The sequence below is a fragment of the Pinus tabuliformis genome, chromosome 5_1, assembly GCF_031772625.1.
Source record: "Pinus tabuliformis cultivar Carrire ecotype Pingquan chromosome 5_1, CPIR1, whole genome shotgun sequence".
Taxonomy (NCBI): domain Eukaryota; kingdom Viridiplantae; phylum Streptophyta; class Pinopsida; order Pinales; family Pinaceae; genus Pinus; species Pinus tabuliformis.
In genome coordinates, this window is record NC_142305.1 from 466097008 (window position 1) to 466385365 (window position 288358).

Below are 288358 nucleotides of genomic sequence, written 5' to 3' on the forward strand. Positions count from 1 at the left end.
CACTTGTCCTTTTGAGATCGTTAACTCTAAAAGAGACTAGATTCACCTTTTTCCCTTTTCTCAACTCTTAAAACATGAAAGGGAAAATTTTTGTTTCAATGTTTTAAAATTAACTTTCCACAAAATATTCCTGGTAAAGTTATCTTCCTTAGTAATTCTTTAGGGTCGATTCCAATGGAAACATTTCTAGAGACTACTAGTCAAGGATTCCCCTCGGATGGGAATCCTAGTACTTTTCCTTCTTTTGGAAGTGTTGGGGCTTCTTATATAGCGACATTGTCCCTTCCTAAGTTAACCATTGGTCTACCTGTGTAGTTGTTTCCGACCTCATTGGTCCCGAGCATCCCGACTCCTGTCCAAACGTCTCCTCTGTTACAATCACATCACAATTATTATAAGGTTGACCCCATGCCTTCCTCCCCTATTTCTTCACCCTCCTCTTCTACTTCTCCTGGTGAAAGTTTGAAGTTCAGTAACCAGGAGGTTAAGAAGAAGATGAAGAAGGAGAATTCTGATTAGTGAGAGGCCAACCATGCCTTTGCTTCTCTAAATTCATTTCATTTCGACAAACCTTCTGATCCTCCATGGAAGGTCAGATTCCCTTGCAAGTTGTGTAAGGGTGATCATCTCTTTCGAGATTTTCCTGAAATTCCCAGAGTCTTAAAGTTATCGTCTTAGAATTTGGATCAACCATCCCGATCGATCTCTTGAGATCCTGTCGATGCTACACCCTCGGCTAGTGATGGTAAGAAGAAAGGGAAGATTATATTTCCATGTAGCTTGTGTGAAGGAGAGCATCTTCTTCACCTTTGTCCTCTTATGGATGAAGCATCCAAAGTTTTGGAAAACCTTACAACTCCTCAGGCCCAAATCCCTGTTGGCTGTTAGAGGCTTTCCTCTAACCCTCTCCCAGTTGGTAAAGAGATTGAATTGGATTCATCTCTTGCCCATCCCACTATTCCTGAGCATGACTCTCTTATGTCTCCTTTTGACCAACCATTGACCAAAAAGAGTGTCGACTTGGCTCTGCCTTCATTTCTTCACTCTTTTCCCGAATAGAGTAGTTATGATCATACTGCTCATGTTCTTCTCATCTCCTCATATTATCATGAATCAAAGAGTGACCCTCCTATCCTAGTTGTTTAGGAGAGTCCTTCTCCTTCTCCTCCAAGGCATGGGGGAAATCATATGATACCCCCACCAAGTAGTTCTATCGTTTCTTTTGATTTGAGTCAATTGACTACTTTCTACCTTCCATCTTATGTGCCTTTCCAGATCACAGTACAAGCCTATAATATTGTAGCACATGGAACTGTATTAGATGAAGGCGCGTATGTTAGCATCACGTCTTCTACTACTTGGAAAGCTTTGGGTTCCCCAGAGTTTGTGCCTATCACCCATAATCTGTTGGCTTTCAACGGGGGAATGAGTCAGCCCTTAGGGATCCTTCTGAAGTTTCCTATCACTTTTGGAGGAAAGAATGTCTATATAGACATGATGGTAGTCCAAGGTCCCTTAGATTTTAATATTCTCCTTGGATGTGATTATGTTTATGCCATGGGAGCTCTTGTTTCTTCACTTTTCTATGTGGTTTGTTTTTCGCACGAAGGGAGAATTGTGACTATTAATCAATTGTCATTCAATGGTCACCAGGTGCCTCCTTTGCAACCATCATCCCCTATCGGCTCTTGTTTGCAAGTAGTACCTTCCCCGCCATAGGTTAATTATGTGGCTACCCATTCCATCTCCGCATTTTTTGATGGTCACATAGATGGTATTGTACATTATGTATTGGGGACATTGGAACCCAATCTATATTGGGTACCAAATTACATGTATTCCTCCCAGAGTGTGGTTCTTCCGTCTAGTGAATACCTCTTGGGAGCCATGTTCTCTTATGGATCATGAACAGACTTCATGAGGATAGTTCCTGGTCTTGTGTCAACCTCGCTAAAAAATGAAACAAGAACTCATGAGGATGGTTCCTTATCTTGTGACAAACTCTTTAAAAAATGGATCAAGGAGTGCGAACATAGTTCCTTATCTTGTGTCAAGCTCGTTAAGAAAAGAAACAAGTGTCTCAAGGATAGTTCTTTTACTGTTTCAATATCGTTAAAAAATGAAACAACCTACTTTTCCAAATCGAGTCTTTCATTAAGATCTCATAAAATCCTGGTCGAGTCTTTCCTGGATCTTGAAAGTGAACCTTCATTTCTTCCACCTAGTTGAATAAAATGAAGCTTGGTGCATGCACCTCCCATTGAGTCATTATGTTAGGGGCATGTAAACTTATCTCAAGCATAGTTTTTTGTTTCAAGCTTGTGTAAACATGAAACCAAATTTAAGCAGAGTTCTCCATGGTTCAAGCTTGTGTAAAAATGAACCCATGTGCCAAATTCACATCTCATGATTGTGTTTTTATCACCTAAATTCTACTACATTAGCTTGGTTGTTTCTTTCAATCACCAGCATCTCTTTGGTTGATCATATGCTTTTAGTTGGTTGTTTTCTCTTTTCTGAGGAACCACAATGATGAGTGGTTTTGTTAGCTAGCCTCTTGACCTCTTAGCTTTTGAGCAGTTCCATCATAACTGGAACTAGTTGCTACCCTTCATACGACTATTTCCTCCAGGATGAGTCACCTTTAATCTTTTTTCTGACTCGTAAAAAATGAAAATATTGCTGAGTATTTTTCCCTTTTTGACTCGTTAAAGAGAATAAAAATGGGGGGGTCTGCTTTCAATTCCTTTCCAACTCTTTAAACATGAAAATATTGTCAATCTCTTATCATTTTGAAGTTGTCAAAGGCTAAAAAATGTCGTTTACCCAGTATACATTTACCCCTTCTTTCGAGCTGCGATAAACTATTTATGATAAAGGTACTCCTTGACTGAGATGGTCAAGCGATTCTCTCAACTATCGTTTTCTATATTCTCGGGCTCGAGGGACACAAATGTACAAAAACGGACCATGTGGAGTTTTCTTTTCCATGTCTTTTTCAAACTCTATAAACATGAAAAATATATCGAGTTACACCATTTTCAGACATGTTAAAATATTAAACGACATCGAATTCGTCACCATCACAGACGTGAGCTTCTCCTTCCTATGACTCATTAAACTTACTAGGTCAGATTCATCCGAAGGGTGAACTTACAGTGCAAGCACATGCTATCCCCTTTCAATCTTGTAATTAAAAAATAATTGCGGTATGTGCCATAAATGCTGAGGGAAAATTGGAAGTATTTCATCAGTTGTATTCACTTGAGGTAGCCTGAGACTCTTGAATATTGAAACTCATCTGTTGTTCGTGTCATGTTTTGGGACATCCTAACTCTATCACTTACCTCCCTAGGTTTTGGGTTATCCATTTTAAACCTCTCATATGATCTATGCCACATCACCATGACCTTTGATCCTATAATGTCAAATGTTGCCAAACTCTAGAGTCATGTCATCCATATTTTCAAGAGATGTCTTCCTACCTGTACATTGTCTGATCATCTTCGATTAATCTCATTCATTATGTTCATGTTTTGTGTCAATGATGAAGGATTCATTATGACCTTCCTTCGGTTGATCACTTCCTATCAACCTTAGCTCATTATCTAGGAAGTTGACCTAGAAACTCCTTTCCAGTACCTTAGAGCTTGCATGCGTCAATGGGAATTTCTTCGCACTTGAAGGTTCTCATCATTGGCCTTTGATCGAATGATTTCACAGGTGTTTGACTTTAGTTCGTTATTCACACCTGGTGAATTGTGTTGTTGGTACCTTGAGAGCCATTGTTATTATTGGTGGTTTCTCTCGCGCTTGTTAATTGTTCACATCATTGACCGAAAATCAAGTAACTTTCTAACATGTTTGACTTCAACACATTTTTTCACATGTTATATTTTTTACTTTGATCTGGTCATGTTGGAGCACAAGACCCTGGGATTAGATTACAAAAGTCTAGGTTGCAAGGAGTAATGAATCATTCATGATTATATACATGATTCTTTACACGGATGGTTGTGCCCATGCCGTGGATCTATTTCATATGATCCCTCAAGTCAGATAGCTACGTCCATACTGAGGATCCATGCACATGATCTTTTCCTTTATGGATAGTTGTGCCTATACCATAGATTCATGTATTGTTATATGCCTCTCACGTTTATCAAGCATGACTATCAAATTTTAGATATTCACATGTATGATTTCTTAGAGGTTTCCTGATGACATACTCTAGTTCCCCACATCTACTTGTAAAACAATTCACCCCTAACTCTAGTTCGACCTCCATGCTTTAGGGGGCTTATGTTACACAACATTTTGCTATTGTCCCTATACTCCCCATTCCATGATCCCAGATGACCTCTACAATGACCATCATGTGTTTTTCCATCATGAAGAAACTCCCATTATGTTCCTCTTCATGAGCATAACATTTCCCTTTTGCATCATTTCCCAAGAATCTTCATTTTACCCCAGTTTACAAGACCGATGCTAATGATCAGTTCATCCCCCATGCTGATCTACAGATTTTAACGTTGGGTCTAGCTTTGATCAATGCTGCTGAGCCTTGTCTTGGTCGCACTGATCCTCTTTTGGCAAGTTTTTTAAATATGGAGTTGAAGCTACTAGGACTAGAAGCTTCATAACGGAAGTCTAGTACATGGTTGGGCTAGATTGAGCTGAGGAAGTCAGTTTAAGTTCCTTTCCTGTGTTAGGATGGAACAAACCAAGGAGATAAGGCCTCTCCCATGATAAGAGGAACCATCTCCCCTCCATAAAAGCTATATAAGCCCCTCCTTTCCCAGGCTGAACTAGTTTTCGGATGCAGTTTCAATCTTAGTATTTTTGGAGCTTGAATAACCAGGAAGATATCATAGCTTGTAGCCTTCTAGTTTATCTTTGTGGAGGGAGAATAGTTTGTTTGGTTTTGGTTTTAGCCTAAAGGGAAGAAGCCTTAAAAATTCCTTTGTTGGGGCTATCCATGAGATGCTAGCAGAGGTGTGGGAACCCGGATACGTTGGAGGAAACTAGCAACGTCAAGGCATTGGTTGCAATGTCTTTATGAACTTATATGAATACAACTATTGATTGATTTCATACACTGATGTGTTATCTTACATTTTATGGCTGAAAGTTCCTTAACCTGTTAAGTAGGCTAAATGCAATTTGTATGCTATCATGTTTGTTATTGTTGTTTGTTTGCTTGTTTCAAGTATTCGAAGGAAGGAAACAAAAAGTAACTGGAGTAAGGAAGTAGGATCATCACCAAGTGGAATAGTGTTCTAAGAGATAGGCCCTCTTATTTGCTTCTAGCTTAAGGAATTTTTCCATAGATTGTTTGCTTGTGGCTAGACTCGCTCTCTCGGGCTAGAGGAATTATCTTTGTCCACATCGCGCATTTACTTGCACCACAAGTAAGAACAAAATAATTCATCAGACATAAGAAACACATATGAACACCATGATTTTTTAGGTGGAAATCCAATGTGCGAAAAAACCACCATTGTTGTCATCTTTGTCTTCCTTTTATTATGATGAAATAATTCTTATAGTCCTGTATTGGTGGAAGCTCATACCAACATGCATGCACGCACCTGCAGAAGGCTATAACCTTCTCTAGTTTTACAACACCCACTAGAAGGGAGCTCCAACCCCTTGATCAGATTTACCAGTGACCACTGGAAGGAAGAATTGAATTCCTTATTTATCGCTCCATCCCTCAATACCTTTGTGGAAAACGTTTCATAATTTTCATATTGGATCCACCTTAACCAAAACATAAAATATGTAGGCCACGTTTCATCAAATTTTCAGACTAGACCCACTACCATCATTTAAGCCCAATACCAAATATCAAGACTTAAACTCATAACATCAATAGATTACTGTAACCTGAATATCAATACTAAACCCAAACACTACATCAACTCATTGAACCAACTGAAAACCGTGATCAATAAAATGTAATAATATATACACTACTTTACATTAGCAAATATGCATGTATAGGCGACTTCCTTTAAGCATACTTGCATACAAATCTCAAAACACTGAACCATGAAACTGAATCACTGTCATTCTGAAACAAACACTAAGTTACACCCTGAACCATTAAATTATTCTAACATAATGTCATAACCATCACGGATCTTCAATCACATACACCTAGTAGCATCATCACTCTCGAATGAATCAATTCAACTTCAATCATCACTGTTAAACCAAAATAATCAAGTAAAACTTCATTGACAGACAGAAAAAAAAAAACAAGACTGATTATACTGATCAATCATCCAGTTCAACAAAACCCTAGCTTATATATGCTTTTTCGTCAAAACATTTCTACGTGTATACACTCTTTTTAGGAATCAAACCCATGTACAGATATATCCAAAGCACAAAATTGATACGCGACTTACTAGCTTTAAACCCACATATGTACACACCTTTCAGGTTATCAAACCTACATATAGATATGTAACTATTGACTTATAGCTTCCCTGCACATTAGACCTTTAGATCAATCCCATCTCTCAGCATATATAATAAAACATGCATCACAGATAAATATTATAGATCAATTCAAACCATTATCAATATAGTCATTTCTATTGGTTCTGATCCATCATCAAATTCCTAGATGCATACTTAGTTTCATATTAAGAAAATCATTAATAGCCCATTACATGCACACTTGTTTCATATCTAACTATTCATGAAATATTCATCACTTGCACACCCATGTACTTTGATCTTCATCTCCTTATATATATTTACCCTTATCCAATACCACGGGCCAAAACCACACTAATGTCGATGGTATTCCTTGACGAGATCAAATCATTGTTATTGGGCTCAATACTATGGGTCAATACCATGGTAAATATTCTTGGTATTTAGAATACCATGGTGTAGAAACTGTATAGTCCTTTTCTTTTGCATACCCACGTGTATATGTGGCTTTGCCTCACAGAACCCGCGTATACTTATTCAAACTTCATCTTTATCATTCCTCTCTATCTGAACTGATATTCCTTTGTCCAATCTGTTCTCTCACATTTGTTCTAGCCTAAATACTCATCATGCTACCATCATGTTAACATGTTTATTAATTAGGTTTCCATCAAGGACAACACATTTGTCCTAATGCCAACATGTCTAAGTGTGATTTGAATAAAAAAGTGCATGGAGACTCTTGGTTGGTGTAGTTGGATATAGGTACTAAGAAAGAGTTCATCATTGGGTAATATCTTGTGTACTTGAACTGAATGGTATGTCTACATTAGTGCATCTAAATGTTCTTCCACTGGGATCATACAGTATAATGTTGGGTATGGATTGGTTGTACATCCATAGGACTAAAGTGGATTTCTATTATAATTCTATTGACTTCTTAGATGATGAGGGAGAGAAGAAAATCTTGTAGGGAAAGAAGAAGCCTACATCAATGAGTATGGTTACAGTTATGCAAGCCAAGCGTAGTAGAAGGAAAGGATGTGTATTGTTTGTAGTTCATGTTTCTAGTGATAAATGTAAAGATATTGAGGATGCGGAAGTCTTAAAGAGGTACCCAGTTTTACAGTAGTTTTAGGATGTATTTCCAGTATAGATTTTAGAGTTACCACCTCATAGGGAAGTGGACTTTTCTATTGGGTTAATGTTGGGAGCAACACCAACATCAAAGGCACTATATGGGATGAGTACCCCTGAATTAGTGGAACTGAAGTTGGAGTTGAAGGAAATGTTTGACAAGGGATACATAAGGCCAAGTTTGTTACCCTGAGGTGCACCATTGTTGTTTGTGAAGAAGAAGGATGGTACTCTCAAGTTGTGAATTGACTATACGAAGTTGAAGAAGGTGATGATCAAGAACATGTACCCTTTTTCATAGATTGCTGACTTGTTTGATCTGTTGAAGGGAGCACCAGTGTTCTTGAAGATTGACTTGAGATCATGACATCATCAGGTACGCATCAAAGAAGAGGACATCTACAGGACTTCTTATCGAGTTACCTTCATGTGTTTGATGAATAGTGTGTGTTGTCCTTATTTGGACAAGTTTTTGATGGTATTCATTGATGGCATATTGATATATTCTAAGAATTAGGAAGAGCATGCAGAACATATGGTATCAGTTCTAAGGTTATTGAGGGAGAATTATTTGTATGCCAATCTTAGTAAGTTTGGTTTCTTTTAGAAAAAATTTCATTACTTGGGGCATGTGGTTTCCAAGGAAGGTATATTAGTGAACCTGAAAAATATCCAAGCTATCATGGAATGGGAAACTCCTAGGAATTTGGATGAGCTCAGATCATTCATGGGGTTAGAAGGTTATTAAAAGAGGTTCATCAGGAACTTCTCATGAATTTCCTATCATTTTACATTTTTGGAGAGGAAAGGAAAGAAATTTGAATGGACAGAGGAATGTGCAGCTAGTTTTGAGCAGTTGAAGGAGTTTCTTACAAATGCTCTAGTTATATAGTTTGAAGATCCTGATAAATAGGTTTTGGTGTGTACATGATGATTGCAAGAGAGAACTTGGTGGAGTCCTAGTGCAGGTAGGACAAGTCATATGCTATCATCTAACGAATTTGAATGAGCACAAGCAGAACTATGTGACTCATAATCTTGAGTTGGCAATGATCATCATTGCATTGAGGATGTTAAGACACTATATTCGAGGTAGGAGGTTCATTTTGATGAGTGATAATAGTGGGTTGATGTACTTATTTGATCAACTAAATCTAAATGCCAGGAAATCTAGGTGCTTTGGTATGCTTAGTGTTTTTGACCTTGAGATTAGTTACATTAAGGGAAAAGAGAATAGGTTGCAGATGCTCCTAGAAGGAGAGTACAAGTAGATCAAATTGCAGCTATTATTTCATATGGGATCGACTTGTACGAGTCAATATTGCAATTAGGACAACAAGAGGAGAAGTACCAACAACTTAAGTATAGGTTATATCAATAGGATACATGTGAACAGGATGTGAACTATCATCTCCCGTTTGATTGTTTGGTCATATTTAGGGATGAGATCTATGTTCTAGACAATAATGAGCTCAAGAAGCTCATCTTAAGGGAATTTCATGTTGATCCATATTCAGGTCACATGTGATCTTAGAATACATTGACAATGGTTAAGAAGTTTTACCATTAGTTGAACTTGAAGAAAGAGGTGAGTTTGTTGTGTGGTGTTTCAATTGTTAATAGGTAAAAGCAAAGTGTAAGCATATAGGTGGTTTACTGTAGCCGATTATGATTCGTAAGTAGAAATGGTAGGTCATTTCCATGGATTTCATTTCAATTTTTTCTAGGAATTCTAGATAGCATGATCCTATTATGGTTGTGGTAGACATGTTAACAAATATAATTGACTTTATTCTAGTGAAGTCGAAGAATTTAGCTACTGAGGGAGCATAGGTCTTCATTGGTGAGATAGTGAGATTGCATGGTATTCCCAGGAATATTGTGTTAAACAGAGATGCCAAGTTCACTTCTAGATTTTGGAAATATGTGTTTGTATGCTTGGGGATAAACTTGGCCTTGAGTATAACTTATCATCCACAGATAGATGGACAGAAAAAAAGGGTCAACAAGATTTTGGAGGACATGTTGAGGATGTATGTTATGCACTAGCAGAGGAGATGGGAGGATTATCTTCCACTGGTTGAGTTTTCTTACAATAATGGGTATCAGGAGTCACTAAGGATGAGTGTATTTGAGGCACTTTATGGGTGAAGTTGTAACACTCCTATCAGTTGGACCGATCCAGTCAACAAGGTGTTTATTGGAGCTTACATGTTGGAAGAGATAGAATAAGAAATGAAAGTTACCAAGAAAAATATAAAGGAAACATAGGATAGGGAGAATAGTTATTCACATTAGCATAGGGTATTTAAGGAGTTTTAGGTTGTGAAACATGTGCACTTATGAATCAAGCCCAAGAAGATCTCCTTGAGGATTGGATCATGTGCGTAACCTCGATATTGTGAGACTTTTGAGATCCTTGAGAGGATTGAACCAATGGCCTACCGACTTGCACTGCCTCTAACAATGAAATTCCATGATTTTTCCATGTGTCATTGCTTAAGAAGTATGTGAAAGATGTTGATCATGTGATTGACTAGTCTATATTGCAAGGGAAACATAAGGATAATTCCAGCCAGAACTTTAATGCATTGTGCAGCAAAATATGCTCATCATATGGTATCGAGAAATCAATCAAGTTAAAGTGTTGTGGAAGCACTTTGGTCTGGATGAAACTACATGGAAGATGGTTGATCAAATGTGGGATATGTATCCTTCATTGTTTATCGATTGAGGAAAATGAGTTTTGGTATATATATATATATATATATATATATATATATATATATATATATATATATATATATATATATATATATATACACACGTATGTTTGTTATTGTAAATGCCACAATGAGCTATGTAATAAAGATCCAATAAGTGGTATGGTGGTAATGTTTTCATGTTTGTTCTGTTGTTTTTCTTGGATGTTCATTCTAAATATTGCATTGAGCCAGGTAATAAAGCTCCATGGGCAGTATGTTTAAGTTTGCAATGGTCTTGTTAGGGATAGATGTCATAGAACACCAAGGAGGGTATTCCCCTAAGGGGTAGGCTCTGTAACACCCCCATGTTAAAATTTCGTGTAATAATGTTAGTAAAGGAAAAATAAGACCAAGGTCATGGTATAGGTATTCCAAGTTGAATGTTGGTAAAAACATAGTGATGGGGAATCACTTGTGATTAACTGATGGCTATGGAAATTAGAAAAGGCATTGGAAAAGGAAAAGTGGCATTAATTGGCATCTATCCATGAAAATAATGGAAAATATGAGAAAAATAAGGTGAAAGTTCACAAAATTGCATGTGAGCAAAATTGAAGGAAAAATAGAGGAAAATGAAGAAACTAGAGGCGTCAATGATAAAAATTCTTATGAGGATCAATTTGCAAATTTTTTCAATTCCATTTCAAAGTTCTCTCTCTATTCTCTCATTCTCTCATACTCTCGCACACTTAGATTTTTCTTGGAGCATGCTTGGAGAGCTTTGGCATACATTGGATTTGGAGAAAGAAGGAAAATGAAAAGTACAAAATCACAAGGGGACAACATGATCAACAACTATAGTAGGATTTACTTGCAAGTAACAAGTTGCATTTATGATATCCTTATTGGTTTATATATGCATGGTATATGCATGTGATTATTTAGTTATGATCTGTCATTGACATCGAGGATTTCCTAGATTAACAATGGTTTTAGCCTTGCCTTGTCATTTCTTAGATGGCCATGGTGTTGTAAGTTTTTCTGCTGATTGTTTTTCTAATTAGTGCTCATCGTTCCTTATGGTTATGTGTTGGAACAAGCTCTTTGGAGCCCTAGAAGAGCTTGGGTTAAGTTACTAGTATTGGATCCTAGGTTGGAAAAGTTCTCTCAATCATGTTGAGTTGAATTACTAGTCCTAGGTCTAGGTTGGACAAATCATGTGGAGCCCTGGAAGGTTGTGGGTTGAGTTACTAGTTTTTGGAGCCCTGGAAATCTAGGTAGAGACTGATCTTCTTGGTGTTAGTGATGTCTGACCATGAGGTACAATCATTGGTTTAGGGTTGAGGTGGTTTGGCCTTTCAAACCCTTGTTTGGTTTATTCCATGAGATCCCACATTCACATTTGGAATATGGTGCAGGGGTGATTGGCTAAAAGAGATATTTCGTTCCACCCAAACTATGGTTGGGTGGTACATGAAAGTTACTAACCTGGTTGGGTTTTACATATGTCAATAAGAGATATTTTCATATTGAATTCCATGAGTACTTGTACTTGTTATTGTGTGGTTTGATTGTAACGCCCTCCTCCGACATCTACCAAAGTAACCGACCAACCAAGGTAAACATGTGATGAGAGGCTATCGTAATTGGATTCAACATCCTATGTGAACTTAAGGAAGTGAAATCAAAGGAAACACAACATACAAACTTTCCACATCAACTACAAGACTCCCAAAAACCATCCCAAACACCCAAGTAGCTAGCTCGTAGGTCCCACTAAGGTGTTAGACCACTTGGCCCCTGGATGATCCCATGTTATGGGCTTCACAACATCCAGGAGGCTCTATATGTTCTCATGACAAGGCATTCCAATGTCCAAGGACTACTTTACTAAGCATTGTGCTATCATCCCTTAGATTTGAACCACTTTTTCAGGCCCATAACCCAGGTCATTGCCTAGAATTGAATGACACAATCAGAATAGAAAGATAACAAGGAAACACTAATGCAAACGAAAAGACTTGAACAAGCCCTTAACTGGACCCCTACTATCCATGATAGGAATTTTGTCAAACATATCAAAAATATGTAATCTACAGGTGTAAACAACAAATTTAAGCATAGGGGTATCATACTTATTTGAGAATTGCTATGAAGCATTGTTTCTTTATATCATTTGATGCATAATCATCTACTAGGTCATAGATACATTGTTCATTCATTTACAAGTAAAAACATGATGAGAGCTCTATCATAAAACATGTACATAACCAGCATAAAAGCAACAAAAATACCAAAGAAATTACAGTCATATGATCCAAATATAAACCACTATATTTACACATGAAAACACAAGGGAATGAATTTCTCATTACTGAATGTAGAAACCAACCAGGGATGGGACTACCACATTTCACCTGACCATAGAATGGATGAGCCAAATTTCTCTTCATCCATTCACCCATGTGCCATATTCCAAACATGGAGGTGGGACTCATAACCAACTAAAAAGAACCAAACAAGCATGGATGCTAATGGAGTTTTCTACCTACACCGTGAGTCATTTTGGTGCCTCCTAGTCTCTCAGGATTTAATGAATCCATAGTCTGATCTAGGGATCCCTAGGCCCTACACTAAGACCCACTCTCTAGGATTTACCATACATCCCATCCCGAGAATACTAGGGCCAACAAAGATAAATCCACCTCTTGGCTTTAATGTATATTGCTCCATTCACCACCAAGGATTCCTATGCCCATTGAGGCACATAACCCTAGCTTTACCATAGCCCATAGTCTGTCTCAGGGGGTTACCAGGATAGTGGCTTTACGATGATCCAAAATCTGGTTCAGGGACCAATAGCCCATGTGTTTTTCATTTCATAGATCCACCTCACTCATCTTTGAATCCATCCAAAAATCTAGCTCAACCAGAGTATGAGAACCCATCTCATCAAGGATATCTGGAAATGACAATGGTAGGCTAAAAACACTACCACACCTAGAAAAACACATGCCATGACAGAAAACAACCACATGCAATACTATGCATGCCAAATCTAGCAAGGAAATCACATGCAAATCAATACCTACAAAGAATACTATTGTATATGCTTCATCCTACTCCTCGTTGCTTGTTCCTTCCTTCCTCTTGTGTTCTTTTCCTTTCTTGATCCAATGTCAAAATCCTCTAAGAAAGCTCTAGGTTTCCAAGAGTGATAGAGAGAGAAATAATAATGAGAGAGCTCCAAAATCAAACTGACAAAAAGGTACCAAATGATCCTCAGAAGCCGTTTTATAAATTAGGCCTGTATTTTCTTCATTTTCCATTATTTTCCTTCAATTTCCTCCTCACATGCAATCTGTGCCTTTCCCCTTCCTTTTCTCCCAAATCCATTATTTTCTTAAATAAATGTGCCAAAAATTCCATTTTTCCTTTCGAAGGCCTTAACCATTGCCTTTTGCCAATTTCCTTAGCTAGAATAAACCAAATGTACACCCACTTAGATGTTTTTATTAACATTCAACTTGGAAGAAGTGTCCCAACAACCGTGCTTAATATTTTTTCCTTTATTAACTTTTATTACATTACATTTTTACCAGGTTTGTTACAAAATTCTCCCCCTTTGGGGACACCATCCTCAGTGTTCAACCACACCTATACCTCAGAAAAAATGTTGAGAAGAAAGCACACTGCCCATGGAGCTTTATAACATAGCTCAATGTAGTTTTTACAATGATCACCCGTTTGAAAAGCAAACCAACAAGACAAATATAAAAGACATGACACACATACTACTTATTGGAGCTTTATAACACATTTCATGGTGGTATTTACATCCATATACATGTACATATACCAAAACGTCACCAAACATGTACCAAAATGTATACCAAAGATATATAGAAAAACTGATTTTCCTCAACCAGCAAACAATGAAGGATACATAGCCTCCATCAGATCCACCATCTCAGATGTAGCTTCATTAGGCCCAAAGTGCTTACACTACAATTTAACCTGGCCGATTGTTCAGTTCCATAACATGAACACTTATTTCTGCAATATACAATGAGACTCGGGCTGGAATTCTCCATTTGGTTCTAGTTGTAATACACACCAGCCAATCACGTGAGAAACATATTCAACATACCTCTTAAGTAATGACACATGGAAAACACAATGGACTTTCACTTTCATAGGTAGTGCAAGTCGATAGGCTATTGGCCCAATCCTATCAATAATACTAAAGGGTCCACAAAACCATGGTGCCATCTTGGCAAATGATCCAGTCTGTAAGGAGCTCTTCTTTTGTTGATGCGCAAGTAAACATGTTACCTAACCTGGAACTCATTGAACAACCTCTTCTAATTTGCATAGCTCTTCTCCCTATCCTAGGCTACCTTTGGATTCTTCTTTATAACCTGCATTTCCTATTCCATGTCTGCTAACATGTCCGGTCCAATCAACACCCTATTAACTAGATCACTCCAACTGATGGGAGTATTACAGCTCTGCTCATACAATGCCTCAAACATACTCATCCTCAATGACTCCTAGTACTCATTGTTGTGAGTGAATTATACCAATGGAAGATGGCTAATACATCACGTACATCCTCAAGACTCTTCCCACCTTCACTGCTAATGCATCACGTACACCCTCAACATGTCTTCCAATATCTTGTTGACCTGCTTAGTCTGTCCATCTATCTTTGGATGATAAGTTGTACTGAAGGCCACCTCTGTGCCAAAACCTACAAAAAACTCCTTCAAAAACTTGAAAGTGAAATTTTCGCCCCTATCTGACACAATCTTCTTTGTACCTCCATGCGATATGACCACATATCTCATGAATACCTGTGATAAATTGCTAGTTGAGAATGTAGACTTCACTGGAATGAGGTGCGCAAAATTTGTCGACCTATCCACAACAACCATGATGGAATCATGTTGTCTCACTAGACTCAGAAAACCTATGATAAATTCCATGGAAATGACCTCCCATTTCCATTCTGGAATTGCAATCAGTTGTAGTAGTCCACCTAAATTCTCACACTATGCCATTATCTGCTGACAATCAAAACACATAGCCACAAATTTCTGCTACATCGTTCTTTAGATTCAACTAATAATAAAATTTCTTCACTACAATCATTGTCTTTTGATAGCCTAGATGACCTAAATATGGTTTCACTTGAAACTCCCTCAAGATCACCTTCTTGAGCTCACTGTCCTCTAGCACATATATCCTATCCCTAAATCTAACCAATCCATATGTTGTAAGACAATAATCCACATCTTATGCACCTACACCTGTACTTGCACCTATACCCATTCATTTACTACTACCTAGACTGTACCTATTCCTGTAGTTGTACTCTGCTGCAACCTATGCATAATTTTCATATACTTGGCATCCCGTTGACCTGTTTGCAATATCCTATCTTGTAATTCTTTCCCATAGGAGCTCATAACTACTAAGTGATTTACCTATACCCACCTCCTAAGATCATCTGCCACCATGTTATCCTTTATTTTGATGTACTTGATCTTGAACTCAAACTCACTAATCATCGCCAACCATATAGCCTTCAAGGAATTAATCTTCAGATGGTAAAAAAAATACCTCAACCGAATGTTATCACTCATCCATACAAACCTCCTGCAAAGAAGATAATGCCTCGACATCTTCAATCTATCTATGATCACTGCTAATTCAATATCATGTGTCAAGTATTTTTTTCTCATGCTTGTTAAGTTTTCATGACTCATAGAATACGACCTGTCCATCCTACATAAGGACCCCACTAAGTAATCTCTTGCAAGCATATGTACATACTACAAACTCCTTGTCCAGATTTGAAATCTTTAACACTGGAGCATGTGTCAACAACTTCCTAAGTTGCTCAAAATTGGCCTCAGACTCCTCTCTCCCATCAAAATTCATACTTTTCCTGTGCAATGATGTAATAGGATAAGTAATATATTAGAAGTTCCTGATGAAACTCTAGTAATAACATGTGAACCCCATGAAGAATCTCACCTCATCTACATTTCTATGGGCTAATCACTCCATGATGGCCCTTATATTTTCTGGATCTACTGCAATTCCCTCCTTAGAGACAACATGTCCCATGTAATGTATCTCATTCTGGAAGAAAATCCATTTTCTGAGCATAGCATACAACTAATTCTCTCTCAAAAATCTCAACATTGCTTCCAAATTCTCAGCACGTACTTCCTCATTTTTAGAATACACCAATTGGCACAATGAACACAATAACAAACTTGTCCAAATAACGATGCTTACACTGTTCATCAAACACATAAATGTAGCTTGGGAATTAGTAAAACCAGATAGAACTACAACAAGCTCATAATGCCCATACCTAGTCTTGAATGTGGTCTTATAGATGTCCTCTTCTTTGATGTGTACTTGGTGTTATCCTGACCTACAGTTGATCTTACAGAACATTGTTGCTCCCTTCAGATGATCAAACAAATAACCAATCCTCGGTAATGGGTACATATTCTTGATGGTCACTTTTTTCAATTTCCTATAATCAATGCACAATCTGAGAGTACCATCCTTCTTCTTCACAAAAAGTACCAGTGCAGTCCAAGGTGATACACTTGGCTTAATGTATCCCATTTTGACATTTCCTTAAACTGCAACTTCAACTCTACCAACTAAATTGTGCTCATCCTGTAAGGTGCTTTTGATGTTGGAGCTAACTAGAGCTTCACCAAAAATCATGACTTACGTTAGGGATGCCATGGGGGAAATCAAGTTTCAGGAGTAGACAAAACTTTACACAACTAGCTAGTTCAAATTTACCTAAACATGAGGTTCTTAACTTAGAAATAGCCATGCCCTTCTTGCTGATCACTGAAACCTGTCTATCGACCCTGTTTTAGAAACCATGCCGAAAACCTTGAGTAAATTCAAACGAAATGATGCTAGCAAAATAGTAAAGTAGTAAATAATCAAAATAATGAATTAAAAAGTTGTTGAGTGTTATCTACCTGGTAATTTGGTTGTTCATTGATGTGTATTTATGACCGTTCGATGCTAGGAAAAATGCTACAGAGAAGGACTAGAAAAAAACCCTTTACATGAGACTGCATTGATCAAATGACGATATGTTGAAGGAATAGGATAACAGGTGTTGAGGGATATAGACAAAGTATGAACTCAGTGGCGGCTGCAGCAGAGGCCAACTGAAACCATGGAAAAACACTAAGCTTTGGAGGGAGAGTCACAAAAGAAAATTAGTTGAAGTGATAGACTTGAGAGGTTAGGATTGTCAAAGATGTATTTGACTCATAGATAGGGTGAGGGTGGATTTGTGGTGTCGACATCCTGTCACATTGGAAACACTATAGGACCACGTGACTAGGCATCCAAAGCACATGGACAGTGCTAAGGTGTAGCACCAGTACCATGCCACATGGACTTTTGTTTTGATGGTCACTTTACATGGGCAATAACCTAATGTTAGTGCTCAGGGGGGCTATATTAAATTTTTTGTCGTAGAGGAAAAATGAAGTACAACTTGGAAATATTAGGCTCCTTTGAACCATGGAGTGGTAATAATGATTATTATAAGTGGAAAAAATAAAGGTGAAAATAGTTATTATGTTGGAGTAAATTATAAATGTTACAAACCAGACCATATACTTGTAGCATGGTAATTATTCCCATTATGACATTAAGAACTTAGAACAATAGCAATTCTAAATATATATAGTGGATTATTAAAAAAAAAATCTATAGTGCATTATCTATTAATTTTCACGTTAATGACATTTAAAATTCAAATAGGTAACGAAGGTAAGAGAGGTGTGACAAGTGGTATCAAGGCCCAATTACCACAATGGGTTTAAGATGAAAGGAACCACCATAGTTCTAAAGTAAAAAGTAACATAAGTAAATGTAACATACTGATGATAATTGGTTTGTTCTCGTAGGGTGTTGAATTGAAGTAGGCCACAGTGAAGGATGGAGGATCGCCTTGCCTTGTCATTTCTTAGATGGCCATGGTGTTGTAAGTTTTTCTGCTGATTGTTTTTCTGATTAGTGCTCATAATTCCCTATGGTTGTGTGTTGGAACAAGCTCTTTGGAGCCCTATAAGAGCTTGGGTTAAGTTACTGGTATTGGATCCTAGGTTGGAAAAGTTCTCTCAATCCTGTTGAGATGAATTACTAGTCCTAGGTCTAGGTTGGACAAATCATGTGGAGCCCTGGAAGGTTGTGGGTTGAGTTACTAGTTTTTGGAGCCCTGGAAATCTAGGTTGAGACTGATCTTGTTGGTGTTAGTGATGTCTGACCATGAGGTACAATCATTGGTTTAGGGTTGAGGTGGTTTGGCCTTTCAAATCCTTGTTTGGTTTATTCCATGAGATCCCACATTCACATTTGGAATATGGTGCAGGGGTGATTGGCTAAAAGAGATATTTCATTCCACCCAAACTATGGTTGGGTGGTACATGGAAGTTACTAACCTGGTTGGGTTTTACATATGTCAATAAGAGATATTTTCATATTGAATTCCATGAGTACTTGTACTTGTTATTGTGTGGTTTGATTGTAACACCCTCCTCCCACATCTACCAAAGTAACTGACCAACCAAGGTAAACATGTGATGAGAGGCTATCGTAATTGGATTCAACATCCTATGTGAACTTAAGGAAGTGAAATCAAAGGAAACACAACATACAAAATTTCCACATCAACTACAAGACTCCCAAAAACCATCCCAAACACCCAAGTAGCTAGCTCGTAGGTCCCACTAAGGTGTTAGACCACTTGGCCCCTGGATGATCCCATGTTATGGGCTTCACAACATCCAAGAGGCTCTATATGTTCTCATGACAAGGCATTCCAATGTCCAAGGACTACTTTACTAAGCATTGTGCTATCATCCCTTAGATTTGAACCACTTTTTCAGGCCCATAACCCAGGTCATTGCCTAGAATTGAATGACACAATCAGAATAGAAAGATAACAAGGAAACACTAATGCAAACGAAAAGACTTGAACAAGCCCTTAACTGGACCCCTACTATCCATGATAGGAATTTTGTCAAACATATCAAAAATATGTAATCTACAGGTGTAAACAACAAATTTAAGCATAGGGGTATCATACTTATCTGAGAATTGCTATGAAGCATTGTTTCTTTATATCATTTGATGCATAATCATCTACTAGGTCATAGATACATTGTTCATTCATTTACAAGTAAAAACATGATGAGAGCTCTATCATAAAACATGTACATAACGAGCATAAAAGCAACAAAAATACCAAAGAAATTACAGTCATATGATCCAAATATAAACCACTATATTTACACATGAAAACACAAGGGAATGAATTTCTCATTAGTGAATGTAGAAACCAACCAGGGATGGGACTACCACATTCCACCTGACCATAGAATGGATGAGCCAAATTTCTCTTCATCCATTCACCCATGTGCCATATTCCAAACATGGAGGTGGGACTCATAACCAACTAAAAAGAACCAAACAAGCATGGATGCTAATGGAGTTTTCTGCCTACACCGTGAGTCATTTTAGTGCCTCCTAGTCTCTCAGGATTTAATGAATCCATAGTCTGATCTAGGGATCCCTAGGCCCTACACTGAGACCCACTCTCTAGGATTTACCATACATCCCATCCCGAGAATACTAGGGCCAACAAAGATAAATCCACCTCTTGGATTTATTGTATATTGCTCCATTCACCACCAAGGATTCCTATGCCCATTGAGGCACATAACCCTAGCTTTACCATAGCCCATAGTCTGTCTCAGGGGGTTACCAGGACAGTGGCTTTACGATGATCCAAAATCTAGTTCAGGGACCAATAGCCCATGTGTTTTTCATTTCATAGATCCACCTCACTCATCTTTGAATCCACCCAAAAATCCAGCTCAACCAGAGTATGAGAACCCATCTCATCAAGGATATCTGGAAATGACAATGGTAGGCTAAAAACACTAACACACCTAGAAAAACACATGCCATGATAGAAAATAACCACATGCAATACCATGCATGCGAAATCTAGCAAGGAAATCACATGCAAATCAATACCTACAAAGCATCCTATTGTATATGCTTCATCCTACTCCTCGTTGCTTGTTCCTTCCTTCCTCTTGTGTTCTTTTCCTTTCTTGATCCAATGTCAAAATCCTCTAAGAAAGCTCTAAGTTTCCAAGAGTGATAGAGAGAGAAATAATAATGAGAGAGCTCCAAAATCAAACTGACAAAAAGGTACCAAATGATCCTCAGAAGCCTTTTTATAAATTAGGCCTGTATTTTCTTCCTTTTCCATTATTTTCCTTCAATTTCCTCCTCACATGCAATTTGTGCCTTTCCCCTTCCTTTTCTCCCAAATTCCATTATTTTCTTAAATAAATGTGCCAAAAATTCCATTTTTCCTTTCAAAGGCCTTAACCATTGCCTTTTGCCAATTTCCTTAGCTAGAATAAACCAAATGAACACCCACTTAGATGTTTTTATTAACATTCAACTTGGAAGAAGTGTCCCAACAACCGTGCTTAATATTTTTTCCTTTATTAACTTTTATTACATTACATCTTTACCAGGTTTGTTACAAAATTCTCCCCCTTTGGAGACACCATCCTCAGTGGTCAACCACACCTATACCTCAGAAAAAATGTTGAGAAGAAAGCACACTACCCATGGAGCTTTATAACATAGCTCAATGTAGTTTTTACAATGATCACCCGTTTGAAAAGCAAACCAACAAGACAAATATAAAAGACATGACACACATACTACTTATTGGAGCTTTATAACACATTTCATGGTGGTATTTACATCCATATACATGTACATATACCAAAACGTCACCAAACATGTACCAAAATGTATACCAAAGATATATAGAAAAACTGATTTTCCTCAACCAGCAAACAATGAAGGATACATAGCCTGCATCAGATCCACCATCTCAGATGTAGCTTCATCAGGCCCAAAGTGCTTACACTATAATTTAACCTGGCCGATTGTTCAGTTCCATAACATGAGCACTTATTTCTACAATATACAATGAGACTGGGGCTGGAATTCTCCATTTGGTTCTAGTTGCAATACACACCAGCCAATCACGTGAGAAACATATTCAACATACCTCTTAAGTAATGACACATGGAAAACACCATGGACTTTCACTTTCATAGGTAGTGCAAGTCGATAGGCTACTGGCCCAATCCTATCAATAATACTAAAGGGTCCACAAAACCATGGTGCCATCTTGGCAAATGATCCAGTCTGTAAGGAGCTCTTCTTTTGTTGATGCGCAAGTAAACATGTTACCTAACCTGGAACTCATTGAACAACCTCTTCTAATTTCCATAGCTCTTCTCCCTATCCTAGGCTACCTTTGGATTCTTCTTTATAACCTGCATTTCCTATTCCATGTCTGCTAACATGTCCGGTCCAATCAACACCCTATTAACTAGATCACTCCAACTGATGGGAGTATTACAGCTCTGCTCATACAATGCCTCAAACATACTCATCCCCTGTGACTCCTAGTACTCATTGTTGTGAGTGAATTATACCAATGGAAGATGGCTAATACATCACGTACATCCTCAAGACTCTTCCCACCTTCACTGCTAATGCATCACGTACACCCTCAACATGTCTTCCAATATCTTGTTGACCTGCTTAGTCTGTCCATCTATCTTTGGATGATAAGTTGTATTGAAGGCCACCTCTGTGCCAAAACCTACAAAAAACTCCTTCAAAAACTTGAAAGTGAAATTTTCGCCCCTATCTAACACAATCTTCTTTGTACCTCCATGCTATATGACCACATATCTCATGAATACCTGTGATAAATTGCTAGTTGAGAATGTAGACTTCACTGGAATGAGGTGCGCAAAATTTGTCAACCTATCCACAACAACCGTGATGGAATCATGTTGTCTCACTAGCCTTAGAAAACCTATGATAAATTCCATGGAAATGACCTCCCATTTCCATTATAGAATTGCAATCAGTTGTAGTAGTCCACCTAAATTCTTACACTATGCCATTATCTGCTGACAATCAAAACACATAGCCACAAATTTCTGCTACATCGTTCTTTAGATTAAACTAATAATAAAATTTCTTCACTACTATCATTGTCTTTTGATAGCCTAGATGACCTAAATATGGTTTCACTTGAAACTCCCTCAAGATCACCTTCTTGAGCTCACTGTTCTCTAGCACATATATCATATCCCTAAATCTAACCAATCCATATGTTGTAAGACAATAATCCACATCTTATGCACCTACACTTGTACTTGCACCTATACCCATTCATTTACTACTACCTACACCTGTACCTATACCTGTAGTTGTACTCTGCTGCAACCTATGCATAATTTTCATATACCTGGCATCCCGTTGACCTGTTTGCAATATCCTATCTTGTAATTCTTTCCCATAGGAGCTCATAACTACTAAGTGATTTACCTATACCCACCTCCTAAGATCATCTGCCACCATGTTATCCTTTATTTTGATGTACCTGATCTTGAACTCAAACTCACTGATCATGGCCAACCATATAGCCTTCGAGGAATTCATCTTCAGATGGTAAAAAAAATACCTCAACCGAATGTTATCACTCATCCATACAAACCTCCTGCAAAGAAGATAATGCCTCGACATCTTCAATGTATCTATGATCACTGCTAATTCAATATCATGTGTCAAGTATTTTTTTCTCATGCTTGTTTAGTTTTCATGACTCATAGAATACGACCTGTCCATCCTACATAAGGACCCCACTAAGTAATCTCTTGCAAGCATATGTACATACTACAAACTCCTTGTTTAGTCAATTTAGTGTTCCTAAATTGATGTCATTAGTTGCCACCCCGGGGCTCGTAAGCTGATGAAGTGAAGGTGTACTATATGTACTTAAGCAACCTCTTAGAGTCTTTTTGTCGTTTGGGGGCGTTGTTTGTGGTCAATTTATCTTCCTAAGATGGAATGGAGTTTTTATAAACAGATGAGTGAGTGTGTGTTGTTGGTGGTTTCTAACTACCTGCTGAATTTGCAAAGGAGAAACTTTAAAGGAAATAAATAACTTGAAATGAACTGAAAGCAAAGAACCACTTTCTAATGGCACTAGACACCATTCATGCTGCTGCAAATAAAAGGTAAGAAAATCACTTTAAAAACCAATGATAATGTTTATCTCTTCCTAACTCTCTGCTTCTAACATATGGTACTATGTAAAACACGATTAGGAAGTAGTTAGAGATGAGTTTAAAAAGTGATCAAAAATGAGAAAAATCTACTTTAAAGACTAGTTATAATGTTCAGCTCTTCCTAACTCTCTGCTTCCAACATATGGTACTATGTAAAGCACGATTAGAAAGTAGTTAAAGATTAGTCTAAAAAGTACTCAAAGCCAACTGTAATTTATTAGTATTCTGATCTCTAAAAGATGAACAATTTATGATAAAGAGACCATCAATATGTTAGCAGACAACTTTGAGAAACTAAACTAGAAATCAGCTATGAAAATAAAGTAAAGGCAGCAACTTTGAATTTGTCAACTGAAAATACCATCAGATATAAAGCAAATACACAAAGACAAAAACAATCCCGGGTTAAAAACCTGCAAAAGAACAATACTGATCAGTTTAAAATAAAGGCTGGAAATGAAATGTCATGAAATCAAATGGTATGCTATTATACATGATAAAAGAAATAAAGATTGCTGAAAGCATGAAAATGAAACCAGACACTATGTACACGGGCTATCACAGATGGGGGCCCTCCATCCACGCAACCAACTTGAAAGATCAGCTACTAAAAGGTGAACAGAACAGTCTTCTTTTATAAAAACAGCATCTCAAAAACACAGTGAAAAGTGTTGTAGGAACAGCCTTCTTAAAACAGAGTTTTTATACAAAATCAGCGCAGCAATTACAATAATCCAAAAGCTAATCTACAAGCGTTGGCACACGCTTATTTATAAGCACAGAGGCAACTACTCTCTCCGTGAACTAAGCAACTACAGCTTAACCTATTAACTACGCAACAACACGCAGTCATAGCTAATTAACTTGTGCAGCAAACACGTAGGTAACCCCGTGCACTTTTGAGGGAAACGGTCATCATGGGAGACAAATCTATGCTTGGATTCTGTCTTTAGCTGTCCTCGTGGCATGAAGGAGGTGCCAGCTACAGTTCCGTGTCCCAACTGTTCACGGCTCTCATGCCACCGTTTAGAACTTGACCGTTTGACCGAGGGAGTACCTGCGTTGACCAAGGGCATACGTGACTGGTTTGGCTCAACCAATAGCATACGATCCATGTGTACATCCAACCCAACATGCCCATGTGGCTCGTTCCTTGAGAAGACACGTGGAGCATATCAAACAACAAAAAGGCTGCGGAATCACCAGATGGCTGCGAAATTGCTGAATGGCTGCGGAATTGCTAGACAGCCGCGGAATCTCTGTAAATATGTCAAAATCTAAACAAAACAGTCACACATTAGCAAAGTTCACTTGATCATGCTTAAAGACATCTAATGTAATGATCTGGGTAGGTTTACAAGGAAAATGAAGCAAAAGAGAGAGATAAGTGAGGAAAAACTGTAGGTAATAATGGATGATTAGGTGCAAGTTAGAGGCTCTACATACCCCCACTACGAGGGCATTGCATGTCCTCATGCAATCAAAAACACTGTTTAATCCACCTGCTGAGATGCCTCTGCTAAGACATCTAGTCTTCTCTTCTTCCTCTGTGTGGCCACATTGACTCTTGGTTTCCTCAACAAGCATCTGAACTTTAGATTGACCAAGGCTCTATTTAGCTTTCTGCATTTCTTCTTTAGCTTTTTGTTTTTCCTTTGCCACAGGCCCAGATGTAACATGGTATTATCGTGAACCATCTTATCCACTTTAGCTTGCTCCTTCAATTTTTCATTTTCTTGTATGATATGGCGATTTAGAACTTCAATCTCAAAAATTTCCTGTTTGAGTGAGTGGACTTGCTGCTCCAAAGGTTGAACAGTGCTTGGACCAGCAGCTGCTTGTTCTAACGTCTCCAGGTAATTATAAACTTTCTGCTGATCTGGGTCAACCTCTGGTGACTTCTTTGGACTAGGCTCATACTCAAATTCGGATCCATGTTCATATTCAGGTTCATGCTCAAAAGGGCTTTCCTCACGTGGAGGACTAGTCTCAACATACTCAGCGTGTGGAGGGCTTTTCTCAAAGTCAAATCTTGTAGCAACCTTTTCAGGTGTGCTCAAGTCAATGATGAGTGACTTTTTACCCTTTGTGGCCCCCACTTTATCTTGTATCCTTCTGCTCCTTCTCACGGTGGTGATGCTCTGTTTTTCTTTTTGTGCCTTTTGCTTTTGTTTTTCCACCTTCTTGGAAAGGGCAGTCTCATGGAGTTTGGCCATTCTTTATGCTAAGAGCTGAGTGTCTTCTTCGCTGGAATTTTCAGGAGTAAGGTAAGTTTCTTGGACTACAGCTTTGCCTTTATCTTTCTTTTGTCTCTTCCTACTCTCCTTTTTCTTTTGAGCAGCTTCTTGTACAATTTCTTGCAGGGTTTCTGTAATGATTTCTTGGGCTGTTTGGTCAATGTCTACAGCAGGTTCAGGGTCAATTTCATGTTCAGAATGATAGACAACATTTTCTTCCTCAACAAGGTCCTGGACAATTTCTTCTTGGACAGCAGTTTCAGGGGTAACCTCTTCTCTTTTCCTTCTACTCTTCCTAGGCACAGAGTTTTCTCCTGCCTCTTCGAAGTGGTTTCTCACAAGAAATCTTTCTCAGGTGTCTCTTTTTGATTTCAACTGTTCTTCAACTAGCATCTTAACAAGACCATGATGATACAGATGTGGCTCAATGTTTCTTGGGTTCCTTTGGACAATTGAACACATTTTTCTAAGACTTGAGAGTAGAAAATATGGAAGGTTAATATCATCTCCTAAGAAATGCATCATGACTTTGGCATGGTAAACATATAAAACTCCAAACCTTCCCTCACAAGTAAAGAATTTTTGCACTAATAAAAGTAAAGTTGTCCATTCTTCCTTGACATAAGTAACATGAATCCCTTTTGTAAAAATGTTGGTATCCATACCTGGATTCTTTAAAATTTGCTTCCACTGTTGATCTTGTACTGACCGGTTTTTAAACCACCTTTCTCCAGTTTGTGGGAGTGAAGTGGCTTGTGCTATGCTGCTCTCAGTGACTGTAAACTTTAGATCCCCTACCTCCACTTGATTGTCTTTGTCTCTAAAAGACCGTGCAAAGGCCTTCGTAACCTCTTTGTGGTAACCTCTGAATTTCTGGATGCATTGGAGCCAGTTTGCTTTTTGTAATGCTTCTTTAACTTGAGGATATCCCTCCAGAAATTTTGAACCCTTTGGTTCTACCCTTAAGAGTTTACCCATTGGCTCTACGGCTCTGTTCTAGAACTTTTGGAAAAGAAGGTTACACGGCTTCAACAGTGGCCTTAACACAGTAGATTTACGGCTCTAATGTAACAGCCATAACATACTTTCACTGGTAATCAAAATTAGCAGAGAGGAAGGAGTAAAACAGAGTATGACTAAGGTAGCAGCGTAGTGAGCACAGCGGAATAAGGGAACTGTGGAAATGAAACAGCGTGAATGGAATAATACGAGCGTAGGAGGGTTATGAAATGATGGGTAGAAACGGTTAGGTCCTTAGGTATCGGTCATGGATTTACACTTGGCTGTGGGATTATGACGTAGAGAGACGTAGTACAGTAGTCTACGTCACTTAGGTACAAAAACCTTAATGGAGGAGCAGCCGTAATGGAGTTTCAAAATCGTGATGAACAGGACCGATAAGTTTGGGGAATACGTGGATTTTTGGTCGCATGATGGGAAACACTGGTAATCATTACATTAAATGGCAAAAAACATATCCCGGAAACTTTGCAAAATGAGATAACCGTAGGTTTAAGATTTAGATCATACCTCATATCCGCGCTTGGATTGCTTTTGATCATTTTCCACTAACCCTTCATTGGTTTATTGCTATTGCATGACTCTTTTCCACTTATTGTTGATGACTTCTGAACTGTAAATTTTTTCAAACAGACTGTGTTTCTTTTGTGCAGGTGCAGAGAGCTGCGGAATTGCTGAATGGCTACAGAATTGCCAAACAGCTGCGGAAACTGCAGTGGTACTCTCCGGCTGCACAAAACAACTTTAGCTACTTAAAAAATGACTTTATTGGTGGAATGAAATGTAATGAATGGATGGATGGAAAGAAATGAGGTGGAGTCAGAGTGGTTGAATGAATAAGATGGTGAATGAAGTGGTTGTTAATGATGAAATGGGATGGAATAAGGAGGAAAAAGAGAGATTTTTTTTTTTTTTTTTTTTTTTAGAAAATATGGGGTGTCAGGTGGCCCTGATTTTCACCTCAGATTTTCTGTATAGGACTGCCAATCAGAGACTGGTTTTCAGGCCTATACATTTTTTATTTTTTTTTTCAAAAACCAAAGCTTAGGCTGATGGAGGAGAAGAATCCTTCTCCACCAACCTGATTGCAGAATCTTCTTTAAACAACTTGACAAACTCTTCTTTTGAGAATGGCTTTTGGTAGATCTTCAAGCGATGGCCATTCACAATAAGAGGAGTATGAAATTCATCAATAGTTTTCACTCGAACTGCTCCATTGCTAAAGACTTCATCAATCTCATATGGCCCAAGCCAATGAGTTTGAAACTTTCCTTTGAAGTCTTTGAACTTTGAATCAAACAATAGAGCCCAATCTCCTTTCTGAAACTTTCTTTCTTTGATATGACGATCATGCCATTTACATCTTTGGTGCTGAACTAGGTCGGTCCTTAGAATTTCATCTTGTCTTATTTCATCTAGCTCATTTAGTTGGTCCATTCTGTGTTTTTGGGCTTCTGAGAGGCTCATTCCCAATTGGACTGCCATCTTGAAGTTCTTGATTTGGAACTCAATGGGGAGCAGGACTTCCTTCCCATAAACAAGTTCATAGGGGGAATGTCCTGTTGTGTTCTTCCATGTAGTTCTATAGGCCCATAAGGCTTCAGGAAGCCTTTCCGCCCAATCTCTTCTATGAAGATGAACAGTCTTGGTGATAATGCCTTCAAGAACTTTATTGGTAGATTCCACTTGGCCATTTGATTGTGGATGGTATGGAGTAGATGTTCTGTGCTTGATCTTATATTCCTCCATCAGCTTCTCCATCAATTTAGATGTAAATTGACTGCCCTGATCTGTCACAATTTCCCTTGGGACACCAAAACGAGTGAAAATATCCTCGAAAATAAATTGAACAACTGAATTTTCAGTGGCAGAAGGCAATGCTTTTGCTTCTACCCACTTAGTAACATAATCAGTACAAACCAGTATATACTTCTTTTGCTTTGATGGAGGATTAATTGGTCCAATAAAATCTAGAGCCCATTTCTCAAAGGGTTCGATGCATACCTGAGGCTGTAGTGGCATTTCATTTGAAGGAGTTGGTTTCCCAACTCTTTGGCAGCTGTCACACCTTCTAACATACTGCTTTGCATCTTTAAAGAGAGAAGGCCAATAATATCCTAGAGAAAGGATTTTATAGACTGCCCTCTTGTTAGCAAAGTGCCCGCCGCATGGTTCATCATGACATGCCTTAAGGATGTCAGGCATTTCATCTTCTCGAACACACCTTCTGATTATACAATCTGGCCCTGTTTTGAACAATTCATTAGAAATCCAAGAAAAATGTGAACTCTCCTGAATGATTTTCCTTTTCTCATTAGGAAATAAGTGTAGAGGAAGCTTCCCTGTAACTAGATAATTAGCCATATCTGCATACCAAGGAGTTTTGGTAGTCACTGCAAACAAGTATTCATCTGGAAACTTATCTTCTACTGGAGAATCTTCATTAGTGTTTTGGATTCTAGACAAGAAATCAGCTACTGTGTTTTGCTTTCCAGGTCTATCTAACACAGTAATGTTGAATTCTTATAAGAGTAAAAGCCATCTTGTAACTCTACCATTGGTAACAGGTTTGTTCATTAAATATCTTATGGCAGAGTGATCAGTATGGACAAAGGTTTCATAGCCGGTTATGTAGTGTCTAAACTTATTGATCGCATGTACCACAGCTAAGAACTCTTTTTCTGTAATAGTATAATTTAACTCAGTGGGAGTCAAATTCTTACTTGTGTAATAAATGGCATAAGGGATCAAATCCTTTTGTCCCAAAACAGCTCCTAGAGCTGTATCTGAAGCATCAGTGGAAATGTGGAAAGGGAGTTTCCAATTTGGCCCCCTTAAGATGGGTGCTTCAGATATTCTAGTCTTTAAAGCTTCAAAAGCAGATTGACACTCAGGATCCCACTTGAACTCACAGTCTTTGGTAAGCAATTTGAAAAGAGGAGATGCTATCTTAGTGAAGTTTTCAATAAATCTTCTGTAATATCCAGTAAATCCAAGAAAACTTCTAACATCTTTCTGGCAATTTGGAACAGGTAACTTAGAGATGACTTCAACTTTAGATCTATCAACCTTAATCCCATCTCCTGAAATATGATGTCCTAAAACAATCCCTTCAGTAAACATCATAAAACACTTTTCATGACTTAAAGAAAGATTTGTTTCCTTACATCTTACCAGTACTTTTTCCAAATTTTCCAAAGTTTCTTCAAATGTATTACCATAAACTGTGAAATCGTCCATGTATACCTCTACACAATCATGAATCAGATCTGAAAAGATTCCTAATACAGCCCTTTGAAATGTAGCGGGTGCATTGCACAATCCAAAAGGGAGTACTCGGTAGGCAAAAGTTCCCCAAGGACAAGTAAATGTGGTTTTGTCTTGATCTTCAGGTGCTACCTGAATTTGATTATACCCACTAAAACCATCCAAGAATGAGAAATACTTTTTACCTGCTAAAGTGTCTAGTACCTGATCAATAAAAGGTAGAGGGAAATGATCCTTTAAGGTTGCCTTGTTCAATTCTCGATAATCAATGCAAACTCTCCATTTACCATTCTTTTTGGGCACTATAACCAAGGGAGAAACCCATTGGCTATCTGAAATGGGGTAAATGAAGTTTACCTTGAGCAATTTCTGGAGTTCTTCTTTCACGATTTCCCTAAGGTTTGGATTCATCCTTCTTTGTGGTTGCCTAATAGGTCTGTTGTTTTCTTCAATATAGATGTGATGAATACAAGTCTTAGGATCGATTCCTTTCATGTCAGTGTATTCCCATGCAAAGGCAGTGGAATGTTTTTGCAAAAGTTTGGTTAATTCTTCTTGTTGTGATCTTTCCAAGTTTCTGTTAATGTTCAATGTTTTTCCTGGAAGGATTTCAACTGTAGAACTACCAAACTCTTCCATTGAGAAGAGAGACATCTGTCTAGAGGAGAGATATTCAATGTCTGCTTCTAACTAAAACTGTGTAGAGTCATATTCTAAAGGTATTTCAAAATTTTCTAATGTATTTAGAATTTGACTGTCTTCACTAATCTCAGAGATGGTTAGAACAGGTTGAATAGTATCCTCATCATCGACCCACTCATCTTCTCCTATTTCTATTATTGCCTTTGCTGGAGGATACAAGTTGAATTCCTTGGTAGAATTACCATCTGATATATACATGTCCCCAGACCTACAACTGATGAAGGCATCAGCTGTTGCTAGCCAAGGTCTTCCTAAGATAAGAGGATGTCCTCCTAGATTGTTCTTAGGAGTTAAAATCATAAAATCAACTGGATATTCCCAAGAATCTAGAGAGACTGGAATGTCTTCCAATACACCATCAGGTTTAATGATTGATCGATCTGCAAGTTGCAGTAAAGTGGGTGTAAAGAGAAGGTTAGGAAGCTTTAACAGATCCATGGTCTGTCTACTCATGATGTTGATAGCGGCTCCTAAGTCAATCAAAGTATTTGGGATTTCAACCCCATTAATATGAGTTTTGACAATAGGGCTACCGGGATCCACATACTTTTGCATGGTAATCTTACCCATCATAATGTCTGCAATTTTTCCAACTAGATGTATCCTTTTGGTATCTCTGGTTCTTTTTACTGTTTTCTTCAAACTCAACTCCTTTATTGTCTTCGCTAGAATGGGAATTTCCTTAATGGCTTGTAACAAGGGGATCTTGATACAGACATTCTTCAATTCATCTAGAAAACTATAGTCAGGCACCCAAATTTGCTTTTCCACTCCTTTGTCAATTTGTAATCTTTTAGGAAAAGGAGGTGTAGCTAAAGATGTAGGTTGCTCAACTATGGGAGTTGTAGAGGTTGATTCTTTTTCTTTTTCTTTTTGGATATTTTGGTCTTGAAGTGATACTTCAGAACCCTTATTGACTTTGAGAGATTCTTCCTCAGAAATGCTTGGTTGTTGAACACTTATAGAAGGTTGATCTAAGATTCTACCTGATCTGAGTTGTACTTCATTGAGAGGAACAACCATATAGGTAGGGAATGGTTGACCTTCCATCATGTAAGCATTTTGAGGGTTCCTATTATTTGGATTTGGTAATGGCTGAGAGGGAAGTTGATTTGACTTCTGCTGGGATTGAAGCGAGAGTTGAGAATTTTGATTTTGTGGAGGAGGTTGTTGTTGTTGAGGGTATGGCAATGATAGTTGTTGACCTTGATTTGGAAGTTGTGGAGCTTGCTGATTCTGAAATGATGGAGGATATTGATAGAATTGAGCAAATCTCCCATAAGGATTTTGCATGCTTTGCATCCATGCTTGAAAAGCATTTTGAGGTTGAGGCCAAGGTTGTTGCCAAGGATTCCAATTTGGTTGGGATTGAGAATTCATAGAGTTGTTAAACCCTTGATTCTGTTGTCCTTGCCAAGGTCTCCTTGCAATAAAACAGAGAGATTCAAGTGTATCTGGATCCTCTTGAAAGACTGCTTTGAGGCCAGGTATTGAAGGACAATCCTTAGTCTCATGAGTTTCTGAGCAAATTACACATGTTTCTACAACGTGTGTGTCCAAGGGACATTCCCTTAAATCATGTTTCTTTCTACATTTCGGGCAAAAAATGGCCAAAGCCTCAGATTCTGCTTTTTGTTTATTGTGAATCTTAAGGGTATCTAGTTGTTCACTAAGATTCCCTAAGATGTCAGTTTTGAATTCATCAAGCATATTGCCGATTTCAGCCCTACTTACTGATCCTGTTGCAGATTTATTTGCTCTCAAGAGAGAAGGATCTCTAGGCCCTTTTTGAGTTTTTGATTTGCCTCTTGAGAGATGGATACAAAGTTCTGCTATATCATTGAGTGAAAGTTGAGAAATATCCCCTTTCCCCATCATGTTTAAGATATCTATCCATTCATCCCTAATGGCTTTTAATAAGAGGGCTTTTAAGGTCTCTTCATCCAAGCTACTCATTTTTGCTCTTTTCAAGTTATATTGAAATCTTTCAAGTAAATCTTCTAAGCTCTCATCTTCTCTTTGCATCATTTTAAATACCTCGTCCTTGTGATTAGTAGGCATACAGTAGTCCAAATACCTATCCAAAAAGGTTTGTTTCATTTCATCCCAAGACCTAATGGATTGAGTGAGTAACCCCATGAACCATTTGAAAGCTTGATCTTTTAATGTTGAGGGGAACAATTTGAGTTTCTGAGTATCATCCAGATAGTCATAAGTTCGACACACAACTTCAAATTCAAATAAAAATGTTTCAGGGTCCTCAGTCCTTAACCCATGGAAATTTTGGAGGACAGATGGTGATATGTTTTTCATAGTGGCTCGGGAATCCTCATTAACAATGGGAAACCCAAATGAATTATCCCCATCTCTATTTCCTCCTCTAAGGGGACCTCTACCTCCATTATTGTTGTTGTTGTTTCCTCCTCCTCCTCTACCTCTACCACCTCCTTCTTCCTCTGCCATGATGGCTCTCCTAGGGATTTCAAAATCTTCTGGTTCCTCTACAAAGGGTGAATGAGAAGAGATTTCTCCTTCTTCTTCAGGTGATTCTACTTCCTCAATTACAATTGGTCTTTCTGTAGGAGAAAGAGAAGAATCCCTTCCTGGTTCAAACTCAATAGAAGGTGTAGGAGAGTCAACTCTTGGCTCTTGAATTCCAGGAATTCTAGGACTAGGAGTGTCGGTTGGAGACAAGGGAGGTGTCTCTTGTCTATCCCTTGAAGCAGATGGACTTGTAAAAATTGAACTTCGAGCTCTAGCTAAAAACCTTCCCCTAGAATCTCTAGCTCTATGCATGTCATTTTTTATTATTTTCTTCAAGTCAAGTTAATAGTTCTTTTTCTGATCTTCCAGTTCACTCTAGGTGCAAGAAGAGATCATACTCAAGAAACTACCAAATCAATAACTTTCTCTTTTCTGATCCTCCAGATCACCTTGAAGTGTAAGAGGAGAGCATACTTTGATAGGTTATTGACTTCTTTCCTTGAAATTTTTATGTTTTTTTTTTTCTAAGAATATGGCTACTTAATTTCACTTCCCCGGCAACGGCGCCAAAATGTTTAGTCAATTTAGTGTTCCTAAATTGATGTCATTAATTGTCAACCCGGGGCTCGTAAGCTGATGAAGTGAAGGTGTAATATATGTACTTAAGCAACCTCTTAGAGTCTTTTTGTCGTTTGGGGGCGTTGTTTGTGGTCAATTTATGTTCCTAAGATGGAATGGAGTTTTTATAAACAGATGAGTGAGTGTGTGTTGTTGGTGGTTTCTAACTACCTGCTGAATTTGCAAAGGAGAAACTTTAAAGGAAATAAATAACTTGAAATGAACTGAAAGAAAAGAACCACTTTCTAATGGCACTAGACACCATTCATGCTGCTGCAAATAAAAGGTAAGAAAATCACCTTAAAAACCAATGATAATGTTTATCTCTTCCTAACTCTCTGCTTCTAACATATGGTACTATGTAAAACACGATTAGGAAGTAGTTAGAGATGAGTTTAAAAAGTGATCAAAAATGAGAAAAATCTACTTTAAAGACTAGTTATAATGTTCAGCTCTTCCTAACTCTCTGCTTCCAACATATGGTACTATGTAAAGCACGATTAGAAAGTAGTTAAAGATTAGTCTAAAAAGTACTCAAAGCCAACTGTAATTTATTAGTATTCTGATCTCTAAAAGATGAACAATTTATGATAAAGAGACCATCAATATGTTAGCAGACAACTTTGAGAAACTAAACTAGAAATCAGCTATGAAAATAAAGTAAAGGCAGCAACTTTGAATCTGTCAACTGAAAATACCATCAGATATAAAGCAAATACACAAAGACAAAAACAATCCCGGGTTAAAAACCTGCAAAAGAACAATACTGATCAGTTTAAAATAAAGGCTGGAAATGAAATGTCATGAAATCAAATGGTATGCTATTATACATGATAAAAGAAATAAAGATTGCTGAAAGCATGAAAATGAAACCAAACACTATGTACACGAGCTATCACAGATGGGGGCCCTCCATCCACGCAGCCAACTTGAAAGATCAGCTACTAAAAGGTGAACAGAACAGTCTTCTTTTATAAAAATAGCATGTCAAAAACACAGTGAAAAGTGTTGTAGGAACAGCCTTCTTAAAACAGAGTTTTTATACAAAATCAGCGCAGCAATTACAATAATCCAAAAGATAATCTACAAGCGTTGGCACACGCTTATTTATAAGCACAGAGGCAACTACTCTCTGCGTGAACTAAGCAACTACAGCTTAACCTATTAACTACGCAGCAACACGCAGTCATAGCTAATTAACTTGTGCAGCAAACACGTAGGTAACCCCGTGCACTTTTGAGGGAAACGGTCATCATGGGAGACAAATCTATGCCTGGATTCTGTCTTTAGCTGTCCTCGTGGCATGAAGGAGGTGCCAGCTACAGTTCCGTGTCCCAACTATTCACGGCTCTCATGCCACCGTTTAGAACTTGACCGTTTGACCGAGGGAGTACCTGCGTTGACCAAGGGCATACGTGACTGGTTTGGCTCAACCAATAGCATACGATCCATGTGTACATCCAACCCAACATGCCCATGTGGCTCGTTCCTTGAGAAGACACGTGGAGCATATCAAACAACAAAAAGGCTGCGGAATCACCAGATGGCTGCGGAATCGCTGAATGGCTGCGGAATTGCCAAACAGCTGCGGAATCTCTGTAAATATGTCAAAATCTAAATAAAACAGTCACACATTAGCAAAGTTCACTTGATCATGCTTAAAGACATCTAATGTAATGATCTGGGTAGGTTTACAAGGAAAATGAAGCAAAAGAGAGAGATAAGTGAGGAAAAACTGTAGGTAATAATGGATGATTAGGTGCAAGTTAGAGGCTCTACACTCCTTGTCCAAATTTGAAATCTTTAACACTGGAGCATGTGTCAACAACTTCCTAAGTTGCTCAAAATTGGCCTCAGACTCCTCTCTCCCATCAAAATTCATACTTTTCCTGTGCAATGATGTAATAGGATAAGTAATATGTTAGAAGTTCCTGATGAAACTCTAGTAATAACATGTGAACCCCATGAAGAATCTCACCTCATCTACATTTCTATGGGCTAATCACTCCATGATGGCCCTTATATTTTCTGGATCTACTACAATTCCCTCCTTAGAGACAACATGTCCCATGTAATGTATCTCATTCTGGAAGAAAATCCATTTTCTGAACATAGCATACAACTAATTCTCTCTCAAAAATCTCAACATTGCTTCCAAATTCTCACCACGTACTTCCTCATTTTTAGAATACACCAATTGGCACAATGAACACAATAACAAACTTGTCCAAATAATGATGCTTACACTGTTCATCAAACACATAAATGTAGCTTGGGCATTAGTAAAACCAGATGGAACTACAACAAGCTCATAATGCCCATACCTAGTCCTGAATTTGGTCTTATAGATGTCCTCTTCTTTGATGTGTACTTGGTGTTATCCTGACCTACAGTTGATCTTACAGAACATTGTTGCTCCCTTCAGATGATCAAACAAATAACCAATCCTCGGTAATGGGTACATATTCTTGATGGTCACTTTTTTCAATTTCCTATAATCAATGCACAATCTGAGAGTACCATCCTTCTTCTTCACAAAAGGTACCAGTGCCGTCCAAGGTGATACACTTGGCTTAATGTATCCCTTTTTGACATTTCCTTAAACTGCAACTTCAACTCTACCAACTAAATTGTGCTCATCCTGTAAGGTGCTTTTGATGTTGGAGCTAACTAGAGCTTCACCAAAAATCATGACTTACGTTAGGGATGCCATGGGGGAAATCAAGTTTCAGGAGTAGACAAAACTTTACACAACTAGCTAGTTCAAATTTACCTAAACATGAGGTTCTTAACTTAGAAATAGCCATGCCCTTCTTGCTGATCACTGAAACCTGTCTATCGACCCTGTTTTAGAAACCATGCCGAAAACCTTGAGTAAATTCAAACGAAATGATGCTAGCAAAATAGTAAAGTAGTAAATAATCAAAATAATGAATTAAAAAGTTGTTGAGTGTTATCTACCTGGTAATTTGATTGTTCATTGATGTGTATTTATGACCGTTCAATGCTAGGCAAAATGCTACAGAGAAGGACTAGAAAAAAACCCTTTATATGAGACTGCATTGATCAATTGACGATATGTTGAAGGAATAGGATAACAGGTGTTGAGGGATATAGATGAAGTCTAAACTCAGTGGCGGCTGCAGCAGAGGCCAACTGAAACCATGGAAAAACACTAAGCTTTGGAGGGAGAGTCACAAAAGAAAATTAGTTGAAGTGATAGACTTGAGAGGTTAGGATTGTCAAAGATGTATTTGACTCATAGATAGGGTGAGGGTGGATTTGTGGTGTCAACATCCTGTCACATTGGAAACACTATAGGACCACGTGACTAGGCATCCAAAGCACATGGACAGTGCTAAGGTGTAGCACCAGTACCATGCCACATGGACTTTTGTTTTGATGGTCACTTTACATGGGCAATAACCTAATGTTAGTGCTCAGGAGGGCTATATAAATTTTTCGTCGTAGAGGAAAAATGAAGTACGACTTGGAAATATTAGGCTCCTTTGAACCATGGAGTGGTAATAATGATTATTATAAGTGGAAAAAATAAAGGTGAAAATAGTTATTATGTTGGAGTAAATTATAAATGTTACAAACTAGACCATATACTTGTAGCATGGTAATTCTTCCCATTATGACATTAAGAACTTAGAACAATAGCAATTCTAAATATATATAGTGGATTATTAAAAAAAAAATCTACAGTGCATTATCTATTAATTTTCACGTTAATGACATTTAAAATTCAAATAGGTAACGAAGGTAAGAGAGGTGTGACAAGTGGTATCAAGGCCCAATTACCACAATGGGTTTAAGATGAAAGGCACCACCATAGTTCTAAAGTAAAAAGTAATATAAGTAAATGTAACATACTGATGGTAATTGGTTTGTTCTCGTAGGGTGTTGAATTGAAGCAGACCGCAGTGGAAGGATGGAGGATCGCCGCGCCCCCCGCCCCCCCCCCCCCCCCCACAAGATATTATTGGTGGAGATGATTTATATGTTGAACTACCTAGGGAAGGTAGTACCCCAATACCTACTGTTTTTGTGGATATAGTGAGAAATATGCAACATGAAATAGCACAGCTTCGGGGTAGTAATGAGTAGTTAATAAAATCTAGTGAGGAATAGGAAAAACTGATCAGAGAATAGATCGTGAAATCTAGCCACAAGAGTGTAGAACAAGAGGGGTCGAAATGGAAGAAGGTAGTGAGAATGACGTATAAATAAAAATGTGATGAAGAATCTCATAAAACATATTTTGAATCCGATAAGTATAAAAAGAGGAGAGAATTACATGGAGAATTCTGGAAGATTAAACCTCCTACCTTTGATAGGGAAAGGGAGGAAGATGTTGAAGTTTGTCTTTTGAAAATGGTAAAATACATTCAAATTTACGAATATGAGAGAAACTTGAAAGAAATATTGGTTTTTTATCAGTTGCAGGGAAAAGCCACCTTGTGGTGGGAGGAAACAAAATTTATACATTTTTTGTATGAGAAAATATTTACATGGGAATAATTTAAGTAGAATTTTAAAACCCCTTTTTTGAGTAAGAGATATTATGATAATCGTGCAAAAGAATTCCATGAGCTAAGGTTAGGTCAGCTTACCATGGATGAGTTTGTGAAAAAATTCACAAACTTACTTCGATATGTGCGATACATTAGGGAGGAAAAAGCCAAGGTGCAAGGATTTTTGAACTACCTACTCGCAATGTATAAGGAAAGAATTGAATTCGACAATCCAACGACTATGGATGAAGTAGTTAGGAAGGAAGGACTTTTCTACTAACAATTATGTAATTGGAATGAAGGATCCAAACCATGGAAGAACAAAGATAAAAACAAAATGAGAATTAATGCGAAAAGACAAAAGGCTGCTTATCTGAAAAATTTTGGGAAAGATCACCAGCGAAAAAAATTAGTAGAGGAGATTAAAGTCAACTGGCATAATCATACACGGGGTCAAAATGCATGGAAGTGGGTAGGAAAAAGGGCACAGGGGGTAAATAAAGGGAGCCATGCGAATGTTGGGCTTGTGTCGAACCACATTTTTTTAGGGATTGTCCACATAATCCTAGATTAATTAAGAATATCCAAGTGGCACATCAGGCAACTATTGTGAATGATGTGGCAAGAAATATTCCAAGGATTATCTCAACATTAGAATATTGGCAGGTTGAACATCAATCTACAATGATCGAAATTGAAGGTTCTATCCAAAACGAACCTGTGTCTATTTCAATAGATCTCGGGGCTAGTCTAAGATATATTAACCTTCATATTGTGGAAAAGTGTAAATTGAAATCAGAAAAAATTCAAAATTATTGGCTAGTACAGCTAGCCACTAGTACCTAACAGAAACTAACACATCAATTAAAACAATGTATGGTTGATTTAAATGGATATTCTATAGAATTAAAATTAAATATCCTCCCCTTAGGGTCATATGATAATTTAACTGGTATGGATTGGTTGGCACAACAGAAAGTTGTTATAAATTTCCTAGAAAAAGTTATAAATTGCATTAACTCATAGGGGCATCCATTCTTGATAAAAGGAAAACCAAAACCAGTCTTAGTCAGACAAATATCTGCCTTACAACTGAAAATAACAACAAGGAAATGATGTCAATTTTAGATGGTTCATGTGGAAAAAGACGAGCAACAAACAAAAACATAAATACTAGAATTTTTACGTGTAATAAAATAATTCTGAGATGTTTTCACAAAAAAAATTCCCAAGTTACCCCCTCATAGAGACATAGATTTCTCTATTGACTTAGTGCTCGATACTACACCTATATCTAGAGCTCTGTATAGAATGTGCGCCCTAGAATTGTTAGAATTGAAAATGCAGCTACAAGGGTTGTTAGATAAGGGTTACATCATAGCGAGTGTATCACCATGGGGAGCTCCGGTACTGTTTGTCAAGAAAAATATGGCACATTTAGAATGTGAATTGACTATATGTAGCTGAATAAATTAACCATCAGAAACATATATCATCTACCTCATATTGATGATTTGTTTGACCAAGTGAGGGGGGCAACTATTTTTTCAAAGATTGATTTGTAAATTGGTTATCATCAATTGCGAAAAAGAGATGATGATATTCATAAAATAGCTTTTAGAACTTGGTATGATCATTATGAATTTGTGGTGCCACCTTTCGATCTCACCAATGCACCTGCAACCTTTATGTGTCTAGTGAATAGTGTGCTCCATAAGTATCTTGACCAATTTGTATTCATTTTCATTGATGACATCCTAATGTACAGTAAAAAATAATAAGAACACCAAGATCATCTAGGATTAGTTTTACAAACATTAAGGGAGCATCAACATTATGTGAAAATCAGTAAGTGTGAGTTTTACAAACCCAAATTTCAGTATTTGGGACATATTATTTCCAAGGAAGGATTGGCAGTGGACCCTAACAAAGTTGAAGCCATTATGAGTTGGCCAGTACTAAAATATGTATCAATAGTTTGTTCATTTATGGGAAATTTTGGGCACTATCGAAGATTTCTGGAGGGGTTTGAAAAACTAGCTCACCCCATTACCTCCCTACATAAGAAGGGAGTAAGGTTTGAATGGACATACAAATTCCAAGAGAGCTTCAACAAACCGAAGAAAATGCTGACAAAACTCCTATTTTAAAGATAGAAAATCCAAATAAGGAGTTTACAATGTGCACATATGTTTGTTTAGAAGGATTGGGGGGTGTGCTACTGCAAGACAATGTTTCCATATCGTATGAGTCAGGAAAACTAAAAAAAAAAACATGAAAAACTTTATACCGTATATGACCTGGAACTCGCTGATGTAATACATGCCTCGAAAATGTGGAGGCATTGTTTACTAGGGAAAAAATTTCTTTTGGCAGCTAACAATATCAGCCTGAAGTATTTCTTTAGTTAGCCCGATCCAAACCTAATATAGGCAATATGGTTAGCATTAATTAGTGAATTTGAATTCGAAATAAAGAATATTAAGGGAAAAGAAAAGAAGAATGTTGATGCACTAAGTAGGCATTCTCATTTCTTGATAGCAAGTGCAAGAAGCACTAGAAAGATACATTTTGAAGAATAAAAGCAACTAGCGGTGCAATAAGACCGTCAGTATCAAGAAATGTAACTGAAAATGCAGTAGGAAGAAATTTCAAGGTATGCTTTAAACCTGAAAGGTCTAATTGCTTATTAGGATATGTTGTATATTCCCAATGTGGAAGTACTGAAACAAATGATTCTAGATGAGCACCTCAAGAGACCATATGTTGGTCACCCGAATACCAGGAAATGATAGCAACCTTAACGAAACAAATTTTTTGGATAGGTATGAAGAAGGAGGTAGCATATTATTTAGCAAAATTCCTGGAGTGTCAAGAAGTGAAAGTGGAGCACCAACATCAGGTGGGATTACTAAATCCCCTACCCATTCTAGAATGGAAATGGGAGGTGATCTCCATGGATTTTATAACTAGTTTACCGAAGACCAAGTATCACCATGACTCCATTATGGTAGTGGTAGATAGACTTACTAAGGAAGAAAAGTTTATACCAGTACAATCTACCTTTGGGACTGGACACGTTGCTATAATTTTCATGAAAGACATTTTTAGACTTCATGGCATACTAAAAATGATAGTTTTAGACATAGATGTGAATTTCACCTCCAAATTTTGAAAGGCCTTATTTGGGGGCGTGGGGCCTAAGTTGAAATTTAGTACTGCATACCATCCGCATATGGATGGGAAAACTGAAAGGACTAATCATATTTTGGAGGATATTCTCTGCATGTATGTAATGGACTGACCCACAAAATGGGAATATTTTTTTCATTTAGCTACATTTACCTTTAATAATAGCTATCAAAAATCTATAAAAATGAGACCCATTAAAGCCCTGTATGTAAGGAAATGTCATACACCACTCAGTTGGAGCCAACCTGGGGATAGGCTAATTCTTGGGTCGAATGTTTTGCAAGAAATGGAGAAAACAATATAAGAAATTCAACAAAATATTAAACATCCCTAGATCAACAAAGAGTTATGTGAACAAATAGAGGTAACACAAATATTTCAAAGCTGGAGAGCATGTATATCTGAGGGTTAAACCTTGGAAAATTACTCTCAAAATAGGTATTTGTGCTAAATTAGCACCATGATTCTATGGGCTCTTGAAATTTTGGACTGAGTGGGTCCAGTAGCATATCAGATGGTCCTACCCAATCATGTTAAAGTTCATAACGCATTTCATGTATCATTACTAAAAAAATATGTTCATGATCCTTCTCATGTGGCTAACTGGAATGTGATACAGGTGCAACCTGAAGGATACTTTCTAACAGAGCCACTCTATATATTGGAGTGAAAAGAGACCTTGTTCTGGAATCAGGTCGTCACTCAAGTTAGAGTGTAGTGGAGGCAATTTACTCCCGAGGAGGCTACCTCGGAGCGTGAAGATAACATGAAAGAAACATACCCAAATCTGCTTAGAAAGGAAGTGGTAGAATAATAAACACCGAGGATGGTGTTCCTTTTTTAGAGGGGGAAGATATAATACCCCCAATGTCCCAGTGAATACTTATTTTTAGTGGTTGTACTATTATTAGAAATGGCATGAAATCTAGGATTGATCTTTTTGGAATAACTATGATGATGTAATTAATTGATTTGAATAATATATATATATATATATATATATATATATATATATATATATATATATATATATATATATATATATATATATATATATATCTATATCTATATATATATATATATATATATATATATATATGAAGAACTAACTTGGAAAAGAACAAGTGAATGAATGAGATCATTATTCCAATCCATAATCCAATGTAAATGGATAGGATGGAAATAAAAATTTCCCAAATCACTCCTCAAAATCCCTTGGAGAAAATTTATTTGATTGACTAGATGGGGAGAGAAGAATATAGGAAAATCACTTACTATGGGGGAAACAACACTAGAATGGGTGAATAAAGCACCGTAGTGGAAAATACAAGATTTAATGGAAAAAAAAATCCTTGAAAAAAAGGAAAATCCTAGGGTATGGGAATTGGCAAAACCAAAAATGATGGGACATTGTTATGGAAAGTATACTAGGGGAAGTGAGGCATAAGAATTCTTTTACCATAACAACAGAGCTTTTTTATTCTAGGAGAAAGCAAATCTTAGCACGTGGGAGAACTAGAAGAAAAGGTTCATGGTTGGGAGAAAAATCATTATGTCCGAGCTATTTCAGCTGTTACTGTAAGAAATTCATTAGATAGGATAAGTTTTCTAAGAATTTTGTAATGATGAAGTATGTGAAGGCTTTTGAATGAATGTAATGATATTTTGTGAATATGTAGGTTGTGGTTAATTGTATTACAAAAATTCTAGTTTTATTGTGTTTGGTTACTTTTTGTGATTTATTTGGGATATGCACCAAAATTGTTAACAATTACTTCAACTAGGATGGGATAGAAATATTGTAGTAATCATTACAAGACTTAGTAGGACACACAATAGTCCCTATTGTCTAGAATTATTTCAGTTCAATTAATTATAAAAGCTGTAAAAAATATTACAAGAATTAATTTCTGTCTTCTATGATTATTACTGTTGACATCATGAAAAATAATCTTGGGGAGGGGGGCCTTATTGTCGCTAGAGTAAGCTAGAGGAACATCAATTACTGATTCGCAACTATAGTTCTCCTGCACAGTCTAAACAGTGTATAGACCCTGGAATAAGAGGAATGAAGCCTCATATTAGCAAACTTATTCAATGATACAGCTGTAATAAACTTTCGTAAAGATTAATATGACAGTGCCTAATTTTAGTATCACAGACATACAAATTTAGTGAAGTAAGATGGAAGAATTTTTCGCGTCTAGGTAGGTGAAGGAGAAAGATGGCAAGAGATATTAAATAATCATCCTAAGCGTGGGATGAAAATCTAAATCCCATGTGAGATATTTCCAATTTATTTAAATTATGGAACACTTATAGACAAAACAGATGAAGCCTAGTTGTATCCAAATAGAATTCCCCACATATTTGGAAATTGGATTCCTTACACAACAAAGTGAAATGTTAATCGATCTCCATGAGAGGAGTTCCAAAATACTTCATTGGTTCTGGTATCGAAACCGAGAGGATTAAAAAGGAAAATTGTAGGACAAATACGAGAAAAGAAACCAGAAATTAAGGACCCTTGATTCCATTTAAACAAATATAGAGTCGCGATAAGTTTTACTATATCCACCTTGAGAAAAGTACAAGCTACAAAAACATGAGAAGAAATTTGTTGTAGAAGAAGACTTTATATATATATATATATATATATATATATATATATATATATATATATACACCTATTGATAGAACAATTGCATAATTATTTGGCAATGCATTTTAGCACAACCTTTGAATCATAACTATACACTTAATATTCGTTATGCCATAGCATAGTACCCCTTGGGAAATTGTAAAACAAAAAAAATTGGCCACCAAAGGTGGTGGGGAATTTGCAACATGTAATAAAAGGTGCAACTCTAACTCAGATGTAAAGCCAAAAATGAGCACACAGTTCATAATTTATTTATCTCGAACAAAGCATTAATATCCAACACACATTTTCTTCAACATAAATCATAACATGGTTGCCATTGGGAAAGGCTGGCACATGAGACTACAAGGGACACAAGAATATAGTTAACTTGAGCTCATGCTCTTCTTAATAATTATCTATAACCAACAAAGAAATAAAGAAGATAAGTACATAGTTTTTAAAGTGTGAGCGCTAAAACAAATGACATATATAACTCTAGCATTATAACAATAACAATGAGCATAATAATAGAATGAAGCCACTCCTGAGTCAGAAGTGCCACAATAAACCTCCATTAAAAATAGGCCTTGTACATATATAATAAAAAAAGGGGGATACACCCAAGGCCACGCTCTACGGCCCTAGACGCACAAAACCATTTCCTTAACACGAGGAAGAATAGGAAATCACAGAAACTTAGATATCAAGGTGAGCTCGGGACTCGTATTCGAACTTGTCCATTTACCAGTAGTGTTAGACATGCCTAGGCTAGAAACATGGTCAAGATAATTGAAATGTAAGGGTAATGACCATGTAAGTGACTACCGAATGCTTAGAATTGAAGTGGGTTCATAGCTCTAGAATCATGCTAAGAGCATACCTGCTAGGAGAAAAACGCAGTTAATCGAAAATCAACAAAGTGTGTCAAACCAGCAAATTGCATGTCACTTAATCTGGCATGGTAAAAGATATAAATTACATGGGAAATTCTCTGAAAGATGAATTAGAGAATTACTTGTCTAGGGCTGTAGATTGAAGGTGCTTATTCCGAACGCATAACTAGAGCTTCACCAAAAATCATGACTTATGTTAGGGATTCCATGGAGCAAATCACGTTTCTGGGGTAGACAAAATCTTACACAACAAGATAGTTAAAATTTACCCGAATATGAGGTTCACAACTTAGAAATACCCATGCCCTTTTTGCTGATCACTGAAGCCTCGCTATCGACCCTATTTCAGAAACCAAGAAGAAACCCTTGAGTAAATTAAACTAAAATGATGCTAGTAGAATAAAAAATTGGGAAATGATCGAAATAATGAATTAAAAAGTGGTTGAGTGTTAGCTACTTGGTAAGTCAATTTTACTCATTGTGTATTTATAACCCTCCGATGCTAGGGAAAAGGTTCCATAGCAGCACTAGAAAACAAAAACCCCATTTACGTGAGACTGAATTGATCAAATGACGATATGTCAAAGGAATAGGATAATAGGTGTTGAGGGCTATAGATGAAGATCGAACTCAGTGGTGGTGACACCAAAGGCCACTTGAAACCATGGCCAAAACCTAAGCTATGGAGGTGGAGTCACAAAATAAAATGAGTTGAAGCAATAGACTGGTGAGGTTAGGGTTTTCGAAGATGTGTTTGAGTTATAGATTGGCTGAGGGAAGATCTGATGTGTCAACGTCCTCTCACATTTGGAAATGCTGCGCAACCACGTGACTAGGCATCCAAAGCACATGGACAATGCTATGGTATAGCACTAATACCACACCACATTGAATTCTTCTTTGATTGACACTTTACATGGGCAGCTAAACCTAATGTTAGGGCTCGAGGGGGCGGGGGGCATATTAAATTATTTGACGTAGAGGAAAAATGAAATTCGACTTAGAAATATTAGGATCCTTTGAACCATGGAGTGGTAATAAATATTATTATAAGTTTAAAACTATAAAGGGGCAAATAGTTATTACGTTGGAGTAATGTACAAATGTGCCCAACCAAACCATATAATTGTGGCATGGTAATTATTCCCATCATGACATTAAGAAATTAGAACAACAAAAATTCTAAATATATATATAGTGGATTATAAAAAAAATAAAAAAAATCAATAGTGCATTATCTATTAATTTTCATGTTAATGACATTTAAAATTCAAATATATAACGAAGGTTAGAGAGGTGTTACAAACAAATCGGTGAACTTTAGCTTTTTCATCTTTAAGATATGGTACATACTCAATAGATCCATAAACTTGACTGTGTACTCTTCATCTATCATTGACCCCATTTTTAGCTCATAAAATTCCTTGGCCTTCCTATTGTAGTACATCTATGACAGGTATTTCTTCCTAAAAATTCACTTGAACTCATGCAAAATCAAGTCCTCTGTCCTAATGTCTCTGATTTGCTTCACATCTTCCCACCAAATGTCTACTTTACCTTTTAAGATGAATATAGTGATTTTGGCCTTCATGTTATCGGTGTATTCATCCAACTCAAAGAATTCGTTAATCCCAAGTATCCAAGCCTCTGCATCTTTTGGCTTCTTCACATCCCCATCAAAACCAAGTGGCTTTTATTTCCTAAATTCATCTCGAAAGTATCCTCTATCACTGCTCCTATATGGATGATAACGATCATGATCATGATGCTTATCCAAACTAGAACTAGAATAGTAATTGTACTCATCACCCCTCTTGGAGTGTCCAATAGTCTTCTATCTATTAGTGTGTCAGCTCTATCTGACCTGTGTCTACCAGGATACCTACTCCCATATGCCCTATTAGTTATGTCTTGCTACCTATGGCTGATCCAAAGTGGCCCTTGTTGTTGCAATTATGACAAACTCTAAATAAGTATTGCAGTAACCTCTGCTTTCTTCTCTTGTTCTTGTATGATCATGTTATTGTCTACCTTACAAATCCTTATTTATTCCTTCAAGATTCTGAATGCGTCTACCAAATCAAAAGAGTACCCACCATGCTTCTCATCTTATTCATAGGGAGATTCTTTGTATTCTACCATCTTGCTATTCATTTTGATCTTTCTCCTAGAAAGCATAATATGTTAGCTAAACCAAATCATAATAAACCAACGTAACTTATTATAATTTGGGGAGGATACCTCAACTACAACATTATCTAAATTAGCATGATACATGTATAAACATAATCATAATATAATATAAAAATATAACAACCATGTGTGCGAACACATATTGTCATTCTAACTAGAGTTCAGGCATCATTGCATGACCATATCGCTACACATACTATGACCTCATGCATGACGGCATCAACCATACCAATGTACCTAGAAAATACACAATCATAAACATAGACGATACACCAGCATAAACATGGAAAACACACATGCATAAATAGATATAATTAAGCATAAACGGACAATACTTGTGACGATAGGTAGCAACATGTAACCAAGCATCAAAGAACGATACATGTAAGAAACATATAACAACATGTAACCAATCATACACTCATGATGTCACACTTCCCATCACAAAATCCTCTTTCACATGGCACTAGAACTTCTTGGTTATTCTTAGATAAGTATTAGACCCCTATGTTCAAATATGCATTCATAACCAGTAGATTATACATTCTCAATATGTTTGATGAAATTATTGTCATGGTAAGGCCTAGTTAGTTCAAGTATTTGATCAAGTTTTGTATGAAAGGATTTATATTGATTTCATTTATCATTCTGGAAAGTCCCATTGAGTTATTGGCAGTGGTCTAGGGGTGACCTAGAATTTAAGCTTAGAATCTAGGACTCCACCCTATAAACTGGAGAAATTGGGTTCCAACCGCATGGATGTAGTGTTGTGCATGCGTTTGGAGGCTCCCAACCACATTGATGCCTTGTTGTGGGTGTGGTTATGGTCCCATGTCTGAGAACTAAAGGTCTAGTTCAATTTTTGGCCACCTAGGGTGGTTGTTCAAACCCTAAGTGAGTTGTAGCGCTTGTAGGATGTGTTTTGTAACAACCCTAGTGAAAATTCCATGTAATAAAAGTTAATAAAGAAGAAAATAATAACCATGGTTGATGGTACACCTATTGCAAACTGAATGTTGGGCAAAACATCCTAGTGGGTGTTCATTTGGTCTATTATATCTAACAAAACTAGAAAAAGGAAATGGCTAAGGCTTTGTAATGGAAAAATGTCATTTTTGGCACATTTATTTATGAAAATAAAGGAAATTAGAAGAAAAGGGAGGGGAAATGTCACAGGGTACATGTGAGGAGGAAATTTATGTAAAATAATGGAAAATGAAGAAAATGGAGGCCTAATTGATAAGAAGGCTTCTGAGGATCGGTTGGTACCTTTTTGTTAGTTCAGTTTGGGAGCTCTCTCATCATTCTCTCTCTCTCTCTCTCACTATTGAACACTTAGAGTTTTATGAGAGAACTTTGGCATTGGATCGAGAAAGGGAAAGAAGGAAAGAGGAAGGAAGGAACAAGTATGGAAAAGCAGGATCAAGAAGTTACAAGAGGGTTCTTTGTAGGTATTGATTTTCATGTGTGATTTCCTTACTAGATTTGGCATGCATGGCATTGCATGTGCTTTGTTTTTGTCATGGAATGGGTTGTGCCAAGTGTGACAATGTTTCCATCCTAGCCTTTGCATTTCTGGATAGCCTTCAGGGGATGGGTTATCATACATTGGTTGAGCTAGATTGTCAAACGGATTTAAGGCTGCGTGAGGTGGATCTACGAAATTACAAACACATGGCCTAATGGTCTTTGAACTAGACTGTGAATCATGGTAAATCCACTAGCCTAGTAACCCCGAAGCCAAACTGTGGGTTGCAACAAAGCTAGGATTGTGTCACTCGGTGGGCCTAGGAATAATTGCTGATGAATTGCAAGATATACGGTAAATCCAAGAGGTGGATTTCTCCCCATTGGGCCTAATAGTCCTCGGATGGGATGTATGGTAAAGCCTGGAGAGTGGGTCTTCATGTAGGGCCTTGTGATCCCTAGATCAAACTGTGGATTACAGTAAAGCCTGATAGACTAGGAGGAACTAAAATTCCTCAACGTGGAGGTGTAGAACTCTGGTAGCATCCATTCATATTTGGTTCTTTTTGGTTGGTTATGAGTCCCACATTCATGCTTGGAATATGGCATGGGGGTGAATGTCTGAAGAGATAGTTTCCTCAGTCATTCTATGGTCAGGTGGAATGTGGTAGTCCCATCCCCAAGTGGTTTCTACATTTATTAATGAGAAATTCAATCCCTTTGTTTTTCATGTGTAAATGTACTGATTTATATGTGGATCATATGGCAATAATTTCCTTTGTATTTTTGTTTCTATTATGTTGGTTATGTATATGCTTTATGACAGTGACTATGTAGGGCTCTCATGATGATTTTACTTGTAAATGAAGGAACAATGTATCTATGACCTAGTAGATGATTATCCAGTAAATAGTATCAGGGAATAATGCTTCATAGTGATTCTCATATATGTATGAGACCCCTATGCTTAAATATGTTGTTTACACCTGTATATCACATATTTGTGGTATGTTTGACGAAATTCCTATCATGGCTAGTAGGGTTCTGGTTAAGGGATTTTTCAAGTAATTTCATTTTCATCATTATTTCCTTGTTATCTTTATATTCTGAAGGTGTCATTCAATTCTAGGCAGTGACCTAGATTTGGATTGAAAAAGTGGCTCAAATCTTGGTGTCACTGGCACAACACTCAGAAAATAGTCCCTAGATGCTAGAATGCATTTTGATGAGAGCATCCAGAATGTCCTGGATGCCTTCAGGTCCATTTCATGGTAGTGTTCAGAGGCCAAGTGGTCTAAAACCTTAGTGGGACCCAAGGACTAACTACCTGAGTGGCTGGGATGGTTCCTGGGAGTCCTATAGCTAATGTCAAAGGTCTATATGTTGTGTTTCTATCGATTCCACTTCCTTAAGGTCACATAGGACATTGAATCCAATCATACTAGCTTCTCATCACATGTTTACCCCAGTTGGTTGGTTACTTGGGTAGATGTGGGAGGAGGGTGTTACAGAGTGGTATGAGGACATGGTTCACCCCTTGGCCTAGATGGGCGGTGTGTTGGTCATGCATTCATGTCTCTTGCACCTCTGTTTATATCCTTTTGTTCTATGTGCCTGTTGCACATGCATGGTGTTGGTTAGGGTTGTAGTGATGTAGCCATGTGAAAGAGGATGTTATTGATGGTAAGTGTGATGTCATGAGTGTATGATTGGTTAGATGTTGTTATATGTTGCTTACATGTATTTTTCTTGTATTCTCACATACATGTAACTACATATTGTTACAAATATTGTCCATTTATGCTTTATTATATGTGTTTATGCATGTGTGTTGTCCATGTTTATGCCGGTGTGTTGTCCACATGAATGTTGGTGTATCATCTATGCTTATGATTGTTTATTGTCCATTTACATTGGTATGGTTGATGTAATCATTCGTGAGTCTTAGTATGTGTAGTGATATGGTCATGTAGTGATGAATGGACTCTAAATAGAATGATGTTATGTGTTGGCACACTTATTTGTTATATGTTTATATGTTGTTATGATTATGTTTATATATGTATCCCACTGATTTGGATAATCTTGCAAATGAGGTATCCTCCCAAATTATACTAAGGTATGTTGGTTTATTATGATTTGGTTTAGAAGACATATTATACCTTGCAATAGAAAGATCAAAATCAATAGCAAGATGGTAGATTACAAAGACTCTCCCTATAAATTAGAAGACCAACATAGTGGGAACTCTTCTGGTTTGGCAGACACATTGAGAATCTTGGAGGAAGAAATAAGAAGTTGTACGGCAGAAAATGACAGGATCATATAGGAATAAGAGAAAAATGTATAGGTTAATGCAATACTTCTTCAGAGTTTTTGAGAATTATAGTGGAAAGGGCCACTTCGGATCAGCCATGAGCAGGAGAACATATCTAATGGGGCATATGGAAGTAGGTATCTTGGTATACACAGGTCAAATAGAGTTGAGAAGGTGAGATATGGAAGACTGTTGGACACTCTAGATAGGAGGGGTGATGAGTAAAGGTACTATTCTAGTTCTGGTTCGGATAGACATCACGATTGTCATCATTATCGTTTGTACAAGAGGAGTGATAGCGGATACTTTACAAATAAATTATAGAAAGAAAAGCCACCTAATCTTGATGGAGATGTGAATAAGGCAGAAGATGCAGAGGCTTGGATATTTGGGATGAACAAATTATTTGAGTTGCATGAGTACACAAATAACATGAAGGCCAGAATCTCTATCTTCCGCTTGAAAGTTAAAACATACATTTGGTGCGAAGATGTGAAGTGGGCCAGAGACATCAGGAGAAAGGACTTGAGTTGGCATGAGTTTAAGAGGATTTTCAGGAAGAAATAATTGTCAAAAATGTACTACAACAGTAAGGCCAAAGAATTTTATGAGATAAATAAGGGGTCAATGATAGATGAAGCGTACATGACCAAGTTTCTAGAGCTATTGCAGTATGTATTGTATATTAAAGATGAAAAGGCTAAAGTTCAACAATTTGTCAATGGTGTGCCATTAACATTTAGAGATCACATTGGGTATGATGAGCCTCAGTCACTTGAGGAAGTCATTGGGAAATTGAACCATTGAAAAGAAAATTCAAAGGATAAGAATGAATCTCACCAAGGTTGGGAAGTGAAAGAAAAGGCAAAGGTAAATGGCATCCTAAGAGAAAAAAATCTCAAAATGAAGAGGGGAAAGAAAATGTGGCACCTCAAAACAAGTTTAATGCGGCTAGACAGGGACATGGATCATAGAAGCAACATAAAGGTAATGGTAATTAATGGTTCGAGTGTTGGACATGCAGTGAGGTACACCTCAGGAGATATTTTCCCCATAATCAAGGTGGTAGGCCTAATATATATACTGCACAGGAGGCGCAGACTATTAGGGATGTTGGGCAGATCATTCTGCATATTTATGAAACCGTGGACAACAGACAGGTAGAGCACTAGGAATCTATCATAGATGGAAGGTAAGATTTGTGATCACGTTATTTCTATTTTGATTGACCCTAGATATAATTATATCTATGCTAGTCCTGACTTGGTTGATAAGTGTAGTTTGAATACAGAAATGCATGCAGAATCTTGGTTAGCGCAATTGGCTATAGGTACAAAGAAGTGATTTCATCATTGCTAAGAGCTTGTGAATTTGATTTGAATGGTATGCCTACCACAAGAAATTTGATTGTATTACCATTGGGATCATACAATATGTTGTTTGGCATGGACTAGTTATATCTTCATAGAACCAGGGTGGATTGTTATAAAAAAAAATGAGCGCGTGGATGACATGGGGAACCGAGACTCTTATAGGGAAATAAGAAATCCACATCAGTTACGATGGTCACATCTATATAGGAAAAACATAGTCATGGAAAAGGATGTGTTTTATTTGCATAGCACATTTGTACTGACAAATGTAAGGAAGTCGAGGATGTAGATGTTTTAAGTAGGTACCTAGTTCTACAACAGTTTCATGATGTATTTCCTTAGGAAATTTCACAGTTACCACCTCACAGGGAGGTACACTTTTCTATTGAGTTAGTGCCAGGGGTAACTCCAATGTCAAAAGCACCTTATAGGATGAGCACACTTGAGATGATAGAGTTGAAGTTGGATTTGAAGGAAATGTTGGACAAGGGATACATTAGGTCAATTGTATCACCTTGGGGTGCACCGGCATCATTTGTGAAGAAGAAGGATGGTACTCTGAGATTTCTCATTGATCACAGGCAATTGAACAAATTGAGCATGAAAAACAGGTAACCATTATCGAGGATTGATGATTTGTTTGATCAACTAAAGGGAGTAGAAGTGTTCTCTAAGATCAAGTTGAAGTCAGGATACCATCAGGTACGCATCAAAGAAGAGGACATCTAAAAGACCACATTGAGGACCATATATAAGCATTATGATTTTGTTGTTTTTCCATTCAGATTGACTAATGTCCCAACTACATTTATTTGTTTGATGAAGAATGTGTTACATCCTTATTTGTACAAGTTTGTTATTGGGCTCATTGATGACATATTGGTGTATTCTAAAAATGAGGAAGAGCATGTTGTACATTTTGTATCATTGTTGAAATTGTTGAGAGAGCATCAATTGTATGATAAACTCATAAAATGAAGTTTCTTCCAGAATGAGGTACATTACTTGGGACATGTTATCTCCAAGGAGGGAATTATAGTATATCTAGAAAATATAAGGGCCATCATGGAGTGGGTAGCCCCTAGAAATGTAGATGAGTTGAGATCCTTCATGGGATTGGTAGGTTGAGTTGAGATCCTTCATCAGGAACTTATTACAGATTGTTTATCCTATTACATCATTGCAGAGGAAAGGTAAGAAGTTTGATTGGACATAGGAGTGTGAGTCTAGTTTTCAACAACTTAAGAAGTTGATGACACATGGCCCAAGGTTAAATATTTCATATCCAGACAAGGAGTTTGTAGTATGCATAGATGATTTCAAGAGTGGACTTGGTGGGGTACTTATTTAGGATGGAAAGGTGGTATTGTATGAGTCATAAAAAATAAACAAGAATGAGCAGAACTACTCGACACATAATCTTGAGTTAGCAACAATCATACATGCGTTGAAGATGTGGAGGCACTATCTGCCTGGGAGGAGGTTTGTGTTGATGAGTGATCACATTAGGTTGAAGTATTTGTTTAGTGAACCGAATATAAATGCTTGGAAAACTATATGGTTGGCCACGGTTAGTGAGTTTTACTTTTAGATCAAGTACATCAGAGGAAAGGAGAACATGGTGGCAAATGCTCTTAGCAGGTGGGTACATGTAAATCACTTAGCACCTATGATATCCTATGTGACTGACTTACAAGATAGGATCTTACAGGCAAGTCAACATGATGTTAGGTATATGGAGATTGTGCATAGGTTGCAGCAACGTATCGATAGTACTATAGGTACAAGTACAAGTAGTGGTATAGGTATAGGTACAGATGCAGGTGTACAAGATGTTGACTACAATCTCATGGTAGATGGACTGGTCATATTTAGAGACAAGATATACATGTTAGCTAGTATTGAGCTCAAGAAGGTGATCTTGAGCGAGTTTCACACGAAATTGTATTCGGGTCACCGAGGCTATCATAAGACATTGACTGTAGTGAAGATGTTATGTTATTGGCCGAATCTAAAGAAGGATGTGGCAGAGTTTGTAGCTAGGTATTTGGAATGTTATATGATCAAGGAAAAACGTAAGCATCTAGGTGGACTGCTACAACTGATTGTGATTCAAAAATGGAAATGAGAGTTCATTTCCATGGATTTTATCATAGGGTTGTCAAGGACAGTGAGACAACCCATCATGGTTTTTGTGGACAGGTTGACAAAGGTTGCATACTTTATTCTAGTGAAGTATACATTCTTACATAGTGATGTATCATAGGTATTCATTAGCGATGTGATCAAATTGCATGGAGTTCCAAATAATATTGTGTCTAACAGGAATGCAAAGTACACCTCCAAGTTTTGGAAGGAGTTGTTTGCAGGTTTGGGCACAGATTTAGCTTTCAGTACAACTTATGATCTGTAGATAGATGGATAGATTGGGAGGGTCAACAGGATATGGAAGGACATTTTTAGGATGTGTGAAAATGGGAACAATATCTTCCATTGGTAGAGTTTGCTTACAACAATGGGTATCAGGAATCTTTGAAGATGAGTCTGTTTGAGGCATTATATGGGCGGAGTTGAAATACTGCCATTAGTTGGAGCGATCTAATTAACATGGTGGTTATTAGACTAAACATGTTGGATAGGCAGAAGAACTATGCATATTGGAACATGTTGTTCAAGGAGTTTCAGGTTCAGGATTAGGTGTACTTGTGCATCAAACCAAAGAAGAGCTCACTACGGATTGGATCATGTGTTGAGATGTCACCACAATTTTGTGGAACCTTCAGTATTATTAAGAGGATTGGGTTGGTAACCTATCAACTTGCACTACCACTGACAATGAAATTCCATGATGTTTCCATGTTTCATTGCTTAAGAAGTATGTTAAAGATGTTGATCATGTGATTGACTCGTCTGTATTACAGGGGGAAGCATATGGAGAATTCCAACCTGAGTCTCAATGTATATTGAAGAAAAGGTGCCCATGCTCCAAAACTGAGAAATTGAGAAGGTTAAAGTGCAATGGAAGCACTTTGGACATGATGAAGTTACATGGGAGATGGCGAATCAGATACGAGCTATGTATCCTTCATTGCTTTCTAGTTGAGGCAAAGCAGTTTTGGTATATGTTTTAGTACATGTTTGATGATTTTTTGGTATATGTACATATATATGGATGCAAATACCTCCATGAGATATGTTATAAAGCTCCAATAAGTGGTATGGGTGTCATGTCATTATAGTATCATGTTTTTATGGTGTCATGATGGTTTTCCTTCTAGCAGGGTGATCATTGTAAATACTACATCAAGCTATGTTATAAAGCTCCATGGTAAGTATATTTCCTTCTTAGTAGTTTTCCTAAGCTATTGGTGTGGTTGAACACCAAGGATGATGTCCCCTAAGGGGGAGGGTTCCATAATAACCCTTGTGAGAAATACATTTAATAAAAGTTAATAAAGGCAAAAATAATAACCATGATTGATGGGACACTTATTCTGAGCTGAATGTTGGGCAAAACATCCTAGTGGGTGTTCATTTGGTTTATTATAGCTAAGGAAAATGGCAAAAGGAAATGGTTAAGGATTTGGAAAGGAAGAATGGCATTTTTTGCACATTTATTTATGAAAATAATGGAAATTAGGAGAAAAGGAAGGGGAAAGGTCATAGGTCGCATGTGAGGAGGAAATTGGAGGAAAATAATGGAAAATGAAGAAAATAGAGGCCTAATTGATAAAAGGGCTTCTGAGGATCAGCTAGTTCCTTTTTTTAGTTTAGATTTAGATCTCTCTCATTATTCTCTCTCTCTCTTTCTCGCTCTTGGGCACAAAGTTTTCTTGGAGAACTTTGGCATTAGACCAAGAAAGGGAAATAATGCAAGAGGAAGGTGTTATCACTCAGGTTGTCCTTAAGCTCCGGAAAGGATACGGCCGAGGTAACCACAAACCAACTTTGGACTGCAGATTCTAGCCCACCTGCAGTCAGAGAGGGCTCTCTCTTTTTGATGTTTAGCTCTTTTTAAAAAGATTTTAGGCTAGCTATTGGGTTCAGGGGTTTTTTTTTTTTATTTTGGGTGGGAAGGAGAATACTCTCAGGCAGAGAGGCAAGGCATGTTCTGGAAACTTCAAACCATTGGGCGTGGAGTCAAAGAGTAGGACCACTGGCGCATTTTCTTGGTCACAAGACTAACATGGAGCAAGATAGCTGCATATGAAACAATTTTTCAAGTTTAAATGATGGAGAGGATGCCAAGGAATGAGAGGCAACAAAGAATCTCTCAAATAGGTTAGCAGAGGGAAGATGAATGAGCTCAACCTAGGAGCAATTAAGAATTCCTAGTTAACAGTCATTCATATGTGAAATAGGTTAAACATGAGCCATAAAGGAATTCATATTCATGCCTAAATCAAGATGAAAACATTAAGAAACCACAGAAATTGACTGTAGAGTGCAGATATGCAATTTCTAGACTAATCTTTCTTTCTGTGATTTGTGCATATATGAAATGGAAATGAAAAAGATGAGGAACACTTATTGTTTCATATAGTAGTGCAAGAATTCCATATTCACGTCTTTCAACCAATTAAACACGATGCAGGCAACCATTCCTCCAAGCTTTTAGCAGTCTTTGATTATAGAAAATAATAGGAATGCAGTGCGAGTCTATCCTGGAATACATAAGCCGACCAACCCTTTTAACAACACAGAGGGTGGTTTTTTATACAAAATTTTTTCACAAAAATATCTAGATGAGAAGTTAATAACTGATAACTTCACTACCAACTCTTAAGGAGTGATTGATGAAAATTAAATGCTAAAATAAATGCAAATGCAACAGCTGTTCACTTTTGGCGGTAGATGTTGACTTTTGAGTCGGCGGGGCTGCGTTCTTGGAAATCCGCGCTCTTGAGTTTGGCATTTCAATGTCATTGCTTTGTACCTGCTCACACCTGTCCTGCGCGTTCCTTCATAACTCTGTCCTGTGCATTCTGTGCGTTATCCTGTGCTTCTTACTGACCTGTATCTGACATAGATTTTGAAATGAATAAAAAGAGGCAAAAACTGAAATCACCTGGGCAATACGGCTAGCATTGCCTGCCACTAGTTCTCAGAAGGCAACTGATGCCTTTGTATTTTGACAAAGGTTTCATCGGCCTCTGTGTACTTGTAATAACTGGGCGGCATATCAAACAGATGATTGACCTCATGCTCCAGGTAAAATAAGCTTTCCAGCTTGTCGTAGAGTGTCTGTCCTGTAGGCGGCCCTGCCTCTGTTGTAGAACTTGATGCAGCAGTAAGCTGATTTGTGACAAAATTATTTAGCCTAGTAGCATTTTGGTCACATGTTAATAACTTACCAGCACTAGTCAGCAGGTTGGGTAATCCTCTAATCTGTAGTGCTGCAAGATTTACATCAAAATTGTCTACATCCCTCTGTATATCCCGACATCTTGCCTCCAGAGTTTGCACCAAGCTTCTTAATGTGAGCACACTTTTTGCTGTTAATATGGCATCTGTTCTGTTCATGATATGGAGTGCTGCCAGCTCTTCCCTAGTTTGATGATTCAGAAAGTTGATCATTCTGTTAGCCTGCTCAGGCATGTTTCCTAATGCTGCCTTGGCTCTCTGGCTTTCAAGCTTAGCACGGCCAATCAGTTCTACCTGTTCGTACATGGCCTGAATTGACCTCCATTGGCCAGTGATTGACTGATTTATCTTGGCCCACAGGATCTTCTTTATTTCAGCCAAATTTTTGTCCAAGGATAATTCTTTCTCCAAGGTTTTGACTCTATCCCTCAGGGTTTTGATTTCCCTTGATTGCTCACCCACCGTCATTTTGGACTTATTGTATTTTTCTTCTAGTTTAGCCAGCTTTTCTTTGGCTTCCTTTATTTATGTTGCCTGAAGTTTAAGTTTATTGACAGCTTTTGTCAAATCATCTACGCTCATGCTTGCTTTAGGTGTTGTTGTTGTTGATGTTGTAGCTTTTGTAGCCGTTGTTGTGGCTGGAATAATTGGAGGGGTCACTGATGCTTGTGATGGAGGATCAACAACAGTTGGGATTGTTTGAGGAGGTTGGGAGGTCGACTCTCCCTGCTTTCCGTGCAGCGCTTGCTCCAACTCCGCTTCCAAATCTATTACTCTTTGGTTCAACTTCATCATCAAATCCAACTGATCCTCAGCTTCTTTTTCTTTCTGTATTTCTCCTGTTTGAGGGTGCTCAGTAGGAAGCAACCTCAATCTTTTCTTCAGTGCAGCAATATCATCGTCTTTCTTTTTAATAAGGGTCTTGACACCTTTAGGATCCTTAGGATCATGACCTAAGTCCACAATAATCTCCTCTAGTGTTTTAATTCTATTATCCTTGGCTGTGGAGGACAATCTTTCAAAATCCAGCTGAGTGTTGGTATTCTTCAATGATTCTTCTAACTCATGGGCCAATGTGGCGTTTTCAGCAAGTGTAGCATAAAGCATTTCGGCTGTCTGCTTGTGTAATTCTATTTGATCCATTGGGTGGATGCCCTTGGACAGGACCTCTAACCTCGTTTTAACAAAGTTTGCAGCCGATTGCGGCTGCCGAACCTTGGGCTTGAAGTGGCTCAGAATCATCTTTTCTTGCTTTATATCAAATGCTGCCATTGTTCTTTCTTGTTTGGTAGGTGTTGCCTTTAAAAATTGCTTATACAATTGCACCCTTAGTAGCTCATTTTGAGCTTTGATTTCTTTGAAGCTGGCCTTGGTGCTGGCTGGTTTTTTGCCTCTTTGAGTGGAGGAGGACACCTACGTGCCTTGTTGTCTATCTTCCTCTCGCTGAAAAGAGCTTGTTGGTGTATGTAGGTCCTTTTCCCTTCTCGGGCTTTCCACGATCTCTTCACTGACCTCCTCCTCAACCGGAGAATCAACCCTTTGTCTCTTTGATTCAGGCCCTTGCACAGACCCACTTGCAGGTGTGGAATCTTGTCGGTCTCGCTTCCTACCCCTTTCCTCGTGGGCAGGTGTTTGCAAAGGTGGCACTTGTAGTGCCTCTGTTTGTTGAGGAGGGGTTTGCCCTTGAATTTGCTCCATTGAGGTGACCGACTGTTCCGTGACCGTTTGCTCTGTCTCCATCGGTTCCTTCCCTTTGGCTGTACCTGTTGCTGATGTAGAAGCTCCTTGGGCAGCTTGTGAAGCTGCAGCTGTAGAAGTGCCCTCTTCAACTTGGTAAGGCAGCTTGGAATTCATCTGGTCATCAGAATCTAAGTCAATAATTTTTTCAAGATCCTTAGCAGTTTGTTCCAAGATTTCCTCTTGAGTTAATTCTTCCACTAAAGTTCCTTGCACCCATGCACCATGATTAGCATATTTTTCAATGTCTGGGTATTTGCAGTGGTCATAGGGTATCAACCTATATTTGACCCTTCTGGCATTAATGAAGCCAAATGGGTCATAAGGGACCCACCAGAAACTCCTTTTCAATTTTAATTGATCCTTGAGTATTATGTCAGCCTCTTGCCAACCATCCTTCTTATTCATGATGAAGGGGCTTAGGCGGTCTTTGAATTTCAGTTGTGCCTTCTTTTTGGTGCTGTGAAAGTGAGTCAAATCTGAATTTATAAGCTGCCTGTAGTATTCTAATGCAAACAGTCTCATTGGCACATATCTCGGGAGCCTGTATGGACACAGCTCACAGCCATAAACTCTGATGATAGTATGGTTTTGATATAGGTACCAATCACCTAATTTGTAATTCTTAGACAGCTGTAATGTCTTTTGCATTTCATAGGTTAATCTGGGAGGAGGAATCTTCATTAGGAGGCAGGAGACCGGATAGACAAACTGGTCAATGAATTCACAGTATGAATAAGGAGAGTGTTGGACTTGATGAAATACAGATGACCAAAAGACAACAGACCTCCTTTCTCCCTTTGAGTCCAGTTTCTTGATAGGGCATTGGAAAACTTCAGATTGATAAAACATGAACAAATGATAGATATAGGAGGAATATTTGAAGATTCCCTGTCTATCTAGTCTAGTGAGCTGGTCATGGATTTTATTTGATATGAACCTGGCATAATTGTACTTGACAGCAGGAGGTTGTCCTTGGCTGAAAGAAGACAATATAACCAGTACTGTCTCGTCTACGAGTTCAGTTGTTGTGAAGCCCAACACATAAGATATCATATCCACCAGTAGCTTGCCCACCTCATTGAAATGGTCATAAGGAAATGGAGGTGGTTCCTTTGGTTGGCAATCTGCTCTCATAAATGTCTTAGCAATCACTTCAATCTTGGTACCAGGGAACCAGGAGGCCTCTTCCAGCAAATTATTTATGGAGAAGGGAAATAGCGTCTGAGTCTCTTTGAAGTTCAACATCTGGTTGATAGAGTCAGGAGTAGTGTAGAAAAGTATGCTTCCAGATGAAGACTTAACAGCCCTTTGACTAGGTTCATAATTTGCAGCGCAGAGGTGAATAATCTCAGGAAAAATATTCACAGAAGGGAGGAAAAAATGGGGCAGATTGGACTCCCAAATGCCATATATGTCAGATTTGTTTATGAAGCTATTTCTCAGCTGGCAGTAGGTGTGTAGATGATTCCTTTTGGCAACGAAGTCTTGAATAAGATAGTCTGTATCGGCCAAGGGCATGGACTCAAGCTCTTTGCTTGGCGGGTTGATGGGAGTAACGTTCAGAGCAGATGGAGTGGCCATTATGCATCTTTTGAATGCTTGAACTGAAGGAGGACTAATGTAACAACTGGCTATCAATTTTTCTTGTAATAATCAGCAGGAGCAGGTAAACTAAACTCAAATGTGACAGTAGCTGGACAGCTTGAGAGCTTATGCCGTAAGAGACAAATTTTGCAGAATTTTGGGTCAATTTCCCTTTTTCAGTGAATTCTTTGGAGCTAGAGACTGTGAAGAACAACGCAGAGGAGCAGAGGGCAATTTACAGCTTCAGTGAAGGGATTTGGACAGGGGAACAGGGTAAAAATGGGAAATGTTGAGCGGCCGCGAGATTCTTGCCAGGAGCCGAGCTTTAAACAGAATTCGTGTGCAAAAGTGTAAATGGGCATGAGGTTTCTGAGACTTTTCTAAAGCAAAGGGTTTCCAGTAGGTTTACTAGTGTCTCAGGTGCAGCGGAGTTACAATTTCGGGAAATTTTTGCAGGTTTACACTATTTGGAATAGATAAAATGCGAGCACAGGAGTGAAAAGGGGAAAATATGGCAAATACCTGGTTTGAACGGCGCCGAAAGTTGATGAATTGATGCAAAGTAGGTTACGAACTTGAATTGCCAACCGCAGCAGCTTAGTTGGTCGCCTTGAAGCTTTGGGAGTGAGCAAATGAATAAAACAGGGAAGCAGAGCATTCAAATGAACCCATAAAAATGAATTACAATGGTCGTCCATGCTCTTTTGAGCAAAAAATTGACATTTGGCGCTTTCGGCGCTTTTTCGGGATGACGTCATCAGCGGGTCCCGGGGTACGGATGGATGACATGGCAGCATGGTGGCAGGGACATGGTGGCAGGGCGCGGGTACACAAAGTATGAGGTGGCGGCGATGTGGCCCGGCAGCGGAGCGCGGAAGGTGACATCATAGGGGAGGATGTGGCGCTGACGTTACGCAGGCAAGGGCGGTAAGTGGTTTTGGGCGCACCGCCTAAGCACCTGGGTGGTTTTGGAGGGAGGGGCTCTACCACACCCAAGAGCTTGACGCATGGCGGGAGTACGACAGCAAAACCACCGAACTCCCGGACGCTAAACTTCGGGTGTATTGGTATGTGGAAAGGCCCACCCACCGTAGATCTGGGGCGGGCTAGATCTAACGGCTGGCGGGGAGAACAAGGAAACAGAGGGTTAGGGCGGGGACCTGCCCACTATTTTGTTTAATTATTGATGCGGCGGGGGGGGGTTATAACTTTAATAAAGAGGGTTTTTGGGTTTATATGCGCGCGGGGGGTTAATTTAATGTTTTAATAAATCTTTAAACATTAAACCCTTGGAGGTAATGACTGCGGGGAGAGTGGATTTGAAGGTTTTGATGAACGAGAAATAAAATAAAGGTTATTAATCAAACCAGATGTTGGGTTAATTCCTAGGTTAGGAGACAGAAAGGCTAATAGGAGCCCCAAATGGACTGCTATTCCCCGGATCAAACATATGGCTATAATGCCTGGGGAGGGCTACTTAATATTTTTTTGGGGATTTTTATATAGTCTTTAATAGTGAATGGGGATGGGGGAGTAGTTAGGGAGCTATATAATAAAATTAGGAGTTAATGTGAGTTTATGAAATGGAAAAATGAAGGGGACAATGATGATAAATGTGTGAACTGATGATAGACATAGAGAGTGTGTAAAAGATGAAAACATGACTTTTACACAAGAAATGTTGCTTCTTTTCATTTAAGAAAGCCAACACTTACCTTACTGCTTCTCAGAGATGAAATGGAATTAGGACTTGTTGGGCAGATCCCAAGGTCCTTTGGGGAAATGTTAGTAAGAGGGTTTATAGGGGGAATGAAGGGATGTTAGACATGCTTCCAGATTTCTGCCATTAAAATAGTGCTTTGCTACCTCCACCATTGATAAGATGAGTTTTCTTTGTCAAACCAAAACTAACGATGATGTTTCCTGTAACCCCATGCTACCTACCCAGCCTACTCACCTAACATTTTTTCTTCTTTTGATTTGGGTGCACTTTGACTTGCAGACCCAGCTTTACAATTTTTTCTTTTGAATGATTTCCTATCTAAATCTACACTTATTTCTACCAAGGCCCAGATTAAGCAGTTCGGTCTCTTTGATTCTCTACCTATCTACAGATCTGCCAAGATTAAACTGTTTGGACAGATATCATTCTCTATATTCTAAAGCAGCAAATTGAAACCTAGGGAGAACAAGATTAAACTGTTTGGACCTCCCTCAAATGAAAACTCTTCAAAACTGGAAGAACTCATCAAAATTGGATTATAGTAGTGCCTTTGAACTAGCACACATCATGGCTTTTTGTGGAAATATGGAACACTGCAGCCTGCAAAGTAGGACATATTTGGCATGTAAAAATGTCAATCATGAAAAATGAAACCCTGTTGCAACAGGAGGCTAACAGAAGGAAGGAAAAAGTAAGGAACAATAGGATCAAGCAACTACAATAGGTTTATTTGCATGTATTGATTTGCATGTGTAATTTCCATTCTAGATTTTACATGCATGTTATTCCATGTGGTTCGTTTTTGTCATGGCATGGTTTTTTCCAAGCATGATAGTGTTTTCATCCTAGCCTTGCCATTTACGGATAGCCTTGATGAGATGGGTTCTCGTACTTTGGTTGAGCTAGATTGCTAGATGGATTCGAAGCTGAGTGAGGTAGATCTCTGAAATGACAAACACATGGTGTAATTGTCCCTGAACTAGACTGTGGAATACGGTAAATCCACTGACCTAGTAAACCCTAAGCTAGATTGTTGGTTGTGGTAAATCTAGGATTGTGAGCCTCGGTGGGCCTAAGAATTCTTGCAAGTGAATGGTGGGATATACGAAAAATCCAACAGGTGGATTGCTCTTCGTTGGGTCTAGTAGTCCTGTGATGGGATGTACGGTAAATTCTAGAGACTGGGTCTTGGCATAGGGCCTAGTGATGCCTGGATCAGATGGTGGATTACGGTAAATCCTAACAACCTAGGAGGCACTAAAATTCCTCACAGTTTAGGTGGGAAACTCCAGTATCATCCAGTCTTGTTTGGTCCTTTCTGCTTGGCTATGAGCCCCACATTCATGCTTCGAAAATAGCATAGGGTTCAACGGCTAAAGAGATATTTGTCTCTCTCATTCTATGGTTGAGTGGAAAGTGGTAGTCCTATCCCTGGTTGGTTTCCACATTCATTAATGAGAAATTCATTCTGTTGGTTTTTCATGTGTAAATTTATTAGTTTATATCTGTATCATATAGTTGTAATTTCCCTGGTATTTTTGTTGCTATTATGATGGTTATGTATATGTTTTATGACTGTGGCTATGTAGGGCTCTCATCATGCTTTTACTTGTAAATGAATGAAAAATGTCTCTATGACCTAGTAGATGATTATGCATCAAATGATATAAGGGAACAATGCTTCATAGTGCTTCTCAGATAAGTATGAGACCCCTATGCTTAAATTTATTGTTTACACTTGTATATTACATATTTGTGATATGTTTGATGAAATTCCTGTCATGGCTATAGGAGTCTAGTTAAGGGATTTTTCAAGTATTTGGATTTACCTCATTGTTTTCTTGTAATTTTTCTATTCTGAATGTGTCATTCAATTTTGGGCAGTGACCTGGGCTCTAGGCCCGAAGAAGTGGCTCAAATCCAAGGGACATTGGCACAACACTAAGAAAAATAGTCCCTAGATGCTGGCATTCCTTGTTATGAGAGCGTCCAAAGCCTCCTGGACGTTGTCAAGCCCATAGCATGGGAGTTTCAAGAGGCAAAGTTGTTTAAAACCTCGGTGGGACCTAGGGGCTAATTACTTGAGTGGTTGAGATGGTTCCTAGGAGTCTTGTATTTGATGTGGATGGTTTGTATGTTGTGTTTTGATTGATTACACTTCCTTAACATCACATATGAGGTTGAATCTGATCATAGTAGCCTCTCATCACATGCTTACCCCGGTTGGTCGGTTACTTGGGCAGATGTTGGAGGAGGGCATTACATGTTTACTTGATAGTTGTGGTTGACCAGACATCCCCACTTCCTTAAGTCGATCTAGAAGGTCGAGTCAAGTCATAGTATCTCTTCCTCTCATGTTTACCTTGATAGGAAGAATTTGGGTAAATGTGGAATGGGTGGTTATAAAGAGCTAGGTGGAAGAAGGGTGAATTGGATGAGAAGATTGAAAGAGTATGATGTTTAATTTAATCCATTTCACACTATAAAATGCCATTATCTATGCCATCTTGCAAGGGAAACATCTAGCACACTAGAAGGATAATCTTCAGAGTGGGAGTAGGAAATTGAAATGTATAACATTGAGAAAGATACCACCATTGATACATCCACCTATTGGTACATAAAATTGTGATAATCTCTTAAGCATGGTACCTTACCCTCACACTTATTAACATGGAAAAAGAGGTCTGCTTAGCTTAAATATCCTTTATATCAGTTGGTACATGGAGTGATTTTTCAGAAGCACCAGAATGGGGTCCTCCTTAGATGTCTAGAAGCACCTTATTTAGAAAGGGTATTACGATATCTCCATGATCGGCCAACTAGTGGACATTACCCTGGTGGCAATAAGATGCAGAAGATCATGTAGGTTGGTTACTATTGCCCCATAGTTTTCAAGGATGCTCATGCTTATGCCCGCAAGTGTCCAATATTTCAGAGATGTGTTGGTCATGATAGAAAGTGATAAACGGCCCAATTTCAGCCCATTGTTGTACAAGATCCTTTTCAACAATGATGATTAGATGTCATTGGAAAAATATTTCCACATTCATAGAAGAAACACTGATACATCCTAACCGCTACAATCCATTTCCATGGTGGATAGAAGTATTTCCTCTCAAACAAGTTAATGAACATGAAGTCATTAGTTTCCTCATGAAGAACATCATCACCATGTTTGGCGTTCCTACATCACTTGTTTCCAATAATGAAACCTATTTCTCCTCACTTAAACTTTATGATTTTGAATTAGAAAATGAAATTGTTTTGAAACATTAATGTAACTATTAACCACAGGGTAACAATCTCAAATATTAAGCAATAAAAATATAATCCACATTATCAAGAAAATTGTTTACTCTGAATAAAAGAATTGGAACAATGCTTTAGTGAATTCTCTATGGGATGACAATGTTACACCTAAACCCTCTGTGAAAACTTCTCCTTACTTTTTGGTGTATGGGAAAGAATCCATCTTACCTCCGAATATATACCTACCAACCCTTCAAATATCTCAAGAGTCATAGGGTAAGCCGTGTCTTGTTGTTCAAAGTAGGATGAACATTGTTTCGAAGTTACAGGAAGAAGGGATGAAAGCTAGAAAAAAATTCCATTCATCGGAGTCATATCAAGTGATGGTTTCATACGAGGTCTATGAGGGAAAAGAGTTCAAAGTAGGAGACTTAGTATTGAAATGGGATAAATCCCACAGAGAGAAAGGGAAGCACACTAAATTATGGTCCCTCTTAATCAAACCATATGTTTTTCATGAAAATCTTGGCCACCATACCTATCATATCAAATTTTTTCATGGGAAGATGGATTCTCTTCCTGTCAATGTCAAAGATTTGAAACAATATTTTCAATAGTAGTATAGGGTTATGCCCCTACCCTATGTACATATTTTTTCCATGTCTTTAGTTTCTTTATTTTCATCATGTGAAGTATTTTTTGTCATTTTATATTGTGCTTGTGAATAAAGCCTTGTGCGAAAGTGTTTTGTTTGGTTATAATGTGTGTGGAAAATGAAAAGGGCTTATGACACTACAGCATTTGGTTAACCTTCAGTCCTTCTTCTTTATCTTGGTCCGTATATTTCATTCAATGTCGTGTCAATGGAACATATGATTCTCCCATGAGGAGGGTTGTTATAGGCCATTTTTTCACATCTGATCAGTGAGATTCCTAATGTGATTAATCAACATTCTATTACCCCTTGTCACCATATTGCAGAAAGCCCTAAGTATGTACCTTTCATTTCCCATATTTCGAGCCCTTAACTGCTTCATCTATCCCATCTTAAGGACCAATGCTACCTGTAAGCCTACTGGGTGTGTTCACTAATAGGTTGCTCCACTATGGCTTGTGTTGGTCACCAACAGATTTCCCCCCTTTGCACTTGCATTGGTTCTATAAATCCAAGGGAATGATTAGGATTTTAGAAGCTTCACCTTCGAGCAATTTCCAAAATTTCTTAGAACTACTTACCTTGGATAAATCATTCAGATCCTATCCATCCCAACATTGGATTTTTCACCACATATCCTTTGATCCTATCCCTCCATCAAAGGTGGATCGCTTACACTATAATGGTAATTGGATAAGAATTTGTAACTTACCTTGCTTCTCTAAATATACCTAGCCTACTATGAGGTTGGGGTTTGACGTTTGGAGAATAATTCTTCCCTTATGCTACCGTAGTGAGTGGTCATCATTCCATACATTTAGGGTGATTGGAGGTGCATATTTTGACAAGGAAAGGATAAGTCAATAACTTGGAGGAAGTCTTCTACAAGATAAACTGCTAATTATGGTTGTAATCTCCTTCCATTTATAATAATGCAATGAATTTACTCTTTTCCTATATGTGATATTGTTTCTCTTATTTCAATACCTTGTTGATCTATTGAATGAAGTACTTAGATGATATTGCATGCATCTTATAGTTTCTTGGCTTGTGTTACCTGACTATGCAGGTTCTAATTTTTGCAATAAGAGATAGGATTAGAGATTCCAAGCTAAAGAAGGACAGAAGCATGTGAAGGATTCCAAGTAGGACTCAATCCATCATCTATTTACTTTAAGGAAAGACATTATGTTCCTTATCTCTCTGTTGTTCTATGTTAGCCACCATCTCTAGGGAGATACTTTTGTCAACAATCATAAATCCCATATAACAACTTGGAAACCATACTAGGGAACGAAGCATAGCATTGGTGGTATCCTTGTCAATTATATTTAATTACCTCCTTCACAGACCTTTTTTGTACTATCCAACCAAGAACATACCTAGGAAGTCATTTCATTGAACTTTCTTGGAAATTTTTCTGCCGAAAGCTTCTTTCCCAAGCCAAACACACCCACTGTGACTTAGATAGAGCATTGCATCCTCAACCATGTTTGTAACATCATGAGAATCTCATTTATATGGTATCTAGTCCATCCTACCTCACTATTACTCATTATTTAGTAACTTTTATGGTGTGACTTCTAGTCCTTGGACCTCTACCATGACATCCAATTTAGGAATAATGTATGGTACCTCTCTTATGAATGCCACGCATTCTTCTCCTCTTCCTCCATCTACACCTACAATAGAGTAGTAGGCTCGCCCTTACGTTAGTGGGAAAAGCCGCCCTTAATAGCCTAACCCTCTTTATATTGGGTACCCTCCATCTGGATCACAATTCCCTCCATCATCCCCTCCTCCCATGGTAGGGGAACTTGTTGTTGGTATACCTCAATATGGTAATCTACTTAGTTATAATCCTCCTCATCCTGGAATGTCTTCTAGTGTTTGGAAACCTACTTTACCTATAAAACCTAGTTCATATTGGGATCGAATGTTAAATTCTCAAACTGTACCATCTTCATCATAGATTCCTACCTATCCATCAACACATTAACAAGCTCAAATACATGTGAGCCAACCTTTAAAACCTATTCCAACAGTGTCTCGTTCCCCCCATATCCTAATTTGTCATCTTGTACAAGGTCCCTCACCTTCTTAATCGCTTTCATAAGGTACTCCTCTAGTTTCGGTTGGCCAAATTATTTAGAATTTGGTGCAGTCTCAATCAAACATGTACCAGGGGGCAATGCAAACCCTGATCAGGCAACAATATGGATCACACCAAGTTCCTTTTCAATGACATAAAATCTAAACCCAACCATTTCAGTAGCTTTATCACCATCCTAGGACTGGAAAACAGACCCACTTGTATGCTGGTTTTCATAACCCTCCATATTCTGGTAACTAGGTTCCTTATTATTAGAAGCCTCCTTATCTACGAATGAAAATGTCTATTTCCTAGGCTATCCCTTCATATCCAAGTCATTCGCCTCTAGAATTTAACAGGAGGTTGCCTTTTATAGCTACTCTTGAGTTACGATATTTAACTTGGCTTACTAATGACCCCATTGGTCATTCACCATGGTGGTCAATTACTCCCACTAAGTTTTACTTCTGATATCCCAAAATTCAATGGGAATCCTAGAGAAGACCCATTTACACATGTCATGATATATAATCTATGGTGTTAATCAAATTCACTTAATAATGATTCCATTCGACTTCATATTTTCTAATAAACACTTACGGGTACCACAACCAAATGGTATATTGAATTAACTAGAGAATCATTTCATGACACCAACACTTGAGCCACTACCTTCCTGACATATTTCTAGTTTCCCATCAGATACAAAACTAGAATGAAACTATTGACTAACTTTAAACAATTAGATTCCACTCATATTTTGGATTATATTAATGAGTGGAGATGTCATGGTTGGTCGATTAAGACCAATGTTCCCAATCAATTGCTATAAGAATGGTTTTTCAAATCTCTGTTAGCTCCCATCAGAAGATGTGGCCAAAGGTGGAGTTGTGAGCAAAGAGCGAGTTATTTCTCATGCTCAATATTTAGATTTGGTCTACACCCAATCGAGCATGCTATACGATAAGAGAAAAAATGCTCTGAGACCCTCGAATATTATTCCTCCTCCACATAATAAAGAATATCATGTTATTGGTGGAATTATAGGTTCTTCCAACTCACAGTCGATGAGGAAACCATCTGTTATTTCTCTTACCGCTCCTACACAAAACCCTCCATCTCGTCCTCCTGTTGCTTTTGCTTCCAATATGAATTTTGTATCATCTGATAAAGGCATGTCTCAACAACAACCTAGAAGCAAGAATAAAGTTAAAGGTAAGAAAGAGGAAGACTCCTCATCATAGGATAAACAAACAAATTTGTCTTCCGTTGAGAAACAAAACCTTGATACCCATGTTTTATTTGTAACAAGGATGACTTTACATGTGATTGTCTAAACCACGCTGAAATGAATCGGTTCCTTAAATCATACACTTCTCCCGATGTGATGACTGACACGTTTCCCAATCATGAGACCCATATGGTTTCCTTGGACGCCTCTTCCTCTAAAAACGTTTTGATCCTTTCCTCCTTAAAGCTGAAATATTATGTCATGGTGACAACTTGGAATAAGGAATATGGTAATGTGAATCCACCAAACAATTAGGCTACTAATCAACCTGCCAGTTTGACACCTCCTTCGTCTGATCTTGTTTCACCTCTGGTTTCTATGGAATTGACTATCAAGCCTCCAAAAGGTGTTATGCATAGGTCTACTTTACACCCTCATTCAAGAGCCTCTCAGAATTACAACACAGTTTAGGACTTGAGTCAGTCCCCTTCAGTTATGTTGAGTCTTGAGGTGTTCCAAAATTTCCCCACCCAAAATAAGGCCTTATTGTCAGCTATCAGATGTGTGGATCCATCAAATTCCAACCTAGTGGTTTTCTCTCATGAAAACTATACCTCTCGACTTCTGTCTTAGTTAGCTTTCATGATCTAGATCATTGTATATGGTAATAACATCCACCATTCTATTGTGGACAAGGAAGCCTTGACCTCCACCACGTCCTTGTCTTGCTGGAAGGAATTTTTTTTTACCCCAACTGAGTCAATTGACCACCATATTAAAATCTTTTGATTAAAGGAAATGCAAACGTTGTGGGATTTTGAACTCCCTCCAAGTGGAATTATGGGACAAAGATGTCTCTGTTGAACTAGAAGTTATCAACAAACCTTTGGATTATAATATTCTATTGGGATTGACATGGGTTTATGCTATGGATGCTTTCATTTTGAATTACTTACTGATGTGGCCACAACCACCACCCTATTAAAACCTACTTTGGCAGCAAATTTGAATGGGTCTCCTATAAGTTTTATCTTTCATTTCTCCGAATGATAAATCTCCGAATGATCTGTTTTTATCCCAAGGATTTCAACTGTATGCCGAGTCAATCTTAAATTCTTAATGGTTAAGACCCCCTGAATAAATCTCTGCAGCATGATTCATTTACAAACCAGTCTAGCCCTTCATTCATGTTCTATCATCAAGACATTTCTCAATCCTCGTAAACATCGATGGTACTCTATGCCCGCACATATAATCACCCCCACTCTTTACTATGGGCGTTGCAGACTCAACCCTCAAAAACCTTCTATCGAATACTTATCTCCATATCAATGCTTTGATAATAGAAATACTCTGCGAGCATCCTTAACTTACTTTTTTTGTTGCTTTTTCAGTCTTTATACATCTCCCTATGCCTACCTTTATCGCTATTGCAATATCACAATTTCTGCGGTCACGCAACGCATTCCCCTATTTCATTTTATATGTGATGACCTTCCAGACCCCAAATGAAATTAATCGAATCTATATCCTATTGGGTCCTCTGTTACATCGTTTATTGAAATCACTTGCCCACCCTGCATCGCATATCGCAATCACGCTCCATTGAAACCCAAGGTCCATTCACTCGCCATTAGAACATTGCAATGTGATATTTGTTAAAGCTTCTCCACCGTTGATCAGAGAATATGATCCAACAGTCAACCGATTGCATCGCATATCGCAATCGGCAGAACTAGAGGCTCATACATAAGGCATTTCGCGATATGGCAGACCCGCCGGGATCATTAACTGCAACATATATATTTTTGGGTCCGGCCTATCAACTATCGCAATTGGTAGAACCCAAGGTTTGTACATAAGGCGCTCTATGACATTGGTAGACCTGCTAGGATTATTAAACAAAACACATATATTTTTCATTTATGCTTCCCCAATCGTAAATTGCAATCGGCAGAATTCCGACCTATACATAAGGTGCAGTGTGATATAATGGACCCGTCAAGATTATTAACCACAATGTATATATATATTTCGGGTCTGGCCTATCACAAATCACAATCGGCAGAGCTCAAGGCTTATTACATAAGACGCGATCCGATGAGTGGACCTGACAATGATTTTAGGTCTGGGTGTATAGTGTTTGAGTTCCAGCCTTACGATTCGGCTGTGGTTTTTCTCGTGTAGTGGTCTAGGTTTTTAATGGAAAATATGATAAAATGAATGGTCCAAGTTCATTGGCTTAATAATTACGATTTCTGTGCATTGCGAGATTAAATAGAAACTTTAACTGAAGACGAGGTTTGTTTGTGGGCATGTTTGTCATATTCTGGTAATAGATAAATGTGATTTATATCAAGATGACACCTCTACACCATCGATGTCAATATTGCGAAGACATACTCTGCAAGAAAGGGATACGAACCACCATAGTGCATAATGGGGGCACACTCTATGTGTAGTGGAAGCACTCATGAAAGCGTTGATCCATCAAGATGTCATTACCTCCTGATACACCTTAAATCATGCCAAATATGGGATGATGAGCACAGAATCTTAAGTTTCCTTCAGGAAATGATAGGGAATAACGTTCGTTCCATACAGGTGCAGAGAGATGACACACAATCACGCTCTCTTAATAAACATCCTTTCATTTTCCCCAGGAAATAAAAATGGCCCAAAAAATGTAGCCTCAAGGTGTTGGCATTTTGACGTACCATTCTACATCCGTATATTTAATTTGTATATTGAATAAGTCGGGAAGATATAGGGTCAGGGGGACACAAAGAGTGAGTTTCTTCTTGCTAATGATCCTCATAAATGGGTAATTATATGAGCTCATTTTACCTCCTAACCTAGTCAAATCAACCATTCTCTTATCTTATTACATCATTTTCAGATTATATTTATGCTTATAGAGTGAGTTGAGTTAGTTATGATGCCACGAGGTCTAATATGTGTTTAATGTAAATTATTGATCATTTTTGTGGTAAAAGTCAAGGATATAGTTGACAAATGGAAACAATAACTCAAAGTGGACAAAGGAGAGGACTTATAGGAGGGAATCCCCCTCATTTATTACTCCCCACTTCGAATTCCCCTTCATTCAACTTGGGGTATAGGCAGCCAAGTCATGCATTAGCAGGAAACCGAGCAAGTGGAGGATCACTGATGTTTATCTCGAGTTTTGGGAGCCAAGCCTCCCTAATTTTGAGGAAGCTATTGGGAGCTTCATTTGTATAAGTAGAGAGGCCTAGGGCCTCACTAGGGTCAAATTGTTGTTGAATTTTTGCTGCAGTATTGTTTATGTAGCTCCCCTCAACTTCAAGCTTATTATATTAACAGTTCATGTAACGTTGTTGTTGTTTTGAGAATAAAGATGGAATCATTTTTGAGGTAGCATTGAGTTACCTCAAAGGGCTGAAGCTCTTGGGTTAGGGCCCAATCCAAGTAGCCAAGCTCCTCTTTTCTTGTATTTGTATGTTTCATTTCAGTTTGTACATTAGATTTTTGTTAGATGTATTTCTTTTATGGTTAAGAATAGGTTGTTTTTGATGATTCATTAGTTTGCTTCCATTTGTGTTTTCAATAGTAGGTTAAGCAATGATAAAGAAAAGATCCAAAAGGCTAGAAGCAATGCCTTGGCATCTCTTCCTCCCTTTGGGACAATGATTTGAGGCAAAGCCCCTCTTGCTACCCCAAAAACACAGATTTTCCTCCTTCATAGGACTTCTAGTGTTTGCAACTTTTTATTTGGTTCATAGTCTAGTTTTCTTTGTTTCATAACTTATTCATCATGCTCACTTCCTAATTTACAAGAGTCTCCTTTAATTATTTTCTTTCATGCAATGGTTATTAGCATTTTCTTTCATAGATCATAGTTTACTTTGATGCAAAAACTCTGTTTTTTAGATGCACTTATTTCCCTGTTTGCTTAACCTCATGGGTTGATTGTTAGTTGTTTATGAAGTAGATATATTCTAGTAGTAGTCTAGCCTATCATCCATTCCATCATCCATCTGATCCATGCCCTACAGGTCGCCCAAGTCTCCCCTAAATTCTGCCTTAGTTTCCTGTATTTTCCATAGACTTTCCTCTCTCTCCTTGAGCAAATCCAATCATATTTCTCTCTCCTAATGATTCTTGGTAGACCATAGGTGCCCTAACACTTCATCCCAACCTTCATCCACCTTTTCCACCCACTCTCACACCTTCAAAATAGCCAAAACGGCTCTGGGACTCCTCGTGTATGCCTCCTGTAGAACGTTGTTTTTCCTCCTGTAGATTTTCCTTTAGGCTTTCTTTTAAAGGGAGAGTGTGGAAAAATCCTCCAGAATGCCACTTGATACCTCCTAGGACCCATCCACACCATCTTACATCCTCTAAAGCCCCAAAACAGCCTTTCAAGACCACTTATTCACTGCCACATTCAGAAACAGTAAATCACATACATGTCAAATTCACATAAAAATATATAAAAATCCAAAAAGATGTTTTTTTCTCATTTACTTTCAGAAATAGCTCAGGTAGATATTTTTTACTTCCTTGAGTAGATAATGGAATTCTTTTCATGGTTTTCATAGTGTTTTCTGCAAAAGTAGGATTATTGGTTAGCTAGGATTTCCTTGGTTTGTTTTACATTTTAGTCTTCCTTTCTACAAGTAGAATAACATCAGTAGAGTAATCACTTTTTCCTTCCATCACATATAAAGTTTCTTCTGGAATCCATAGAAATTGGCTTGAGCTCCTAGTGATCTTGTGCCAATTGACCAAGTGACAACCTGTAGTAAGAACTAGTACTTGTGCATACAACAACGTCGCTTCCAAGTTTGTTACGAACTACTAGTTGATAAGAGTAAAGTAGGCAGCCCAAGAGTTGTAGCATTATTGCAATACCGGTGCTCACCACTTTTTGGTGCCGTTGCAGGGGAAGTGTCAAAGTATTCTATGATTACTTCTTTCTTCAATTTCCTATTGCAACATTCTACTAATAGTTTATTTCAGCAAAAGTATATTAGTCATTTCCTTGCTTTCAGTTCTACATTTCTTTTGCTTTCCTCTTCAATTCTACAATTTCTCTACATTTCTTTTTCTTTCCTCTTCAATTTTTCAATTTCCATTTCAACAAAAGTAGATTAGTCATTTTCTTTCTTTCAGTTCTACAATTCCTTGCTTTCCTCTTCAATTCTACAAATTTCATTTCAGCAAGTTCATTGCAGTTAGTTGTTATTTGTTTGGTTTTTCAATCAATTTCAGTTGTGCAAAACCTATCATTGTGGGGAAAAAGAAACAAAAACCAGCCAAAAATATTTCCTTTCATACCTTGTAGGAATAGAGATAATTCAGGTAAATGTTTTCCCAATACCCCCACTGCTTCGCATAGCCAACCTTCTCTCTTCTTCGGTGGCTATGATCAAGAAGAACCCTTAGGTGAACAACCCGACATATTTGAAGAACCTATAGGGGAAGAAGAAGAAGAAAACATTCCTTTAGAGCCAATGGCTGAACACAGAAATGATAGGGGGAATGGAGAAAGAATAGAGGGTACCTTTCCCATTCGGGAGACCAATGGGGACACCAAAATGAAGAATATAAGCCATTCCGCCCTACCTCATTTCCATGGTCTGACTACAGAAGATCCTGACACCTTCTTGTTTGAGTTTGTTGTTATCTAGCGAACCTATGACTATGTAGAAGATGAGAGAAAGTTGAGACTATTCCCTTCTACTCTCAAGGATGCATCATTGCGCTGGTCCATGGGATTACCTGGCAATAGTATCACAACTTGGGCTTAGATGCAGCAAGCCTTTAACAACAAGTATTGAGACTATTGTAGGTCAAAAGATACTAAAGAAGAAATTTTCCGAATGACTATAGGAAGTGATGAGCCCCTGGAAGACTATGAGGAAAGGTTCCAACATAGTTACACAAGTGTCGGGTGTACACTTGACCCTGAGTCTCTGAAGATGGTCTTGCTCAGGGGAATTCGGGAAGATCTTTTAGACACCCTCCATATACTAGCCAGGGGAGACATCTACCAACTCTCCTATGGAGACATAAAGACTATTTTTAGAAACCATTCTAGAGCAGCCAGAAAGAAAGGTAGGGAGATTGAACCCATAGCCAATACCTCTTCCTCTATCTCATCCGTTAAGGGGGAAATTGGAACCATGTTGGAAGACTTAAAGAGTGAGATGTTGTAGACTCTTGCCATGCAAATGGATACCTTTCATATCAAAAGGAAACAAGAGGAAGCAGAGAGGGATTTGGCCATATTTTTCCCTACATGTACCAAGAGGCATCCTAGGAATGAATGCCCATTGAACTCTATAGATGTTTGTTCAGTTTGTGAGGAGAATCATTCTATAGATAAGTGTCCTTCCTTGCCCAGACTCAAAGCTGTATATCAAGGGGCTGAGGGAGCCACTGAGCAACTCTATTACATAAACCAAAGAAGGCCGCATGGACCTAGACCATACCAGTCGGGGATGCAAGGGACATCTTAGGCTTATTGCAATCCTAACACAGTAACTTCCACACCTTCTTGGGGTCCCCCTGCTCATCCTTCCTGGTCCATGCCTCCTCCTTAGTCCTTCTCATCTCAATATCATGCCCAACCAGTCAACCATTCATTGCAATCCTATTCTCATCCACCACCTTAATGGAATGCACCTCATCAGGGGTGGAGGCCCCAATACAACACTCTTCCCACTCTTTTGCCTCCACCACCTACCCAACCATAGTCATTACCTCCTGCTCCACCAAAGCAACCCCAAATGCCTGCCGAACCAAATCCGAACTTGAACAATAGACAAGCTCACGAAGTGTATAGTGGGGAGCCATCATGCCCAACTTATGCTATGGATATCCAGGAAATTAAGTTGTGATCTAGGAAAGTTCTCCAAGATAGTCATCCTCCACCTAGGGGGTTGAGGAAGATAAATAGGAAAGTGAACTGAAAGAAATTCCACCTTTTCTTGAGAGACTATACATGACAGTCTAGCCTACCCCAGAAGAAACTGAACTCCTGCGGGAATTGAAACATCTATGTGTAAAGATACCACTTCTCCAAGCCATAAAGGATGTGCCTATCTACAATAGGTTGGTTAAAGAGAAGTGCTTTAGGCATCCAAGTAGGTGCAAAAGAGATGCCCCAACCATCAATGTCATAGGACAGATGTCAGTCCTGATGTTGGGGCAGGTAATCTGTCCAAAATATCTAGACCCTGGAAGTCCAGTAGTTGATGTTGATGCCAATGGCACCATGATCCCACACACTTTGATTGATCTGGGAGTTGCCATTAATGTGATGAAAAAGGACACAATCCTCAAACTCAACCTTCAAGGTTCCTTGAGGAGGACCACAACCGTGCTACAGTTAGCAAACCGCTACACCATGACCCCAAAGGGGATTGTGGAAGATGTGATGGTCTCCATTGATTCTTGGGAGTACCCTACTAATTTCATAGTTCTCCAGCCCAAGGCAAAGCTCACTGGGTATCCTCTCATTCTAGTAAGACCTTGGTTGGCTACCACTGATGCCTACATTAGTTATCAAGCTAGGAACATGACTATAAAGAACGGACATATGACCAAGCAGTTAATCCTATATCCTCCTACCCAACCTTTGTTAGAACATGATCTACCTCTCTAGTTGGAGGAGGAAGATGAGGATGAAGTTTATTATGCACCACTTTGTACATTAGAAATCACAATGGGAGGAAAACACCAAGATGAGAATGATGTGATTGAAAATCTAATTCAAAATCCACCTGCCAGTGTATCGCCTTTAGAGAACATAGTAAGAGAAACCCAAACAACCCCTCAACTGATCTCTGTGTGGTAAACTCCACTTCTCTCTCTGTTAAGAATATAGAGTTCGGTCCAAAAGAACCTTAAAATTCAATCCATCCCTATCCACTTCCCAGGATAAGGAACTGTGTAGCCTACTGAGAAAGCACTTAGATGCCTTTCCTTGGAGTTATAAGGAGATGAAGGGAGTGCACCCTTCAGTTTGTACTCATCATATATACATCAAGGAAGGTTGCAAGCCAGTCAGGTAGCCTCAAAGGAGGATGAACCCAACACTTAAAGTTATTGTTAAGGAAGAATTGCAGAAATTGCTTGATGCAAGGTTCATTTATCCCATCTCTGACAGTGAATGGGTCTCTCCTTTGGTGCGAGTGCCAAAGAAAAATGGCAAATGGAGAATCTGTGTTGACTATCAGGAATTGAACAAAGCCACTAAAAAGGACCATTTTCCTTTACCTTTCATAGATCAAGTGTTAGATGCTATGGTAGGGAAAAAGTTTCTCTCTTTCCTAGATGGCTTCAGTGGGTACAATCAGATTCAGATCAGCCCGGAATACCGAGATAAAACCACTTTCACTTGTCCTTGGGGTACCTTTGCATATCAGGTCCTTCCTTTTGGTTTGCGTAATGCTTCAACCACTTTCCAAAAAGTGGTACTAAGTATATTCTCCGAATTAGTTCATGATGCAATAGAGATATACATGGATGATTTTACTCCTTATGGCTCTGATTTTCAGGAGGCTTTATCTAACCTAGGAAAAGTTCTAGACAAGTGTATTGAGATGAACCTGCCCCTTAGTCCGGAAAAATGTGAATTTTTGATGACTGGAGGGACTATGCTAGGTCATGCAATATTTCAACAAGGATTGTAGGTGGACCCCAACAAAATTGCCATCATCCAAAGGGTCCCACCTCCTCAAAAAGTGAGAGATTTCAGAAGTTTCCTAGGTTTAGTTGGGTACTACTGAAGATTCATTAAAAATTTCAGCAAGCTAGCCTCTCTGTTGTTTGGTCTTTTGGGAAAAGATGTCAAATTTATATGGTTGGAAAACTGTCAAGAAGCCCTAAATACCTTGAAGAGCAAGCTTGTGACTACCCCAGTGCCCTACATTTCCACATTCACACTGATGCCTCGAACAAAGAAATAGGAGTAGCATTAGGACAAATTGATGAAAAGTTTCCTTATGCCATATAATTTATAAGCAAAAACTTCTCAAAGGAGGATCTAAACTATACAGTCACTAAAAAGGAACTCCTAGCTGTAGTGCATTCCTTAAAAAAATTCAAACATTTATCATAGGCTATTAAAATTTTGTGCACACTAATCATGCTATAATTAGATATTTAATGAACAAACCAGATGTAAATGCTCACATTATTAGATGGTTTCTTTTACTACAACAGTTTGATTTGTCCATTGTTGACAAGCTTAGTAAAGAAAATGTTGTTGCTCACTTTTTGTCTAGAGTAAATTTTCCTGTAGGTGTATAAGGAATGGTGGATGATCAAATGCCAAATGAACACCTATTTGCTATCTCAGTACTCTCTCCATGGTTTGCTGATATAGCAAACTACTCGGTTTAAACACAGTTCCCACCACACTTATCCTCAAAAGGGAAGAGCAAGATAGTAAGGAAAAGCACCCCTTTCACTTGGATTGGGGGCAATCTATTCAAACTTGGCTTAGGTCAGATCTTAAGGAGATATGTCAGGGAGGAGGAAGTTTTTGACATGGGCCTTGTGGAGGTCATTTTGCAACAAAAAGAACTACCTTCAAGATATTGCAAGTAGGCTACTATTGGCCCACTCCTCATCAGGATGTGAAGAGATATGTCAGCCAGTGTGATCGGTGTCAAAGGATGGGGAAACCCACTCCAAATGATGAAATGCCCATGCAACCTCAAGTGACATGTGAGCCATTTGGGAAGTGGGGCATGGACTTTGTGGGGCCTATCAGCCCTGCTTCAAAAAAGAAGCAATACGTCATTGTGTGCATAGACTACCTAACAAAGTGGGCAGAGACAAAAGCAATCAAAGTAGTGACAGAGGAAAAAGTAGTTGAGTTTTTGTGGGAAAACATATTCTACAAGTTCGGGTATCCAAGAGAGTTGGTTATAGATCAAGGTAGAAAGTTCACTTCCAATTTGATTGAAGAGCTGATCACACATCATAAAATCAATCACAGGACTTCCACCCCTTACCATCTACAAGCTAATGGGAAGGTGGAAGTCACTAATAGAACTTTGGAAGGGATCCTGACCAAGGTAGTGAGCAGCAACAGAAAAGACCATGCAGATAGATTAGTTGAGGCCACATGGGCCTACAACACAACATGGAAGACCACTACAGGTTTCACACCCTATGAACTGGTTTATGGGAAGAAGGCTTTGTTGTCAATAGAATTTGAATTCAATACACCAAGGATGGCAGCTCAGCTAGACCTAGACCTTATCCATGCACATAAATAAAGATTACTCCAGCTCAATGGATTGGATGAACATAGAATGTAGGTCCTTCTCCATACAAAGGTATTCCAGCTTCAGAGGAAGATATGGCATGGCCAAAACATCAAAGAGAAGCAATTTCAAGAGGGAGATTGGGCACTACTCTATGATTCAAGATATAAATATTTCAAGGGCAAGCTAAGGACAAGATGGCTAGGACCCTACACTGTGGAGAAATGCAATGACAATGGTTCAGTTCTGATCAGAACCATTGATGATGAAGCCATCCCCATGCTTGACAATGGACACCAGTTGAAAGTCTACAAGAAACCCCTCTCCAAGTGAGAGTTCATTGAAGGATTGAATAAGTCAGTGATGGTAGTGGAGCATGTCTTAGCCTCCACTTCACCCACTCACTGAAGAAAAAGAGAAAAAACAAAAAAATAATAAGCACTCAAGTGAAAACCTCCATGAGATGCTTGAACCCCATCATTGGGTTCAAAACCTCTCTTGAGGCGGCCTAGTGGTGTCAAAAAGAAAAAGAGAAGAAAGAAAATAAGATCCCTGGTTGAAAACCTCCATTAGAGGTGCCAAGGGCAGGAAACTAGGGTGAAAACCTCCCTGAGGCACCCTGGTTGTTTTCAAAAAAAAGAGAGAAAGAAAATGAGAAAAAGAAAAAGAAAAATGAATTTCCATTTCTATTGCAAGTTTGCAAGAGGACTACAGGAAGCAGCGGCAGGTGCCAAGGGAGCTTTGAAAACAATACCAACACCTATGCTATCTTCCCCCACCTTTCTCCATCTGATCCGGATTTAAACAGGAACGCAACAAATTACAGAGATAACCATATACACAAAGATGCAACGGAAATAATACTTCATTGCATTAATGGAAAATACTGAAATATGCTTACAAACAGAAATGGAAATAAACTAGCTAGGGCGATGGTAGCTTATCTCTGAGAAGAGATGTGATGGCTACATGCCTCTGAACTGTGTTACAATGAGGCTCGAAGGCCTATTTATTGTTGAGAAACAATGGAAAAACCCTTAACATTCCAAAACCTAACCCTAGGAGATGAAACGCCAAAATGTGGACCCCGTTTGGGGGTAAGTTGGTACATCAACTTCCCGGGGTCGTAACTTTGGCATATGATCTTCGTTTGACGCATACAATATCTCATTAGAAAGATCTATCCAAGCACTATCATTGTTGGAACGGGCAACACCAGTCCATCCCATGGACTCGTGTTGCCCTCGGATTCCCCAAAAAACGTTGTTTAGGGCCTCAAAACAGCTCCGGAAGTTCAGGACCCGAAAAACTGCTAAAAATAGTAAGTTGTGCTACAATTAAGGAAACTGAAAATGCTGAGAAAGACAATGGTGGGGGTCCAGGTGGACTTGGTAGGTGGCCACCAATATCCACCTGGATCATTCCTCCCCCCTTAGGAAGCAATGGTCCCCATTGCGTTGAGCTCCTCCATGAGATGAGGAAACTTCTGCTGAACTTGTTCCCTGGTGAGCCACTTGCCCTGCTGAAGGAGTTGGCCCGCTTTGACAACTCGATACAGTTGGATATTCTGTTGGCGAGTGTTCTTGATCTGTGTGTCCATGATCCGATCAGTTGTAGCTTGTTCCATGCAATCTGGATTTAATTCTGTGGGTTTGAGCTGTTCTGCAATGTCGGATGTGTCTAGCAATGGTGGAAAGTATGGTCGAAGGCGGTCCACATTGAATACTGGGTGCAGGCCAAGGAATGGGGGAATGCTGAGCTCAAATGCATTGTCTCCCATAGCCTTAGTAATGGTGTAAGGACCATATCGGAGTGGTCTCAATTTCCGATAGGCTCCAGTAAGGCGTTCCTTTTGCAAATGCAACCAGACTTTATCGCCCACCTGAAACTTGTGTGGCACCCGATGTTGATCATGTCGCTGCTTGTACTTGGCATTTGATTTCTCAAGAATGTCATGGACCTGCTGGCGAATATGTTGGATGCGCTCAATGAAGCTGGTGGCCTTATCTGTTTCGGACTGGACATGAGCTGAATTCATGTGAGTAGCTGCAAGTGGCATGGCCACATCAATGGGGCATAGTGGCTGGAATCCCAAACCCACCTGAAAAGGGCTATGGCCAGTGGAGCTGTGAAGAGCTCGGTTGTAGCTGTGCTAAACATAGGGGAGGCTCTCGTCCCATGTGCGTGGATGCTTTGAGTTATACATGCGCAGAATGTGCACAATCATCCTATTGACAACCTCTGTCTGGCCATCAGTTTGAGGATGGAAGGCTGTGGACTTTGTGAGTTTGGTGTCTAGCATTGACCAGAGACTGGACCAAAAGGTGCTGAGAAACCGACTGTCCCGATCTGAGATGATAGACTGTGGGATCCCAAAGTGCACCCACACTCGTTCAAAGAAGAGTTTAGCAGTGGCTTCTGCTGTGATATTCTTCTTGCAGGCCATCATAATGGCCATCTTTGAGAACCTGTCGACGACCACAAAAACACAGTCATTTCCATGCTTAGTGGAAGGAAGGCCTGACATGTAATGCATGGAGATGGATTCCCAAGGTCGACTAGGGGTAGGCAACGGGGTATAGAGGCCTTACTTCTTAATGGTCGGTTTGGCAATGGCACAGGCAGTACATGATCAGATGTACTTCCCAACATCCTGTCGAAGATTCGGCCAATAGAAATAGTTTTGCAGTATTGCCACTGTTTTCTCGACCCCGAAATGCCCAGCAGCCCGACTGTAGTGTGCTTCCCAAATCATCTTGGCACGCTCGCTTGAAGGAACACAAAGGTGACCGAGGTGGCATAATAGGGCATCTTGGAGGTGAAAATCTGCAACTTGTCGACCCTCCAAGAGTGTCTGGTATGTGTGGCCGAATTCTGGGTCGCTTTTGTAGAGAAGTGGCCAATCAGAAGTCTCGTGCCTGCAAGAGTTGAGCACGGTGGTTAGCGCCATGATCGGTGGTCGACTGAGGCAATCTGCAACATTATTGGTGCTGCCCTTTTTATACTTGATATTCAAGTGAAACTGTTGCAGGTATGTAGACCACTTCTGATGGCGATCATTCTGCAATTTCCCTTGGGTCTGTATGAACTGCAGAGGTCGGTGGTCTGTGTGGATGACCGTTTCCTTCCCCAAAATGTAATGCTTCCATTGTCGGCAGGCCTGTACAATGGAATACATCTCTTTATCATAAGTGGGGTACTTCCGGACTGTGTCTGAAAGTGTTTCACTGTGATATGCCACTGGATGTCCATGTTGAGTAAGGACTGCCCCAATAGCATAGTCAGAGGCATCTGTCTCGACCTCAAATGGTTGTTGTAAATCTGGTAACGCGAGCACTGGTGTCATGCAGAGGCGATCCTTCAACTCCCTGAATGCCTTCTGTTGAGATTCAGACCAAAAGAATTTTGCTTTTGCCCCGCCCTTGGTGACTTGACTCAAGGGCCAAGAAATATGAGAAAATCCCAACACAAACTTGCGGTAGAAGTTGGCAAGACCTAGAAAGATGCAGAGCTCTGTTAGAGTGGTTGGAGAGGGCCAATCCCGAATGACTTGGACCCTTGCTGGATCGACATGCACCCCCTGTTCATCAATGATGTATCCCAGATACTGAACCTCGGTCATGCCAAAAGTGCATTTCTCCAAATTGGCACATAGCTTGTGTTGCCGCAGTGTTTGGAGAACCTGTCAGATGTGTTGGAGGTGCTCTTCCCAACTCTGGCTAAAGATCAGAATGTCATCCAAGTATACTACTACAAAGGAGTTGGTGAATGGCCGCAAGATGTCATCCATTAGCCTCATAAAGGTTGCAGGAGCATTCGTCAATCCGAAAGGCATGACCAACCATTCGAAGAGGCCCTCCTTGGATTTGAAGGCAGTCTTCCACACAACTGAGGGTTCAATTGGTACCTGGTGATATCCTGACTTCAGATCGATCTTGCTGAAATATTTCGCCCCCTTTAGTTGGTCTAGGAGGTCATCAATCCGTGGGATCGAGTACCTATTACGGACAGTGATCTTGTTCAGCGCCCGATAGTCAATACAGAGTCTCCACGTCCCATCCTTCTTCTGTACCAACACTATCGGGCTCCCACAGGGTGAAGAACTCGGACGGATGTGACCTTTCTGCAGGAGCTCCTGAATCTGCCTCTTGATTTCATTTTTCTCTAGAATGGAGCGCCGATAAATTGGTCCATTGGGTAGCGGCGCACCTGGGGTCAGATCGATGGAGTGCTTGACTTGACAGTGCAGAGGAACCCCTGCCAAGGAGGTGAAGATGTCTTCGTACTCCTCCACAATCTTGTCCATCTGTAGCTGCCGTGCAGAGGGACCCCGTTTGGAGGCCGCGACCACTGTCTTCTTCTTCCCTTGAGGGCGTATCATCAGGAAAACAAATTTCCTGGTTTTGGAAATGATCTTACTGCATTGTTTTGCAGTAATCAAAGAGATGGCGACAGGTGGTGCTACCTCTGGTATCCTGAACAACTTATTTCCCAATGTAATAATAACAGCATGGGGCCTTGATTCATACACAGCATGTCGCTTCCACAAGTATGGTTGTCCTAGTAATACATCAGAAACTTCAAGGGGAGCAATGTCACACAATACCTCATCCGTGAAGGGCTTGATGTTGTATGGAAGGCGACACTGCTGGCTCACGCGAAGATCTCGCCCTTGGTGAAGCCACCCAATGGTGTATGGTTGTGGATGTGCTGTGGTCGGTAAGCCCAACCGCTTCACGACCTCTGCCGAAATGAGGTTCTTTTGACTCCCACTATCAACAATGAACTGTATCGGGGAGCCCTTTACCCACATCTGGGAGTGGAAGAGATGCTCCTCCTCCTCTGGATCTTCGGGTTCATTTTTCTGGATCTTTGCGGTAGCAATAGTGGCGCTGGGATCCGCATCAATGATCTGCTTCCCTTTTCATACCCCTTATCGGGTTCTGACTCAGAGTCGGAACATGCATCTGATTCTGAAACCTTTAGCTCAGCCACCAGTGACTGCTTGGCCGGACACTCACTTATGTTGTGAGTGGAGCTCTTATGGAACTCGCACCATTTTCCAGTGTCCTTTCTCGGCTTCGCGGCGTTGCTCTTTGCTTGCAGCTTCGGCTGGTTGTCTTGGGTTGTCCCACCTTGGCTTTGTCCTTTGTTCTGTGGTTTAGGGGCACCTTTCCCCTGATTTGGATTCGCAGATCCAAAGTCTCGCTTCTTTTGTTTAAACTTCTGCTCGACCTTGACGGCATACCGGTATGCTGCGCCGAGCGAGGGGATGTTTAGGAACTGTATTTCTTCCTGGATGTACTTGTGCAGGCAGCCACAGTATTTGAGTATCAAATGTTGCTCCGAATCCTTGATACCCAACTTTGTGCGAAGGGTATGGAAAAGATTGGTGAACTCCGGCACATCTTGGTCCCTTCCCTGCCGCAGCATGGTCCACTTTATGTATTCATCCTCATAGCTTCCGACAGGGTAGTACTGCTCCTTGATGGCATCCCGGAACGAATCCCAGGTGGGTGCGGCTGAAAATAGTGAGCCAGTACTTTCATCCTTCTGCTCGCAGTAGGTTTCCCACCAGTCCTTGACGTGGGGGGCTACTTTGAGAAGAGCAAAAACAATCTTTTCCCGACTCGAAAATTCATGAACAGAAAAATAACCCTCTAGCAGATTTAACCATTTATCTATGGCATCGGCATCTATCTGACCCTCGAATATGGGGATTTCAAAATTAACTTGTACCTTAAAGGGTGTGGCGTTTCCAGAGGAGCTGCTGGAAGCCGATGCGCCGCTTCTGGGTAGACGCTGAAGGATCTGCGCAAAGTTGTCCATCATCGCGTTCCGTTGTCGCTCGAGCGCTTCTTCGAGCAAGATTTTGATGGGATCTCCTGCCCCCTCGTCTTTCTTCTCGTCCGCCATGGGAGGCCATCGGGATTTGCGAGGCTGGTCTTGCAAAGGGTCAACCAGTTCAAGCCCTAACTCCTTATATCCCGACCTTGTTGGGGACATGCAAAGAAAAATAGAGAAAAAGCAGACCGCTCTGATACCACTGATCCAGATTTAAACAGGAACGTAACAAATTACAGAGATAACCATATACACAAAGATGCAGCGGAAATAATACTTCATTGCATTAATGGAAAATACTGAAATATGCTTACAAACAGAAATGGAAATAAACTAGCTAGGGCGATGGTAGCTTATCTCTGAGAAGAGATGTGATGGCTACATGCCTCTGAACTGTGTTACAATGAGGCTCGAAGGCCTATTTATTGTTGAGAAACAATGGAAATACCCTTAACATTCCAAAACCTAACCGTAGGAGATGAAACGCCAAACTGTGGGCCCCGTTTGGGGGTAAGTTGGTACATCAACTTCCCGGGGTCGTAACTTTGGCATATGGTCTCCGTTTGATGCGTACAATAGCTCATTAGAAAGATCTATCCGAGCACCCGGATTCCCCAAAAAACGTCGTTTAGGGCCTCAAAACGGCTCCGGAAGTTGAGGACCCGAAAAACTACTAAAAATAGTAAGTTGTGCTACAATTAAGGAAACTGAAAATGCTGAGAAAGACAATGGTGGGGGTCCAGGTGGACTTGGCAGGTGGCCACCAATATCCACCTAGATCACCATCATTCTTGACATTCTTTTCACCTCACTGTGCTTCTTTTTTGAAAACCGTGTTTTCTATAGGAGGCCCTGTGTTTTCTACAGGAAACTCCTATAGAAATTACAGAGAGCCAGAAATGGATTTTAAAGGCAGTTTGAGGAACAGGGAAGCTTCATAAAAGATTTATAAATCCTCTTGCTATCTCCAAATATCTTTTCCATCATTTCTATACCTACATCACATCCCAAACAGTTTCCTTAGAAAAAGAAAAAAAGAATAAAAATAAAAAATGGAATGGCACCATTGACCTAACTTGAAGCGTACCCTTTACCTCTCCATCTCTATCTATGCTTTTCAAATCATCCTCACGGCTCCAAGTGCTGAAAAAGCTAAAATTTCAAAGGGAGAAGCAACTACAAGAGCTCCTGTAGGAATTCCTGTAGCAACTGATCCCATTAAAATCTAGCATCAGTAGCACGAGGGAGCAAATATGAAGGTTGAAGCAGACACCTGAAGATTAGATCTAGCCAGAAAGGAACCTGTACACAGCACAACCATATCTCAAAAAGCAGACAAGCATGCATCAAAATAAATAAAGGGATGTAGCAGAAGGAAAGGCCATAGCACCTCACGGCAAATGCATTCAGATCTCAGGTAGGTAACTAGCTCACTCCTCTGTTTGCATTGGTATAATTAGAGAGCATGCAATAACAATGAGATGGTTGAGGCTGGTTGGGGTTGAGGTGGCCAGCTAACTTGGCCACCTTCTTCTAGTTGACTTCACTCATCCGAAGATATCACCACTTGTGCACTTAGAAACTCAAGAAAGATGTCAAGGACAAGTAATGGAGGCAGTGGGAACTTTGATACAATTATGAGGGATGATTATGAGGAAAGGGAAATGAAGATAAGGCAGGTGGGGCCCAATGGTCTAAATGGGGCCAATGTACACTCAGCCATCTCACCCTCCATCACCATAAATATCCATAAAAGGTAATAAGTACTCCTCGCCGGAGCACTTTCACCACATTTCTCCTTCATTCTCTCCTCAAAACTCCACTCATGCTACCTTCTCATGGCCCCACAAGCCTCATACCTATCATTCTCCACTGATCTCTCCCATAACCCTTTTCTTGGCATTCTACAGGAGCACTTACAGGTTCTAAAGCAGAACCTACAGGAATCCTACAGGAGGGCTGGTAGTGTTCTACAGGAGGGACAGTAAGGTGTTTTGGAGAGGGAAAACACGGTTTTTAGCACAATTCTTGGGCTAAACAAGAAGGTTCTTGGTATACCACCATTGAATATCAAAATATGCAAGTAGTGGTTTAGTTTTCAGGAGAAAATAAAACTTTTGGGTGGAGCAAATTGACAAAAAGAATTGCTGCTTATTTATTAAAAAAAAAAAAAAAACACATTCTATCTGTCTCTCTGTTTTATTCAAAAATTGTTCTCTCCATTTCCATAGATGGTTTTCCAAGGAAGCATAGGCAAAATGATAGGAGGTTTTATCAGGAAGGAGCCCACCAACTCCTCCAGGCTCCATGTACACCCCTAAGTAGTGGACATATTCACAAGACCAATTGGATGAACTCTTTTTAGAAATTCTGAGGCTTTGATGAGGAAACTGCTCAAGAATTTGCCCACTCTTTGGTCCCTCACTCCAGAGCACATGCCACTGTCAACTTTAGGGGCCTTTCCATGTAGACAACCCTTGAATTTATCAATAGGGTCACCACCCTTCCTCTTGGGTTGCCTTGGAGTAAGGATGAAAAGCCAATTGGCGAGGTTGCCAAGAAAAGCTTCTTCCAAAATAATGAAACCCCTGTAGAGGATAAGACTGGCAAAAGAAGAGCTAGCATACTATACCCTTGGGATGAGGTTAGCTATCAAATAATCAAGTATATTTCCTATGAGGGGAGGTATAGCATTTTCTATGGTTACCACATTAGAATCATGCATGGATTAAGGTATGGCATGCACAGTCCAACCCCTCAGAAGCTCAACATTCCATACTTCCTCCTGCAATCCCTCATTGACTCCAGTACTAAAGTAAAAGAAGGAAATTTAGATCAGCTAGCTCACCATGGGTTAATCAAAATTTTAGTGGAAGATGCCCTCCATACATTCACAATCCCCATAGCATGGGAAATTTTCTGAAACATGACTGCCAAAGATGACATAAAGGCCCTGACCTATGATATTAACCCTACTAGTAGTGAGGAGGAAGAGCAACAAGGGGGAGAAGGAGAAGAAACTGGTGACTTAGATGAACAAGAAGGGAAGAAGAAAGAAACCAAAAGAGAGAAAGAGAAAATAGAGCAAACAAAGACAGAAGGAGGAAAAGGGGCAGAAAAGACAGAAGTGTCTCTTGAGACCCTAGAAAGAGAGGAAACGACTGCTCTCACTACCCTCAGCACACCAATTAAGCCAAAACAAAAGAGGAAGATGCAGAACTAAATGTATTTCAAGGCTAGGAAGAGCACAAGGATCAAAAAAAGGAAACCCCAGCCCTCTTCTAAAGTGACAAATGTTATTGAATATTCACCCTCTACCCAAGTAAAAGAATTCCCTTCCAAGGCACCTATCACTTATGAAAGGGGGACTCCTAGATCTCCCACATGGAAAGTAAAAGTAGAACTATGGGACACAAAAACAGTTCTACAGGAGGCATAAACTATTCTATAGGAGATCCTATCAAAACTACAAGAGACCAAAAAACATGAAAAAAGGTTAGAAGGATAGCCACAATGAAAGGAGGAAGCAACAAAGGCACAAGAACCTAATCCCCAGCCTAGTCTTGGTTCTTACTACAATCTTCTTGAGGGGGGGAGAATCATTCCACAAAAATTTGAAATTCCATTGTTCTTTGAATTAGAGAAAGGAAGAATAAGGACCCATAGGTGGATGCAAATAGCCAAATCCAAAGGAGTTGAGTATATTAGCCATATGTAGAACAAACTCAGATAAATGGGCAGAGAGTTAAGTGCTATCAGACACAAGGAAGCAATCACAAGAAGTCACCTTGAAACTAAAAATTAATTGCTAAGAAGAGAGATGCAAGAGAAAGAGACCTAATTGGCATGCATGGCTAGTTTATCCATGGAGGCATTGCAATGTAGGACACTAACAAAATCTTATGGCCTGTATCTCAAGGACCAGTGGATGCAATTTCAAATCAAGACTTTGGCACAAAGAGGCATAATGCCTTTCCAAGATTACAGGCAGTTTATGGACATGTGTGACCAAATCACATCAGAAGATAAGGCAAATATGGCAGAATTCTATCTCCATAACATGGCCCTCATAGACATGAATGCGTGGGACCCCAATTCTAGGCTAGGGGACCTACAACTAATGGCCATGGCCTCATGGATAAACAATGAAGAGTTAAGGGCAAAAAAAATAAGAATCTTGATGATAAAGGAATAGAATGAGCCCTAAATGATCAGAGCTGATCCATCGGACCCCATGGCACTCATCAGCACACGTAACCTTCTTGCACATAATCCTCAAATTGCCCCCAGATATATCAGTGATCAAGCTCAAGCCATTGTACATTTTGAGGATATGGAAAGATTACTTTGGTATGAATGTGTGCATGCATGTATGAGGAGATGGAACACCTTACCACACAGTTTGCAGATTAGGGAGTATCATTCCCCGATCAGGATGAAAGAGGCATTAAGGAGAGTGCCAATGTACAAGCGCTCCATGCAAAGGTTGCAGGTCAATTGGATTGGCCTGAAATTGAGTCCCCTACTACTGCTAGGAACGCTAGAAGGCAGAAAGGAAGAAGAAGAGCAACAATAGTGAGAAGAGGTAGACAGGAAGGTAGGATTCTATGTAAAGGAAGAGGAGACCACATCAAAAGCATGGGATGCTAGGGAGGCCACCAAGGCTATAAAAGATGAGGAGATGGACTAAGTTGCTCAGAGGATGAGTAACACTTTCAATAGGGGGGTGATGATGAGCCTCATAAATCGGTAATTATATGGGCTCATTTTACCTCCTAACCTAGTCAAATCATCCATTCTCTTAGCTTATTACATGATTTTCTGATTATATTTATGCTTATAGAGTGATTTGAGTTAGTTATGATGCCATGAGGTATAATATGTGTTTAATGCAGATTATTGATGATTTTTGTGGTCAAAGTCAAGGATATAGTGAAAAAATGGCAGCAATAACTCGAAGTTGACAAAGGAGAGGACTTATAGGAGGGAATCCCCCTCATTTACTACTCCCCACTTCGAATTCCTCTTCATTCAGCTTGGAGTATAGGTAGCCAAGTCATGCATTAGCAGGCAGCCGAGCAAGTGGAGGATAACTGATGTTTATCTCAAGTTTTGGGAGCCAAGCCTCTGTGATGTTGAGGAAGTTGTTGGGAGCTTCATTTTTATAAGTAGAGAGGCCTAGGGCATCACTAGGGTCTAATTTTTGTTGAATTTTTGCTACAATATTATTTATGTAGCTCTCCTCAACTTCGAGCTTATTATATTGACAGTTCATGTAACCTTGTTGTTGTTTTGAGAATAAATATGGAATCCTTTTTGAGTTAGCACTGAGTTACCTCAGAGGGATAAAGCTCTTAGGTTAGGGCCCAATCGAAGCATCCAAGCTCCTATTTTCTTGTATGTGTACGTTTCATTTCAGTTTTTAGATTAGGTTGTTGTTAGATGTATTTCTTTTATCGTTAAGAATAGGTTGTTTTTGATGATTCGATAGTTTGATTCCATTTTTGTTTTCAGTAGCAGGTTAAGCAGTGATAAAGAAAAGATCCAAAAGGCTAGCAGAAGTGAATTGGCCTCTCTTCCTCCCTTTGGGACAATGATTTGAGGCAAAGCCCCTCTTGTTGCCCCAAAAACACAGATTTTCCTCCTTCATAGGACTTCTAGTGTTTGCAGCCTTTTAGTTGGTTCATAGTCTAGTTTTCTTTTCTTCATAACTTCTTCATCATGAATTCCTAATTTGCAACAGTCTCCTTTCATTATTTTCTTTCATGCAATGGTTATTAGCATTTTCTTTCACATATCATAGTTTACTTTGATGCAAAAACTCTGTTTTTTAGATGCACTTATTTCCCTAATTGCTTAATCTCATGGGTTGGTTGTTAGTTGTTTATGAAGTAGATATCTTCTAGTAGTATTCTAGCCTATCATCCATTCCATCATCCATGCCCTATAGGTCGCCTAAGTCTCCCCTAAATTCTGCCTTAGTTTCTTGTATTTCCCATAGGCTTTCCTCTCTCTCGTTGAGCAAATCCAATCATCTTTCTCTCTCCTAATGATTCTTGGTAGACCCTAGGTGCCCTAACACTTCTTCCCAACCTTCATCCACCTTTTCCACCCACTCTCACACCTTCAACATAGCCAAAAATTCTCTCGGCTTGCTCCTGTAGGCCTCCTATAGAACACTATTTTTCCTCCTATAAATTTCCTGTGTCCTCCTGTAGATTTTCCTGTAGGATTTCTTTTGAAGGCCGGGTGTTGGAAAAGCCTTGAGAAGGCCACCTGAGACCTCCTAGGACCCATCAACACCATCCTACATCCTCTCAAGCCCCAAAACCACCTTTCAACACCAGCTATTCGCTGCCACATTCACAAACAATAAATCACATACATGTCAAATTCACATAAAAATACATAAAAATCCAAAAAGATGTTTTTTTCTCATTTACTTTCAAAAATAGCTCAGGTAGATGTTGTTTACTTCCTTGAGTAGATAATGGCATTCTTTCCATGGTTTTCATAGTGTTTTCTACAAAAGTAGGATTAGTGGTTAACTAGGATTTCCTTGGTTTGTTTTACATTTCAGTCTTCCTTTCTGCAAGTAGAATAGCATTAGTAGAGTATTCTCTTTTTCCTTCCATCACATATAAATCTTCTTCTGGAATGTATAGAGGTTGGCTTAAGATCCTAGTGATCTTGTGCCGGCTGAACAAGTGACAACCTGCAGTAATAACTAGTACTTGTGCATACAACACCATCACTTCCAAGTTTGTTATGAATTACTAGGTTGATAAGAGTAAAGTAATCAGCCCAGGAGTTGCAGCATTACTACTACAATACTGGTGGTCACCACCTACATAAGTATTACCTTCAGAGATGGAGGGAGGACCTTTTTTTTTTGGGTAGAACAACTTTGGATTTATTGTGTCAATAAAGAAGACTGTTTGGGTCAAGAAGGAGCCTTCTTTAGATTTATTTCCCTCTTCTTTCATGTGTTTAGAATCAGGGTGTTGTTGCTTGCATAAATACAAATGTGTTTTGTTTTGTGGATATCGATGACAGACAGTTCATGTCTAGTATTGCTTATGCAAATATAATTTGTTACCATGGTTAACTCATGAAAGGTTCCTAATTTGAAACCTTGTTAAACATCAGTTGCAAGTTTTATTTTTATGGAAAGGAATGTGTATTCCTATATGCGTAATTAGATTGCAATTAATATTTAATACGACCTTGATCATCTGTGAACCAGTAATTGATTCATTTGGACTTGGAATCTATATATGATGTTTAACCTCCTTTTGTTATGCTCCTACAGGATAGATTAGAATATTTAGTACTAGTATAAGTAGTTATAATTAGTGTAGATAGGATTTGATACATATAGGTTCGTTGTTTCTTTTGTTGATTTAATTGAAGTCTTCCTCCAAGAAGTAATCTTTCAACATTTATAATAGTTTACGGGATCCCTTAAAACCCATTGGAACTAGCCACTCCAAATGAAAGAGTATATGATTGGGGTTTACGATTAGGTTAGTACCCTTGTTGGCATAGAGAAAATTCACTGTGTCAACAAATTGGCGCTAGAAGGAGAGCCTGAACCACCATCAACAACTTTTTATGATTTCATCTATAAATGTCACACATGGATTCAAAAAGATTAATGCATGGATCGTAAAGGTCGAAAAGATCCCTCCTCCCATTTGGAAAAGTCACATTTCAAAGAAATAGAGATCCCTCTAAGTCCCGTGTTTGGGTCACCAAAGGAAGAGAGACTGTGGGAGTACCTTGTAACTCAGGAACAACCAGTTAGAGTACTTACTTGTGCTTATGCTCGTTCCCTATCATAGCTCCCCATCTTTCAGTCTTTATCTACGACAGCTAAAATAAAGGCAAGGTTCTATCAGATAAATGAAGCGACATGTATAGCCCCTTCTCTTGAAGATATTGTGCTAGAGGCCTTGCAAAGTATCGATACTCATTGGGAAGAAATTCCTGAGTATTCCCCCTTTGAAAGTAATCCTTGGCTTCATTTGGAAAATCCTAACAAAGAACACCTCGAAGAAACCTCCAACCAGAACATCCCTATTTGTAATATGGCTAACATTCCCCCTCCAGGTGGGAATCTGCCTCCACTGCCCCCTCCAGGTGGGAATCTGCTGTTAGCATTATGACACAGGTTGGTGCTGTAACACAGGTGTTGTCCCTAATGGCAACTCACTCAAATGATAGATCACAGTTCAAGCTCTCAGAATGAAGGAAAAAGAGATATATGCAGGTTCCTCTTAACCAAGTCCCGTATACACGCGGGATCGCCGATCAAAAGGAACATATACGTATGCACGCACTTTCATGTAAGGCAAAGCGTTTAGATGTGGCAAAACTTATTTTTTGTCCATGATATTTAGTCATTGGTATTTGGACCTATGGTTTTGGACCATGGTATCTCGTCCAAAGTGTTGAACCTAGGTATTGGGTCCATGGTATTGATTCTCTTTGGTTTTGGACCATGGTATTGATTAATGCCTAAGACTATAAAAGGGGAAGTAGATCATTAGGCAAAGGCATTCACTCAAGCATTGAATATCTTATGAAGAGCAAGATCTATAATTGGGTTATGGTGCATTGCTGGTGTTAGCACCTAAATCTACCTTAGGCTGAAGGAAGGCAAAAATGAGGGTAACCACAAACCACGCTCAGTCTGGTAGCTAGCCCTACCAGAGCAGGAGAGGGCTCTCTCCGAGTCACGCTCAGTGAATAGATGATCAAAAAGGTTTGAGATGACTTACAATACAATGTTTACCTTGGGCTACTAAGTGAATAGGGATTCTGGAAACAATTTTATGAAATGACGGAGCTTTTGGGATGTTATGGGACTGACGCTCAGCAAAGAACAGAGAATTTAATATAAAGGCACAGATTATTCCATGAGGTAAGGTAGGTGGAAAATGTAGCAATTTAGTTTGAGGTATCACGGCATGAATAGATTGCTGAAAAAAGTGAAAAGGGCATAGTGACATGAATCCTTTTCAACAGAAGAAATAACACTAAAACATGAAATTTTCCCACACGCAGAGCAATAAAAATTGGACTCTACCTCATCTCACTCAGAAAATTTCACTGGAAATGAGCATGAAATGGATTATGAAAGATAACTAAATACATATGAACACATAAGAAATACATTTTCTACACTCACAACCACAAGAATCTCATGAAATAGAGCCGCTAGCTTTCATTAATTCTCTGTCAAAAATAAACAGTGAAGAAACAGAGTTTATTTCCGACAGTCTCCCAGAAGTTACAAGCCAGCCAACCCTTTGCAAATAACTTGCATAAAATATATAGAATGTGTGAGGAAGAGATAGAACACCCAAGGGTTGGGGAGTTACTTAAATCATTGTGAAATGGAGATGGATAGCCAACCATCAGCTACAGGTGCAGTGTTGCAAACATGACATTTGGCTTTGGGTGACCGTTTGCCTTCCTTCACCACTTGGATAGAAGCCCATATGGAGAAAAAACTCTTTAAATGCCACCTTTGGTGCCAAAAAACCAAATTGTAGATGAACAAGCGCACTTGGAGAAGTCGCGACCTGAAATTTCGCGAAACGGAAGCAAATTGGCAACTTTTTCCTCTCTGTGCCGCGCCATTTTTCTGTGCGTCGCGCCACTTTGGGACCTGTTTTGGGGCACTTGTAGGTGTCCAAAGTGTGTCCAAGTGGCCTTGCTGAAAAGCCTATCCTGTCTACTTTCTAACCCAAGTAGAATTTTCAAATTTGGTGCTCATTTGCCTCTCCAAATCTCCATTCTCCCAAGACTGCTTTCTCTATGTCAAAAAAGTGGCAGAGAGGCCATTTTTGGGTTTTTTGTTACCTTTAGGAGACCCAAACCTTGCCCAAATATTTTTCTCAGACACCAGTAGTCATAATTTTCGATGTTGAATCCAAATCTACAAGCCATTTCTCGATTGGAGCCCTAGAATTTTAACGTCGTGCCAGTGGCGTGGCACACAGGGAGGAAATCCCTGTTTTTTACCCAAAAATTTTCCAAGTGACCAAAATTTCCCCAAATTTTTTGAAATTTGGGCTGGAGGTTCCCTATGAAGTGTTATTCTATGCCAAGGAAGCCTCAGCGAAGATTCAAAGTCAATCTTGCTCCTTTGCCTCCTTTGCCTCTTTTGTTGCTTTGCTCAATTTTGCCTTCAGGCTCCTGATTCTTGCTTTGGAGCTCATGTTTCGGGCCATGTAGTGGTGAGTCATGCGCCTCAGCATGTCTTTCTCCCTATTAGCCTTATCCAACTACTACTTCAATTGGACATTCACTTTCTCCAACACATACTTCCGGTCCTCATCTCTTTGTTCCATAGGTCTGCCTTGTGCTGCCATGATGTGTTACCGGTTTTCCTTGATCATTTGCAACTCTATCTCAGCTAGCCGATCCTCAAGTTGCTTGTTCCTCTGATCCAAATACTTCACGTTCCACTTGGCCCTCTCCAAGTCCAGGGATAAGTTCTCAATCATTGATTACTGCTCCTGAATGATCTCTCCAATCTCAGCATTTGTAGGTTCTGCATCTGTCTCATCATCCTGGAGGAGAACGAATTTTGTCTCTCATTAACCTGATGGCTCACCTGAAGGCCCCTCATCATGCACTGGCTCCTTACCTCTGCCATGCTCCTATGATTCCGATGTCAGAAGCAAGGCCCCTTCCACCCCAGGTGGAGATAACACTCGCTTTTCTGCTGCAAATAAGGGTCTACTGCCTTTCTAATAGGTAATATATATTGGCATAGTGGCAGTCTCATGTCACTCATACTGATGAGATGGGCCCCCCACCTCATGCTTTGCCTCCGAAACCACCTTTGGAGCACTGAAGAAGTCACGGGAGATGAAGTCCTCCCAAGCAATACCCTGCAAAGTGATAAACGCTGTTGAGTTGCTGTCGAGGGGTCTTGTGTTGCATGAAATTCTTCATCCTCTCTATGTTCCCGCAGATCAAAATTGGGAGGCTCATCATCCGCACCCTGGTGAACTGCATGAGCAACCTGATGTGATAGGCATAAAGGCGAGAAAGCCTCCCCTCGCAACTGAAATACTTCATGATCAATCTCATGAGTGGGGCATACTCATCCCTCAAAAATCTAAATGGAAAAACTCTGGTGAGATGGCTCAAATAGCTTTCCTTGATGTAAGGCTCATAATGATGCCTCTCCACCTTATTTTTCTTATGCCACTGTTCCCCAATGTTTGGTATTCCTATTGCCACTGATATGGTTTCCGGTGTCAATGTGAAAGTGACCCCAGGTAGGACAGATTGACCTCCCTGTAGATGAAGTGCAAAAAGATGCGCCAACTCATGATGGACTCTGACATTTTCCACCCTTTGACAAAATTCATAACATGCCAAGTGCCAGAAACAAGACATGGCAAGAGGGCATGCCTGCAGCTCACTGAGGGTGTTTGGCTCATCTCTAATATGTCTACCACTCCGGTGATGTCTCCTATGGGCCCTCTCTCTTGAATATGTGTCACTGTGAGTCCCCTCCTCATACTCTGATGAAACTTCTGATGCCATTACCGTTGTATGTACCCTGAGTTTTATGATGCCCTCTGAATCCAATGGAACTGGTAGATGCTCTGAAAATCTGTCACCAAGGGGACAATAAAACAGGGAATATTAGGAGAGGAATGATGGAATGGGAATAGGGGCTAAAGGGAGGGATTTATGAGGGATTTGGGAGTGTTTTTGGGTATAGTATTGATGGGGCAGGGTTTGAATTTATTTTGGTAGGGTTTGGGTTTTTTGAGTCATAGGAGGAGGGGGAAAGGAATATGATTACAGTGGTGTTAGGGTGATAATAAGGGGAAAATGATGCATGGAAAATGGTGGTAGGGGCAGGGTAGGAGCACATTTTGACAACACTGTTACTGTAGCAAAAACCTTAGGAGCTTGATTTCTTTGTGTCTTCTTTTGTTTACAAAAAAAAAAAAATTGCATTAGATTTATACTCATCAAAATCATGGTCTCCTTCTCAAGTTTAATGCCAAGAGTGAAGGTAGTTGGTCTACCTCTCAAGTTTGATAGCCATTCACAAAATTTTTAGGCAAATTGGTGGTTTTCTGGGCTTATATCTCTGTGCGTTGTGTGCACTACCCAGTGCGCCGCGCCAGTGGCATTTTACACTGTGAACCGGCTGCCAGTGTGCTGCGCACAATGAGTGCGCCGCGCCTCCTTGAATGTGCGCCGCGCGCTCAGAATTTCACCATGAATTGCTCGCAGGGATAGGGAAAGGGTTATGTAGTGGTTTTAGGGTAGGGTTCTTAGGAAAAATGGTCAAGGGGAGATGAGAAAGATGATGGGTAAGGGGACAAGGGGAGTGGAGTGAAACCTTGGTGCTATCATCATATTGTTTGCAACCCCAGCCATCATTTTTCTTGGTGATTTTTTTATGGTTGACCTTATGCTTTTGGGTGACATTTAAACATCTCATGAACACCATATCAATGACAAAATTGATGGAGAAGAGGTGTCCACAGGGCCTGTTAGAGTCGGTCTACTAGCCCTTCACCAGAGATCAAAGCTCTTTGCATTTCATGGTTAGGTGTCTCATCAGTGTGATCAGTTGCATTCCGTTAGGCATGCCATAACTCTGGTGGAGTAGTTTTGTGTCATTTATTCCCCTCGTGTTTGGCACTGCTGGTTTAGGTCTGTTTAAGTAAATAAAGTCTTCAAGGGTCATTCATCATCTTGTTTTAAATTTCGAGGTCTTAAGTCTAGGGTTGAGTCAATTTTGTCTTGAGAAGTCATAAAGGACCAGCAGGCCAGGGGAATGTCCTTCATAGAGCATCATTTCAATAATTCTCATCATTATACAACTAAATTTGGACTTTGTTTTCAAAACTCTGTTTTTGAAAAACACAAGTCACCATCTCGTTTTTGTAAAAAATTGTCAAAATTTCAAGTTCTCCAAAGGTTGAAGCGCAGCCTTGGTTTCCTTTGCCAAAGCATTTCAGAGCTATCCCTGCAAAAATCATCAGAAGAAATCATTATTTCAACCAATTTATTTTAAAAAGTGAAACCAGAAATCAGAGCCTATTAATTCAAAAAAGTGTCAACACCCAAACCTTACAAAGTGGGTTTTTGGTTCAATTTAATTCAAATGAGATATTTTGTTTGCTTATAAAAGGGAAAATCAAGTCTATTTGTTCACCAACAATCAAGGCAAGAGCATGTTCAAGCATTGGCTGGTGAAAGACCAAGTTTATATACCCGTGGACAGTCTTACAGGTGCACGTTGCGCGTAGAAAGAGCACGCTGCGCGTTGGGCAACTGGAGCCAGTGTAAATTTACACAGGCACTGCACGTTGGGAGGTGCACTGCGCGTTGGGGTGGCACGCTGCACGTTGAATCACAGTCATAGGAAAAGCACCCAAATCGTGTCTAATTGCCTCCAAATTTGCAAGTAGGTGTTCTATCATCGATTCAATCAATTTCATATCATTTATGGTGTGTTTGAAGAGAGGTGTGATGTGTTGGATGTGAGAAACAAATGAAACCCTAGGTCATCAAATGAAACCCTAGGCCTCACCAAAATCTGCCTTAAGGGTGTTTATGGATGATTGATGAAGATTAGCTCCATGGTGAAACATAACTTCATGCCCATTTGAAAGCTTTGAGCCAGCAACACATCACATTTTGGTCCATTTGTCCAACTGCCCTTATGGTTGTTTTATGCTCAATACACTAAAACAGAATGTCTATTATTGCATAACTCTCATGATATTTCGGTTGGTTTTTGAGCATGTATTGAAAAAGTAATTTCACCACACGTACAACCTACCATTGCAGACAGCATACATTTTGCATACATTGTATTTTCAGAGCTATGTCGGACACAAATTCAACTTATGAGCAGGGGTATGACAGTGATTCTACAACAGAGGGTAGTGTGCCACGAAGGTCTCGCAAAGGTGGCAAAGGTGGTAAGCCTCGCAGGGAAGAGCCTACTTCTTTGGAGCAATTGCAGGCTTGCCCGCTTGCAATGGATTGTTTTCGTCGACAGTCATGCTATCACTAATTTGAGCTAATTTCACAAATTCAGCATCATCGTGAATTAGCTCGCTTGTTCATTCTACATTTACATGATGGCCATGTAAATCTCGCCGGAGTGGATTTCATTTTGTCACCAGAGACTATTGCGGAGGCCATTGTGATACCAAATATTGGAGAGCAATGGAATAAACGTCAACAGTTAGAGAAATCTTACTATCAACCATACATCAAACCTGGTTATATGAGGCACTTGAGCAGCATTTTTCCTTTTCAATACCTCAAAGATCAGTTTTCACCTTTGATGAGACTCATCATTCGATATTTTAGTTGTGAGGGCAGATTCTCCCGTCTTTATGCGTACCATTTCCGTTTGTTGATGCATTTTACAAGGGTACGTATGATGAACGTTCCATACTTCATGTTTCGTAACATAGAGAAGATGGTGCCTCTTGTACAAAGGAAGACCCCAGCACAGTAGCATAATAGTATTTATCATTACGCGTTGATCAAGATCGTAGTGGTTCATCAGTTGGCATAGCAAGGCATCACTTGGGAAGATTTTATTTCTCGTGACCTTTTCACAGTGCCTCAGCCAGCTCCAGAGATAGTTCATGATGAGGCAGGGCCTTCACATCAGTTTGACATTCCTGAGACAGAGCATGTCAGTGCTCCAGCATGTGTAACATATCAGCGAGGACACAAGGCCTTATTTGCATCTGCACGACGAGTACTATCTTCACCCGGGGTGGAAGGGGTCTCGTTGACTTCATCAGCACAGCGAGTGTTATCTCCACCTCGTGTGGAAGGGGCCTCGCTTTCGACAGCAGCACCGCAGGTACAGGATAAGGGCAAGAAGCCCAAGCATGAGGAGAGGCCTTCAGGCGAGCCATCGGGTTTTATTACTAGTCATGATGAGATAGCTTCATATATCAGGTATCTAGAGCAGCGCAATAAACAGTTAGACGATGAGCACACACTTATAGAGCTGCAACGAATCCGTGAAGACCGTAGGTTGGCCCGTAAAAGACCGGGTGATTTGACACCTGTTGCACGGCAATTTGTGCTTGAGAAGGTCAACCAACACTTGGAGGGGTTGCTGGCGAAGGCCAATAGAGACAAAGACTTGCTTCGTCACATGAAAAATCATTACTGGGCCCGCATGCATGTTTGCAAAGCGAAGATGAAGATCCTTAAGAGGCGATTGAGCAAGGCACTGAAACGGCAGAAAAAGCTCGACCCACTCCAAATTTTGGTCGAGGCTTCATTGGTGGGGCAGCATACATGATAAAGGGTCATTACTCCAAATTTGGGCAAATTTGGAGAAATTTTTGTCATTTTTGAAAATTTTGTCATAAAAACAGGTTTTTTGGTTCAACGCGCAGCGCGCAGCGCGCTGCCCATAAGATTGGGAGGTCCAAATCACAAACGGTTTGAATTTTTGGATATGTCATGATGAAATATGTCTTCTCAGCTATTTCTGAAGCATTTCATCGAGATCTGGACGGTCAAAAGTCTAAAAAACACCATAAAACCACCTTGCTGCCACCTTTTGCCACAACAGGAAGTACCTTTGGGAGAATGCATTTTTTGATGGGGCAAATGAGCTCCAAATTGAGAAATTCCACTTGGGTTGGAAAGTAAACATCCAGGGCTTTCCAACTAGCTATCTTGACCCCAATTTGGATGCCGGCAAGTGCCTCAAGATCAGTCGGAAAGGTGCACTGCGCGTTGAGATCAGGGCGCTGCGCGTTGAGGTTTTTGGTCCAGTTTTCATCCTTCAGCTCAGGAAATCGGCCAGTTTTCACCAGTTTTTCTCCTTGATGTGATTTTTGATTCACCATGATGTAAATTGATGTATGTAAGGTAACATGGCACTTTTATCACCTTCTAGATGGTTCATTTACAAAATTACCAAGAAATTAATGTAATGAAATCAGTTTCCTTCTTTTTAGAGGTAGGTTGTTTTGGTCAACTAGATTCCTGCTCCATGTTTAGAATTGGTTGAAACAACTCCTAGAAGGAGGAGCTTGACCCCTAGAGGGTAGGGAATGAGGTTAACTTGGTCTATATATGTAAATTTTCATTCAGTAGCAGAGGTTGGACTCTTGGGGGATAAGCTTAGACTGTATTACACATTGTATCTCTGCAATTTTGCCAAAGGAAAGACCAGGGTTTTGCAGCACTATTTGGGATTCCTGTGGTTATTTGTGTTGATGGTGTGTTTCTCTCATGTACTTGTAAGTTTGTTATGTGTATCATTTTCCTACTATTCTCTTCTGCAAATTAAACAAATGAAGTGTTAAGGTAGAATTCACAATCTTGTATGCTCTGCCTTTAAGTTTGTTTAATATCTATGTTTTCATCTGTTTAAGGAGAACTCCTGAAAGTTTCTCGCTCTCCTTAGCTCCTCACCAGTCATTTCTATCCATTCAATTCCTTTAAATACATCAAGACGATTGCCTACCTTGCCCCAAAAAGACCTCTGCAAAAACTGTGTCACATCCCCGCACCCAAAATTGCCTTTCCCTGTTTTCCAACAAAACCCTAAAAATCTCAAATCAAACTATCTTATCAATTTACTAGCCTAAAATCAGTATTCATATCGGTCATCTCAGCCCCTTTGAAGACCTTTTTCTGAGATAGACCCGGAGAGAGCCCTCTCCTATCCTCGTAGGGCTAGCTACGAGGCTGAGCTTAGTTTGATGTTGCCTTGAGTTTCGCCTTCCTTAGCCTGAGGCAAATTTGTGCGCTAACATATTGGCGACCATACTGGGGAAGACTTCCCCGGTAAAGGATGACAAAGTGCAGATCTGATGTTGATGGTCAACAACAGTCAGACACATATGAAGGCTGAAGAATTCACCTGGCGACTCCAACTCGATCCAGACATTCCAGTGCTCGCTGATCCAGTTATGCAATGGTGGGATGTGGAAAACCCTGCCCTGTGTGAAGTGTGGAGCACTTGGAAGGTATGCTTTTTGACAAGCAATCTAGTGGTTTTTCAATAATATTTCTAACCTTTTCTGCATTATGAGTCTAAAGAATATAAGGGTTTTGATAAATTGTGTGAAAATGGACAAACGAAGCTCAATCACTAATAATTGATGTTTTCTATGCAGAAGAACGCGGAAACAGGGAATCATCGAGTAAAAAACAAGAAGCGAAGGGAAAGTAATTGCTGTCCCGTTGACAGGGAACCGGATGCGGACAAGATCAAGTAAAATTAGAGCCGAATACTCCAGGAAAAGAACGCAGGATACCGAGACGGAGAACGCAAGAAAGGAAAGAGAAGAACTGAACGATTAGCGAATCCCTCAGGATCTTCGATCCTGAGGGATCGCTGCTTTAGCTTATCTTTTGTATCTAGATATCTTCGTCATTTCTGTTCTATAAAGGTACCACGCCATCGAGCGTGGGGGACAACTGTTGTTGTAATTACAAGCTTCAGAACAACTTTGATCATTAAGTTTTGTTAAGACCTGATTTTGTATACTTTTGTTAATGCAATCAATATAAAGGACTTGGTGTTCACTTCGTTTCTGCATCTGAAGTAACTTTAAGCAGTGTACCATTGGTAGCCAAGGGCCCAGCTCCGACGGTCACTTGCTGTTGTATCATACGGTGATTTGTGTGGTTTGCTTATTTCTCTTGTTTCAGTAATCCGATATATCTTTTATATGATAGACTATGCTTCCTAATTAATATCTGAATCTGAATAAGTTCTTTAACCCACGTCTCTGTACTACACAAAGTGAATCTATTCGAATTGCATCCATTTCTATAGCAAGATATTGGTATGAATGTTATCATCATTGGATTCATATAAAAGGCTTGAAGATAATATCACTTTGTTTAGAAACATAGTCACATCATACATTACTCTCGGACTGCTACAGTAGTCTAGAACGTGTACATACATTTGAGTTTGTTGTTCCAATTTATATGATTGACGTTTCCTGTTTATGATAGTTTGCTGTTCCATTTAATTACTGCTGTTTCATTTGATTACTGCTGTTCCATTTTAGAATTGCTGTTCCATTTTACTTTCGCTAATCTGCCTTTATTGCTTTTGCGTGATAGCAGGCCTAAGGCTGTCGTGAGCCCAGCAAGACGCTGCCTAGCTCCCAGACCTATAAGTCCATGCTTTGGTTTTCTTTCTTTATCAGTTTCTAGAGGGAAGGGTTATTGTTTCTGTACCCTTGACTGATCAACTGCTTTGTGTGATTTTATCTTTTAAGTTGGTTTAGTTACAGCTTAGTGTTTGTTTCCTTTCAAATCATTAGAACGCTATACTACCGAGCATTACTTGGACAAAACAGCCTCGGATTGAGTTACTCCTTGAAAGAACAAAACGATCTCAGATTGACTTAATAATGTGGAATAATTGGTGGTGTGAGAGACCCTAGTTGTCGCTCTACATTTTGGCGCCGTTGCCGGGGAAGGGGTAATAGCCATTTGTCCTTTATAGAGTAGTGCGCAAACCTGCTAGGAGGGAGTTGGATTTTAAAAATGGAAGGTAAGAACCTGCATACGGAGCATGTAAAAGCCCTGCTCCACCGTCCGCTTTCCTAGCAGAATTGATTGGTTAAATAGGATTTAGCAGTTTAATTGGAGTGCATGACTAAGCAGAAAAAGTTAGAGAAAGATCAAAAGCCGCCATCCAAAGCCAAGGGGCCGGTGACCCTTGGACGAACGACCTTCATAGACGAAATCTATAAGAAAGCCGACTCTCAGCCATCAGTAGGTTATAAGAAAGTCAATTCTAAATAGCCTACTTGTTCCCTTCAGGCCTCGGGATCACCATCTGAAGCCTTTGCTGAAGTGCACAGTCAAACAGAGGAGCAGGATTTTCAAGAAATTGAAAATTTGACTCCTGGACCATTGCACGAAGGGACCCAAAGTAACCTTTGTGAAGGAGAAGGAGAAACAAGGGAAATCGAGGAACCTAGATCTCCTATTGAATTAAACCAGCCTTTAAATAGCCCGGACAAGGGAAGCGCTGTAAAAATCCTTGTTGAAGGAATTCATTCACCGCAGACAGTTGGGGCCATTATCATCCCTGATCAAGGGAGTGGTGTCAAGACAATCCCTGTTAAGACTACCCCTCCTCAACCAAGGAACACTCTCTTGGAAATTCCTGAAGATTACTGGCATATATTCGATCCCATGGCGCAGAATCAGCCAAACACCCAGACCTCCACATTGCAATATCCGATAGTAGATTCTGCAGCAAATGCGCCCATGAAAGCCATCCCTCTCTAGCATATTCCCACATTTCATGGCCTTACATCAGAAGATCCGGACGCATTCTTGTTTGAATTTGATGTATTATGTAGAGGATACGATTACACCACCGATCCCCAGAAACTGAAATTGTTCCCCTCTACATTAAAAGGGGCTGCGTTAAGATGGTTTATGGGCTTAGGTGGTGGGGTTATTAACAATTGGGATCAAATGAAAGAAGCCTTTTTAAAGAAATATCAAGATTACTGTAGGTCGAGAGAACTAAAAGATGAAATCTTTCAAATGTCAGCCAGACCAAATGAAACCCTAGAAGAATATGTGGAACGTTTCCAATATAACTTGCAAAGATCCCCTTATGCATCGCTACCTCTGCCTGATAACATGTTGAAAATTGCATTAATTAGAGGTATGAAAGAATAATGGATCGAAACGTTAAACATTATGGGGAAAGGAGACATTTATCAGGAAAATTTTGCTGATATCATTGATCTGTGTATCAGGAGCTCAAGAGGCAGCACGAGGATAAAACCAGTGGAATATGATCGCTTCCCCAGAGATAACAGAACATCAACAGAGGGAGTAACACGGGTGGAACTTGGAAATTTGCTAGAAAATTTTAAAACTGATATCTTGGGAACATTAACTACACAACTTGACATTGTGCAGGCTAAACAGAAGCAAGCCGAGGCAGAGCAGAATCTAGCAGTTTTTTGCCCACGATGCAGGAAGAAACACAGCCACAAGGAATGCCCGCTGGATACAGTCCAAATATGTGCTATCTGTACCAAGGACCACCTAACCGAAAGCTGCCCTTCACTTCCTGGTTTGAAGGCAGTATACAAAGAAGCAGAAGAGGAGCCAGAATCAGCATATTTTATTAACCAGCGTCGTCAATGGCAACCTAGGCAATCAGGTATGTTTTCAGACCCCTCCTCTTCTTTTCAACCCCCGCAGTTCAATACTCAGCAACAGAATATGTGGCAAAACCAGTCTCAACCCCCGTTTTCAAATTGGTCACCTCAAATGTTTCCTACTCCGAATCCTTGGATGTCCCAATTTGGTTGGCCAAACTGCCCTTATCCTCCACCATATTGGCAGAATAATTCATATCCTCCGCAGTGGACCCCTTCCACTTCGCAAAGCTCATCCTGGCAGACAAGCTGGCCAAGATCGACATATCAGCCAGTAGGATCAATTCCGTTCCCTCAACCGACTCTGCCAGCCTTACAACAAAACCCCCAGCCTAATCTGAGACCGTAGCTCCCAGCCCAACCCAACCCTAATCCAAATAATAGACCAATTCAATCTCTTCAAATTATAGAATCCTCAGAAATTGAATCTGATCTGCGGGAGTGCAACGATCTTCAGTTAAGATCTGGGCGAATAATAGAAACAGAGGGAGACAAAACAATTCGCATTGAAGATCAGTTACCAATAGAACAACCCCCACAACAGAAGGATGAAAACAAAGAGCAAAACAATAAACAAGCAAGTACATCCTCTCCTCCTTTCCCAGAATGATTAGTCATATCTCGACCTATACAATCTCCAGACTTTGACATTTTGGGAGAATTACAAAATTTGTATATAAAGATTCCATTCCTCCAAGCCATACAAGATATTCCTATATATGCAAAAACCATAAAAGAATTGTGCATCAAAAAATCAAGGAGGAATACAAATACTAACCCCAGAGTCCAAGTAGTTGGTACTTTATCCGACCTATTATCAGGAAAAGAGGCACCTATCAAATATGAAGATCCCGGGAACCCAATTGTAACTGTCCAAATCTATGGCCAAACCCTGACTAACGCTCTAGTTGACCTGGGAGCTGCAATCAACATTTTGACAACCTCCACCCGCCAAAAGCTTGACATCACATCAGTAGAACCTACCTCTACTCTGTTAGAATTGGCAGATCGATCTGTAGTTCGACCAGAAGGTACTCTAAATGATGTCATGGTTTCCGTAGATTCCTGGGAATATCCCACAGATTTCCTGGTAATTAATCCTAAAACCCGACTAGATGGACATCTGTTAATCCTAGGCAGACCCTGGCTTGCTACTGCCGATGCCTACATTGGCTGCCGGCAGGGAAACATGACTATAACTAAAGGACCAGATGTTAAAAATTTAATTTTATATCCTCCAGCACAGCCAAGCCTGCCAATGATTAAAACTAACTCTTATCCTGTGTCATATCTTGCTAACAATATCAGATCTCCATTAACTATACAGAAGGCTTTAGACTTTAAAGATCAAACAGAAGACGACGCCATTAACAATTTTATTAGTCAAACTGAAGCTAGAACACATATGCAGTGTTTTATGATAGAAGCAGCATTTGACAGTGAGCTAGAAGAAGATCCTTTAAAAGATCCACATGACCAAACAATACCAGTAACTGTTGTTACCAATAGCAAAGTAGTGGAAATTGAACCTGGTAAAACTCTGAATATTAACGCCAACCTTACATCAGATCAAGAAATAAAGCTTGTTAATCTGTTACAAAAATACAAGGATGCATTTGCGTGGGATTATCCTGACATGAAGGGGATTGATCCTCAATTATGCACCCATCACATCTATATAGAGAAAGATGCAAGACCTGTCCGTCAGCCACAAAGAAGACTCAACCCTCACCTAAAAGAGATAGTAAAAGACGAACTTCAGAAGCTCTTAGATGTTAACTTTATTTACCCTATCTCTGATAGTAAATGGGTCTCTCCCCTTGTGGTGGTACCCAAGAAAAATGGAAAATGGAGGATTTGTGTGGATTACAGGGAGTTAAACAAGGCTACACAGAAGGATCACTTTTCCCTCCCATTTATAGACCAAGTATTGGACACGTTAGCAGGGAAGAAATTTTTCTCCTTCCTGGACGGCTTCAGTGGATATAACCAAATCCAAATTTCCCCTGAAGACCAGGATAAAACTACCTTTACGTGCCCCTGGGGAACGTTTTCCTATCGAGTATTACCCTTCGGCCTATGTAACGCCCCTGCTACATTTCAAAGGGCTATTCTTAGTATTTTTGCAGATCTAATAAACGATGGACTTGAGGTGTATATGGACGACTTCACACCGTATGGGGATGAATTTGATCCAGCTCTGGATACCCTGGAAAAAGTTCTACAACGTTGCATTGCTACCAGACTCTGCCTGAGCCACGAAAAGTGCTACATGATGATGACGGAAGGGCTCATTCTAGGGCACTACATTTCAGCAGCTGGCATCCAGGTAGACCCTGCTAAAATTTAGATTATTTTGCTCATCCCTACCACCACTACTCAAACAGAGGTACGTAGTTTCCTTGGATTTTCTGGATATTACAGATGGTTTATAGAACATTATTCACAAATTGCAGCACCTCTATATGCCTTAACTGGTAATGTTGATTTCTTGTGGACAGAGAAATGTGACCAGGCTTTTAAAGAATTGAAAAAGTTGTTGTCAATAGCTCCAGTCCTTCGAGGACCAAACTGGAATTTTCCATTCCAGATCTCATCTGATGCCTCGGATACAGCAATCGGTGCAGTCCTAGGACAAGAAGAGGATAAGAAGCCATACGCTATTTACTATATTAGCAAAAATTTATCCGCTGCCGAACTCAATTATACTGTTACTGAAAAGGAATTCCTGGCTGTAATTCATGCTATTAATAAATTTAGGCATTATATTACAGGTTATCCTGTTGTGTTATATACAGATCATTCTGCTATCAAATATCTAGCAAACAAACCTGTCACAAATGCTAGAGTAACTCGATGGTTGATCCTATTGCAGGAGTTCGACATCACAATTAAGGATCGACCCGGCAAGGAGAACCCTGTAGCCGACTTCCTCTCAAGAATACCCAAATCAATCGAAACAACAGCAGTAGAAGATCAATTCCCTGATGAACATCTGTTTGCCATTGCCATTCGAACACCCTGGTATGCTGATGTCGCCAATTACCTTGCAGTGGGTAAGTTACCAAAACACCTAACCCCTCAGGAACGAAAGCAAATTGTTCAAAAAAGCACTCGATTTTCGTGGATTGGAGACCATTTATTCCATACAGCGGCAGACATGCAAATCAGGAGGTGTATTCGAGAGGATGAGATCCTAGACATCTTAAAAGCTTGTCATAATGGACCATGCGGGGGGCACTTTGCCGACAAAAGAACAGCACATAAAGTACTACAGGCAGGATACTATTGGCCTACAATTTTTAAGGACGCGAAAAAGTTTGTACAAGCCTGTGACAGCTGCCAGCGAGCAGGAAAACCTGGTCAAGCTGATGAAATGCCTCTGAGACCACAAGTGGTTATTGAGCCATTTGAATGATGGGCTCTCGATTTCGTCGGGCCCATTAATCCACCATCAAACCAGAGGACATACATCCTGGTAGCAACAGACTATGTTACTAAATGGGTTGAGGCTGAATCATTAGCTAGGGCTACAGAAGATTCGGTAATACAATTTTTGTTCCATTTGTTTGTACGTTATGGACTTCCGAGAGAAGTAATTACAGATGGTGGACCACAATTTGTTGGAAATAAACTAGCTGCAACACTTAACAACTATCATATCCAACATAAGATCACTACTCCCTACCATCCGCAGGCAAATGGACAAGTAGAAAACAGTAACAAGATAATTGAATCAATCTTAACAAAGACTATCGCATCACACAGGCGTGATTGGGCTGCTCGGCTACCTGAAGCACTGTGGGCTTATAGAACCACATGGAGAAGTACGACAGGCTATTCACCTTATCAATTGGTGTTTGGGAAACAACCAATCTTTCCTATCGAATTTGAGATCCAAACACTATGAACTGCACAAGAGGTCGGCTTAGATCTGAATGAGGCACAGATCAATCGACTACGACAAATCAACGAATTGGATGAGATTAGGCTCTCTGCATTACAAAACACAACATTAATCCAACAGCAGCGAGCTAAGTGGCATGATGCACTTATAAAGAATAAAGTCTTCCTTGAAGGAGACTGGGCTCTGTTATACGATTCTCGGTTCCGGGATTTCCCGGGGAAACTCCAGACTCGCTGGCTAGGACCATATGAGATCCAGAAGGTGCACGACAATGGGACCCTCACTCTGATCACAATTGACGGTTCTGGACATACGTTCAAAGTAAATGGCCACCGAGTTCGTCTCTATCGAAGACCTCTTACTCGGGAATCCTTTTGTCAACAACTATAGCAAGATACTGATTTGGAGATCTTAGGAGAGGAAGCGAAATCTTCCTCACCTATAACTTAAGCAACTCATTTTTCATAATTTGTACATAACATCCTGTACATATGTTCTTTTCATCTTTGTTTGTAGTATTTTTGTTACCTTATTTTGCACAACACTTTTTGATTTTGTTGTTCCTTTTCAAAAGGAACAGCACTCGTGTGATTCTGCTGTTCCTTTTCAAAAGGAACAACACTTTTGGTGTTTTGCTGTTCCTTTGCGAAAAGGATCAGCACTTGGTGTTTTGCTATTCCTTTGCGAAAAGGAACAGCAATTTTTGCTTTGCTGTTCCTTTGCGAAAAGGAACAACACTTTTTGCTTTGCTGTTCCTTTGCGAAAAGGAACAGCACTTTTTGCTTTGCTATTCCTTTGCGAAAAGGAACAGCACTTTTTTGCTTTGCTGTTCCTTTGCGAAAAGGAACCGCACTTTTGTGTTTTGGAATTTTTGCTGTTCCTTTGCGAAAAGGAACCGCACTTTTTTGCTTTGCTGTTCCTTTGCGAAAAGGAACAGCACTTTTTTGTTTTGTTGTTCCTTTGCGAAAAGGAACAGCACGTGTGGATTTTTGTTGTTCCTTTGCGAAAAGGAACAGCACGTGTGGATTTTTGTTGTTCCTTTGCGAAAAGGAACAGCACTCTTTGTGCTTTGCTGTTCCTTTGCGAAAAGGAACAGCACTCGTGTATTTCTTTTTCCAAGATACAGAATTTGGCTAATTCTGCTATTTCTTTTCCACAAGATAACTCATTTACATGCTTCTCTCAGAGAGGACACCATCAGAACCTTCCTGCTCCTATTGGGATGTTTTGCGATTATGCTCTCCTAAATCCTTTAAGATATAGCAATGACATTATGCAATGAACATAAAGCATGATATACCGAAACCAGCATATCATAAATCGCTACTATTTTAACAGTCAGTATATATAAGAAGACAAGAGGAGGGACATTAACTTTCGTCTTCACTGTCATTATCTTATTCCCGAACCGTGGTTTGGTAATTTTTATCATGTCGATCTCCCTAAAAACTTTCTTGATCATTACTGAGGAATATGAGCAAACGATTTATATCTGTCTGTTGGGATTGTAAGAGTTCTTCCACCATTCCCCGCTCTTAAGGAGTGCGGAACCACCCTTATGTGTAATTGAACAAAGAAAAAGAGAAGTGTGCTGCAAAAGAAGAATAAAAGAAAAAATAAAAACAAGATATGAAATCGTCAAATGTAGGATAGGGGGTCTCATTCAGAGCCAGCCTACCATGATCATAAGGATGGAAGCGAAGTGGCATTCCCATTACGGCCACCACACCAGGGATATGGTCCAAAGGTAAAATAACAAGCAAACATTGGAACAGAAGGTCTCATCACGAGCCGGCCTGACCACGTTTCGTGCCTACCTTGTGAATGGAATTATGGTTATCTGGTCACCAAGCTAGCATAATGGCCTGCATTTTGACAAAGCACTCTTCAGTAGATACACAAAGGATAATGGTTCTGGAGGGTGAGATAAACAACTTTGCCAAGGTTATGAACACCTGTTGGCAGCAGAGCTCTGTTAATGGCATTGGAGTCGTAATATTTACACCAACAGGTATGATATTAAGTCTGTTTGTCTTTTATATCCTTTGCATGTATCATATGTCACACCCTGATATAATTATCGCATGAACATTATCACCAATCATGGCAACAGAATTGACAATGACTACTGGAGACTTGGTACAGTTGACAGGCATCCAACCCCTCGGTTCCTCATTATATCACACTGGCTTATCTAAAAAGCGATCCACTTTTCTGCCTCGGTTTCGGTACTCCATTGTCCTTTTACAACATGGCATAATTCTCCCTGCTGTACTTTATGATTTGACTCCCGACTGGCTGCTGCTCCTCTCTTTGACGGCTGGGGGCAGCCTATCAGATCGCGGGGGGGAGGTAACCTCATTACTCCAATGGTTACGTGGCTGCACACCATTCGGGCAAAATAATGGCACGATTTAACGGTATGATGATCTCATTCTACGGACTGCCATCCACGATCTTTCTCTTTGCTGCATGCTCTGTGAAGATCCTTCCTAAAATTAGCATCGAGTATCCTCTCTGCTTGGTAAATACTGCAAACAGTTGCTGTTTCATTCCTGAGTCTATTTCTGGAGTAAGCTATGGGCGGGAGGACAATCCGAAGTGAACCGCACAAGCTGACCGCGTCCGCTGCTGCCCGCGAAATTCTGGAAAATGCAGGATGGTTGAATTACTTCAACCGCCTGCAAGAATCGAATGAGGCTGTAGCATTGGAATTCCTGCAAAATTTGTAGGAAAAGCACTCTATAGTCGGAGGAAAGTGGATAGGAGTTACGGAGGACATTATCGCAGAAACCTCAGGATTACCAGCTGTTGGACCCAGATGGGAGCTGAAGAAGGAAAGATTGCAGAAAGCAATGGAAATTTTCCAAAGCGAAGGCCAAAGTCTGACAGTCAAAGGGAAAGGAGTTCTGCCGACAACACTGGGGGAACCCTGGACCGAGCTGGCGAAGATAGTGCAGAGCTATATCACCTGCGAAGGGAGAAAAGATGTGGTAAGGGCTCGTCACTTAAAACTTCTAGCTGTTTTAAAGGGAAAATGTTCTGTAAATCTCCCTGCCCTTTTAAATTCGTTATTACATGATGCGGCCCGAAGCCTGAAGAAGGCTCAGCACACAGATACGGTTGTTAGCCACCACGGACTGATTCGGCTAATAATAAGCCACAGTCTTACCCAACAGCAAGGCACCTGGGAGGAATTGGTCGAAACAGTTAAAGAGGGACTGGCTGTACCATCCCCAAAATCTGAACGAACCTCCAGCACACTGGAACGTTCAGAAAAACATAAGAAGCCAGCAGCAGAAAAGCATGCTGTTTCAAAACGAAAGCAGTCCTCCAGCACGCCGGAACAATCAGAGAAATGTAAGAAGTCGGCGGCAGAAAAGCATGCTGTTTCGAAATGGAAGCAACCCTCCGATATGCCAGAACGACCAGAGGAACCTAGAGAACCTGTTGGCACTCCCAACCTGCCTGAAAGACCTAGGAAGTCAGTTCGATTGGTTCGAATACGGGGAAGGTTGGAAAAGATTCAGAAAAGTGCAGCCCAACCAATTGAAATCGAGGACGAACCTCCGGAAGTGGAAGGTGAATTACCCGAAGGAAATGCTGAGCAATCAGAGGCTGGAACTAACCAGCCAGAAGGAGGAATTGAAGAAGGACACGACCAATCTGAAGGAGAAGAGACAATCAAGAAGAAGAAAACGCACAATCTATGGGTAGCCCATTGCAAGACCCTCCAGGAGAAGAGGAATTGGTAGCAGTTCTGGCCAATATGAGAGGATACAGCCAAGCCTCCAGTATAGGAGGTGTCCTTGATGGCCTCGCAGAAGAAGAATTACCCGAAGAAAGGCATGCAGAAGAGGCAGGGGAAGAAAACCTGCCTGGCTATGGTAATGAAGCAGAAGACATCAATCCGGGACAATCTGTCCCCAGGACGCCGGAAGATGTTCCAGGAGAGGAAGAAGAAGTAAGATTGAAGGCCAAACCCTCTGCCGAGGCAAGGGAAATTGAAAAATTGAGAAAGAAGCAGCAGAGGATGCTGGGCACGATAGCCAGACTCCGGTAACAAATTAGAATGTTGAAAGCCAGTCTGAGAATACAAAAAACTGCAAGGAAAAGGAAGAGGACCACGGCAGCAAGAACCCCGAGGGTTAGAGTTCGTTTTGATGGACGAAACCCCATCAAGAGACCTACTGTCGAGGAACAGTCTGCTGTTCCAAATGATAATGAGGAACAAGGTGCTGTTCCAATAGAAACTGTTGTTCCATCTGGCCCGGAGGAACGAATGGACATTCCAATGGAACAGCAAGAGGCTTCGGTGGCAGGAAGACCACATCAACCCTTTGTTCGCATTAAAAAGGAAACAGATAGCAAAGAGGTTCAAACAGAAGCACCTCCCTCGGGTGTAATTCGGGTCCGAAATTCCAAACAACGTAATAAGAAGGTCCAGGTTAAACTTCCAGCTTCTACGGTTGTGTGGAAGAAAGACCCAAAAACCAGAACCTTGCATAAAATGATGAAGGAAGCCCAGCAGGAGGCCGAGCAGTTGCGAGAACAGACGGTCCCCAAGGAAAGATATGAAGAGCTCCAACAGCAACTTCGAAACATCAGTCAGTTTGAGAGCCAGGCCTTTGAAGGATGGCAGAAGGAGCATGAAAAGGTTGCTAAGGTAACTCGTCGACTAGATAGTGTTGTTAAGCAGATGGACACCCTGTGTTCCTTGTATACTGATGTTTTGACTTGTAGAGCCCCTGCTAAAAATTATGCTTTGTTTTTGCTTGAACGATATTTGAGATTAAAAATAAAAGCTGTTAGGACAGGAGCACCTATCCATATCAACACTGTTAATGATTTTATAGACTGCTGCAAGCACTATGGAGTTAAAGTTCAAAGGTTGTTATGTGAATTTTACCTGCACAATCTTGTCTTAGACCAGGAAACTGATTTGAATCCTGGCCCTTTCATTGGCGATATACAATTCCAAGCCTTTATCTCATTTGGGGTGAATTAGTTAAAATGGCTTAAAGCTTACAACATCTTCCAGAGGCAAGAGAATAGTTTAGACCTATGGGTACGAGCTGAACCTAGGGACCCAGCAGCATTATGGAGAGAGCATAGGAGTGTGATGAGGATCCCAGGTGTCATGAAGATATTAGGTCCCATGCATGGAGACTTGATCCGAAATGGTCTGGAGTATTTCCTGACTATTAAAGACCATGCCCTCCATGCTGCAAAGTTTCGCTACCGAACCTCTAACCCAAACATCCAACTCAGGGAACCCTTTAACTTTGAGAATTTTAAATTGGCTGCCAGTCGATTGAGTCTCTATGGGGAACGGATTCTGCGAGCAGGACCATTCTAGTTGGGGTATCGGTTTCGCAGCCCAATTATTTGGCATCCTGCACCTGGATATCAGGCCCTATATGAGATGTCGGCAGATCAGTTAGATCAGTTCTTTGACCGTCTAGTTGCTAATCATGGTTGTCGACCTCTTCGTGAGATCCCTTCTCCGGCCTACTCTCTCACAGCCTTGCATGTCAATTATAACGTTTTCATGAGGACATGAAACAGGGTAAGCAGGGGGGTGTGTGGAGCACTTGGAAGGTATGCTTTTTGACAAGCAATCTAGTGGTTTTTCAATAATATTTCTAACCTTTTCTGCATTATGAGTCTAAAGAATATAAGGGTTTTGATAAATTGTGTGAAAATGGACAAACGAAGCTCAATCACTAATAATTGATGTTTTCTATGCAGAAGGACGCGGAAACAGGGAATCATCGAGTAAAAAACAAGAAGCGAAGGGAAAGTAATTGCTGTCCCGTCGACAGGGAACCGGATGCGGACAAGATCAAGTAAAATTAGAGCCGAATAGTCCAGGAAAAGAATGCAGGATACCGAGACGGAGAACGCAAGAAAGGAAAGAGAAGAACTGAACGATTAGCGAATCCCTCAGGATCTTCGATCCTGAGGGATCGCTGCTTTAGCTTATCTTTTGTATCTAGATATCTCCGTCATTTCTGTTCTATAAAGGTACCACGCCATCGAGCGTGGGGGACAATTGTTGTTGTAATTACAAGCTTCAGAACAACTTTGATCATTAAGTTTTGTTAAGACCTGATTTTGTATACTTTTGTTAATGCAATCAATATAAAGGACTTGGTGTTCACTTCGTTTCTGCATCTGAAGTAACTTTAAGCAGTGTACCATTGGTAGCCAAGGGCCCAGCTCCGACGGTCACTTGCTGTTGCATCATACGGTGATTTGTGTGGTTTGCTTATTTCTCTTGTTTCAGTAATCCGATATATCTTTTATATGATAGACTATGCTTCCTAATTAATATCTGAATCTGAATAAGTTCTTTAACCCACGTCTCTGTACTACACAAAGTGAATCTATTCGAATTGCATCCATTTCTATAGCAAGATATTGGTATGAATGTTATCATCATTGGATTCATATAAAAGGCTTGAAGATAATATCACTTTGTTTAGAAACATAGTCACATCATACATTACTCTCGGACTACTACAGTAGTCTAGAACGTGTACATACATTTGAGTTTGTTGTTCCATTTGAGTTTGCTGTTCCAATTTATATGATTGACGTTTCCTGTTTATGATAGTTTGCTGTTCCATTTAATTACTGTTGTTCCATTTGATTACCGCTGTTCCATTTTAGAATTGCTGTTCCATTTTACTTTCGCTAATCTGCCTTTATTGCTTTTGCGTGATAGCAGGCCTAAGGCTGTCGTGAGCCCAGCAAGACACTGCCTAGCTCCCAGACCTATAAGTCCATGCTTTGGTTTTCTTTCTTTATCAGTTTCTAAAGGGAAGGGTTATTGTTTCCATACCCTTGACTGATCAACTGCTTTGTGTGATTTTATCTTTTAAGTTGGTTTAGTTATAGCTTAGTGTTTGTTTCCTTTCAAATCATTAGAATGTTATACTACCGAGCATTACTTGGACAAAACAGCCTCGGATTGAGTTACTCCTTGAAAGAACAAAACGATCCCGGATTGACTTAATAATGTGGAATAATTGGTGGTGTGAGAGACCCTAGTTATCGCTCTACATGAAGCTGTAAAAGAAGTAAGAAATCAGTTAGCAGATTCTGAAATTAATGAAGAATTTTTTAGTGCCTTGCTTCAATGGTTGAAATCTCCAAAGTTCCCTCTTGAAACTAAAACTAGATTTTGTGAGTTAGTTGTTGAAAGAGTTGAGAAGGAGATTCAATATTTAGATGAGCAGATCCAGTCATATGATTTCCAAGACCCTAAAAAGTTCTTGGAAATCCTTCCTCCATCGAAACAAGAAATAACAGACTTGCCTACAGATGTTTGCATTGACAGTGTGCAGCTGGAGGTATGTATTGCAGAGTTGGGGCAGCAAACAGAGTTTGGCTATTGCGATCCTATTGCAGCATACATGGAAATGTTTTTCAGTTTGACTGATAGATCAAGCTATCTTATACATAGCCAGGTTCATTCCGTGCATGAAGGGCTGCCAGCAATTACATCTGGGTCCTCACGGAAGCCTTCTCAAGCGGCATTATTTTCAGGTTTACTTGAATGGTTAATTTGGCATTTTAGTGTTACCTGATTTACTGTTTTTGTAGCAAAGTAGGGTAGCTTTTGTAAATAAATAAGCAGCCAAAAGGCAGCATCTTGTTCCAGTTTCATTGCAGCTTTAGTTTGAAGTTAGTTAAGCCAATTTTTCAGTTATTTCAGTCTTGAGATCGAATCAGTTTGAGTTCAGTTTCAGTTTGAAAATTGAGTCAAGAGTTGTGTCGATTTGTTGAAATAATGACTCCATCGCCCAATGGTTAAAAGCACTGGTCTGCTCTCCCAGAGATCTGTTGTTCTTGGCTCCTCCAAGGAGCTACCATCCCCATTGGAGCCAATGTTAGAGTCGGTCTACTAGCCCTTCACTAGAGATCAAAGCTCTTTGCATTTCACGATTAGGTGTCTCATCAGTGTGATCAGTTGCATTCCGTTAGGCATGCCATAACTCTGGTGGAGTAGTTTTGTGTCATTTATTCCCCTCGTGTTTGGCACTGCTGGTTTGGGTCTATTTAAGTAAATAAAGTCTTCAAGGGTCATTCATCATCTTGTTTTAAATTTCGAGGTCTTAAGTCTAGGGTTGAGTCAATTTTGTCTTGAGAAGTCATAAAGGACCAGCAGGCCAGGGGGATGTCCTTCATAGAGCATCATTTCAATAATTCTCATCATTATACAGCTAAATTTGGACTTTGTTTTCAAAACCCTGTTTTTGAAAAACACAAGTCACCATCTCGTTTTTGTAAAAAGTTGTCAAAATTTCAAGTTCTCCAAAGGTTGAAGCACAGCCTTGGTTTCCTTTGCCAAAGCATTTCAGAGCTATCCCTGCAAAAATCATTAGAAGAAATCATTATTTCAACCAATTTATTTTAAAAAGTGAAACCAGAAATCAGAGCCTATTAATTCAAAAAAGTGTCAACACCCAAACCTTACAAAGTGGGTTTTTGGTTCAATTTAATTCAAATGAGATATTTCGTTTGCTTATAAAGGGAAAATCAAGTCTATTTGTTCACCAATAGTCAAGGCAAGAGCATGTTCAAGCATTGGAAGGTGAAAGACCAAGTTTATATACCCGTGGACAGTCTTACAGGTGCGCGCTGCGCGTAGAAAGAGCACGCTGCGCGTTGGGCAACTGGAGCCAGTGTAAATTTACACAGGTGCTGCGCGTTGGGAGGTGCGCTGCGCGTTGGGGTGGCACGCTGCGCGTTGAATCACAGTCACAGGAAAAGCACCCAAATCGTGTCTAATTGCCTCCAAATTCGCAAGTAGGTGTTCTATCATCGATTCAATCAATTTCATATCATTTATGGTGTGTTTGAAGAGAGGTGTGATGTGTTGGATGTGAGAAACAAATGAAACCCTAGGACTCACCAAAATCTGCCTTAAGGGTGTTTATGGATGATTGATGAAGATTAGCTCCATGGTGAAACATAACTTCATGCCCATTTGAAAGCTTTGAGCCAGCAACACATCACATTTTGGTCCATTTGTCGAACTGCCCTTATGGCTGTTTTATGCTCAATACACTAAAACAGAATGTCTATTATTACATAACTTTCATGATATTTCGGTTGGTTTTTGAGCATGTATTGGAAAAATAATTTCACCACACCTACAACCTACCATTGCAGACAACATACATTTTGCAAACATTGTATTTTTAGAGCTATGTCGGACACAAATTCATCTTATGAGCAGGGGTATGACAGTGATTCTACAACAGAGGGTAGTGTGCCACGAAGGTCTCGCAAAGGTGGCAAAGGTGGTAAGCCTCGCAGAGAAGAGCCTACTTCTTTGGAGCAATTGCAGGCTTGCCCGTTTGCAATGGATTGTTTTCGTCGACAGTCATGCTATCACTATTGTGAGCTAATTTCACAAATTCAGCATCATCGTGAATTAGCTCGCTTGTTCATTCTACATTTACATGATGGCCATGTAAATCTCGCCGGAGTGGATTTCAATTTGTCACCAGAGACTATTGCGGAGGCCATTGGGATACCAAATATTGGAGAGCAATGGAATAAACATCAGCAGTTAGAGAAATCTTACTATCAACCATACATCAAACCTGGTTATATGAGGCACTTGAGCAGCATTTTTCCTTTTCAATACCTCAAAGATCAGTTTGCACCTTTGATGAAACTCATCATTCGGTATTTCAGTTGTGAAGGCAGATTCTCCCGTCTTTATGCGTACCATGTCTGTTTGTTGATGCATTTTACAAGGGTACGTATGATGAACATTCCATACTTCATGTTTCGTAACATAGAGAAGATGGTGCCTCTTGTACAAAGGAAGACCCTAGCACAGCAGCATAATAGTATTTATCATTACGCGTTGATCAAGATCGTAGTGGTTCATCAATTGGCACAGTAGGGCATCACTTGGGAGGATTTTATTTCTCGTGACCTCTTCACAGCGCCTCAGCCAGCTCCAGAGATAGTTCATGATGAGGCAGGGCCTTCACATCAGTTTGACATTCCTGAGACAGAGCATGTCAGCGCTCCAGCATGTGTAACATATCAGCGAGGACACAGGGCCTTATTTGCATCTGCACGACGAGTACTATCTTCACTCAGGGTGGAAGGGGTCTCGTTGACTTCATCAGCACAGCGAGTGTTATCTCCACCTCGTGTGGAAGGGGCCTCGCTTTCGACAGCAGCACCGCAGGTACAGGATAAGGGAAGGAAGCCCAAGCATGAGGAGAGGCCTTCAGGCGAGCCATCGGGTTTTATTACTAGTCATGATGAGACAGCTTCATATATCAGGTATCTAGAGCAGCACAATAAACAGTTAGAGGATGAACACACACTTATAGAGCTGCAACGAATCCGTGAAGACCGTAGGTTGGCCCGTAAAAGACCGGGTGATTTGACACCTGTTGCGCGACAATTTGTGCTTGAGAAGGTCAATCGACACTTGGAGGGGTTGCTGGCGAAGGCCAATAGAGACAAAGACTTGCTTCGTCACATGAAAAATCATTACTGGGCCTGCATGCATGTTTGCAAAGCGAAGATGAAGATCCTTAAGAGGCGAATGAGCAAGGCACTGAAACGGCAGAAAAAGCCCAACCCACTCCAAATTTTGGCCGAGGCTTCATTGGTGGGGCAACATACATGATAAAGGGTCATTACTCCAAATTTGGGCAAATTTGGAGAAATTTTTGTCATTTTTGAAAATTTTGTCCTAAAAATAGGTTTTTTGGTTCAATGCGCAGCGCGCTGCCCGTAAGATTGGGAGGTACAAATCACAAACGGTTTGCATTTTTGGATTTTTCATGATGAAATATGCCTGCTCAGCTATTTCTGAAGCATTTCATCGAGATCTAGATGGTCAAAAGGCTCAAAAACACCATAAAAACCACCTTGCTGCCACCTTTTGCCACAGCAGGAAGTACCTCTAGGAGAATGCAGTTTTGAGGGGGAAAATGAGCTCCAAATTGAGAAATTCCACTTGGGTTTGAAAGTAGAGATCTAGGGCTTTCCAACAAGCTATCTTGAGCACAATTTGGATGCTGGGGAGTGCCTCAAAATCAGTCCAAAAGGTGCGCTGCGCGTTGAGATCAGGGCGCCGCGCGTTGAGGTTTTTGGTCCAGTTTTCATCCTTCAGCTCAGGAAATCGGCCAGTTTTCACCAGTTTTTCTCCTTGATGTGATTTTTGACTCACCATGATGTAAATTGATGTATGTAAGGTAACATGGCACTTTTATCAGCTTCTAGATGGTTCATTTACAAAATTACCAAGAAATTAATGTAATGAAATCAGTTTCCTTCTTTTTAGAGGTAGGTTGTTTTGGTCAACTCGATTCCTGCTCCATGTTTAGAATTGGTTGAAACAACTCCTAGAAGTAGGAGCTCAACCCCTAGAGGGTAGGGAATGAAGTTAACTTGGTCTATATATGTAAATTTTCATTCAGTAGCAGAGGTTGGACTCATGGGGGATAAGCTTAGACTGTATTACACATTGTATCTCTGCAATTTTGGCAAAGGAAAGACCAGGGTTTTGCAGCACTATTTGGGATTCCTGTGGTTATTTGTGTTGATGGTGTGTTTCTCTCATGTACTTGTAAGTTTGTTATCTGTATCATTTTCCTACTATTCTCTTCTGCAAATTAAACAAATGAAGTGTTAAGGTAGAATTCATAATCTTGTATGCTATGCCTTTAAGTTTGCTTAATATCTATGTTTTCATCTATTTAAGGAGAACTCCTGAAAGTTTCTCGCTCTCCTTAGCTCCTCACCAGTCATTTCTATCCATTCAATTCCTTTAAATACATCAAGACGATTGCCTACCTTGCCCCAAAAAGACCTCTGCAAAAGCTGTGTCACATCCCCGCACCCAAAATTGCCTTTCCCTGTTTTCCAAAAAAACCCTAAAAATCTCAAATCAAACTATCTTATCAATTTACTAGCCTAAAATCAGTATTCATATCAGTCATCTCAGCCCCTTTGAAGACCTTTTGCCGAGATAGACCCGGAGAGAGCCCTCTCCTGTCCTCGTAGGGCTAGCTACGAGGCTGAGCTTGGTTTGATGTTGCGTTGAGTTTCGCCTTCCTTAGCCTGAGGCAAATTTGAGTGCTAACAAGGCCTACCTCTTGTTTTGCTAGCCTTCACCAAGACTTTAAGCGGTTTGGAAATTTTTTATGCCCCTGGTTGTGTGCGTCGTGCACCAAGCCTAGTGCGCCATGCGCTGGGTGTGTGTCACACCCTTGTAGATTTCCCACTGCGGGCTGGCTACGTGTACACCGTGCCCTCTGTGTGCGCCGCGCTCCTTGGTGTATGCGCTGCGCCCTCGAAATCCAACTCTCACTCACTCAAACGCTCACAATTTCGCTTTCTCACTTTTGCAATGTCTCTCCAAAGCATGCAAGAGCACAATGGCTTTGATTTGGGAAAAACATGTATTTATAGCCTTGGAGGAGATGGGTTTGATTTTTGCCTCTTTGAAAACCCTCTTTTCTAATGTTGAGTTTCGCACTTTTTCATTGATTTTTAGACACACTGATTTTCACTTTCCCTTTTACATTTTGGCTCAAATGATGAAATTTTCGGCACCTCTTTGCAGGGACTGTACGACAGAGCATTGGGCCATGTAAATCATAACTGCATCTGAAAAGTCAACTAGTGATTTTTTTGAAAATTTTGTCATAATTAACCTTGTTTGACTTTTCTTTAAAACATAGTTTTGAAGAAGAGTCGATGTCTCTCCAGGTGATGATGAAGCTCTCTGAAGCCTAGTTGTATAAGGGCCTCCCTCTGGCCTGCATGGCATGTTCTAGACATGTTTTCAAGGACCAAATTGATAAATTCCTAAATCCAAACATAAAATATGACTTTGCCCTATAAAGGACCAGACCTTGACTGTCATGAGCTTCGGTGATTATGGACAAAGACCTGAGCCAGCAGGGGCCAAACATGAGGGAAAATGACTAGCATGACTTTCTCCGTCAGATCATGGCATGTCCCTAGAGAAATGCATCTGAGTGAATGGAGCGGGACACCTAAAATTGAAATGCACAAAGAGTTTTGATCTCTGACAAAGGGCTGACCAGACCGACTCTAACAGCTAGATCTGAACCAAGGAGGAACCTGAGCGCTAGAAGAAGGATAAGTTCTATTGATGGGTCAAGATCTTAAGGCTTGAATAGTAGTATCTTTGTGTGATTTTGATCTGTTATATTTGAAGCATGACTTGATCTATAAATCTGATAATCTGGGTATAACTGATGTCTGAATAAGTGAAAAGGGTAAATTATCTTTTATAGATCTATATGAAGGTACATCACAGTAGAGGTGCATATACATGTTGGTTCAGTAAGCCAAAAACAACGTATATGCTAGTTGGCCTTAATACAAGAGCGTATGCATGCAAGTTCTACATATTGAAGTAGCGTACATCTCATGAAATATGTTTTAGCCGCTTCTGTTTATTGCTGCAGTGTTCTGGGTTCACGATTTGTTTTTGGTTACTGTTAATGTATTCTGGTTACAACATTCTAAGAAGTAATTGTTTGATTCAGTTTTGATTAAAGCAAAGGAGATTGGTTGATGCAGATGTATTTGATGTTTGATTATTGTTATTGATGGATCCAGTCTGAAAATTTATGAAAGATGGTCCCTGGAAGGAAAGAGAAGGTTTTAGCCTTCTGTATGTCAGCACCTACGTACTAGTACATCAGCTAGTACAAGAGCTAAGGGGGTTGTAGCTCCCTTCTAGGAGAAACTAGAGAACGAGAGAAGGTTGTAGCCTTCTACAGGTAGAATCCTCCATACTGGTATAAGATTGCACCAGTACAGAAATATTGTAAAAATATGTTTCTCATTAAAAGAAGATAGAGACGAATTGTAGTAGGTGGCTTTCACCTTTCACCCACATTGGGTTTCCACCTTATATCTTGTGTCCATGTGTGTGATGATCTGTTCTTTTTTACTGCACCTATTTACTGTTCTTATGGTTAATGAAGTTCTAATGCACTAATTAAAGATCAACATTTAATGAATCATAAGTTTACTAATATACACTGGTTTCTTTAGACACAGTAGTGTATATACATAGTTTCCTATAACTGAAGTAGCGTATACAAATCTTATTGTGAAATGAAAACTAATTGATTTGATAATACTAATTCACCCCCCCTTAGTATTATTTCCAACAATGGGTATCAGAACAGGTCCTTCAGAAGAAGCTTGATCGCTTGAAGGAAGATCAATCATCATGAGCAACTACGAAAAAGAGGCATCTATCAGGCCACCAATATTTAATGGGAGCAACTTCGTCTATTGGAAGGTAGGAATCGGAGCCTATCTTTAATCTCTTGGTACAGAAGTTTGGGATATCGTGGAAGCTGGATACACATTTCCATCATCAACTCCTATAGATATGGCTGATAAGAAGTAGTATGAAACAAATGCAAAGGTTGTCAATACTCTATTAGGGAGTTTATCTCAATCGGAATTCATCAAGGTTATGCATATCAAAATCGCAAAAGAAACATGGGACAAGATCATTCTGAGCTATGAAAGAGACAAACAGGTAAAACGTGCAAAACTACAAACTCTCAGAATTCAATATGAAAATCTCAGAATGCACAATGATGAAAGTGTCGCTAATTATTTCTTATGTATAGATGAGATTGTTAATCATATGAAAAACTTGGGTGAAGAAATAAAATAAGTTACTTTGGTTGAAAAGGTGCTAAGATCCTTGTCTTCTGAGTTTGAATCAAAAGTTTCTGCCATAGAAGAAAAGCAGGATCTATAGAGCATTACCATGTCACAGCTACACGGAATACTAAGTTCTTTCAAAATGAGAAAAGGGGGACCATCAAAGAGGAGAGAAGCCACATTCAAAGCTTCAAGAAATTACAATGAGTTAGGACATATGTCAGAAGGAGAGGAAGAATCAAAATTTGTCAAGAACCTTCAATGGGGTTCTAGAAGATTCAGAGGTAAGCTACCTTTCAAATTCTTTGCTTATGGAAGAGTGGGTCACTATGCAGCCAACTGTCCTCATAAAGATAAGCTTGACAAAGGTAAGGAACCAGTTAGATGGAACAAAAAACATAATGTAAGTAAGAAGAGCTATTATACTCATGAAGACAATGATGGATTTTCAATTAGTGATGAAGATGAGCAATGTAATGATTCTAGACCTTTGATGGCTTTTGAGGATGATGATTTCTTGGATGCTATAGATGAAGATGATCTCTATGAAGAAATTTCTAGCCTTAAAATCTATTTAGAAGAAAAGAGTATGATCATAGATACTCTGACATTCCAACTTGATGAAAGGGAAAAACATAATGAAAAATTAGAATGTGAAATTGTGGAACTTAGAAAAGATATTGATAAAACAAAATCTCTTAATCTTAGATTTGCTAAAGGATCTGAAACTTTAGATGAAATTATCAAAGTGCAGCGTTCTCCTTTAATCAAGACAGGTCTTGGATACTATGAAGAATCATCTCAAGCACAGAAGCCATCCACCTGCAAAAGTTACCTTCATGTAGCAAGGAGAAGTGAACAAGTAAACAATCAATAGCAAAGGCATAAAGTAGATCACTAGGTAAATCAGGGTCAATCTACTTCAAGGGTGAACAGAGATCACCAAGTAAATTGGGGGAAATCTACTTCAAGGATGAACAGAAGCTACAACCAACCGCAGGTAAATCATTCTCAATTTGCCTTAAGAATGAATGTCTATGAAAACTACAATCACTTGGATGGTAGGTTTGATAATCATAGGAATTTCTTCAATGGCCAATGTTTCTCTTGTCATAACTTTGGACACAAAGCAACTCAATTTGTTGCCTACAAGACCATCATGACCAGAGAAGCATGAAATCAAAGAAGTGTGACTGGAATCATGAAAAGAACCTACAATAACTTTTCTGCTCTTGAAAATGAAATAGAATGTTCTATTTGTAACAACTTCGGTCATGAATATTCTGAATGCAAGAGTAGGTTTCGGAAAACAACTCAGAAGGAGAAAGCTTCATTGACTCCCAAAACATGGGGAAAGAAAGAATCAAAACTAGAAAGATGTGGTATAGCCTTATATGCGGAAGGACAGGAAAATCAGTGGTACATCGATAGTGGATGCTCGAAACATATGATAGGTGATAAAGAAAAAAATCAATCATATAGTGCCTTAGAAAAGGAAAGGAAGGTCTCATTTGGAAATGACACCCCTGCACTCATAAAAGGTAAAGGTTCTGTTGTTTTGAAAGAAAAGGTCAAAGATAGAAATGTTGTGTATGTTGATGGGTTAAAGCATAATCTATTGAGTGTTAGTCAAATGTGTGATCAAGGAAATGAAGTAATATTTCGATCAAATGGATGTATTGTTTGTGAGCTTGATATAGGGGAAACAATGATCTAAGGCATAAGATCTCCAAATAATTTATAAATACTCAAGGGAGGACAACAACAATGCTTTCTAAACAAGAATGATGAACACTGGTTATGGCACAGAAGATTGGGGCATCTAAGCTTCTCTCAGATAAGGAAAGCCTGCAAATATCAGGCGGTTCGTGATCTCCCTGACATCAGAATTCTAGACAATACAATATGCAAATCATGTCAGTTTAGTAAGCAAACCAGAACTAATTTCTGTGAGAAGGAGGGATCAGCTAGTAAGCCACTTGAACTTGTCCATACTAATGTATGTGGTCCATTAAGGAAAAAATCACCTTGAGGAGAAGAATACTTCATATTGTTCATTGATGACTTCTCTAGGATGTGTTGGATAGGACTTCTGAAGCATAAAGACGAAGCTTTCGAAAAGTTCAAAGCATTCAAAGCCTTGGTTGAAAATGAATAAGATCGCAGAATCAAATGCCTCAGGTCTGATCGAGGAGGGGAATTTACCTCGGATGAATTTTTCGGTTTTTTTGAAGAACATGGATTAAGAAGCGAATTCTCTACTGCAAGGACTCCTAAGCAAAATGGAGTAGTAGAAAGGATGAACAGAATGGTTCAACAAATGGCTCATGCTATGCTTGATGAGTCTGGAGCTCCTGCAACCTTCTAGGGTGAAGCTGCATTTGCTATCGTTACTATTCTCAACAATACAAACATCCGGGTGAACAGCACTGAAACTCCTCATGAACTTTGGTATGGTAAGACTCCTATGGTAAAATACTTCAAAATTTTTGGAAGAAAATGTTACATCAAAAGGACCGATGAAAACCTTGGAAAGTTTGAACCTAGATCAGATGAAGCCATTCTCCTTCGTTACTCTCCCCAAAGCAAAGGATATAAGTGTTACAATGAAAGACTTGGAAAAATTGTTGAAAGTACTGATGTAGTGGTTGATGAAGAAGGAAACAATCCAAGGCAGGTAAAATCAGAAGATTTCGAAGATGATGAGGACTATCCTTCAACATCAAATCAAACTTATGATGAAGAAGAAACCTATGAGGCACCAGAAGAACATATAAGGGTAGAAGAAAAGACTCCATCCAGGTATGTCCAGAAGAATCATCTAGAGACTCAAATTTTTGGGCAGAAAGAGGACAGTGTACAAACAAGAAGAACTATTTCAAAAGCTTCAAGCTATCTAGCATTGCTTTCCTCCACTGAACCACGAAATGTAAGTGAAGCTTGCCAAGATGAATGCTGGGTCAAGGCCATGAATGAAGAACTTGAGAAAATTGAAAAGAATAACACCTGGGAGTTGGTTCCTAGACCAAATGATAAGAATGTCATAGGGACAAAATGAATATTCAAAAACAAACTAAATGAGAATGGATATGTTATTAGAAACAAGGCCAAACTTGTTTGTAAAGAGTATGTTCAACAAGAAGGCATAGACTTTGAAGAAACATTTGCACTAATTGCTAGACTTGATGCCATAAGAATGTTCCTCGCTCTTTCTAACTTTTAGGAGTTCAAAGTATATCAAATGGATGTGAAATATACTTTTCTAAATGGAGACTTAGAAGAAGAAGTTTACATTGAGCAACCAAATGGATTCATCCTTGGAAATGATCCAAAACTTGTATGCAGACTCAAAAAGGCTCTCTATGGCCTTAAACAGGATCCAAGGGCTTGGTATTTTCGGTTGGACAAATATCTCCATCAACAAGGTTTTTAAAAAGGATCAATAGATAGCAATCTATATATAAAAATTGATAATGATAATTCTAATACTTGTTGTGTATGTTGATGATATCATCTTTGGTAGCAATGAAGAAACCATGAGTCAAAACTTTGCTTTGGTGATGCAAAAAGAATTTGAAATGTCCTTACTTGGTGAGCTCACATATTTTCTTGGTTTACAAGTCCAACAAAACAAAGATGGTATTTTTCTATCACAAACCAAGTATCTCAAGCAGATCTTGAAGAAATATGGGATGGAGGACTTGAAACCAGTATGTACCCATATGGTAATAGGATGCATCCTCAGAGAAAATGATGAATCAGCAGCAGTACATCAACCAACCTATAGATCCATGATTGGTAGTCTACTGTATTTGATAGGTACCCGACTAGACATCATGCATGCAGTGGAAATAGTTGGAAGATTCTAGGAAAATCCAAAGGAAGCACACCTTCAGATAGTTAAGATGATTTTTAAATATCATCAAGGAACGCAAAATTATGGCTTATGGTATCCTAGAAATACAGATCTCACACTTCATGCATATACAGATGCAGATTGGGCAAGAAGTGTGGATGACAGAAAAATAACTAGTGGTGGCGCATTCTTTATGGGTTCCAGATTAGTATCTTGGTTCAGAAATTAACAAATCTCAATTGCATTATCTATAGCTGAAGCAGAATATGTGGCTGCTGCATCTTGCTGCACACAACTCTTTTGGATGATGCAAACATTGCAAGATATTCAAATCACTTGTACTCCACCTATCTCCATTTTTTGTGATAATACAAGTGCAATCAATATTTCAAAGAATCCAGTCATCCACTTGAAGACCAAGCACATTGATGAGCCCCAATTTTTGGTAACAATTTGGGCTCATTTGGCCTACTTACCTTGCTCAACCCTTCATCTTTTATCACTTATGCATTCATTTCTTGGTATATTCATGTTATTTGTAGGAAGAAGGGCAGGCATTATATCTATGTGGCTAATACATGATGATTTCAGGTTTTTTGGCATTAAAGGGAGCAAAAGACCACGCAAATGGAGACAAGGAGACAGCCAAGGTGGCATTGCGGGTTTTTAGGGAGGTTGTCCACAGTCTTGATGACCTTCCTCGTGATTTCCACCCTAACTCCGAGCTCCAACAGCTCTCCCCACCGAGCTTAAAGGCAGCCAACGGATTCTACAGGAACAGCAGTTTAACTTTTAGTTGGACAGCCAAGCTCCACTAATTAAGGAAGCCAGCTTGATCCTCATCATGTATAAATATTGAGGCCGTAGCCTTGGATAGGAGCTTTTTGAACCCTTGAACTATTGTTGCAATTTCTAAGCACGAGCTACAACTCGGTTTTTGCTTTGTGTAAGCCAGTTTTGGCATGTTGTTAGACTCATGATTATTTAATAAAGGCAGGCAGATTTGGATCCAATCCTGAGTTCTTAAGAGGAGCTATAGCTCTCAGGTTAGGGCCCAACCTGAGAGCAATAGACCTCCTTTTCCTTGTATTGTTACTTGTCTTTCCTTTCAGCACTTCATTTCTTTGCTTTGACATGCATTTGAAAAACACAGTCTGCTGATTTAATTTCTTTAATGTGATTGAGTAGGATTAGTTCATGGTTAAAGTGCTTTCAATAGCTTAGATTAGAGTAGGAGGATTAGCATTCATTAGAGCTCCAAGAAAAGGTTGACAGTGCACTCACTGCCATCTCTGTTTAGAGATTGGGGTGTAGACTGTACCAACCACCAAAAAAGCGCAGTCTTATACGTTCATGCAAGCTGCAACACAATCATTTCAGTCATAGAACCGTCCATGCATTCTGATCTTGAGCAATAATTTTTCATTCCAACACCATGCACGATTTTTCTCTGAAGCTTACATTGCTATTCGTTGGTTTAATAACATAGTTAGAATAGGTGAATGAATTCTCGATTTTGTGCAGATTTGTTTCCTTTACACTGTGTTGCATCACTCTGTTATCTTCTTCTTCTTCTCAACCGTGCCCAAGTCACCTACCCATCCTCTGTTCAGCTCGTTTGCCTTCCAACCCTTCTACTTTTCACGTAGCTCCATCTTTTTAACCTTTCGTTGCTTCCACCCTTCTACTCACCAACCAACTGTACCCACTCTTTCTCCATCTCATCTCTCTGTCCCTGAGCCATCACAAGCTCCCTTTCCATGCTACCTATCCACCCATACAGCTCCTTGACTTCTCCATCACCCAAAACTCCAACTATAAAACATCCTGTAGAAGTTAGTAGACTTCCTGTAGAAATCCTGAGCTTCTTGTAGGATCCCCTGTAGACATCCTGTAGAAGCCTGCAAACTCAGTTGCCAAGCACCTGAACGTTGTGGACTTCTGTGGAATGATGTTAGGGATCCCCTGGAACCTCTCCTAACCCTCTTGACCTTTTCCAAGCCTTCCTTCCCTTCCAACTTGGTTGAAGACTTACTAGCTCATCACAAGATCAAGCATAGGACTTCCACCCCCTATCACCCTCAAGCAAATGGGCAGGTGGAAGTCACCAATAGAGCATTGGAAGGGATCTTGACTAAGGTGGTGAGCAGCAGCAGAAAGGACTAGGCAGATCGCCTGGTTGAGGCCACATGGGCTTACAACACAACCTGGAAGACCACCACCGGCTTCACACCTTATGAGCTGGTCTATGGGAAGAAAGCTTTGTTGTCCATTGAATTTGAATACAACACTTTGAGGATGGTAGCTCAGCTGGACCTAGATCTCAGCCATGCATAGCAAGAAAGGTTATTGCAGCTGAATGGACTGGACGAGCACCGGATGCAGGCCCTCCTTCACTCGGAAGTGGTTCAACTTCAGAGAAAGGTGTGGCGTGACCAACACCTCAATGACAAGCAATTCCAGCCAGGAGATTGGGCACTGTTGTATGACTCCAGATACAAAGATTTCAAGGGGAAGCTGAGAACCAGATGGCTAGGACCATATGCAGTGGAAAAATGTCATGACAATGGATCTGTTCTCATTCGGACCATTGATGAGGAAGCCATCCCCATGCTTGTCAATGGGCGTCGATTGAAGATCTACATGAAGCCTCTCTCAAGACAAGAGTTCATCAAAACTATGGAGAAATCAGTGTTGGTCATAGAGAAGGGTTCTGCCTCTCCTTTGGGCATACCCTGAAAGATCTAAAAATAAAAAAATAAAAATAAATAAAAATAAATAAATAAATAATAAAGATCCTTGGGTGAAAACCTTTCTGAGGCGCCCAAGGCAGGTGGTAGGGGTGAAAACCTCATTGAGGCGCCCATATCGTCTTTCAAAAAAAAAAAAAAAAAAAAAGGAGATTTGAAAAAGATCCTTGAGTGAAAACCTCTCTGAGGCACTTAAGGCAGATGGCAAGGGTGAAAACCTCATTGAGGCGCCCCTGTTATCTTTCAAAAAAAAAAAGAGAAAAAAGAAAAAACAATGAAAAAAGGCAAGGACAACAAGTTCATAATGTGAAATTGCATGCAGGTTGCAGGTGTTCTATGGAGGAGAGGAAGCCTCTCAACTCAAAGATAAGGATCCTTATCATGCTGTCAGGAGACCTCACGAGCACCTCCTCCAAGAATACTCCTTTTCTCCAACGTATGTGCACATTTTCATCACGGCTTGAGTTGTCTACAGGAAGATGCAGATTTTCTACAGGAAGGTGCAGACTTTCTACAGGAAACGCAAACTTTCTACAGGAAGCTCTGTATTTCTACAGGAAACTTCTTGTAGAAGTTCGGGACCACCCAGAATCCATTCTATGAGGAGATCTAATGACTAAGGATCGGTTTGGACGCATGCAAGCTATTGGTGTCACCCTTGCACACTGTTGTCACCTCGTTCTACCATCCTTGTCGACATGCAATGAAGTTACCTGCACCAGCAAAGCAGATCGTTGAGTTATCAAAGATAAAGAAATTTTTAAATGGAAAAAGCGCTGAGATCTCATACCATATCCATCCCAGCCATCCATGAGCTCTGGGAGTGTGATCGTGAGGCCAAATCCTTCGTCATGAAGCATGCACCCGAGGAGGAAGAACTGTTATAAGACATCATGCGGGAGTCCTGTAACAGTTAAGCCCGCTAGAGTGGATACCATTCACAGCGCTGGCCATTAGCAATGAGAACGTGGGCGCATGCAACCAAAGCGTTCAAATCCATCGTTGGCAGGCTGTAGAAATGAACCTCCGAGCCTGTGCAAATTCATCAGCGGCAAACGAATCCACTCATCATCGTCCAAAAACCGAAAAATTGCGTTGCGGCCGCACACGTAAGTGTCTCGACCCTTTCTTCCGTCAGATTACATGAATTTTACTTTGAAATTGTTTGCAAAGTGTGAGGTGAATGGGTTGAGTAGCTGTATGGCCATTTGATTGGCCATGTCGACCAGTTAATGGTCTAGTCGGATGTTTGGGTGGCGGCCATGAAAAAAGGAATGGGCAGCACACATGTGAGAGAAATCTCGTCGGGAAAAACGAGTTTAACAGGAGAGACGGCAGCGGATCTGCAGGAGGATGATGCGGTAGTAAGGGAACTCGCAGGCAAATGATGGGATGACGTCACCCAACGGTCCGGCAGGGACAGCTCACCCCCACGCCACGGATTCCGCCGATTCAAATCTAATCGGCTAGATTGCCCCATGCATTTATCATTCACCGTTTGGAACTCGAGTGATCATCCGGATCCCTCTGCAGTTCGATACGTCGAGCCTTTGGCTATCAGAACGCCTGTGAAGCAACACCGAGAGCACAGACCGACTGCAGTCTTTCCCAGAAATTGCGCGCTGCTCCTACAGGAAAGCTGTTTCTACAGGAAGGCGGGTTCCTCATGTAAAAAGGTGGCAGATAAAAAGGTAAACCTGAACTCTCCATGCAATTGGTTTTTGAAGGTGGCAGAATCGTCGTCCACAGTCTGGTCGTAGGAAATTGTTGCAATTGTTGTCTGCTGTGCATAAGATGTCATTCAACAGGATGTCAGTGTAATTAAGCTGTGTTAAGGTCCTCAGAGATAAGCTTCGTGGATTATGTGCATGACAGAAGCGTAATTCTACGCTCTGTCTCAGTAGACCAAATTTCCTCCGCATTTGCCACCTCTAGTTAAAGCAACAATTTTTATCATGCCGGGTGGGTTTATTCGACGGGAACCCACTGATTCAACAAAGTTAAGGGAAAATCTTGAGGTAGTGGAGCTCTTCACACGAGTGCAATGGATATCCTTCTGTGACAAATTGCAGGGTTATGATGACGAAGTGGCAGAAGAGTTTTTACAAGCTTTGAGGCCGAAATCCAAAACATTGGCCACCGTGAACTTCAGGGGCCTAAGCCTCAAGCTCACCCCGCAATATATCAGTCGAATTACTAAACTCCCAATGGGTTTGCCATGGGATAAGGAAGAAAGGAAGTTGAGCCAACAGGCCAAGAAAGAATTCTTTCCCCGAGAGGAGGAATTCTCAGAGGACAAAAATGGGGTGCGTAGAACCAGTTTGCTGCCACCATGGAATGAAGTTAGCCTGCAAATCATGAAGTATATAACCTGTGAAGGCCGTTTTCGCATTGTGTATGGGTATCACTTTAGGTTGCTCACTGAATTAAGGCACCAGATTGATCTTCCTGTAGAAAATAAACTGAGCATCCCTTATTTCCTGCTACAGTCTCTAATTGAGTGTGCCACAAAGTTAAAAGAAGGCATACCTGACCAGGTAGCCCACCATGGATTGATCAAAATTCTCATGGAGGATGCGCTTCATTCATATAAGGTTCCCCTCTCATGGGAAGCATTCAGAAATTTGACAAGAGATGGAGACATAAGGATGTTGACTGAAGAAAGTGGTTCCTCCAGCAGTGAGGAAAAAGAATCAGTGGCCGCGGGAAAGAAAGAAACAGGCCAGAAGAACCCGACCACAGTGCAGAAGAAAGAACAAAGGAGGAAGCATGAGAAAAAGGATGACAAAGAAAAAGTTGACAAACCCATCTTGACAGCAAGAGAGAAAAGGTTGCAAGGCAGAACAGACAAAGCTGAGAAGGTCCACATCAGCAAAAGTACCTCATCAGCACCCGCAACCAAACCAAAAAGCAAAACTCATGCAGCAAAGCAAGCCAAGGTGGTGACACCTGTGTCTACAGGAAAGTAGAAACAGGCTTCTACAGGAAGCCCGAAAACAGAAAAAGGGTCTTCTACAGGAAGCCCGAAATTGACTAAAACAGGGTCTTCTACAGGAAGCCCTGAAAAAGTGAAGCCCAAGGAGAAGAAGGCAGACATTCTAGCAAGGGAGGCAGTAGCTGTGCTGGCCGCCCTCAGCACGCCACCTAAGCCAAAAGAGAAGAGAAAGAGGGAGACCCCTCTATACTTTAAAGCTCGAAGAAGTGTTAGGATAAAGACGGGCAAGCCACAACCACCGTCCAGCAGCCCGATTATTATTGAAGATGCCCCTACATCGCCCAAGGAAACGTCCCCCTCGAGGATATCAGTCACCTATGAGAGGGGGAGCCCAAAGAAAACTACGTGGCAAGAAAATTTAGACCTGTTGACTGAAAAAGCTTGGCTACAAGAGGCTGAAAATGTTCTACAGGAAACTTTGGCCCGGCTACAGGAAACAGAGAAGAGGGAAGGAGAAGGACCCTCATCACCACCAAGGGAGGGTGAGGTAGAGCCACCTAAAGAGGCAGAAAAAGAACATATACCAGAGCCCAGCCCTAAGCCTAGTCTGAGTTCATACTACACCTTTTTAGAGGCGGGCAAAATCATACCGCAGAAATTTACTGTACCCCTGTTTTTTGCATTAGAGGAAGAAAGAGTCCGTACACACAAGTGGATGAAGATCGCCAAGTCAAAGGGTGTGGCGGAAATAGGTCCTTTACAAGAGCAACTCAAGGAGGTCAGGAGTGAATTAGCCATGGCTAAACATGTGGCTAATTGCCAAAGAGTGTACCTACAGGAAGAAAACCAGAAGCTAAGATTGCAGCTACAGGAGCTGAGGGCAGGGGCAGGTACATCCTCCAAGGACACCACAGAAGAACAACAAGGCAAAAAGGAACTGACCACCGGTCTTGAGGAGCCAATGACACTTCTACAGGAAGCAGAACAACAAGCACAAATTGAAGTGCAAGCTCTAAAAGAACAGCTGCAGCAAAAAGAGGCACAATTGGCCTGCATGGCCAGTTGGGCCATGGAGGAAATACAGTGCAGACAACCTGCGAAATCCTATGGTTTGTACTTGAAAGACCAATGGCTGCAGTTCCAAATAAATACCTTGGCACAAAGAGGTATTTCTCAGATCCAAGACCCATAGCAATTTTCTGAATTGTGCAGTACTAGTTCGTCCGAGGATAAGGCTAAATTAGCGGAGTTCTACCTCCACAATTTGGCCTTGCCTAATGTAGTTTCCTGGGATCCCAATACTGCCTTGGGTGATATGCAATTAATGGTGTTCGCTTCATGGTTGAACCATGACGATCAAAGAGCAGCAAAAGCAAAATCGGTCATGAACCGAGAATTGAACGAGCCATTGTTCATTCGAGCAGAACCAGAGGATCCAGTTGCACTCATCTCAGCGCACCGACACTTGTCTACTGATCCTACAGCTTCATTAAGATATATGGATCAACAGGCCCAAGCCATAGCTCATTTTGAAGACATGGAAAGACTGTTAGGAGAAAATGCTGCCCAAGCATGCACACGCAGGTGGAATACATTGGCACACAGTTTGAAAATCTGAGAGTACCATACCCCAACTCGGATGAGGGAAGCTTTGGTAAGGGTAGACCTTTACAAGAAATCCATGCAAAACCTCCAGGCCAGCTGGATTGGCCTTAAACTCAGCCCACCACTGCTGCTAGGAGTGATTGAAGGCAGCACAGAGAAGGATGACAGTGAACAATGGGAAGAGGTGAACAAGAAAGCTGCGTTTCATATCAGCAAGGAGGACACTACTACAGAGGCTTGGGATGTAAGGGTAGCAGTAAAAGCAATGAAGGATGAAGAGTTGGACTAAGTTGCTCAAGGATGAGCAAATATTTTAGCTGGGGGGTGATGATGAGCCCCAATTTTTGGTAACAATTTGGGCTCATTTGGCCTACTTACCTTGCTCAACCCTTCATCTTTTATCACTTATGCATTCATTTCTTGGTATGTTCGTGTTATTTGTAGGAAGAAGGGTAGGCATTATATCTATGTGGCTAATACATGATGATTTCAGGTTTTTTGGCATTAAAGGGAGCAAAAGACCACGCAAATGGAGACAAGGAGACAGCCAAGGTGGCATTGCAGGTTTTTAGGGAGGTTGTTCACAGTCTTGATGACCTTCCTCGTGATTTCCACCCTAACTCCGAGCTCCAACAGCTCTCCCCACTGAGCTTAAAGGCAGCCAACGGATTCTACAGGAACAGCAGTTTAACTTTTAGTTGGATAGCCAAGCTCCACTAATTAAGGAAGCCAGCTTGATCCTCATCATGTATAAATATTGAGGCCGTAGCCTTGGATAGGAGCTTTTTGAACCCTTGAACTATTGTTGCAATTTCTAAGCACGAGCTACAGCTCAGTTTTTGCTTTGTGTAAGCCAATTTTGGCATGTTGTTAGACTCATGATTATTTAATAAAGGCAGGCAGATTTGGATCCAATCCTGAGTTGTTAAGAGGAGCTATAGCTCTCAGGTTAGGGCCCAACCTAAGAGCAATAGACCTCATTTTCCTTGTATTGTTACTTGTCTTTCCTTTCAGCACTTCATTTCTTTGCTTTGACATGCATTTGAAAAACACAGTCTGCTGATTTAATTTCTTTAATGTGATTGAGTAGGATTAGTTCATGGTTAAAGTGCTTTCAATAGCTTAGATTAGAGTAGGAGGATTAGCATTCATTAGAGCTCCAAGAAAAGGTTGACAGTGCACTCACTGCCATCTCTGTTTAGAGATTGGGGTGTAGACCATACCAACCACCAAAAAACCACAGTCTTATACGTTCATGCAAGCTGCAACACAATCATTTCATTCATAGAACCGTCCATGCATTCTGATCTTGAGCAATACTTTTTCATTCCAACACCATGCAGGATTTTTCTCTGAAGCTTACATTGTTGTTCGTTGGTTTAATAACACAGTTAGAATAGGTGAATGAATTCTCGGTTTTGTGCAGATTTGTTTCCTTTACACTGCGTTGCATCACTCTGTTATCTTCTTCTTCTTCTCAACCGCGCCCAAGTCACCTACCCATCCTCTGTTCAGCTCGTTTGCCTTCCAACCCTTCTACTTTTCATGTAGCTCCATCTTTTTAACCTTTCGTTGCTTCCACCCTTCTACTCACCAACCAACTGTACCTACTCTTTCTCCATCTCATCTCTCTGTCCCTGAGCCATCACAAGCTCCCTTTCCATCCTACCTATCCACCCATACAGCTCCTCGACTTCTCCATCACCCAAAACTCCAACTATAAAACATCCTATGGAAGTTAGCAGACTTCCTGTAGAAATCCCGAGCTTCCTGTAGGATCCCTTGCAGACATCCTGTAGAAGCCTGCAAACTCGGTTGCCAAGCAACTGAATGTTGTGGACTTCTGTGGAATGATGTTAGGGATCCCCTGGAACCTCTCCTAGCCCTCCTAACCTTTTCCAAGCCTTCCTTCCCTTCGAACTACCCCTGCACAGTCAAAACCCAATCAGAAACAAAATCATAATAACTCCAACCACTTAAGCAAAAATATAAAAACATGTTTTCCTCAATTGAAGTAGTTTAAATTCATGCATCTCATATCACTAGAAGTGATGGCATCATTGTTAGAAGTTGCATTCTCATCGTTGCATTGTAAGGATTAAGCTAGTCAGATTAGGGTTTACTAGGGTTTCCATGTTTGGTTGGATTTTCAGTTCATTCTTGCAAAGTAGGTTAATTTCCTCTGAGATAGTCTTCATCCATCATCTAGAAAGTTTCTTCTAAGAACATATAGAAGTTGGCTTGAGCCCTAGCGGACTTGTGCCAGCTGACCAAGTGACAGCTGCGACAAGAGCTAGTACTTGTGCATACATCACCGTCGCTTCCAAGTTTGTTACGAACTACCGGGTTGATAAAATTAGAGAAGGAAGCCCCAGGAGTTGTAGCATTATTGCTACAATACTGGAGCCCACCATATTTTTGGCGCCGTTGCCGGGGAAGCGTCAGAGTATTAGTAATTGTTGCTTTTCTTCTACTTTCTTACTCTTGCCTTCTGCCAAGTAGTTTATTTCATTTCCATTCTGCAAAAGTAGCATAGACATTTCCTGCTTTCATAGATTAGCCTTTCAATTCCGCAATTTCAATTCTGCAAGCGTAGATTAGCATTTCAATTCTGCAAGTGTAGACTAGCATTTCCATTCCTGCAAATTTCATTTGAGCAAAGTAAATTAGTTCTTTCCTGCTTTCAATTCAATTCTGCATCTTTTTAGTAAGATAGTTAGTTGTAGATCAATCTGTTTCAGTTTTGCAGGTACCAAAGAAAAAAGACAAAAGCAATCAAAAAAGTCTTTCCATTTCATGCCTCGTAGGAATCGAGATAAAATAGGAAAATTCTTACCCAACACCCCTACCACATCACTGAGTCACCCTTCTCTCTTCTTCGGTGATAGTGATCCAGAAGAACCTATAGGTGAACCTCCTGAGATATACGAAGATCCTATAGCAGAAGAAGAATTAGAGACCATCCCATCTGAAGCTATGGCTGACAATAGAGGAGAAGATGAGAGGATAGAAGGTGCCTTCCCCATCCGAGAGACCAATGGAGACATGAAAATGAAAAACATTAGTCCCTCCGCTCTACCTCACTTCCATGGACTGACTACTGAAGATCCTGATACCTTCCTGTTTGAGTTTGCTGTCCTCTGTAGAACCTATGACTATACTGAAGATGAGAAGAAGCTGAAACTCTTCCCTTCAACTCTTAAGGATGCAGCATTACACTGGTTCATGGGCTTACCTGGGAATAGTATCACTACTTGGGCTCAGATGTAGCAAGCTTCCAATACCAAATACTGGGATTACTGTAGGTCCAAGGAAACCAAGGGAGAAATCTTTCGGATGACTATGGGAAATGATGAGTCCTTAGAGGATTATGAGGAGAGGTTCCAACTTAGCTATAAGTGGGCCAGGTGCACACTTGACCCTGAATCCCTCAAGTTGGTTCTGCTCCGATGAGTCCCTGAAGACCTCTTAGATACCCTTCACATGTTAGCTGGGGGGGACATTTACCAACTGCCTTATGAGGACATCAAGACTGTGTTTAGAAACCACTCCAGGGCAGCTCGGAAACGAGGTAGAGGAAACCTCCTCTCAGCTGGTGTCCCTTTCTCCAAACATGAGTTTGCAAATCAATTAGAAGATCTTAAGAGTGAGGTGAGACAGACCATTGCCATGCAGCTGGACACATTCAGGATCCAGCAGAAGAAGGAAGAGGCTGAGAGAGCCTTGGCTATCTTCTGCCCTAGATGTACAAGGAGACACCCTAAGAACAAATGCCCATTGCATTCAATTGAAGTGTGTTTCGTTTGTGAGGAGGACCATCCCACAAACCAATGTCCAACCTTACCTGGATTTAAAGCCATGTACCAAGGGATAGAAGCTCCCACTGAACCTCTCTATTTCCTCAACTAAAGAAGGCCACAAGGACCTAGACCTTACCAGCAGGGGATGCAAGGGGCACCCCAAGCTTATTACAGCCCCAACCAATCGACTCCTATGCCTTCCTGGGGTCCCCCTGCTCATCCTTCTTGGTCCATGCGCCTCCATGGTCTTACCCACCTCAGTACCCTACTCAACCCACTACTCATTCATATCACTCACATGCCCAGCCGCAGCCTCAGTGGAATGCACCTCAGTCGGGGTGGAGGCCCCAGTACAACACTCCGCCTGCCATTTTGCCTCCTCCACCAGTTCAACCTCAACCATTACCTCCTGCTCCTCCAAGGCAACCTCAAATACCTGCTCAACCGAACCCGAACCCCAATAATAGACAGGCCCAGAAAGTATACACTGGGGAAACATCATGCCCTACTTATGCTGTGGAGATCCAGGAGATCAATCTTCAATCTGGAAAGACTCTTCCGGATCGCCAACCTCCTCCCCCAGAGGATGAGGAAGATAAACAGGAAAGTGAACCAAAGGCTATTCCACCCTTTCCTGAGAGACTAACAGTCACCACACAACCCAACCAAGAGGAGGATGAGCTTCTGGGTGAGCTCAAGCAGTTGTGCGTGAAAATACCACTTCTCCAAGCCATCAAGGATGTGCCAATATACAACAAACTGGTTAAGGAAAAGTGTTTCAAACACCCAGGCAGGCGAAAGAGAGATGCTTCAACCATCAATGTCTTAGGACAACTGTCTGACCTTATGTTAGGACAAGTCATCTGCCCAAAGTATCTAGATCCTGGGAGTCCTGTAGTAGATGTCCACATCAATGGCACCATCATACCTCACACCTTGATTGATTTGGGGGCTGCCATTAATGTGATGACCAGGGATACCATGCTCAAACTCAATCTTCAGGGTTCCTTGAGGAAGACTTCGACAGTTCTGCAACTTGCAGATCGCTCCACTGTGACTCCCGAAGGGATTGTGGAGGATGTCTTGGTCTCTGTCGACTCTTTGGAATACCCTACAGATTTCTTGGTTCTGCAACCCAAGGCAAAGCTTACTGGATATCCTCTTATTCTGGGAAGGCCTTGGTTAGCCACTGTAGATGCTTACATAAGTTGTCGTGCAGGAAACATGACCATCAAAAATGGTCCTATGTCCAAGCAACTAGTCCTATACCCTCCTGCCCAACCCTCCTTAGAGCATGACTTACCACTTTGGTTGGAGGAAGGAGAAGAGGATGAAGTGTACTCAGCACCTCTGTGCACCCTAGATACCACTAGAAGAGATCCCCCAACCGAGGATGACTTGATTGAGACCTTGATCCAGAATCCACCTTCCAGTGCACTATCCTTAGAGAAATTGGTGGAGGATGCCCAAGCCAGCACCTTAGTGGATCTTTGTACAACCAACCCTGTCACTCCTAGAGTCAAAAATGTGGATTTTGGCCCTGAGAGAACATTAAAGATCAACTCCTCCCTATCTCCTTCCCAGGAAAAGGAGCTGTGTAGCCTGTTGGCCAGTCACCTAGATGCTTTTGCTTGGAGCTATAAGGAGATGAAAGGAGTCCATCCTTCGGTCTGTACCCATCACATATACATCAAAGAGGATTGTAAACCGATTAGACAACCCCAGAGGAGAATGAATCCAGCCCTTAAGGACATTGTCAAGGAAGAATTGCAGAAACTGCTGGACGCCGGATTCATTTACCCCATCTCAGATAGTGAATGGGTGTCCCCTCTGGTGCTGGTTCCCAAGAAAAATGGGAAGTGGAGAATCTGTGTGGACTACCGAGAACTGAACAAAGCTACCAAGAAATACCATTTCCCTCTACCTTTCATAGATCAAGTGTTGGATGGACTGGCAGGAAAGAAGTTCTTCTCTTTCCTGGATGGGTTTAGCGGGTACAACCAGATCCAAATCAGCCCGGAAGACCAAGATAAGACCACCTTCACTTGTCCTTAGGGTACCTTTGCCTACCGAGTTCTTCCCTTTGGGCTATGCAATGCTCCTGCTACCTTCCAGAGAGTTGTCTTGAGCATCTTCTCGGAGCTGGTCCATGATGCAGTGGAAATCTATATGGATGACTTCACTCCTTATGGGGCCAACTTCCAAGAAGCATTGTCCAATCTGGGAAAAGTCCTAACCAAATGCATTGAGATGAACCTGTCCCTTAGTCCTGGAAAATGTGAATTCCTGACAACTGAAGGGACCGTGCTAGGCCATACCATTTCTTGCCAAGGGTTACAGGTGGATCCTAACAAAATTGCTCTCATCAAGAAGGTTCCACCTCCTCAAAAGGTAAGGGATGTTCGGAGTTTCCTAGGATTAGCAGGGTATTACAGGAGATTCATTAAAGACTTCAGCAAGCTAGCCTCACCATTGTTTGGCCTGTTGGCAAAAGATGTGGAGTTTAAATGGACTGACGATTGTCAGAGGGCTTTGAATGAATTAAAGGACAAGTTGGTGTCAGCCCCAATCTTGAGAGGTCCAAACTGGGCCCTACCTTTCCACATCCACACTGATGCCTCGAACAAAGCCATAGGTGCAGCTTTAGGACAAGTTGAACAAAAACTTCCATATGCCATTTACTTTGTTAGCAAAAACTTGTCCAAAGCTGAGCTGAATTACACTGTAACTAAGAAAGCGTTTTTGGCTGTGGTCCATGCATTGAACAAGTTCCGACATTATATCACTGGCTATCAAACATTTGTACATACTGACCATGCTACAATTAGATATTTAATGAATAAACTAGATGTGAATGCTCGTATTATTAGATGGTTACTTTTGTTGCAGCAGTTTGATTTGACCATTGTTGACAAACCAGGTAAAGAAAAAGTTGTTGCTGATTTTTTATCTAGATTGGATTTGTCTGCAGATGAGGATGGAACAGTGGATGACCAGATGCCCGATGAGCATCTGTTTGCTATCTCAGCACTCTCTCCATGGTTTGCTGATATAGCAAACTACCTTGTTTCAGCACAGTTCCCTCCGCACCTATCTTCAAGAGAGAAGAGAAGAATCATCAGAAAAAGTGCCTCATTTACTTGGATCGGGGGCAATCTGTTCAAGCTTGGCCCCGATCAGATCTTAAGGCGTTGTGCAAGGGAGGAGGAAGTCTTTGATATCCTCCTCACCTGTAATGATGGGCCTTGTGGAGGACATTTTGCAGCAAAGAGGACTACCTTCAAAATCCTGCAGGCAGGCTACTATTGGCCCACACTTCATCAAGATGTCAGAAGATATATCAGCCAATGTGACCAATGCCAAAGAATGGGGAAACCGACTCAAATGGATGAGATGCCTCTCCAACCTTAAGTGACTCTTGAGCCATTTGAGAAGTGGGGTATGGACTTTGTGGGTCCAATCAACCCTCCTTCAAGGCAAAGGTCTTACATCATTGTGTGTACTGACTACCTGACAAAGTGGGCAGAGACTAAAGCAATCAAAGCAGCAACCGAAGAAAAGGTGGCCGAGTTCTTAAGAGAAAACATCTTCTACAAGTTTGGCTACCCAAGAGAGCTGGTCACCGATCAAGGGAGCTAGTTCACATCCAACTTGGTTGAAGACTTACTAGCTCATCACAAGATCAAGCATAGGACTTCCACCCCCTATCACCCTCAAGCAAATGGGCAGGTGGAAGTCACCAATAGAGCATTGGAAGGGATCTTGACTAAGATGGTGAGCAGCAGCAAAAAGGACTAGGCAGATCGCCTGGTTGAGGCCACATGGGCTTACAACACAACCTGGAAGACCACCACCGGCTTCACACCTTATGAGCTGGTCTATGGGAAGAAAGCTTTGCTGTCCATTGAATTTGAATACAACACTTTGAGGATGGCAGCTCAGCTGGACCTAGATCTCAGCCATGCACAGCAAGAAAGGTTATTGCAGCTGAATGGACTGGACGAGCACCGGATGCAGGCCCTCCTTCACTCGGAAGTGGTTCAGCTTCAGAGAAAGGTGTGGCATGACCAACACCTCAATGACAAGCAATTCCAGCCAGGAGATTGGGCACTGTTGTATGACTCCAGATACAAATATTTCAAGGGGAAGCTGAGAACCAGATGGCTAGGACCATATGCAGTGGAAAAATGTCATGACAATGGATCTGTTCTCATTCGGACCATTGATGAGGAAGCCATCCCCATGCTTTTCAATGGGCATCGATTGAAGATCTACAGGAAGCCTCTCTCAAGACAAGAGTTCATCAAAACTATGGAGAAATCAGTGTTGGTCATAGAGAAGGGTTCTGCCTCTCCTTTGGGCATACCCTGAAAGATCTAAAAATAAAAAAATAAATAAAAATAAAAAATAAATAAAAATAAATAAATAAATAATAAAGATCCTTTGGTGAAAACCTTTCTGAGGCGCGCAAGGCAGGTGGTAGGGGTGAAAACCTCATTGACGCGCCCCTATCGTCTTTCAAACAAAAAAAAAAAAAAAAAAAAGGAGATTTGAAAAAGATCCTTGAGTGAAAACCTCTCTGAGGCCCTTAAGGCAGATGGCAAGGGTGAAAACCTCATTGAGGCACCCCTGTTATCTTTCAAAAAAAAAAAGAGAAAAAAGAAAAGAAGAGAGAAAAGAAAAAACAATGAAAAAAGGCAAGGACAGCAAGTTCATAATGTGAAATTGCATGCAGGTTGCAGGTGTTCTATGGAGGAGAGGAAGCCTCTCAACTCAAAGCTAAGGATCCTTATCATGCTGTCAGGAGACCTCACCAGCACCTCCTCCAAGAATACTCCTTTTCTCCAAGGTATGTGCACAATTTCATCACGGCTTGAGTTTTCTACAGGAAGATGCAGATTTTCTACAGGAAGGTGCAGACTTTCTACAGGAAACGCAAACTTTCTACAGGAAGCTCTGTATTTCTACAGGAAACTTCCTGTAGAAGTTCGGGACCGCCCAGAATCCATTCTATGAGGAGATCTAACGACTAAGGATCGGTTCAGACGCATGCAAGCTATTGGTGTCACCCTTGCACACTGTTGTCACCTCGTTCTACCATCCTTGTCGACATGCAATGAAGTTACCTGCACCAGCAAAGCAGATCGTTGAGTTATCAAAGAGAAAGCAATTTTTAAATGGAAAAAGCGCTAAGATCTCATACCATATCCATCCCAGCCATCCATGAGCTCTGGGAGTGTGATCGTGAGGCCAAATCCTTCGTCATGAAGCATGCACCCGAGGAGGAAGAACTGTTACAAGACATCCTGTGGGAGTCCTGTAACAGTTAAGCCCGCTAGAGTGGATACCATTCACAGTGCTGGCCATATGCAATGAGAACGTGGGCGCATGCAACCAAAGCATCCAAATACATCGTTGGCAGGCTGTAGAAATGAACCTCCGGGCCTATGCAAATTCATCAGCGGCAAACGAATCCACCCATCATCGTCCAAAAACCGAAAAATTGCGTTGCGGCCGCACAGGTAAGTGTCTCGACCCTTTCTTCCGTCAGATTGCATGAATTTTACTTTGAAATTGTTTGCAAAGTGTGAGGTGAATGGGTTGAGCGGCTGTATGGCCATTTGACTGGCCACGTCGACCAGTTAATGGTCTAGTCGGATGTTTGGGTGGCGGCCATGAAAAAAGGAATGGGCAGCACACATGTGAGAGCAATCCCGTCGGGAAAAACGAGTTTAACAGGAGAGACGGCGGTGGATCTGCGGGAGGATGATGCGGTAGTAAGGGAACTCGTAGGCAAATGATCGGATGACGTCGCCCAACGGTCCGGCAGGGACAGCTCACCCCCACGCGACGGATTCCACCGATTCAAATCTAATCGGCTAGATTGCCCCATGCATTTATCATTCACCGTTTGGAACTCGAGTGATCATCCGGATCCCTCTGCAGTTCGATACGCCGAGCGTTTGGCTATTAGAACACCTGTGAAGCAACACCGAGAGCACAGACCGACTGCAGTCTTTCCCAGAAATCGCGCGTTGCTCCTACAGGAAAGCTGTTTCTACAGGAAGGCGGGTTCCTCACGTAAAAAGGTGGCAGATAAAAAGGTAAACCTGAACTCTCCATGCAATTGGTTTTTGAAGGTGACAGAATCGTCGTCCACAGTCTGGTCATAGGAAATTGTTGCAATTGTTGTCTGTTGTGCATAAACTGTCATTCTACAGGATGTCTGTGTAATTAAGCTGTGTTAAGGTCCTCAGAGATAAGCTTCGTGGATTATGTGCATGACAGAAGCGTAATTCTACGCTCTGTCTCAGTAGACCAAATTTCCTCTGCATTTGCCACCTCTAGTTAAAGCAACAATTTTTATCATGCCGGGTGGGTTTATTCGACGGGAACCCACTGATTCAACAAAGTTAAGGGAAAATCTTGAGGTAGTGGAGCTCTTCACACGAGTGCAATGGATATCCTTCTGTGACAAATTGCAGGGTTATGACGACGAAGTGGCAGAAGAGTTTTTACAAGCTTTGAGGCCGAAATCCAAAACATTGGCCACCGTGAACTTCAGGGGCCTAAGCCTCAAGTTCACCGCGCAATATATCAGTCGAATTACTGAACTCCCAATGGATTTGCCATGGGATAAGGAAGAAAGGAAGTTGAGCCAACAGGCCAAGAAAGAATTCTTTCCCCCAGAGGAGGAATTCTCAGAGGACAAAAATGGGGTGCGTAGAACTAGTTTGCTGCCACCATGGAATGAAGTTAGCCTGCAAATCATGAAGTATATAACCTGTGAAGGCCGTTTTAGCATTGTGTACGGGTATCACTTTAGGTTGCTCACTGAATTAAGGCACCAGATTGATCTTCCTGTAGAAAATAAACTGAGCATCCCTTATTTCCTGCTACAGTCTCTAATTGAGTGTGCCACAAAGTTAAAAGAAGGCATACCCGACCAGGTAGCCCACCATGGATTGATCAAACTTCTCGTGGAGGATGTGCTTCATTCATATAAGGTTCCCCTCTCATGGGAAGCATTCAGAAATTTGACAAGAGATGGAGACATAAGGATGTTGACTGAAGAAAGTGGTTCCTCCAGCAGTGAGGAAAAAGAATCAGTGGCCGCGGGAAAGAAAGAAACAGGCCAGAAGACCCCGACCACAGTGCAGAAGAAAGAACAAAGGAGGAAGCATGAGAAAAAGGATGACAAAGAAAAAGGTGACACACCCATCTTGACAGCAAGAGAGAAAAGGTTGCAAGGCAGAACGGACAAAGCTGAGAAGGTCCACATCAGCAAAAGTACCTCATCAGCACCCGCAACCAAACCAAAAAGCAAAACTCATGCAGCAAAGCAAGCCAAGGTGGTGACACATGTGTCTACAGGAAAGTAGAAACAGGCTTCTACAGGAAGCCCGAAAACAGAAAAAGGGTCTTCTACAGGAAGCCCGAAATTGACTAAAACAGGGTCTTCTACAGGAAGCCCTGAAAAAGTGAAGCCCAAGGAGAAGAAGGCAGACATTCTAGCAAGGGAGGCAGCAGCTGTGCTGGCCGCCCTCAGCACGCCACCTAAGCCAAAAGAGAAGAGAAAGAGGGAGACCCCTCTATACTTTAAAGCTCGAAGAAGTGTTAGGATAAAGACGGGCAAGCCACAGCCACCGTCCAGCAGCTCGATTATTATTGAAGATGCCCCTACATCGCCCAAGGAAACGTCCCCCTCGAGGATATCAGTCACCTATGAGAGTGGGAGCCCAAAGAAAACTACGTGGCAAGAAAATTTAGACCTGTTGACTGAAAAAGCTCGGCTACAGGAGGCTGAAAATGTTCTACAGGAAATTCTGGCCCGGCTACAGGAAACAGAGAAGAGGGAAGGAGAAGGACCCTCATCACCACCAAGGGAGGGTGAGGTAGAGCCACCTAAAGAGGCAGAAAAAGAACATATACCAGAGCCCAGCCCTCAGCCTAGTCTGAGTTCATACTACACCTTTTTAGAGGCGGGCAAAATCATACCGCAGAAATTTACTGTACCCCTGTTTTTTGCATTAGAGGAAGAAAGAGTCCGTACACACAAGTGGATGAAGATCGCCAAGTCAAAGGGTGTGGCGGAAATAGGTCCTTTACAAGAGCAACTCAAGGAGGTCAGGAGTGAATTAGCCATGGCTAAACATGTGGCTAATTGCCAAAGAGTGTACCTACAGGAAGAAAACCGGAAGCTAAGATTGCAGCTACATGAGCTGGGGGCAGGGGCAGGTACATCCTCCAAGGACACCACAGAAGAACAACAAGGCAAAAAGGAACTGACCACCGGTCTTGAGGAGCCAATGACACTTCTACAGGAAGCAGAACAGCAAGCACAAATTGAAGTGCAAGCTCTAAAAGAACAGCTGCAGCAAAAAGAGGCACAATTGGCCTGCATGGCCAGTTGGGCCATGGAGGCAATACAGTGCAGACAACCTGCGAAATCCTATGGTTTGTACTTGAAAGACCAATGGCGTCAGTTCCAAATAAATACCTTGGCACAAAGAGGTATTTCTCAGATCCAAGACCCACAGCAATTTTCTGAATTGTGCAGTACTAGTTCGTCCGAGGATAAGGCTAAATTAGCGGAGTTCTACCTCCACAATTTGGCCTTGCCTAATGTAGTTTCCTGGGATCCCAATACTGCCTTGGGTGATATGCAATTGATGGCATTCGCTTCATGGTTGAACCATGAGGATCAAAGAGCAGCAAAAGCAAAATCGGTCATGAACCGAGAATTGAACGAGCCATTGTTCATTCGAGCAGAACCAGAGGATCCAGTTGCACTCATCTCAGCGCACCGACACTTGTCTACTGATCCTACAGCTTCATTAAGATATATGGATCAACAGGCCCAAGCCATAGCTCATTTTGAAGACATGGAAAGACTGTTAGGAGAAAATGCTGCCCAAGCATGCACACGCAGGTGGAATACATTGGCACACAGTTTGAAAATCTGAGAGTACCATACCCCAACTCGGATGAGGGAAGCTTTGGTAAGGGTAGACCTTTACAAGAAATCCATGCAAAACCTCCAGGCCAGCTGGATTGGCCTTAAACTCAGCCCACCACTGCTGCTAGGATTGATTGAAGGCAGCACAGAGAAGGATGACAGTGAACAATGGGAAGAGGTGAACAAGAAAGCTGGGTTTCATATCAGCAAGGAGGACACTACTACAGAGGCTTGGGATGTAAGGGTAGCAGTAAAAGCAATGAAGGATGAAGAGTTGGACTAAGTTGCTCAAGGATGAGCAAATATTTTAGCTGGGGGGTGATGATGAGCCCCAATTTTTGGTAACAATTTGGGCTCATTTGGCCTACTTACCTTGCTCAACCCTTCATCTTTTATCACTTATTCATTCATTTCTTGGTATATTCGTGTTATTTGTAGGAAGAAGGGTAGGCATTATATCTATGTGGCTAATACATGATGATTTCAAGTTTTTTGGCATTAAAGGGAGCAAAAGACCACGCAAATGGAGACAAGGAGACAGCCAAGGTGGCATTGCGGGTTTTTAGGGAGGTTGTCCACAGTCTTGATGACCTTCCTCGTGATTTCCACCCTAACTCCGAGCTCCAACAGCTCTCCCCACCGAGCTTAAAGGCAGCCAACGGATTCTACAGGAACAGTAGTTTAACTTTTAGTTGGGCAGCCAAGCTCCACTAATTAAGGAAGCCAGCTTGATCCTCATCATGTATAAATATTGAGGCCGTAGCCTTGGATAGGAGCTTTTTGAACCCTTGAACTATTGTTGCAATTTCTAAGCACGAGCTACAGCTCGGTTTTTGCTTTGTGTAAGCCAATTTTGGCATGTTGTTAGACTCATGATTATTTAATAAAGGCAGGAAGATTTGGATCCAATCCTAAGTTCTTAAGAGGAGCTATAGCTCTCAGGTTAGGGCCCAACCTGAGAGCAATAGACCTCCTTTTCCTTGTATTGTTACTTGTCTTTCCTTTCAGCACTTCATTTCTTTGCTTTGACATGCATTTGAAAAACACAGTCTGCTGATTTAGTTTCTTTAATGTGATTGAGTAGGATTAGTTCATGGTTAAAGTGCTTTCAATAGCTTAGATTAGAGTAGGAGGATTAGCATTCATTAGAGCTCCAAGAAAAGGTTGACAGTGCACTCACTGCCATCTCTGTTTAGAGATTGGGGTGTAGACCGTACCAACCACCAAAAAAACGCAGTCTTATACGTTCATGCAAGCTGCAACACAATCATTTCAGTCATAGAACCATCCATGCATTCTGATATTGAGCAATACTTTTTCATTTCAACACCATGCAGGATTTTTCTTTTAAGCTTACATTGTTGTTCGTTGGTTTAATAACACAGTTAGAATAGGTGAATGAATTCTCGGTTTTGTGCAGATTTGTTTCCTTTACACTGCGTTGCATCACTCTGTTATCTTCTTCTTCTTCTCAACCGCGCCCAAGTCACCTACCCATCCTCTGTTCAGCTCGTTTGCCTTCCAACCCTTCTACTTTTCACGTAGCTCCATCTTTTTAACCTTTCGTTGCTTCCACCCTTCTACTCACCAACCAACTGTACCCACTCTTTCTCCATCTCATCTCTCTGTCCCTGAGCCATCACAAGCTCCCTTTCCATCCTACCTATCCACCCATACAGCTCCTCGACTTCTCCATCACCCAAAACTCCAACTATAAAACATCCTGTAGAAGTTAGCAGACTTCCTGTAGAAATCCCGAGCTTCCTGTAGGATCCCCTGCAGACATCTTGTAGAAGCCTGCAAACTCGGTTGCCAAGCACCTGAACATTGTGGACTTCTGTGGAATGATGTTAGGGATCCCCTGGAACCTCTCCTAGCCCTCCTGACCTTTTCCAAGCCTTCCTTCCCTTCGAACTACCCCTGCACAGTCAAAACCCAATCAGAAACAAAATCATAATAACTCCAACCACTTAAGCAAAAATATAAAAACATGTTTTCCTCAATGGAAGTAGTTTAAATTCATGCATCTCGTATCACTAGAAGTGATGGCATCATTGTTAGAAGTTGCATTCTCATCGTTGCATTGTAAGGATTAAGCTAGTCAGATTAGGGTTTACTAGGGTTTCCATGTTTGGTTGGCTTTTCAGTTCATTCTTGCAAAGTAGGTTAATTTTCTCTGAGATAGTCTTCGTCCATCATCTAGAAAGCTTCTTCTGAGAACATATAGAAGTTGGCTTGAGCCCTAGCGGACTTGTGCCAGCTGACCAAGTGACAGCTGCGACAAGAGCTAGTACTTGTGCATACAGCACCGTCGCTTCCAAGTTTGTTACGAACTACCGGGTTGATAAAATTAGAGAAGGAAGCCCCAGGAGTTGTAGCATTATTGCTACAATACTAGAGCCCACCACACATACCTATCAAATATCATTTTCTCCGGGAACAAGTGCTTGAACAAAAGGTCAAATTGGAGTATGTTCCCTCCAAGGAATAGGTTGCTGATATATTCGCCAAACCACTGCCTAGGGAGACATTTGAATACCTCACATAGAAGTTGGGAGTTGTTGATGCATCATCTTGCTGTTGAAATTATCTGTTTCAGAGAACATTGGTTGTACCGAGTTTCATGAAGTGTATCTGCGTACATACGCAAGTGTTTGTGGACACAGTCGCGTATATTATGGGTTGAAGACAAATAGTGGGGCCAGACTCAAGATGAAAAGAGTCTGATCTGGGTCTGACAGAGACCATCTGGCATAGGTTCAAGGGGACCATATAATTCTAATAATGCATTGTTCGCATTATCTTAGAAGATCTTGGTTCAACTTCACAGTTGTTTTTTCAGGTGGAACAGGCTTAGAGGGAGATTATGGTTTCCAATCTGAATGATGATTGACAAATGCTACCGATGTTAGTTTTTGATGACTATCATAGTCTTGTCTTAGATATTTAGTCTCTATGTCCTGTATTTCTTTTATTATCAAGGTCATGTAACGGCCTATGTTAGTTTCCCCTCTATGTCTAGGATGGATGATGTAATGTTCTTGTTTTATCATGTGTAAACTTTTGGTGTATCCCCACTTGGTTGGGAGATGGATGTATGTATGATTCTTTGGTGATATGAAGGTCATTCATGATGTATAGATTCATGTTCTTTCTTGTATAACATCTTTTTGGAGACCTTACCTACAGTCAGGGGGAGCATGGATAGCACAGCAGAGCAGAGATTTCAGCATGTACTCAGGGGAAGCATAACCCTTTGCACTTGATAACACAGGGGGAGAATGACTTTGGGTGACTTAGGGTTGCCATCAAGTCCAAAGGGGGAGGTTTTTGGCATTATGATACAGGTTGGTGCTATAACACAGGTGTTGTCCTTGATGGCAACTCACTCAAATGATAGATCACAGTTCAGGCTCTCAGAATGAAGGAAAAAGAGATATACGCAGGTTCCTCTTAACCAAGTTGTGTATACACGTGGGATCACTGATCAAAAGGCACGTATACATATGCATGCACTTTCATGTAAGGAAAAGAGCCTACATGTGGGAAAAAATATTTTTTGTCCATGGTATATAGTCCTTGGTATTTGGACCTATTGTTTTGGACCATGGTATCTCATCCGAAGTGATGAACCCAGGTATTGGGTCCATGGTATTGACTCTCTATGGTTTTGGACCATGGTATTGAGTAAGGCCTAAGACTATAAAAGGGGAAGGAGATCATTAGACAAAGGCATTCACTCAAGCATTGAATATCTTATGGAGAGAAAGATCTAGAATTGGGTTATGGTGCATAGCTGAATCTGAACCAAGGAGGAACCTGAGCGCTAGAGGAAGGATAAGTTCTATTGATGGGTCAAGATCTTAAGGCTTGAATAGTAGTATCTTTGTGTGATTTTGATCTGTTATATTTGACGCATGACTTGATCTATAAATCTGATAATTTGGGTATAATTGATGTCTGAATACGTGAAAAGGGTAAATTATCGTTTATAGATCTGTACGTAGGTTCGACATAGCAGAGGTGCATATACACATTGGTTCAGTAAGCCAAAAACAATGTATACACTGGTTGGCCTTAATACAAGAGCATATGCATGCAGGTTCTACATATTGAAGTAGTGTACGTCTCATGAAATATGTTTTAGCCACTTTTGTTTATTGTCGTAGTGTTCTGGATTCAAGATTGGTTTCTGGTTACTCTTAATGTATTCTAGTTACAACATTCAGAGAATTAATTGTTTGATTCAGTTTTGATTGAAGAAAAGGAGATTGGTTGATGCATATGTATTTGATGTTTGATTATTGTTATTGATGGATCCAGTCTGAAAATTTATGAAACATGGTCCCTGGAAGAAAAGAGAAGGTTGTAGCCTTTTGTAGGTCAGCACCTACGTACTAGTACATCAGCTAGTACAAGAGCTAAGGGGGTTGTAGCTCCCTTCCAGGAGAATCTGGAGAATAGGAGAAGGTTGTAACCTTCTGCAAGTAGAAGCCTGCCTACTGGTATAAGACTGAACCAGTATAGAAATATTGTAAAAAGAAGTTTCTTATTAAAAGAAGATAGAGATGAATTGCACCAGATGGTTTCCACCCACATTGGGTTTCTACCTTATATCTTGTGTCCATGTGTGTGATGATCTATTCTATTTTATTGCACCTGTTTACTCTTCTTATGGTTAATGAAGTTCTGATGCACTGATTAAAGATCGACATTCAATGAATCATAAGTTTACTAATGTACCTTGGTTTCTTTAGACATAGTAGCGTATATACGCAGTTTCCTGTAACTGAAGTAGTGTATACAAATTTGATTGTGAAATGAAAAATAATTGATTTGATAATACTGATTCACCCCCCTCTCAGTACTATTTCCAACATCTGCTTCTACCGCCTCCTCATGGTGGGAATCAACCCCCACCTCCTCCGGGAGCACTCCCTCCCTCGCTCGCTCAGGATGTCGTAGTGGTACCTAGGCAACAGCATGCCTTACCCAAGAATGCAGAAAGAGTATTGCCTAAATTCAATTGTGAGCGGGGAGACACTGTTGATAACCATATTCACTCTTTCTTCCTAGTCATGCGCATGCTGGGGTTAGCCGATGAAGATGTAGTATGTCGCTTATTCCATTTTAGTTAGATTGGTGTGGCCTCCACATGGTACTTTAGCTTGAGAATAGGATCGATCACCTCATGGGGTGCCTTTTAATAGGCCTTCTTAGACAATTTTGGTGATGACAAAACACCTGAGACCTTAGTTTTAGAACTATCACGTTTAAAAATGGAAGCCAAAGAAAAGGTTAAGGATTTTAACATCCGATTCAACACTTTGTTCAATAGAATCCCAGCTAACATTAGACCTACTGATGAGGTGCTCATGGAATTCTACATCACTGCTTTCCCTGTCCCTATTGCGATGTGGGTCAAGAGAAGTCATGCACAAACCTTACAAGGTGCTATCGATGAAGCAATAAAAGTCGAGAATGAAATGATCAGTCTCATGACATGTCATCATACGACCGAAGGAAAGAAATTCTCTCAATCATCCAAGAAGAATAATGGGAGTGATGAAAAAGTAGCTGAGGTCAAAGAAAGGGACACCACAGATGTTGAAGGTTTGCATTGGACCATTAAGAAATTGACAAGCATAGTCATCGATATGAAAAGGAATTCTGGAGAGAATACAAATGGGAATGGAGGCGATTATAACAATAGAAAATCCTTCAAACCTTCCTATCGTAGAAAGACAGAAGGTGTTCATGGTCAACTTGCATTGCCTGCTCCGCCTAATGAAGGGAATTTAAATATGGAAGAGTTGTCCCTTATCGTATCTCTCCTTAAAAAATAAGAACCTATAGTGGAGCTGGAGCTAGAACAAGAAAATGACGAAGAATACCAAGTAGAAGAGCCCTTGGATGAAGAATCTCAATTCAATGTACTATGGGATTTCTATACAAATGAGAATGATGACGACGAAGGAGATAGTACAGTAGAAATCCACACTAATGAAATCCACACACAAAGTAAACGGCCACTTGTGGGCGTGATCAAGCCTATAGACAAGACAAGGAAATATGTTTTCCCTTTGAAGGCATCTGCTCCCAAAGTTCCTGTTGAGAAGGGTAGACCTAGTGGTGATTCCAAGAGTACTCCAACTGCAAACCATCCAGAGAAAGATAATACATATTTGAATGCAACGAAGGTGACTCAAAATGGTAGACTCCCAACTAAGAACAGTAAAACCGGTATGTTTACCTTGCCCTACCCTATTTATAACATTGATTACAACATTGTGGATGATCTTAAGAAATCTTCAGCTAATATCACATACTTCGATTTGCTAAAATTAGCGCAACAGAGATATCTTCTCTTGAAAGCTATGAATGAATGGGATTGCAAATATCCCACCATTATGAGCAGCCAAATGAAGAAGTCGACATCCAGACCTGTTAGTACGCCCAGTACAACCCAAGCACCATTAGCTATGGAAGCCACTCTGTCAAAAAATAATCAAACCCCTCAAGATGTCAGTGCAACCATGATAGGAAGGAAATAAAATCCATGACTCCACCTTTCCTTATCACATTTGAAATCTTCAACATGAACATACACAATTGCTTGGTAGATTCCAATGCCTCATCCACTATTATGCCTTATGCTGTTGCTAAAAGACTTCATGTGATACCTGAGAAAACTGGAACTTGAATTATGCAATTGGATAGAACAAATGTGAAAGTAATGGGGGAATTGAAAGATGTGTTGATTTGGATGGCTACCAAACCACAGTACACACAAGTCATTGACATAGTGGTAGTCAACATACCCAAGGCTTATGGAATTCTGCTTAGTAGGGACTCGTCAACAAAACTGAATGGATATTTCTCAACTAATTGGTCCCATCTCTTGCTGCCTCAGAAGGGAAAAGGTGATATGCTGAGAGTTTATCAAGAAAGATACATGAAGTATGCGGTGATAGAACTAAATGGCCCCAATGAACCTGTAATGTTTACCAACTCTATTGTTGGGAATTATAGTTTCGACGTTTGTACCATCAAAACCCGTTTCAGAGAATTCCATGCAGAGACAGTTGAAGAAACTATGACAAAAACACAGTTGGAAGCTCTCCCCTGTAGTCCAACTGATGAGCCACCCTATAATATAGTAGATGATAGAACCACTTTCATAGGAAGCATATCATTCAGTGTAACATTAGATTCTATTTTCTGGACACTCTACTTTGATGGCTCTAACTACCTTGAAGGTACAAGTGCTGGGAGCATTCTCATTGACCGGCAATGGAACCAACATCTGATGGCCATCCAGTTGGAGTTCGCGTGCACCAACAACATGGCAGAATATGAAGGCTTGCTCCAGGGCCTGAAAAAAGCCATTGATATGAAGGTAAAAAATCTTAAAGTTTTTGGTGACTCACAGATAATTGTGGACTAGGTAAGGAAAAGGATACACTGCAATTCGCCACACCTGGTAAGATACCAACATGAGGTATGGATCTTAATTGAAAATTTTGATTCTTTTAGTATCACATACATACCTTGAGTGCAAAACCAAGATGCTAATATGATGGCTAGTATGGCTTCAAAACTTTTCCCTGACCTTAGATTAAACAAGAATAAATATTATGTTGAATTAGTTTTTAGACCATCTGTACTTGATAACATCTAAAATTGGCAGGTATTCGAAGGTGATGAGAAAATCCTTGAGTTCCTGCATTGCAAGAATACATTCAAAAATGCACTCATTGATGAAAAAGAGCATGACAGGCTTACGAATGAGAGTGAAGATGAGGAAAAATATCAATCCAATATAATTCCTAAGTCAGTTTTTAATATGGAGCACTTGTATGACTTGAATGATGAATTTAGGAAGCTAACTAACTGGAAAACACGTTACTCATCGATGAAGTATGAATCGGTCAACCTTGGAACCAAAGAAGACCCAAAAATTGTTAATTTGGGCTTGGGATGCTCTCCATGAGAAAAGGCTGCATTTGCTAAGTTGTTTAAAGAGTACAAGGACGTCTTTGCATGGACATATGGCGACTTAAAAGCCTTTGATACCAGCATTATGGAACATGTGATTCTGTTGGAGAAGGATGTTAGGCCATACCACCAAAAGCTTCACAAGATGAATCCAAGCCTAGAACCGTTGGTGAAGAAAGAATTAAACAAAATGCTCGATGCCAAAATCATTTTTCCTATCAGGCACACCCACCGGGTAGCCAATATCATGCCAGTAAGAAAGAAAAATGGAGACATCATAAATGTATCAATTTTAGAAACCTGAACAAAGCATAGCAGAAAGATAAATATCCAATCCCTTCTATGGAACACATTCTTCAGTGCATTTCTGGGTCTGAAATGTCGTCCCTGTTGGATGGTTTTTTGGGATATAATCAAGTGTTAGTATCAAATGAAGATCAGCTTAAGACAACCTTCAACACTAAATGGGGCACTTACGCATACCATAAAATGCCGTTTGGACTTATTAATGCAAGTGCCACATTTCAAAGAGCTATGGACACAACTTTCCGAGGATTGATTAACAGATTAGTAGTAGTGTACATGGATGACATTACTGTGTATTTGTATCACAAAAGGGATCATATTTGTCACCTGAAACAGATTTTCGAAAGATGTCGAAGATACAAAATATTGTTGAATCCGAAGAAGAGCGTCTTCACAGTTACAGAAGGGAAACTACTGGGTCATATCCTCTCTAAAGAAGAGATTGTTATTGATCCTGCAAGAATAGAGACTATCATGAGAATACAACCCCCTGTAAATAAAAAGGCCATGCAATATTTCTTCGGGAAAATTAATTTCGTTAGGAAATTCGTTTCAGGTTTCACAAAAATAGTGCATCCCATGCAGCTAATGATAAAGAAAGACGTTGTGTATAGGTGGAGTGATGAAGCTAAGAAATCGTTTCAGCGAATTAAGGAGGAAATCAGAGAAGCTCCTGTGTTGGTCAACCCTAATTTCAACAAGGAATTCTTCTTGTACACTTTCGCTTCTAATGTTTCATATGCCACAATCCTCACCCAAAAAAATGATGATGGCAATGAAGTCCCCATTTCTTATATGAGCTCTAATCTTCAGGGAGTAGAACTGAACTACACAGACTTGGAGAAACAAGGTTTTGCAGTTTTTAAATCCGTAAAAAGTTTCCGCGCTTATTTATTAAAGGCCAACACTAAAGTAATCATTCCCCACACTGCTGTAAGAACCCTCTTTGTGCAGAAAGAAATGGGTGAATGGAGAGGGAATTGGATAACTGCCCTTCAAGAATACGACCTCAATATTAAGCCGACGAAGATAGTTTGAGGGCAGGGATTGTGTGACCTCGCAGCAGAAGCCTTGGCAGATAAATAAGGCACGTTTGAAGAACCAAAAGTGCATAGCATATAGAATGCACAAGCAGAATTCAGGGAGCAACCCCTATGGATTGATGAGACACTGATGTGTGAGCACGAAACGTTAGAAGTCCCTTTGGACCCTGAGTTGTGGTATTATGACATACACTTTTATTTAACATAGGGATCATGTCCTGAGCACATGGATGCATCACGAAGGAGAGCGCCTAGATTGAAATCTAATCAGTCTCACTTGGCCAATCACACATTATACAGAAAAAATTATAATGGAGTTTGGCTGAGGTGTTTGGAAAAGGATGATGCCGATCATGTCTTGAAAGAAATGCACGATGGCCCAACAGGTGGCCACTATGGAGGAGACACCACTGCTCAAAAAATATTAAGAGTTGGATATTATTGGCCCATAGTATTCAAAGACTCGCATGCCTATGCTCAAAAATGCAAGGTATGTCAAACTATTGCAGGATGAGAAAGAAAACTAATCGTTCCCCTCAGACCCATTATGATTTATCGCCCATTCCAGCAATGGGGCCTAGATGTCATAGGTGAGATCACTCCAAACTCTTCACATCAACATAAGTATATACTCACGGCAACTGACTACTTCACCAGGTGGACCGAAGCCATCCCCCTTCGAAAGGTTAACAAAGACGAAGTAATATCTTTTATTGAGAAATTTATTATCAACAGGTTTGGTATCCCTGACATGCTCATATTTGATAATTCTTCTTACTTTTCATCACTAAAATTGACTAAATTTTCTATCGATAAATCAATTCGCGTAAGGTATGCATCAAACTATTACCCCTAGGGAAATGGAGTTGCAAAGTCCTCAAACAAAAGCCTCATCTGCATAATCCGTAAATCTGTCGTTGACAACCAGAGGAATTGGCACAACACTCTAACAAATGGCCTTTGGGCCGATAGGGTCATCCCAAAAGTAGCATTAGGAAACTCCCCATACTTCCTTGTCTATGGACAAGAAGCCATCTTGCCTCCTAACGTTACCCTTCCCTCTTTACAACTCTCCTAAGCTTCGAGAGGGACCCCTTTAGCCTTACTTCAAAAAGGATCAACCAACTGGTGAGGTTGGAGGAATTGAGAGATGAAGCCATAAATAAATTTAGAAATCACAAAATGACTGTAAAGATATGGTTTAACCATCATTTGGTAGGAGATAAATATTACCGACTAGGAGAGCTAGTTTCGAAATGGAAGAAGTTGAGTGAGCCAAAAGGTAAGCACATGAAATTCCAACACTTATGGCTGGGCCTATTCCAAGTTGAAGAAAATATTGGTTAGGGAACTTATAGATTGAAAACTTTATAGGGAGAAACTGAAAAACTCCCTATTAATGGCCAACATCTTAAGAGATACTTCCGGTAGCCACCACATGGTGGTTACCTCCTGAGTACATTAGGATTCATTTTATTTTGCTGTTAGCTTAGTTACATTTTCGTCCTCTCCTTTCCTATTTTACACAAAGTTTATTTTCCTTTTGAATTTCAGTCCTTTTCAACCAATTGATTTTCGTCCTTCAGTCTCGTTTTCACCTTTATAACTCTCTTCAGATTGCCCTCATTCCCTACCTTAAGCCTTTTGCCTCCCTCAGTAACCTGCTGATGAGTCTGCCAATCCTGAATTCATCGTCACCTTGCAAATCAAGAAAAATTTCAATGAGCCTATGAGAACTGGAAAATCAACAGTTAAATTCAAATCAAAGCCACTCATTGGCATGTGTTGGGAACTAGGTAGGATCTGTTGATAACCTGGATACCAAAGCATATAGGGGCATCTTTATAAAATGAAAAATGTGTAACCAAAGCTGGACTGGCATGGTGGAACGCTGCATTTTTAATCCCATCTAGACCTAGCCTATACTTCTCTATAAGGTTTACAATCATTCTCCATTGGTTCTGTCCACCACACTAAAATTTCCAATATCTATCATCTACAAGTAAACCTCCTCCCATGGGCTAAGTTCATTGTCGTATATATTGTCGCAAATTTAATTATGCTCTAGTCCTTGTGCCTGAAACTAGAAGGACTTATTTAAAAGAAAAGGAAATGTCAAGTCCTTGCACCAATCTCGAAGGACAGACTGCTTCAAAAGCTAGTTAGAGAAGGGACTGTTGCCGGACTCAGAGTATTGGTTGACAAAGCAAGCCCAACCTTGCTTAAGTAGTTTAAAAATATGGCATGATTGATGACTACGCCCCATTCAATCATACAAAATTATAGCACTAAAATTCTTACATAAAGTGCAGATAAACATATCTACATTGAGTTTGATGAGCAATCAAGATCTGAGGTACACACCTAAATAGGTATTGATAGATCGGTGATGGCCTCGAAAGGATTTTGAAATTAGAAAATAGGTAAAGGAAGGTCAATAAATCCCATAATACAACCATTGGAGAATGTCTATCAAAACCCTATCAGTAAGTAGAACCTATTTGTTTTTATCCCGCCTAAAGCTATTAAATGCTGAAGTGGAACCCATGCCTATCCATCTATACAGTTCGCATTTCAAGTTTATCTTAACACTCTAATGTTCTACTGATCCAGATTTTATTTTGTAAAAGAGATAATTGGTTCACCCAATAGTTCACCATTTGTTGTGGCCACAACCACCACCCTATTAAAACCTGCTCTGGTAGCAAATTTGAATGGGTCTGCTATAAGTTTGATCTTTCATTTCTCTGAATGATAAACTCTCTGAATGATCTGTTTTTATCCCAGGGACTTCAACTCTATGACGAGTCAAATATTCAATTCTTAATGGTTAAGACCACTTGAATAAATCTTTGTGGCATGATTCATTTATAACCTAGTCTAGCCCTTCATTCATGTTCTGTCATTGGGACTTTTCTCAATCCTCATAAAAATTCATGGTACTCTATGCCTGCACATATAATCACCCCCACTCTTTACTATGGGTTTTGCGGACTCAACCCTCAAAAACCTTCAATTGCATCCTTTTCTCCATAACAATGCTTTGATAATAGAAATACTCTGTGAGCATCCTTAACTTACCCTTTCTGTGCCTTTTTTGTCTTTATACATCTCCCTATGCCTGCCGATATCACTATAGCAATATCACAATTTCCATGGTCATGCTACGCATTCCCCTATTACATTCGATATCTGATGACCTACCAGACCCTAAATGTAATTAATCGCATCTATATCCTATCGAGTCTGCCGTTACATTGCTTACCGCAATCACTTGCCCGCCCCCAATAACATATCTAAATCGCGCTCCATTGAAATCCAAGGTCCATTCACTCGCCATTGAAACATTGTGATGCGACATTTGTTAAAGCTTCTCCACTGTTGTTCAGAGAATATGATCTAGCAGTCAACTGATCACATCACATATCGCAATTGGCAAAACCCAAGGCTCATACTTAAGGCATTCCGTGATATGGTAGACCTACCAGGATCATTAACCGCAACATATATATTTTCGGGTTTGGCCTATCACATATCAAAATCGGCAGAGCCCAAGGTTTGTACATAAGGTGCTCTGCAAAATTTGCAGAGCCACTGGGATTATTAAACATAACACCTATATTTTTCGGGTCTGCTTCCCCAATCATAAATCGAAATCAGTAGAGTTCAGGCCTATACATAGGGCGCAGTGCAATATGGCGGACCCACCGGGATTATTAACCAAAACGTATATATATTCAGGTCCAACCTATCGCAAATCACAATCGGCGAAGCCCAAGGCCTATTACATAAGGCATGATGCGATGAGTAGACATGACGATGATTTTAGGTTCGGGTGTATAATGTTTGAAGTCTAGCCTTATGGTTCAGCTGTGGGTTTTCTCGTGTATTCCCATGTATTTCGGTAAAGTGTTGTGTTCTAGGTTTTTAAAGGAAAATATTATAAAATGAATGGTCTAGGTTCAACGGCTTAATAATTATGATTGCTCTACATTATGAGATTAAATAGAAACTTTCATTGAAGACGAGGTTTGTTTGTGGGCATGTCTATCGTATTCTCTTAAAATTGTAGCTAATATGAACTATTTTTGTAGGTGAGCATCAAGAGAAGAAAGGCGAGTTCGAGTGGACCCGATAACGGATAAATGCGATTTATATCAAGACGACACCTATGTGCCACCGATGTCAATATTGGGAAGACATACTCTGCAAGAAAGGGATACAAACCACCATAGTGCATAATGGAGACACACTCTATGTTCAGTGGAAGCACTCATGATAGTGTAGATCCATCAAGATGTCATTACCTTTAAATACACCTTAAAGCATGCTAGATGTGGGATGATGAGTGAAGTGTCTTAAGTTTCCTTTAGGAAATGATAGGGAATAAAGTTTATTCCATCCAGGTACAGAGAGATGACACACAGTCACGCTCTATTAATTGAAATCCTTTCATTTTCCCCAGAAAATAAAAATGCCCTAGAAAATGTAGCCTCAAGGTGTCGGTAGTTTGACGGACCGTTCTACATCAGTATATTTAATTTGTATATTGAATAAGCCAAGAAGATATAGGGTTAGGGGGGGATAGAGAGTCAGTTTCTTCCTACGTAAGTATTACCTTTGGAGATGGAGGGAGGACTTTTTTTTGGGAAGAATAGCTTTGGATTTATTGTGCTAATAAAGAAGACTGTTTGGGTCAAGAAAGAGCCTTTTTTGGATTTATTTCCCTCTTCTGTCATGTGTTTAGAATCAGGGTGTTTTTGCTAGCATAAATATAAATGTGTTTTGTTTTGTGCATATTGATAATAGACAGTTCATGACTAGTCTTGGTTATGCAAATATAATTTGTTACCGTGGTTAATTCATGAAAGGTTGCTGATTCAAAACCTTGTTAAACATCAGTTGCAAGTTTTATTTGCATGGAAAGGAATGTGTATTCCTGTATGGGTAATTAGATTGCAATTAAGATTTAATACAACCTGATCATCTATGAACCGATAATTGATTCATTTGGACTTGGAATCTATATATGATGTTTAACCTCCTTTTGTTATTCTCCTACAGGATAGATTAGAATAGTTAGGACTAGCATAAGTAGTTAGAATTAGTGTAGATAGGATTTGATACATATAGGTTAGTTGTTTCTTTTGTTGATTGAATTGAAGTCTCCAAGAAGCAATCTTTCAACATCTATAATAGTTTACGGGATCCTTTAAAACTCGTTTGAACTAGCCACTCCAAATGAAAGAAGATCTAATTAGGGTCTGTGATCGGGTTAGTTCCCCTTGTTGGCATAGTGAAAATTTGCCGCATCAACACTTTCGTATGCTCGAATTTCCTCATAAAGCCAAGATCGTGGCTATAAATTGCCTCACCTCTTCCCCCATTGATTACAATGTTGCTGGAAGTGTCCTTCTTCTAGGGGAAGCCCTACGTTCCTACTAGCATGTTGGAGTTAGTTTATTGAAGGATTCATCACTTATGGGGACCTATTCACTCCCTCCCCCTCCTCTTCCAAACTCCTCAACTTTTGTTTCTTATATCAACATGATATCATCATCTACAATCTTGACCGATCCATGAATTGTCCCTGATGAAACTGACATCAAAAATTTTGGCATCTGGATGCTACTTAGCCCCATTGAGAAAGATTATGAAGCCATATTCTCGACTAGTGCAGCCCATAATTTTTTCCTTGATTAATTGGTTAGATCGATCATTGGATTATGGTTCACCCTCTAATCATTTCTTATATACATTCTCTACCAACAAAAGCATCATGGAAATCATAATGTCAAACGATGCACTATGGGACGAACATAGTCATCATTCCTCCTTCCTAGATACCATTGAAGATAATCTCAATGGTGTATACCTACCTAATTTTTTTGAACAATTTATGTTTTTTTTTTCCATTCATGAGATCAACTCTGAAAATAACCTTTCGAATATCGAAGAAATCATTCCTCTTGATATTTCAATTGAACTAGGAATAGTCAAAAAATTATTCATCATAGCATCTTTCACTTCATCTAAAGTCGAGATTTATCGAGCCATATTTTCGTGGAAATATGAGGAAATTCCAGGTGTTGGAAAAAAAATCGTAGTGCATGAAATCAAAACATACCCTAATGCCAAACCCATCTGGTAGCACCTCCATCTAGTTCATCCCATGAAGGCTGTTGGTATAAAAGTTGAAATCAAAATGCTTCTTTAGGCTAGTTTTATATATCCCATTCATTTAATTGATTATGTATCAAAGGTTGTCCCGGTCATGAAGAAACAAGTCACGACTCGAGCATGTGCCAATTAACGGGACGCAAATCGAGCTTGTACAAAGGACAACCACCTAAGCCCATTTATTGACCAGATTGTTGATGACTATGCTATCTATGATATTTATTCATTTATGGATGGATTCTCGTGCTATAATCAAATGAAAATTCTCCCATCAGACCAACCTAAAACTTCTTTAATTTGTCCCTGGGGTAATTTTTCTTATAAAAAACTCCATTATAGTTTAAAGAATGGAGGGGGCACATTTCAATGTGTGATGGAATATGCTTTCCATGATATCAAGCACATCGTGTAACCCTATTTGGATGATCTCCTTTCACACTCTAAGCATCAAGCTAATCACCCCCTCAGTTGTCAACATTATAATATTCGAATGAACCCACACAAATGTGTGTTTTGTGTCAGTTTTGGTTTACTCCTTGGTTTCATAGTTTCAAAATAAAGAATTTGTATTGATCCTTTAAAAGTCTAGGCAATCATCTACTTCCTCGTACCCTCCACTCTTGTTCAGTTACAAAGACTCCAAGGGAAAGCCACCTTCCTAAGGTGGTTCATCCCTAGCTACACTAAAATGACTAAAGGATTTACTCACTTACTGAAAAACAGGATTCCCTTCCATTAGGATGACGCTGATCAGAAAGTGTTTGATGCCTTGAAAGATGTTATGGTTCATACATCTCTTTTATATCCTCCCAGCTATCATTGTGATTATTTCCTGTACCTTACTACTACCATCTCTACTATAGATATGGTGTTGGTCTAAGAAGATGATATGGGGACTGAATATCCCATTTATTATTTGAGTCAAAACGTCAACGACACTGAGATCTGATATACTGATGTGAAAAGTTATCTTTGGTAGTCGTTCAAGCCATATAGATATTTCGCCATTACATATTTCCTCGCAAAACTACAGTCGTTTTAGATTACAACCCTATGACATACATATTGTCACATCGATTGCTCGGGGACAAATAATCTAAGTGGATCATTATTCTCTAAGATTTTGAGTTGGAATTCATCAAGTCCAAGTAGAATAAATCCTTAGTTTTTTCCAAGCTTATGTGCGATATCCCTTCCCTTTATGCCAAATCTAGATATGAAGATTCCATCCTAGATGAGTCACTACTCCTAATCTCATCATCTGTTCCATGGTATGTATATTTTCTCATTTATCTCCAAACCCATAATTTTTTTCCTAATACCTCTAACTCATAACAGTAACATATCTAGTACCAATCCAAAAATTATGTGATTATCAACGAGACTCTTTACTGTCGTGGTATTGATACTATTTTACGGAGGTGCGTCACTCTTGAGGAGGAGAAGAAAGTATTGAATAAATGCCACTCAGGGGCATGTGGTGGATATTTATCTGGCTAAACCACTGAAAAAATAATCTTACGTCCCAGTTACATTTGGCCCACCATTTTCCATGACTATATCCTGGCAGTCCAGAAATGTCATGCATGTCAAATCTATGATAAAAAATACCACGCTCCTTTGCATACTGTCATCGTCACTAGTCCCTTTGCGAAATGGGTAATCAATTTTATGACATGTAACCCTAACTAAGGTTGGCGGCATGGATACATTATTGTCATTGTTGACTACTTTCATAATTGGGCCAAAGGGATACCTACATTCAATAATATCGATGAAACAACTACGTAATTTTTCTTTAACCACGTGATTGCTAGGTTTGGTGTTCCACAAGTAATTTTAACTGATCATGGGAAGAATTTTTGAAATCATATGATTATCAAATTACCTACCAAATTTTGAATTTCTCATGAAACTTCCACTCCCTATTATGCTTAGGCTAATGGACAAGTTGAGGCAATTAATAAAGTTCTTAAGACTATGCTTCAACATCTGATAGGGATACAAAAAATCAGATTTGCACCTGCTTCTCTTTGCTACGTTGTGTGCATATCAAACCTTATTTAGGACTAATACTGGATTCACACCCCTCAAATTGGTGTATGATCTGGAAATGATCCTCCCCATCGACTACGAAATTCCATCAATGAAACTAGCTATCAAACTTCTTCCTATTACTTCCACAAAGGAGGAGTGTCTTTTAAATCTAACACGTTTGGATGAAATTTCGGATGATGTCACGTTAGGCAATGAAGCCCACAAAAGATGCATTAAAGTTCAATATGACAAAAGTGTCAAGCATAGAATCTTCTCGGAATGAGATCTAGTTCTCTTATATGACCAGGAGGCCGACAGGTTAGGTCGAGGAAATTTCCCACCTATGTGGATGGACCCATACATTATCAAGCATTTCCTTGCAAAAGGAGCTTACGAGTTAGTGGATCTTGATGGAATTCCATTTGCACAACCTAGAAATGGTTTGTACCTCAAAAAACACTATCCTTGATGACATGCATGGTACACTATGTACATACTCTCTATAGGTGCGTTGAGTGTGTTTGTAGTGTGCTCTTCATCTTTTCATATTGTTTCTATTGTTTATGTTTACTTTTGGATTTCATATTGTTGCCACTTTGTATTTTTGAGGTTTGAGGGAGTAAACACATAGGACACCATCAAAGCCACTTTGGAAGCTGGAATCTAGCCCTGTCAGCTTCAGAGAGGGATCTCTCTATAAAATTTAGCTATGTTTTATGTGAATTTTAGGCTAGCTATTATTGTACTAATTTTTTTTTATTGGATTGTTTGGTTGATTAAATTTTTATAATTCCATTGAGCTATGGAGTCAAAAGATTAGCTGGATGTGCATCAAACTTTGAAGGAGTTTCACAGGGCAAGATAGGTTGCACTATTTAGATCTTTCATAATTTTAAATGGATTATGAAATAGAAGAAATGAAAGATTCAATAGAAACTAAGGAGAAATGAGGATTCCTTAATTTGACCTCAGCATAAAACATATAAATCACTAACAACCAGAATAGCCTGTTCTGAATAACATATCCTATTCATCACAATTTCTGTTATGTAATTAAAATTTTTAGAAATGATAGAGAAAAGACACAATGTATAAACACATGAACAGAAGAAAAAAATCACCAATTTGTACACTACATGAATCCTATGAGGAATTTACTTGTATTATTGATGCTTCCATCAACTTGGAAATTACAATTCATAGAGAAAATTATATTCAACAATCAACCTGTAATACTTCAAACAGTGAAGTATTTATAAAAATAATTGCAAAATAATTACAAAATTGTTATCTCAACTAACAATGTATTATTAGCATTATCCTAAACAATAAAATCAATCTTTTGTAGAATCATAGGCAAGGTGGACAATTGCATGAAGAGGTGGCTCTGTTTTGGTGGATTCGGTTGTTGAATCAGCCTAAAACTCTGTTGTGCTAGCTATTGTGCTAGGTGATGTGCTGGTTGATATTCTTACTGCATTCGAGTTGGTTTTTAATCTAGTAAAGGACATAGTTCCTCCCACCATTTTTGATCTAGAATGGTTAACTTAGTTACCCTTTGGTAAAGCTCATCAACCTCAATATAATTTGAAAATGTTGGCTTTACTGCGAAGATATGTTTTACCTCATACTGGATAAAGATGTCAATTTCTATTGTCTCTAAGAGTGCTTTAGCTGTCATTCTTCCTTTTATACCACTAAATTTAATACTTCTTCAAGCCACTTCCTTCATTTTCATAACATAATCTTCCTGAGTAATTAGCTTGTCATTAATCACATATATGTTGCGAAATCCTTTATAAATCAATGCTTCAATCTTGTTGAAGAATCTGTTTACTCCTAAATCTATTGTTTCACATTTCTCTTCTAATTGATTACTAAAATTTATTTTAGTCAAAACCTTCTTGACATCCAAGATGGTCACAGTCCTATCACTAATTCCTATTTCTTCAAGCTCATACTTATTCTTTGAATTTAGGAATTTGATGATGCTTAAAGCTTCTGTAGGCATGTTTCCCAGCTTTTCTCTTACTTTAGCAATGGTTTTTGTGGCCTTTTGTATCAGTTCTTTCTATTCAAAAATGAATTGGATGCATGGCCAAATCTCATTCGTGGAGTCTAGAATAGCCATCCAAATGGTTTCCTTGGCTTCAGCCAAGGTTTGTCCAATTGATGTATCCTTCTCCACCCTCTTTAACCTCTTTAGAAGCCTTTGTGACTTTTGTACTTCAAATAAGTGAGAAGCTTTAGTTCCAACTTTCTATTCTTGCAAAGCTTTGAGCTTCCCATGAAACTTATTAATTTCTTTTGATTGCATTGACATATTCTCCAGTGCCTTTGTCACATATTCAACACTTGTAGTTTGAGTTGTAGAAGTTTTTGCGGTTGTTGTTCCTGTAGCTGGGAATTGAGTGATGGATATATCATCTAGGTGGTCTATGGCTACCCTTTGACTCTGTTCTTTCTCTTTTATCATTTTCTCCATTTCTTCCTCCATCTGTCTGATCTGAACATTCTACAGTATGATTATCTTCATCATGTCAACATTCTGTGTCTCATTTCCTTCAATATCTTTAGTCAAAGGATCCTTTGTGGTTGGCAATTTTAGTTGCTTTCTCAATGTTGCAATGTCAAGATTTCTCTTCTTGATGACATTCTCTACAACATTTATGTCTTTAGGATCATATCCTATCTTGACTACCAATTTTTCCAAAGATTTGATCCTATTTTCCTTTGCTAAAGAAGAAACCTTTTCCATTTTTAACTAGGACTGAATGTTTGTATATGAAACCTGCAGCTTAGACAATGACATGGCAGTTTTAGTTAAGTTAGAGGAAATCATCTCACAAGTATATTTATGCATCTCCATTTGATCAATGGGATGGATATCTTTGGTGCTGAATTCAAAAGATGTGCTCTTGTAATCTTCTGGTGTCTTTGGATGTGGAGTTTTGACTTCAAGGAAGGCCATCTGCATCTTTCCTTTCTCTATATCAAAAACTAATAATAACGTGCTCTATGAAATGGAAGTCTGCTTCCAAAACTGATTGTAGGTGTTGTTCTTAAGAATTTCATTCTTAAGTTTGATCTCTCGGTACCTGTAAAAAACAATTTTTTCCTGTTCTCCTTTCGCATATTGAGAAGATAGATCTATTTCTTTTTTACCATGTGCTATTGAAGGTCATGTAGGAGATGTAACAAACTTACTGCTTGTAGGTGGTGTTTCCCCAGTTATGATGGAAGCTTAGTCTTCTATCTCCCTTTCTGCATCTATCCTAGGAGTCATCTTAGCTCTTTTCCTGTAACTAATTCTGAAATCATTGGCCTCAATACCTGTTGTTCATGATGATCCTTCTTCTCTCTATCTTTTACTTGTTTTTTCTTGACAAGTGGGAGTCTGCAAATTTGAAGTAGAAAATAATTTCTCCTCAGCTTATTGTAATGTATTCTCTGCCCATTCTGATTGGTCAAATGTAGAATCCTCTTGATGTCTTCAGTAATTTCAGGTTGTTCTGAGTTGTTTAGGATATTCATAGCTGGGTGAACAAACTCTTCAACGAACTGTTTATAGGAAAGTTATTGCTGTTATTTCAACACTAAATATGTCCAAAATATCATGGGTTGTTGGTTTCCCTCTTCATCTAGCTTCTACATGGCAAAATTGAGCCTGTCTACTTGATAATATAGAAGCATATAAACTAAAATTGAAGTGTAATTAAACACTCATTCTGTTGGAAATTTAAGAAACTTCTCATGGATGTTATCATCCATGAATTGACTGAAATTAAGTAGATGGTTGGCTTCCTATCTATAGAAAAGATGGAGATGAAACCTAGAATGGGTTTATTTACCCATTGATCAAAATAATAACCCAGAATGTAGAAAAGTATGGTTATGATCTATTTAGCTTGATCATGGAATATTGAGGAAGGGTATGGAGGATTATTCATTGGCAATTGGGCATTTTCTGGTAAGAAGATATAAAAATTTTTGGCTCTTGTGGAAAAATCAAGCTTCTGATAGAGTTCGATGAGGGCTTCTAAGGAAAATACGGCCCTGTTTTCCACAGGGGCAGCTAGCATCATCTAGTTCGTATATTAGGCAGTGATTGAAAAATGGATCTCACCAGATGGGGTCATAATGGCTCTTTTCATGGGAAAATAGCAGGCTTAACATTTCCTGGTGAATTTAGGTGCATGGAAGATCAGAGGGAAAATATAGTGAGGAATATTAGACTCCCAGAGTCCAATTTCATCTGTTTTATCACTGTGTTTTTCCTCCATCAAATAATAAAGATCCAAAAATTGACAGTCACATTGTGTCTCACTAATCGTATAATCCCTATTAGCTAATGGAATATGATGTAATTCTATGGATGGAGGGATTAATGGATTAACAGGGTTCTCTTGGTTCTTACTCTTTGGAGGCATATTTAGATCAGTGAACAATTAACTGTGATGGAAGGAAAAGCTTACAAGGAATAAATTTCAAATTATGAGACAAAACATTGATAATTTGATCTGCTTCACTAATCTTTCAAAGCTGGTCTCTTTACAGAGAAAACTTGGGAATCGTAGAGAGTAAGCCAGTGAGAAGGAAAAAGAATATGGTTCAAGGTTTTTTTAAAGGAAGGATGGTATGTTCCGTTGGAGGTTGGCACGGGACTATTGAATTCAAATGGTTACCAGGCAAAGAAAATTGAATGCTTAATGGTAATTTTTCTGAGAGAACATTTAAATTGGCAGTGGCTAAGAAACGTGGTAGGGTCGGAGTGGTGGAAGTGTTGGGTAGGGACACAGTAAAGGGATGAGTGGAAGATAGTTTTTAGAGGGTCTATGAGGTGGTGAGTGGTATCGGCAGGGGGAGTGCGAAATGTGGAGAGGACGCCTGTAATGATGGGGCCCGAAGGGGAATTTTCAGAGCCCCCGACGGTAAAGCTAGGATGGAGAGGGGGTGCCGAAAATTAATGAGTTTTGTCGATCTTGATGAGCACGCAATCCTGGTGCTTTGATAGCAGTCCCTTTTAGCCATAAATGACAAAAAAAAAAATTGTCCATATGCGCTTTTGATTTTTTTCTTTTAAAAGTTAGGATAGTATTTGGGATATAAAACATGTTATGAATAAACATTATCCCATTGTGCCTTTTTCTTTTTACAATCTCATTAAGACTTAGAGTGAAGGCCACATAAATACATTTATAAAACAAAGTATTTCTTCATACCCTTTAACTAAGCTAACATTTTTTATTTTTCTAAAGGGGTGCATTTAGACTAGCAAACCCATAATTATTTTCTTTTATGGAAAATAAAAAACAACTTAAATCCTATCCCTTATTTCAACCATTGATTGAGATTAAACAGTTGAACCAATGTCATTTTCTCTGTCTCTACTAATTTACCAAGATTAAACTGTTTGGCAAATATTTATTCTCTGATCTAATTTACAAAAATTCAAACATGTTTAACCATTATTATCTATATGATTAAACAAATAACTAGTCATTGTGGAATTTTAAACATGGTGCACACAACCTTTATTCATAAACCATGAGAAGAACTATCTATCAGTAGTGGAATTTAGATTTGCAACACTTTTAGTATTATTTTCTTTTTGTTTTTCTTTCTTTTGATGGGGTTTTATATTTATTTATTTTTCAATGTTTTTTGTTTTGTCTTTTATTTTTGTTTATACCCTCTTGTCATTTTTATTCTATTTTCTTTTGGAAATAATTTGCATAGTGGCAATTATTTATAATATAAGATTTCTGAGATAAAATACTCAAGCACCTTGAGATCTTATAAATTATAAGACCGTAACAGTTGCTCCAACGAAAGATGGCACTCTCCATGTGAGGTGCCAAGAACATTTTATCACTATACCTGAGTGGTCCATTTCAACAATATATACACCTAATTTCTTTGTTGTTGGAGTAATTGTGGTAACATATCAATCGCAGCTTAGGGCCTTCTCTACAAGCTTCAAATTCTATCAATAGGTCACCCAATCAGAATAATAAAGATAATGATATTTACAATGGTTTGATGCAAGAAAACCTCTAATGCCAAGAGAAATAATTCTTCATCATTCTGCCATTCACAGGTCCACCAGGCATTTCTGTTCCATCTGGATGTTTGAGAAAAAATGCATTGCATCCTCTTATAGCATCAACGATATAAGGTCCTTCCCACAAATTGTCAAATTTATCATGCTTTCTTTTTTCCTCTCTTTTGGAATCCCATTTTAAAACTCTGTCACCCAAGAAGAAATCATATATTTTAGTTCTTATATTGAAAATATTTTTGATATTCTCCTAGATGACCTCAGATTTATTGTAGACTTCTTCCGTAGATTGGTGCAATTGAATAGTTTGATTAATCCTCCTCTGGATGTCATTAGGTCGAACCTACAATTCCTGAATTATCTTCATAACTAGAACGCTTAAATAAGATGGAAAAAAAAAATTCATCCCATAAACCAATTGGTATGGTGACATGCCAAATGATTTCTTTGTTGTGAGTCTATCAGCCCAAAGTTCATTTATTAACTTGTTGTGCCATGAATTTTTGTTATCTTGCAACAAATTTTTAATAATTTTTACCAGACTATTATTTGAGGATTCCACCAACCCATTACCTTGTGGGTAATAAGTAGTTGAATGTCCCAAAGTAATATGATACGTGTTCCAGAAGTCTATCATTTTCTTGAATTTAAATTATGTAGCATTATCCATAATCATCTTTTTGGCACAGCCAAATCTAGACAAGATATTGGTTTCCAGAAATTTGATAATAACAGCATCAGTAGCTAATATGGAAGGTGTGGCCTCAATCCATTTAGTGAAGTAATCAGTAGATGTGAGGACCCATTTATGTTGGGAATAGGATTGTGGATGGATTTCTCCAACAAAATCTAATCCCCATTGTTGGAAAGGACTTTCAACAAATATGGATTTTAAAGGAAGAGGTAATAGTTTTCTTTTCCCCTCAAATATTTGGCATTTATGGAAGGAGGTTACCTTCTTATGAACACTAGGGAGAAGAGTAGGCTAGTAGAAACCAATTATAAGGATGATGTTAGTAGTGATTTTCTAGTATAGATGTCCACCACAATCACCTTCATGGAATTCCTACATTGTTCTTTATGCATCATCTTTCAATAAACACTTTAGCAAAATACCACCAGCATCATTCCAATATAAAACATTATCTATGATGCAAAATTTCCTTGCTTTTAATTTTAGAAATATAGCCTTTGTCTTAGTTAAACCATGAGGACCATTTAAATTGAATAAAATAAAAATGAGGCTTGCATACCAGGCTGAGGTCATAAAAGCCTCATCTAATTGTGGAGTCGTTTGCTCCTCTTGATCATCTAGTGCAACTACAAAGTTGATATCCAATGCATTAAAGTTAGACTCAGCCATCAATTTGGATAACCCTTGTTCTTTGATAAGCTTGGTGGGCTTGATTTCTATGTCATACTCAAGAATGATGGAAATCCATTTGCCTCTTTTACCATATGGTCCATTTTGGGTTAAAATATCCTTTACCACAACATTTTGTACATAAGAAATTATGTGAGAATGGAGGATATACACCTTGAAATCTTTGATTTCTTTTATTAATGCAAAGGCTTGTTTTTCCGTTATGTTATATTTTAATGAAGCATCACTTAAAGCCTTGCTAAAGAAAGCAATGGGTTGTTCAAATCCATCATTGTTTTCTATAAAAGAACAACAAAAACAGTGTGTTCAGATGGAAATGAAAAGATTATAAAATCCTTGGTGAAATCTCGACTAATTAGGACTGGTTCTTTTGTCAATGCGCGTTTAACTTGATCAAATGATTGCCTAGCCTCAATGTTCCATCTTATTTCTAAATCTCTTTTCAGCATATTTTTTATGCTTTTGAGGAGTTCTGCAAGGTTGGGGATGAATCTCCTTAGGAAGTTTATCCTGCCGATAAATGATTGAAGTTCCTTAATGTTTCTAGGATGGTTGATTTTCAAAATGGATTCAATCCTTTTGGGATAAATTCTAATACATTCCTTAGAGATGATATGACCGACATTTTTTCCCTCTTCAATGCCAAAAAGTGTTTTCTTAGGATTTAATGAAAATCTAAACCTTTTGCGTTTCTCAAATACTATTCTCAGATGTAACAAATGTTCTTGATCATTTTTATAATAAACAGTAATGTCATCTAGATAGATCACAATAAACCTGGCAATTTCATCAACAAAGGCAATATCCATTGCTCTTTGAAATGTGGCTCTAGCATTCATTAACCCAAAAGGCATCTTCACATGCATGAAGGTACCCCATGGAGTAGTAAAATATGTTTTATCTTAACCATCACGGTGAACTAAAACCTGATTGTAGCCTAAGAAACCATCTAATAATGAAATCCTAGAAGATCCAACTACCTTCTGTAAGATATGATCCATTTTTGGTAAAGGGTAGTTGTCCTTTAGGGAAACTTTATTAAGGTTTCTAAAATCTATGCATAATCTGATTTCACATGTTTTCTTCCTAGTTGGTACTATATTGGAAACCCATTTAGAGTACCTAAGAGGGACTATGATTTTAGAATCATACATTCTTTTAATTTCTTTCTCAATTAGAGGCATCAATACTAGATTTATTCTTTGAAGTTTTTGTTTAAATGGTTTCTGATCCTATTTAATTGGAATTTTATGTTGTAAAATCTTAGTATCATAAGTTTTTAGATCTTCATAGCTTCAGGCAAAAACATCATTGAATTCCTTGAATAAAGTGATGTACTTTTGTTATTCAACAATTGCCATTGATTTGGACAGTTTTATGAATTTAGGATCTTTTTCACTACCTATGTTGCACTCTTCTACCACTACCCCTATGGGCTCAATCTTAAGCTTCTTAGCTACATGATTGAAATCAAATAATTCTTCCAATGGAACTAAACCTCTAGGTAAACCGTTATACTTTAACTAAAGTGTTTCAAGCTCTTCTTTCTTTGGATCTATCTCAATAAATTGTAATTTGTTTACAACTTCCTTTATATGCATATATACATATGTGTTATCTAAGTACCTTTCTACATAAGTATGTACAAGTATTTGATTTTCTAATTCACACTCTAAGTCTATACTATCATCTTCATATTCATCCATAGATTTTAAAAAGATTTCAATTTGTTTATCATTTCCAAACACTTGTCAATACTTCATATTATTTGGTACAGTTGGCCAATGTTTCACTTCAAATCTATATTGTCGATTAGGGTAAGGCATTTTGTAGGTGATGACTGAAAAAGTCAGACTATTTGCAAGTTTATTTTGATTTCTAGGAATTACAAAAAGGTCATATTCCAGAAAACTCTCTAGAAAGTCAAGAACAACATTTTTGTATGCTCCCAATGTAGGGTATTTGGCCGAATACTCTCCTTTAACCTTTTTTATGATTAACTCAGCATCACCTTGAATGATGATTCTCTTGGCACCCAATTTTTTCAACAGAAATCCTAATATAAGAGCTTCATACTTGGCTATGTTGTTTGTACATTTAAATTTTAGCTTGTATGAATGACCTTTAGCATGATTGTTTATTGTGTTTGTAACCCACAGTCATTCTCCCGAACGATATTTCCTACAAAAGCCATCAAAGCTCATGTTCCAAAGAGGTTGATGCATAATCTTTTGTTCTACTACTTGTGTTTGGTTTGGATCTATTTTAGAAATATCGGTTTCTTCCTTGGTAACATGAGTGTTGATGTCTCCATCATTATAAAGAATGAAAGAGTCTAAATATGAGTGGACAAAGTAAAGAGGATAGTTGTGAGTGTTCTCTTGACTACTCACCATGAATTTCATCAAAGTATCCCTATATAATCTTCTTTTGCTAACCAAAAACTGGTATGGTGGAAAAGGTCATGTCCATTTGTAGGGTCCCTTGTAACATTTCCCCCCATGAGCATAAGAACAACATTGTGATACTTAGGGGGGTATATATATGACCATTATGTCCATTACCATAATTTTGGCCGGGATTTGAGCTAAAGTAACACACAGGTTTTTGATGAGACCTAGACATCTTACTTTGCTAGAATCAAAGGAATATAGATCTTTATAAGGTCTGGTAATGTCACTAGCTTTTCCATAACAGCTTTAGGCATTAAATTGTGGGAAGAACTTGAATCTAACATAGCATTATGGAGGATCTTATCATGAATATTTAGGCTAACATAGAATGGAGGAACACCCCCTTCTTGAGGTTTTCCTTCAACTTTTGGCCTAAATAAGAGTTCAGGCTAGTCGTCATTCAAATTAATAGAGTCTATATTTTCCCCTATGTTTAGAGCTTTCATTACATGAGTTCTGTACATATTCTTGTTCATTAACTCTATTAGAGGAATGGGAATTTTTAGTTTTTCCAATTCATTCTCAATGTTGAACGATGTTTGAATCGTAATTAGGTTGGGAAAATTGGATTGATCAATAATTTATTTTGATAAATGTTGTTTTCATTGACTTGTGGTTGGAAAATCAGTTTGAGTAGTCATGGAAACACTATCAACAATCTTTTTGATAGGAGTTTCAACTTTCGTTTTGCTAGAATTATCAATAGTTTTCATAGGAGAATTATCTGTGGTCTTCCTAGCATCAATGTTAGAGGATTTTTAGCAGGATTCTCAGAGTTCTTACTGTTGAGAGTATCTAAAGTCTTTTTTCTCCTAAGTTTATACTTCCGATGGACTTCCATAATGGAATTATCAAAACCTTTTTTATATTCATATGATTCCTTAGAGTTAAGTTTGGTTTGAGTTAGGGGGAAAAGTTCTTGCTCCACTTGAGTGAGAAAAACAGTTTCATCATCATTTATTCCCATCATATTTATTTGATTGTCCTCTAAATATTTAATAATATTACCCTCGTCATCATTAAAGTTTTCCTGAAAAGGAGTTTGAACTTGCTGGTCTGGACCCTTTTGTTATCGTTGTTTGTTTTGGGGAATATTCCTTCTGAAGTTTTGGTTTCTATTTTGAGGAGTAGTTTGATTTTTTCTCATTTGTGCTTGATCATTTCTGTTTACTCTTTGGATCATCTTTTCCATTACCCTTATTAGGTTATCAATTTTGTGATCAGAGGTAGAAGCGGAAGGCTCTTCTTTAAGGGTAACCCTGCATTCAGATTTTAGTTTAGTCTTCTTGGCTAAGATGTTAACTTCAACTTTTATAGCATTGGCTTGCATTTCTTTCAAAGTGGCAGGGTCTCTCTCTCTAAGTTGATACTCCATGTCTACATCAAAACCATCAGGAAAATCAATTAAAGTTAGACCAGGGGAGGGTTTGATGTCTGTAGGAATTGCATTATAAACAATATTAAACCGTTCATGGTATTCCTCCACAGTTTCATTGGGTTTCATTTTAAGCCTTTTGTATTTATCCAAGAGTTGAAGAGGATTTTTCTTGATTTGCAATCTCACTAAGAAAGTTTGATGGAATGCATCAAGGTTAGCTATACTTCCCACAGGTAAAGTCCTAAACTGTTTTCTAACATCACCTCCTAAACTTTGAGCAAACAATCTCATCCTTACATCAACCTCATCTACTTCTTGAAGATCAAAAAAATCATTCATTCTATCTATGTGTTGTTGAGCAGTATGAGAACTAGTTTTACCAAACGTTAGAATTTTGGATTGATAGTCTGCAGGCATAGCATTTAGCTGGCCTGGTAACACCAAATGTGCATACCTAGCTGCCATAGCTGGTCTGAGGATTTCATTGAAGATGGACCTATGGAAGGTGTAGTTGTAGTAACAACAGGGACAATATGAAAAATAGTCTTAGTTGTTATGGGTGAAAAAGTAGAGACTATAGAATGAGTAGGACTAGGAGGTTCATTTTTAATATACTAGGAGGACTAGGTGGACAAAGAAGCCGCTGCAATTGTTAAAGCTAACAAATCCACAAATTGTTGAATATAAGCTTATTTAATGGCTTGGTCCAAAACCTAGACTAGACCCTATAATTTATCGAATTATTGTAGGTATTCTAGATCAATATCTAATTTAGGAGGTTAAGTTTAGGGTATATATGGTCAAAGTGAAGCTTCATCAATGACAGTTTGATCTATAAAGCTCTCATATTTTGTCCTAAACAAATTGTGTTGATGTTGTAGTGGCTACAATCACCCTCCAAAATTTTTCCTTAGCTTCGTTTTGGAGCCTCCCTACTGACCATCTTCAGTAACATGTCTTTCACTATCAAGAACATCATCTTGAGCTGTTTCATAGAGTCTTGTCAGCCCATGGATGCAATTTTGTTCTGCCCCCTTCCAATGCTACTTTCTGGACTTAGTGTCAGTTGTTGTTTTAGCATCTCCCTTTGGGAATTGCACAATCATGGAGGGGAACCAACCTTACCTCTAGAAATTGTGCAAACCCAACTAGACACCTAGTTGGGCTAAAAAATTACACAATTCCTCCGAAAAATCTTCCTCTCAAAAATTGCACAATTCATACAAGGACAACTGCTCACCCCAGAAATCACACAATTCTGGGTAGTAGTCAGTTGTTTCTCCAAGAAATTGTACAATCACTCTGGGACAACTAGCCTAGTAGCTAGAAGAATTGCACAAATCTAACCAGGCAGCCTGCTGGGCTCAGAAATTTCACAATATAGTCAGACATGCTTCCTTGAGAAAATTGCGAGGTCTGACCCAGGACAGCTGCTCAGCCTAGAAATTGTGCAATCATGGGAGAATGTCACATGTTACTCTCAGAAATTGCGCAATCCCTCTAGTACAACCAACTCTTCTCAGCCCAAAAACTGTGCATATTTTCATCCCAGGCTTGCAGACGAATGCATGTGCCTTCAGGTTGACTAGTTCCCTCTGGGACTGAGAAAATTTGATTTGCATGCATGGGCTCCTTCTCCCAAGATGGCATGTAAAGGCATCCCTTGATTAAGGGATCTATTTTTAGCAACTGAAGATTACATGAAAAGATCATTTCAAAAACCTCCCGCTAAGTGTCACTTTTCCTAGATTTATGGCATGCATGTCAAAACCTCGATTTTATAAAAACTCATCAAGTGGACACTGTATAGCTCATTCCTCACATCGACCTTGCAACTCTCACATCCCACATTTCACCTAGGAGTCATCGACACATTCAACTCATTTATTTTGGGGTAAGCCTGCTTTTCATGTCTTGTGTTGCATTGTTGTCGCTCTTTGTGTTTCACTTTGTGTGAGTTCTCTCTACTTTATTTCATTGGACACTTGTTGTCTTTTTGATGTATGTTGGATTGCATAAGCATTGTTTCAGTTTTCGTTCGCATCTCACCTTTGTTGCATGCATGAAACTGTTTTTTCACGGACGATCCTTGTTGTGGTGACTTGATTCACACACTTGCATGCTTTCCCATTTTTTGAATCCTTCACTTGTTATTTGCATGTATGATCATTCAATCTTGTTTTCACTCATCTCACCATACATTCATACATCTCATGTTTTCAGTCCCCCATCGGCCGGTCTAGGCTACCTTGGCCCAGACTGTGCCTTGCTCGGCTAGCATTATGTAGTTTCGGAAGCGAAGGATATGCCCTCTCTCCACAAATTTGACAAGACTAGCCTAGCACTAACCTCCAGACTTGCATTGCGCAATTCTTGGAAGCAGTGTCCTGCTGTCCCTAGAAACTGCGTAACGCAGTCTGCTGGTTGTATGTCACTACTCACTGAAATTGCACATTGTGTTGTTTCAGCCCTCAATAGGCCAGGCTAGAATATGCATTGCATAGTTCCAATAGTTAGTCAGCCACCCCATAGCCCAGACTATGCCTTGTATAGTTTTAGCAGTCAGTCCCCCGACCTCTCAATGGAAATTGAGCAACCTTCATGATCAATCACACAGAAATGTTGTAAGTCAGTCCTCAAGTTTGTTTTTGTTTTTGACTGACAGATTTCTTGCCATGAGTGTTGCTATGTCTCCAGGAATCACAGGTGTTCATCCACCTCCCACCAGGATAGGTACAATGACTTCTAGGAGAGAAAAGTCAAAGACACTATTAGGATTGAAACCGGGAATGCAGTCGATCAAGTGTCTATGAAATTGCCTATCCACGAAGACATGAAGTTGTTCATGGACAAGGATATCAATATGAATGGAAATGACATCATAGAGAGAGCACCACTATCAGTAGTAGCAGAAGGCAGCATGCCTACATGTGACAAATGCAAGAGAAAGGTTGTTGACAACATAAAGGTAGAGCTGAGCTACAAGTTCAAAGCAGATCCACTCATGACAAAAGAAGCTTTGAAGATTGAGGCTATAAGGTGATGCGACATGAAGATTACACGAAGGCATAGAAAGGAACAATGAAGGAATTTCCTGTGTTGAAGCAAAAACTCAAGGAAGAACAGGAGCTGCACAGATAATGTAGGAATTTACAGGGTAAGTTCCTCAGATAGAACACAAAATGACACCACTAAGAAATAGATCATAGATCAATACACCTGTATTCTTGATGTGGTTAAAACCCTCAAATAGGGAAATAATCCACGGACTGAGCCAATGTGGCCACTTCAGGCAATTTATTAATAAAAGAATGAAAATTTACATAAGCTTCTCTCATGAATGGTTAGCCTACGAATGACCATCCATGCTCTTTAAATAGATATCATGGACCAATCGAGTGTTAATCCATGGATCAAGTGTCGGTAATACCGAGGAGAGAATGAACCTTCGGATCACCTCATGTCTAAAACATATCGTGACCATCAGATTGTAATTTACAAAAGTACGTAGTAAAGAAACACACTTTACCTAACTCTACACTAGACCAAGTTATACTTAACTATTTCCTATGTGTCGGAATATCCTAACATCCCCCCTTAGTGACAACTTCCTGAACTCCAACCATCAATCAAAGATTAGTAAATTTCACCTCTGTGAGAGCCTTTGTAAAGATGTCTCCAACTTGATCATATGTTGAACAATATTGCACTTCAAGAACATGGTCATGAATGAGCTTTATGATGAAGTGCATGTGCAGTTCAATGTGTTTGTTGCGCTGATGTTGGAGTTGATCTTTGCATATTTGAATGGAACTTTTATTATCACACTAAATTGTAGTTAAATGTTGCTACTGAAAGCCAAACTCTGATAGGATATGATGAAGCCATAGGGCTTCCTTACTAGTTTCTACAACACCACGATACTATGCTTCTGCTGAAGAAAATAAAGGGTACTTTTTTTCTTGCAAACCCATGTAACAGGTACTAAACCAAGAGTGAACACATAACCTACAGTAGACTTCCGATAATTAGGGTCACCAGTCCAATCGAAATCAGTGAAACCAACCAATAGAGGAGATGCTTTTGCACTGTAATGAATCCCAAACTAAATTGTACCTCAAACGTAACAATGTATTCTTTTAGCTAAGTTCCACTGACTTTAATGTGGGTTTTGCATAAACTGAGAAATAAGGTCAAAAAGGAAAGGTCAGGATGAGTATGGGTCAGATACAAAAGTTTTCCTACAAGTTGACGGTTGTTGAGCGATAAAAGGTGTCTTTTTAACTCCTAATTATCTTCACATTAATTGTCAACCCAGGGACGACCTTTTATTTCAAGAGTGTACTCAGTTTGAGGCAGCTATTTACTCAAGAGTAATGTTTTGCAGTATAGTGCTTGAAATGAAAATGTAAATGAATGCTTGAAATAAAATCTACTTACAATTAAAAAAAACTTAACACTCTAAAACTTAAATTATTCACTGAAAAAACCACAACAATTATCAGTCAAGGATACAATAGCAATAACTCATTCCTTGTTTAACTGATATAAATTAAATCAAGCATAAATAAGATCCACAATCTGAGAACTTAGGCAACGATAACCAATGTCCTTTACAATTGTTGGTCTCACACAGAACACTAAATAACCAATTGGAAATTGCAAAGAACTAAATCAATCGTGCTACTGCAACTTAATTGAAATGAGACAATTGCGCTAACTAGAAGAATGCTGAGAGACAAGATTAAATAATTGCAGAAAGTAAATGAACAACATTGTTAAGTATTAGAAATGAACAGCCAAACTATTATAGCTATAATGAATAGAAAACTGTTAAATTACTGGAGTGATTAGCGAAGCTCTGTAGATGAAATGAACAACACAACAATATGCTTGTGAAAAGCAGTGATCTCTGTTAAGAAAGAAATGAACAACAACACAATTTAAGTGCAGTATATAAAACAGATCAATTCATTTAGTCAGGAAATACCAAGCAGTAATGTAATATGATTACAACAAATAGAAATAAAATCAAACCATCACACGACAGAAATTGTAAAGATATAATATACAGCAACAACGTAATCCACCAGAGGTTGGGCCCTTAGCCACCAGCGGATGCTGCTGGGCTACTTCAGACGAGAAGAATGAACAACAAATCCCAAATCATATATTAACCATTAAACTTGGTTGGCATTACAATATGATCACGTCCTCTTGGCACCACAAGTCTGTAAATCAGAATTATAATTTGAAATAATTGAGACCCTTGCTCTTTCCTCCTATCCTATCCTATTATCTCTCTCTAATCATCCATCATGGATCATGAATCCATAATTCTGAATCCTCAATTCTGAATCTCGAATCCATCCTCCCCATTCTCTGATCTCTGTTCTGATTTAAATACACAGAGAGCAGAGAGCAGTTACAACTGTGATGATTACAATATGATCATTATTACAAAATTGGATTGTTTCTAACCAATTGATCAACAAGAAAATATATTTCCATCCATCTTTCAATAAGAGCAAGGCGAATTTGGCTTTGCAGTTGAGATTTAGAAAACGGCCACACAGTAAATCTGAGAAAACCATGCTCAAATAACCCTACGTTTTTCTCAATACAAGCTAAATTTTGGCAAACCATTCTCTTATAAAGTTAATTTGGTCCGTTCTGGACAAAACCCATGTTCCAAATTTTCCAGATTCTTCTTCATTTGACCAGAATCTCAACCGCAAAACTATCACTTCTTATTCTAGCGAATTTCTGAGTTGGAATATTTAATGATCAGATCTTCAATCTGGAAATTGTATTGGAGGGTAAAAATGGTGAATAGTGTTACAACAAATTTATTAAAACTATCACTAATAAAATCATACATAATCATCAATTTATTAGAAATAAAGGAGAAGAAATAATATTTTTACATAAGAGCATAAATCATTGTAAAATAGAATTATATGATAAATTATGATAAATGACGTGATGAAGAATGGTAGAAATGGATAAAATAAGTGTTTAAAAAGAGGTCGTATTCACGGCCCAACACATCCCCACACTGAATATATTGCATGTCCTCATGCAACAAAGAAACTGAATATATTGCATGTCCTCATGCAACCCAAAAACAAAACCCATGTGTTAACCAAGAAATAAAAAATTTTGTTCATCTCAGCTCATGAAATGGATAGAACAAATGAATTCTTCCTTAATTAATGAATATTCAATTTTAACGATCTTGATGAAGGTATAACAATGAAGTTGCAGCAAAATATGATATAACTGACAACGACCTTCATTAACCATTTTCCCAAAAACTACATACCAACTTTTGTTGAAATGTTGCAAGCAAATTTGTAATATATGAATGCCTCTATGATCCAAAAATCAGACCGTTTTGATGCACAGATCATGAGACATAAACAAAATGGTTGTAGGTGATAGTACATGATTTTTGAAATTTTATGGAGTAATTTAACTTGAAATTATCTGGGTTTATGTATTTTAATGATACGTCTGTGTTATCCAAAAATTACAAGAATTGAGTTCATAATTTTAAAAATATGTGGAAATCAATTTCTACAGTGAAATTGTATGCCTTGAGAAAGAAAGTAGAAAACATCCATCATGCGTAGCAATTCCTCCCCCTCTCTGAAAAATTAGCATGCCCTCATGCGATGCTAGAAAAAAATTGAGGTGGTTGCTACCATTTGTTGAATTGTATGCCTGGTGTAAAACAACATGGAATAGGGGATATGTTCAGAATGAATAAGAATAACAATAGATGATAAAGAATATGGATGACATGGTCATAAGAAAAAAATGAATGAAAGTGACACTCCCCCAAACTTGAAGATGATATGCCACTAAAAAATAGGAAGTGGTAAAAATGTGAAATGAAGGATGATAAATAATGCTCAAAATGGATTTTCATGAAATTCTCCCAAATTCGTAATAAATCAGAAAATTATGCTATTTTACCTCAAGTTTCACCTCCAAAAAGAAAAATGTGAATGACATATATGGATTGGCATTTGCTGAAGCTGATGTAGGCAGAGTTGGTGCTGAAAGTGATGCAAAAGGTGGAATCCAGGCAAGCACATCATGTCTGAACAATTGTTCACGTTCGTGAGCCTTTTCGGTTAGGTGCAATAGTGTGGTAATGCTTCGAATAGAATTATGCCCATACTTGTTGTTTGCCTGTAAACAAAGCAGTATTTTGCATACAATATTCTTGAATCCACAGTGTTAGTTTTGAATAGCAATATATAAGATGCATGCAAAAATTTCAATCAGAAAAACTTTTGTATACATGAAATACTAATATTTTGTCAAATCAACAAGTTATGGCAGAGTGCAGTAATTATATTTCATGCTATCCCATAATGCATATATTCTCCCCTACAATTGGAAAAGGGATTCCATAACCATAAAGCCTATGAAAGGTGTTATGTTGACGGCAAGGCAAAGAAATGAACAATACGGCAGTGAATGAAGTAGAGTACACATATCAATGATAGGACAGCGAGAGTTATGGTTATAATGAGAGTAGACTGTGTAAAGATAGTTATGAATAAGAGATAAGATGCTTTGGATTGATGATAAGTGATGAAAAGAAGAAAAAGAACAACAATATGCCAAAAAGATGCTTTACTGATGGTATTCTAGCTTAAAATGATGTGATTGATCTGAAAATAATTTCTCATGCGTAAAGGTTCAAAATAGGGAAAATAATTAAGGAAATAATTTCTCTTATAAAAAGAAAGAATAAGAAAAGGGCATTATAGTAATAATTGATGATAAAATATAACTTCAATACCATAAGCAGAGCCTCTACTGCCAGTAGGCATCCATAGCCTCGGCAGGGTTGCTTTTTAACCCATATGAGCCAGGATCCTCAATTTATAAATGGAGAGTTACAGTGTTGTTCTAGAGAAGAGATCAGTGTGCTGGCGTGGTAACCAGATAACCACATGGCCATTCACTGGGATGTAGCAAAAGTGATCAGGCCAGCTCGTGATGAGACCTCCTATTCCAAGGATAATTTGGCTATCCAATGGATCATAACCCTATTGTATTGGCCATAATGGGAATGTCACTTTGTTATAGCCTTATGAACATGGTAGGTTGCCTCATAATGAGATCCCCTATCCTCCATTTGTGAACAAAATTTTGTTATTATTACACATTTTTATGATAAAAAGAGGGAGGCTCAGCACTCCTTAAGAGCAAGGATGGTGGAAGAATTTGAACATGTCAATAGAAAAAAATATACCCATAATCTTATTTATTACAGACAGAGAAGATTATAACCAGGAAGGATGGAACCAACATGGTATTAAGATGATCAATCAGTATCATGTACAACAGAAAACAATGCAGTAAAGTAGTATATAAATAATTGTGTCCCTTTTGAAAATAAGTTATCATCAAGGAGTTATCCTGTTAAAGATCATAACGTGAATGATATTAACTCACTTCAATAGACTCCATAATTCTTGTCCTCATAAAAGTAGTGTACTTCATGCCATGAAAGGGAACCAGTAAAATGTGGTTGAGATGGACTAGGAATAATCCCACAAGAGGAAGGAAGGGTTGCTCTCAGAAATACTCCCAAAGTGTTGTTTCTTTGAAGGAACAACAAAAACACCCAAAAAGTGGTGTTCCATGTAGGGAACAACAAAGGAAATGCACACCGAAAAGCAAAAATACACAAGAAAAAGTGTTGTTCCCCTTTCAAAGGCAGTCCATCCTCAGCAATAAAGGTGAATAGGTGAAATAAATATGGATCTGATCAACTGCCTGTGCCTCAGGTGGATAAACTGGTGAAACTGGATATGGAATATAAAGAGCGGACTATGCCCATCGAACAGGAACTGCACCTAAAACAGACTATGCTACTTACTTCCCAAAAGCCGCCATCAACTTAAAGAACTAAAAGGCCACTATCGATTTGTAAGGAGAGGCCCGGTAGGGACTCACTATTCATATGGTGAGGCAAGCTTCCAGCTTCCTGCTTCCAGACTCTCTCAGACCCTCAAAAACCAGCTTCCCTCTCTATATGCTTCCTGCTTCCAGACTCTCTCACACCCTCGAAAACCAGCTTCCCTCTCTATAAATGTGAAAGTGCAGAAATGTTGTTCCATTCGGAAAGGAACAACAAAACGTGAAAGTGTAGAAGTGTTGTTCCATTCGGAAAGAAACAACAAAACATGAAAGTGTAGAAGTGTTGTTCCATTCGGAAAGGAACAACAAAACATGAAAGTGCAGAAGTGTTGTTCCATTTGGAAAGGAATAGCAAAACGTGAAAGTGCAGAAGTGTTGTTCCATTCGAAAAGGAACAACAAAACGTGAAAAAGGAACATCAAAATGAACTGTGGAAAGAAACAGCAAAATGAACCGTGGAAAAGAAACAAAAAAATGAACCGTGGGAAAGGAATAACAAAATGAACCGTGGGAAAGGAACAACAAAATGAACCGTGGAAAAGGAATAGATGACACAAAAGGTGATGTTCGCTTGAAAAAGGGACAGCAAAATGAAAATTTTGTCCCTTTGGAAAAGGAACAGCAGAAACAACAAAAGTGCACACAATGTTGTCCCTTTAGAAAAGGAACAACAAAATGCACAAGCATAAAATGCAAGCACGCAAAGAGTGAATTAGTTGTTCACTGTATTGATGCTGAGGATGAGTTACAGTTTGAATGAAGCAACACCTAAAACACAAAATATAAGAGAGATCAGAAAAGAAACAACATTTTATTTAAAAAAAATATGTAAGTAAATAAATTAAGTTACAACAGCTATGATGTTATGTCAAAAAACATTATCTCTTCGAAAAAGGTTTTGGCAGCAAAGACATGACATGAATATTCAAATGGAAATCAATTCTTCATTTCTTCTATTATTAATCGGTTGGGTAATGAGTTGGATGAAATTCTTTTGTTTCATTAAAATTTCATTCAAGAATCACTTGTCCATAAATTGACGTTCTTTTTCTCCTAGGACCTGCAAAAAACAAGTATCAACCTGCAATAAAACATTAAATCATGGAGAAAGAGAGGTGCGAGGGCTCTCCTAATCCAAGAATTATGCAAAAAACTAACAAGTAGTTACTCTGTAAAACAAAGCCACAGAGAAAATAACAAAGTAAGATTTATTTGTCATTTGCAGGAGAGCAGTGGCCAATCATGCTAACCTGCAGTGTTTTGATCACTTCTTAGTTTTCCATCCAAATTTAGTGATTCAAAAGCCAAATGAGAGCTAATTCAAAGGTTTATCTCCAGTAGCAATAGATTTTAAAAATTCAATGATATGATATGTCAATTTTAGTTAGAACAACCTACATAACAGAGTCATTTTCGATTACCTAGCGTAGACCAACAGTTGGTATTTCAAGCATAATGTTTTCGTTTGATGTCAGATTCTAATGATTCAAATTGAAAATGAAATTCGATTCATTTATTTATTTCCAATAGAAACATGTTTTGAAGAAAAAAATAATTGATAGGTCAAATACTGTAAGGAACAGCCGGAAAGACATAGTTTTAAGGGTGCTGATTTACGATAGATAGTTGGTATTTTGATCATAACTTCCCCATACGATGTCGAAAATGAGTGATTCCAATTTTCTTGTAAACTATATTCATAGGGGAATCTACCATAGTAATAGGTTTTAAAAATTCAAACATATAGGTCTCCAAAAACTGACTGTCCCAACTCTTTTCCTGAGTTGCCCACTAGACACCCTGTCAATGTTTTGTTTCTAACTTTTTCGTTTCAAATCCATATTGAGTGATTCAAATTCAGTTGGAAATTAGACATCAAGGGCTACATAGGATAGAAACATGTCTTAAATATATTCCCTTTTGGTCCGTCAAAACATGATTGTCTCGACTGTGTTTTCGGAATTTTCATCAAGCCCGCAAGCCCAAAAAATATGATATTCAAGCATTTTTTCCAAGTTGGTGATAGAAATGAATATGAGTGCCTGTAGAACTGTTATTTCCAATATAATTCATCTACATAAACATAAATTATAATATTTATCATGAATGTTGATTTCACACCATGTTGCAACAAAGAAACAACTATTTTTACAAAAAAAAAAAAAGTGTTTGTTTTATTTCTTTATTTATTTTATTTTCTCCACTATCCTACTCTTCTTTGAGAATCGAATATGTTTATGTATAAGAGTATTTCTAGTGGAACCATTTTAGAAATAAGGACTCATGTATGCACATACCCAAATTTGAAAAATGGATGTTGATAAAAATTAGGGTATGAGAAGCCAACTTCCCTTGAAAAAAATAGTATCAAAAATTGTTGAAGTATGGAGTGATGTTGCAACCAAATGTTGGAGTGAAACCAATCCTCAATATATCCTTTACTTTGTTGATTTCCCATATCCATCATATCATGAAGTTCTTGAGCTTTTAAAATGGCTGGTTGATGTAAACTTAAAAGAAACCTCATTTTTTCCCATAACTTCTACAATTTTTGAATTTGAAACATTTTGAATCTCATTGTAAGTTTTTTCTAATGGCGCATGTGAGATAGAATGGGTGGGAAGGGTGGGTAAATTTTGCAGTTCAACATTGTAAGCATGTTGTACTTGTTTATTGTGGTGAGGGTGTGGAATTAGTTGAGCAGGAAAATCAAAAGTAGAAATGTGAGCCATTTCTTACCATAACAGAAGATATTCTTCATGTGTTTCTTCAAAACTCCTTCTTCAAATGTTCGTATCAATTAGTTAGTGAAATGGGTGGTGCTTACATCACCACTTGAGTGAAATCATGTGATTCATTTTTCAAAATTTCTATTTTTTCCCTAGTCATTCACATAGAAATTCAAACATCTATTTCTACTCTAAGTTTTTTAACAGTCCTACTGGAAAGTGGGTGGGGGAGCAAGGCTTTTACATGCTACTATACATAGGTTCTTACCTTTCATTTTTAATACCCATTTTGTTTCCTAACAGGCACTCATCAGATGCACACTACTCTTTAAAAATAGCTACACTCTCCCCGGCAACGGTGCCAAAATGTTGAGCGATAAAAGGTGTCTTTTTAACTCCTAATTATCTTCGCATTAATTGTCAACCCAGTGAGGACTTTTTATTTCAAGAGTGTACTCAGTCTGAAGCGATTGTTTACTCAAAAGTAATGTTTTGCAGTATAGTGCTTAAAATGAAAAAGTAAATGAATGCTTAAAATAAAATCTACTTACAATTAAAAGAAACTCAACACTTTGAAACTTAAATCATTCACTGAAAAAACCACAACAATTATCAGTCAAGGATACAATAGCAATAACTCATTCCTTGTTTAACTAATATAAATTAAATCAAGCATAAGTAAGATCCACAATCTGAGAACTTAGGCAGTGATAGCCAATGTCCTTTACAATTGTTGATCTCACACGCAACACTAAATAACCAATTGGAAATTGCAAAGAACTAAATCAATCGTGCTACTCCAACTTAATTGAAATGAGACAATTGGGCTAACTAGAAGAATGTTGAAAGACAAGATTAAATAATTGCAGAAAGTAAATGAACAACAATGCTAAGTATTAGAAATGAACAGCCAAACTATTATAGCTATAATGGATAGAAAACTATTAAATTACTGGAGTGATTAGCAAAGCTCTGTAGATGAAATGAACAACACAACAATATGCTTGTGAAAGCAGTGATCTCTGTTAAGAAAGAAATGAACAAAAACACAATTTAAGTACAGTATATAAAACAGATCAATTCATTCAGTCTAGAAATACCAAGCAGTAAAGTAATATGATTACGATAAATAGAAATAAAATCAAACCATCACACGATAGAAATTGTAAAGATATAATATACAGCAGCAACGTAATCCACCAGAAGTTGGGCCCTTAGCTGCCAGCGGACGCTACTGGGCTACTTCAGATGAGAAGAATGAACAACAACTCCCAAGTCATATATTAATCATTAAACTTGGTTGGCATTACAATATGATCACGTCCTCTTGGCACCACAAGTCTGTAAATCAGAATTACAATTTGAAATAATAGATACCCATGCTCTTTCCTCCTATCCTATCCTATTATCTCTATCTAATCATCGATCATGGATCATGAATCCATGATTCTGAATCCTCAATTCTGAATCTCGAACTGATCCTCCCCATTCTCTGATCTCTATTCTGATTTAAATACACAAAGAGCAGAGAGTAGTTACAACTGTGATGATTACAATATGATCATTATTACAAAATTGGATTGTTTCTAACCAATTGATCAACAAGAAAATATATTTCCATCCATCTTTCAATAAGAGCAAGGTGAATTTTGCTTTGCAGTTGAGATTTGGAAAGCGACCACACAACAAATCTGAGAAAAGCATGCTCAAATAACATTGCGTTTCTCTCAATACAAGCCAAATTTGGGCAAACCATTATCTAAAAAAGTTAATTTCATCCGTTCTGGACAAAACCCATGTTCCGGATTTTCCAGATTCTTTTTCATTTGCGCAGAATCTCAACCGCAAAACTATCACTTCTTATTCTAGCGAATTTCTGAGTTGGAATATTTAATGATCAGATCTTCAATCTGGAAATTGTATTGGAGGCTAAAAATGGTGAATAGTGTTACAACCAATTTATTAATACTATCATTGATAAAATCATGCATAATCATCAATTTATTAGAAATAAAGGAGACGAAATAATATTTTTACAAAAGAGCATAAATCATTGTAAAATAGAATTATATGATAAATTATGATAAATGATGTGATGAAGAATCGTAGAAATGGATAAAATAAGTATTTAAAAAGTGGTCATATTCACGGCCCAACAATGGTATAAGGTAGCATCAACTTCAGGGAAAGTACAAGTGACTGAAAGTTTGGTTGTAGCTAAAAGGGAGAAGCGACTAGCTTACAGTCTTCCATGTGAAAATGGCGTAGAAGATCACAAGCATACTTGGACTGGGAAAGGGAAATACCTTCCTTGGATTGCAAGACTTGAAGACCAATAAAATAATGCAAGTGTCCTAAGTTTGTTATTTCAAACTTCTTTTTAAGGATGTACTTCACATGGTTTATAAGGTTGGGATCACTACCAGTAAGGATAAGATCATCAACATAAAGAACAAGAATGATAATAGACTTGCCCACTTTCTTAGTGTAGACAGTATTGTGAGAATGACACCTAAAAAAGCCAGTTTCTAAAAGAAAGCTATCCATTTTGGCATACCAAGCCCGAGGGGCTTGCTTGAGACCATAAAAGGATTTCTTAAGCCAACATATGAGGTGGGAGTCTATTTGTATAAAGCCAGTAGGTTGTTCCATATAGATTTCTTCATGCAAGTCCCCATGCAAGAAGGAAGATTTAACATCCATCTGATGGACTTCTTATTTGAAAGAGACAACAAGGGAAAGAACAAGGTGGATAGAGTTCATTTTGGCAACAATGGAGAAGGTTTTAGTATAGTCAATGCCTTCAACTTGTGAAAAACCGTTAGCAATAAGACGAGCTTTATGTTTATCAACTTTTCAATCTGGTCCATACTTGGTTCTATAAACCCATTTGCATCTAACAAGTTTTCATCTCTTTGGAAGAGGAACAAGATCCCATGTATCATTTGTCAATAATGAACGATATTCCTCATTCATAACTGCATCCCAATCTGGATGGCTTGAATCTTCTGCAAAGGTGTCAGGATCATAATTTGTTGAAGCTTGAGCCAGTAAAGAAGACGCCCTATCAAACTGAGAACACGTATGTCGTTGATCTGTAGGATCACCCGCAAGAACACCTGCTGTATCCCCAGTAGCATGGACCCATTTTGGAAGTTGATGAGCTAAAGGAGGATCTTGAGAAGGTGGGGGAGGATTTTCATCTTCAATGTCATCATCTGAATGAGAAACATTTTTAGAAGTAGAAGGGATACGGAGAGGTGGCACATCCGTCAAACTAGGCTCATAGGCTGATATATTTTCAGAAAACTTTACATCTCTTGTAATGATAACATTTTTGGAATTAAGTGGAACAAGTCTATATCCTTTGACATCTTTAGAATATCCAACAAAAATACATTTTTCAATCTTAGGTTCTAAAGCTTTATGTTTCTCATCTGGAATATGGGCCGATGCTTCACTTCCAAAAACATGAAAGTGACATACATCTAGTTTAATTGAGCTCCATGCTTCTTTTGGAGTAATGTTCTTTAAACCATTCGTAGGAGTGCGATTTACTATGTAATTTGCACAGTTAATTGGTTCTGCCAAAAAATTAATACTAAGTCCTTTAGATTGAAAGATACAATTATCCATTTCCTTTAAGGTGTGATTCTTCCTTTTAGCTACAACATTTTGTTGTGGAGTATATGGAACAGTATGTTGCATTTGAATTCCATTCTCAGTGCAAAATTTTATGAATTTGTTGTTAACATATTCTCCACCATTATCATATCCTAGCTTAAGAATTTGATGTCCAGATTGTTTTTCAACAAAGGCCTTAAAGGCCAAGGACATGTTAAATAATTCACTCTTGAGTTTTAAGAAGTATACCCAAGTACATCTGGAGAAATCATCAATGAAAGTTAAGAAATACTTGTAGCCAGAGAATGAAACAACTGGAAGTGGACCACATAAATCACTATGCACAAATAGTAAAGGGGATAAGGCATGCCAAGAGGCACATTTTTCAAAACTATCCTGATGATGTTTTCCGAGTACACATTCGGAACAAACATCATCTCTACAAGATACCATTGGAAGACCTGTCACCATATTTTCTTTACATAGATTCTGAAGGGAGTGATAGCTTAATTGACCAAATTGCTCATGCCAAATTTTCCTCACTTCATCATTATGAGCAACAAATACTAAGGGAAGATTTGATGACCCAAAGTTTTTAAACTTATAAAACCATGTAGAATCGTCAGCAATGCCAGTAGCTAAACTCTATCTAGGATCTCTTAGGTCCTTAATTACAACACTGTGAAGTGAAAATTCAATGATTTTACCTTCACCTGAATGAATTATATGATATACATATAGAAGGTTGCATGATAAGGTTGGAACACATAATAAATCATTAAATTAACCATTGTCTAGATGAAAAGTTCCAGTACCTACAACACTAAGAGATCTATCATCACCAACATAGATATTTTTGGTGTTACAATCATTTAAAGAAGAAAACATGGCTTTGTTTTTGGCCATGTGATAAGAAGCTCCATAATCAATGAGCCACTCATGAGAATGAGAAGAAGAAGATACATTTTTTGCATAACCAAACGAAGATGCTTGACAATCACATGCAAAAAGTGCTATCCTTGAAGATGAAGTTGAAGTTAAAGAGTGTTCCGAATGGATGTTATGCTTCTTCATTGCTACTTCCAAGGCTTCCATATTCTTAAAGAATTTGGATTCTAAGTGGCTATCTCGATTACAAAAGTGCCAATGTCTACTAGTCTTCTTGCCTTTGTTTTTATTTGCCTTATCATTTTGTTGAAATGATTTTTCATTTTGAGACTGAAATTGCTTAGGACCCTTGTTTGGTTTAGGACCATTCTTTTTAGGATACTGCTTCTTAGGATTCTTTGAATTTGGTTGTTGCTAGGTAGCTAAGGCTTTCTTAGAAGAGTTTCCAAGATTAAGAAGACCAAGATATAAGAGATTTTCTTGTTCTCTTATTAAAGAGTCACAAAAAGAATCAAAAGAGGGGGACTTGTAGTCTTGTCCTTGAGAAATAAAGGCTTCTCTAGTAGAATGGAAGGTGGAAACAACCATAGAGTAGGCTGGTCTCAACTTAGTAAGAATCGAATAGATAAAGCTACCATTTTCTTTCTTAACCTTAACACCTTCCAAGAGAAGTATAAGGGTCTTGAACTTGGACAAAACATCTTCAATGGAAGAAAAATTATTGGGGTCCAATGTAAGCAACTCATTTTCGAGTTGATGGGCTCTAATTTCATTTTTAATTCCAAAAACTTTAGTGAGTTGTTTCATTGATTCATTAGGAGTATTAAGTTCTGTGATATGGAATCTAAGGTCTAGAGTAATAGACATCTCTATCAACCCACGTTCTTGATCTTGCTTATTTTCCCATTTAGCTTCCTTACCTTCATCTTGAGGTTTGGTTTCTTGGATTGATGCTATTCTGTAAATACCTTTACTTCTATGTAAATCCATAATGTAGGACCACCATTGGAAGTAGTTGGTGCTGTCAAGAATAACTTGGCATGGAATTTCCATTTTAACAGAAACTAAAGTTGTAGATGTTGAAACTAAGTGTTCCAATGGAAAGATCTCAAAAAATTAGGCCGATTCAAAAAAACTAGCTCTGAAAACGGCTTCCAGATGAAGATGTTATGGATTTTTGAAGAAAAGTTGTTGAAGATGCTAACGACATGCGTGAATGTGCAGAAATGAATGATAATGTTATATTTAAAAAAATCCCCACTCCCCATCCAAACTTAATCTAATTATCTCACTTAAAAAATAATTATGTGACTCACTTTTATAAGTAAGTGAAAGTCACTTTTACAATGGTATTTTATGAGCTACCCACTAAATTGTAACTTAAATAAAAGATAAAGAGACTTTAGAATTATAAGTGACTAACATTTTATAATGGGTGAGAACACTTTTACATAAAGTAATTTTAAAACATATGTTCTTTTTGAAAAATTAACTCAACAAAAAGAAAGACTTGAACTCAAGACCTCTATTCTCATAAAGTAACTTTGGACCAAGTGAGCTAGTTTAAAATGTTATTAATTTTTGGAAAAGAGGAAGGGGGGGCGGGTTTTTTTTTTAGTCACTGAAGCTTTGGGGTTCATGCTTACTTGAAAAATCTCATTTTTTCTTACAAAACAAAACCCAACATGGACATACAAAAAAAAACCAAACCTTACGGCTTGAAGTTAGCTTTAGCTGGAAACTAAATATTTTCCTCAATGTTTCTGATTTTCCGAGATTACACTAAGGCGCGGTGGAAAAGAGCATATGCATGAGAAAAATCATTCCTTTATGTTTCTGATTTGCTGAGATCGTACAGAGTCACGAGGAAAAGAGCATATGCAGAAATGAAAGGTATAGATCTGGTAAAAAAACAGAGAGATGGATAGCCAGAACTACAAATAAAGAATGTATACCTCCAGATCTTAAAAATGAAGTAGTTTTGGCTACAAGAAACCTTTTCGCATGAAACAAAATGGGTTCCTCACTGGAACAAATGTTCCTAACAAAATAGAGCAGTCCTCTTAGCCTAAAAGTAGTCAGAAATAGTAGATCTAGGAAACGACATTTAGATGCAGTTATACCGGCTTCAGATTTGGATCACCAATGGATGCAACCCTCAAATAGATCTGATACCATGTAGGAATTTACAGGGTAAGTTCCTCAAATAGAAAACCAAAGGACACTACTCACAAACAGATCACAGATCAATACACCAGTATTATTGACATGGCTAAAACCGTCAAAGAGGGAAATAGTCCATGGCCTGGTCCAATGCGGCCACTTCAGGAAATTTGTTAATAAAAGAATGAAAATTTACATAAGCTTCCCTCATGAACGGTTACCCTACAAATGACCCTCCATTCTCTTCAAATAGAGACCATGGAACAATTGGGTGTTAATACCGAGGGGAGAATTAACTGTCAGATCACTTCATGTCTAAAGCATATCATGACCATCGGATTGTAAGTTACAAAAGTTCATAGTAAGGAAACACACTTTACCTAACTCTACACTAGACCAAGTTATATTTAACTATTTCCTATGTGTCAAAATATCCTAACAGATAAGACAACGAGTTGCAATAGGAACAGGTATACCAGGGGGCGCAACATGCACAAATGGATGAAACTGCGCCCATACAAGCTATAGTTCCATCCCAGTAGTTGGCACAGAGCAAACAAGGTGAGCAATGTTTTTGATCGCATGCAAGGGAATATAGAAGCATGCATGTCATTGTATGCATGCATGTGATCCCACCCATTCGGCACACTCACTGAGGTGAAGACAACAGGAAAGTCTGACTGGAGTTGTATGTGTATTTTGACAATTTGATGTGCACGACCACTAGCACATGCTTGGACATCTGCGTAGACACTATTCATCAACATGTTGCTAGTCTGGTTGCACCCAGGATGACCATGTGCATGCTATCAGACGAGTTGGATAGAGAAGCCATATTAGTGCACCCGGATGCAATGAAGGCAAGATTTCTCTTCAGCAGTATGTCACCATTGAGTGGACAGACACCATCATGGATGACCAAGCTTGGCATCAGCTTACCACCTTTGACCATCACAAGGATGTCAAATATTTTTTCTAATCAAAATGGTCCGAGTGTTAGTGATGTCTTCCATGGTGTTTTGAAGCCATTTCATCTCACATGGGCACATGTGCATTGTAATGTAACGTCTTCTCAATTGGAAGTTCAAGTGTCCATGGTTGAATGTAACAATCATAAAGTAGTTGAAGGGTCATGAGGGTAGATGAATGGTCACAAAGCAGAATGTCAAGGGCCACCCCACCCTTTGCTATGTATATTCCCTCATAACTCATTGTATAGGGTTTTTCTCCTCCAAACTTCTGATAGGACTACCTTAGAGAGAGCTTGGACAATATTGTAATGAGGATTTGCTTCTTCACTACACAGAGCTATTATATGTCTTTGGAAGAGTTGAATACAGTGACTGTAATGTTTCGCTATCGGAATTAGTGGTTGAACATGGATGTATTGTATGAATAGAACTTACACTTATTAATATACTATAGCCAGCACGTTTCATGTATATGTTGTATTCTATTTCAGTTGTCTCGTTTACTCTAAATGATATATGTATTTGTTTTATTATGCATGCATGTGTAGCTATTTTCTTTATATGTATGTATGAATCTTACTGAAATGTGTTGTTGGTTTAACCATCACTTTGGATTGCTAGCTCACTTGCCTTCCATGTTGCGATATATCTTAGCTTGTGTGTTCCCTTCTTAACTTCACGCTATCACAAGTTTTCATGGGGCACACTCACCTTACCCTCCGTGTGTTAGAACCACTCATGCACCTTGCTTGACTTACTGCATATGTCACACGCTTGCTACCAATAGGGACATCTTACTTGCCTCTGTGCAAAACTGCAATTAGGGAAATAACATATGACCCATTCGTGGGACTCTTATACCAAATGGTTTGAGGTCTACTTGGGACTTCTTATTGGGGAAATCCCCTGACATGTTGGCATGTCCAGCACTGTCAACAACAGGAAAGGAAATCAAACTCTATGTCTTGAATAGTTTCAAACTTCTCAGGAAGAGAGTTAGACCTTGACAAAGGATTGTTCTCAGGAACAGAGTTGAACCTAGATAAAGGACTATTACTACCTTAGCTCTCTGTAAGGCTTCTCTTTCTCACTAATTTCTCTAGATTAGCTAAAAATTCAGTAGGGTTGGGATCTGGGTGTGCTCTGGTGAAAATTGTTTTAAGAGATAGATCTATTAAAAAACTATCACTCAAATAAGAGAAATAAAACTAATAACACACTCAAATATATACAAAGACTACAACCTGAGATCATGTATTTCAATGTGATATAACTATTTTGATTTATCTGAAATACTGAGTGACGACAAGGGAAATAGTTATTCTTCAATTTAAAAATTATTCTTCCCCAGTATGGTCGCCACTATATTTTCGTTCTGTATTTTTGAGGTCGAGGGAATAACCACATAGGAAAACATAAAAACCACTTTGGAAGCTAGGATCTAGCCCTGCTAGCTTCGTAGAGGGATCTATCTGTAAAATTTAGCTATGTTTTATGTGAATTTTAGGCTAGTTATTATTGTACTGATTGTATTTTATTGGATTGTTTGGTTGATTAAATTGTTATAATTCTATTGGGCTATCAAGTCTAAAGATTAGCTAGATGTGCATCAAACTTTGAAGGAGGTTCACACATCAAGCTAGGTTGCACTAGTAGGATTTTTCAGAATTTTAAACAGATTATGAAATAGAAGAAATAAAAGACTCAGTACAAACTAAGGAGTAATGATGGATTCCATAATTTGACCTTCGCAAAAAACATCTAAATCACTAACAGCTAGAATAGGGTGTTCTAAATAACATGTCCTATTCGTCACAGATTTTGTTGTGTAATTAAGCTTTTTAGAAATGATAGAGGAAAGAGACAATGTTTAAACACATGAACAAAAGAAAAACATCACCAATTCATACACCACATGAATACTGTGAAGAATTTCCTTGTATTATTGATGCTTCCAACAACTTGGAAATTAAAATTCGAATAGAAAATTATATTCAACAATCAACATGTAATACTTTAGACAATGAAATATTTATAAAAATAATTATAAAATCGTTGTCTGAACTCACATTGTATTATTAGCATTATCCTGAACAATTAAATCGATATTTTTCAGAATCATAGGCAAGGTGGACAACTGCAGGAAGAGGTGGCTCTATTTTGGTGGATTTGGTTGCTGAATCAGTCTAAAACTGTGTTGCATTGGTTGATTTTCTTACTGCATTCGAGTTGCTTTTTAATCCAGTAAGTCACATAGTTCCTCCCATATTTTTTAATCTAGAATGGTTAACTTAATTACCGTTCGATACATCTCATCAACCTTAGTATACTTCACAAATGTTGGCTTTACTGTGAAGATATGTTTTATCTCATGCTGGATAAACAAGTCATTTTCCATTGTCTTTAAGAATGATTTAGTTGCCATGCTTCCTTTTATACCACTGAATTTAATACTGCTTCTAGCCACTTCCTTCATCTTCATAACATAATCTTATTAAGTAATTAGCTTGTCATTAATCACATATATGATATGCAATTCTTTTTTAATGGCATATGAAATGGCCTACCTGTGTCTTTATTCAAAATTGGGACTTCTTCTTTGCCATGACAAAGTGAATATCATTTGAATGTAGCATTTTTATGATATATTCAAGGGAAAAAATCATCATAGGGAGGTATTTTGGGAGCTTGTATGGTGCTAACTCGCATCCATAAACTCCGATTTCTGTATAATTCTGGTATAAATAGCAGTCTCCAGTCCTAGCCTGATCTATAAAATGTAGAATCCTCTTGATGTCTTCACTAATTCCGGGTTGTGTTGATCTGTTTAGGATATTCATAGTTGGGTGAACAAACTCTTCAACGAACTGTTTATAGCAAAATTATTATTGTTCTTTCATCACTAAAGATGTCCAAAATATCACAGGCAGCTGATTTCCCTCTTCATCTAGCTTCTGCATAGAAAAACTAAACCTATCTACTTGATAATATAGAAACTTATAAACTAAAATTGAAGTGTAATTAAACACTTGTTTTGTTAGAAATTTAAGAAACTTCTCATGGATGTTATCAGCCAGGAATTGATTGAAATTAAACAAGATAGATAGTTTTCTATCCGTGTAAAATATGGAGAGGAAACCTATAATGGGTTCATCTACCCACTGATCAGAATAATAACCTATAATGTAGAAAATTATGGTTATGATTTGTTCATCTTGATAAAGGAATATTGAGGAAGAGTATGGAGGATTCTTCTTTAGTAATTGGACATTTTCTGGTAAGAAGATATAAAAAAATTAGGCTCTTGTAGAAAAATCAAGCTTTTGATAGAGTTCGGTGAGGGCTTCTAAGGAAAATGGGGCCGTGTTTTCCATAGGGGGAGCTAGCATCATCTAGTTTATAGATTGGACAGCGATTGAAGAAAGGATCTCACCAGATGGGGTCATAATGGCTCTCTAGCTGGGAATATAGTAGTTTTAACATTTCCTAGTGAATTCAGGGGCATGGAAGGTTAGAGGGAAAATATAGTGAGGAAAATTGGACTCCCAAAGTCCAATTTCATCTATTTTATCACCATGTTTGTCCTCCAACCAACACTAAAGATCCAAAAATTCATAGACGCACTATGTCTCACTGATGCTATAATCCCTATCAGCGAATGAAATATGATATAAGTCTATGGATGGAGGGATTAATGGATTAACAGGGTTCTCCACATTATTGCTCTTTCGAGGCATATTTAGATCAGTGAATAATTAATGGTGATGGGAGGAAAAGCTTACTAAGAATAAATTTCAAGTTATGAGCCATCAAGGGAGGGGAGATAGAATGTTGACAATTTGATATTCTTCAATAATCTTTTGAAATTGGTCACTTTGTAGAGAAAACCTAGGAATCATGTAGAGTAAGCCAGTGAAAAGGACAAAGATGGCGGTCCAAGGTTTTTTTTTAAGGAAGGAAATAAGTTCCATTGGAGGTTGGCATGGGATTGTTGAAGTCAAATAGTTAACTGGGAAAGAAAATTGAATTCCAAATGATAATTTTTTCGGGAAAACAATTAAGTGGGCAATGACTAAGAAAAGTGGGCGGATAGGAGTGGCGGAGGTTTCGGGTAGGGACACGGTAAAGGGATCAGTGGAAGATGGTTTTTTGAGGGGGTAGGAGGTAGTAAGTGGTATCAGTTGGGCAGGGTGTGAAATGTGGATAGGACTCCACGTAATGATGGGACCCGATGGGGAATACCGCCTTTTAAGACACCCCCTCGCAGTAAAGCTAGAATGGAGGGGGGCGCGGGGGGGCGAAAATAAATGTGTTGTCAATCCTGATGAGAATCTCAATGCTTTGACTCCAGTCCCTTTTAACCATAAATGATAAAACATATTTTTTTCCATATGTGCTTTTGATTTTTTTTCTTTTGAAACTTAGGATAGTATTTGGGATATAAAACATGTTATGAATAAACATTATCATATTGTGACTTTTTCTTTTCACAATGTCATTAAGACTTAGGGTAAAGGCCACATAAATACATTTATAAAACCAACTATTTTTGCCTACCCTTTAACTAAGCTAACATTTTTATTTTTCTAAAGGGGTGCATTTAGACTAGAAAACCCATAATTATTTTGATTTATGGAAAATAAAAAACTACTTAAATTGTATCCCTTATTTCTCCTATTGATTCAGATTAACCAATTGAACCAATTTTTTTTTGTACCTCGCTACTGATTTACCAAGAATAAACTATTTTGGAAGATCTTTATTTTGTAATCTAATTTAAAAAATTCAATGTTTAACCATGATTATACTGTATGATTAAACAAATAACTAGTCATTATGGAATTTTAAACAAGCTGCACACAACCTTTATTTATCAATCATGAAGAGAACTATCTATCAGTAGTGGCATTTAGATTTGCAACACTTTCAGTATTATTTTATTTTTTCCTTTCTTTCTTTCGATGGGGTTCTATCTTTTATTATTTTTTTCGATGATTTTTGTTTTTCCTTATCTTTTTTTTATATCCTCTTTTCATTTATATTCTATTTTCTTTTGGAAATCATTTACAGATTGAAAATTATTTACAATATAGGATTTATGAGGTAAAATACTCAGTCACCTTGAGATCCTAAAAATTATAGGACCCTAACACATATGTCAACCTCTCTGGAGCCATATATTGGTTATGTCGATGGTGCTAGTCGTATTACCTGGAACCTATCCTTCACAGCATGGGCTATTTTTTCTCTGAATGGCGAGCTAGTAAGTATGCAAGGGATTTTCATTGGCTACTCAACTAATAACATTGTTGAGTATTTGACATGGTATCTCTTGTATATTCATCACGTTGGAATCAAAACTCATAGTAGTACAACTTGCAAACGTCTACTCAGTGAGAAACTGTGCCATCCTTTGCATGGTTTTGAGATTGCGTCTTCTAGAAATAAATTTTGACTTCATATGATATGAACATATTTCTAGAAATATAAACACATTAGCAGATGCCCTAGCTGATTTTGTTTTATATCGACATTTGCAAAGAATGTAAATAGCTTTCAATTCATATCACATCATATTGAAAGAAGGATAGGAACTAGGAAACACTATATATATATATATATATATATATATATATATATATATATATATATATATATATAGATATATAGATAGATAGATAGATATATAGATATATATATATATATATATATATATATATATATATATATATATATATATATATATATATATATATATATATATATATATATATATATATATATATATATATATATATATATATATATATATATATATATATATTAAGTTTGGTTTTACCAAGTGTGTGCCCTAAGACACATATGGCTACATCATCCATATAAAAACTACATGCAAAAACATCTAAGTAGACAACTTAGTGGTGCTCATGATAAAATGACATTGCACGAGCTTTCTTATGGAGTAATTGAAAAATATGACTAGGCAATCTAATTGTGTGTCGCTAAAGTCATAATGGAAGTTCATCAACCATGGTCTCATCAATCCCAGGTTTCATTCCTTCCATATGGCACTCCACCTATGTAGGATCTTTGCTACATCTAGATCGCGTAGCGCATCTTGTCGTAGTGCAATGACTGGTATTGGTTCCACTACCTTCTCCTATGGCCATCTCTTTATGCGATGGAGATATGTAGCACTCACTGGTCGAACAGGTCCAATGTATGCATGAAAAAATCAAATAGTTTAGTCTCGGGAACATCAAAAATCACAAAATAAAATCATTAAAAATTCAAAATCTTAATGGTTAAAGTATCTTACCTGAAGCATCCCATTCCTCAAACTCAAGCAACTCAAGCTTGAGATCATCGCAAAAATCCATCCATGTGTAAGGATAATCATCAATGATGATGAAGTTCCTACATATACACCCAAAGAAGGCTGGTGAAAATTTGATTGATGATGGGCCTGTGTGTCGGCTCATATGGTCTATCCACCTCCTCATCCATGGCGTTAGTGAATTGATGGGATTAAGTAAAATCTATTGAGGTTGTAGTAGTGGCACACACTCTAGAGAAAACGAGGCTAAGATCGCTCCATAACTGAACTTTTTCAACATCCCTTCTTTTCTTCAGTATGTTGTTCCTTTAAATTGACCGAGGCACCTTTGCTCCATTTGAATATTGTCATATCTATACATTCTATCCCATAATGCATGTAAGATCTGCTTGCTACATGTAGTGTTCAACTACCCGCCAATCTTGCAATGATGAATAAGATCATTCTCATAGGTAATTGTTATACATCCTTTATGCTAATCTTCCCATTTCTAGTAGGAAGGACCCAAGGTTTGCAGTAGGTGTTTCTATAGTATTTCACCATCTCACCACATGTTCTTCTACCTAATAGAAAGATGGTGGAACCTCGCTTTCACAATCTTGTCAAAAAGTAAATATCCTCTACCTATATCTTAAGAATAATCTCCCCAAACCTGAACGTCTGTACCTATATATCCCATGAATGGAAAAGGTACTTCAGCAACTCCATCTATTGCCTCATACTAGGAAGCCAAACGAATTTAATAACCCACAATTTTTGAGTGCTTGGATGGTAGCCGTGTCATTCTCTGCATTCAAATCTTCTTCTTCGTGTTCTCTTTCTCACTAAATGAATGCCATTTTGTCTGAAACATTAATAAGGGATCCATTAGGCTCTTTCCCATGCAAAAATTATGACAAAATCTCAAGGAAAACTGAGAAACAAATTAGGAAAATGTGCCCAACGCACCCCAACAGTGTCCACAAGAGTGTTGCACCTCTGCATACATTGTATCCCTGCCTATGTGCAATACATTTTTCAACATGGTGGGGGTGTGTTGGTCCCAGGGAATTCTTTATGAACCCTAGGGGCCTCAAAACCCTAAAAATATTGCATGAAATTACAAAAATGGACCACGGAAAGAGAAAGAAAGGTTTTAGTTCCTACCTAAAAGCGACGCCAGTTGAAATGGTTCACTGGATTGGATGAAATCAGTTGCAGAGGATGGAGAGTAAAAAGGCTCCAAATACGCAATGTTGAAGGTGAACTATGAAATGGTAAAAATTACATGTGATTTGAATATTGATGGTCATTTTATCATTATTTTATTCATTTTTAGAATTTTGGCCTACATATGCTTCATTTTTACTATGAAACATGTATGTTTAATCCTTCTTGTGGTGTTTTGAGTAGGTTGACAGTTAACATGTTTTCATTATGTTTTGAACATGTTACTTTGACCATAGAGTATACTTTTATCTCTTTTTTGGGCTTTGTAAATCAACGAAAAAGGAACCCCCTTGGAGTCCTCTTTCAACTCTTTTCAGACTCCCAAAATATGAAAATATTGTCGAGTAGTTTTGTATTAGAACTTGTAAAAGTAAATGAAAATAAGTCTACGTAGTATAATTTTAACCCTTTTCTCGATTGAGATAGAATACTTACGAAAAAGGAGTTCCTTAGAATGGCTAAGAAGTTCTCTTGGGTATTTTTTTCTACCTTTTCAGGCCTAAGGGACTATCTACGAAAACAGAAATCTTGAGTTTTCTTTTTCGCCTCTTTTTCAAACTCTCTAAACATGAAAAAGGTGTCAAGTTTTACCTTCATGGGACTCATTAAAACATCAAACAATGATGGACTTGTTGAACATGACAAGGTCGAAATAATCCTTATCAAGGTTCATTAAATATGCTTGGAGGGATTCATCCACAGGATGAACTTACAGATAAAGAATATGTTATCCTCCTCAAGCTTGTTAAACAATAAAGAGGTATTGAATGATATGGTTGGGGAAATTGGGAAAACAGGGGATTCCATTTTTCTAATGGAAGCAAGTCACTCTTGAATATGACGGCCTTCCACCTCATCTTTGTGGCTCTTGGGTTGGGTAATCTCCTTGTATTTTGGTTATCATACCATTTTCAAAACCTCCATATCAGTTTTGGGTCAATGCCACCAACTCCATTTAGTGTCTTTGGTTTGTTCAAGAGAAGTCATTAAGTTGATCTCTACTATAATATTCTTAAGCCTTCATTTCATGTCCTCCTTTCTTGATCTAGTTCCATGTCAGCATCATTATGATCATTCTATTGCAATCATGATACCCGCTTCGGGTCGTTGATGGGGGATACATCAAGGCCCTCCTACGACAAGTCACTTCCTATTGAAATCAACACATCATCCAGGAAGTTGACTTAGAAACACCCCTCAGTACCTTGATATTTGCATACATCAATGGCAAGTTTCCTCACTCTCAGTGACAAGTTTACATTAATGGCCTTCGACTGAAAGATTCTATGTGGTGTTCAACATAAACTCATTTATTCACACCATATGGATTGTACTATGGTACCTTGAGATTCATTAAGATCATTGGTGGTTCTCTCGCGTCTATTAATGGCTTACATCATTCGCTATTAATCATATGGTTTCTACCATGTTTGGCTCCAACTCATTAATTCACATGGTAAGACTTGTACTTCAATTGGTCGTGTGAGCAAGATAGAAGACCCCAAATCTAGTTTCATCCATATGGGTTGCGATTTTAGGATTATACATAGAACACAGTGTATGATGGATATTATCATATTAGCAATCATCTAGTCATGGGTCCACTAGTTTCATATATGGATGTGCCATTTGATCAATGTACATGTTATGTTAGCTTATGAGATGAGTATGAGTATTTCTCCCTTAGCGTATAAAGATCTCATGTTGTAAATGTATTGTAACATATGAAGCTCATCAGTTGTCCTTGATCCCTACTTGTAACAAGGTAAAGCACTTCAGTCATCATCCATCATCTCTAACTTTTCGCTTTCGAGGGAATTATGTTATATGACATTTTGTCACATATGATCAATGAGCCTCCTAATGGGATCAATCAACATCCTATTCCCCTTTGTCACCACCTTACACAAAGCCTTAAGCATGTACCTTTCATTTCCTAGATTTTGAGCCCTAAACTACTTCATCTGACTGAGTTTAAGGACCAACTCTCATTGTAAGCCTACTTGGGTGTTGGATTGAGGGGGCTTAGACCCAAGTTCTAAGTTAGCTATGCTAAGCAACAAAACCCTCCACTATTTTGCTTTCAACAACAACTCGCTTAGGGTAGGTTGTAGTCTCACCCAAGGTAGTATTGGGGGATGCTACAGCCAAGTCTCTACATCTAGAAGGCTATGTGACATGGGGTTAAGGCGTTTCTTTAGTTTAAATCTTGATCTAACCTTCGCGAACCCTTATCCTCAAAATCCCAAAAAAATAAAGAAATTTCATTTTAAACAAAGTTATGAGCTTCGCCTAAAGGTCTAATCATGCATAAAATAACATATACAGTAGATTTAGATCTTCTTGGTGTAATTAGGACAAAAATATATTAAATGGAATTCACCTGAGCATAAATATAGAAAAAAATAAGTATACAACTTGGACATAGAATACCTAAATACTCTTTATTATTTCAAATCTTCAATACATATACTTTTTAGACCCTATGCGCATAACTACAGGGATTGCACACTCAGTTGCAAACTTACCAAGGTCTCTGCACACACAACATTAGGAGCCTTCCCCTTCACCCAAGTACAGAAAGATCTCACAATTAAAGAATAAAAAACATATCATCATGAATTCATTTTTTTGCCTTATACTTTATATATCCTTTACCCTTACAATACCATGGTCTCTAAACCATGGGCAGAGCCTAATACAACTTATCTCTTCAAAAAATAAGTGTCTTTGACTTGCCTAAAATACCCTTTAACTCTTAACAACCTACACTACTCGCACTCCGCTCCTCATAATGTGAAGACTTTACAATATCTTATCAAAATTTCACTTAAGACTTAGCAAAGCTTAACCCTGGGGGACCCCATTCCAACATGAGGTGCATTCACTAGCAAGCTGCTCCATTCTGGCTTGCCTTAGTCACCAGAATGTTGCTCCCCTTTGCACCTCCATTAGTTCTAGAAATCTAGGAGAATGATCGGGATCCCAGAAACTTCACCTTCCATGAGTTTTTAGAAGTTGTTATAACTAGTTACATTGGATAAATCATTTGGATCATATCCATCCCTACATTTGATTTTCCACCACTTATCCTTTGATCCTATCCCTCCATCAAAGGTGAATCTCTTACCATAGAATGGTAATTGGATAAGAACTCCTAAGTTACCTTGCTTCTCTATATAATTCAAGCCTACTATGAGGTTGAAGGTTGTCTTTTAGAGAATAATTCTACCCTTATGTTGTTGTAGTGAGCGGACATCATTCCATGCAGTTAGGGTGATTGGAGGTGAATATTGTGATAAGGAAAGGATAGGTCAACAACTTGGAGGAGCTCTTCTACAAGATTAGCTAATACTTATGGTTGTAACCTTATTCCATTTACAGTAATGCAATGAATTCATTGTTTTCCTATACGTGATGTTGTTTCCCTTATTTCAATAGCATGTTTATCTATTGAATGATGTACTTAGATGATATTTCATACATCTCATAGTTTATTGGCTTGTGTTATTTGAGTGTGTAGGTTTTAATTTTGGTAATCGTAGCTAGGATTGGAGCTTCCAACCTGAAGAAGGAGCGAAGTGAAAATGATTCTAGGTAGGTGTTCCTTGTATCTTTGTTATTCTAGGTTAGCCACCGACCTAGCGGAGAAACTTTTCTCCACAATCATAAATCCCATATAACAAGATATTTGTGTAGAGCCATGACACCGATATCTATTCTACGAACATCATTTCTGTAATGTTTTAGTGTTTTTCATGTGGATCCAATTAAGTATAGAAGGAAAAGGGGAAAATATATAATGAGAAAATATGCATCAGAGGTTATATATATGGTTTTGTGAAGGAACAACATTTTCTACTCTATATAAGTTAGGATCCCTATTCTGCCCCATTCAAATAAAGCAGTGCCTTATGACCATTCTATAGATAAAATAAAGAAGGGTGAAAGAAGAGAAAGGCTTCCAATGCAAAGAGGTGAAGTAAGAAAATTTGTTAGGGTACTGACCAGGATTGCTAATAGTAAAAACATTCTTGTGTTCTTGTAGTGACTCTATTGGGGTACTGAACAAGCTTGTCACTACAGAGCAACACCAAAGATGAAAAATCATACTCTAATTATCTTGAATCGAAAACTATATTACCCTTCTCCTAAATCAAAATAATTTTGATATAACTAGTTTTTTGAATGTATTTAACCAAGAAAATAATCAAGGGGACGACATCCATAACTAGTTTAATTGGGAATATTGGAGTTATTCACACGATGAGATAATACTTCCTGAGGAATTAGACCTTGTACATAATTTTGGACCAAGGTAGAGAATATGGAGTCCTATCAGTGTGTCACCAAGCATTGTGACTACTACAACACCCTCTAAAATTTTTTCATACATTCAAATTTCGGAGCCTACATTAACCTTGCATGCTTTTGCTTGTAATGGTAAGATTCATTCCATGTAAATCATCTAAATTTTCTAGTCCCTTTTGGAAGAAAACCTATGTGTCATCTTTTGGCATGGGGAGTGTCACACATTGTGAAAGAAGAAAACATGTTTATTTCAAGATGCAATTCTGGTACTGATGGCTCCTGTCTATCATATAGACATGAAATAAACTCATTCCCACAGTTTATTCACTGTCATACTAGTTTTTTCACTATCGTCATAAAATGTATCATAAGTGTCACACTTGGAGTAGATTTTTATTTAATCACCCCATTATGGGGATTATGTTGTTTTTGTGTGCTAACTATTCTATGTTGCGTTTTCAATTGTTTTGAGTGTCTGATCATGTTCAATTCCTACCTTGGTTTCAGGTGTGCCCCATTGATCCCAAACATAGTCACATTCTAGAAAATTTCATGCCTAACCAACTTGAGATCATTCTGCGCTTCTGAACTATGCATTGTGTAGTTGCAAGCCTCATCACTACATCCCTTCCTCTTGGAACTGCATAATGCACAGTTACCTCCTACAAAGATTGTGCATTGTGTAGTTATGTTGCTCATCTACGTCTCCTTACCTTTAAAATTAGTCAATCTTGCCTCCTATCCAGTCCTTTTCTACACATTGTGCAATCCTAGACTACAATCTATCTCCCTGGCCCCTTGGATCACATAGATACACAATCCAATTGCCCAATCTTGCTCTAAAACTATGCATTGCACAGTTATAGTGGGAAATATTGCCTTGCTTTGACCCTAAACTACACAATATTTCCTTCCAAGCCTCTATCATTATGCTTTTCATAGTTGAAAGCCTCGGTCCCTCACTCTTGTCCTCTAGAACTATGCACTGCACAATCCTCAAGCCTTTCTCCTAGTTCAGTGCTTAGTTCGAGGACAATCATTAATTTTCATGAAGAAAGACTAGGATATTTTTGGACAGATGCCATCTTGTCACAAGTGAATTTTACTTGTAAGTACTATATCTTCACTTGACATGATGATGCTCATAAGGGGAGGAGAAGGTGACTATGGTAGAAGATACTTGGGAAGCTGTGAAGATAGGATGATCGTTGAATAAGAAGACGAAGGGACATTAGATTGCAACGAAAGCTAAAAGATTAATATCATAGGGAATAATCCCTTTATAGATAAGGAAGATGAATATTATGTATCATCTCACAATAATACATAAATATAATAGTAGGAAGAGTGTCTTGACATTACCACATTATCAACAAGTCCATGTAATCAGTGTCAAGTCATGTCTTTTCAAAGTGTCGTTTTCAAGAGTCATATGAGTGATTGTGTGGCACATAATCTATGGATATAATTATGTAATTTCAATAAATGAGAAATGTAAAATAAAATGGAAGGCCAAGAGTCACCTTTAGATTGTGAAAATTCATGTAGAAGTCAAAGAATTTCATGAGAATTGAAAAAGTCATATGGAAGACTAGGGGTCATGATGGGAGTCCAAGAGTCATAGGAGAGGTGTAGAGTCACCTCATTTGTTATATATGCACCCTCATAGCTCCAACAATGGCCTTTTCACCTTCTCTTCTCCAGCTAGGCATTACAGAGTAATATTGTTCTTTTGGAGAGCAGGTGGTCGCTCTAACACTCCAGTATTAGAGTTATTAGTGTTCGTTGTATTGACGTATCTTGGAGTTTCCTCTTAACACTTGAAGATCATTGAGCCAACACATTTTCATGTGTATATTGTAAATGTTTTAAGACTATTATTTGAATGTTTGTGGTATATTTTTTTGGTATCTCATACTAAAGAAATTAAACTATTTTGGTGGTTTTTGGGCTTATCTATTTGAATGTGCGTTTTACTTCCTTTAACAATCAATACTTTTATGTGAACTATTCTACTAGTTGATTAATGATTCTTTCATATATGATCACGTGTATTTATTAGATTATTAATATTACTCTACACTTAAAGTCTCATTTTCTTTTCCCCCCAGCAAAAGAACCTTGATACAGTCTACCATTGAACATTTCACAAGGTATACTCACTTGTTCAGTCCAAAAGTACATGTACATTACTTTCTTGTGCTTATTATTGTAGCCAAGAAAAACCCTTAAGAAAATGGAAGATGGGCCTTATTTCTAGAAGGGGTCTTATACCAAAAACTGTGAGGTCTGATTGGGACTCCACATAGGGGATACCCCCTCCCATGTTGGTGGGTTCTAGCACAGTCAACAACTCCATATGGACCATAGTTCCCAAAATTGTAATTTTGGATGTGGGTGGCCTTGAAATCCTCTCTACACACCTACTTCTGAGACCCTTATTGTACTTGATGACTGCATAAAATTACTGTAATAACCCCATCCACTAGTAATTTTTTATTTTCTTTAGCCTATTTTTTGGCTACATATACTATAACAATTATCAGTCTATGTTTATAGTGGTCTCCTTTCCCATAAGATAGTTGTTCAATATTTTTTCAACCTATACTAAAGCATAGAAATCCTTGTCATACTATGGTATTCGAGAACCTCCCAATTAAATACTTCATAATGATAGCATACATTTCTTCCTTATTACATAAAGACCACTCCCATGGCATACCCACTTACATCCTGCTGCACATTAAAGGGATTTTGCAAGTTTGGTAACATGAGAACATGTGCTTAATTTTTTTTTTTTTAACTCTTAAAAATAATTTTTGTGATTATTTCCATAGTGGAAACTCTTTCTAGTCATTGGTATGTTTTGGAGTGGTGTAGTTATTGATAAAGGTGAAGCTATGAAGTTACACTGGCACTATGTTTCCCCAACAAAAAATTTAACTTTAGACAAATTTGTTGGAACTAGCCACTTCATCATTCACTCCATCTTCATAGCATATATCTTGAGCTCCCATCGACCAATTACGTACCCCAATACACTAGAGTCTATCGGTTAAACTCACATTTCTTAACTTCTTCCAGTAGCCATTACTTCTTCAAAGTCATTAGCACCTACATTAGATAAGAGATATGCTCCTCCTAGAAGGCACCTCCGAGGAAGAACTAAAAACCAATATATCATCCAAGTACACTATCATATGTGAATTTAAATATGGAAATAATGCATTATTCATGAGGCTTATAAACATATTTGGTGCATTCCAAAAACAAAGTGGAATGACCAATCTAGGGAAAATTTTAAGGATGAAATTTTTTCTTAAATTTTAGAAACCTTTTCAAATCTAACAAGTCCATAATATGCAATCTCTAAAATGTTTGGTGGTATTTTTGTAAAAATATTCAAACTCATAGTAATTTTATATAGTCTATGCATAAATTTTTTGCGATTTTTAAACTAAAATAATTTTATACTATAAAATCTGGGCGAGTCATTTTTAGAAAAAATGGAAACTACTGAATCATTTTTTTGGAAAAAGCATGGAAAATTAGCCCACTTGTGAATATTAGCCCCTAAATGTTTCCTTGGACCAATCGTTCATACAAAACTTTCATAGTTTTCAAGGTGATTTTTCAAGAGTCTTATTGTTCAACTCAAACCTAGTGGTATCCTAATTCTAAATATAACTTGGGGAAGTATTTTGTGTTCTATGATTGATAGAGTATATGATTTATTCTAGGAAGAGGATATCTATTCTTAAACATAATCTTATTTAATTCTCTATTTGATGCACACTTTTCATGTCCTATCCTTATTTGGTACAACTATGATGGGTAATCCATAAGATGAGGTGCCTGGTGCAATCACACCCTGCTCCAACAAATATTGTAGTTATTCTTCACCTGATTTTCTTCCAAAATGGATTATATGTACAACACAATATTCAACAAATCAGGGTCTATAAATAATTGAATTTCGTGCTCCACAACTTTATGGAATGGTATGTAGGCTTTAACCCTGTACAAAAATTACCTGGATATGAATTCTAAAAATATAAAATAAACAATAGTGAGAGCATAACACATAAAATAAATATACACAGATTTTCCCCTGGATCCCAAAACTAGGACTACCAGATTGATTTTTCGTTACTTTCCTTTCAATGTTACAATACGTATATATACATGTCGAAGCATCCGATACCATGGACCATAAAACATCGTTCCGAAAACCATGTGTGAAAACCATGCACAAAACCATAGGTAGGTCCACCCACCTAGTATAGGGTCCAAAAAAAAATTCCCTGGGGTGTTACCCCTGACCCCATGGAGCCCTAACCACCCCACTCAAACCCCTTGTGAACCCCCCGCTGCGCAATCAGTGTAATGAAGAAGGGGCCCCACCCCCCCTCAAAGCCCCCGGTTTAATAGGTGGGCTAGTTGTGGAAAGAATATAACACAACCCAGCATGGTATCCATTTAGGTTCCTAGAAGACTCCTCTATTGATATACCAACACTTTTAATTAATGTTTATTTTATTTAATATTAATTTGATTTTTATCGTTTTTATCTACAATAACCTTGAATTATTTATAAAATTCTATTACATTAAAGGCTAATAAAAGATATTGCATTATACCCATCCATAGTAAAAGTTTGCAATTCAAAATCATTTTGTAGTTTCAATTTGTAGAGGGATAGAATAAAATTTTAGTGTCAATATATAAACAGTCAAAACTAGTGGGATAAGTTACAATTTGATATTAGATGCTTTTGTGAGAAGATAAATATTGATCTCACATTTATGGAATACTCAAATTGAAAATTTTATGGTCGATATTTCAAGCCATCAAGTATGGATCATATTTAGGACAAAGATATGAAATATGATATAGAGTAGACATAAATAGGTGCGAGATGTGAGAAAAAAATCCATGTCAACTTAAATGTTAGGAAGTCTAACATTCAGATTGACCTGATGACTATATTTTCCCGCATCGCACACCTATTTATCTCTTTACTATAGATCAATTTTCATATCTCTGTTTGGAAGATGAGCCACACTTGATGGGTCAAAATGTCAAGTAGAAAAATTTCAATCTGGGTATTTTGGAAATGCAAGATCAAGTTACAATTTACAGGAAAAATAAATATTATTAGTATTTAAAATAAAAAATGGTGGGATAATTATCAACATTGGTTTAATATTTTTTATGTTCGGTTAATTTGATTTTGCATACTTCTAAGAATACTAATGCTTATGCCATGAAAGAAAGAGATTGACACTCATGGGTTTTCTTAAAAGATTCGTTGCAATTCAATTCTTTTTATGAGGACTTATTTGTAGAAATCTATTTGCAAGTATTTACATGTAGTTATACATAATATATTATTACATTAAAATATAATTTATTTAATTATAATTTTTTTTAAGAAGAAATCCTTTTACCCAATGTTTTATGGTTTTTTTTAGTGGGTTGTGTTTATTGAATAAATATATTTTAATTGAATATATAAATAGATAGATGTGGTTTTATGTGAAAATTATATATATATACGAATAACATATATATGGTTCTGATTTTGCAGGGATTTCATTTAATTGCCCTGTCGTGGTTTGTGGGCTCTAGTATCTAGGTACTTTTCCAATTTCATTTTAAATGTGTTAATTTTTTTGCCACATTCCTTCATTGTTATAGGTATTTGGTCGTGTATTTTTTTAGCATCTTCCAAGTTGGGTTTCAATGGGTATTTCAAGTTATTGGGGCATTAAAGTATGGGATACATCTCTCACTCTTTGAAAGCCTTCTGAATATGAGATTGTTAAAGAGTGAAACTAGGGGATAGTTCCCCTTCCTAGAACCTTGTTATGATATATATATGTATATATATATATATATATATATATATAGAGAGAGAGAGAGAGAGAGAGAGAGATAATAAACAATAATGAATGATGAATAATTAACTAATAGTTAGCGTTGAAGAGTCATGTCTCCAAGGGCATGACCATTTGTGAATGGGTACCTACATAGGTATATAATTGGGACCCTCAATTGTAATCAAAGAATCTCATATATTATTATATGTATTTTTGATGTTCTATCTACAATTATTGTCAATGATGATAAGGCATTGAATTCATTCCTACAAGCATAGAATATACCATAAAAAATAATGTGGTATCATAGCATTTGTGGAGAAAGGCCTTAACAATGTGTCAAATTTTTGGGGTTGTTACAATATTTATGTACAAGATGTTTATTTGTTAGTCCTACCTAAAGAATGAAAATATTTCCATAAATTGTGGTGGGTAGTAATTCCTGGTAAATATGTATAATTACCAAAATATAAATAACGCAAATAATTTCATGAATTATGGTGCACAGTAACTACTGGTAATTATATCTAAACCTATACAAGGTCAAGCAGCTCAATCATCTCCACCATTTGGTGACCATGATTGTCACATTCTTATGGTTAATTCTGATGAGGGTAACACTAAGCAAGTCAACCTTTAGACTTGATTGCGCCATCCGCTAAGTCTACGAATGAGTCCCAACCGAAAGTTTCCACCGAGCCTCTATCATCACACAATGACACCTTACAGATCCCTCAGCCTAAGGTTGAGGTTATTCCCAATATCCTCAAAGGTCCATTACATTTAAATTCTTATTCTACCAAAGTCGCCCATACATATAGCACAGTAGATGACTTGGCACAGTCTCCTGCTACTATTTCAACGCTGGAAGTCCTCCATACATTCCCATCACAACGAAAAAGATCTATTATCTACCTTGGGTTCCTTGGATCCTCAAGATGATTATTATGATTTTCTTTCTCGGCTTCCATATGTGCCGCTTATAATGAAATCCCCTTTGAGTGCACGCCCACCCGACCTAGACTCATTCAGTCTGAAAATATTAATAAGGATATGCCTTGGGCATATTTTGACGGGGCTGCTCCGCCACAAGGATGTGGTGGAGGGGTTGTTTTTTATCTATCTGAGACACATTATTTTCACCTGAGAATGGGCCTGGGGCCGGGATCGAATAATTTTGCGGAGCTTATCACTTTGAGACACCTTCTCTATTTTGCCCTCACTAAACATTGCAGACAAATTCAAATTTTTGGGGACTCTAAGATTGTGATTGATTGGATAAACAATAAAACTACCTGTCATGCATATTCTTTGGAACATATCTTGGAAGAAATTGTTTTTCTAAAAACACATTTTGACCAGATCACTGTTTCTCATATCTACAGGGAAAGAAATGCGATTGCTGACCAACTTTCGAAAGAGGCGGCGGATCGCCCTATAGGAGATTGGCAGGTTGACGAGCATTCACCACCTGGGATACACAGGTTCTATCATCGTCCCTACGTCGACGGCCTTCGGATTGGGGGTTCTCCCCCCCACTAGTTCCTCTTCAGCGGCTACTTGGGAGCTTCTTTTTTGTATAGCAGTATCTATAATCGGTTATAGAATGTATAGACATATAGATGTTATATTCCTATATGAGACTTGAGACATTATTATTATTTTGAAATTTGGGGACTATGTACTGGTGAACACAGCTCATGTAATACTTGACACTTTTGGATTCCTATATCCAGGTTCTACTTTGTAACGTGGCTTCTGCCACCCTACAGCATATGCCTTGGCATCTACAACATGTAATTACTATTAACAACTTTTTAATAGAAATTGCGCACTCTATTTTCCACGGAAAAAAAAATTGCATTTAAAATACTAGTCTCCATTAGAATTGCCATTGTCCAGTAGTGTATCATCGACGAAGACACCTCCACTTGTGTGATAAACACCAATGTTTGGAAGAAACTTGCTTCCCCTTAATTATCCCCATCCACCATCACTCTTCGTGCATGTGATAGTCATCCTTCACAACCCCTTGGATTATTTTGCAATTTCCTAATCATAGTTGCCGACGATACTGTTTGTATTGAAATTGAAGCCATTGATGCTCCCCTAGACTACAACATATTTTGGTATCATAGTTATACATATGCCCTGTCAGCTATCGTATTTGTGTTTCACCATAAGATGTGTTTTTCCCACAATGGAAAGATCATTACTATTGATTAGTTTACATAGTATGACCCCAAATATGAGGCTTCACCTTAGTCCAACATTTGATCTATGGCTGACAATATGAATTTTTTTTCCTTCACCAATGTCTTTCCAGGAGTCTACAAAGATTCCACTTGTCTTGGTGAATACTATGGTCCACCACCTACCCCTTCTAAGCCCGACTCTTCCAGTTGTTTCAATTTTCAATCATCGTGGGCTAACCATAAACGGTTTGGTATGCCTTCACAGAAGATCTCACCTCTACATCCTGCTATTCCTAACTCAAACCCGCCTCCTAGTACTACTCCTCAAGGAACCTTCCCTTCAGCTGTCTCCCCCAACCCATTTTCACCTGGAACCATTCCCCCATGCCTTACCCATCTTAGAGAAGTTCTTGCAAGCCATTATCCTTCTGTTAGATATTGTTCTTATTTCCACCTCCTAGAGTTTATTCTACACCTTTCATGGCTACATTTAGTCTACCCAACATTGCCTCAGGGATCGTAGTCTGGTACAATGATCCTCTCGCAAACACTCCACCCAAGCAACTTAAACCTTACAATGATTTGACCTTTGTCCAACCTGTTGTTCCTACACCTCCCTTTGCTTCCATTCCATAGAAACCTTAATGAGAGCCTACTCATGTTGTGAAATCATTTTTTGAGGGTATAAAAGCCCAGAAAAAGGGAAAGCAAGACAAGCCCCCCCAGCAACTCCAACTCCTCCTAAGCCACCAAAGCTTATTCCTCCTTGTCCATTGCATGATGTTTCTGGTCATACCACTAATAATTGTCTTGAAGTCCCTCATGTTAATGATTTGATTGCTAATACCTTCCCTCATTCTAACATTCCTGAGGTCCATGTCACCTTACCTGAGTCAGCTAAGAAGAACATATCATTACACAAAAACCATCCTTGTGCTTTGTGTGATAATTATGTCCATTGTTCTCATTGTTGTCCCTATCTCCAATATTTTCTTGACACACTTCAAGTGTTTCACGAATTAGAGGTCGCTCATAGTGAGTCCACCCCTCCTCTACCTATGGATTCTAGTTCCACTCCTACATCAGAACAAGAGGTCTCTCAAACAACCATTGTGATCCCTCCCCCTCATGTCAAGATGATGGATAGTACCACTCCTATTCTCTACCTGTCGTCATCCATGAGATAGATGCATTAGAACTCACTTCATGTCTGCTATTGTCATTATGTTGAACCTTCCTCGACAAACACCTCGGTATCAATATTGGAGATATTCCATCTACTTATCATATGTCCCCCAACCGTGACAATGCGTATGTGAACCTTGTCTCTCATGAACAGGCTTAAGGTAGCTCTTCATTATCACGTGGTCCTGCTTCCTCTAGTCCATTGATGTTCTTTTCTGACGAAGACATCATGGAAGCTATGACCACCACTAATTATCTTTGGGACTATATGCACCATCGTGCATACTTCCTTCCACATCAAACCCATGACGAATATGCTATGGAGTCCAAAGAATTCATTCATGGTGAAGTTGATTGGTTTAAAAATCCCATTCCTGCACCAGATGCTTTTGAAGAAGGAAATATGGCTAACATTTCCCCCACCATGAAAATTAGAATTTCAAACAAAATAGGGGTCGAAGAAAACATTATCTTGGGGGCACAATGCACCCTGAAAGAAATTGAAGATTACGTAAACAATTTATTCAAGGAATTTTGTGATGTTTGTCTTGGTATTACTCTAAAGTTTGTGGACTAGTTCTTGTCATTGTTGAACATCACATTGACACTTGGCCCGATGACATACCCATACGCCAAAAATAAATGGCTATGCATCCTTCCAAACGTGAAGCGATAAAAGCTGAAATCAATAAGCTCAAGTAGGCTAGTTTCATATATCCCATTGAATATAGCACATGGGTGTCCAGTCCCATTCCCATTCTCAAGAGACAAGGAACCATTCATGTCTGCACTAACTTCCACAGTCTGAACAAAGCTTTCTCCAAAGACAACTTTCCCACACCCTTCATAGACCAGCTCATTGACAAGTGTGCATGGCAGGAAGTTATATCCTTTATGGATGGATTTTCTAGATACAACCAGATATGTATCTATTATGTCAATCAGTTGAAAACCACTTTCACTAATATGTGGGAAAATTTTGCTTACAAGGTCATGCCTTTCAGTTTGTAGAATGTTGGGGCCACTTTTTAGCGTGCCATTTTTGACTCCTTTCATGACATAGCTCATATTATCCTTATATATCTTGATGATCTCGTCCTTTGTTCCAAACTTTAGTGGCAACACCTTCATGAGTTACGTATCATGCTTATTCAATGTCACAAGTATAACATTCGCCTCAATCCCCTTAAGTGTGTCTTTTTCCTTCCCGTTGGTCGACTTTTGGGCTTCATTGTGTCCAAAGATGATATCACTCTTGACCCACCAAAGTTTCAAGCCATCCTTGAACTTCCTCATCCTCGTACCCTTCGCTAGTTATAAAACCTTCAAGGCGAAGCTAACTTTCTTCGTCGGTTTGTTCCTAACTATGAAACCCTCGCTCATGGGTTCCTTAGACTATTTCAATCTATCATTCCATTTATTTGGGATGACCAAGCTCAATAGTCTTCAATGCCCTCAAACATTCTCTCACTTCTGCTCCCTTGATTAGTCCACCTAACTTTGAGAGAGATTTCATCTTGCACATTTCTGCATCCACCCATTTGGTTGATGTGGTCCTCATACAAGAGGATTCAATAGGTATTGAGCATGTCATATACTATGTTAGTAAGAAAATTAATAGTCCCCTTGTGTCCTACTCCGACAAATAAAAGTTAGCTTTGGCTCTCATGTTCTCTGTTCAAAGGATTCGTCATTATATCCTTATGCGTACCACTAAAGTTGTGACGAATTCCAACCCCATGAATTTCCATTTGAGCCAACGGATAATTAGCACGATGTATGCCCATTGGATCGTTATCCTTCAAAAATTTAATCTTGAGTTTGTCACAGCCAAAAGTAAGAAAGGTTTGGCCCTCGCTGAACTCATTTATGAATTTCCCACTGGTACGCCAGATCTACTGGTTAATGATGACCTTCCATATGAACACTTATTCACCATTACCTCAAATGATCCTTGTTATGATGACATCCTTTCTTATCTTTGAACACAAAAATTCCCCCCCCCCCCCAACCTCACTTGTGATGATCAATGATGCATTCGACATCAAGCCCCTCGCTATCTCCTTATCGATGATGATATTTATCATCGCAATGTCGATATTGTCCTTCATTGTTGTCTCACCCATGATGAAGCTAAGAAAGTTCTCAATGCTTACCATGTTGACACATAAGGTGGCCACCTCTCCAAAATGGCCACTGCCTAGAAAATCATGTGTTCTGGGTACTTTTGGCCATCCCTCTTTAGCAATTGTATTGAGGTAATCAAACACTATCTGAATTCCTAGTTATATGCCCCTAAGGTGCAAGCTCCACCTAATCCCCTCCATCCAGTTGTCACAGTTGGTCCTTTCTATAAATGGGCTATTGAATTTATGGACTGTCTAACGCCATCCGCTAATAACCACAATTATATTATCACGACTGTCGACTATTTTACCAAATGGGATGAATCCATGCCAATGTTCAGTAACATCATGGCTACTGTAGCCCCCTTCTTCTTCAACCATGTTATTGCTCAATATGGGGTTCCAAAACAATTGGTCTCTGAACATGGTTGACATTTTGAAGATGAGATATGTCGTGAGATATCCTCTTTGTTTGGTTTTGAAAATCAATATTCGTCTTCTTATTACCCCCAAGGAAATGCCCAAGTTGAAGTTGTCAACAATATTCTTAAGACTACGCTTCAGTGGATGGTAAATAAACATAAGATCAACTCCCATTTAATGTTATTTCCTAATTTGTGGGCCTACAGAACTTTTGTCAAGATCGCGACTGCGTTCGCTCCTTTCCACCTTGATTTCGATGAGGAGGTAGTTTTACCAATCAAGAGCATAATCCCTTCACTTCACATTGCCTTCAAACTCCTCTCGGAAACCAAACCATTAGAGAAATGACTCATCATGCTTGAATGTGCCAGTGAAGACAGTCGTGTTGCATTGAAAACCATTGAAGTGGCCAAAAAGTGTACCAAATATTAGTATGACCATAAAGTTCACCCTTGTACCTTCTATGAAAGTGAAATTGTTCTTGTATATGACCAAGCTCATGATGTCCTGGCACGTTGAAAGTTTGAACCATTATGTCTAGGGACTTATATCTTCCATAATTTTTTGGGTAAGGGGGAAAGCTTGTTAGAGGATCCACAAGGAGAAAACCTTCCCAATCCTCGCAATGCACTCTACCTCGAGAAATTTTACCCATAGAATTTCCCATTGAAATGCGTGTATATCTTAATTTCTTCTTGCATTTAGGTAGTTTGCATCCCCCATATTATTACACATTGTCTTCTTGTGTCTTTTTAGATGGATCCATCATCAACACCTTAGATCATTTTTGTTGATCATGCAAGTCACTTCACCAAGAATATTGCCTCAGCAGCTTGGGCCACTTTCAGCCCCTTGCATTCGTTAGTTCACTTGAAGGGTGTTTGCATTGGATCTGCCACCAATAACCAGGATGAATATGATGTTGTGATAGGTTTGTTAGCTAATTCCGTTGACTATCGCATCCTTCATCTCCAGTATTTTATGGATTTCTTTCTACTCGTCATGCAACTAAATGGCATTTATCATGTGCATAATCCTATCCTATTTAGAAGATATCTACGAGTTAATATTTTGGCACGTGAGTTTGAATCCATTTCATTCAATCATGTTCCTAGCGCCTAGAGTCATTATGTGTATACTATTCTAAATAACATTCTAAATTGGAATTTATCACATGTAAGAAGACATCCATAAACAAATGGAAAACCACAATCATCAAACAGAAGATGCATAATCATAAATATGTATCCTCATACAGTGTTTTGAGTCTACTAATATAAATACATCTTACATGCTCACTAGCATGTTATCATAAAATAAAGAAAGGGAACCCACATGTCCCTATGCATAATCACTATCATGTGGAGGCTCCTTAGCTAGCGGCTCCATTCCCCCAGCCTGTAGATCTCATACTGCCTGACCGGCCATCGTAATGTTCCATGTGATTCCTCACCACTCCAGGGGAGGATCTATGCACTCATATGTATATCGATCTTCTAGATCATGCCACGCTCACTCTGACACCCCGGTTAGTAGCATGTCAAATCTATGTTGGAGATCCTCCAGCAGAGAACCATCAGTTGGTCCCTGTCATGATGAGGTACCACCCTGATCTATAGCCCTAGGCACTGCAGATTGTCCCATGTATCCTGCCAGCCTCACTGGTGCTATATTTGCATACCACAAAGTTTAAAAATTAGTAACACATACATATATTTATTAAGCTACAAATGCATGAAATGTATAGCGACTTTCACTTGCCATCTTGGCCCCATGCTCGTCTCGGTGGAATTGGTAAGTGAGGATCTCCCTGATATTTCATGCCTCTGTATGGATAGTCGTTTGTGTATAGTGGCATTTGGTCCCAATGAGTAAAAAAATCAGGTCGAAACACTCGCTTGACTCCCCCAACTCTTCCTCGTCTCAGTAGCTTCCCTGAGTAGCACATCCTAGGCTCTTATGGTCCCCCATCGCGGATCTAAACATCAGGTCTCATAGTGGGGATCTTCTCAAAGAAGAGTGAGCATAAAACTATCCCAAATGAACATCTATAATTGGTCCTATGTCTACATAATTTCAATTGTCGTTTCAATGATGATAGCATCATCTAGCCCCACCCATAGTAGGTCCCTCCTAGTACACTCTTCACCAGCATCATTTTCCCTCCAATGATATGGTAGAAGGCATAGATACAACATATTTGTAACACTACTGCAACTTTAGCTCATGTCTGAAGCCTCTCCAAGTCATTGATATGTGTTATCACTCAGGTTGTCCCTCAGGTTGGAGTAAACGGATATGGTCGAGGTAACCACAGACCAATCTTTAGACTGCAGATTCTAGCCCACCTGCAGTCAGAGAGGGCTCTATCTTTCTGATTTAGCTCTGTTGAAGATGATTTTAGGCTAGATATTGAGTTCTAGGGGTTTTGTTTTGATTTTGGTGGGAAAATTGATATTTTCAAGTAAAGAGGCAGGTATAGTGTGAAAGTTTCGAACCATTGGGCATGGAGTCAAGGAGTGGGACTGCTGGTGCGTTTTCTTGGTCAAAAGAGAGAGATATGGAGCAAGGTAGCTGCACATGGAACAATGTTTCAGGTTAAAAGGATGGAAAGAATGCTAAGGAATGAGAGGCAATTAAGAATCTCTCAATCAGCTTAACAGAGAGGCGAATGAGCTCTATCTAGGAGCAGTAAAGAATCCCTAGACAACAATCATACACAAGTGAATTAGGGTAAATATGAGCCTTAGGGAATTCATATTCATGTCCAATTCATTTCAGATGAAAACATAAAGAAATAGCAGAAATTGAGCCTAGAGTGCAGTTAAACAAGTTCTAAGCTAATCTTTCTTTCTGCTATTTAGATGGCGCAAAAATGAAAGCAGAGGTAAGAGGCACTTATTGAGTGATGTTACAGCACAAGAATTCCACATTTACTTCCTCAGACCATTAGACACAGAGCAGACAGTCATTCCTCCAATCTTTTCAGCAATCTTTGATTAAGTAAACATATCAAGTATACAGTGCGAGTCTCTAGTGAAAATTACCAATCGACCAACCCTTGAAACAATACAGAGGGTCGTATATATAGGAAAAATTCTCCAATACTGTCTATTACAGCTGTGACCTAAACAAGTCTGAAAGTAAATAATTACTTTAACCTAAACCTATCAGAAATAAATGCAAGAAAATATCTATGGGCTGCGCTGAGGGCAGCCGTATCAAAACTAAATTAATGTGTTGTCCTCGGTGGCTTGATGCAGTGCTTCTATAATAACTATGCATGGGATTCTGATCCATTGTAGCTCGGTGGCTTTAAGTGCTTTAACTATGATTTGAGAGCTGGGATGGGCTTGCACCACCTGATTTGACTTTGCTGGAGGCCATTCAATGTTGACCTGCTTTGGGAACTGAAGATTTTCATTAAAAAATGAACTGATACTCTTTGCCACTTCATCTTTCCTCTGATACTCTTTGACAAATGAATCGGGCCGGTTTTCTCCTTTGTTGTGGGTCAAATCAAAACTTAATGGCCGTTGTTCGACCCTTTGTTTCCCGAACTGTCTTTTGCTCCTTTCTGAAAGCTTTGCGAAGAAAAACGGGTTGTTCGATGCCTTTCAGGCTTGCTAGGGGCTGCGCGATGAGGGGCTTTCCAATTTGGCCCTTTTCCCGTAGCCATGCGCGATTAGCGCTAGGCGCTAATCACGCATGAAAAACTGCCTCAGAATTTGAATCCGAGCTTCCTAAGCACGATTTTTGCCTCTCGCGCCAAAATTGATGATGATGTCAGCATGACATCAGTGGGTGGGACCCAGTACGGTGGATTACGTTAGCAAGATGACGTCAGCATGGTGACATCAGCATGTACGGCGGGTGACATGGCAGGGACACGGTGGAAGTGACGTGGCAAGGGTGACTTGGCAGGAGGCCGATGTGTGCAGATGACGTGGTAGCGTCCTGGTGCACTCGTCAGGGGGAGGGACAGAAGGCGGTTTGTGGTTTTCATCGGACCGCCTTCTGTACGAGGGCGGTAACTGTCAAAGCGGCTCCGATGCAATCACGGGCGAACGCGTGTCCTCCTGTACGACATAAAAACCGCTGGGATATCGGGTGCTAACTGTCGGGCAACGGGATGGCTCCGAAATCATCGAGAGTCGTCGAATCTGGGAGGGGCGGATCGGAGGGCTGACGGGAGACAGAGCTGGCGGCAGGTTTATACAAGGGATCTGCGCGAATATTCAGATCTTAATAAAATGTGTGGGGAGGGTTAAACTTTGGTTTTGTGGGTTTTATGGGTTTGTACAAGCAGGGGAGAACAAAACTTAATGTTTCTTAAAACTTTTAAACATTATCTTTGTGCAAATGATTGCGGGGGGGTAAAGTTACAGGGTTTTGAGAACAAAGAGGTGGGTAATGGTTCTTGGTCTATCCAAAGGTTTAGACCAATCCCAATTTCTTGACACGGATGGGTTCACAATAGCCCTAGGTGGACTATTATGTCCCAGGACTGAAAAATACATAGCTATAGTGCTATAAGGTGGGATATTTACATAGGGGAGTTATTAACATAGATTTAGTAGGGGAGGGGAAATAGATAGGGGGCTATATAGTACAATCAATAGTTAATATGAAAAGTGATAAGAAAGTGCTAAGGTAAGGCACCTTAGGCTATTTTGGGGAAAAATGACTTATAGAGGAAGGATGGAAATCCTTGAGTGAAGCAGATCTTCACCAAGGCCAATGTTATGGAATATGATGAAACTAAGAGGCATCAAGCAGATCTTGACCTCTTTGAGGAAATCAGTGAGTGATTTGTGGAATAAGAAGAAGGGGGAGTTAGTTATGTCCAGCTTAAGCTCCTCCAGATGAAAAACTGCATCATGATTGTGATCTGAAAATATATAACACTTTGAAACACAAAATTGATCATAAATCATCATTCTGCAACCTCAAAACTACCTACCCAACCTACTTTCCTAGCATTTTTTCCTTCTTTTTGGTTTGGGTGCACTTAGACTTGCAGACCTAGCTTTACAATTTTCCTTTTTTCTATCCTCCTATCTAAGTCTACACTTATTTTTGCCAAGGGCCCAGATTAAGCAGTTGGGCTCCTTTGATTCTCTACCTATCTACAAATCTGCCAAGATTAAGCTGTTTGGACAGATATTATTCTCTATATTCTAAAACGGGAAATGGAAACCCAAGGAGACCAAGGTTAAGCTATTTGGCCTTCCCTTAACTGAAAAATTCTTCAAAAATGGAACAACTCATCAAAAACTGAAGTACAGTAGAGTCACTTTGACTAGCACACTTTTATGACTTCTTCCTTGGCTTTCTTTAAGGAAATATGGAACCTTGCAGCATGAAAGATGACATATTTGGCATGTAAAAAATGTCAATCATGAAATATGAACACCATAAAAAATCAAACTTGGCATGTTTGCCCTTGTCTTCTCTTCTTGAGTCCCACCTTAGAACTTTGTCACCAATGTAGAAATCCTCACCCTTAACTCTCTTACCAAACATCTTTTTGAGTTTTTCTTGCAAAATTTGAGCTCTGTCATAAACTTGCTCTCTGGTTTGCTGAAGGTGAATGTTCTGATTAATCCTTCTTTGAATGTCATTTGGTTCAGCCTGAATTTCCTGTAACAGTCTGATGGTTGGAATGCCCAGGGATGATGGAAATCTGGCCTCCATGCCATATACCAGCTCATAAGGGCTCATTCCAATGGATTTCTTGCTTGAAAGTCTATCTGCCCATAGGGCATTTACCAGCTTTTTATGCCATTTCTTCTTGTTTTCTTCTAGCACTTTCTTTATGATATTGATGAGGCTTTTGTTGGATGATTCGGCCAAGCCATTACCTTGAGGGTAATAGGCTGTAGAGTGGCCCAGGGTGATATGGAATTTGTGGCAAAAACTAACCATTTTTTTGGATTTGAAGGCAGCAGCGTTGTCAATGATGATTTTCTCAGGGCAGCCAAATCTAGAAAGGATATTGCACTCAAGGAATTGGATAATGATGGTGTCATTGGCTTGCCTATAGGGGATGGCTTCAACCCACTTGGTGAAATAGTCGGTGGCTGTTAGAATCCATTTGTGCTAGCCTGAGGAAGAGGGATGGATTTCTCCAATGAAGTCAAGACCCCATTGTTGAAAAGGTTTTTCTGTTGAGATGGGTTTAAGGGGCAAAGGTAATAGCTTTCTCTTGCCCTCAAAGATTTGGCATTTGTGACACGTCATGGCAAACTTCTTTACATCTGCAAAAAGAGAGGGCCAGTAGAAACCAGCTCTTAAAATTTTATCAGCAGTGGACTTCCAATATAGATTTCCTCCACAGTCACCTGCATGGAATTCTTTCATGACATTGTTAGTTTCATTCATGGTTAAACAATTAAGCAATATCCCTTCATGATTTCTCCAAAATAATGCACCATCTATGGCACAAAACTTTAAAGCCTTCATTTTCAAAAATCTTTTCTTGGTTCTGGACAATCCTGGGGGAGCAAACAGGTTTAACAGTACAAAACATATATCAGCATACCATTGACATTGCAAAAAGGTTTCACTGATCTGTGGAGTCGCCAGCTCCTGTTCATTGTCCATTTGGTTGATGTCTAAGGCTTGAAAGTTTGTTTCGGACATCAGTTTGGCTAAACCTTGTCTCTTTATCAGTTTGGTTGGTTTTATTTCTATGTCATACTCAAGGATATTTGCAATCCACTTGCCTCTTTTGCCTTCTAATCCCTCTTGGGTTAGTATGTATTTTACAACAACATTTGGGACATAGGCAATCACGTGAGAATATAAAATGTACACCCTGAAATCCTTGATGGCCTTAACAAGCGCGTAGGCCTGCTTCTCCATTATTGGGTACTTCAAAGGGGCATCTCTTAAGGCTCGGCTGAAAATGCAATCGGATTTTCACCTCCCTATTCATCCTTTTGCAGAAGGACAACAGCTATAGTATGATCAGATGCAAACGAAAAAATGATAAAATCTTTGTCAAATTGTGGGCTGGTGAGGACATGGTTTTGTGTTAAGGCAGATTTTATACTCTCGAAGGCTTGTTTCGTTTCAAGAGACCACTTTACCTTGGCATCTTCCTTTAGCATGTTGCTCCACAACCTTATCAATTCAGCTAGATTTGAAATAAATCTCCTTAGGAAATTGATCTTTCCAAGGAATGCTTGCAGCTCTTTTATGTTTCTTGGATATGGGATTTGGAGGATGGCTTGGATTCTTTCAGGATCAATTCTAATCCCATCTTTTGATATGATGTGGCCAAGTAATTTGCCTTCTTCAAGGCCAAAGAGAGACTTCCTGGGATTCAGGGAGATGCCATATTTCCTGCATGTCATGAATATTTGTCTTAAGTGTCTGAGGTGCTCTTGATCAGATTTGGAAAATGGGGTCAAGTCGTCAAGGTAAACAACTAGGAAATCATGTATTTCCTTGGCAAATGCAATATCCATTGCTCTTTGAAAGGTAGCACCAATGTTTTTAAGTCCGAATGGCATCTTAACATACTTAAATGTTCCCCATGGTGTGGTAAACGCAGTTTTGTCCTAGTCGTCTGGGTGAACAAGTATTTGATTGAAACCAGAAAAGCCATCTAGCAAAGAGATTCTAGATGACCCCACTACTCTTTGTAGGATGTGGTCCATCTTTGGCAAAGGATAGTGGTCTTTTAGGGAGACTTGGTTTAAGTTTCTCAGATCTACACAAAGTCTAATCTCACTTGTCTTCTTTCTTGTGGGAACAAGATTGGAAACCCATTCAGAGAAACTTATGCGTGCTATTATGCCTGCTTCAAGCATCCTCTTTACTTCCTTCTCAATCATGGGAAGAAGCACAGTGTTAATTCTTCTAAGTTTTTGTTTGAAGGGTCTCTGGTTTGGTTTTACGGGAATTGTGTGTTGGATCACCGAGGTGTCATAGGATTTCAAATCCTCATAGCTCCAAGCAAATACATCTTGGAACTCTTTAAAAAAATCAATGTACTTGGGCTTTTGATCAGGTGGCAAGTTTTTGGATAGTTTGAGCATTTTGGGCTTCTCTGCTGTCCCAATGTTGTGTTCTTATATAGCAGCGTTTAATGGTTGTAATTTTTTCTTTCTGGGAACATCATTGGCGTCAAACATGTCTTCTAATGGGGTTAGGCCAGCAGGTAGAAAATTATCCTTTAAGTCAATGATCTCTGCCTCTGTTATGGAAATTTCTTCCAAATGCATTTGTTTCAGCTGTTCTATGTTTGTTTTGACAAAAACAGTCGGGTTTAGGATTTGTTTGGCTGTTGCAGCTGTTACAGCCTGCTGTTTTTCATTTGTTTGTTGTTGGGCATCGTTCATAGCATCCATGTCAATGTTAATATTTGAAAACTCATGCTCAAGGGTGAGAAAATTATTAATCTAGGCATCATTTTCGAACACTTGCCAATCTCTAACGTTATTTGGGACAGTGGGCCTATGTTTTATTTCAGCTGTAAAGTGATGGTTTGGCTCAAAGGGAAGCTTGCATGTACTAGCAAAGGTGGCTAGGCTGTGTGCATGAATGTTATGATTTCTTGCAATCTTGGTAAGCTCAAATTCAGTGAATGCATTGAGTATATTAATGGCAGCAGTCCTATAGGCTCTCATTCTATTGTCACTGGTAACAAAATTACCTTTCATCTATTGTATGATTAAATCAGAGTCACCTAGAATGGACACTTTTGCAGCTCCTAAAGCTTTGAGCAGTTTAAGGCCTAAAAGCAGAGCCTCATACTCTGCCATGTTATTTGTGCATTTGAAATTCAGTCTGTAGGCATGCCCTTCTGCATGATTATTATATGTATTGTGAATCCAGACACCTGCCCCTGCTCCTAACTTGTTGACAGAGCCATCAAACTCTAAATACCATGTGATTTCTTGCTTGTGGTTGGTACTAAGAGTTTCAGTCATTCTTGCAGCGGGCAGATTTGAAATTTCTGTTTGGGGAGGTTTTTCTAGCCTGCTGGTTGCATTAACTGTTGTGACAGTCTCACAAGTATGTGCAACCAATTCTTCATTGATTTGTGCTTGTTGTTCTAGAGCCAAAGGCTCATCATCAGTTGGAGAATTTGTATTATCATTAAACAAAATAAAAGAATCCATATCAGAATGGATTGAGTAGATGGGAAAATTTTCAGGCTTGCTCTCACTACTTACCACATATTTCATAAGTGTTTCTCTGTACAGTCTCTTTGGTTGCCCAAAGACTGAAATGGTGGCATAGGAGAGGTCTAACTGAAGGGATCCTTGGAGCTTTGCTCCCCATGACCTTGATAGGAGCATACCGTATTTTGGTGGGATATCAGCCACCACTACATCCACGAGGATGGTCTTGTTGGGATATTGGACTAAGGAGACACACAAGCCTTTGATGAGGCCTAAACACTTGACTTGACTTGAGTCAAATGAGTACAAATATTTGTAGGGTCTTGTAACATCAAGGTTTAGCTTTTCCATAACTTCTTTGGGCATCAGATTGTGTGATGCCCCTGAATCAAACATGGCATTGTGCAAGATTTTGTCATGTACATGTAAACTGACATAAAAGGGCAAGACATATCCATATGTTGACTTTCCATTAACCTCTGGACCAAACAGCAATTCAGGGGTATCATCCAAAACATTTACATCGTCCTTATTCTCTGGGATTTGAAGTGATCTTTGAATTTGTTGCCTATATACATCGTGTTTGGCTAGTTCTGAGAGGGGGATGGATATCTTAAGTTTTCCAATCTCTGCCTCTAAATTAAAAGGCTTCTCCAATGGAGTCTTGGTATTGATAATGGTAGTTTTTTCTGTTTCATTTGAATTATCAGTGATTTGCTCTTGTTTATCAGTGTTATGGGAATTGATTGCTTGCCGTTTTTCAGTTTTAGGAGAGCTTTTTGGAACACTGGTCGAATTTTGCACAGAGGAAAGAACTGGCAGAGGCTGATCGATAGAAGACTGCATTTCTATTATTTCTTCTACAGTCACATGATGCGAGTTTGGGACAGGTATATCAGCTGGTTCTATTACAATAACCTTGCTTTTAGTCTTGTTGGGCTGTTTTCCATCCTTTGGTTTGCTAGGTTCAGAAATAACAATGGTCCTAGTTCTTAGCCTATATTGTTTGTGGACCTCATACACAACAGTATCATAACCTTGTTTAAAATCAAAAGACTCACCAGACTTAGTCTGAAATTGACTGAAGTCATGCTCATCTTGGTCTTCTTGGCTCAGGAAAGTTTGATGCTCACCCTTTAGATCCATCAAATTCATGTGAGTGTCTTCTATGGGTTCACTGGAAGTGGATGCCTCAGCATAGTTTTCTTGGAAAGGGGGTCTTATGTCATGATCTGGGCTTGATCTACCAACATTTGTGTTCTGCGTTTTCCTAAAATTTGGGTTCCTTATGGTATTGGGCTATTGTCCTTCCCATGATGACTTCCTCTCAACACTTTCTACTCTGTCTCCTAGCCTTTGCATGCCACTGATAATAGCATCAAGCTTTTGTTCTAAGGCTGAGGGTTCTTCCTTAAAGGTGGTTTTCTTTCCATTCTAGCTCTGTTTCTTTTGGCAATTAGGTTAGCCTCTACACTAATAGCAAAATTTTGCATGTCTGCAAGGGTCTGAGGAGCTCTTTCTTTTAACTGATATGCCATATCCGGGTCGAATCCATCAAGGAATTTATACAAGGCAAGGTCAGGTGGGGGTCTTAAGTTCTATGGTATTGCATTATAGACATTATTGAATCTTGCACAGTACTCCAAAACAGCCTCTTGAGGACCTCTTTTAATTGTATCATATTCAGCTAGTATGTGTAAGGGGTCTTTCTTCTTCTCCCATCTATTGGTAAAAGCTTGGTATAGTTCATCTGGAGTAGTTATAGAATTTGCGGCAAGTGATCTGAACCAAGTTCTTACATCACCTGTTAGACTTTGAACAAAAATTTTCATTCTCACGCTATCATCATCTATTTCGTAGTTTTAAAAATAGTCCTGCATCTTCTTGGTATGCTGTAGTGCAGTGAAAGGACCAGTACTATCAAAATATGTAATTTTGGATTGGTAATCTTGAGGTAAGGCCCCAGGATTAGCAGGAAATTGCAGGGGTGCATATCTATTAGCCATATTCACAGGGATAAATGGAACAACGGGGATGACAGGGATAAGCGGAGTAACTGGAACAGCAGTAATGTTAGTTATAGTAAGTGCAGTGAATGGAGGTGTGGAAGGAGTGCTTTGAGATGTGGATGATGAACACGCGGAAGTAGGGGTTGAACGAAATTAAACTTTGAAAGGAGTTGGAACACAACTTGGGTGAGCTTTCAGGACTCAACTCAGCAAAATCTTCTTGTCTTTCTTGCTTCCTAAGGATCTTTGGGATTAAGTTCGGATTTTCAAAAGCAGCTGGGGGATTTGGGTCTGGATTTGACCTTGTGTAGCGTGGATTCTTCTTGGGAACCAGCTTCCGAATTGCTTTTGGTATTTTTCTGGAAATGCTTTTAGAATCGGCAAGGGACCGATCAAATTTTGGAATAGTTGTGTATAGCCTAGAACTAGCATGAAGATTGACTGAAGCAGCTTTTATTTACTTCTGTTAATGCAAAGCAAAAAACAGTTTCAAAGGCTTCCTGGCTGATATTCAGGCTTCATCTGTAGTTTTAAGGAATATACAGCAATTAGAAAATCGATTTTTCCAACCTGTTTTATAAAATTAACTGAGGATGAGTCCCTAGTGGAGTCGCCATTATGTTATCACTCAGGTTGTCCCTCAGGTTGGAGTAAAGGGATATGGCCGAGGTAACCACAGACCAATCTTTAGACTGCAGATTCTAGCCCACCTGCAGTCAGAGAGGGCTCTCTCTTTCTGATTTAGCTCTGTTGAAGATGATTTTAGGCTAGATATTGAGTTCTAGGGGTTTTGTTTTGATTTTGGTGGGAAAATTGATATTTTCAAGTAAAGAGGTAGGTATAGTGTGAAAGTTTCGAACCATTGGGCATGGAGTCAAGGAGTGGGACTGCTGGTGCGTTTTCTTGGTCAAAAGAAAGAGATATGGAGCAAGGTAGCTGCACATGGAACAATGTTTTGGGTTAAAAGGATGGAAAGAATGCTGAGGAATGAGAGGCAATTAAGAATCTCTCAATCAGCTTTAACAGAGAGGTGAATGAGCTCTATCTAGGAGCAGTAAAGAATCCCTACACAATAGTCATACACAAGTGAATTAGGGTAAATATGAGCCTTATGGAATTCATATTCATGTCCAATTCATTTCAGATGAAATCATAAAGAAACAGCAGAAATTGAGCCTAGAGTGCAGTTAAACAAGTTCTAAGCTAATCTTTCTTTCTGCTATTTAGATGGTGCAAAAATGAAAGCAGAGGTAAGAGGCACTTGTTGAGTCATGTTGCAGCACAAGAATTCCACATTTACTTCCTCAGACCATTAGACAAAGAGCAGACAGTCATTCCTCCAATCTTTTCAGCAATCTTTGATTAAGTAAACATATTAGGTATACAGTACAAGTCTCTAGTGAAAATTACCAATCAACCAACCCTTGAAACAATACAGAGGGTCGTATATATAGGAAAAATTCTCCAATATTGTCTATTACAGTTGTGACCTAAACAGGTCTGAAAGTAAATAATTACTTTAACCTAAACCTATCAGAAATAAATGCAAGAAAATATCTATGGGCTGCGCTGAGGGCAACCGTATCAAAACTAAATTAACTTAATGGCCACTGTTCGACCCTCTGTTTCCCTTAGAACTGTCTTTTGCTCCTTTCTGAAAGCTTCGCGAAGAAAAATGGGTCATTCGATGCCTTTCGAGCTTGCTAGGGGTTGCACGATGAGGGGCTTTCCACTTTGGCCCTTTTCCCGTAGCCATGCGCGCTAATCGCACATGAAAAACTGCCTCAGAATTTGAATTCAGGCTTCCTAAGCACAATTTTCGCCTCTTGCGCCAAAATTGATGATGACGTCAGTGGGTGGGACCCAGTATGACAGATTACGTCAGCAAGATGACGTCAGCATGGTGACGTCAACATGTACGGCGGGTGATGTGGTAGGGACACGGTGGAAGTGACGTGGCAGGGACATGGTGGAAGTGACGTGGCAAGTGTGACTTGGCAGGAGGCCGATGTGTGCAGATGACGTGGTAGCGTCCTGGTGCACTCGTCAGGGGGAGGGACAGAAGGCGTTTTGTGGTTTTCATCGGACCGCCTTCTGTACAAGGGCAGTAACTGTCAGAGCGGCTCCGATGGAATCACGGGCGGACGCGTGTCCTCCTATACGACGAAAAAACCGTCGGGCTATCAAGCACTAACGGTCAGGCAACGGGATGACTCTGAAATCGCTGAGAGTCGTCGGATCTGGGAGGGGCAGATCGGAGGGCTGACGGGAGACGGAGCTGGCGGTAGGTTTATACGCGGGATCTGCGCGAATATTCAGATCTTATTAAAATGCCGCAGGGAGGGTTAAACTTTGGTTTTGTGGGTTTTATGGGTTTGTACAAGTGGGGTAGAACAAAACTTAATGTTTATTAAAACTTTTAAAGATTATCTTTGTGCAAATGATTCCGGGGGGGGGGGGGGGGGGGGGTGTAAAGTTACAGGGTTTTGAGGACAGAGAGGTGGGTAATGGTTCTTGGTCTACCCAGAGGTTTAGACCAATCCTAGTTTCTTGACACGGATGGGTTCACAATAGCCCCAGGTGGACTAATATGTCCCAGGACTGAAAAATACATAGCTATAGTGCTATAAGGTGGGATATTTACATAGGGGAGTTATTAACATAGATTTAGTAGGGGAGGGGAAATAGATAGGGGGCTATATAGTACAGTCAATAGTTAACATGACAAGTGATAAGAAAGCGCTAAGGTAAGGCACCTTAGGCTATTTTGGGGAAAAGTAACTTATAGAGGAAGGATGGAAATCCTTGAGTGAAGCAGATCTTCACCAAGGCCAATGTTATGGAATATGATGAAACTAAGAGGCATCAAGTAGATCTTGACCTCTTTGGGGAAATTAGTGAGTGATTTGGGGAATAAGAAGAAGGGGGAGTTAGTTATGTCCAGCTTAAGCTCCTCCAGATGAAAAACTGCATCATGATTGTGATCTGAAAATATATAACACTTTGAAACACAAAATTGATCATAAATCATCATTCTGCAACCTCAAAACTACCTACCCAGCCTACTTTCCTAGCATTTTTTCCTTCTTTTTGGTTTGGGTGCACTTAGACTTGCAGACCCAGCTTTACAATTTTTCTTTTTTCTGTCCTCCTATCTAAGTCTACACTTATTTCTGCCAAGGGCCCAGATTAAGCAGTTGGGCTCCTTTGATTCTCTACCTATCTACAAATCTGCCAAGATTAAGTTGTTTGGATATATATCATTCTCTATATTCTAAAACAGGAAATTGAAACCCAGGGAGACCAAGTTTAAGCTGTTTGGCCTTCCCTTAACTGAAAAATTCTTCAAAAATTGAACAAATCATAAAAAATTGAAGTACAGTAGACGCACTTGGACTAGCACACTTTTATGACTTCTTCCCTGGCTTTCTTTAAGGAAATATGGAACCTTGCAGCATGAAAGATGACATATTTTGCATGTAAAAAGTGTCAATCATGAAATATGAACACCTGTTGCAACAGGGGGCTAACAATATGTATGGTCGTGCCATTTCCATGAGTCCTTGGTACATAACGATGATCAACAAACTCATCTATATGCCTCCTATGAGGCTGCACTAGATGTATCTTCCCTACCACACCCAAGGTGGGAACTCTTGTAAAAAAATATATGTCTTGGATCGCGATCTTGATCTTGTTCCCTTGTACTACAAAGGGCTCCTAATCTAGGTCCCAGTAACTCATTATCCTCGACAACAATGGCTCACCAACGCTCATCACGGGGTTCTCTAGGAACTTCAACATGCCATATCGTACCAACATCCCTCTCACTACATGATTCGCCTAAATATTAGCATGGAGGGACTCCAAATATCATTCTCTCCATGATATCTTTAACTCTGCCATATCTGAAAAATACTATTATATTTTTTTAGTCAAGATTCAAAGGCATTCATGACTAGTACTTAGCTTCAACTTCCTGCAAACCACCAGTCTTTCCCATCCTCTCAACCCAGAACGTAGTTTTTGCCCTCAAAACTATGCTAGATGCACTTGTGGGGCCCATTTGTGCACTCCAATGGTGAAATAAGGTTCCCCAAAAGGGCGTTGTGACCATGAAGATAGGCAGCAGTCCCCTGCAGAGAGCTAAAGCCCTAATCTAAAAATCTAATCCACCAAAAATGATGAGTAAGGTTAGGCCACCTACCTCCAACTTCCAGATCTTGATTCCAATGGTTGGTTTGTCCACTATGATCTCCACAATATTTAGGGCCTTCTACTCCTCTGCAAATTCTCCATATATCACTATGAAAATGAATTGTATTTGGAGGGAAAAATACCTTTTATAGGAAAAACCCTAGTTTTTCCATCGCTCATTGTGACAAAACTGTAGCTCCATTTGACAAATTGTCAACACGGTTGGAAATCTCTCACTGCGTTTTATAATGGGTCTCTCTTTGTTTTTTGTAATTTAAAACTTCACTGGGAAACCATTTTTTCCATGAGGTCTAACTTTGTTGCCTCTTAAAACCAAATTTAGTCATTTGAAGCACCCATACTCTGGTAGCACTTTACCTTTGCACTGGATAACTCACATGTCTATTTTCATCAAGAGTAGCCATCATTTACTCATGTTTTCATTGTCCCCTCCGAGCCTTCCCCATGTGGCAGCATCATCAAGTTGCCCTTGTTTAGAGCATCTAAGATGAGTCACCCTTGCACTTATGGAGTTTATTATAGTCTCTTTGAGTCCCATTATAGTATTTTGTGTGTCTTTGTGTCACCTCCATCCCATTTTACTCATATTTGGCCTCTAGTTGCACTGCTCCATCTTTGTCGAACCCCCGTTTGATTCATTGACCATTCTCTCAGGAATTGAGTCAATCGCTTCCAGGTCAACCATCCTTATTATTATGCTCTGACAAGGGAATTCATTTGTCCACCACCCCTCTTCTTCCATTCCATTATCATCCCTGGTTTCATTCCATCAATCACTCTACTGTGATCCCTCATGCCTTTTTTACGAATTCCTTGTTGTATTAATTCTAGCAAGCCTTCTTCTATTGACCTCAGAACATTTATTCTAAAAGAGTGGTCTAGAGGGTAATGTACCTTGGTTCCAAATTCCATCTTTGTTCGGTGCCTTAGATCAAGAAAACAGAATCATTATTTCCCTTTGACCTGGTTGTTTTCACGTGCTCAACATCAGCCCCTTATCGTACCACTGAGATTCATACACTTGATAGTTCAGTGATCCAGACAATTGTCCTAATGAATCCTAGGTGTGTGTCAGATGTTCTAGACCTCATGAGGGGGTGGCCCTTCAGGTAGCTCCCCACATGCTCGAATGACCACAGATGTTGATCTAGCCTCAGAGGCAGTTTCGCCAATGTGATGGGTTCGACTTTCCACCAATTGAAGTGCCCACAACACACTTTTATCCTTCAGACGATCCATTCAGATCTTCAGATTCATTTCCTATTCAGCAGGGCTTATCTGGTTTTGATCGCCCCTCACCATGTCATCTCAAGGGGAATTATGTCTCATGTACTCAGATGTCATTATATTCAGCCTTGGCCTATGTTTTTCTAGGCACATTATATATATGGGATCCATTGTATTATTTCCTGGTCCATTGATGCGAGTGTATCATGTATCATGTACATTTTCACTCAATGCCACATTGTTGGGTTCATCATTATTATTTATACGTAGTTATCTCGGTGGGTATCGGTATGCCTCCGTCGCCTCATTTCAGATCATGTACTCCCACATAAAAATAGAGAATTATATAAGTTTACTAGGTCTCGCCCCCTCCATCATTTATCCGTCCTTGACTTTCTTTAGTTCTCTCTGCCTCTCTTTGAATCCCTTTCTGGTGTCTTGTGGAAGTGTAATATACAATGTATTTTGATCATAAGATTTTCTCATAACACTCATATGTATGGGGGGGATCTATTATCACCAAAAAATGATCACCGTGACATTTCTAACTAGGTTGATCAAAATACACCATGTAGATTTAGTTTTACCATAGTAAAATCACTTTCACTATGGAAAATAATTTAGTAAACCACTTTTATTTAATTATTTTCTAATTTAAATAAAAAAACCCCATGAGAATAATGAGATAAATCATTATTTATCTAATTTTATCTAGGAATAATTATTAAATCATTATTTAGTAATTATTCCTTGTCACATTTGGCTAAATCCCTTAGGAATATTTAAATAAATCATTATTTATTGAATTTTCCTTATTTCTGTTATTAGAATAATTATTAAATCACTATTTAATAATTATTTTGATTTCACACCAATCTTAATTCTTGCGAAATAATTAATAAATTATCTTATTTGTTAATTATTTCTAAATAAAGATATTTAACCATTTTAAATATCTTTTCCCTCTCCAATAAATGTAATAAAGTATTCCAAGCCCTTAGATCTTGATTTGGTTAATATTATTTTATTATTCTCCATTTTCAAGATTAACTCAATACTTTGCTATAAATCAACATTATCATCTTTTTTCTTTGAGCTCCCATTCTAAGCTCTCCACATTTTGTCTAGGTTTTTCACATATTGAGAGAGAGAATCATTTTCTAAAGCATCAAGCACATCAAAGGACCCATCCCATAGAGAGTGACTTGTAGACCCATCTGTAGATCTCCTTCATAAAGTGTTATTAGTAAAATATTTATTCACTCAAAGTCTTCCAATTAGGTTATTGCATTGGATATTTTCATTGTCTCTTTATATTTTGGATCGTCTATACTTCTATTGCAGGTTTTCCACTTTTATTCCAGATTTGAATCACTAGCAGCCATCAAATTGTTGTTAGGGTCACTTTCCACCTAGTGACTGAAGTGAAGTGTTTTTGGTACACATTCCAAGAAATTTCACACTAACACTACATTCTTTTTTGAAGTACCCTTCCTTTCTACATTTCCAGCACACCTTTACAAGTTTTCCTAGACATTTAGATCTCCTTCAAGATTTAGATCTCCTACTTGAGCATTTATTTTTGTTTCTGTTCTGGGGTTGTCCTCATACATACAAGGCATTTACATTGTATCCCTCGATATTTTTCTGTCTCATCTCCTCCGATAGCAAGAATGAGACTATTTCATCAAACTTCAAGGTAGTTGTATTGCTACATATTGCAACAATCAGACTATCCCATGAATCGTGTAGAGAACAAAACAAACTGATGCACTTATCTTCATCTAAAATTTTAATATCAACAGATAAAAATTGGCTTACCACAATATTAAAGGTGCTCAGATGCTTTGCCACCAAGTCTCCATCGTTCATCCTCAGGCTATACAGCCTTTTTGTAGGAACAATTTGTTCACTAGAGACTTAGATTGGTACAAATTCCGTAGCTTATCCCTTAAAGCCTTCATCATACCTTCCCTTGATACATTCAACAATATTGAATCTAAGATACACAACCTTATTGTTCTCTGCAACTTCGCCTAGTCTTCATATGACATTATCATTGGTTTAGTGCCCAGATCTACCATGATCCACTCATCATTATCCACTAGTAGATCCTCCATCTTGAGTTTCCACAACCCAAAACTCTCACCATTAAATTTCTTGATCTTTATATTTCCACTTCTCACCATCTTGCTTCACTGTAAGAATCAATGTCGTAGATATGCCACTAAACAGGGTCTACCACAAGCTTGAGAAAAACCCCACAATAGAAAAGTTTCCACCTTGAAGATGAACAACTCTGATACCAAATGTATATTTTAACCCTGTACAGAAATTACCTACAGACAAATTCTAGAAACAAAAAATAAATAATGAAGAGAATATAAAACAAATACATAGATATTTTCCCTTGGATCCCAAAACCGGGACTACCAGATTGATTTTTCATTTTATTCCTTTCAATGTTGCAATACATATATATACATGTTGAATCACTCATAAACCCCAATCCATTAACCCTATATTATAAAATAATTGTATTTCCCTTGACCGTATCTACAAAATACCATGGAAAAAAAATCATCATGCCCAAAACCATGTGCAAAATCCATGCACAAAACCATAGGTAGGTCTACCCACCTAATATAGTGTCTAAAAAAAATTCTTGCTACACTACCCCATACCATTTCCATGGGGTCTTTCGTCCCCTCGAAACCCCCTGACAGACGTGATTTCGCCCCCCCGTGACCTCGCTGCTGCACCCGACATAATGAAAAGGGGTGTGGGACTAGTAATGGGAAGAATATAACACACACCCAACAAGAAATGAGAACAATATAATTCAACTTTTTAATATTGGCAAGCTCGATAAGAAAGCTACTGGAGAATGAATTAAAATTTAGAATAAACTAACAATATTAGCAACCTGGGGGGAAGAACACCATAAAGATCATTGTTGCATAAGTCTACATATTCTAGTTTTGGGAGACCCCAAATTTCTGAAGGTAGTTTCCCTATTAGTGCAGTATTGTTCAAATTGAGACTCTACAAAAATTTCAAGTTTCCTATTGCAGGGGATATGGTTCCCTACACAGCTATGAATGATGAATCATGGGAGAAAACCCTTCCTTGTATACACTGCATACCTGTCCATGCACAAGGAGAGGAGATTGTTCTATCTATTCAGTGGGGGTAGTTTCTCTTATGAAACATTTTTTCAGGCTTGTCAAAGCTTAAATGTCTTTAGAACAACTTGGGCTAATGAACAAGCTGCACAACAATATAATAAATAAAATACATACGAATTCTCGAGGGTTGGTTGTGATGAAAATATTAGGCATTTTGCATGCACCACCAACCCGTGCCATTTCAATGTAATTGTGATTTGACCTGTGAAAATATACACCAGATTCAAATAGATGGAGATTTCCCTCAATGATGTAAGATTTTCAAGGCTTCTAGGAAGCACAATTAGACTTTTACAAGAGCCCAAATGGAGTTCTTGAACACAAATCAAGTAACAGAGAAAGAGAAAAGGAACCAGAAGGCTAAGTTTAGGTACCCAGAGTAAACATCGCCCACTTCTAATCTTCCTACATGCTATCATCAAAGAGTGCACATGTGTCCGATGTATCTGCAACTAAGAAACCTCTATGTTAAGCCATCAAGAAACTATTTTGATTAATTTTTTAACATGCCCATTACATGCCCTAACTATTACTTTTCTCTTAACTATTAACTGTTAATCCAATGGCTTAAAAATATTCAATCATCTAACATTCCATTTGATGGTGCAGACTGGTACACAGTGGAAGTTGGGGGATTTTTTCTTAAAGGAAACAGCTTACAACTTAAAGATTATTCACAAGATAAAGAACTAAGATAGTGACGAGTACCTCCTTAGCTGCAATAGCTAAAAAGACTCAAGACTCTTATTTTTCCAAGGTAAATTGGTCAAGCCTTTTTCAGTGTTGAACAATACAATGATTTTCTTTAAGAAGCACCAAGTGTTGGAGATGCTTCTCCAAGTGAAGCATAGATCAGGAGTCCATAATTTTTCTCATCAAAGGAAACTATGAAAACCCCACAAAAAATAAACAATAGAAGAAAATAAAAATAATATGAAAAGAAGATATCTTGTGGAAAGTGGATTCTTTTCTTTTATGTGGTCAAAACCAAATTGAAGTAGAGTGTTGAGTAGAACAAAAGGAAAATACTTTAGTAAGGTGAAGTCTAATGTGTAGAAAGCTTCAGTTCAAAGTAGTTGTAAGTGAAGGATATAGCATGTGAAAGAAGAAAATAATTTTGAGGGAAGAAGGTAGAATCCAACAACTTAAGGATGGTGTAGAGTATCCAGTTAACGCAGGATAGATTTTTCAAAAAAAATCCAAGTCCTCGCTTTGATGCTTGTTAGAAGCGAACTAAAAAGGAAAACTCATTTAATACATGAGGTTACAATGTGAAACAGAGAAATATTGTAAATGTGGAAGAACATCCAGATGGAAACAATTATGACATGTCCACTTAGCAGAGACCATGAGATAAACAATGATTCCATTTCTACTTTGATTTGTTCCATATCTATAGATAGTTACCCAGTACTCATCAAATATTTGATTTCTCTTATATATATGCTATAAAATATGAAAAAAATCATTAACACTTATGTACAATGAGCAAAGTGATATCTCTGTGGCTAGGGTTTGAAAGGATCTCAAAGAAATGTGGTAGAAACGTATTTTTGTAGGGCCAATAGGCCTTGTGTACATGCATTGACCATCTCCATGCTTTCTATCCACTTAGGTAAGAATTTATAAGGCTGATTTATATTATTCAAAAGATAAGGCACCAAGCTAGTGAAAAATACCTTCTAAGCTATCATAGCTCAAGAAAATCAAGACTCTAATTTTGTGAAGGTAAAGTGGTAAATCCTTTTTTGGTGTTGAACAATAGAGTGATTTTTCAAAAGAATCACTAAGCATTGAAGAAGTTTCTCCAAGTGAAGAATAGCCAGGTGTCCACAGTTTTGCTAATCAAAGGAAAGTGCTAAAACTCCCCAAAAAATAGACGGAAGATGAAAATAAAAATAATATGAAAAGAAGATCTCCTATTGTTATCGGGAAATCTAGTGTCCACTCAGATCTGCTAGTCCCACTAAGACTGGTAGCTATCTTAGAACCAAACAAACTAAAACCACTTTCGTTTTCCTTTATGAGAAGTAGATAAGAGTGGAATGAAAGACACCAACCTCAGTCTTGCGCTTGGTCCCTTGCTTGATTCCTCTCCTTTCTGACAGATCCTTTCCGCTTCTCCTTCGTCTACCCAGCTTCAAAGAACACTTGTGGGATCAAAGCAGCATAATACTATCGAAGAACAGAGATCTACAATCATAAACAATATAGGACTAGATATATATTGACCACAGAAATGTATATATCATCAAACATACAAGAATGTGGATGAAAACTTGAATAGCTTTATTAATAATCAAGAATAGCAAAGAGGATTACAACCAATTGTTCTAACCCAGCGTCATCCTCCAGCATGAAAGCCCTTCTTTCACCTAAAGAAAAGCTTAGATCACCCAACACTATGATATTCCAACAAGAAACCAATAGCACTTCCTTACAAGATACAAAATTCCAGCATCTGGATCTCTTGGATGAGGGATCCATATATAGATAATTGCAGCGGGGTGAGTCAGCTTCTGGGATTTTGATTAGTGTCCTCTCTCTGATAGTTGTTGGTTCCACTTGGAGATTGATGATCTCTTACTCATCCTTGGGCGAATTCAGAGAGGCAAGTGTCATAGGAGAGGTTTCTGGAAGATTCTATGATCATCCACCTCGCAAACTGTCTCTGCCATTTGTCCACTCTCGCCAATCGCACCCTACAGAATGGATTTTCAGTATGCATCGCACCTACCGTGTGCATTAGGTGGGATGCATTGCACTTTGACCATGGAGCAGGTGAGATGGTCCAGTTTTGACGAGTTCTGAGCAGTTTTTCATGGAGAAATTCTGGGAGATGATGTAATCAGCTGACCTTGTTCTTTTAGGGTATGGAACAACACTTTTAGGGACTTAGGAGCCCTTGGTTTATGGACATGGTTGATTGGGGTTGCGGTACCCAAAAATGTCTATAACAGTTGCCCCCTAAAGCATGAGGTCATTAATCTTTTGATCTCGGGTGAAATGCTTTATCATGAGGATCTGAAGTTTTTTTGAGTTGGAAGGTGACCTATAATAAGATACAATACAATACATTATCTTCATAATATTTTTCATGATCTAGTTGAGCTAGGAATTCCCATGCTTAGCTTTATAAATTCATTTTCATGTACATAGGATAGATGACCATCTGTGCGGGAGACTGATGATTCTGATAGAGTCATCATCCTTTGATTTGGATGATCATCTGTGCAACAACAATATACATTTGATGTCTTTATTTTCTTGAATATATTGCAGCCTGAATGGATGAAACTAGATTCGGGGTCTTCAAACTCGTTCAATATTCACTCGGAGTACAAGTCAATCCATGTGAAAGATGTTCTAGAGTTGAACATCGAAAGACATCGCTTGATTACTAGCCAATGATGTAAGCTGTTACCAGGTGCGAAAGGAATCACCGATAATGATGATGACCCTCAAGGTTCTATAGTATAATTCACGTGGTGTGAATAAGGGACTTGGCATCGAACACCACGCAAAATCTTTCGGTCGAAGGCCATTGATGTAAACCTATCGTCGGAAGTGAGAAACTTGCCATTGAGGCATGCAAGCTTCAAAGTACTGAAGGGGTTGTTCCTAAGTCGACTTCTTGGATAATAAGCTGATGTCGACATGAAGCGACCCCTCATAGGAGGGCCTTAATGAATCCCACATCTATGACATGGAATGGGGTAAATGATTCTGGAGGTGAAAACGATCTGATGATATAGGGTTCAGGGTGGCGATCATGAAAGAATGGAGCGTGAATGTATTGCAGCAGATGAGACACAGGTGAATTCTCTAACCGAATTCTCTTGAACAGACCTATGACACTGACATGGATTGGTAGCATTAACCCCAAATATGGATGGTGCAATGGACCAATGGTGATATGACTGGTGAACGGAACAACCCAACTCAACTCGGATGTAGAGTGAAAGTGTCATGTTCAAGAGCGACTTTCTACCAATCAAATTTCTTCAAGTTTTCTTCCCAATTTTTCCCCAGTCATTGCTGACCAGTACCTCTTTATTTTTGACAATCTTGAGGAGGATAACATATGCTTGTTCTATAATTCTCCCTTCAAGCAAACCCGTCGCTAAATTTTAACGAGCCTAGTGATAGTGAAACTCGTTCCTGTATGTATGGACAAGTTTGTCACTATTCGGTTTTAACGAGTTTAACGACAAAGTTAACTCGGTCCTTTTCAATTTTAGAGAGTCTGAAAGGGACGTAAAGGAAACTCCAATAATCCTTTCTTGTCATATAATCCCTTAAGTCTGAAAAAGTATAAAATAATATGAAAGGGATGAATTTTCGGTAATTTTAAGGAGCCGAACAAGACAAGCACTTGATCTTTTTGTGTAATAATCCCTCAAGTCCAAAAAGATTAAAATATAGAGGAGGGATAGCACTTCTGGTTACTTTAACGAGCTGGAGAGGCCAATCGGTCAAAAATCTTTTCATATTTTATGAGTCAGGTGAAAAGTGCTTAAAGGAGACTCTTTTTTGAGGAACGAGTGATAATTTCAGGTAGCAGTTGGTTCCAGGTAAGGTTTGGAATTTTCAAGGATGGCTAACAAGATCACTCTTCACAGTTGTTCCTCCAAAGGGGTAAACAATCAAATGGAGGTGAATGATCGGCTAAAACAGAGTGGAGGTGATGATGAGAACATGACCAGGGCTCAAAGGTTGATGATAATGCATTCACAATGGTTATTTACCAGAAATTGGTTCATTTTTTAATGAACTTAAACTCTGGGGGAACGTTTGCTCATTGCTTATGTTTAATTTTTAACGAGCTTGAACTCCACATAAAACCTACTCGTGGCGGGTTTATCTTTTAACAAGCTTGAACCCTGTGGTAACATTGCTCGTGATAAATTTGCATGCCCCCAGAATAATAATGCAAATCGAGGTGCATGCCCCCCAAGCTTCATTGCATTCAACGCGGTGGTTTGAATGAAGGTTTACCTTCGAGATGTTTGAAAGACTCGACTTAGATTTTACGAGATCGTAATCCAAGACTCGATTTGGAGGGAGTTGTTTCATTTTTTAATGAGGTTGACACAAGATAGGAACTGTCCTCAGAATCCACTTTATTTACAGTATTTGGTAGAAAATCAAAAATTGAAAGATGATTAAGGTCACAGGAACTATCTTCCATACAATTCGGAAGATGGGAATGATGGTGGTAATCTTCCCATGGTCCCCCGTCAATCATCATTGACTGAAAATTCCTTCGTCTGTAGAATGTACTTGTGACGAAGGATTTGAAGGGGTGCCATATTCCTTAGACCTATCTATCCAAACGCCTAATGAGCGTTGATTTGGGTTTACCCCCGAGGCCAAGAAAATTGATTGCTACAATATTTCTAAAATGGCGATGATCCATGCTCTCAAAATGTTCAGGAATCCTTTGAATCTAGAAGATACCATATTGCAGGTCCCCACCATGGCCACTTCCGCTAGATTGTTTGGAGGCAGTAGGGAAAAAGTCCCCATCAATGTAGGGTCTTTCAGTAGACCCACTCCGATATTTTGAAGCGAATGAGGGCTTTCATGGATCATCTGAATGCTTCCCATAACTTGTGAATTGTTGGGGAGAAATGTTTGTTGGTCGACGATTGTAATTCCTCCTTGGAAGGGAAATGCAATCTTCCTGAAGTAGGTCGAAACAATGGTAGCCATGGCATATATCCAAGGCCTTCCGAGTAGGATGTTGTAATCGAGGTTTCCTTCAATTACTTCAACATCTATTTCTACTATTTTTCCCCCCAGTTCGACTCGCAAGTTACTTAAAATAACCTATGGGGTGTATGTTTGTCCATCAAATGCTTTTAATGTTGTCGAAGATCGTGACAAGGGTGGAGATCCTAAATTTTTCTAGAAGCTCATCGACATAATACATAGATGGCCCGTCATCAATAATTGTTCGATGAGCAGTTTTGTTGAGGGCTTTCACTTGAATAAGGAAAGCTAGTTTAGCTAGTAACTGAGGGTCATATCCTTTGTGATTAAAGGACACAAGATTGGAATCCATTGGGTCAATCCCACCTATCGCTAATAATAAAGCCTGCTTTTGAGAGGGGCAATTTTGCAGTACCTCAAGTGTCGACATAGCGGATGGTGATTGGGCCAGATCCTCCACTATATTATAATGTTGTGCTGCTCTGGCACGAGGATTAAATGTCAATTTGTGTTCTACTCCCTTTAGCGGCTTTATCGTTAGTTCACGAATGATGGGTGGCACAACTTCAGTCGAAGTTGTTATCGAACTACTGGGTTGATCATTGGCCTTGTTGTCTGACAGTTGTGGATTCCTGTAATCTTTATTCCTTTTCGATATCAAAGCATCATTTTGCTGCTTTGAAACCGACAACATTAGCACTTAGGACGGGGAAGCATTGTCACTAGCAACCAGATTTGTTCTTGGATTTGGAAACGGATCAGTCAATGCCACTGAGGTTTTTGAATTCTTAAAGAATCTTCTAAGCTCAGCTTTATACGGACACTCTCTTGTCCAATGATACTCATCACATATTAGGCATGGACGATTTCGTTTCCTATCTCCAGAAGGATTTGCAGAAGATTTTTCAGGGGACGACTCCTCCTATTTTTTCTTCTTCCCTTTCTTTTTCTTCTTGCCCCCTAGTTGCTTGGTTTCTTTGCCTTCGTTAGTCGATACGGCATTTACTTCCGAGGCGAGAAGTTCTTCATTTGCATTTTGACCTGAAACCGTACGAGCTTTCTTCGACTTAGCCTTTATGGTTTTCGTGCTGGTCATTCCTATGACGTCATCCCCGGCATGAGAGTCTTTGTTTGATTTAGGAGATGGAGGAATGAAAAATTCCAGTCTATGAGAATCAGGGATTTTATCGTAGAGCATGCCAGACTGAGTATAGATTAAGTCTAAATATTGCGCACGAGCAATTACTTGCTCTTCAGTAATGACTCCTCCCTTTGCCACATCTTCCATAATAGAAGGTAACAACGACTTAATAAACCATTCAACCAATAGCTGATTAGGAACATATGTTTTCACCATTCTATGACGACGTCACCACTCATGAATATGATCAAATATGTGAGTGGCCATCGTTTTCCTGAAATTGGTAAGAAGCTCTGTTCCTGTTTCGTACCTTATGGGTAACTGAAAATGGGTTAAAAAGGTTGTGGCTAGGGTACTAAAGTTATCAAACGAAAATCTAGGCAATTCGATATACCATTTTGTTGCCGGACCAGTTAATGTTCGCTGAAAAAGGCGAAGCCTGATTGAATCATCATTTAGAGTGTTAGATGAACACCATAGGTGAAAGGTCATCGCATGATTTGACGGGTCTTCACCCGAATTTCCATTAAATTTAGGAATATCTGACGGAAGTTTATGAGGAATCGCTGGCCACCAAGGGGCATAAGCGATTGGATCGTTTGTTAGCCGATTTAGATCTGGTAACTCTAAAGTTGCCACGAAGGACAACTGTTGACTCAGTTTCGGTGAAGCATACCCAGGATAAGATGGGATTGCCTGAGCAGTGGGTCTTTGCATACCAACATAGTGCATTTGATGCTGATAACTTTGATAAGGTTGATGGGCATAACCATTATGAAATGGTTGATGTTGTCCGTTTTGAATATATGACTGCCCATTACTTGCAAAGACTTGGTCCTCAGATCCTTGGTAAACTTGTTGGAATTGTGCTTGTTGATATTACACTAGCCATGGTTGTGAGACCACGTGTTGTTGCCCAATACTAGTTGTTTGACCGAGATGAGGGGTAATGGTACCCATTTGAAGTGATTGCGATTCACCTCTCTAGCTCGTTAAAGCAACCGGAAGTACTATCCCTCCTCTAGATTTTAATCTTTTTGGACCTGAGGGATTATTACACAAAAAGATCGAGCGCTTGTCTTGTTCGACTTGTTAAAATTACCGAAAATTCATCCCTTTCGTATTATTTTATACTTTTTCGGACTTAAGGGATTATATGACGAAAAAGGATTATTGGAGTTTCCTTTACGTCCCTTTTAGACTCTATGAAATTGAAAATGACCTAGTTAACTTTGTCGTTAAACTCGTTAAAACCAAATAGCGACAAACCCAGAAGATGTGATTGAGAGGACACTAATCAGAATCCCAAAAGCTGATTCACCCCCTTGCAATCATCTATATATGGATCCCTCATCCCAGAGATCCAGAGGTTGGAATTTTGTATCTAGTAAGGAAGTGTTGTTGGTTTCTTGTTGGAATATCATAGTGTTCAGTGATCTAAGCTTGTCATGAGGTGAAAGAAGGGCTTTCATGCTGGAGGGTGACGCTGGGTCAGAACAATTGGTTGTAATCCTCTTTGCTTATTCTTGATATTAATAAAGCTATTCAAGTTTTCCTCCACATTCTTGTATGTTTGATGATATATGCATTTGTGTGGTCAATATACATCTGGTATTATATTGTTTATGATTGTAGATCTCTGTTCTTTGATAGTATTATGTTGCTTTGATTCCACAGGTGCTCTTTGAAGCTGGGTAGACGACGGAGAAGCAACAAGCATTTATTAGAAGGGAGAGGAATCGAGCAAGCAACCAAGCGCAAGACTAAGGTTGGTGTCCTTCATTCCACTCTTATCTACTTCTCATAAAGGAAAATGAAAGTAGTTTTAGTTTGTTTGTTTCTAATATAGCTACCGATGATTGAGGTGGCATCACAAGGACAAGGGGTTGTTGGATTGCAACCTGAGAGACTTGAGGTTGGCATACAATAGGTAATGCTTGTACTTGCGACACCATCACAATAGCCGGTGTAGTGGGGATATTTGACATAGGCATACTTTGTTGCATTGAGTATAGAACTCTTGGTTGTTGAGGCAGTATTGGTATCCAACCACTGGATGTAATTCCAGCATAACCTGAATTTTGTTCCGAACTCTCGTATGTTTGATCTCTTGGAGGCGACAATGAAAGGGCATATTTCCACCCATACGACGGTAATCCAGTGCTTAAGGGAATTATTTTCCTTTGAGGACCAGACTACCCAAATTGACATTGCGAAGTATCAATTTGCTGAGACCCAACATAATATATTCCAAATATTATTCCGGACAAAAAAATGGGAATAGACCATGCCATCGAAACAGCCCCTGGATGGATCCCATCCAGTGATTGAGAGCTAGTTGTGATAGATGGTACGCTGGCGAACATTGTTGGAGTAGTAGCAGGAATTTCTGTCACTGCTGTGTCAGATGACACAGTCCTAGATGTCGACGGTTGTTTAGACATATCTAGTCTATCCAAAAGGTTTCCTAGCGATTATACAGGAACTTTCGATAACGGTAGACTAATTTCTGATGAAGAAGGATATAGAGTGACCCCTACTCCAAATTGCGATGGAGTACTAGATGGTGGATCCTCTACAATCTCTTCTATAGAAATAAAACTGGGTGGAAGAGGTATACCGTCAGGTCCGTAAAATATTTCCGGTGCCGAAGAAGTTATATATTCTGCAACGACTGAGGTTTGGGGAAAAACACCTTTCGAATCAGCTATGGATGGAGCCTATTCAGGTATAGGAGTGTTTACCTTCACACTAGGATTAGTTCTACTGTCCTCTTGTGGCTGTGGAACTTCTTCTGTAAAGGTAGGGGTAGCAGAAATTTTTGGAGTAACCGGAGTCTCCGAGGGTGTTGGAACACTTGTTCCAACCCGACCAGGGGACTTTGAGCCAGTTGAACGAGTTCACTTTATTCAGAATAGTTTTGATTCTGGGGACAAAGACAGTTGACTCGTAAGTCTCCGCAAACGATGGGGTTTCAATTGACTTTCTTCCATGATTGCAGATTACTCGATCAAATAAAAATAAAGGGGAAACTTTTTTCAAATTAAATGAATTTTAGACGCTTTGACACAACTTGTTTTTTCAATTTTTAAGAGTCAAGAAAAAACAAAAGATGACTCTAGTCGTCTTCAATTTTTAATGAGCCTGAAGTGACAAGTTCTCAAATGGACCTTTTCCTTTAAGGAGTCTGAAAAGGAACAAAAGATACTACTGTGGAAATCTAGATAGAGGGATTAACAAACCAATCGCAAAACTACAGAATACTTTTTACGGTACAGCAGTCAATCTTCCCGAATGTTGTGTTCAGTGCATTACGATCGATAGGGCGGCATACACGGCTTCCTATGGATAAAGGATATAGCCTATTGTGGTCTCCCAATATATACTCGACGGTACGTGGGAGCACAAGTCCATACTGGCACTTGTCGTCTCAAAGAGGAGGAATCAACCAACCAACAGTGAAAGTGACAGTTACCAGGCTTTACGACGCTGGAATACATCTCTAGCCTAGACTTCTAGATGTTGTGCGTTAGGTCCCAAAGCGTTTTTAGGTTCATTAAATTTATTTTACAGCTGATCTTTCTTAAGAAATTTTCCTTTTAGGTTCACCGCGTGCTGTAGATGTACAATTCCTAAAATGAAATCTAAGATGATAAACAATCATTTAATCTTTTTTTTGCAATGAAAATCCTAGCTACTAAAGAAAGAGAGATGATATTCTTTCAACACAGAGCAGAGAACACACACTAGATGCACTGTCCTAAATCAAACCAACTAGGAGTCTAAATGAAAATGCGCATGCATGTATTTGTTTTTAGCTTTCTTAATGTGTGAATGACAAGAAGAATGCTAAGTACAAATCTGAATTATCTTTCAAAGCGACAGTACTAACAAATTTCTCTTCAAAACAAAAGGAAGATAATGATGACACTTTACTATTTTGAATTGAAAACTTTCGACACTTGAAAAACTACTAATTCAAATCAAATACAAGAGTAACTGTATAATTGACCATCAAGAACAATGGAATTCTTTTCTTTGACTGAAAATGACACTTGCGACACTTTCAAATCAAAAGACAACAGTTCGACTATGCTACTACTTTGTAAAAGAGAACTGAAAATGGCGGAAAATACATAAAAACATTCACATTTCTTTGCACAATGGAGGTGGAATGATGGAAAGGAAGGGGGTTTCCATAGTGGTATACTGATCATAGACAACAAAACTCCAGAATAGAGCTGAAAAGAGTGAAGAAAAACCAAGACCTGGAGGCAAAATTAGCCTTTTCTGATCATCGCACCTGTAACATAGGGAAACGGGGATGCATCCCACCTACTGCACATGGGAGGTGCGATGCATACTGGTTTCCTTGAAGAGAGTGTGTGATGGTACTAGGACGAGACTTTACTTAGCTCTTGGTCACAGTTTGCAACTCAGTTCAGGGATTTAGGCTGAGCAAGTGATGTACAACAAATAGAAATCATAGGGGCTGATCTAATGAGGTTACTAGAGCCACCACTAAGGCAATTAGAAGGTTTGCAAATCAATTGTTCAGTTTATAAACAAAACTTGGAGATAGACTGAAGCAGCATTGATCTACTTTGCATTTGCATAACAAATGCAGTTCGAAGGCTAGCTGGCTTGACTTCAGGCTCCGCCTGTAAGTTTATAAAACAAAAAAATATGGACAAACAAACAATCTATTCGCTCCCCAACGGAGTCACCATTTTGTTATCAGGAAATCTATTTTCCACTCGGATCTGCTAGTCCCACTAAGACTCGTAGCTATCTTAGAAACAAACAAACTAAAACCACTTTCGTTTTCCTTTATGAGAAGTAGATAAGAGTGGAACGAAGGACACCAACCTCAGTCTTGCGCTTGGTCCCTTGCTTGATTCCTCTCCTTTCCGACAGATCCTTGCCGCTTCTCCTTCGTCTACCTAGCTTCAAAGAGCACCTGTGGGATCAAAGCAACATAATACAATCGAGGAACAGAGATCTACAATCATAAACAAAATAGGACCAGATATATATTGACCATAGAAATGCATATATCATCAAACATACAAGAATGTGAAGGAAAACTTCAATAGCTTTATTAATAATCAAGAATAGCAAAGAGGATTACAACCAATTGTTCTAACCCAGCGTCATCCTCCAGCATGAAAGCCCTTCTTTCACCTCATGAAAAGCTTAGATCACCCAACACTATGATATTCCAAGAAGAAACCAACAACACTTCCTTACAAGATACAAAATTCCAGCCTCTGGATCTCTTGGATGAGGGATCCATATATAGATAATTGCAGGGGGGTGAGTCAGCTTCTGGGATTTTGATTAGTGTCCTCTCTCTAATAGTTCTTGGTTCCACTTAGAGATTGATGATCTCTTACTCATCCCTAGACAAATTCAGAGAGGCAAGTGTCATAGGAGAAGTTTCTGGAAGATTCTATGATCATCCACCTCGCAAAATATCTCTGCCATTTTTCCACTCTCGCCCATCGTACCCTACAGAAGGGATTTTTAGTATGCATCGCACCTCCCATGTGCATTAGGTGGGATGCATCATACTTTGACCATGGAGTAGGTGAGATGGTCTAGTTTTGACCAGTTCTGAGCAGTTTTTCATGGAGAACTTCTAGGAGATGATGTAATCAGCTGACCTTGTTCTTTTAGGGTATGGAACAACACTTTTAGGGACTTAGGAGCCCCTGGGTTATGGACATGTTTGATTGGGGTTGCAGTGCCAAAAAATGTCTATAACACCTATGCAATGTCGATTATTTTCTTCTATGTTGTCAGAATAAAATTGAAATAGAATGTTAAGTTGAATAAAGCCCAGACACCTTGAGAAGGTGAACTCCAATTCGTAGAAAGCTTTGATTTGAAGTAGCTATAAGTGTTGGAGATAGAATTTTTGAAGGAAGCAAATTATTATGAGGGAAGAAGGCATAATCCAATAGCTTAATGATGGTGTAGAGAATACAATTAAGGGAGAATAGAGTTTTCAAAACAAAATCCAAGCCCTCACTCTGATGCTTGTTAGAAGTGAACTAAACAAGTAGACTCATTTAACACATGAGTTTACAATGTGCAAGAGAGAAATAGTGGATATGTGGAAGAACATTCTTATGGAAAGAATTATGTAATACATGTCCACTTAGCAGAGACTATGGGAAGCCTTAGAGAGCATGCTATAAACAATAATTTCATTTCTACTTTGGTTTAGTCGATATCTGCAGATAGTTAACCAATACTTGTCATATTTCTAATTTCTCTTATATATGTAATATAAAAGATGAAAAAATCATTAACACTTATGTATAATGAGAAAAGTGATATCTCTATGGCTGGGGTTCAAGCAGATCTTAAATAAGTGTGGTATAATCAAACTTATGCAAGGCCAATAGGCTAGTTCATATTTCCTAACCATCTCCTTGCTTTCTCTCCATTGTAACCCTATTTTTCCCACTCCCCGCCACCAATGCAAAAAAAATTGAGGACAAGGTCAACTTCACTAAGGGTCCACTTGAAGGCTGCAACATATAGTGTAGCCCACTAAAGCCCTCACAATCTACAAAAGATACTAGTACATAACATCATGATGATAGAATGACACCCTTAACAATCCCAGTGGATAGAACAAATGAGGTTTGGGGGGTTTAGAAAGGAAATATAATCCTTGACTATCGTTCCTTCACTTGTCATGATTATTTCCACTCCTAATAAGATGGTGATTTCCTTGGAAATCAAACAAACCTTCCTCTCCCTGAAAATGTTTAGGCAGCTACACCTATTATTCAACCCACTCCATTATAAAACAACTACTATTATACAGAAGCTTGAACAAACAAGTAATGTAGAAAAAAGGTATAGAAAATGAAAAGGAAAAATATTCTAAACAATGTCAGATGTGAAAGAAAAACCTCTATTTCATTTAGAATTTTCCTTTCATTCTTGTACAAAAATCCACAGTCCATGAGAGCACAAGCATCATGGGGATCAAGCACAATAACTTTAGTAAAGCATTCAAATGCCTTCAGAATGAGACCTCTCATTTTGAGCCAAATTATGTTTCCATTGTGAGCATCGACATTGGTAGGCTTTGTTTCCAGAATGATTTCATAGAGACCAAGTGCATTTTCAAACTCATTCGTCGATCACATTATATTGGTATAAAACATCACATCCTTTCCTTGAAACCTTCTAAGTGATGAGGATGAAGCAGAGGAGGTAGGAAGAGCAGTAGAAGTAGAAGTAGGGGTTGTACTAGAAGGAATACTCATTGAATTATGTATCATCGAATCATAACTCAATACCCCAATAACATTATAAGGAAATGGCCTATTCTAGTGCTCATTATCACTTACAACATCTCCCTACACCCTTCCAGCATTTAGTATTTGAGACTGAGGAGATTGAGTGACATGAGGTTCTGTCCAGGCCATAACGGGACCCATTCCACTCTTCAATGCCCTGAATTTCCCATGTTGCTCCACTTCACAAACTTTCTCTCTCAAAATAAGAATAAAACATGCCAATGGTTAGAGAGTTATTAAATAAAGCCAATCATATAGTAACCCCACTAAAATCCATTAAACAAATGATAGATTGAATCCATCATAGGGTTTACTCCATTCTATGTGCAAGTAAAAGCCAATGTTGGATATAATAACCATTGAGAATTTAAACAAATATCATAGATGGACAATGTCATTCCAAACATCTCTGAAAGTAACCTCAATAGTACATAAAATCCAAAGGGAATTGTTTGACTCCAAATCAGCCTATATATTTCCTGCATTTCCACTCCTCTTTTCATCCCTTTTGTATTCCTTCGCATATATTTACTATGTAAAACTATGAGGTAATTCCCCTTTATTGTCTCTTGGGATATCTAATTAATGAAGTAGAGTCATGAGGATTTTACGTATGTGAACCGCTAAAACATGTTATGACCACAGATTATGGAGCCCAGGTGTTGACATCACAACATATCACAGCAGTTCCGTGATTCACAGTAGCTAATTGACCACGATGAAACAACATAGGTGATTTGTAGTTGTTTTCAACTCATTTTGGATCATTCCTGTTCTTGCTCTCTCGGCGTTGGTGATGTGCTGAACTAATGCATATCTTTGGGCATATAGTTGTTGGATTTTGGGGAGAGATGTTACTCCACTTTGTACTGTATAAAAGACGAGTCATTCCTGTACGAGGGGTTAGCTAGAATCTGCATTGTATTGTAATAGCATTGTTCAAATTAATAAAATACAATCCTTTTGTTGTTCTATCTTTCGTTGTGAGTAACAAAGCCCTGATTGGAGAGTTGGGCCTGCTCTTATGATCAGGTACTGCATGTTTTCTTGTTATGTGTGTATTGTTCATTATTGTGTTTATTTCTTGATTGCTGTTGCAGCTTATTTAGATCACTGTGAATATCTTTTTAAGTTTTGTAGTTGAGTTTCTATTTCTCTTTCAACAATGCTTTGATTTGGTAATCACGAACCCTTGGTAGATGACAAATTGTAACCTTGCCCCTGTATATACCTTGCATGTTTCCTTGAAAAGAATACGCACCCGGATTGATACATTAATGTAGGAAAAAGGGGTGAATAAATTGTTCATACCTAGACACCAACATTTTGGCACCATTGCCAGGGAGGATAACAAGGTGCAAGACATGATTTGTATCAACCAGAGGGTCAATCTCTCGTCTTAGGGAGAGAACGAGTTTTCTCACTCTGCTCTAGGTCCTCAGTGTAGGTATTTCGTTCCTTTTTTTGCTTTTATTGTTTTCCTCTATTATTAGGGCCAATCTCTTTCCCTAGGGAGGGAGGAGTCCATTGACGCCCTGCTCTAGGTCCTGAGCTTAGGTTTCCCTAGCATTTTTGTTGTTTTGGTTTTGAGAAACCTAATCTATCGCCCTAGGGAGGGAGGGGTCCTTTGACGCCCTACTTCAGGTCTTAAAGTGTTATGTTTTCTCATGTGTGTGTTATTTTTCTTGATTAGGTTTCTTATCCTGGGGAGGGAGGATTCCTTTGACGCCCTGCACCAGGCCTTGAACCCTAGGTTCCTATTTTCTTTTCTTTCTCCATTAACTATTCTCTTTTCAATGTGATCTCTTGTCCCGGGGAGGGAATGGTCTTTTGACACCCTACTCTAGGTCTTCGGCACTATGATTTGGTAGAAACATATTTCATCACACCAACTTGTATGAACAAAGAGCCAAATAAAAGAGGTAGAGGGAGAGCCCCAAAGAAGGGAGAACAAGATTTTGGAAGGAATACTTATATCCAGCAAATCATTGCAAAAGCTGAATCAGAGGCATCTTCCCGTGCAACCCTGAGGCCAGGTGTGCAGACAAGATCTAAGGGACAGTCTCTAGATCAACCAATGTTTTCCACAACACCCCCTGCTGATTTGATACAACAGGCCCTTCCAACAGCCGGAAAGACAAGCAATAGTACGCTTGATAAAGGGGTACCATTACTCGTAACAGAAGAAGAAGAAGTTGAAAGTAAAACATCCTAGGAAATGGTTGATCCCCATAGGGAAGAATAAGTTGCAAAGAAGAGATCTGAAGGTTCAAGCCACTCTGACAGGGAGGAAGAAATTGTAGATACACTTCTATCACCAAAGGATAGTGGGAGCTTTGTTAAGGCAACTCGAACCCTTGTGATAAAAGCCTTCCTACAGAGCTTGTTGAAATCCCCAGTGAGTATTGGAGGATATTCATGGCACCTACAACCTCTACTATTGACTCCCCAATTGGGGATCTTGGGACTGGTGCACCAATAAAGCCCATTCCTTTAACAACTCTAACCAGTTTCCATGGGCTTACTTTAGAAGACCCCGACATGTTTTTGTTTGAATTTGTCATTATGTGTTGAGGATATGATTATATAACGGATGGTCAGAAATTGAAAATATTCCCTGCTACACTCAAAGGGACAGCCCTACAGTGGTCTATGGGTCTTGGGGGAAGGTCTATCACCACATGGGAGGAGATGAGAACTGCTTTCTTGGAAAAGTACCAGGACTACTGTAAATCATGGGATATTAAAGAAGAACCTTTCAAATTTACACAGAAAGAGGACGAAAACATGGAAGACTGTGTGGAATTCTTTAAATACACATTGCAAAGATCAGGTCACTCTGACCTGGATAAGGACATTTTGAAAATTATCCTTCTCCAGGCCTTCCAAGAGGACTCTTTAGAATTGTTAAATATGGTCGAAAAGGATGATATATGAAAGGAGAACTTTGACACCATCTGCGAGTTGTGCATCTAGTGGTAAAGGGGAGATGCAAGGAATAAACAGTGGATTCGATCAACCAAATTATTTGGTGGGGGTGTTACAAAAGCAGAAATTGGGAATCTATTGGACATCCTTAGGACTGATATCCTGAGTATCTTGTCTGATCAAATAGACACGCTGCAGGTAAAATAGAACTAGCTAAAATTGAAAATAACTATGGTTGTAGTTTTCCCGACATGCAGGAAGAAACACCCATAGAGGGAATGTCCATTAAACTCTGTAGAGGAGTGTGAAATCTATGAGTTGAATCATGCAACAAGTTCATGCCCATCCTTGCCAGGACTAAAAGTAGTTTTTTAAGGGATAGGTGAGGAGATGGAGCAATTGTACTTTATGGGATCTAAAAAGCCATGGAAACCTCGGCCGTCAATGGGAAATCAAGGTATGGTTTTGGATCCATCTCAATATTTTAGTAATTTTAATATGGGTCCCCAATCCATGCCTTATCTGCCCATGTGGACCCAATACTAGCTCCCACCTTAGCAGCAGTGGACTCCTCAAGCTAATTCAAGTTCCTCATGGGCTCCAAACTGGCGGGGACCTTCTCCTCCTGGTTAGTTTGCCCAGTCAATGCCAAAACAACAATTTTAGTTACCCTCTAATGTGCCTCCTGGTAATTAGCCTGTTCATCCCCAACTTCCCATCTAACCCAATCTGAATTCTAACAATAAAGGGCCTCAGCAAGCTGACACCCTCAACCTACCTTCATGCAACATCTCTACCACAAAATTCTATGAGATGAATTTATGATATGGGCGAATAGTAGATGCTCAACCCTCACCATTTATCATTGAACAAATTGACTGTGAGGAAAAGGAACTAGAAATGGTTGAATAAGAATCAAACCAAGTCAACAAAAATCATACAACTCCTCAACCGCTAGTTATTCAAAAACACCAAGCTGAACTGCCTATCCTGAAAGGTTGGCTTTGAGCAAACAAACCCGCCATGTTGAGTTTCGGTTAGGGGAGTTACAAAATTTAGTTGTCAAAATTCCCCTGTTGCAAGCTACGAGGGACGTACCTATATATGCAAAAACTTTAGGGAATATTGTGCTAAGAAGCCCAAAAAGAAATCAAGAGACCTTCTCACCATTCATTTAAAGGGGATGTTATCATATTTTATGATGGGAAGGTCCATGCTTGTAAATTATGGGGATCCCGGGAACCCAATTTTAACCATGCAAATTAATGGGGTAGAAATTCCAAATGTACTAGTAGATTTGGGTGCTGCCATAAATGTCATCACTGCTGAAACTATGTGTACATTAGGCCTTCGTAACTTGAAACACACACCTAGAGTGTTAGATATGGCAGGTCGATCTACAATGAAACTGGTAGGAAAGTTGGAATATATCATGATTTCAGTTGATTCATGGCACTACCCTATAGACTTCTTAGTACTCCAAATGCAATCTCCAGCTGGAGGCCATCCCCTGATTCTGGGAAGACCGTGGCTGGAAACTGTAGACGCTTATATTGGGTGTCGGTCTAGACATATGGTCATTTCAAATGGACAAAACACTAAGAATCTAGTATTATACCCTCCCTCAGAACCTAACCCATTAGCAAAATCAATAGGCCACAATAAATATTTAACCAGGCAAGAGTCTGAATCAGAAAATGAGGAGTTAAGACCAGTTCTTACTATTGGACAGCCCTCCAAATGAAACCTGAAACAAAATATGACACAATTACTACCTTTATTAGTGATCCATGTTCTGTTTCTGATTTAAATCAGAAAATCTTGGAGTCCATCTTGAGCTGTGAGACATAGGAAATTATTGGAACAATAGATGGATTTGATGAGTTACCTACAACCGTACCCCATGACAGCATTTTCATGGAAATAGAACCAGGAAAAGCCCTAATATCAATCCAGATCTGTCAGAGTCCCAGAAGAAACAACTCTTAGATGTTCTTTGGAAACACAAAGAATCCTTCACCTAGGACTACTCAGATATGAAGGGGATTCCTGATAATCTATGCACCCATAACATATACATTAAGGAGGATTATCGTCCTGTGAGGCAACCCCAGGGGAGAATGAACCCTACTCTGAAGAATATTGCTAAGGAAGAGCTTCAAAAGCTGCTAGACATGGCATTTATCTACCCCATTTTAGATAGCCAATGGGTTTCCCCATTGGTAATGGTTCCTAAGAAAAATGGTAAATGGCGGATATGAATGGAATACAGAGAATTAAATAAGGCAACTTAGAAAGACCATTTTCCATTTCCATTCATTGACAAAGTCTTGGATACATTGTCTGGGAAGAAGTTTTTCTCCTTCTTGGATGGATTTAACGGGTACAACCAGATACAGATAGCTCCTGAAGATTAGGATAAGACCACTTTCACATGCCCTTGGGGAACGTTCACATATCGGGTCCTCCCATTTGATCTCTGTAATGCACCTGCAACATTCCAAAGGGAAACTTTAGGGATTTTTTCTGATCTCATGGATGACAGTGTTGAAATTTATATGGATGATTTCAGGGCATATGGAGATTCATTCGAAGAAGCATTGGGGAAGTTAGAAAAAGTTCTTGAAAGATGTAAGGAGGTGCATGTCTCTTTAAGTATGGAAAAATGCCATATGATGATGAACGAAGGAATAGTCTTGGGACACTTGCTTTCAACTGTAAGAATTAGGATGGATCTAGCTAAGATAAAGGTAATACAACATTTTCCATTACCCAGAACACCTACTTAGGTACGTAGATTTATTGATTGCACTGGTTATTATAGGCACTTTATAGAAAATTTTGCAAAAACAACACATCCACTTTTTCAATCACTGACAAAGGATGTAGACTTTGTGTGGACAAATGACTGTGATGCAGCCTCTGCAAAGATCAAGGACCTGGTTTAGAGTGCTCCGATCCTTAGAGGACCAGACTAGGCATTACCATTTCATATTCATGTTGATGCTTCCTAGACAGTAGTTGGGACAGTTTTGGGGTAGCAAGTGGATAAGGTACCATATGCAGTATACTATGTTAGTAAGAACTTGGCTCCTGCTGAGTAAGAACTTGTACCCCACCTTTGTACATATTGATCATGCAGCCATCAAGTACCTGATGAATAAACCTGTTACTCCTAGTCGTATTACAATATGGCTTTTTATACTTCAAGAATTTGGCATTACCATAGTAGATAAACCAGGGAAGGACAATGTGGTTGCTAATTTTCTGTCTGGGTTAGAAAATAATGCTGAAGGTACAACTATCAAAGATAGCTTTCTAGATGAATATCTCTTTGAAATTTCTGCTAACACTCCATGGTATGCAGATATTGCTAACCATCTTTCTATAGTGAAGGTACCCCATCATTTTTCATATAAGGATCAATGGAAAGTTATTCATCATAGTACCCAATATCCATGGATGGTAGGATACCTTTTTCATACAGGGGTTGATCAACAGATTCAACATTGTGTGTCAAAGGATCATATCTATGAGATATTGAAGGCCACCCATGATGGACCTTACGGAGGACATTTTGTAGATAAAAGAACATGCCACAAGGTGCTGCAAATGGGATCCTATCGGCCGCCTATCTTTTGCGATGCTAGATATTACGTCTGAAGATGTGATAGCTATCAACAGATGTGACAACCTGGGAAATAAGATGAAATTCCATTACAACCCTAGATAGTCCTTGAACCTTTTGAAAATTCGGTCATTGATTTTGTTGGCCCCTTCAACCCACCTTCTCGCCAGACGGTTCACATCCTGGTCTACACCGATTATGTGACTAAGTGGGTGAAATCTAGAGCGGTTGCGAAAGAAACAGAACAGGTGGTTGCAGATTTCCTTTTTGAAGAGATTTTTTCCCGATATGGTAACCCCAAAATAAATTTTTTTGGATGGAGGAGCACAATTCACATCCCACATGATAGAGAGGCTTATGCAAAAATACAAGGTTAAACACAGAGTGACAACTCCTTACCATCCCCAAGCGAATGGACAGGTAGAAAGGACAAACAAGGTATTGGAAAATATCTTGACAAAAACTGTAGCAAGTCATCACTGGGATTGGTCACAGAAACTTCCAGAAGCTCTTTGGGCATATAGGATGACATGGTGGAATTCAACTGGGTTTTCACCATTTGAGCTAGTCTATGGGAAATACCCCTTGTTTCGAGTAGAGTTCGAGATTAGTGCGCTAAGAACATCTTTGGAAGTGGGATTAGATTTATCAGAGGCCCAGAAACACCGAATGCAACAATTCAATGAGTTAGATGAGATTCCTTCATTAGCTGTCTAGAGAACCACTGTTGTCCAATAACGAAGAATGAAATGGCATGATAAATTTATCAAGAATAAGGTGTTTCATACAGGAGACTGGGCATTGCTCTATGAATCTGGGTTCAAATATTTTAAAGGAAAGCTTTGCACTCGTTGGATGGGACCCTTTGAAGTGGACGATGTATTCGGAAATGGAATAATTAGATTTGTCACAGTAGATGAAAATCGTACTTCCTTCCTAATGAATGGACACCATTCGAAGTTATATCACCATCCAACTTCTAAGGATGCCTTCATCAAACATCTTTCTGATACATTTGGTTTGATGGTTGTTGGTGTAGAGAACACTCCCTCTGCCCTCCATTACAAAAAAAAATTATATATATATATATATATGTCGTTCCTACTTACTTGTTTGTCTTTTTCCAGGAATAAGAACAAAATTATGACAAGGAGAAAATGAGAAATTTTCCAAGTAACAGTCGTTGCTATCACTCCATCGTGCTATCACTCCGCCGGTGTTGTTATTATGTCGGTGCTGTTACTCCATCCTTGTTGTTACTCCGCCAGTTATTTTTGTTGTTACTCCACCGCCAGGTAGGTCGCTAGGTATGCCTTCATTGACTCTTACGGATTTAATTTAAATATTCCAAAGAAGAGACTAGTACATGCCACGGACGACTACATTTAAGTTAGTGGGGTCCCTTCACAAATAAACGATGGGATACCTAGAATTGTAATCATATCACATCATTATCAAATCTAATGTGAATGGAAACAAAAAATATTGCGATTTTGAAATCATGATTTTGATGCATTGGAATTTGAAATCATATGCCAAAAACCCTACCGGTCATTTCCCCAGTATGTTGTATTCAATCACCATAATCATTCGATTGTACTGCCATATATTGCCATTATTTGTTGTGTTTTTCGAGGTGTACCAGCCATTATTACCATTCTATTACCCCACAGCCACCATGCAAAAAATTATTGCCATCGTTAGTTGGATTGCTATTACTCTCCCCCTACCAGCTGACTATATCCATCATGTTGATCCAGTTCCTATAGCGATGGATGGGTTGGCTGTGCGCCATGAACCAAAGGTTATGATAATGGTCCGAAATAATCAGGAAGTATGGCAGGTTTTTGAAAATGCAGGGTGGAACGTCTATTTCGGCAGGCTGCACGGGTTTAATGAGGTGATTGTGATTGAATTTACACTCAATTTAGAGGAAGGGAGCTCTCGAGTCCGGGGGATAGAAATACCTGTTATAGAGGAAACCATTGCAGAGGTCAGTGGGCCACCCCAGAAAGGGCAGATGTGGTTTTTGCGAAAAACCTCCCTCTCGAAGTTCCCCAAAGAATTTTTGCAAGCGAGAGAAAATGTTGTTCAGAAAGGCTGGTGGTATGACCGGAATTCATTACCACACCCATGGGGTGATGTAGCAGCTTTTGTAGTGAGATACATAACCTACGAGGGGTGGTATACCACCATATTTAAATATCATTTCAGAATGTCGGCTCACCTCCAGTTCCCATAGTTGGAATCCTTCTCATTGAATATGCATTTCTTCTTGTTAAAAAGTCTCCAGCTGATGGCGCAATCTGCTCAGCGTTCGCAATAAGTTGCAGCAGTCATTACCAACCATGGGCTAGTCTGGCTGTTAGTCATGCATGTAATTGATCGACCTCAAATCCCATGGGAAACATTGCATGATTCTACAGAGGAAGAAATAGCAGTTACTAGAGCCACTAGAGAAGAAGAGCTGGAACTGATGGAGGAAGAATTTGGAGCAGAGGACAAACATGTAGATCAAGAAGAACTAGAAGAAATGGAGATGGAACCTAAGGAGCTAGAAGAAAATTAGGATCATGGACCATGGAGGATAGTCGAGGCTTCTCCATAAGAACCAACCTCAACCACAGAACCGATGGAAGAAGAAGTGCTACAACAAGGGGCTGATATAGAAAGGGTCACTAGCACCACGACCGAGGCTGTCTCACAAGAACCAACCTCGATTATGGAGCGAGTGGAGCAAAATAGCAACACTATAATAAGAGAAGAGGTACCACATCAGGTTGAGGTGGAAGAATTTGTTAATATTGCGGCCAGGGGTGTCCCAGAAGAACCACCCTCGACTATGGAACCAATGGAGGAAGATGAACAAGTACGAGAGGGGCTTGTTGGGTATAATGGACAGAATTGATATAATAATGCAAGAATCCATTTTTATCAATGTCATGCTAGAAGAAATAGTGCCAACATCGTCTGCTCAAGAACTGCTGGATATGAAAGGTGGTGTTAGACAAGAACCACCATCAACCCATCCGACCCTGGAGATTGTAGAGGAATTAGATGTTGTGATTTACGCTACTCCATAAGAACCAGCATCAACCTCAAAATGGGGGATTGCGTAGACAAGGGTTTCAACCCAAAGCAGAGATGTTGTAGACTGAGGGAAAGAGCCTGAGGCCACAACTAGGGCTGAGATAGATTTGGTAGAAAAATTTCTTTCAATTTTCCTCTTACTTCTCCATTGCAAAAGGGGCGAGGGTGTCCCGCTCTTCCCGAAACATAGAGGAGGATTCTGTTGTTCCACCGATTTTGAATTTTGATGGGAGGAATAAAGGACTAGCTGCCATAGGTTCGTGGGCCTCAAACTTCCAGAGAGGTCTTTCCCAGGAACCCAGAAGAGAGGAGGAGATAGGTGTTTCTGAAATAAGGGAACCTAGAGGGGAAATTTTGGCTGAAACATCGATGGACACCCATCAAATGAATCTGCCACCCATCAAAATAGCTCCACAGTGGGTTGAGGCAAGAGTCAGTAAGGAAACAGTTGCTCCCAAGGAAGAGAGACCAAGCGAAGCAGCCTCATCGATTAACCCTATGGATACTCCCTCGGGTAATCCACCACCTGTCAAACTAGCCGCAATACCAGATGAGATGGTGGTCAAAGAAGAATGGGTTGAATTATGTGAGCAACAGAGGTTTCCTATTAAGCAGAAATATCAGTTGCAATTCAAAGAAACAATGCAGCTCAAAACAGAGGTCAAGAGGCTGAGAAGGCAAGTGCACCGATTGAGGAAACAGGTGAAGAAATATAAGCAGCTGGCTAAGAAGCCCAAATCCACGAAGGCCGAAGCAGAGACACAGGTATATAGAGTGGAAAAAACCTTTGTCACCAGTTAGATAGACCCTATAGTGTATTTTTTTGAAGGCCGTGAGTTTTCTTTGATGGCTAAAGTACAAACATGGAAATCCACTGCGGCACAATATGAGAACGAAGTGAAGAAAGCCAAAGAATGAGCATCCATGACTATCTTCAAATATGTGGAGCACATATATATAATGTGACTGAGGTATGCAAAGCAGTAACTCAAGGTGGAGTAGCTGGAAAGGCAAGTGGCAAAATTGAAAATCGACAAAAAACAGATGCTCAATTTAGCATAGGAGGTGATGGCATGTCACCCTCCTGCTTCCAGTTATTCTTTATTTTTGCATGAGCATTTTCTTTTCTTCTGTTTGGAGAGTATCTAGAAAGAAATTAGTCACAAGATTGAGGATGGTGTACAGTTCCTCTGGATATTGAGAGCCCATGATGTGCCAACTCAACATTTGATGTGTGAGCTTTACATGCACGGGTATCTCCTGCGTGTTCATAGAGAATTTAATCCGATTCCATATGTGGGGCACATTCATTTAATGGCCCTCACCTCTTACATTTTCAATCAGATTAGATGGCAGAAGGCTTCTAATACGTTTGAGTCAAATCAGCTCACGAAGCCTTTTATGGTAAGAGGAGAACACGAGAGATGAGTGACTATGTACAATAAGCACACTACATTTTTAGAAATTATGGGAAATAAGGAATGGATGCTGAGGACACAAAAGTGGAGCACTGATATATGTGTCAAGCAATTAGTCTGGTTCCAAGCTAAGGCCCTGGATAGTTTTCAAAAAAGGTGGATGATGTCACCCACATCTATTTGAAACAAAGAACCATTTGGAGCACCAAATTTTGCACGAGCACTCAGTAGGGTGCCAAGATATGTGGCATGCATCCAAACATGTGTGGTCCGATGGATGGGAATTCCATTTTAGTACCCTATCCTTTGGTTGCCAGCAATGTACTACACCCCAGCATATAATGTACCAAATTATTGGTGGAAGGAAGTTCTTCTCTCAAAGGGGTTTAAGGTTCCAGGAACAGAAATGGCCGAGGAATATGATCTTGCCCAGCTACATGAAGCACACAGCCTATCCAACCCAGACATATGGAGACAGTGATCTCCATGAGGGTGTGTAGAAGGCTACTTAGGGGAAGATGTTGGGCACCAAATCGATCTATCGCTTTCCCACGTTTCCACTCCTATTTTCACCCCTTTTGTATTCCTTCGCATATTATATTTACTATGTAAAACTATGAGGTAATTCCCCTTTATTGTCTCTTGGGATATTTAATTAATGAAGTAGAGTCATGAGGGTTTTACCTATGCAAACCACTAAAACATGTTATGACCACAGATTATGGAGCGCAGGTGTTGACCTCATGGCATATCGCAACAGTTCCCCGATTCATAGCAGCAGATCGACCACGATGAAACAACATAACTGATTTGTAGCTGTTCTCAACCCATTTTAGAACATTCCTATTCTTTCTCTCTCAGCGCTAGTGCTATGTTGAACTGATGTATATCTTTAGGCATATAGTTCTACGGTTTTAGGGAGAGATGTTACTCCCCTTTCTACTATATAAAATATAGGTCATTCATGTTCGAGGGGTTAGCCAGACCCTGCATTGTATTGTAACAACATTTTTGAGATTAATAAAATACAACCCTTTTGTTATTCTATCTTTCATTATGAGTAATGCAGCCCTAAGCAGAGAGCTAGGACCGCTCTTCTGATCAGGTGTTGCGTGTTTTCTTGTTATGTGCGTATTGTTCATTGCTTTGTTTATTTCTTAATTGTTGTTGCAGATTCTTTATATCACTGTGAATTTCTTTTTTAGTTCTGCAGTTGAGGTTCTATTTCTATTTTAGAAATGCTTTGATTCGGTAATCACGAACCCTCAATCGATGACAGATTGTAACCTTGCCCTTGCATATACCTTTCATGTTGCCTTGAAAAGAATACGCACCCAGATTCATACATTAATGTAGGGAAAGGGGGTGAATAAATTGTTCATACCTGGACACCAAAAGCAATATCATAGAAAAATTTATTAGAACAACAGGAAGTGACCCTAAATGTAAATTTCCACCACATTGAAAATAAAGACTCTAGAACCAAAATCTAGAAAATGCAGTTAACATTTGGGATGATAAGATTTACCTTAGCGTAGTGCAAATCAAATTCTCGATGGCTATGTTTTCTCCAAGGTAGAAAAAGAAAAGTATTAAATTCCCACCAAATTAATAAATGTATGTAGGAAAATATAAAAGGATTTCTTGTTGGAAATACTAAGAGGGGGGTGAATCAGTATTTCTTTTTCCGACTAGTGTTTTCCGAGTTAAAACATTTATATTCAGAACACAAGATGAACAACAAGAATAAATGATTTAAAATAAATACAATAAAATATTTGCAGTCAAAAATATATACAATACATAGATGGTTTCAATCAGTTTCTAAGAACCAACTTGGACTTTGGTGAGTCTCCAACCTCCAGAGCTCCAACTCTATTTCCCTAAGGTACCAATCTTGGACTTAGGAGCACCAACTCCCAAGGACTTCAATCCTTCCATTTCCTGAGACACCAGTCCCAAGGACAACTATCCTTCCTACTTCTGAGGCAACAACCCAAAGGACTCAAATTCTTCTTACCTCTAAGGCACCAACCCCAGGGACTCCAATGCTTCTTACTTCTGAGGTACCATCCCTAAGAACTCCAATCCTTCTTCCTTCTGACGCACCAGCCCCAAGGGTTCTGACCCAATCTTGTCAAGGCACGTTTGATAGTAATGTTTTGCTCTCAGAACTCTTCATTACTGAGTTATGTTTGTTTACAGCTTCATTGTAGTCTCCATGCTACAAGATCAATGACAACTAGTGTTCTCATAAAGGAGTCTTTACAACTCTTCATACAGTCCACACAGAGTCTTCAATAGCAGACGTCCGATCATATCTCCACACAAATTTAGTGAGTCCACTATAGCTGCACTAAACTCTGCATAAGAACATGCTTTTTGTTCAAGCATATGTTCTATTTTCACAGTGAATGCTTCAGTGTGACTGTTTCTCTGCTAGCTACTTCTGCCTTCAAATAATCTTAGATAAAACTCTATTCATTAAATCACAGAATTATACTTCAGATTGCATTATATACATGATTAATTCTTTCACAGGTTATTAGCTTAGAAGTTCACCCTTCAAATGCCTCCTGTCCTGTTGGTCCTTCGACCCTTTTTTTTTGTTCTACTGGACCCTTCTGCTACCTCTATTTCCTCTAGCTTATTTTAAAAACATAGCTACTACACTTAACACCCCTTATTCTCTGTTTTTGTTGTTGTATACGCTCTTGATTCCTCCGACTCTCAATTTCCTCTTTTCGTTGGCTCTTTGGCTTCCTCAACACTTGCTTCAGCTCCCTCTGCGCTGGCTTACCCTTCAGCTTCCCGGCTTCTCAGTCACTCTAGCTTCCTCTGTCTCTTCATGCTCACAGGACATATTCATTCATGAGGGAGGACCAAACACACAGAGCAAAACTGCTTCCTGTTCAAACAATAACAGAGCCCCATTTTTCCAATGATAATAGGCATACACAGAGACAATTTTGTTTAACAGATGTGTCATGTCCCAATCGCAATCGCAATCGGCTTGATTCAACCTAATGAACTATTGTCCAAGCCTCCTAAACTATCGGGAGTGTTACTATAGGATTTTGGCCTAAAAACCCTATTAGAGCCTAGATTTACCTTAGGCTGAAAACGTAGGATCCAGGGCCAACATCAAACCACGCTTAGCCTGGTAGCTAGCCCTACTAGGTCAGGAGAGGGCTCTATCCAGGTCAATCTCAACAATGTATGATCGATGAGGGCTTCAGATAACTAAAATACCTTTTGATCTTAGGCTAGGTATATGTGCAAGAGAGTTTGATTGAATAAAATGATGATTTTTTCGGCTCAAATTTAAAGGCAAATTTTGGGTGCGGGGATCGAGGCTTAGTCTTGCAGAGATCTCAATGGGGCAAGGTAGGAAATTGTTTTTGGCACTTAAATTTGAGTGAGATGGAAGGATTAGATAGGTGAGGAGCTGAATAGGGCAAGGAAAGTCATGGATCCTCTCCAAACAACTGAAAACATCAAGAAACTAAAGCGAACCTCAAGTAGAGCACTGCAATTTCAAGGGATTCTACTTACACTCTTGTTTGTTTAGTTAAGAAGAAACAAGATAGAGAATGACATACGTAAAACATAAGCAAATTCACAATTACAAAGAAAATCCCAAGACAAATTTCCACATGGATCCCAAAGAGTGCTACAAACCCTGGTCTCAATTCCTTACCCAAAACGCTGATACGAGTGTACAATGAAGCTCAAGGCTTTCTCAAAAGTCCAACCATGCTAATGACTGAAAAACAACATAATATAGACAAACATAGCTCATCCTTGCCTCTAGGAGTCAAGCACACATGTTTAGGAGCTATTTCAACTAATTCTAAACTAAGAACTAGAACTTAGGCAATAGAACAACATGCCTCTAGAAACAAGGGAGCTGATTCATTCAGTTTCAAACAACCTTTAAATTGATGAATCTACCCCTACAAGTGAAAATTTAACATATTTACATCATGATCCATCAATGTACATCCAATTATGTCAAAAATTTTCCAGTAGGAAAGTGAAAAAGTCAAACTAGCCAAAGCTGGGTGAAAAACAGAGCAAAACATGGTCAAACTAGCAATTTTTTCCCTATGCGCCGCGCCTGATTCTCTATGCATCGCGCCTATTTGGACCCACTTTTAGAGGCCTTTGCGGTGTCCAAATGAGCTCTAGGTGTGCTTGCTGGAAATATCTACCTATCTACTTTCCAACCCAAGTGGATTGTTTCAATTTGGCCTCCATTGGCCCCTCCAAAGGTCCATTCTCCCAACACTACTTCCTGTGTGTCAAAATAGGGGCAGTGAGGCCATTTTTTGAGTGTTTTTGACCTTTTTTAGGGTCCAAAACCTGTCCAAATTTCTTGGCCATTGGTAGGAAAACATATTTTTTCATTCCAAATCCAAAAATGTTGAGTTCTTGTGCTTTGGAGGCTCCTAGCAAAAGCGAACGCCACGTGGCGCAGCGCATAACGCAAAAAATCTTGTTTTTTGTGCCAAAAATTTCAAAAATGCAAAAAGTGCTCCATTTTTTTTGAAATTTGTGCTGAGTCTCCTCTATCAAACATGATGTTGGGCCAAGGAAGCCTCAGTGAATATCTAAAGTCCTTCATCCTCTTTTTGCCTCCTTGATGCTCTCTTCAACTTTTCCTTTAAACTCCTAATTCTCACTTGGCACACCAAGTTCCTTGACAAGTAATGATATGACAGGTTTATAAGCATATTCTTCTCATTGATGGCATTCTCTAGCTTTCTCTCCAAGTGGATATTGGTTCTTTCATCTAGGACTCCCTATCGGCATTAATCTCCTGCTCAAGTGAAATGAACTCCACCCTCCTCATTTGGGCAGCTTGGTGATTCTCCCGAATGTTTTGCAACTCCATAATCACCTGCTGGTCCTCAAGCTTCTTATTCCTTTGCTCTAGGTACTGTATTGTCCATTGGGCTCTATCCAAGTTGATAGATAAAGCATCAATGTCTGCCTGATGCTCTTGAATGATTTCTCTAAGATTTGTGCTTTACGGGCCCATATCAGTATCATCACCCTCAATGAGAATGAAATCAGTCTTCTGCTCACCTGATGGTCCTTCCTCCTGCAGTCGCCTCTTGCCTCGGTCTTGAACCTATTGTGTTGATGCCGAAACCAAGGCCCCTTCCACCCCGGGTGGAGATAACACTCGCTTTGTTGCTACAAACAACCGTCTAGTGCCCTTCTAATAGGTGATGAACACCGGCATGCTAGCGGTCTATGTATCATGGCCCTCATGCTGATAAGAAGGTCCACCTGTCTCATGTAAAGCCTCTGAAGGTCCTTGTGGAGCTATGAAAAACTCACAAGAGATGAAGTCCTCCCAAGTGATGCCCTGTAAGCCAAGCTAATATATGACCACAATTTTAATGAGAGCAAAATGGTAAATATTGTTGAACTGTTACTGAGGAGTCTTGTCTTGCACTAGGGTGGTCATCTTCTCAATGCTTTGGCACAAGAAGTAAGGGATGTTCATCATCCTTACCTTGGTAAAATGCATCAGTAGCCTGATATGATAAGCATACAAATGTGAAAACCAGCCCTCACAGATGAAATACCTCATGATCAATTTCATCATAGGAGCATAAGCATCTTTGAGGTACCAGAAAGAAAATACTCTACTGAGTTGCCTCATGTAGCCAGGTTTTTTCTATGGTTCATAATGCTACCGGTCAATTTTCCACCTCTTGTTCCATTTCTCTCCAATGCTGGTAATACCGGTTGCTAGTGAAATGGATTCTGGTGTTACTGTGAAAGTGACACCAGCTAGAGTGGCTTGACCATCATGTAAATGCAGCACAAAAAAATGATCCAAATCATGATGAAACTAAATGCTAGCAACCTTCTCACAAAATTCATAGCAGGACTAATGTTGGAAACAAGAGATGGCAAGAGCACAAGCCTGTAATTCAGCAAGAGTGGTTGGTTCTTCTCTAATATATTTGCCACCTCTATGAGGCCTCCTGGGTGCATGACCCTCTGTAGGTGAGTCACTTTGGGTCTCTTCTTCATAATCATATGAAGGATCAGATGCCATGTCTGTTGGTGGATAAACTGTCTTGGAGCTACCTTGATGAGAAGTAGGTGATTGTGATGTTTTTAACTTTTTCTACCAAAGGAAATAGTGAAATGAGGGACTGTGGGGGGGGGGGAACATTGAGGGATTTAGGGACTGTTGCGGTAGGGTTTAGTTAAGGGAACAAGGAATTAGGGAGTAGTTTGGGAGTTTTTAGTATAGGACTAGGGTTTGTGAGTTTGAGTTTGGGACTTTGGGAAATGGGAATGGGGATAGGAGATTAGTGAATTTTGGGAATAAGGAAATCAAGGGAGAAATGGAGTAAGGGAGTTGTTAGGGAATAAAGGATGGACTTGGTAGCAAAACAACAGTTTGAAACCATAGGCAGCAATTTTCTTTGCAAATATTGAAGAGATAGGGTTTGATTTCTTTAAACAATCACCATACATCAACCACCATGAAGCAAGCATTAATCTTGGATGAAAAAGAGTGATAGAGGTGCAACCTACTTGTACCAATGACAATCCACTCGTTTTGGGTGATTTTGGAGAAAATGTTTGAAGTTTCGGGTTTGCTCACTGTGTGTACCGCACATCCAACCCAATGTGCCGCGCCCAGTGAATGCGTCGTGCCTGTGAAAAATTGAACTAGTGGTTGAAGCCTAGTGCATCGCACCAGTTATGTGCGCCACGCCACCTTCCCAGTGCACCGCGTCCAGTGACTTAGAGTGATTTTCACCAATTCTTCCTTGCTCAACCTCAAAATGATTTTTCTTTGCTTTCTATTCGATCTTGGAGTGCAAATGAGCTTTAAAAGTTTGGTGACATGACTTATACATGAAGCTTTAAATTTTAATTTTGCAAAACCCACTTTCATAATGTTTTGAAAATGACTTTATTTTCTAAATTCTGTTTTTGGACTTTTTCACTTCATTTGAGTTTTGTGATGAACTAAATGACCTGAGCTTTGCTTGTTTTGCAGGTGTTGGAACTACTAGGGCTAGGGAAAGAAACCAGGGTTACAGATGGAGTGATTTACATATGGAGAAAATAAAATTACATAAATTTATACCATAAAAGTAAAAATACTCTATTTTTCCTCAAAACAGAGTTTTGAGGAAAGACACATTTTTGAGCAGTTGATGATGAAATTTATTGATGTTGGAACCTCTTCATGGCCTGCTAGTAATTATTGGACACTTTGAAACCTTTTTTCATGAAACCCTAATGAAAGCCTAGACCTAAATGACAATGAAACCCTAAAGCAAAACCTTTGCAATCTTTAAGACAAAAGATGACTTGATAGTTAAACACAACCGACAAACTGGAAATGATGCTCAAAGTAGAGCTTATTTATCAAAACCTACTCTAAGAGTTTCATTCATCACCTGATCAAGTGAAATGAAACAACCAATGCAACCAAGTAAGCATTACAGTTGCTGTTTGAATCCTCCGCAAGTGCTTGCTTATGAACAACAAGAGAGAACTACTGAAAGGCAGCTCCCACGAAAACTTGTGAACAGATCCGTTGAATACTATGGATTCTCTATCCGCCTCCAAAAACACTGCATAAGGATCTTGAAATTCATGCACACTGGGACTTAGCTCATCCAATGAATTAATTCTCTTCTCCGCATACCATGAATGAAAACTTTGATCTGAACTTTGTGACGAGACTCCTGTTGAAAATGACAAAGAAACCGGTTGCCAAATCAAGTTTATATCAGTACATGTTTCAAGCTAACATGTAGCCAATGGAGAAGGACTTTGACTACAAACATCATCCAACACATCAGGTATTGGATCGTGAAAAACTTGAAAAGACTGCTACAACCCATTTTCTATTGGTTCTGATGAGATTGCATGACTTTCTACAGGCTACTCATTTGAAGATATACTATGTAGCTTTTGCTTCAGAAATTGAAATGATTCAAACAAATTGGTATGAAATTATCTTGTATCTTTTGATCGTATGTGCCAACTTCCAAGTCTTCATCTGCAACTTGACAATCAATGGCATTCGGGGGCTACAAATCTGGATATGAGAAGTCTTGAACAAGGTTTTCATTGCCCTCAAGATGGTCCAAATCAAGACTTGTCAATAGTTGATTTCTGATTGCATGAATGTTGTCTCTGATGAACTGAAATGAAGAAAAAAAAAAAGGCAAAGATCCTTCACTTACTTCAAAATTTGCTGCACTTTCCTCGTCCCCATCATAGCTGATATGAATCGGCTGATCACTGTATCCGAGCTGCTAAAAATGAACTTCCTCCTCCCACAAACTAGCTGCTGATTTGTCTGCAAGATTAGCATTTGTTTGGAGAACATAATCATCATCATACTGATCAAACTGAGGCAAATCATCAGTATAAAAGGCATCATCAAGCATACATGTCATATCAATAGATCTCTCTCCTCCAAGATGATCTACAAAACAATCATTATCAGATCTATGACAACTAGGATAAGAAAGAAGATGTTTTGGATCAACAACTTGTTCCTCTTGAACATTATACTCATTCCTTCTGATGATCCTATGTATCATCTCTTCCACTGCACTTGCCAAAAAATGCCAAGCTTTACCTCTAGAGATGTCGATTCCTCCGGATATGTGTTTTTCATCTCTTCTTCCTTCAACTTTGCCCTTCGGATCAGCAAATGAGCCTCTACATATACTGCACTGTTTTACATCTCTTCAAGTGTTGCAAGATTCCTTTCTCTCAGCTGAAACTCCATTTCCGGATCAAAGGCACTCTGGTAGTGTAAGAGAGTGGATCTAGGAGGTCTTATATTAACAGGCATCAAATAATAAACTTGGTTAAATCTGGCAGAAAATTGTTGTATTGTCTCCCCTGGCTGTCTTTTCAGCTAGTTATACTCTTCTATAACCAATAAAGGGTTTTGTCTTACCACCCACTTATCGAGGAAAAATTTGACAAACTGCTGCAAATCTGAGATGCTCGCATCAGGTAGGGTTTTGAACCAACTCTTGACTTTGCCTTGCAAAGAAAGAGAAAAAATCCTAATACTGACATCTTCTTCATAAAATTCAAAAAGATCAAGAAAAGAATAAAAGTTCAATACATGTCTCTCAGCAGTGATGTTGTCGTGTCACCATCAAATCTTGGTAGATATAGGACATGATTTTTAGGGAAAGCATGTGATATAGGAGGTAAAATAAGAGGCTTGTATCAATTTGGAATTTTACAAGGTATAGGGGTATGTATAGAAGGAGTAGAATCAAACTTGGTCTCTTGAGGCCCATCATTTTGAAGACGGTTATCACAAACTTCAGAAAAAGGGTCTTGATCAAGCTCAAAGGCATGCGAATCTTTGGTATTTACAATCTTCAAGGGGAAGGAATCAAATGCAGGCTTGGGATATTTTCTCAAGCATAGTATACTTTTCAAAGCCTTCTTGACATTCTCGGGAAAAGAGAAGAAATAATTTATAACAAAGAACAAAATGTCTTGGATGAAATTCCAACTTGAATACCTAATCTTTCCATATTGTCCTTTCATGTTTTTGCTGGTCGGGTTCATCCTCTAGTGGAGTCTTTGGATCTGATCTCGAAAATGATTTGGAATAGCGAGGTGAATGATTTCAGCCTTTCCATGTCTGATCGTTGTTCACCATCAACAATCAGATCTAAACTTGATACATGTTACTAGGGAAATTTGCAAGTCAGATGTTCAGCTTATAAGACTAGACCAGAGATTCACTGAAGCAACTTTTATCTACTTATGCGCTCGCAAAGCAATGTGCAGTTCGAAGCCTTCTTGACATAACTTTAGGCTTCGTTTGTAGTCTATAAAACAAGAACACTAACAAACAAATAAGATTGTCTTCCCCAGTGGAGTCACCACTATGTTAGAGCCTAGATTTACCTCAGGCTGAAAAGGTAGGATCTAGGGCCAACATCAAACCATGCTCAGCCTGGTAGCTAGTCCTACCAGGTCAAGAGATGGCTCTCTTCAAGTAAATCACAGCAAATTATGATCAATGAGGGCTTGAGATGACTGAAATATCTTCTGATCTTAGGCTAGGTATATGTACAAGAGAGTTTGATTAAATAAAATGATGATTTTTTTGGCTCAGATTGAAAGGAAAATTTTGGATGCGGGGATCGAGGCTCAGTCTTGCAGAGATCTTAATGGGGCAAGGTAGGTAATTGTTTTTGGCACTTAAATTTGAGTGAGATCGAAGGATTAGATAGGTGAGGAGCTGAAGAGGGCAAGGAAAGTCATGGATCCTCTCCAAACAGTTGAAAACGTCAAGAAACTAAAGCGAACCTCAAGTAGAGCACTGCAATTTCAATGGATTCTACTTACAGTCTTGTTTGTTTAGCTAAGAAGAAACAAGATAGAGAATGGGATACATAACACACAAGCAAATTCAAATTTGCAGATAAAAGCACTGTACCAAGACAAATTGCCACATGGATCCCAAGGAGTGCTACAAACCCTGGTCTCAATTCCTTAGCCAAAATGTTGATATGAGTGTACAATGAAGCTCAAGGCTTTCTCAAAAGTCCAACCATGCTAATGACTGAAAAACAACATAATATAGACAAACATAGCTCATCCCTGCCTCCAAGGGTTGAGCACACATTTTTAGGAGCTGTTTTAACTAATTCTAAACTAAGAACTAGAAATTAGGCAAGAGAACAGCATGCCTCTAGAAACAAGGGTGCTGATTCATTCAATTTCAAACAACCTTTAAACTGATGAATCTACCTCTACAAGTGAAAATTTAACATATTTACATCATGATCCATCAATGTGCATCAAATTACATCACAAATATTTTAGTAGGAAAGTGAAAAAGTCAAACTAGCCAAAGCTGGGTGAAAAACAGAGCAAAACTTCGACAAACTGGCAATTTTTCCCATATGCGCCACACCTGATTCTCTATGCATCGCGCCTTTTTGGACCAGCTTTTGGAGGACTTCTTGGTGTCGAAATGAGCTCCAAGTGTTCTTGTTGGAAAGGTCTACATATCTACCTACAAACCCAAGTGGAATTTTTGAATTTGGCCTCCATTTGTCCCTCCAAAAGTCCATTCTCCCAACACTGCTTCCTGTGTGTCAAAATAGGGGTAGTGAGGTCATTTTTTAAGTGTTTTTGACCTTTTTGAGCACTCAAAACCTGTCCAAATTTCTTAGCCATTGTTATGAAAACATATTTTTTCATGCCAAATCGAAAAATGCTGAGTTTTTGTGCTTTGGAGGCTCCTAGAAAGAGCGAGCGCCAAGTGGCCCGGTGCATAGGGTAGAAAATCCTGTTTTTTGTGCCAAAAATTTCAAAAATGCAAAAAGTGCTCCAAATTTTTTGAAATTTGGGCTGAGTCTTCACTATCAAACACGTGTTGGGCCAAGGAAGCCTCAATGAATATCTGAAGTCCTTCATCCTCTTTTTTCCTCCTTGATGCTCTCTTTAACTTTACCTTTAAACTCCTGATTCTCGCTTGGCACACCAAGTTCCTTGACAAGTAATGATATGAGAGGTTTCTAAGCATATTCTTCTCATTGATGGCCTTCTCTAGCTTCCTCTCCAAGTGGATACTGGCCCTTTCAAGCCATGACTCCCTATCGGCATTAATCTCCTGCTCAAGTGAAGTGAACTCCACCCTCCTCATTTGGACAGATTGGTGATCTCCCAAGTGTTTTACAACTCCATAATCACCAGATAGTCCTCAAGCTGCTTATTCCTTTGCTCTAGGTACTGTATTGTCCATTGGGCTCTATCCAAGTTGATAGACAAGGCATCAATGTCTGCCTGCTGCTCCTAAATGATTTCTCTAAGATTTGCGCTTTGCAGGCCCAAATCAGTATCATCACCCTCAATGGGAATGAAGTCAGTCTCCCACTCACCTGATGGTCCTTCCTCTTATAGTGGCCTCTTGCCCTGGTCTTGAACCTGTTGTGATGATGCTAGAAGCGAGGCCCCTTCCACCCCAAGTGGAGTTAACACTCGCTTTGCTGCTGCAAACAATCGTCTAGTGCCCTTTTAATAGGTGATGAACACCGAAATGCTAGCGGTCTATGTCTCATGGCCCTCATGCTGATAAGAAGGTCCACCTGTCTCATGTAAAGCCTCTGAAGGTCCCTGTGGAGCTCTGAAAAACTCACGAGAGATGAAGTCCTCCCGAGTGATGCCCTGTAAGCCAAGCAAAATGGTAAATATTGTTGAACTGCTGCTGAGGAGTCTTATGCTGCACTAGTGTGGTCATCTTCTCAATGTTTCGGCACATGAAGGGATGTTCATCATCCTTACCCTGGTAAAATGCATCAACAGCATGATATGATAAGCATACAAACATGAAAACCGGCCCTCACAGCTAAAATACCTCGTGATCAATTTCATCAAAGGAGCATAAGCCTCCTTGAGGTATTGGAAAGGAAATACTCTGCTGAGTTGCCTCATATAGCCAGATTTGATGTATGGTTCATAATGCTACCGGTCAATTTTCTGCCTCTTGTTCCATTGCTCTCTAATGTTGGGAATACCGATTGCTAGTGAAATGGATTCTAGTGTTAATGTGAAAGTGACACCAGCTAGAGTGGCTTGACCATCATGTAAATGTAGCACAAACAAACGAGCCAACTCATGATGAAACTGAATGCTAGCAACCTTCTCACAAAATTCATAGCACGATTGATGTTGGAAATAAGAGATGGCAAGAGGGCAGGCCTGTAATTCAGCAAGAGTGGTTGGTTCATCTCTAATATGTTTGCCACCTCTATGAGGCCTCCTAGGTGCATGACCCTCTATAGGTGAGTCACTGTGGGTCTCCTCTTCATAATCATATGAAGGATCAGATGCCATGTATGCTGGTGGATAAACTATCTTGGAGCTGCCTTGATGAGAAGTAGGTGATTCTGATGTTTTAAAATTTTGCTACCAAAGGAAACAGTGAAATGAGGCACTGTGGGGGGGGAATAGTGAGGGATTTAGGGACTGTTGGGGTAGGGTTTAGTTAAGGGAACAGGGAATTATGGAGTAGTTTGGGAGTTTGTAGAATAGGATTAGGGTTTGTGAGTTTGAGTTTGGGACTTTGGGAAATGGGAATGGGGATAGGGGATTAGTGAATTTGGGGAATAAGGAAATCAAGGGAGAAATGGAGTAAGGGAGTGGTGAGGGAATAAAGGATGGACTTGGCAGTAAAAAAACAATTTGAAACCTTAGGCAACAATTTGCTTTGAAAATATTGAAGAGATAGGGTTTGATTTCTTTAAACAATCACCATACATCAACCACCATGAAGCAAGCATTAATCTTGGATGAAAACGAGTGATAGAGGTTCAACCTACTTGTACCAATGACAATCCACACGTTTTGGGCGATTTTGGACCAAATGTTTGAAGTTTCAGGTTTGTTGGCTGTGTGCGCCACGCCCAGTGTATGCACCGCGCCTGTGCAAAATTAAACTGGAGGTTGAAGCCCAATGCGCTGTGCCACCTTCCCTGTGCGCCGCGCCGAGTGACTTGGTGCGATTTTCACCAATTTTGCATTGCTCAACCTCAAAACAATTTTGCTTTGCTTTCTCTTTGATGTTGGAGTGCAAATGAGCTTTAAACATTTGGAGACATGACTTATACATGGAGCTTTAAATTTTAATTTTGCAAAACCCACTTTCATAATGTTTTGAAAATGACTTTATTTTTTAAACTCTGTTTTTGGACTTTTTCACTTCACTTGAGCTTTGTCATGAACTAAATGACCTAAGATTTGCTTGTTTTGCAGGTGTTGGAACTACTGGGGCTAGGGAAAGAAACCAGGCTTACAGATGGAGTGATTTACATATGGAGAAAATAAAATTACATAAATTTATACCATAAAATAAAAAATACTCTGTTTTCCTCAAAACTCTGACATTTCTGAGCACGTGATGATGAAATTTATTGGTGATGGAACCTCCTCATGGCCTATTGGTAATTATTGGACACTTTGAAACCTTTTTTGATGAAACCGTAGACCTAAATGACAATCAAAACCCTAAAGAAAAACCTTTGCAATCTTTAAGACAAAAGATGATTGTATATGCTTTGAAATGAACAAACATGAGCCATCAGGTAGATAATTTGATGGAAATTGTAGGAAAGCCACTACCGTCAAATGATCCATGTGCCTAATGGAATGCGACTGACTGAACGAGACACCTAATATGCAATGCAACAAGAGGATTTGGTCTCTGACAGAGGGATGAAGATAACGACACTAACAAACCCCGTGCACTACAAATTTTTAAATGCATAGGAAATATATGAAAAACCATGAGTGAAGCACTAAGGCCGGACTTCAAAAAAATATTACTCCCATCTCTATACTGCATCGGCTTTGTAATGAAATCGCAATTGGCAGTCGCAGCATGTCACACCATCCATTTATAACTTGCAACAATCACTTCCAACATGGCGGACGTGATATAGCATTAATTCAATTGTAATGTTGCATTGGGTCTGCAACATTCATTGTAATCAGTGCTTTCCCTTAGCGGGGGTCTAATGCGATATCACTAATTGCTATCGGTGATTGTAATGGGTTGCTTAGCAATTTATAACTTCCACTCCCAAAGTGCCGATGCGATATAAGATGGCAATTGCAAATCACAAAGGTTCAGGTCTAGACCTTAACGTAGACCACTCCCTTATAGTGATGCGATAATATGTGTTGGACCCAATAGGACACAACACTCCTGTGCATAAATTTTCAAGTCCGCTTTCTAGAATCCGCTAAGTGTCTTAGCATGATTTCTCTGTGTAAAAGGCATTTGGCAATAAACAAGTAAATACACAGGTGTGATGTTATATGGGTTCTACGGACCATATAGCATTAAAAATTCTACCTTCTCTAATGTATTTATAATACACCCAAGTCTTCTGCCTCTGATAGAGTATTCTACGCATACTTATATAAACTCTGCCTTTTCCGCTTCGATAGTGTATTTGCATATATGTATGGTTTTTTCCCACCGATAGTGTTAAAGACATATATATCTGGGTTTTGGCCTCCGATACCGTTAAATGCATATATATATATATATATATATATATATGTATATATGGGTTTTGGCCTTTGATAGCTTTGTTTTGCTCTTTGCTCCTCCGATAGCCATGTTTTTCTCTCTTTGAGGGCTCTGATAGCTCTACTTTCTTCCTCCATTTGCTCTATCTTCTCTATTCTCTATTTTCTCCTTTGGTGCCTCTATCTGCTCCTCTTGGCTCCTCCGATGGCTCTATTTTTTCCTCTTGTTGCCCTATTCTTCTTTGGCATATATATATGGCACCTCCAATAGCTATGTTTTGGCATATATATATATGATATATATATGGCTTCTCATGTAGCTCCTCTTGGTCCTTCTTGGGCATGTATTACATGCAATGATCTTTTGATATGGCTCCTCTTGCTCCAATGTGGCTCCTTTAGCTTGGGAATGTCTTTCAAGGAGACCTCCTCTGTTTGTTCTAATATTCTGCAATATGCCTCTCTTGCCTATGGCTTGGCTATCTTGATGGCCTTGCTCCTGTCTCGTCATGGACCTACTCTGCTTCCCCCTGGCTTCATACCATTATCTAGTATCTAGAATATTGCCGTATTGACATCAATGACAACCTAGGTCAACAGTTCGAAATGGTAAATATCCCACCAAAATAATAAATGTCTGGAGTGAAATATAAAAGGAAAAATAAAGAAAACTTAGTGATCACTAAAAGAGGTAAAAGTAAGGCCCAATAAAATGTAGGGTAACAGAGATGGCTTTCTTACCTCTTCACCAACACCAAATGCTAATAGCAAAAAAGGACCACTTCCTATGTTCAAGTCTTTATTTCGTATTGATACACATCTCTTCTGATTCTATTTATATGTATAATCATATATTTAAATGTGAAAAACTAAATTATGGTGAAAATGTGGTTGTAGTGATAATTATCGAGAAGAAATATATATATATATATATATATATATATATATATATATGACAAGGATATTGGCCATGTTAATATGTGTTGAGGTTAATAATTTTTATTAAAGCTACGGGACACTTCTATGTTGCTTTAGTAGTGTTTTTCTTCATTTTTAAGATTTGAACATATCACCTCTTAAAGTAAATGTTAGTTAGTGAAATGTTGAAGCTCAACTACAAAGATAGGCTATCAAAATAACGGTTGAAAAATAAATTGCAATGTTGTCTATCTATTATAAAGAATGGATACATTTTAATCCAATTTTGTTAGGAAAAACAAATTTTAAGGATTTGATTAATCTAATATTATTCATGTTTTTATGAGGTTTTAAATCCAATCAAATATCCTTAAGAACTTTTAATCATGGTAGGGCCATGAGAAAAACTATGATCCAAATGTAATGATAATCCATGATTGAATTCCATCCTAAATTGTGGCTATAAATTGTTACATTTTGCGTGTTATTTAAGATATCCATAAATATCTAGATTTCAAAGATTGATAGATATCAATTAATCAATCATCACTTTTGTTTGATCTCTAAGATGGTAAGAATAATCATCTACATAATCCAATATAAAAGCTGACTTTAATATTGAGGGGAAAGGTTTGTCATGTCATGGTTTGGTAGAAAGTTGGAAGAATTATTATAATGATTGCCCAAGTTTAAGTCACAACTTGAAAAATTGTGCTCTTATGTCGACATATTCAATAGTAGGTAGAAGTCCTAAAATAAATTGATAATGCAAGGATATGATGAAATTTTTTATCATGGGTTAATTGCAATGAAAATTTTAGTGAAGAGAAAACATGGGAAGGTGGGAGAAATTTGAACCTTGTACCTCTCACTTGCAAGAGAAATGACTTTGATAGCACCCACTTAATATGGGAAGGGGATATTTTTTCAGTTGTGGTCTACATATAAGTTGGAGTTATTACCTTAACGATGACCTAGGTTCATGTCTCAATCCCAAAGTGCATGTTCTTGTTTGCTTGTGTTAAAGGTTGGGTGGAATTCCTAGCTAGACGAAATTGATGGCCCATGGATGTGGCCATAATATTTCCAACACCAAATAATTATCACCTTAGTTGTAGTAATAATTTCAATTTCGAAAGAACATGGGGGGGAAATTTGAACCTTACACATCTATCGTGCGAGAATAATGACATTACCAATTTATTATATCATAATCCTCCATAATTTTGGTGGGCCTTAATGATAGCTTGTGTTGAATTTAATCCAAATTTCTATTTGCAATCAATGTTATGTGTGCCTCACAAATTAGTAGAGTACCCATGGCTACCTTAAGGTATTGGTTTATATCATTTGGAAAATGTTCAAGAGACCATGGGTCAACATTGGTCCATATATATGTGGGAAAGGGTTTTTTCATGTGTGTATGCACATTCAACCACTACCTCTAAATGTTTGCATTGTTTCCTATGCTCATAATCTACTTTCAAACTAGATAAACAATTTGGTATCCAAGGTAAAAACTATTATCCTAAGTTCAATGGATATGACCCTGATAATAAAAAATGTAGATATGCATGAAAAGTTAAGTCTTCAACAAAATAAATGTGTCCTCTACTAATTAACCAACATTTCTCCTTGCAAGTATTCTTAATAATTAATGTATTAGATCCAACTATACCATTTTGGATAATTTGGCAACCTTTGAATTTAATTCCTTGTGAATGTGATCAAAGGATATAACCCTGAAGATTCTAATAAGCTCCATAACTCTAGTAATACACTGATCCAATAAATAAGTTCTTAAGGAAGTATAACCTTTCATCCAATCTATAATAGCCTTTGGATCCCCTATCACTTGTAAGTTTAGATTGCTAAAGTGACACAATTAAAATTACTAACATAAACAACTAATTCATATTATTGTTGTACTTGTTATGTAGTTGTAGTTTTATTTCCTAAACTAAATTAGTCGTTTATGTTAGTCTTTTTTAGTTGGGTCACATGAGATTGCTCATTTTTGGTAGTATTTCACTTTGAAAAGTTATGGTGACTAACGTTTTTAGTCACTTAGTAACTAATTTCTCATTTTTTACTAGTGTACTAGGAAAAACTCATGCCAATGAAAACAAATGAACCAAATGAAGAAATTCCTATACCATGCATTCACACCTCATCTAGGAAATTACAAATGCAACCTGTTACTTTAAAAATCCTCCCGATGAAGCTTCTTGATCTAACCTTCCTTCCTTGTCATTTTCTTTCCTTGTCCTTCTCCTTCATTTCTCCAATGCTAGAGTGCTCCAAGAATGCTCTATGTGTGCAAGAGTATGAGATAATATAGAGAGCTCAAAAAATGAACTGGAAAATCTATAAATGTATCCTTAGAAGCCTCTTTATTATTGAGGCCTCTATTTTTTTCATTTTCCTTGTTATTTCCCTCTCATGAAAATCTATGTCTCTTCACCTTCCTTTTCTGCTATTTTCCTTTATTTTCATAAGTAATTGCCAACTAGTGCCTATTTTCCTTTTCAAATTCCTTTTCCAAGTTCCTTAGCTATAATAAACTAGAAGTGACACCCATTAGGATTTTTTGCCCAACATTAATCTTGGAATACATGTCCCATGACCTTGGTCATATTCATTTTCCTTGATCATACTTTATTACAAGAACTTTTAACCTGGGGTTGTTACAGACCCATGCCCATTAGGGGAATACCGTCCTTAGTTTTTTATGACACCCATGACCAGGATATCACTTAAAGAAAAACATACTTCTTATGGAACTTTATAACTTAGCTTGATGTAGTATGTACAATAACAACTTGTTGAAATCCAAAACCATCATCACAAATGTGACAACATGATAATCATTCCACTTATTGGAGCTTTATATCACAACTCGTTACAATATTTACAACCATATACACATATACATATATACCAAAATTCATTTTCTTGAACCAACAAATAATGAAGGATATAAAGCCCACATTTGATCAAGAATCTCCCATGTAGCTCTATCATACCTAAGGTGCTTCCACTCCACTTTAGCTCGCTCGATTTCTCTATTATGTAGCATGAGTTGCTTCTGCTACAGTATTCATTATGATTCTAGATAGAATTTTCCTTTTTGATCCACTTTCAATATAGACTAGTCAATTACATTATCAACATCCTTCACATATATTTTAAGAAAAGAAACAGGGAAAATATCATGGAATTTCATTGTTGGTGGTAGTGAAATTCTGTAGGCCACTGGTCCAATCCTCTCAAGGATCTTGAAAGGCCTGCAATACCGAGGTGTCAACTTGGCAAAGGATATGATCCTCAAGGAGATATTCTTGGGCTTGATGCACAAGTACACATACTCTCCAACCTTAAACTCCTTAAATTCCCTCTGTTTATTTTCATAACTCTTATGCTTTCATGTGTTTCCTTTAGATTCTTCTTGATAACATACATTTCCTATTACATCTCTACCAACATGTCTGGTCCAATCAGTACCCTATTCACTGGATCACTCCAGTTGATATGAGTATTACAACTCCGCCCATAAAGTTCCTAAAAAAAATCATCTTCAAGGAATCCTCATACATATTATTATAAGAAAACTCTACCATTGGAAGATATGCTCCCCACTTCCTGTATTGGTGCATAACATACATCCTCAACTTATCCTCTTGAATCCTATGGACCCTCTCTACCCATCTATCTATTTGTAGATGATATGTTGTAATAAAATCCAACTCTATCCCTAAGCCTACAAACAAATCCTTCCAAACCCTTGAAGTGAACTTGGCATCTCTTTATGATATGATATTCTTAGGAACACCATGCAATCTCACTATCTTCCTAATGAATACCTGAGCTACCTCACTATTTGAATTAACAGACTTCACTAGAATGAAGTGAGTTACCTTGGTCAACCTCTCAACCGCAACCATGATGGAATCATTTTTTCTATATGTATTTGACAAACATGTAATAAAATTCATGGAAATGACCTCCCATTTCCATTCCAAAATTCGAACAGGCTCCAATAAACTAGTTGGATGCTTAGACTCTACATTCACCTACTAATAGTCCAAACACCTTACGATGAACTCAACCACTTCTTTCTTGAGAAGCGACCAATAATATAACTTCTTCAAATCTTTCAAAGTCTTATGATATCCTGAATGACTTGAATATAGATTAACATGAAATTCCCACAAGTTAAGATTCTTGACCTCATTGTTGTCTAGCACATAGAGTATGTCACTAATATCACCAAACCATTTTTCATGATATGATAACCTACGTGCTAATCACCTATACTCTGTTGTTGTAACCTGTTCTTAAGTTGTTGGTACTTTCCTTCATGTTGCCCTATCTGCAAGTTCCACTCTTGCAAGCATGTCCCATAATAAATCACTACTACAATGTGATTCACCTGGAATCTTCTATTAAGAGCATCTACTTTATTATCCTTACCCTTAATGTACCAGATCTTGAAGTCAAAATCATTGAGCATGGCCAAACATCTAGCTTTCCTGGTATTCAGATTAGGTTGGTCAAACAAGTATCTTATCCCATTATGATAAATCATAAAAACAAACCTCTTTCCAAGAAGATATGCCTCCACATCTTCGATGCATGAATGATCATTTCCAGCTCAACAACATGAGTCGCATAATTATGCTCATGCTAATTCAGTTTCATTATCTCATAGCATACTAGCTATCCCTCTTGCATCAGGACTCCCCCATGTCCTCTCTTGCAAGCATTTTTTCATACCACAAACTCTTTATCTAAATATGCAATCTTTAGAACTAGAATGTTTGTAAGAAACTGCTTCAACTTCTCAAAACGGTTTGCACATTCCTCTATCCATTAAAATTCCTTTCCTTTCCTCTGCAAAGATGTAATAGTATAGCAAATCTGTGAGAAGTTCTTGATGAACCTTCTGTAATAGCCTACTAACCCCATGAATCATCTTGCCTCATCCACATTAATAGGAGCTTCCCATTCCATGATAGATCTTATCTTTTTCACATCCACCACTATGCCTTCCTTGGAAACAAAATGTCCCAAATAATGAACTTCTATCTAAAAGAAACTACACTTACTAATCTTGGCATACAACTGATGCTCTCTCCATAGTATTAACACTATTACTAGGTGTTTTGTGTGCTCTTCCTCATTCTTATAATATATCAATATATCATCAATTAATAGTATCGCAAAATTGTCCAGACAAGTATGCAAGACACTATTCATCAAGCACATAAATGTAGTTCGAGCATTAGTCAAACAAAAAGGAACCAAAAAATTCATAATGCCCATACATGGTATAGAAACTAGTCTTGTAAATGTCCTCTTCTTTTATGTGTAATTGATGATCTCTTGATCTCAAATCAAACTTCGAGAACAATGTCTCTCCCTCCAATTGATCAAACAAATCATCAATCCTCGATAATGGATATTTTTTCTTGATTTTCACCCTTTTTAGCTTCGTGTAATAAATTCAAAACCTAAGAGTACCATCCTAATTCTTCACAATCAACATTGCTGCACCCCAATATGATATACTTGGCCTTATGTATCCCTTGTCAATAATTTCCTTCAACTACAACATCAATTCCACTAACTCTGAAGTGATCATCCTCTAAGGTTCCCTAATTTAGCTATGGAAGTGGGGTCAACAACTGACAACTCACAGGCTTCCCTCAAGGCTTACATGACACCCAAGCGCCAAAGAACCACCCCAAGTGAAAAAAACCTGAGTTGGATAGCTTTTTCACTAACATGGGCCCACAATTGCATGTTGGCATTATCACACAGGTTTGGCACTATGACACAGGTGTTGTCCTTGATGGCAACCCACTCAGATGTCAGATCACTGTTCAGGTTCTCAGAATGAAAGAAAAAGAGATATACGCAGGTTTCCTTTGACGAAGTCACGTATACACGCGGGATTGCCAATCAAAAGTTGCGTATGCGTATGCACGCACTTTCATGCACGAAAAAGTGCGTATGTGTGGGAAAACTTATTTTTGGTCCATGGTATTTAGTCCTTGGTATTTGGAACTATGGTTTTGGACCATAGTATCTCGTCTGAAGTGTTGAACCCAGGTATTTGGTCCAAGGTATTGATTCGTTATGGTTTGGACCATGGTATTGTGTAAAGCCTAAGACTATAAAAGGGGAAGGAGATCATTAGGCATGGACATTGACTTAAGTATTGAATATCTGATGAAGAGCTAAAACTGAAATACTAGTCATTGGGTTATGGTGAATAGCTAGATCTGAATCTAGGAGGAACCTGAGTGCAAGAAGAAGGATAAGTACTATTTATGGGTCAAGATCTTAAGGCTTGAATAGTAGTATCTTTGTGTGATTTTGATCTGTTATTTTGGCACATGACTTGATCTATAAATCTGATAATATGGCTATAACTAATGTCTGAATAAGTAAAAAGGATGAATTATCTTTTATAGATCTGTATGCAGGTTCAGCAAAGGAAAGGCACATATACATGTTGGTTCTATAATTCAAAATAGCGTATATG